General features: G+C 43.9%; 3 protein-coding genes across 5 annotated transcripts; 1 reads left to right on the forward strand and 2 right to left on the reverse strand.

The window, feature by feature from the left end:
• Positions 1-38,393: 38,393 nt before the first annotated feature.
• On the reverse strand, positions 38,394-80,948 carry LOC147898246 (putative methyltransferase PMT23). Of its 2 annotated transcripts, XR_015541541.1 has the most exons (10): positions 80,674-80,948; positions 61,533-62,565; positions 60,803-60,952; positions 58,370-58,640; positions 41,474-41,584; positions 40,730-40,904; positions 40,334-40,603; positions 40,004-40,198; positions 39,518-39,921; positions 38,394-39,401 (listed from the first exon to the last, which is right to left on the reverse strand). XR_015541541.1 is itself a non-coding variant. In XM_087379283.1 (9 exons), exons 2-9 carry the CDS (start codon positions 62,526-62,528, stop codon positions 39,714-39,716), a joined length of 2,376 nt encoding a protein of 791 aa, XP_087235409.1. In that variant the 5' UTR covers positions 62,529-62,565; positions 80,674-80,948; the 3' UTR covers positions 38,394-39,713. The 2 variants fall into 2 exon arrangements, 1 of the variants encoding a protein (XP_087235409.1); XM_087379283.1 differs by having other exon boundaries at positions 38,394-39,921.
• Positions 46,081-58,299, forward strand: LOC147898247 (uncharacterized). The gene is made up of 3 exons (XM_087378821.1): positions 46,081-46,299; positions 46,432-46,591; positions 58,283-58,299. The coding sequence occupies exons 1-3, from the start codon at positions 46,099-46,101 to the stop codon at positions 58,297-58,299; spliced, it is 378 nt and encodes a 125-aa protein (XP_087234947.1). The 5' UTR covers positions 46,081-46,098.
• An 18,926-nt stretch (positions 80,949-99,874) lies between the features above and the next one.
• Positions 99,875-220,424, reverse strand: LOC147898248 (Ubiquitin-conjugating enzyme family protein). 2 transcript variants are annotated; one of them, XM_087379258.1, is made up of 13 exons: positions 220,294-220,424; positions 219,602-219,669; positions 219,295-219,506; positions 203,487-203,552; positions 203,203-203,270; positions 203,051-203,084; positions 199,622-199,691; positions 199,365-199,422; positions 165,634-165,765; positions 165,270-165,361; positions 117,695-117,773; positions 112,351-112,432; positions 99,875-100,196 (listed from the first exon to the last, which is right to left on the reverse strand). In XM_087379258.1, exons 3-13 carry the CDS (start codon positions 219,299-219,301, stop codon positions 100,120-100,122), a joined length of 765 nt encoding a protein of 254 aa, XP_087235384.1. In that variant the 5' UTR covers positions 219,302-219,506; positions 219,602-219,669; positions 220,294-220,424; the 3' UTR covers positions 99,875-100,119. The 2 variants fall into 2 exon arrangements, with proteins under 2 accessions (XP_087235384.1, XP_087235385.1); XM_087379259.1 differs by having other exon boundaries at positions 219,596-219,669.
• Positions 220,425-247,500: the final 27,076 nt, after the last annotated feature.

Raw genomic sequence — 247,500 nt, forward strand, 5'->3', positions numbered from 1 at the left:
TGTGTGCGCGCACACACACACACACACACACAAATTTGATTAGTAAATGTATCTCACACATACAAACACTCATTTCTTTACACACACACACATCTATACTTCCCTAATTATGAATTATTCTTTCATCTACCCCCATGAAATCTCCCCTTTACACTCTCTTTTTAACCACCCCACACACCAAGCCCACTAATTGAGAGTGCTCTCAACAGAAGCAAGAACGGAAGAAGGAGAGAGAGAGAGATAGAGAGCCACACAAGTTTTGGTGGGTGCAGAACCACCTAATCTTCTTTTTCATTCATTTATATATGTGTTTGAGTATTGTACATAACCGGGGTAAAGGCACAGTGACCTTTAACCCCCACAACCTCCCACTTAAAGGACAATGTGCCTTTAAGGGAGAACAACCAATGAGCATACTATCCAATGCCCATCAATACATGACAATACTCAAACTACTGACTAGGTAGACTCTTCGTTAGCATATCTGCAGTGTTATCATCTGTATGAACCTTGACAAGCTCTATGCATTTGTCCTCAAGTACCTCCCTGAGTACCTCCCTGATGAAATGGTACCTGACCTCAATGTGTTTGGTCTTTGCATGAAAGACCGGATTTCGTGCTAGTTGAATAGCACTCATGGAATCACTATGCAATGTCCGTACACCTGTATGAATCCCCAAATCTCCCACTAGCCGATCAAGCCATATAGCCTCCTTACAACTCTCTGTGGCTGCAACATACTCAGCCTCTGTGGTAGACAAAGCAACGCACTTCTGTGCGCGAGACATCCACGACACTGCACCACCTGCAAAGGTGAACACATAACCAGAAGTGGATCTCCTACTATCCACATGCCCTACATAGTCTGAATCTGTGTACCCAAGTACACGCATGTCTCCTCTACCAAAGCAGATGCACATCTCCTTGGTACCCTTCATGTACCTCATGATGCACTTAACTTCCTCCCAATGCCTCTTTCCTGGATTAGCCATATACCGGCTAACAACTCCCACTACTGCAAATGCAATGTCTGGTCTAGTAGCTATCATAGCATACATAAGACTCCCAACCACTGATGCATAAGGAACCTTAGCCATCATGGCCCTTTCCTCATCTGATTTGGGACTATCTGTGTGACTCAATTTCACATATGGAGGCAATGGAGTACTCACTGCCTTCCCCCCCTCCATATTGAAACGCTGCAATACTTTTGTAACATACTCCTTCTGTGAAAGCCAAAGGAGTTTCCTACTCTGATCACGCATGATGCGCATACCAAGAATATGACTTGCAAGTCCCAAATCCTTCATATCAAAGGCCTCATGCAACTTGGCCTTTAATGCATCTAGCTCATAAGTATTCTTGCTAGCCAATAGCATATCATCCACATATAGTGCCAAGATTATCAGGCTATTATCCTTAGCCCTTTTAGTGTAGAGACAGTGATCAATTTCACTCCTTCTAAAATCTTGGGACCGAATGAAAGCATCAAACTTCTGATACCATTCTCTAGGCGCTTGCTTAAGACCATAGAGACTCTTCTTCAGCTTGAAAACTAAATGCTCTTTGCCCTTTTCTTCAAAGCCTTCCAGCTGCACCATGTAAATTTCCTCATGCAAATCCCTATGCAAGAAAGCTGTCTTGACATCCATCTGCATAAGCTCCATATCCTCTAATGCCACTAGTCCAAGCATGCATCTAAGTGTGGTCATCTTCACAACCGAAGAGAATATCTCATCAAAGTCCACAACCTTCTCTTGCTTGAACCCTTTAGTGACCAAACGGGCCTTGTACCTAGGCACATCATCACCTGTGACCTTCATTTTGTAGACCCATTTACATGGCAATGCTTTCTTTCCATGTGGCAATGAAACCAAGTCCCAAGTCTTATTCTTCATAAGTGAACTCATCTTTGATTGCATAGCATACTCCCACTTGCGTTGATCCTCGCGTATCATAGCCTCTTTGTAGCAAGAAGGCTCCCCACAATCAGTAAGCATCACATAGTCTACCCCTGGAACAAACTAATTAGGCAGTCTAGACACTCTAGATGATCTTCTCAAGGGCATTTCAGCTTGCTGTCCCACTTGCATATCAGCCACATTTGGCTCATCATTTCCACCAATAGATGATCCATCATCTACCCTTGATTGTATACCTGTGGGAGTACTTGGTGGTACCATTTCTTGCACATTTGGTGCATGGACAGCTTGCTGTCTATCAACATATGCAGGTGGATTCACATCCTGGAAAGTGATTCTCCTCATTTCCACATCCCTCATGGGTGCCTTATGCATCTTCTTCTCATTGAAGATCACATCATGGCTGCATATGATCTTCTTTGCTTCTGGATCCCAGAGACGATAGCCCATCTCTCCACTTTCACCATAACCCAGAAAGATGCATTTCCTAGACTTAGGATCTAGCTTCTTTCGAAGCTATTTTGGCACATGTGCATATGCCTCACACCCAAATATACGCAAATGAGAGTAAGAGGGCTTCTTGCCACTCCATGCCTCTTTAGGAATACCACCATCCAAACTCTTACTAGGTGATCTATTGATCACTTGCACTGCAGTCTTCATTGCCTCGACCCAAAAACCACCAGAAAGACTTGCATTGGAAAGCATGCATTGCAACCTTTCTTGAATGGTACGGTTCATCTTTTCTGCAACTGGATTTTGCTCTGGAGTACGAGGGGATGTGAGCTCCCTCTTAATCCCACGTGTATCACAGAAATGCTAAAAGTCATGAGAGAAATACTCTCCACCATTGTCAGTCCGTAGGCGTTTAAGCATTCTACCTGACTGATTCTCAACCAAGGCCAGCCATTTCTGAAATACCTGGAACACATCACTCTTCCGAGCTATAGCATAAGCCCACACTTTCCTAGTTGCATCATCAATGAATGTCACATAGTATTCAGCCCCACCTAATGACCGTGTAGGCATGGGACCACATATGTCTGAATGCACCAAATCAAGCATTTCAAACTCTTTCTTTCCCCTTCTTTTATGGGCTGATTTAGTCTGCTTCCTATAGAGACAATGCTCACAAAATTCAAAATCAGAGAAACTCAAATGCGGTACATAACCCAAACGGCATAAGAGTTTCATTCCATTCTAGCTCATGTGCCCCAACCTGTAATGCCACAAAGAAGTGCTTGGCTACTCCGTTATTGCAACAACATGATCAAATACCCCTGATACATGTAAGGGATACAAAGTCCCACACTTGGCACCCCTGGCCAAAAGCATAGAGCCCTTCTGAATTTTCCAACTTTGAAAGCCAAAAGTGGTGTGAAAACCAGCATCATCTAGCTGACCCACTGAAATAAGACTCTTGGTTAGCTTAGGCACATGTCTCACATGTTTCAAAACAAATGCAGACCCATGTGCAAAAGAAAATTTTATGTCACCTGCTCCCACTATGTCACATGCATAGTCATTTCCAAGATGCACACAACCTGTCTTTCCACTATCATAAGTGGAGAACCATTCCCTATGGGGAGTAACATGGAATGAAGCACCAGAATCCAAAATCCAATCCTGGGAATATGCATCATGTGAAGTGGTAAGCAACTCTGCAGATAAACTAGACATGAAGAGAACGTCATTGTCACTATCATGTGTGACTTCATTGATCTCCTCGATCTTCACTTTTCCTTTGTCCTCCCTTGGACTCTCTTCCTTTTGATTTGCACCCCAATTTGCATTCTTTTTCTTATTCTTTTGCTCTCTTTTCAGCTTGTAGCAATCCTTTTTCATATGGCCCTTCTTGCCACAATGGTAACACTCACAATGTTCCGTGCCCTGGATTTGCTACGTGACTTTCCTCTTTCTTAGGACTTCCCCCTAAACTGTGATCTGCCCCTTTGCACATTTAAGGCTGCATCTTGCTTGTTGCCATCCATAGACTTCCATCTAATCTCCTCGGCCAACAAGCTACCCACAACATCATCAAATTTCAGTACTCCACCAGGTGCAGAGTTACTGACAGCTGTACGGAAGTATCCCATGAGGATGGCAATGAACATAAGAGAAATATTGCCTTAGTCTCCACATCAAAATTCATCTTCTGAGCCTGAAGCTGGCTGAAAATAATATTGAATTCATTCAAGTGAGAAGCAATGGAGACCCCTTCCTTCATCTGCAGCTCAAACAACCTCTTCATGAGGTAAACTTTATTAGAGGCAGTTTCCTTTTCATAAGTGGCACACAATTTCTTCCACAAATCTTCTGTAGTCTGCTCATTTACTACTGTGAAATAAACTGACTTTGCAAGATGAAGTCTAATAGTAGACTTTGCTAATGCATCCAATTCATTCCAATCATCCTCAGACATATTTGCAGGCTTAGCTTCAACACCTGCCAAGGGTTTAATCTGCTTCTTTTAAATAAGCACATCCCTTATTTGTTCTTTCCACAAAGAAAAGTTTGTCCCATCAAACTTTTTAATGTTGAAAAACTCCTTTTCAGACATGGAAGAGGATGCGATGATGCAAATGAAACAAAATCCCAAATGCTAGTGCCTGCAAGAGAGAATCACACCAAATACCAGGTGCACCCAAATGTGTATGCCACAATAGAGTGAAATATCACCAAAACTCAAAGCTCAAAGCATCAAAAGATGCATCTGAGTCATGTGCATATACTATGCATCCATATGAGCAAATCTAGTCCAAAAGAAAATGCCAATAAGTGCCAAATGACTCAAGCATAAACATCGTCCACTGGCATATGCATCAATAATATCTCATCCAAGAGAGCATAGCACTATCAATGCATCACCTGCAATGTGTCAAAGCTGTCCCTCAGCATAAAATAGCATCCATGTGCAAAACGTCCATAAAAATAGCATCCCACAAGGCAATTTGGGCCTATCAGCGCATCCAATAAGGACCGTAATGCATCCAAATGGCCTATAAATCATCCACTGCAACCCAATGTATACCACGAATGAGCACACACTGCTCAAACTGCAACTAGAGTGATCTGCATAAGGTATGCTCAAGAAATCATAGTCCCACGGTAATGACCGCTACTGAAAATAGAACCTGAGATGCCTCAAAACATGGGCGCCATTGCATAATCGGACTCAGCAAGAAAATCTGCAAATATCTCTCTTCTGCCGGAACTCCAAAATCCCAACCGATGAGTGAGAAATGGGAGTCAACACTTATCCACTGCCATGTGGCATAAATCTAAGGTTTCAAAACCTTAGAATGAAAAATGCATAATAGAGAGACGAAATCGAATACACAGAGATCTATAACTCTGAAAATACTCCACCGAATCGTGCAAGAACTGATAGGTAGGGGTTTTTGGGCGTCCGGAATGCAATGGGACAGACGGTTTTGGAAACCGTGGTCTCAATCACTGGGTCCAACACACGGACTGAAAAACGTTTTTGGAAACAAAGCTGTTTGTAAACTCCACCGGAGTGCAAATGATGAGCAACATAGAAGTTTTAGGACCTCCTGAGTCCACCGGAACTGACAGATCTGCAAATGGTTGCTCCAAACTTGAGTTCCAACACCCGGGCAAAAAACGCACAAAATGACACAATGAGTCAGAAATCTAATGAAATGATCCCAGATTCAAGAATAAAGGTGTTTCCAAGCTCTTGAAGTGAAGTGGACACCAAAAGCAAGCAATAGTTGCCTCTACAAGTCAATACGGAGTCTCTGTCATCGAACGGAACAGGGAAAAGCTCAAAAAACGACTTTTTCTTTGAAACCACTTAACAGGCTCTCAAAACCACTTCGCAAAACCAAAGTGACTTTTCCAAAGGTTTCTCTAAGGTCTCTACACACTCGGATGCAAGTAAAGTCACCCACAAAGCTTCCCACAGAGCTTCTCCTTCCTCCCATAGAGCTACTGAGCTTCAAGCATTCACGTACGTTCAGCTACATCACCCGGGCTCTGATACCAGTTGAGAGTGCTCTCAACAGAAGCAAGAACGGAAGAAGGAGAGAGAGAGAGAGACAGAGAGCTACACAAGTTTTGGTGGGTGCAGAACCACCCTAATCTTCTTTTTCATTCATTTATATATGTGTTTGAGTATTGTACATAACCGAGGTAAAGGCACAGTGACCTTTAACCCCCACACTAATCATCATATACCTCCTCTAATCTTATCTCAACCCATGTCCTCATTCGCTCCTTCTCCACTTGTGACTTAAACTTCACTTGTGGCTTAATTTTTTTTTAATTATCTAAGAATCCATATGCTTGTCTATATTCCTAAATAAAGCGATAACAACCCGGGGAAAATATGCATTACCTGTCTACCCAAATGTAACTATGATGTTCTAACACCTAGTTTGTTTGGATGGTGGTAGGTAAGTGGACCTGACCTTGAAACCTGGACTGCCTGAGGATTCGACATCTTTTTCCAATATTATGTTCATCAAACTCAATTTTATTAAAAATTCTTAATTTTGATCATTTTTTTTGCAAACTCTAGTTGTTGCATTTTTCAACTTAGATGTCTCAAACATTTTTTCCTTTGTATGTTTCCCTTTTTTTACTTTTTCTCCAATTGATGGAATTAATTGTATGGCTCAATTATTGACGGGACTTTTAATCTAAACACATGCACAAATGTACATATACACACAAAAACACTCAAACTTAGGAGATATACGGAGACGTGTATGCACACGCATGTGCACACATGAGTGCGCATGCATGCATGCCTATCTTGGATTTTTGGTAGCTCCTTCTCCTCCTCCGACTAGTAGCCAATCCTTGCATGCTTTGGACAATTCCCAATTTTTTGAACCCTCCCTCTTTACCTCACCACCCCTGAGCTTCTCCTTACCCTCCTCAACCTCCATCTTCTCACCTTTAAACCCATCGTTGATGTCACCATTAGGCTCCTCAACTCTCATCAACCATCCCACAGTTTGAATCCCCTCTTTCTGGGTTCTTAAGAAATTTCCTTATTCCCACTTCTATGCTCGTGGGGACCCCACCCAAACTTCTGCCACCTTGGGCTTTGTGAATACCCCTCATAATCTCTCTTGTATCTACAACTATCTTGCATTCCATTCAGTAGACTGAGAGGCTTCCTCCCATATCGGTACCTCTTGTTGCCTTGCCCCAATTTTGGAAGAGAATATCGGGCTTACATTTTGATCTAGAGAAAAATGTTTAACTCTCAAAAGGGAAACTCAATTTGTTTTGTCCTGATCTAGAGAAATTAAGTAGATTAAATGGATATCATGTGCTTGATTTCGATGTGATACATGCAAAAGAGCTCACAAAGTAGAATAGAAATCCATTTAGGATGAGCCCAAGTTTAACAATCGAACTCTCACAAATATGTTTAGGTGATGCGTGAAGCTCACATCGGTTTGTCCTCTACCCCTATTGGAGCGTGGCACTCAGCTCTTGAAATGGTAGCATAAGAATGCACACGTGAAGTAGCTTAGCAAGAAGATGGGCTGCTATTTGCATGTGGAGCGAGCATAGCTTCTAAGCATAAAGCAAAGAGGCGCACCTGCTGGCGATGGCCATGCAGAGGCTATGGTAGGTTTGCAAATAGTGCAAATTTGTAGGTCACCCTCTGCTTGTTGACACCAAGTACACTTGTTCAGTCCACCATAGAGTACTTGACATACATAGCTGCTCTCCACTTCAATGTCAGAGGGAAGACTCTAATCTAGAGCACCATGCATGTGTGCTTGTCCATGCCTAACTATCGCCATTTCATAGCATCTGGCAAAGGAGTGCCTCTTGGATTGAAGCTATCATTACAACCTTGCTTAGACATGGGACACTCTATTGTTGCCTTTGGCATTGTTGGGTCTTGTCTTTGGACAACCACTTAGCTCCTTTTTCATGCCCTTACAAAATGGTTGATAATTGTGGGTGCCTCAATGGTTATTTTTCCTTGGATCTTTGCTATTCTTCCATGAATCTTTTAGGACCTTGCTACAATTATATGAGGGCAAGTCTTGGACTAAGATGGGTGTTGTAGGCTTGGCAACTAGCTATAAGGCTCCAAAATTTAAGTGGAGAATGATATTCTTAACAAATTCTAAATGTTATAACAAATAATGTACTTGAAATTTTGAAAGAACGAGTTTAAGGCATTGGTTTTTCCCATAGCATCTTTTAAAGATAATTAGATCAAGGAAGAGAAGCTTTGAATGGTATCAAAATGGTAACGAAGAAAGCAGAGGTGTGACTCTGGAAATCCCACAGGACATTAAACAAAGGATCTTTCCAAGCGAATCAAACACAAAACCTCTAATGTACAAGATATATCAAGACTCTCTTGGCTACATTCTAGTGACATTGTTTTGGATTTGCCATAAACTATGCAAGTGAGCTAACTTCATAACAAATATCTAGCTTAATAATAGTCAGATCGGTAGTACTTATCATTGACAGTAGGATTTTGTGGATCTTTAGTAAGTTTCAAACTCTACTACATGGGAGTGGATGCGATCTTGCAATTTGCCATATGAAACTTCTTTAGGAGACTATCCACATATTTCTATTAGCTCATGAAGGTGTTGTCTAAGCCTTTCTAGAACTCAATACCAAGACAATAGTGAATAAGTCCATGATCTTTCATATTGAGCTTTGCAGATCTGTCTTTTTTCAGCTTGTTGATGAAGCTATCATTTCTTCCTGTCACAATTAGATCATCTACATACAAAAAGTGCAATAATAACATCTTCCCCTTGAACTTTGCAGTAATGAGTATGTTCTACATTGGATTTCATGTATCTTATATTAGCAAAATACTTATCGATTTTGTTGTACCAACTTTTGGGTGCTTGCTATGAGCTATAGAGACTTTTCTTGAGATGGCAAACCTGATGCTCTTTCCTTAGCTCAACATACCTTGTTGCTTGCTACATGTAGACTTCCTCGCCTAGGTAACCATTGAGAAAAGCAATATCAAAAATCTTATGGAATCCATCTTTGCTACTGGTGTATAAGTCTCATCATAATCTTGAGCATGTTGTTATGCGAAACGTTTTGGAACTAGTCTAGCATTGTAACTTTCAATGCTTCCATCTGGATTGTAGTTTACTTTGTAAACCCATTTGTTTGTAATGGCCTTCTTTTCTAGTGGAAGGTCACCTAATTCCCAAGTATTGTCTTTGTACAAAGCTTCCATGTCTTCATTCAAAGTAGTTTGCAGTTCCAACTTATTCACTACATCTTCAAAGTACACTAACTCTTTTGTAGCCATGATAGTAGTCATAAGGACATAATTGGTGGTTTTAATTTGAATTGCTATGCCTTTCGAAGCATATGTCAACCTTGTTGGTGGTCAGATTTCCCTAGTAGACCGCCTGAGTGGCTGCTCTTTTGGAGGGTTATCTGGTAATTCTTGCTCTTCTTCATCAACCTTCTCTATAGGTGACTGAGTAATTAGTGTGACCATCTCTTGAGAATTTGATGTTTTCCATTTTGATTCTTCATAAAAAATTACATCTCTGGAGATAATGACATTTTGGTTGATGGGATCATACAACTTGTATGCTTTTCTCTGGCAATTCTTGCTCTTCTTCATCAACCTTCTCTATAGGTGATTGAGTAATTGGTGTGACTTTCTCCTAATAATTTAATGTTTTCCATTCTGATTCTTTATAAAAAATTACATATCTGGAGACAATGACCTTTTGGTTGATGGGATCATACAATTTGTATGCTTTTCTCTGGCAAATTCTTGCTCTTCTTCATCAACCTTCTCTGTAGGTGACTGAGTAATTGGTTTGACTATCTTCTAATAATTTAATGTTTTTCATTCTGATTCTTCATCAAAAAGTACATCTCCAGAGATAATGACCTTTCAGCTGATTGGATCATACAAATTGTATGCTTTGCTCTCTTCACTGTAGCCAACCATGATCCATTTATATAACTTAACATCCAACAGTCTATAATGATCATCATGTATGTGGCATATGCTATGCAACCAAATATGCAGAGATGCCGAATGTGTGGTTTGTATCTAGTGAATGCCTCATAAGGTGTCTTACCCTGAATAAATTTGGTCAAAAACCAACTAAGCAGGTAGTTTACAGTAACAATTGCTTCTCTCCAATACTGATTTGAAAGATGCTTCTCACTGAGCATTGCTCTAGTATTGCTTGCTAAAGTACCGATCTTCCTTTTAGCTATATTGCATTCTACTGAGGAGCATTTGCACATGTGAATTGTTTTCGTATGCCATTACTTCTACAAAAGTTCACGTCAGCTGAAGACATGTATTCACCTCCTCTATCTAATCTCATGCCTTTTATCTTCCTTCCTGCCTTGTTCTCTACTATGGCTTTGATTTCTTGAAATTTGGAAAAGACTTCAGATTTTGTTTCAGAAAGTAGACCCAACAATATCTACTGTAGTCATCGGTGAAAGTCAAGTAGCAAAGTGAACCATTGATGTTGCAAGTCTGTGTATAACCCCATACAATTGTGTGTATCAAATCAAGATTATCTCTTGCTTGAGAGGTGCTTCTGCCAAAATTGGTTCTCTTTTGTTTACCAAAGCAACATGCTTCACAAACTTTTCTAAGCAAGGGTAATTTCGGAATTCCAGTTTGCCATATTTTGATTTCTTAGCTACATCAAGTTTTTGAAATTGACATGTCCATATCTCTTGTGCCAAATTGTGAAAAGTGTAATCGGTTATTGCTATTGAGATGACATGGCATGCAAATCATATGAAACAAGCATCCTCCCTTGACTGTGTTTCCTACTAGCAAATATCCTCTGGATTTGTCTCTAATCATGCATTCATGTCCATCAAAGATGACTCTGTAGTTGTATTATGTCATTTACCCAACTAACAAGAGGTTTTTGCTGAGATTTGGAACATAGAGTACATATTTCACCAATCCTTTCATACTAGTGAAATTGTTCATAGGAAAAATGTCTTTTCCTTGAATTGGATTCGGTGTGTTATCTAGAGTGTACATAAAATTCTTCGGTCCTCCTAATGGTTTCATCTCTGTTAACCATTCTTGATGCTTTGTCATGAGCAATGATGCACCATTGTCGATGTACCAAGTATCTCGATTAGTATGGTTAACTTGATAGTTGCATTCACCTTTAGAACTACAATCAATGTCAATGTACACTATTTCAATCTTCTACATATCCTCACTTGCAAAGTACATAGGTTAGGCTCATTGATAAAAATGACTGTGACTTAAATGGCCACCACGATGATTTTCTCTTCCACGAAAATTCCCTCGATTTCTACTAGATTGAGCTCCTTGGTCGTACTTCTTCTTGCGGCAATCTCTTTCATAGTGTCAAAACTTATGCAGTAGTTGCATTGAATGTTTGACACATTGTTAGATGGATTCCATCTTCCTTAAAATTGCCCTTGATTGGAATGATTCCTCTTGGATGCTAATGATGATGCTACTAAGAATGCTTATGCTATTGTTTATGATTTTGATGCTAATGACCACCTCTTTGAGATGCTCTTCCTCTGCCTCTACCTCTACCTCTACCTTTACTATTGTCTGAGGCTGTGAATGCTTGATCATTGGAATGTCCTTTGCATGCTTGAATGGCTTGAGTCCTCAATTCTTCACCAAGTAACACTGATTTTAACTCTTCAAGTGTTGGAATTTTCCTTTGAATGGCAATACTATAGACTAGAGTCTCGTATCCCTCTCCTACCATTTAGGATGACTTGAACTATTTTTGTAGGATTCATAGTCTCTGCTGCTACTGCTACGAGTTGATTATAATAATCCTTGATCTTGATTATGTAAGCATGATCAATTTCATTGCTATTGCAAAAACTCTGGTTGATTTGGTTTCTTAGCGTGAGAATTTTGGATGTGTTATTAGACTCATAAAGAGCTGCAAACATACCCAATGCTTTTTTGGATGTCTTCAATGTGTTGAGCTATCCAAACATGACATATTGCACATTTTGCTTAATCAAATGATATGCATAGTTGTCTTTCTTGTCCCATTCTACTTGTGCTTAGACAATGGTGGGATCTACTATAGGTGTGGACATTGTTGGTGCATGTGTAGACCCTTTTGCTTATGGTGTGACAATGATGGGAGCTGCTACTAGTACATTGGATGGTGTAGGTGTAGATCCATCTGAGTACTCCCTTTTGTCTTGAAGTACAAGAATGGTATCCATTCAATATTTCCATGTGCCATAATTGGAGTTGTTTGCTTAGCAGATGCCTCCAAATTGAGGTTGCTAGTGGTAGACATGATGCAATAAATGTACTCAAAGTGTCTCTGAAAATACTATCTAAATAAACTATAATTTGAGCAATCGATGAAAATAGAACTGGAATATATTCCAATTTGTTATAATGCTTAAATGGAAAATGATGCCAAGAATAGCCAAGAAGATTTATAAGCTCAAAATATTGTGCATAATGCTATAAAAAGAGCCAATAACATTTTACAATGAAGGCATGTGAGTGTAAAATGAAATGATGTGTAGTTTGCCCACTAAACAATCTATCAATACCTCAAAATACTCTAGAATCTTCCCATAATTCATTGATGTGTAGATAGTCGAGTTGTAGGACATGTGATGATGTGAAATTGCATGTGAGCATAGGGACTGACTACAAGTAGGAACTTGATGGGAATTTTTGGGCATGGCTTTGACTAGCTTCTTTGGAGTTCTCTCTTCTATGGATAAACTAATCTACCCAAATCTAGAGCTAGACCAACTATCGAGGGATGAAAAAGTAGCAAACAGTTTTTTTTCCTTTTGTTTCTTTTAGGTGTTGGGTCAGATGCATGATGTAGAGGCTCAAAATGTAAGAAGTAGATTTGATGCTAAGGCTAAAGTGTATGTGATACAAGTGTTAAAATGTGTGCATGATGTGATAAGCACGCAGAGCACAAAAGATAGAGCATTTTTCCTTTTTCGAGCACCCTCAAGTTCTTCCTAGATCAAGAGATATGACTTGATCTAGGTTGAGGGGAAAAAAAGGGTGAAAATGGTGATGTTGCAGGTGTGCTCACATGGGAAAACTGTGTCTATGGAGGAGTGTGCCTATGGAGCACTGTGCTGAGGTAACAAGGTACACATGTAGCATGCAAAGGGTGCTTAGCAAGGGGTAACTGTGCCTAGCAAGGGGTATGCCACATGGCAATGCTGACGTGGTATATGACATGGCATGATGATGTGGTAGGGGTGACATGGCCAAATGATGTGGTGTGATGATGTGGTAGGGTGATGTGGTGTGCTGACATGGTTGATGATGTGGCACTACTAACTCACTATTAACATGGCAACAACTGAGTTAGATGACACAAAACAAGCAAAGACGTGATGCAATGCCTCACCCTCAAAAGCAGCTAGCAAGCTCCAATGACAGAATGCCAATGACCACCTGCTGGCAACACAGCAAATGAGATGGCTCCACTCCAAAAAAGCACAAAAGACATAGTGCAACAAGATCGCCAATCACCTTGCCAATCCACTACCTATGCAGCCAGCAACCTAGACAATCCGTCAAACAAACTTGAGTGACCTAGAGTGGCACCGAGAGATCCAAACAAAGGTTCAACACTCATGAGAAGCCAATACGATGCCTTCTCAATGCAATGACATGTGAGGTGACCATGTGGGCTCAAGCAATGAAATTTTGGCACGTCAATAGAATCTTTTCGATTTCATCAAAATCTTCTAGATTACAACCTTATCTCCATAGCACCCTTGGTTTTTAGACACATGGCAGCCTATCCTATTTTTCCATGTCGACAATGTGGGCTTGATGCCACATCACCAAACTGATCTGTGCCACCCAATTTGCCATGTGGCACCTGATACCCTATCTACCATGTTAACCGTTTGACACATGGAACCTGATTCTCCATGTCATCACCTCAGCCTATCCTCTTACCACATCAGCACACTATGCCACATCATCACACTATGCCGCATCATCACATCTACCACATCATCCTTGACCACCTCTGCCACATCAGCATCCAACTCAACTACCATGTCAACAATGACTCAGTAGTTATTGTATGCCTTAGGTGATCCAAGCATAATTAGAGTTGGTTTGTGTTTATGCCTTGGGCGCTAGTTAGGCTTGATGTGTGTACTATGCCTTGAGCAATCTAGAGATGCAAGGGTCCTCAATTTTGTATATTGTTCCTATGAATATAATAAAGTTACTTTTTCACATCATTTGTAGAGTATGTCTTTATCTTTGCAATCTCTAATTTATTTACATGTAGTTTGAAAAAAGAAAATAATATTATGCCTTTGTCTTTGCAACCTCTGTTTGACTTACATGCAATTTAAAGAAAGAAAATAATATTCAGCAACAACCAAAGAAATTAGTTCAAAAATAATCTTTATTGAATTGGAGTGAGATTATAGGTATTTTCCCTTTAGGGCACATATTATTGTAGCCTACGCTTCTTTCTACTAGGTTTTGCACCCTCTTTAGCTCGTCTAAGAAGAACGGGTTCAACAATTTTATTCTCAATTTCTTGGGAGTCAGCGACACTAGCCAGCCCTGCAATGGCTACGATGTTATGGAGGGGTCCAGATTGTGTGTCAAAGAAGAAAAACAAAGAGACACTACACTCTATCAAAACTATGTGATTGACATTGTGACGGATGGACTTCATCTTTAGTATCTGACCAAGGACCCTAAATTTCATTATCTTAATTACCAATGGAGGATCAATATGTGCGGAGCCACTTCATTGATATAGTGACCAATTAAAGCCATCACTCCCTCAGCAGATCCTTTGCTTCCACTCTTGCATAGAGGATATTCATCCAATCACAAAGGATTCTAGAATCAACCATTGATCATTTTTTACATCAAAGCCCTAAACCTTGATTTTTAATTATATTTCATTGTGCTAAAATTGCACTAGCTTACTCTTTTAGCAGAGAAAATGTATTTGGTAAAAGAACATTTAAAAAAGGCTTGGAAGCATGAAATTTGGTACCATGCAACCAAAACCTACTTTTTGCAATTTCATGCTTCCAAGCCTTTTTTTCATTTGGGATTTACTAGATGTATCCTCTATGCTAGAGAAACCTCTTGGTGGGAAAAATTAAGAAAATAATAAAAATCAAGAAAAATTAGGATGTGGATGTCTAACCAAGTGATAATATCTTTTTGGGTTTTTTTTGAAATAGAGTGCTCAGCCAGACATTATTATTTATAATATGCACTTTTAGACAAAAAAAGCCCTAGAAGCAAGAAATCTAGTATGGTGTGACAAGGGCCTACTTTTTGCAAGTAGTAGGCCCTGATCACATTGTACTAAACCTCTTTCTTCAAAATTCATAATAGACTTATAAATGTCTATATGAGAATATGAGTTCAAAATATGGAAGATTTATTCGATTGTGCTATGCTATCAAGAAACCCTAGTCTTGATTCCCTATTGGTGGTTGAAGACAAAATATGGATTTCCTATGTAAAAATAGAATGTATAGAGGGTTTAGATGATATGGATGGGGGATTGAATCAAATGATGAAAAATATATGATAATAAACCCTAAAGACTACGCTGCAAAGTTACATACCTTTTCTACCTCATCGCAAAGGACTTCAACTAGTTATAGTGTCCAACTAGAATCCCTCTTTCGGTGGGGCTTGTAGTTCATGCTGACTTGAGGTGCCTGCGTCTTCATCTTTGTCTCCAAACAACAACATTTGCAAATCCCAAAATTCTTCCTTGAAGATTTGGTACTCGGGCTTGGCATCCTTGATCACATTCTATGTGAGATAGATTACCTCTAAATTGGTGAGGCTCGAGTTATCAAACCATGGGATCTCATTGATTGTTGGATTGATGTGAGCGTTGAAGTCAATGACATCCTTGGAGGTGCTGGAATAGTACCTCATTCTCTCAAAGATCGGTTTTCTTCCAACACTTCATTCAGGGGGAGGTATTCCTCACCCTTAATATTGATTGGCTCAATTGATGCAAGGTGTGGCTTGGTTGCTTCCTCATCTAAATCATAGGTGGTAGATGGGTATGAATGATTTGGATATGCCAAAAGGATGACCTGGATCTCAAATTGCTTGATGGCTAGGTTTATGTCATGTTCCTCATGCTTTAAGTCTAGGTTTATATTTTTTGCTGCACCACTTGTGGATGAAGACAGGCTTACTCCATGTAGATGCAAAAGGACCCTAAAGCTAGCTCGACATCATCATCAAACTTGCTAGTTGCGGGGAGAATGACAAGGGTTGCATCTCTATTGGATGAAGGGGGAAAGGTGAAGCATCCTTGAGGGGAGTAACATACTCATGGAGAGAGATAGGAATATTATCCATGGCCATACCTAAGTCTTCTTGAAGTTATTGCTTTGCTCAAGAGAGCTCAAAATATCCAATGGGACCCATTGGCGAGGGGAGATAGCAATCGTGACAAATTGCCCATGGTTAATTCTATAAAAAAACTAAAGAGAGGGATCATCATCAAGAAGGAAAGTTCTCAAGGTCTACTTGAGATAGATTGGCTTGCAAAAGATAGGGTAATTTGGTCTCTAAGGCATAGAAATTAGTGGATGGATGAGATCCAGTGGTCAAAGTCTTTTTTAGGGGAAGCCATGGAGGATACTAGGGAGGATAAAGGAGAAGGCTATGGAGAGTAGGGTTACCTAGGAGGGTGAACAGTCCAATGTGAAAATGACCATAGTAGTGCACTTTATAAAGGGGGTATTGCCAAAAAAATGATGTAATTAAAAAATTGTCTTTTAAAAAGAATACAAACAACTATTCTCTCTCTCTCTCTCTCTCTCTCTCTCTCTCTCTCTCTCTCACACAAACACACACACACACACACACACACACACACACACACACACACAGCCTCGCTCTCTCCCTCCTTGTCTAGTGCTCTTCCTTCTTGGTGACTTACCAACCCCCTCTTAGTGACCCATCTAGCACATCCCCACTCTCTCTTTTTCACCCACCACCCCTTTCCATCTCTCTCTCTCTCTCTCTCTCTCTCTCTCTCTCTCTCTCTCTCTCTCTCTCTCTCTTGCATAATACCCATATAAACATCCACATGGATTTGAAGTTATAAAGATTTATCAATTTGTCATTCACACACATCAAGATCCATCAATTTAGATGTGCTAATGATTAAATATAGGCTTAAAAATCAATGAAACAGCACTTTGTATTATTTAATTCATGAGGATTTAGGAAGGCAAATGCATGCTAGAGAGAAGTACTATGCTTTGAAATAGAGAAATATCTATTGGTATAATGCCAAGTACATTACTCCAAGGACGGCATCAGGCTATGGCCATATTCAATGCATTGCAACACCACAATTTGAAGACATGGATTGCATCATGGTAGACACAATAATAGTGCAATCATACAAGGAAAATATTGCAAAGGATGTGGGCATAACCATGAAGTTTACATTTAGCTCTAAATGGGTAAGGTTGTCTTGGTTTATGCCTTTGTGCATTTTTGCTTCTTATTTTCAGAATATCCATATGCACAGAACAAAAACCATGTGGTCATGCAAGTGCCTACATGAGAATGCCCTTGGGAAATTACTTGGGGTGAATTGGGGAAGTAGGTGAGGTGAACAAAAGGGTGATCTGTTTCAATTCCATGTATGTAAGGACAATGTGGTTGTCAAGTACCACATCTCCTACCAAATGTTATATTTTGCTTTCCAATATAGGTGCTGGAAGAAAACGGGTGGTAATTGGCTCCCCCTTGACTCTAACAATGACGATAATACAGGGGTAGGTTTATTTATTGATTCTCTTTTAGGAGATGTCAAGAATGTGACCATCACATCACAACAATGGACTCTCAGGGATGTGCGGGAACACCTATTGGTCATGGAGGATGGCATGTTTGAGTCCTTTCACTTTACCTTAAATGGTGAAAAGGTAGGAAAGCTATAGAGAAGTGCATGCATAGTGCCACTTTTATCCCTCCTGCAATATTGAAGATGGTAAACAATGTGGGCTGGCACAATTGTGGATTTTGACATTTTCCAATTCATAGAGTTTTGCAATTAATTTTGATGTTTTGAATGGTTTTGTTTCATGTCAATGTCAAGTTTTGCCCAAAAAATATATAATTCATTTTATTATTTATATTTAGAACATTTGGGTATATATAGGTTATAAAGTTACTTTAGTTTCAAAGTTTCACTATCATAGCCATCATTCTCCTAGCTACCAAACTACCATGGATTTTGCTAGGTCTGCCTTCCATGATTTCATCTCCCATACTCCATTACTTGATAGAGAGGAGTTATTTTTAGTCTTTGATAAGAGCATAGATGTCCTAGGCACCTTCTTGGTAGCCCAAGATGATTTTGAAGAGCTCATCAAGTTTATACAAGACCACATCATGAGTTTTGCATATCAACTTGATGAGTCTACAAAAACATGGGTCCCAATTGAGAATTTAAAGTACTTGTTCAATCAAGAACCCAGGTTTGTGAAGCATTTAGATCGCTTTCGAGCCCAACTCACACCCCTAGGGTTTAGGGAGGTGGACACTGATGACCTCCTAGCATGTGGAGTCATCGAAAACACAGGAAATAGGTTCCTATCCTGGGAAATGACCTTTATTTTCCTTCTCGAGGGGGGACAAATGGAAGAGGAGGCCTTGACCTCAAGCCCTGACCCTGCCCCTACCCTTGCTGATCCTCTTGTTTCTGTAGATGAGCCCAACATCTACAATGAAGAGCCCATTGATAAAGATGCTGAGGAGTGGGAAGTTGTGTTGGCCTTGGAAGTGCTCTAGAGACCTCCTGAACCCCATTCTACTTTTCAAATTCCATCTACCTTGGGCACCACCTTTGTTGACCCCGTAATAGTGATATGGTTTCTTGCTCCCCTTCTTGTCGATGGAGAACAATACCTCTTTCTCCATGACATTGAGGTTATGTTTGGTCTTTGGGACGAAGCTCTTGGTATCTTGGGTGGATATGAGGTGGACACGACTATGTAAGAACCTGGGTTTTTGGGAGTAGATGATTCAATAGAAGAGGTTCTTGCTTTCACATAGGCAAAAATCAAAGATGCAGAAAAATCGATCTACTTTGACCTATGTGATGTGCCAAAAGAAGCCCCCCAAGGCCTTATCACGAGTGATTGGTCATGCTTACATCAATCGCAATGCTGACAAGGTCATTTTGGTGAACCACATGGCTACTCTCAATGCTTTTGGAACCAATTTTCAAGGTATGGAATTGATGGCAACAACCATGTCCCTAGCCAGCAAACAACAATAGCATTGATGCTTTGTCGACTAGGTTTAGAGCTAGGAGTCTATTTGGGAATTCAAAGCTCGATATTCTCAATGTTTTAGAGAAGAAAGAAAGGTTGTGAAGCCTTATTGTACAAAACTTTTATTTTATATGAATACAGATATCCTTTTTCTACAGTGTCCCATTTTGTGTTCTTTTACAAAGTTTACTTTATACTGTCATTGTATTTTGTAACTTTAATTGTTGTTGGCATTAATATTTTCATTCACTATTATGTTCAAAAGCATGCTATCAGTAGATAACTTTTTGCACTATAATGGTCATTTCTAAGCAATCTAGCAAGAATCTCACCTTGGCGCTGAAGGAAAAAGTGTTAAGCACCACACGGGGAGCCCAAAAAGGTCAAAGCCTACTATGGCACATATGGAGCTATTTGACTTGGTCAAACAGGCTCCATATGCACCATAGCGGATCCAAGTCAAACAAGCTCCATATGTGCCATAGTGGGTTTTGACCTTTCTGGGCTCCCCACGTGGTGTTCAACACTTTTCCCTTCTATGCCATGTCAAAAAAACATCATTTGACCACTCAAATTCACATTGAACTTGCATAAACTGATGGAAATCATCACATAACATGTATAATAACATGGGAACAGTAATAGGACATAAAAGTATATTTTATTCATTGGCCTCAAAGGGCAGAGATTTACAAAATGTTTCAGAGTACACCAAGTGAACCTAAACAACATCTAGGGCCTAAGGGAGGGATTGGCGGAGCAGATGCACTTGGCCAGTGCAAGGTCCTTATTCATCATTGTTACTCTTTTGGCGTGGATAGTGCATAAGTCCGTGTCTTTAAAAAGACCTACTTTCATCTCCTCCATTGCCTCTTGAATTGCTCCCATAGTGCTTGAAGTGAAATGCACATCATCCTTGTAATGCTATGCTATTTCATGTACAAAACATTGGGAGGGTGCACAGGGAATGAGATTGTCAACAATGGTCTAGAACTTGAGTATCTCTCGAAGTGACTTCATGCCTGATTTCTTACGCCTCTTAATCTGTGGGGGACCTTGCACCGGCCTCTAGACATGACTCCATGGTGGCTGCTTTGAACTTCTTTTTCCTCTCCTCCCTTACAACCTCCTCTTCAAACTCCTCTTCCTGTTTTTGGTGGGTTTGTCAAGATGGCCTCTCGTGCCTAGGGGACTGCTTTGTCCTTGTGCCCTTTCCCTTTGCTGAGGCTGTGAGTTAGGTTGAGGCTCTTGCTCAGCTCGTACTAGAGGTTCCTCATATGTGAAAATCTTGCGGCATAGAGGGGCTCTTTCGTGCGGTCTGCTTGGTTGGAGGATTGGGGACAAGGTTCATGATATCTACGATCTCACCAAATACTTCCTCTTGTTGTCGCCCCTTTAATCCCTCCATCTCCTCTCTTTTCCTTTCTTGCTCCCCTTGTTGGTCTAGATGCTCCATGCCAAGATCCCACGGAGGAGGGAGGGGCAGTTGATCACGATTGATTCGACTATTTTGTCCCTCTTGGGAGACCTCTCTACTTCCATGGTTAGTTGTGAGGAAGGACTGAGAGGGCCCCTGATCATGCTGGGATACCTCATCGTGCTGAGATCCCTTGGATCCCCTATGAGAATCGGATGGTGGGGACTCACATTGTTGAGACTCCTGATGATGAGAACTACCTTCATATCCCTGCTGATCGTTGCCTTGTTGGCCACTGGGGCTCGTAGTGTGTTTGGAGGCCATGGAGTTATGAGGAGGAGAGCGGGTAGGATCTAAATGGCATCCAGTGGGTCTAGTAGTTTGATCAACTCATGCCATAGAAATGAGGGATTTTAGGGTTTTGAAGTGCTTTATATAGTACTTTTATGTATAGGCCCTTTTAAATTAGGGTTTTTTGAGTTCACCCCCTCCCCCCCCCATCTTTCGTCCCCACTTCGGTAATGCTAGATCTTCACCACCCTCCCTCTCAACCCACCCACCCCTCTACCCTGCCATGTCACACATGCACATGCACATGCACATGCAACTCTGCAATTTCCAAATAGATTTGTGAATTTTGGAATCTGTAATTGTCTCAAAATAGTGTTAACTTTGTTCATCAAGCATTTTACATTTGGGGTTCTCTTAAGACCCAACGCCTCCCCTATCTGCATGACTCTACATTGCAACCAAAGTGCAACCCCTTGAGTCCATGTTGAGGACTTCCAAGTAGCACATCTCCTTGTCTTCTCGACATGTTGAATTGCTTTTGCGAGACTTGAGACCTCTACATTGTTGCTATTGATAGTCCTAGCCTCTAGACATCTATAAAACCAATCAAACATTTTGTGTAGTGCATTGCTTCGTGCGATACCACCCCCATGTCTTGTATTCTTGAAGTAGGCTACTTTTGCTCTGTAGTGTGATTTCTCCATTCCTTGATTATTCCAAATGGATAGAGGGCCCCATTGCTCCACAAATCACGGTGCATGTGCAAAAAGAATATGCTGTAAACAAAAACATCATATTAGAAATGTAAACTGACTCAAGTTTAAAGAACAAAATTTTAACCTAAGGAGGATTACCATGTAATGTGTAATATGTGACTCCCCCCAAGATTCTACCATCAATGATATGAATTCTCCCAATGATGTCTTGAATCTCTCATAATATAAAGCTCATTTATTTGACCTTGTCTAAGCAACTTTATAAATGCATCAAGCTTTGTCCACAGTTTTTCTCTCAAAGTAGCAATTTGTGGATGTGAAGCTTGATTTGTAGTGCACTCACACAAAGCTTTCTAGTACACTCCCAACCTAGGGTGCTTTGAGCCAATGTACATTTTTCTTTATCAGCATTATGGTTGGACAAGAACCTCCTTGCCTTTCCTTCACCCATGGACACTTTAGCATGTGTCTTTCCTGATTGTTTCTTGTCCTACTTAAGCTTCACATTGCCTCTGTGAAGTCCCATTAGTGAGAGTAGTTCTTCAGCTTTTGCAATGCATTGTGCAGAGACTTGTTGTGGCCTCAAATTTATCTGCTTTTCTCTCTTGCGTACGAGATCCTGCTATCTATTGAGCATAGACATTGTATTGTTTTCTTACACCTAAGTGGTACCCCATTCTACCGATTCCATTGAAGTAGGTACACGGTGTACTTTGCATGTTGAACTGCATATACTTGATAAGTTACTCTATCCCCATCTAGTAAATGCTTGAGAATCAAAATTTTGGTTACTGTAAAACTGATACAATAGATGGCGCTACCTCCTAGCCATGCACTCCTGTGAAAGAAGCTTCGATGGTGAACTGAAAATAGTAGAAGACAGAGGTTGGATGCTAAGGAATTAGGGTTGCTGTAGCCAGTGATGAAATGGGCTTCACGGGCTTGCTCTTATATAGCCACCAGTCATAGTCAGTTAGGCTCAATTGGGTGACTGACCCGGTCCACCCAAAACGGCCGATTGGGGGTCGGTCCCAAAATAGGCCACTGACCACACGATAGAATCGATGTGCAAAATAGAGCAACTAACCTAGAGCCATCCGGGATCATCTAAAGCTCCAAACGGGCCTCACAACCCGAGAGTGGGCTGCCCCAGGAAATGCTCTGTCTACCCTCAATGCGGTCAGTCATGGGATGCCTTCCCACACTTGCATGTAGCCTAGTTGGTGGTGTGCCAACTCTATCTAAAGCCATCCAACAATTAGGCCACACATGGCCCCCATCTAGTGTCCAAACCAGGACCTACCGGATAACCGAGCTACTCAAATGCCTTCTCCTCATATGGGGGGCTTTACAAGTAGAGTTAGCTGATTCCTGCATAGTTACACGAGAGTGGAGCATTGATATCTAACATTAGGATCCTTTTTGTGATGATCAGGGGCTACACTTTGGTTGCAAGAAAGGATGCCATTTTCCCACTGTAGGCTTCCCTTTTGCATCTTCTAAGAGTGGGTGCAATACAAGCATGTCCATTTTGCATCTGCACCTGTATCACAACCATACAAGCACTTGAGGGTCTTCAAATCACCAGCTAGATGCCATTCAACTTGAAATGTTCCATGCCCATCCACTGTTAATGTTTGCCCTGCCTCTTGTCTTTGAATAATCGACGGGATGCCGGTTCTCTCCAAAACCCACTTCAATGTTTCGTGGCCCCTTTGGGGTCTCAAAGGCTGCAAGCCACCATATGTCCTTCTCAGATTGGACTGAGAAAACCTGCTCAACTTCCTCATCCCCTTGAGCAAAATGCAAGGCGCTGTTCATAATACAAATGCTCACCCTCTCTAGCTTGTGCTCTTTTACCAAGTGAGCTTCATCCATTTTTATAACTAATACTAGCTTGCCATCTGTACAATAAAGAGAAATATAGTAAGGATATAGAAATGAGAAGAATTAAGGTTGAATGCAAAGAGGGAATTTCTTTTACCTTCTTCTCTCATCCCACAGAATTTGACCATGGGACTCTACAAATTTTCTACATCCACGTAAACATTATTGAAAGCATTCATCTCAAATGTTTGGATGCCAAATTTCTTTTTATCTTCCAAGTCATTGTGCTACTTACACAATGGTATCCTCCAAGCTTTTTTCTAGCACATTGGTTTGTTTCTTGACGCGCAAGCCTTGCAAACCAGGGTGTTGGCAATGGCACTATATAGATATCTTATACTTTTCCTCCTCCATAGTATACTTTAAAATTTTAAAAATAGAGTTGTAAACTTCACGACTTACACCAACAACATCACAAGCTCCAAGCACCTCCTTTGCTTGCACAAGGCTCCTTCATTACCTCTCTAGCAACTTTTTCATGTAACCCTTTTTGTCTAGGGTCCTTTAATACTTCAATGACATCACTTGGCTTTATTAAACTTCTTAGAACATATGGAGAATCACCATCCCATTTCCATTGTTCCCATCATATCCTCCATGAAATTCCTAAAGTAGAGTACAAATGAGTCTTAGTGGAAACAATGTAACACCACGAATCTTTTGGAGTAAGAAATTTCATTGAAAAATTGGGGAACTAACCATGCAACCCATACTCTCCTCTTTCAGGCACCAGTATTGGTTGACAATCCATCCATAGATTGCAATTGTCTTTTCCTCTCCTTCCGTCCCGAAGGTGTTCCCTTCAACTTTTTTACTCATTCTATCAACTTCTCTCATTCTTTCTCCACAGCACATTGAACTTGGCCATAGATAGACCTTTCCAAATCTTGTTTGCTTTTAGCGAGCTTATGGATCGATTCTTCTAATTCTTGTCACTCCAAGTCCACCAGTGCACGTGCTTTGTCATCACTGGGTTCGTTGTTTTGCAATTGGAGATCCTGCATACTACTATGCATTGCCGCAATAATAATATTTCCCAAATGTGCTAGTTCTTCTGAGAAAGTGAGGGATCAAGGAGGATCATAACACCATGAGAGAGACATAAGGTAGATAACAATCGATCTATTGCAATCTCTATCATCCAACAATACATAATAGGCTTCTTATATAGAGAGAGACTTTAGAATAGTCAAACCATGTGGGATCCTATGATCCACATCTCTCCTTGTGGATATCCTCAATCCACATCTCCACATCATGTAGTCCACATCCTAGGGTGGCTACTTTGATTCTTTCCTATACCATACCTTAGCCTCTAATTATGTGCTCATGGCACCACAACTCTCAGCACCTCCCCTTGGTGCCATGATCCTTTGGCTACTACAAGGTTGTCAGATGTGAGTTACAAGATCAAATCCTCCCCTGGGTGCCTACATGGCTACTCTCAGGTGGTCAGGTTTGATTTTCAAATATATGGGCAAGGTTGGCAAGGTTTTTGTTTCTCAATACATGTTGTTCCTATCATTCTGCTCATGGCTTGATGATGACTCCATGTAGTTGACTTGCACGTTCTTCAATCTGCAATCTTCTTCCTTGTGTCCCAGCTTCTTGGAATGGTGACACTTTGGTTTGTTCTTCAGTCTGCAATCACTTTGATAGTGACCCATCCTTCCGCAATGGTAGCACTTCGTTGATGTTTTATTGAATGGTGCTTGTTCTTCATTATAGCTATTGCGTGTTGATGTAGATGTCGATGTCGATGTCGATGCCTTTAACTCTCTTTCTTTTTCAAGAAGAGAGGATACACATTCCTCAGGCTTTGGATCTGGAAAATTCTTCAAAGTGGTTGTCAGTGCATTGTACTCTATAGGCATGCTTTTAAGGAGAATTTCAAGTGCATCTTTCTCCCCTACTTTTGCATTTATGCCTTCTAGTTGGGTCATAATGCTTTTGATTTTGTTGAAAAAATGTGCCATGGATTCATTAAAGCCCATGTGCATACCATAGAATTCAATCTTAAGATGGATTTCTTGGTTTTTGGATTTTGCACCAAACACTGTGTTCAACTCATCCCATGCATATTTGGCATGATCCTTGGAGTCTATATGATGAATTATGTTTGGACCCAGGTGCAAACCAATGAGTGATAGTGCTGCTTCATCTTTTTCCTTCCAAGCACCATTTTGTGCAGTGGGTATTTCTTCTTTTACAGTCTTCCAAAGCTTTTGATGCATTAGGAGATACCTCATTTTTGTAGACCACGTGTGAAATCCTTCCCTAGTGAACTTCTCAATAGTTGAAGTGTGTATTGCCATTGCAAAGGTCTTACTAGTTAAAGATAGTTTCAAATCTGGTAGTGTCTAATTGCATACAGAAAATTTGAGTCAACAGATGCGTAGAGCTCAAAAAACTGGTTATTTTTTCTTTTTGGAGCGTGTGCAAATTCTTTCTAGATTGAGAGTTATGCCTTGTTGAAGACTTTGTGAAGAAGAGGGGGTCATGATGAGGTGGCACAAGTATTCACATGTAGAATTCAAACTGTGCTTCACAAGGGCCTCTTTGCTTAGGTGGCACTGTTGACATAGTGGCAGTCTTCTGACTCAAATGAGTTAACCCAAGACTACACAAACTTTACAATGATAATTGTAATCTTGACACGTGTCCAAAACCCAACCATAGACCTAAACCAAGGTCATGTTGACCTAGCCTTGGCTTATCCACCACGTGGCAAAAACTTAGCCAAACCTCTTAACTGCGGTCAACTTGGCCTAACCACTGTAGGAGCTTATCTTCCATGTGTTAGCCAAAGAGTGAAGAGAGCTTTTAGAGCTGAGATCGATGATGGCCGGAGGTACAGTAGGAGGCCCGTGTGGAGGTCACGCGTAGTTTTTGTTGTAGCCTGTGTGTGGAGATGTTGTTGGCATAGTGGGCTAGAGGCTTTGTAGAGCTTGGAGCAGCAGTCCGATGCAGAGAGCCTTCCCGATGCTACCTCAGCTCTAGCCATTGCACTTGCTACTATTGGGTGGAGGCAGTTTCTCGTCAGTCTATGGAGCATAGAGACAAGGTTGAGACAACTGGGATGACGGGCTAGTTGGTTGTGCTGGCGATGGAGTCGTCTTTGTGGCAAAGTTTGTTATAGATAAGGTCATTGAGGGCGCTGGTCATTTGAGGAGTCGTCGGTTGGCTCGTTTGCTCGCTTGTTGCAAGAGATGGCTGCTACACTGGAGCTCGCAAGGATGTAGGGAGCACTACCTTGGGCTGCCCATATGGAGATGCACTTCTAGTAGCGACTGTAGCCATTAATGGAGAGTCGTAGAGTCGATAATTATGGCTAGAGGCGGACAAGGGCGAGCCTTCCAACTAAGATTTGGATGTTGAATAGGGCTGGGCTAGCAGCACCAAGCAAAGCTAATGAGCATATAGAGAGAGCCACAGAAAGAGAAAGAAGCTACTATTTTGGAGAGGAAGGATTGCAGAAGCGAAAGTGGGCGAGATGGGCGAGGCCAAAAGGCTGTAGAGGCTAATTGAAGGTGGGCATAGATAGCTACTGTAGAAGTCAGTGAGCTTGTAATAAGGATAGGACTTTGAAGATAGTCTACCTCTCTCTCTCTCTCAGCATGAACGGAATGAAGAGCTCAAGTGAAGATCACTCTTTCTCAGTCTAAAATCTACATCTAAGAGAAAAACATGAGCACCTAAGGTGTACCTACAACTAGCCTAGGAGAGCTAGACCTAAGCTCTGATACCATGAGAAAGTGAGGGATCAAGGAGGATCGTAACACCATGAAAGAGACATAAGGTAGATAACAATCAATCTATTGCAATCTCTATCATCAACAATACCTAATAGGCTTCTTATATAGAGAGATCCTTTAGAATAGTCAAACCATGTGGGATCCTTTGATCCACATCTCTCCTTGTGGATATCCTTAATCCACATCTCCACATCATGTAGTCCACATCCTAGGGTGGCTACTTTGATTCTTTCCTATACCATACCTTAGCCTCTAATTATGTGCTCATGGCACCACAACTCTCAACATCTTCTGCTTGGGCTCTGTGCACCTCGCTTGCTTGCATAGCCAATGTCTAAGAATGGTTCAATCAATTGCAATAACCAAGTAATCCAGCATGTCCATTGCCAACAAATGGAACAACATCATGCACTATATGAAAAGGACTCTTTTGGGTGGTAGGGTCTAAAGGATACAAGGTTCCATCCACCCAAAGGTCAAGATGATTCTTACCTTGCAATCGAAGACTGTGGAGCACACTTTGAGGAGTTCCACTAAATCCCAAATGGCTTGCATATTTAGCCTCTAGTTGTAAGTTCACATGATACTTGTTGGATATGTCCTCGAATAGTGCCATGAGTACTCAAGGAGAGGTATTAGTGATGCAAGTTGAAAATGTAGGGGAGAGCTGGCAAAGATGGAGTAGTGAGAGGGAGAGAGTAGCAAGGAGAGGGAGGAGGAGAAGTAGGTCAGGGCAAGAGGAAGAGGAGGAGGAGAGAGTAGGGCAACTTGTGTAGAAGGGAGGGAAGGAGCTGCTACATAAGGGAGGAAGAGGAGAGAGCTACTACTACAGGAGGGAGGAGCAGAGGAGAGGGAGTAGGGAAACTAGAGAAGGAGGGGAGAGGAAGGAGGGGAGAGCTACTATAGGAGGGAGGAGCAGAGGAGAGGGAGTAGGGCAGCTGGAGAAGGTGGGGGGAGGAAGGAGGGAGGAGGAGGAGCCAAAAGGAGTAGGAAGAGGGGAGAGGGAGGAGGAGGAGCAAGACAAAGGAGGGGAGAGGAGGAGAGAGGGAGAGGGAGAGGGAGAGGGAGAGGGAGAGGGAGAGGGAGGGGGTTTCCATTTTCTGAGCAAAAACCCCCGAGCGACGAGCAGACAAAAGGTGGGAGGAGTCAAAATATATAGGCTCAAGTCATTTTTGGGAAGCACAAAATTCCATATTATTTCAAATAATATGTAAGTAAATATGAAATATTCATGAATAGAGATAGATATAAATATACCTTTATATAATATACATATATAATGTCCAAATGGCGACTTATTTTATGACTTTCAAATATCCTTTCTTTTCCTTTCACCATTGGTTGGATCATAAAATTTTGAGCAAATATCCTCTTTACAGCTCCTCAGAATGAGCTAAGAAAAATATATAACGTCTTTTTAATAGACCCTCTAAGTGTATTCTACTAGAGGAATATGGTCTAAAGAGCTTGCCCCAACACTATTCCATCGGTGGAATACCCTTAGAGAGCCTACAAAGAATGGGTCATAACTTTTGCTCCTTAGCTCAGATTGAGGAGATGTATAAAGGAAAAGTATTCAAAATTTCATGATCTATGCAATGGTAGGCTTAAAATTATAATTTTTATAGGTATAAAAGAGATAAATTGGAAATTTCAAGAAGTATATGAGAGTTACAACTTTTTCCTAATTCATATTATGGTAGGAAGGAGTTCAGTAGGGACCACATTTCCTTAAAAGTACTTAGGTTTGGAGAATTGGGAATATTTTGAAAATACCTCCTTTGCCTTCCCATATTTGATAATGTATTAGAAAGTAATTTATGATCGATAATAATGGCTTCAATTATGAGATTTTCGATATCCTTTTCCTACTCATCCAAGGAATATGGTATATACATTGTTACATGAGAGATTCTCAATACTTCAAATATGGGATTTCTAATGCTAAGGGAAACCCTTTAAAATCAATTGAATTAGCATAATTCTCAAAAGAGAGTATGGTAGGGAGGGATTTATAGGAATTTCTAAAGTGTTTACTATTTGTTCATATATAGATGATGTTCTCTAAAACGAGGGTTATAATGATAAATAAGTAAGTATATGGTTCCATAAATGAGAAATTAAGAAAGAATTGTATATTCCTTTGAGAAATATACTAGCATGGTTGGTGTCAAACATTATCGCTCGGACTTTTTTGCTCGTAGTTTTTTGCTCGAAAAATGTGCACATCCAAAGAGGGAGAGGGAGAGGGAGAGGGAGAGGGAGGGAGGGAGGTGGAGAGAGAGGAGGGAGGGGGAGGGAGAGAGAGGGAGAGAGGGAGGGAGGGAGATTCAAAATTTAAAATTCAAATTTCAAAAAGTGGCCCCCTCCCCTCATTGATGGGGGGAGAGGTGGGCTCAAAATTGTGGTTAGGCCTCTTTGGGACCCTCTAAGCCCCTTGCATTAGCCCACTAAGCATTCCCTAATCCATTCCTTATGAGGCCCTTTTGAGACCCCAATTCTCCCCTAATGTGCTTTTGCATGTGCATACCCATTTTTTGGAATTTTTTGTTGAACTTTAGGTTGACATTTCTACTTGTTCAACAATATTGAAATCAATTTGCTGCAATAATAGAAAACAAAAGTCCATTGTTCTTATTAAATTTATGTTCTTTGAACAGATCAAGAGTCACATTGTCCTCTCGGGTAAAGGGAGTTTCATGACTCTGAACTCAATATGGGTATCTGTTTTCTTCACCAAACAACAACTACGTGATGAGGATTTTCTAAAAGCATGGCAACTTTCAAAGAAAGGTCTAATCACTTGGGGAGATTTGTGGGACAAAAACAACTTCCAATGGAAGACATGGCTAGAGATCAGAAGGGAATTCAGACTCAGTAATGCAGATCAAGAGCTACTCATGAGCAGATTACCAACTATAGGAGGGAGACATTACTTGGAAAGGGGGCAGGGTCTTAAACTTCACTAGAGAATTTAGCTAGGTTGGAAGCTCTTATTTTCTACCCATACCTACTCCTTTTGAGGGCATTGATGAGGTTGTTTCCACTCTCAATGCTAGATGGAAACTTGCTGATGCTGAAAGGAAATGGGATATCAGGTTCTCATTGATATGGGACAGAAGGATACTAGAGAAAATGTCTACTCTTTTGTGGCTAATTCTACATAAAGCTATCTGGACTAATTGTAGAAGCTTGAGGATTGGCAAGGGAGATGGCACTTGTAAATCCCATTTTGGACTCAAAGAAGATATATTCCATTTATTTATTTCTTGCCCCTGGGCAAGAAAAGTCTGGAAGGTGATTAGTTAATGCTAGGGGAACCAATTAAATGGGAATCACTTCTCTTGGGAGATGCACTCAAGCTACCTTATGCCACTTGGGTATACATCAGAGCACATGCACTATGGTTTATATGGATTGCCAGGAATGCATATCAGTTTAATGATGAGATCATACATGCTGATCGATTATTTTTAAATTAGTATGGAAGAAATTTTCTTACTAACTGATTACTACCTTCTGTGGTCCAAGCCAAATTTCTGCTGGATCAGGAATTCCATAATTTTAATGAGCAGATCTCACAATTGCAGGTTGAACTGGATGACCACATCAGAGAGGTTGGGAGCTGCATTAACTCAAGCATGGACCTTCAAGCACAGTTCCTACCTTCCTTATTCCCTATCAAAGATGAACCTGCAAGTTGATTGTACACTCATCTCTTCTACCTTGGAGCTATCTGGACACTGTCAAGCCACTAGAACAAGCAATTTTGGTTTTTTCTCTCTGAATAGGAGCTATTTTGTTTATAGACTAGTTATTCCTCTCTAGAGAGGGGTCTCTTGTACGTATGGAACTTATGTGTACAAAGCTTATGATTATAATATAATCAAACTTTTTTTTTGGCAAAAAAAAAAAGGACCTTTGGGATCAGCTCACATCACTTGGACAAAACTAGCTCGAATTGCAATCAATGGACTAGGACCAAAACTATGGCAATTTGTGACTGCATTAGTCACTCAAGATAAACCCAACTCATGTCACGCATGCTTATGTAGGAGAAATTGAGAGACAGTATCAAAATAGATTCAAAGAATCATGACTCATAGCAAGAGGAGGAGGAAGAGGGTCGTATAGAGGAAGAGGCAAGAATTAAGGATGCCCCAACAACTAAGGAAAAGGTCAATCTCAAGGTAGACATGCTCCATCTTCATCAACTCAAAATCATGGTCCTTCTTCCAAGAGGGGGACATGGAATTCTAGAGGTAGAGGCAACTCTGGAACAAGAGGAAACCATGGAAGTACTCCTAGAGGAGAGGGAAAGTACAATTACTGTGGCATCCCAGGCCATTGGGAACCAAAATGTAGGAACAAACAAAGGGATTTAGCAAAGACAGGCCGATCAAACAAGTCTCACAACTCTCGTCAAGGCAATAATTATCAATAGCAATCTGCCCCCTATGCCTATAATGAAGATAATTCTTAGGACTATCAACACAAAGTTCTCATATCATAGTATGCTCAATTTGAGAAGTCCACAACTTAGACATAGAAGGATGAGTATACATGGTGGTTTGACTCTGTGCAGCAATCACATGACACCTGAGGAATAATGGTTCTTCAATTGCCATCCCAATAGGAACCTGAGAGAGAACGTCGTGATGGGGGATCATAGCCCCCACAAAATTCAAGGGATCGGCAACATGCCCTTGCATAGTAATGCAAGCACCGTCGGGAGTATTGGAGATGCATTCTATGTCCCCAAAATGGCTTATAACCTTCTTGTTATTGGACAGATGCTTGAGAGTGATATGGAAGTCATCTTTAACAAGTATGGATGCATCGTGAGGGAGCTTAAGAGTTCCTAAGTCCATCATTGCTCAAGGTGTCAAGATTGGAAGAATGTTCAAGATTTTGTATGCCATCCCAATCCAAAGAGCCCTAGCACCTCATCATTAGAGTCAAGATGCTTATTTGAGTACATTGTGGCACAAAAGGTATGGTCACCTCAACTTCAGAACCCTTGTATCCCTCAAATAGACGAACGTGGTACAGGGGCTTCCACATTTGTATTTTCAAAAGACTATATGTGAGGCTTGCTGCATGGGTAAGCAGCACAAACATCCCTTTCCAACATCTTCAAATCAAATTACCAACACCCTTCAGATCGTGCATTTGGATCTATGGGGTCCAACTTCTCTTGGTAAGGCTTTGTACTTCATCACCATCATAGATGATGAGTTCTTAGTTTCAAGGGGGGCCAATTAAGTTGGCAGGAAGTTTTACTACCTCCTTTCCAAGTCCACGTCCCTCACTCTGGCATTTTCCAATAGCTCTTACTAGCTTGGCGTAATGTTGTGACAAATGATGTTGTCTCATGGAGGCATTCAACTAAAGGCAAAAGAATCTACAATACTAACTAAAGCTTGATTCACAAAGGCAATGTTTTAAACAACTTTGCTTAGCAAGCACAATGACATCGATGCTTCACTGATGCACTGAACACTTTTAAGACTTTAAAGTCTTGGTAGAAAAGCAAACTAGCAAGTACCTAAAGGTCCTTTGTTGTGACAATGTAGGTGAATACAAGTCCACAGAGTTCAATGCCTTTTGCAGGCATTATGGCATCCGACGTCAGCTCACACCTAATAGGATGGAGTTGCTGAGGAAATGAATAGGTTGATTACAGAGTCATCTAGATGCATGCTCAATGAGAAGAATGTTCCGAGACACTATTGGGCTGAAGCATGTGCTTCATTATTGCAAAACATGACATCAAAAGAGGCATTCGTAGGAACTAAGCCCTCTGTTGATCACTTGACTGGGTTCTTTATCTCTCTTTCTTATGCTCATGTTCCCAATGCACTTGGTAATAAACGTGATTTCAAGTCATTCAAGTGCATCTTTCTAGGATTTGCTATAGTATCAAAGGTAGATAGGCTCTATGATCTAGTCAAGTAGCAATTGATTCTATCTAGGGATGTTATCATTAATGAGGCTTCATCATACTTTGACAGTCCACCAACTACAGCTTTTGCTCCACCTGAGCCAAAACAATGCCAATGATACATCGGATTTCTTTGCCTACACAGTAATATATATACATAGTAACCACTGAGAGTAAGGCAAAGAGAAGGTCCTTGGCATAGTGGATACCGCCACTACCACATTCATCACACTGAGATCCTTGAAAGTTCTACTTCCAATCTCTGAAGATCTTCTCATGACTAAAAGGTACTTGAGAGGTGGACCTACAAGAGCAACTATGCATTCATGCCTAATGATGAGCCGATCTCTTTCCATGATATAGGGCACAATGAATCAAGAGTATAATGCTTTTCTCAGAAGAAGCCCATAGGATGCAAATGGGTTTACAAAGTCAAACTCAACTCAAATGGAGAGGTTGACAGGTACAAGGCCAGATTGGTAGCCAAGGGATATGCCCAAGAGTTTGGTACAAATTATGAGGAGACCTTTGCACTAGTTGCAATGATGACCACCTTCAGGATAACCATAGCTCTTGCAGATCACTTTGATTGGCCCATCCATCAAAGAGATGTGAAAAATGCCGTCAATCGTTTTTTGGATGTGTAAATCTACATGACGCAGCCTCTAGGGTATGCTATTAGTGGGATGGAACATGAGGTCTGTAAATTACAGAAATCACTCTATGGTTTTAAAAAGGCCCCTCGTGCATGGAATGCAAGGATTCATTGTCACTTTCTGACATCTAGTTTTCAGCCACAGTAGATTCAAATCCATCTCTTTAGATCACAAAGACTACAAAAGACATCCTTCTTGTAGTGCTTTATGTTGATGAGACTGTAAAGAGTCCATAAAAAATGAGATAGTCTATCTTTTGTGCATTCCCCTCTCTCCCACTCTATCCTATGTTTTAACATACCAGTGGTATAATAATTATACAAATGTTTATTAATAGGCTAGTAATCGCAATAATTGTTACCATGCATCATGAATAACATCATCATGAGGTCTCATGTGCGATTACAACTACCTAAAATAGGCATATACGATGATGCCCAAAAATGGTTGAAATAACCCTAAAATGATGGTAGCAACTCGGCTTATAGTGCTCAAAAATTAGGTTTAAACTAGGTCTAGTTTAGAAATAAAATAATCAGCAAAAGATCCCATGAAGTTTAAGACTGATTTGGTATGAATCTAGCTGGCACCATGAATTACAATGATTGGAGGTTACTATAACAAGTCGCAAGACCAATTTTTATATTTGCTTAAGAAACCTATAACCCAAACAGCTAGAAAATATTACATTGACCAAGTGCTAGTACTAGACTAAGTTAGCTTTGAAGTAGCCTATAAATGAATCTAATTAAGCTGATAACACCTATTACAAAAATAATGCAGGTCAAAATTATGATATAGCACACGTGGTCACGTGCAATGATGTATGATGTGCATAGGTAGCAATATGTGTGCATTCGTGATACAACCTGGTGGTGTGGCATGGGGCACTGATGGGGCACTGATATAGTGTGTTGGTTGTTTGATACATGATAGTTCCATGTGGTGAATAAGATGCCACTTGTCATCGGCATGTGGTTGGCTTGATGTGCCTGTGGAAAAATTTATGGCCTCTTAAGTGTTGCCATGTGTCTCTTTGTTCACCACCTATATGTGGTGTGTGGGTAAAGGTGAAGAAAAACGATGGAGAACATGGATGACTTCGATGGAAATGAAGGGCATTCTTGTACTTAAGAAGAGATCTTGGGCCATAGCTATGCTAAAGGCCTTTAAAGAGGCAAAATAATAACACACTAACAAAGTAGGAGTAATGGGCCAATGGCATGGAGGCAAGGATGGAGAAACGCGTGAAGATTCGAGGTGGCAACAATGCTACCAAGAACAAGGAGGCCTAAGTCTCTAAGTCGCACAAACAAGGAGTTGAAGCTCTATACAAACTTCTCTATGCCACAGTAGTGGCCCGTTGGGGCTCAAGGATTATTGAGAGCCTTGCAAGTCTCTCAATGCCCTTAATAGAAATGATGAGGAGGAAGTCTCAGATTCAAGAATAATTTCTCACTCCCTCAACATCTTACAATCCCATAAAATATCACAGAAAACCTTTTGACTAGAGGTCCATAACTAGAGCTCCATAGCTCAGATTGGCAAGCTTTCTGAACTAAAATGGAGAGGAGAATTCGCTTATTAAACTGACACAAGAAGAAACTACAAAGGATCAATGAGAGGGCTTGAACTCATGCACGATGCAGGAGCACCATAGGCACTAATACCATGTTGGAAGATGTGTTTGTGCGTGTGTACGTGCACGTGCATGCATGTGCGTGTGCGTGCGTGCGTGCGTGCGTGTGTGTGTGTGTGTGTGTGTGTGTGTGTGTGTGTGTGTGTGTGAGAGAGAGAGAGAGAGAGAGAGAGAGAGAGATGATCGATTGTACAATACCGTTCAAATGAAGATAAGAGAAGATGTATACCTCAATAGACAAGGGTTGCTCCCTTGCATCCACATGTCATGTACCACATCTAGTGCAATCTATCCAATGCTTTAACAATCTTCACTCTTGCCTCTCCTTGTGCTATCTTAATAGGGACCTAAGGCAAGGCAAGAGAGTCAAGGTGTCCATGACAAGATATACAAATTGGAGCAGTATCAAATACTATCAATACGAGTCACAATGGGAGGTGGAAATTTAAAAGAAAGAGTGGGAGATGGAAATTGGGAAGAGGGTGCAATCCGAGTTCTAAAGTAATGTGGGGTGATATGGCATGGTTGTTCTTACACCTCGTCTCAATCACTTTTCCCATTGCCTTTTTGAATCACTAAACATTTCTAGATACGAAGGATTCAATAATTGCATGGAAACCTTCCCTTTGTAGGCAAGAAAGCGCTATTGCGAAAATGTCTAATAGATCTTTACATGGATTTGAATCCGTAAGAAAAGAAGAGGGGATAAAAGATGTTTTGGACCCAACTAGGAAAGGAGTTGGTGAGGTAGAAGATGAGATAATAAGGTTTGAAAGGGGAGAAGCCATGATATACAAGATGGTGAGTATCTATAAGCTCGAAAGATGCAAGAGAGGAAGGGAGGAGCAAGAGTCTAGAACTATGCAAGTGGTGCAAGTTGTGAATAATTTGAAATTTCACCATAGGAAACTAAGCTCAAGATAGCATCAATAGAGCTAGAAAATATAGCATCGCTAACACCCACTAGAATTGAAAATTAGCTAATTCAATCGCTATAAGCATCACTCAATGAACATTTCATCTCCATTAGGGACTTATTTAGGGACGCAATAATCATCACTTAGCAATGCAATATTGAATTTAAAATGCATGTTGCTAAAAATAATAACTCGTAAGATAAAGTGTGATATAGGTCACTAAATAAAGACTAGTTAACCTCAAAGGTCCTCAAGATGTAGAGCACCACTTTGAATGTTTCCACTACATAGGATGGTCCATTCGGTCTAAGTTAAGGTCAGGTTGCCTAGTTGTGTAAATCCTTGAACTTTTCTCAACCTTACATGGTTGCAAAGGTGAAAGTGTTGAAAAAGCTCAACATTGCTGACCTTCATACAAGTAAAGACTCTTGATTTGTCCCTTCACCAAATTTTGGTGTAAAAGATTCTCTATAAGACGCTTTGACCAAGGTATCATGATATTATCAAATAATTGACAACAATTCTATGAGGATTGCAAGTGTGTAGAGGTCATGTGTCCTTTGAAATGCACATAAAGCATTTAAATAAATAAATAAAAACCACTCACAATAAGATGTATGGGGGCACACGAAACAACAAAATACCCACTTTTTAAGGAGAATCCAATGTGCATCTCTTAATTTTTTTGGTAATCAAGTTGGTTTAAGAGATAAGACACCTCAAGCAAGACAATAAGCCATGTGCACGCTTCAAAAGCTATTTTCAAATAGGGATGCTAGTAAAAAAATGTTACAATACCTCCAAAAAAAAATTTAGGAAAGATAATAGATCATTGACTCCTACAAGTGCCACCATGCGACTTACCTGAAATGCCTGGTTTGATTTGATTAGATAAGAGTTCCTTAAAACCACATAATGGATAATATCAACTCTTATAGAGCATGCAACTACACAAAGATGAACATTTACCACATCATTGACTAGGGCGTGAACATAGGCTTTACGAAGGGTTGTGTTAACACTCAAAAAGATGCACAAGACAGCCTAGAGTGTAGACCCCATGGCTAACGAAATACATAATATATTGAAACATTTACAGTTATCTTGGAACTACAGATCCAAAGTTGATGATCGCATAAAAACCAATTGATGACCACCCAAATTCCGCCTAAAAACCAATTCCAGTGACGATAAACATCTCCATTACCCACTATTAAGCCACTAGGCTTAAGAGTCGAGTTTGAAGCCATGGCAGACTTAATACTATTTGACGGATTGAATAGGCTTTATGCACAAAAACACAAGGCTGACCAATACAAGTAAGAAATGATAGAAAGTGCATGCTATGTTCACACAAAATCCAAATGATTTGTAACCACAAAGTCAAGACAAATGCAGCGCAATAATACCCTCTCATAGGTTCTCAAGGACATGCAATAATAATACCATCTCATATAGGTTCTCAAGGACATGCAATAAACTAGAGATGGGCTACCACAATCACACAAGACTAGAAAAGTTTATGGATTGGTTGGATAGAATGTGGCTTCCATGATCAACTTTGGACCCTTACAATGAAGAACATATTAAGTTATTTCACAGAAATTTTAATGAATGTTTGTTTCTGCAGAAAACAACCAAAGGTTAATATACTCGAAATAACTCTTAAGACATACCAATGTCATCAAAAACATATATTATGTCAGGAAAAAAATCAATTTAATGAAATGATAGACAAATAAGGAAAAACAATGAGCTTGTTCGGCCGAAGTGTGCATGTCCTGAAGGAGTGTATCCAAGGGATTCACACCAAATCCTTCTTTCAAGCCAAAAAACTAGGAAGTAAAACAGCGTTCATGACCTTAAAGAGTACTGAAAAGCAAGTCACCCTTGTTTCTGAAACATTTTTTGTCCATGTCCTATACAATTACAAAACATAATGAAAATCTTGCTGTCGAAGATGAAAACTCTGCAAAATAGTACCCATTCTTGGATGCCATGGATCTTACATGCAACTCGTCGAGCTTCCCTCCCACCATTGCCCATTCAAGTTGTCTCTCTGCTTCAACCTTCCCTTCCGATGCTATCCATTCAGACTGTTTCCCTCTTTTATGTCCTTACATGTCAAAGCTCTTTGTAAGACTCACATTGATGCAAAAATTCATGCACCCCTCAGGAGCCTAGACTTTAGACAAGACCTCGGGTGTATTATAAGCTGAGGTTTGTTCCCAGTTTTCATTCCAGAAGCATAATTGAGGCCTTTGATTTGCCACCTCAAAACACTTGAAGACTAACATCAATAGTAAGCCAAGGCATCTACAGGGATGCTCAATACTTTTGATGATAATGAAATAGGTTAAATTGCCCTCAAAAAAAGTTTAACAAAGCATAGAATCCACCATGCCAGTGTCATCTGCATCACTTGGTAAAAGACACAGTTTGCATGCATAAAGAGATCAGTTTACTTAGTGTTCATAGGATTAGTAGGGCTCTACAGGCAGGGTCCAGATTAAAGCCACGGGAAGAGGGCATATTCAAGCCCTGAGGAAGGCTCCCGCTAGGGAAAAGCGCAAGAAAATACATTACTTTTGTTATGACAAGAATTTGTAATGTTGCCATGCATGGCTATGGGCCTCGAGTTCAGCAATGCACTGCTGATAAGAACTAATTTAGCATAAACACAGAATCCAACTTTCAACTCCCACCATTTCAAATAGGAGAGACAGAGAGAACAAAATGCTATGATACTAGTTGCCATCAGGGTACACTCATCCAGATGATAATGATTGCGATTAGAAGGGCATATTTAGAAGACCAAGCTTCCTGATACATTGTACATGAAACAATCTGAATTGCGGCACAGTGCTAAGCCATCATTCCACCACTCAAAATTTCGAAGCAGTCTCTCATAAAATCATCTAGGAGATGGCTTCCTCTCATAGATGCAGCACTGCAGAGGTACCCAGAACAAATTAAGCCAGAAAATTCTAAAAGAATGAGCAATAGCACAAATACAGCTTTGATGCCACAAAAGCTGCAACATAAGCCCAGATGCTAAAAATGCACCTTTTCAAATACCTCGGCTCTTGACCCAAATTTACTCCTGTCACTACCACCTCACATGAACAAGAACAGTCAGATGTGAACTGTTTTAAAGCCGACAAGGTTGCACTCTTCTATATTGGAAGTCTGAAAACGATCTCTATGATATCTTCAGCTGTAAACCTTTTTGTATAAAATGGTTTCTGCCAGAAGTCAAATGTCAAGAAGTAGCTTCAGGCCGCCACCTTGTCTTCTGCACAGCTAAAAGTCCCTCGTCTCCTTTGGAATAAGTCAGCCGGACATCCCAGTGTAAGGACTCCAGAAGGGCCCGTATTTCTTCAATGGCATCGACCTTATCCCGAAAGATAGTCCAGCCTTCAGGCCTCAAAAGGCGATCCATCTCTACAATAGTAGTTGTAATGTTGCACCTACAGAATCAAAAGGAATCTTAGACTGAAAGGCACCAATATTCAGATATGTTACATAATATGAAGGGAACAGCCTTGTCACCTCTTCTTGAGTTTGCTAAGCAAATGATCTGCATGCAGAAGATCGTATGTCCTTGGATACGAGCTGAATGACTCGCACCAATCATGGTACATTCCAAAGAGCCCACGATCAAATATAATAGGCAATGTGTCTGCTGCATCAAACTGTACCACATTCATCACCCACACTGCTTGTGATGCTAGACCAGCTGCAAAGCTGTGTCAATACCACACCTTAATTTGAGTTAGTTTCAATGCTGCATACCCAATCTAAAAAGTGCCAACTATAGTATGAATGGCAGGACGATATCCAAGCTTCCACAAAAATGGCTGCAATGAAGATAGCCCTTACCCTCCATAGACTGCCCTCATATCCATCACATTCCTGACATTCCTCCAATCAATACCAAGTCCATGAATATAAGATTTCTCCACCACACGCTGCCAATGCTCAGTATCAGACCGAAAATCAGCAGCAGCTGGTTTACCATATAATCCTTTCACATTATCCAGCCATGTTGGAGCAGTTGTTAGCCGTAAAGGCCATTCCTGAGGCCATTCACGACCATGAGCAGCTTCATCGGAAGGTATCTTGTGAATACAAGCAGTCATAGGAATGTACCTGTCAAGAAGCAACAACACATATTTAACTATGATCGGGAATGAAGGCAACTAAAATTTCCCCAGCTAGAACCCAGATGCAACTAGAGCTAGGTGTTAATTCAAGAGAGAACTACAGACGCATTACCATGCAGCATCTGGCTTGTCCTGTTCATCACACAAAGGAGGAAAGTTTTTCTTCCGATTTTCATAACAGATATTTGTTGTTGGCTTACGAAAGATAGCAATTCCAATGCCCGTGGAATGATCTTTAGTCTTAGCTACAAGATCCCAGCATATTCCAGCTGTCAGCTGCATCATTGCTGCAAAGCCAGCCAACTGGATCAATGCCAGAAAATATTTTGGAAGAACATGAAACATACAAAAAGAATAATTACTGTTCTTTTTTCTACATGGATGGAGGCTCAAGCAAATATGATTGTTAAAAGCTCTCGTTCAGGAAAGAAGTTGGCGTTACATGCTGCATATAGAAAAAGTAATTCATTTGCACCAAAACGAGTGCATGGAACTGTGCATCCCTAAATGAAGCTGACAGTTCAGATGGATGAAATTCTTCAAAATGACATGGACAAAGAAAAGGACAAGGGGCAGACAAAAGGTATGCAAGCCAATCTGTATGACACCCCCTTTGCAATGTAGATCATAACTGACAGCACCAAACCTTACAGTCTTATCTTTTAACAGACCAGAGATGGATAATTCTCAGAAGCATGCCCAAGTTAAAAATTGCCAAAAGAATAATCCGAGGCAGTCAAAGCAAGCATGGTTGAGAATGAGCTTCTTTCTATTCTGAAACATGGAGTCTTTTCAAACAACAGCCACAATAAGAAAATTTCCTTTCACAGGGCCCACAAAAGTTGCATTCACCTACCTTTCCAGATTGCCACATCTTCTGCACCTTTCCAGTACACAGGAGTTGCAGACCACACAAAATATCCTCCTGGCCTGAGAACCCGGTTAAGCTCCAGTAAAAGTTTGCCACCTAAAATCGTCAACCATGAGAGAGAGCTTTATTGCATATAATGATTAATGAGAGAGGAAACAATTAGAATGACATTATAAAGTGTGCTTTCCATAGACTTCAGACTACTGACTACATTTGAGCATTGTCTCCCTGTTGGAACCTTTTAAAAAACCATGTTAGCTAAGGATTGCCAGAGTCGAATCAATATACAAAGAATATGTCTTCAGTACCAAACTTGGAAGGGTCATTGGAAGTTCCAAACTTCTCCAAAACATAAGAGGGTAAGCCCGAATCTCTGTTCCAACTAACAGGAAGAACTGTCACTAGTGCTTGCCCACTTAACCACTTTCTGAGCTGCGAGCTGCTGCTCCCCGTGATGCCGTGCCACCCCTGGCTGCCCTGCTGCCTCCACCCCGTCCGCCCCCTCTCCACTCCCCCGCCCTCCCCGCCGCCCCTTTTGCTCCTGCCCCTTCCGCTCCCGCCACCCCTCCTACGCCCCTGCCCGCCTCTACCTCTCCTGCCTCCGCTGCCTCTTCGCCCGCTTGCTGCCCCCCCTCCGCTTGCTTCATCTCCCGCCACCCCGCTTCCCTTCGCCTCCGCCTTCTCTGCCTCCATCTCCTCCACCTTCGCTCCCCGCCACCTCCACCTCTTATGCCTCCCGCGCCCTTCTCCTATCCCCCGCCGGCTCCCCTCTCTGCCTCCTCTCCGCCCTCTTGCCTCTCCTCCCCTCCTTCTCTTCCCCCTCGCCTTATCGCCCTCCTTCCTCTTCTGCCCTCCGCCCTCCTCCTTCCACCTCTGTCCCTGCCCCCTCCTTCGCCCCGCCTCGCCTCCGCGTCCCCCTCCCCCTTTGACGCTCTTTTTCCCCTTTTTTCTTTTCCCTCCCTGCAGCAGGACCACTTGTGCTTGTGTAGGCGAAGGAAAAACCTTGGTGGTGACCCTTGGTCTGGCCAAAGGGGCTCTATGGCAACACCCTCAATCCCACAGCCGTTAAGGTTCTTCTTTCCCCAACTGACAAGCAACATGTACAACAGGCAATTCAATCCCTCCAGGACAAGGTGCTTGCGGGCAGAATTGTGGGCCTCACACCTACACGGAGACAGGTGCAAGAGTGGATCCAGGCGAGCTTGGCATTGGAGGGAGACCACATCCACGAGGTCACCATCTATGGACGAGGCGTTTTCCTCATCCAGCTGAGCTTCCCCAACACCGCCTCGACACTTGTGGAGCAGAGCCCCATACTCCTTGGCCCGCACCTAGTCTATCTCTTTCCTTGGTATCATGGGTTCATTGTGGAGGACATGGATACGACACACCATGTTCCACGGTTTCCGGTTACACTCCGCTTCCCATGGCTTCCCAAGGAGTATCGAGCCATCCTCCCTTCCATTGGTCAGGCATTTGGCACAGTGCTTGAGTCCCCACCAGAGACGGCCGCCTCCGTTCTAGCAAATGGAGTCAACAGGATCAGACTAGTGGTGGAGAGCCCGGAGGCCCTCCTAGAGTTGATCCTTCTCGAGACCCTGAAAGGAGGCACACTTCGCTAGAGGGTGGAGATCTCCGGGTTACCAGGCTAGTGTCTTCGGGGCAGACAGATAGGTCACCTCACCAGAGATTGCCCCCAAGGCCTCTCTCATGCGCCTCCCCTCCCTCCTCCACAAAGTAGGTAGAGTCAACACGCCCGAGTTCAGTGCCCTCTCAGGCAGGAGCCACAGGCATGGGTTACCCCATCAACAGGGGATTGGACACAGGTTAAAAAGAAAAAGAAACCAAGCAAGCAAGCCCGCAAACGCCGCAGGCAGAGGGCCAATCACAGAGAGAGGGACAAGGTTGACCGAGAGGCCTCGAAGGAGGAACAGCAGAAGCCACCTCCTCCGACGACAGAGACCACTGCTCACTCAACCGTTCCTCCAGCTCCGGAGGTTCAGCCTCCACACCCACCCTTGCAGAAGCAGCGAGCCCCAGGAGCTCCAGATGCGGCGATGGCGGAAGCAGCAGACACTAGCTCGATGAGGACCGCGGAGGAGCCGATCCAGAGCCTCGGCGAGCCTGATCAACAGGGGGGCTTGATGTCATCCTTATCCCTCCTCTTCCTCCCCCTCCCCCTCCCCCCCCCCAGACCCCTCCCCCTCCTCTTCACTTCCCCCTCCCCCTCCAGGGTTCCCCCCCCCCTAAGCCCCCCCCTCTATGGTCACTCTCACCACCCGCCCCCCTCCCCCTGTCCCCCGCGTCCCTACCCCTCCCTCTACCGCCGCCCCCCCCCCTTCAGAAGTAGGTTCTTCTACTTCGACACCCCTGCCAGCAGGCAAGGGAATGATGACGCCCCCTTCTGCTTCCTCATTGCAGCAGCAGGTCCGTCGAGGGAGGGATCCTGAGGGACGAGGCTCGTCCTCCCAGTCAGCACCTCCCAACCTCCAACCTAGACGTCCCTTACTGCGGGACTTCTGGAGGTTAGGACCGTGGAACTATCTGGAGATTCTTGACACATATCCTCTACCACTGGAGGTAACACTCATGGTCCTTCAACCCTAGAAGGAGGTTTGATCAGTGTAGTGGGATCTCAGACACACCCCGTTTGGAGATTTCCGTTTGCCTCCACAGGGTTGGAGAAGTGATCCCTGGAGGTGTTTAATGCTATTTTGGGAAATCACATTACACTCATGATGGACGAGTGGATGGGGCCGCAAGGACTAGACCTTTGGTACGCCCATGGCGCGGAGGTGAATTTTCAGTTGAGCCACTTCTGGCCCCTCCAGAAGTGTGCGGAGTTGTTCGGGGTAGAAGCCTTCTTCATGATGAAGTGGGCATGGAAGATTGATATTGAGCCGGTTTCCCCCCTAGTACAGACATTGATTACTCGTGCGTTCAAAGTTCTGGTTTACTGAAATTGAGTTTGGTTGACTTTGCTGTGTGGTATAAACAGCAGAGATGTCGACCTCTACAACCTCTTCAGCCCCTGCTTTCCCTTCCTCCTCCCCCAGTTTTCTCTCTTTCACTATCCCTAACTTTGGAGAGTCTGGGAACCTGGACGGGACTAATTACCCGATCTGGAAAGTGAAGATCCGGAGTCATTTAGTGGCTCGGAAGTTGTGGAAGCTGACCACGGGAGTGGAGTTGAAGCCGGAGGACATGGTGGACAGGAAAGGGGAGATACTCATGGCAGTAGACAGAGAGGATCTTGAAGCTTGGGAAGACAAAGATGCCCATGCCCTGGCAATAATCATAAGGACTACGGCGGACTCCGTTCTTCCACATATCCAGTTGGCCGAGACGTCAGTAGAGGCGTGGGCCACCCTGAAGGATGTGTACGAGACGGACAACGCCTCCCGAATTGTGCTTCTTCAGCATCAACTCTACAATCTTGATATGGAAGAAGGAGATACGGTACATAGCCATTTGACGACGGTCAAGGTGGTGAGGGATCAGCTGGCAGCAATTGGTCAGAAGATAGACTCATGCCATTTGGCCTTGATGGTACTGAGGAGACTGCCTCGGAGTTTCAAGAGCTTTGTTACGGCTGTGACAGCAGGACAGAGGACCAAACCTCTGACGTTTGAGGAGTTGGGTCCGTTACTACTACAGGAGAAAGCTCGGGAGAAGCTCAGTAATGAATTGTGTTTTCTAGATCAATCATAGCACTGTCTAGCTTTTCATCACGGAACCCAACATCTCGCCTAAATTGATGAGAGCGATACAATCATAGCATTGTCTAGCTATTCATCATGGCAGCTAACATATTGCTGGAATTGAGGAGAGATAAAAATGCGAGTTTGTCATGTCACAACTTGGTTTCACGTAGCTTGTAGAGTAGTGCCCAAGCATGACGTGCATGAAGTAATTAAACTAGAATGCTTGGTGATGTGTTGTGCCAACTAGAATTGTTGAGATCCCATCAAGATTTTGAGTTGTCATTGGATGGAGAGGCAAAGCTCGTTCTTGTGCAACTAAGTGGTCCAAAATGCAGGCTTCCATTGCCTAAAAAACATGAGAGAGAAAGGAGTAGTTGGCACACACCTTGTGGCCTCCATGAATGAGGCAAAAGAAGAGATTAATGTAGGTGTTGCCCAAGGTAGGACATCAATGCAAATGTGCACTCAATATGTTTCCAAGTGCAAATATGATGTGAACTTTCTACGTCGTGCAATAATGGTCCTTAAGAAATTGGGATCGGGAGTGGAAGGAAGGGTGCACTGAGTATCAATTGTTGGTGTTTCAAGTCAACGAGGACAAAGACAACAAGGCGATGTTGGCAAAGGATTTCGCTGGCAAAGGAAAGGGCAAGCCTAACGGTGGCAAGTCCAAGAAAGACGACTCTGACGACGAGGGGACTTCGAAGAGGAAGCATAAGAAGAAGTGTTTCTATTGTGACACGCCACGACATTTTGCAAAGGACTACAGAAAGAAAAAGGCGGATCTGAAAAACAAAAAGGAGTCTGACTCAGGCCAAAGCAAATGTGGTAATCAAGGAGTTGTTCCTAGTGACATCACCAAGTGTTACCGAGGTCAGATATGTTGATCCAGAAATCACAGTGAGGATGTCTGACATAGAGATGTGGGTCGACGAGGAGTCAGATGCCTTTGTGAAGGTGAAGGACAGCATGGAGTGCTTGGTACCTTCCAGGTGTGTGGCTGTTGACACTGACACGAGGGTGGATTCCATGGAAGGCCCTGGGGTCTCATGGTCAGATGGATGCTGGAGTTCAGAAGGGGACAGTACAGGATTACACAAGTGCTTGGTGGGTGCCTCAATGAGAGTTTGCTTTCAGAGCGAACATTCAGGCAGTACAACAATCTGGTATGTATTTGATATTCTGCATTTGAGCCTTTATAGCATGCTGTGGAGAGACTCTGCTCTTCATTTGTCTCAGGTGATAAGAGATTGGAAGGAATTGGCCTTCTTCGAAGGCAGAAGGGGAAGTATTGGTGCTTCTTCAAATCTTGGACGCAGATTGCTAGAAGGTGATGGACAAAGAGTACTGAAGCCAGAAGAGTACCTGCTTGAGAACCCAGAGAGAGTTCATGGTCCAGGTTATCTGGAAATATTCATTGGTTGCAGACCTTGCCACAGGAAGGACGGGTTGAAACAAACCCTCAGAGCATGGTGCCTGGAAGACTCCAGGTTGTTCACTCATTATTTTTTTTGCCGAAAAAACAGTGCTAATTATATTACTTCGAGAACAAGATACAAGAGGTCAGCTTATAGCTGACGGGCTGCGTTCACAAATCGGACGCAGCCCAAAAGGTAGCATAATAAATCATACTCTCACGGAGGGATATGCTGAGTGTGAATGAACAGCCATCGGGGTGGTGAGTAGTGCCACCGAAGGCCCTGCGTAGTCTGCTCGAAGAAGAGACTCTGTGTGTCCCAAGCCTGGAGGAAGCGTCTCCGCTTCTCCTGACCAGCCCGGGAGTCTCCCTGAATCTGGTCCCACTGGCCTCTGAGGGTATGAATAATCTCACTCCAAATCTCCGCCATGATCTGGGCAGTCGATAAGGAGGTGCCACCGAGGATCTGCGCGCAACGCGAGGTCCAGATGTGCCATCCTGTAATGCTGCTGATAATCTCCCAGACTGGCTGCCTCTCCCGAACTCCTGTATCAGCCTCTGCTAGGTGCTGTGGGATACCCTCGAGCGGCCCCCACGTCCCCTGTGTGATAAGGAAAGTGGGGTCCTGCTGGCATGCCTCGAACAAGTGATGAAGACCAGGTGCGGTGCTGCACCAACAGAACGCGCCCCAAGTGATCACTCCTAGCTCTGGTGCTGCACGAGTAAGAAGCCCGAAAGTCCACCTCCACACTTCCTGGGCGCGCGTGCAGCTCCACAGGCAGTGTTTTGGTGACTCCTCATCCGCATGGCAAATCTGACAGCAACCGTCCTGGCCTATCTGCCTCAACCAACTCCCCACTGGAAGACCTTTGTGGGTAAGAAGCCACAGGAAGTATGAGATCTTCCGCGGCCGCCAGCTCTCCCACAAGGCCTTCCAGAATGCCTGCAAAAAGAACCTGGAAATACCCTGTGCGTACCAGCTAGGACGCTGGGTGGGGGGGCGGCTCTGCATCCTCCCGAGAACTCGCCTGCCCAGAGTCGTGCTGTAAGCGAAGAAGGAAGTCGGCCCCTGTCCTGTCACAATCTCTGGCCACCACCACTCTCCTGGGTCCCACTCAAGCTCTGACAAGGCCCGCCCCTCCCAGAGCCAAAGACGCCAAAGCTGCAACTGGTCCTGCTCGATACTAGGGTCGGTATGCCAGACCTTCCCCAGAAGGCCTACGACCCTAACCCTCTGCCACGGGAGTAGGGGGTCGATGAGCGCATCCTCTCTCCTGAGTCGTCCATCCCCTGAAACCGCGAAGAAGGCGATAGAGGAGTCATCCAAACGTCCTGCGACCACCAGTGGGATGCCACGGGGGGTGAACTGTCCCAGCCAGTGGGTGTCTCCAGGCATGAGGACCTGAGGCTCAGGTGGAGCCAACCAAGCGGCTGGGATCGCACCGTCGATCTCCGTGCGTCTCGCCTGGACTCCGCGTGCACCTCCAGCTGCGTCTGCAAGATCGGCCATCTCCAGATGTTTGTACGTATCTCTCCAAACTCGAAGGGACCGGGCTGGCCCCCTCATCCAGCCGTCCCACCTGATATGTGATCTCTCCCCCAACTGAAGGCCCTCGGCGTCTCTGACCTGCCCATTCCAGACGAGCGGCTGGCGATCGATCTCCTCCTGACAGCTGGGCTGGGACTGAATGAGACTGAGACGGAGCCGCCTCCAAACCATGAGGAGGCTACGAACGAGTGGGGAGCGGGGCTGAGTGAGCGGGGCGGAAGTGAAGATCCACCTGAAGGACGGTAGCCACTCTCCACCTCGGCGCGGGACACAAGAGCCGACTCCCTGCTGAAGTAACATCTTCCACGTCTGCCCCCCTGGGGTCAAACCGCGGATGATAAGCTTGCCTAACAAGGCCTGACTCTGAAGCTCTGGATCAATGACCCCCAGACCACCCTCAGCCTGCGGAAGAATGACTGTCTGCCAAGCAACCCTGGCTCTGGTATCTCTATGCCCATCCTCCCCAGACCAAAGAAAGTTCCGAACCAACCTCCTGAGCTGTGCCACGCTGGATCTCGAGAAGCACCAACAGGAAGCCACATACCAAGCCGTGGCTAGAAGGACCTGGTTAACTACTAAAGCACGACCTGCAAGGGAAAGCTTAGCAGTGCTCCAGAAAGCCAGCTTCCGTCGGATGGAATCTAGCACCGGGAGAAACTGCTGAGCTGGCGTAATGTCTAGGCCAACCTGGAAGCCAAGGTATCTAGCTGTCAGTCCACGTGGAATCCATCTGAAGCCCAGAAATCGCCCCCACTGAGAACACGCCCCCGGGTCTGTGAGAAAACCAACTGATTTGTTCCAGTTGATTTTCGCACCAGCGGCCGAGCAGAAGACCTCCAGGGCCATCCGCACCCTCTCTAGCATCCTCTCATCGTCCTGGACATAAAGGGCTGTATCATCTGCGTACTCTGAGTCCAGAAGCTCCGTGTCCTCCCGGAGTGGAAGGCGAACACCCCTGAGCCCTGTGGACCTCGCCCGAAGGTAGTAAGTCATGGCCTCGGCGAAGAAGAGAAACAGATAAGGAGCCAGGGGACAGCCCTGACGTACTGATCTCTCCAAGCTGAATCGCTCACCCATCCTGCCTCCAATGATGACTCTGCTAGACGCTGTCCTGTACAAAGCTGAGATACCCTGAATCCAGCCTGCCGGGAAACCTAGCCGCTCCAGAGTCCCCTCCAAAAAGGACCAATCCACGCGATCGTAGGCCTTCTCGAAGTCGAGGAGTAAAATGGCAAGGTGTGATCCGCTGTACTGAGCCCACTCCGCCGCCTCTGAAAAGGTGAAGACATTATCCAGGATACTGCGATCCTGGACAAAGCCTGTCTGAGTGTCATGGACGAGGTCTGGAAGTAGAGGTCGAACTCTGGCACTGATCATCTTGGCGAGGATTTTGTAGGCAGTGGTAAGGAGAGTGATCGGACGCCACTGGCGGATCTCCTGTCTATCTCCTCCCTTCGGGATGAGGCAAATCAGTCCCGAGGAAAGGCTCTCTGGCATCTGACCGCTGCTGAAAATCCCCTGCAGAGCTGCAAGGAGGGGCTGATGGATCTGGTCCCAAAAGGAGGTGAAGAAAGCTCGGGATAGCCCATCCTCACCTGGGCATTTCTGCCCATCAATAGCCATCAAGGCCTCCAACATCTCATCCGAGGTGAACGGCGCCAACAACGTCGCCTGCATGCTAGGCTGGACCAGGGATGGAATGTGCCTCCACACCTCCTCACGGTCACGACTAGCACGAGGGGCAAGTGGCTCCTGGTGGAAAAGGGTCCTGTAGAAGTCAGTGGCCAACCCCAGGACCTCCCCCGGGTCCGTAACAATGTGACCATCCGCTGTCCTGAGACTCCGTAGCTGATCACCTGCAGCTCTCTGGCCGTGTGTCTTGAAGAACTCCCTGCACATCCGGTCACCCTTCCGGGCCCAGAAGGAGAGAGAGGCGTGATAGGAGAACTCGGAGCGACGCTGGAGGGTCTCCTCCAAGAGGGCTCTGGCTCGAAGGGCCTGGATCCGAAGCTCCTCCGAGCCCAGGGAAGACTGCTGAAGTCGCTGAATGGAGGCGAGGTCCCTCCGAAGAGCTCTCTCTCTGCCCCACCAATCCTGTCGAACCTGTAGGGCTGCGAGCTGGCAGATCTGGCTGGACTCCTGCAGAGCCTGCGCGACCGAGTCTACCAGATCCACGCCCTCCCCCCAGTCTCTGTCCCAAAGACTGCAAATGCTGCTACGGACATCCACCCTCGAGAAGATGGAATCGGGAATCCTGCATGATCGGGGGGGAGAGTCTGGGCTGCCGAATCTAATGAAAGGAGCACAGGTGCATGGTCGGAGAGTGTCGTCCCTGGAACAATGCCCGCCTGGCCACCTCTGCTGATGGCCCAATCACTGACATAAAACCTATCAAGCCGCTCCAGGAGTCTGCCTCCTTCCCTGCGGAAGCCCCAAGAGAAGTCCAGGCTCCCGTGCCAACGCCGGAAGGACGGGTCTCTCCAACTGTCCCTCCCTCCTGTCGCGAAGATGAAAGAGTCCCAAGCTGACTGCTCTGCCTGAGCCATACCTGTGAACTCCGGATCTCTACCCTGCTGGTCCTCCAAGGTCTCCAGGTTGTTGAAGTCTCCTCCAACAATCCAGGAATCCATGTCTGGAAGAATCCCTGTAAGTGTCCTCCAGAAGGTGGCTCTGCATCGGAGGTCTGTGGGAGCATAAATGTTGAGGATTCCTATCTTGGATCCCTCCAAATTCAGGCCTACCCAAAGGGCTCGGCCTGGGATCAGCGTGCCGTGACCGAAAACTAACTGAGCTAACTGCTCGCACACGGAGGTACAGACCCCCCCGCTCCCCCCTGTGCGCCGATCGAAGGCTCCCAATAAGTGTAGGAGCGTCCAGGGAGAACCTTCCCGCAGCTACGGGCATGAGCCGCAGAAAGCTTGTGCTCCTGGAGCAGCAGTACATCCAATCGACCAATCACTGCAGGCTGAAGTTCCTGACGCAAAATGAGCTTCCTGGGACCACGGGTGCTCGAAGAGTGAAACCCGTTCACATTCCAGGATACGAGGTGTAGGCTCATGGAGAGGGATGGGGGGCTGCGAACAGCTGTCTGCTCGCAGTCGAAGTCGAAGAAGAATCAGACATATCGGAGTGGAGGCGCTGCCGCTTGTGAGAAGGTTTGGAGGGGGAGACGGGGTCGTCCTGCCCGTTCTTCAACACCTTCAGCAATGGCGAGAGGCCTCTAGTGCCATGAGCAAATGCTTTCTCGAGCCAGCTCGAGATCTCTGAAGTGGTCATCCCGTAGAAGGTTCGGAGTTTCTGTTGGGACCAAGCTCTGACATCCTGGGGAAGAGGCCATGCCAGGGGGGGTCTGAGGATCACGATCAATCGGAAACGTTTGGCAGCGCAACGCCACCGCAAGCGCACATCGCCCTCGGACCACTGAGTCTCGAGGAGCTGCCCACCGGACGGGCCTATCCAGGAGCAAATCTGGGCGTGTGTCTGCTCTCTGAGAGCCTCCCACACCGAGTCGTCTGTCCAGGTCTCGGTGCCATCGCTGAGGAACGTGAAGGCGAAGCTAGGGCCATCCCTGGGAGCCAAGGCAGCAATCTTCCCATCCGCCCCTTTGCGGAGCATGAAGATACTAATGTCGAGACAAGCCGGGAAGGTCCCAAGGTCGGCCACATCCAGGTAGTCCCAGGGGCCAGATCTGTAAAAGTCTCGAGGGAGCTCTCTCTCCTGGAGCTGAGACCCAGCTGAGTCTGCCACTGAGGGGCTAACGGGAAGGGAAACCTGCTCCACTGGTGGTACAGACTCCGGGTGTCCTGCAATCGGGGGGGAGGGGGAGGAGGCTGCGAGATAGGCGACTCGGGCTCCACGGAGGCGACTGGCGGAGAAGGTGGAGGAGGTGGAGCGGAGGCTGCACTCGGCTGGGAAGGCGACGGTGCAGCTAACTCTGTAGGAGGGGCAAGGGGAGCAGGGGGGGGAGGGGGATGGGGATGCATCTGGAACTGGGGCTGAGGGGGAGGGGGAGGGGACTGAGGAAAAGGAGGCGGGGGCTGAAACTGCGGGGCGGGCGAAGGGGGGGGAAACTGGGGAGAAGGCGGGGGGGTGGGAGAGAGGAGGATCTGAGGCTGTGGAGGGCGGGCTGCCGTCGAAGAAGAAGCTCTCCCAGGTCCCTGGGGCATCTGCCTGTCAGGTCTCTGGAGTGCTGCTGCAGGAAGGGTGACCTCTGCCTCCTTGCCTTTATCCGAAATCTTCTTATTCTTTCCTCTTTTCCTTCGAACCTCGGTCCAACCGCCCACTACCTCTGGCCCAGGCTCCGACTGCCTCGGCTCCTCCTGACGTGGCTGTCCGGGGGGGGAGGTGGGGGCGGAGGGAGCGGGGGCGGGGAGGGTCGAGACGAGCTGGCAAAGCGTGGACAAGCAGCCGCCAAGTGCCCAAAGCCATGGCACCGCAGGCACTGACCTGGCTGTCCGGTGACTATCATGCTCTGGGTGATACTGCCGGCACCTGTCACGATCTCGATCACTGCAGGGAGAGTCGCAGGATCCGCCACAGCCACACGGACTCGGGGAGCTCCTGCCGTGGTCACCGCGTCGGCAAAGGTGTCGTGCATAACCCAGCCAAAATGGGAGCCCAAGTCCCTGACAATCGGCCGCAGCTCAGTAGCAAGCCCTGGAAAAACTAGTGTCACTGGGTGGCGAGGTATACGGAACCGAGTATCGAAATCCGCTACGCTGAAACCACGGTACCACGGGACTATCATGATGATCTTCCCATCCACCGATGTGGGGGAACCGGCAATCAGATTGCTCGCAGCTTTCTCACTGGAGAGTTTGAGCCAGAAGATGCCCCTTCCCATAAGGGCCACCTCCTCAATATGGCCATCCTCTAGCAAGAGAGTGGACTGGAGCCAGTCCCTGATGGTAGACCTGGAGGGGGAGTGTCCAATGACTCTACCGTAAACAGAGGTACGAGCAAAGTCACTGGCTACCTCCTGAACACGGGATGATTGTTGCTCTGTCAGGATAACGCGGTAGGCATCTGGAGAGGGAGGGTCCGACTGGGCCTCCGGATCCGGGCTGGGGGCCGCCATACCGCCAAGACTAACTGCAAGCTTCCGATGAAGAAAACAAGCTGCCACCCAAGAAGGGGATGAAGCGGCAGTGGAGCCTGGGGGTGAGGCGGGCGAGGCGAAATGAAGGGTCGGAGGGGTCGAAGCGGAGGGCGGGGCGAAGGCTGCGGGATGCGGGGAGTACGGAAGGGGGCGGGAGGGCGGGGGGGGGGGGGGGGGGGGTGAAGTTGGAATGGCGGGGGTGGAGGGGTGAAGCGGGGGGGCGGGGGGAGCGGAATGAGGCGGAGGCGGGTGAAGCGAGGGGGTGAAGGAGCAGCGAGGGGGCGGGTTGGAGCGGGGTGGATGGCGAGGGAGCAGCGAGGGGTGGAATGGAGCGGAGGCGGGGCGAGGGCGAGGCGGGCTGGAGAGAAGGGGGGGGGGGGGAGGCGAGGCGAGGCGGGATGGAGCGGAGGGGGCGGTTGGAGCGGCGGCGAGGGGGGGGTTGGAGCGGGGGCGAGGGGCGGGTTGGAGCGAGGGGGCGGGATGGAGCGGAGGTAAGGGGGCGGGATGGAGCGAGGGGGCGGGATGGAGCGAGGGGCGGCTGGAGCGGAGGTGAGGCGAGGGGTAGCGGGGTGCCGGCGGGGGGGGAGGAGAGGGGACGGGGGTCGAGGGCGGACGGGAGGGGTGGAGGTGGTCGCGGCGAGGGGGGGGGATCGAGGGGGGAGGTAGGGGCTAACGGCGAGGGGGGGAGGGGAAGCTCGCAGGAGCTTACAGAGCTGGTTGGAAGCTTGAATGTATGGCTTTTTTGTTCACTCATTATGAGGGGGACGACTGGAAGATCGTGACGGCTGGATTGCTCAAGTTCGAAGGCGGGAACGTGACTGAAGGAGGTGGTACCAGGAGGTGCTACCAAAGATGGACCTGTGTAACAGGATGGTGTGCGGAAGCGGAACCGAACCTGGTGGAGCAAGAGCCACTGGATGAAAAGCCAGGAAAAGATTTCGACGCCGAAAGGTTCCAGAGGACTATAACCAGGGAGTTACTGGAGCATCGTCATCGACGTGTAGGCATTGGGCCGAGATGTGTCGGTGAGAGGGGGTGTTGGAAAGGTCACCTCCCCATCTGTAAGCCCCCATATGAGGAGAGCATGGGGGGGGTGAACCTAGGGTTTGAGTGTCTGTCACATGGGCATCTGATTGGATGCCATGTGGGCAAGAATCAAAGAGATGGAGGGTACCTGGAGCTAGGATAGATCTGCAGCAGCAAAAGGCGAAGCAGTAGCCAGCACAAGGAACCCGGAATAAAAAGCAATCACATGACGCTGACGTCTACAGGGTGTACGGCTCTGTACGGAACTAGGAGAGGGCCTGGCAGAGGCGCAGTTATGGCAGGATGTGCAGGCGCAGATGCGGAGCAGCAAATATGGCTATCAGTGGGCAGAAGGCATGCCTTATATAGGCTGGACCCCTGCCTTGAATGGAGGGCCAAAGGCCCTGGAAGTTTGGGCCATAAAAGCCCCGGGTTGTGAGCCCTTATAGGGCTGGACCAGCCACAGACTGGTCGGCCAGTCTGCTGCAGGCTGGTCGGTATTTTTTGGGCCCTATAAAAGGAGGTCCTTGAGGCCTCACTTCGTATCACTTGCAGCAGCAGGAACCAGCAGATTGGAGCAGCCAAGGAACCCTCTCTTGGGCCTATATATCAGGAGGTGACGAACGTGACAAGGAGCTGCAGACTGAGAGCTGGAAAAGCTGCCCACCTAGGCTGGTGCAAAGACAGCAAGGTGGAAGGGATCTGGATGGAAAGTCTACAGAAGCTCGAGGTGGAGCACGCGGACTCGAGTCTAGAGATAGCCAGCAGATAGGAGAAGGACCTTGTGGTAAGATCAGAGGACCACATCATTGGTGGGACTCTGGATCTGTCTCTTTTGTATTGTGTCCATATTTGTGGACGGAAATATATATTTTGGTGGTTTCTCTATCTGGTTGGTTCATTGTCTATTGATGAGTCTGCACATCTATTGAATGCACATAAGTAAAGAAGTTTGTGATTCCACACCCACACCGCACACTGTGTGAGCTCCTGGGCATTACTATAAGTCTTCGGCTGCGTGTACCCTCTGTTGGGTCATTTCTAACAAGGGTGCATATGTTTGATCCCGAAAGGGGGAGATAGGTCAGATATCCGACAGTGGAGGCCGATCACCTTGCTTGATACTGCATACAAGATCCTCGCCAAGGTCTTGAGTTTGCAGTTACGGCCACATCTTACCGACATCATCCATGACACACAAACTGGGTTTGTTCAGGAGCGCAGCATCCTGAACAACATCTTCACGTTTTGGGAGGCAGTGGATTGGTCCAAGGAGTCACAGCCGTTGGCCTTCCTTCTCTTGGATTTTGAGAAGGCCTACGACAGGGTGGAGTGGTCCTTCCTAGAGGGCACTATGAGGAGATTGGGTTTCTCAGACAGATGGGTCAAATAAGTTTCAGCACTATATGCAGGGAGCTCTAGTCAGATGCTCATTGGAGGACACACCGGCGAGGCCTTTCCTCTCTCTCACTCAGTCCGCCAGGGCTGCCCACTCGCTCCCTTCCTCTTCTTGTTTGTGGCGGAGGCTTTGGGCTACTATTTGAGATCACAGGTGGCGGGTCTCACAGAGTTGAGGCTCCCAATCAGACAAGAGGAGGAGCTACTTGACTCAGAGTTTGCAGATGACACAGCCTTGTATGTTGAGGGCACCACCGCGAGAGAGTCAGAGGCGCCCCAACTATTTACAGTGAGGCCTCGAGGGCACGGATCAACTGGACGAAATCCATAGGCTTCTTCATAGGCTTTGAGGAGACACAGGAGATTTGTGAGTGGGGGAGTGACTTTGGCTTCGAATGGATACCGCGGGGCTAGACAACGAGATACCTCGGATGCCAGGTGGGTATTAACATCACAGCAGAGCAGGGTATTGACATCACAGTAGAGCATTAGATTGCCTTGGTCTTGGGTAGTGTTCAGCACAAGCTTCTCTATTGGAGCTCGGCCAAACTCTCCCTAGCAGGTCGCACCTTAGTAGCAAACCAGGTCCTTCTTGCCACGGCCTGGTATATCGCCTCCTGTTGGTGCTTTCACAGAGGATTGTTGACGGTTGGTACGAAACTTCCATTGGGCACGCTCAGACAGCACGAGGAACACTAGGGCCCGAGTAGCTTGGTAGATGGTGATCATGCCGCAGGCACTGGGAGGCTTGGGTGTCATTGATACGGAGATGCACAGCAGGGCCCTTTTGGGCAAGTTGGTGGTTCGTGGCCTCACCCCAGGTGGAGAGCCTTGGAAGCTCCTCTTACAGCGAGGGCATCTCAGAAACACCCCATGCACTGGGGGACAGAGGTAGCCTTCACATAGATGGATCTTCTCAGAGGCCAGGAGTCTTCACAGGGTATGGCAGAGACTGGCAAGGGGTCTCATCCGTGCTTCGCCCAGATGCAGAGAGGAGTTTGAGCGACAGTCCCTTCTTTGGCACCCAAAGAGCAAGGATTGGGAGGGACGTATGCTCGGATAGCGGACTCACATTGGTTGGGCATAGTGAGACAGTGGTCCAGCAGGATCCTTTGGCCGTTGGAGCAAACTACCTATGGAGACAGAGGCGAGGCTTGACGCCCTAGCGCATCTGCGAGGGGCAGGGCAACGGATGGGCGAGATTGACTTAGCCATTCCGGAGTCCTAGTGGGAAGGACTTCATGTTTGGAGAGATAGCAGATGGTTGGGGCAGTTTTCCCGTACTGGTGTTTCCTTGAGAATGTTGATGCAGCGTGGCAGCACGCACCCCGTCTTCTTTCGTGTAGGACCTAGAGGCCTACTCCAACTACTCACTGAGAGTGACCCCGAGATGGATGGGAGTCTTGATGGGATACACTGGCAAATAAATGATTAGAGTGGTGGGACGCTTAGGGAAGGAGTGGCACATTGACCCTCCCAATATCTCAGAGCAAGACGCCCCAAGATGGCGCCTATGGCTGTGGGAGGGTAGACCCCTGAGGGAGGTCCAGTGGAATCTAAGAGAGTGGTTATGCCCCTCCAAGGGCGGCCTAGCTGAGCAGGTAGATGAGATGCCCTTCTTTTCCTACACCACACGGATTGGCAAGAGGCTTCAGATGGACTCGTCGAGATGGACCCCTTTGAGGGAGACACATTGGGTGACCCAAAGAGTGCCCCGAGATGTGCACTCCAAGTTTTGGACAGTTTGCAGCCGAGGAAGATCTCTTACTTCTTCTGGCTGGCTGCCCATGGAGGCTTGCCCATCGGACCGTGGTTGGAGCAAATGAGAGTGGAGGGGCAGTGCCATTGTTGCTTCGATGGTGTCCTGGAGACTATCCCGCATTGCCTGTGGAGCTGTCATAGCGCAACGAGGATTTGGATGGGAGCCCTTAGGATCATGACACGTATGCAGAGTCTTCATAGAGACTACACCTGGGGGATGGTGGCTTGGTTGACAAAGGGAGGACACGCGTTTCAAATTGATGAGATCTCCCCACCGGATATAGGGTTAGAGCATCCAAAGGATTGCACTCCACGAGGCAGTCCCCCCTGACAATCTAGCTCCTTCTTCTCCTAAGGAGGACAGTGTTTGGGAGGTAGTAGCCAGCATCACGGCTTGGAACATTTGGGTGGCTCGCTGCAGTCTTGTGATGGGTGAGCACCCGGTTCCACCAGCGGCTACCCTAGTTGCCATATGGCAGGACATCATCTACACTCTATGGTCCACCTGGGAGCACGGGACTCTAGGCTCCAGGGTGAATATCGAGAGGCGTGCTCGTTTCTGCAAGGCTTGGCCTGCAGGTGTTTTCTACATCTTCACTCCGCGAGGGATTCGCTGGCTGTATAGTCCCCCCACTTGGCTGTTAGCCCCAGTTCCAGAGATCCCCTAGGCAGTGAATTGGGTTTCTCTAGAACAGGCTGGTTTCTTTCTTTCAGCCTTTTCCGGTTTTTTTCCATACTCAGCACCTTCGGGGCTGCTGTCTTGTATGAAATCTTTCAAGCATTAATAGAAGGTTCCTTTCTTTGAAAAAAATAAATAAATAAATCTCTGTTCCAATTGCAGACCTTCATTGCCTTTGAAACTGAAGAATAACTCCCACCCTCTACACCTTACAACGAATCTAGAAATTTCAAACAAGTAATGATGTACCTTCAATATGCCAAGGCACCCTGCACCGAGCACAATGAACAACATCGTACACATTGCTTGGAAAGACAAGTCTCTGAGTTCCCATCACAGAAGATATCGCAGGAATTCCACGCTCAAGGGCAAGCTGAACTTGTGCTTCATGCTCATCCTTAGGAGCAAAGGACATGGTGAGCATTTCCTTGTCGAACATAAAACCCCCAAAACTTGCAACCCCACAACCAACATCTAGAACAACCCGGGTGCGTTTTCCCCAAGCAATATCTGGCAAAGTCTGTTTCAGTTAAACGAGGATTTATCAGAGAAAGGAACAAAATCAGCACCATCAAGAAGATATACACATCAGCAATCAGAAGCAATTTTGATACTTTAAAGATACAAAACTGTCTTGGACTGGAAAAGATATACCAAAGGAAAAAAGACAACACGCCTGTTGCATAAAGAGCTGATGGCTATGATAAAACCATGAATGAACAATGACGCCGCTCTTACAGAATCATATTGCTGTGCTCAAAGGTGAATGTATAATTAGCAAGTATAAGGGACTCAGACTTAAGGGCCAACTGGACATCTCAAACAGCCACTATACTTTTGCAATTGCAGATTGATACTAGAATTTCAATACGTGGCTCAATGTTGCTTCCTTGAGCTCTAACCCTGAACTTTCACGGGACAGCAAATAGGTTGTGACCGAGTTCTCAAGACAGTGCCTTTAGACTCCAAATGTCAGGTTTGGTGCTTTCACCTGCCTCTTGAGGAAAGACCATATTGATGAAGAACCTGCTCTTATGGCCAACAAACAAGAAATTCACAGCCAAAAATCCAACATTCATGCATGAAATAATTTCACGAAGCCATTAATAAGAAATCGATAGCCAGTAGAGGTAACAGGTTTGTGAGTCTTAAGCTAATCACATTATAGATAGAGCATTTTCTTGTGCCGTACAGTAATATTTATTAAGTTTAGAGAATACGTTAAATTGAAAAGGTTCCCCTTTACTGCATCTTTGGCTTACCATGCACCCCCACAACCTTCATAAACTTCCAGAATACCCCACCCCTCATTAACTCACACCCATCCTCCTTGTTCTTTTTTGCTAAGAATCTGGATTTGGCAGGTTAAAAGCTATGGTACATTAGCCCTCACTATTACAAACACATAGTCATTATCCAACACTGTCTACTCTTACGGTAAACTTGGAACATGAATATTCAATAAAGTAAGCTTGGAAGACCATGTTATGAACCACCATGTGAAGCCATCAACCAAACACCACCACGTGTCAAAGATTGCACTAGGTTCGGGGGTTCCAATCCCTATCCCATAGCCATGCAGAGCCCCCCAAGGCTCCAAAAGATCCTAGGAGGGATGCCTTAGGGAGGTTTCAAGCCCCCTTTATATTCAAGTCACTTCTTTTGCACATGGGACTAAAATCCCCCAGGTACACATGTCAATGTATGCCTTATGGCCTCCAAGCCCTCAATTCACCATTGCACCCAATGGACCCTTAGGCTCCTCAATCGCCTTAAGGGCTTGGCCCTTGGACCATACATTTCCCAACACCCCACCACGGGCTAACACCATGTAATTTAAACAATTCTACCTTTGGTAAACCTGCCACCACCACAACTACACGACTGACCAGACAAATACAAGATTGTCAACTGCCACTAATATGAGAATGTGCCACATGCCAAACAACCATTGCTCGACTTATGCCACCATAGAAACTGCTGCACACCACAGAAACCACTGTACACACTCTGATGTAGGCTGCCACCCCCGTGCCAGTCACAATCAACCGCTGCTCAAAGATAGGACAAGGTGTCAACCGTGGACAAGTGCAAAAACCCAATACCTCAAATAGATCATCCCTAGTCTACACACCCGCCACATATCACCACCACATGAGCAGGTATAGGGACAAGTTCTAATACCACGTCAGACCACCCATCAAACACCACATGGGTCCCAATCCCCGTCCCATAGCCGTGCAAGGCTTGATGCCTTAAAGAGGTTTGAGCCTTCTTTATATTCAAGTCGCTTTTTTGCCACACATGTGTATGGGTCTAAGGTCCCCCGAGTACACGCCTTAGGGCCTGATTTCCATTGCACCCAATTGACCCTTAGGCCCCTCAATTGCCACGAGGGGTTGGACGACACATGTCCCAACATATACCACACAGACCTTTTACAAGACAACTTACAGAATCTTAGAGTTCAGAATTTTTAAATAAAAAGAATCACAAAGAAAAAAAAGAACAAAGAGAGACGTGGAGAGAGAGAGAGAGAGAGAGAGAGAGATCCTTCTTTTTTGGGGGAGACAGGGGGGGGGGGGGGGGGCGCACAGAGACAAACCTAAGTATCAGAAAAGAAAGCTACATAGGCCAAGAACTCATTAGTGTTACATTCAGGAAGAGAGAAGATAAACAGACCTGCTCAATGAAGTCAATATAATGAGGAGCGCCATGTTTAAATTGGGTCCCCCCTCCAGGAAACACAAACCGATCACCTGACTTTTTCACCCAGTTTTGATCTTTCTTATATGATACAAGTCCTGGATGAGGAACATTGCTGTACCAGACCTGAATAGTTTTTGCATTAAAGTGGATTAGCTATAACGAAGCCAATTCTTACTTCTGCTTGAGCAAAAAAAACAGACCGACACACCTAAATAACTCTAAAGAACAAAAAGGGGATACTAGATGACAAATGAGAAATGGATGCCACCCTGTTAACAAGAACAGCTAAAAACCTAGCATAATATGTGCATGAAGTAATTGTGTCTTGTTTCTGTCTAATACAGTTTTCCTGCGACGAGGTATAACAAAGTCTTAAAAAAGTAGCATGTCATAGACAGATCATAATAAGAAGGAAAAACGGTCCCAGCATCAAGAACAAGCTTTGAACAGAAAGGAGGAGGGGAGGTTGTAAGCTTTCCAAAGCATACGAGTAAAGACAACTAAGCAGGAGAGAAAGTCTGCAATCCTTACATGCGTCTCTGGATACGCAGATGTCATAAATAAGTAAGAAAGCCAAGGCACGTATTATAGCCTTTCAAAGTTCTCCACTCAGAATTGACAGTGTCAGCCAGTCACAACAAAAATGGCAAGTATGAAAAGCCAAAGCTGAGATATGAGGTCAAAAGAAAATAAACCATCATACCTCTTGTCTACTTTGAGGCCAACGAATTGGTGAGCGGTAACCTTTGGGAAGGGGAACTAAGCATGTAGGTGAAGGGTCTGGACAATGTCTCTCTCGATGTTCATAGTGCTTAGTAGTGGGTAGGGCATCTATAACCTCTTTGTTATCAAGGCAGGGAATATAATCACTTGCACCATCAAATTCACAAAGTGTCCATTTATTCTGTAAATCTACATCAGTTAAGGGCTTCTTATCACCATCATCTACAGGAACCTCTTCCTCTTTGACCAGCTTTTCATCCTCTGGTTTCTCATCAGCACTAATCTGGTCCTCTGAAATTGCTTCATCAGCCTTCTGCTTTTGTTGTGGCTCCATCTTTTCCTTCTCTTCTCTAGATTCCCTTGCTTGGGTAGCCCAGTTACCTGTAGTCTCCTTGTTTTCAATCTGAATTTCAGATTGTGCCCCGCCGTTCTCAATAAGCTCAGTGTCCTTCTCTGATTCCTTTTTCACAAGCTCGCCATCTTTCTGGTCCTTTTCTTCCTTGCCTTTCTCCTCAACAGACTCACCATCTTCCTGACCCGTTTCTAGATCCTCTCCATTCAAAGGTCGATCTGAATCTCCCTTATCATTCCCATCCTCTTCTCTGCTCTTATCGGAGACCGGTTTCTCACTCACCTTCTCTAGCAAAGGTTCCTTTTGCTTTTGCTCTGTATCCAGTTCTTGAGATTCTCTTGAATCTGACTGCATTCGATCCTTCTCCTCTGTTTTATCCTCAATATCCTGTTGCAGATCCCCAGAACTGTCTTCAAAGGCCTGAGTTCCACTTGTAGATATCTCTTTTGATTTTACTTTGACATCTACAACTGCAGCTTCAATTTCCTCTGCAATTTGTGATTCAGAAGGAGTGCTGAAAACCCACGCACCAATTAAACAAAGTGCAACAAAGATCACTGCTGTCACCATGACATAAAATGTTGGCATTCTTTTATCCTGGCGGAAATGTTTCCCAGACGCCATGCTGACAGAACGTAACAATACTCCAAGTGATCCTTGCCTGTTTCAACACAATAAATTTAATGCTATAAACGTTGAATTGAAACTAAGAGAGTATTTATCTACCCCAGGCTAAGTTCTTAAAAACAGCACAGTTCAAAATGAAAATATTTTGAGGACATGCAAGAAACAAAATGCCAATAACATCTTTTGATGGCATGCAAGAAACTAAAATGTGAATGCTAGGTGCAAATTGCATTCCCATTCAATTTAACACTTTTTATGCCTGGAGAAGAAGCTACTGAAGCTAGTGATGGAAGAAGCACCCCAGATCAAGCTCCTTGACCTCCTGCAGCAGCCACTCCCATCAATCCCACCTGGCCTTTCTGCCTACTACTAGGTTTCCCCCCTGTTACAATATTGTAAAGATAGGATAGAGCTACATTCATTAACATTATGAAGTGGGTTTCAAGCTTACAGCACATCAGTGACAGGTAGCGTAAAGTTGCTACAGAGTAAAACCCAGAGTTAAATTTTCTGTGAATAAATTCTGAACAGATTGTTACTGATCTGCAAATTTTCATCGAGCAGCAGAGCTAATTCCAGTTAAAGCCAGCGCTGGAATCAGTTTAGTAAGTGCAGAAACTTTACGTCCTTTCTGCCTTTCCCTCTCCCTCTTCCTGCCCTACTCCTTCCCGTTTACTCCCAACCTCCTTTGTGTTGTGAGAGACACTGTCACAAGCTATCGCGCATTTTATCTGCCCCCCACATCTGCTTGTCTTCCCCAGCCTTCAGCTGCTTACGCAACCTTCACCCCGCCCGCTGCTGCCCCCGCCCCTCGCGCTGCCTTGGCTCCTGCCCTGCCACTTCCGCCCATCTCCCCCCGCGCCCTCCCCTCGCACCCTGGTCACCGCCCTGCTCGCCTTGCTGCAAGCCCTGTCCGATGACTGAGCGCTCTCGCCTGCTGGCCGGCTGCCCCTCCTGCTCGGGATCTGCCGTGAGCCTCTCTCTTGGATGGCGCTTCCCCAGCCGTGGCCTGCTTGTTGGTGGCTTCCTTCCCGTGGCAGTGTTGTCTTCCCAGGCTGGTCTTTTGCACCCCTCTCCCTCTCCCTGGAGTAGAAAGCGCTTGAGTTGGGGGTGTTTGAGCATTTGGAGGTGTCGAGCCATTCTTGGCATGGGGCCTTGCATTCTTCGGAGGGGAGTTTCTTCGGCTTCAGCCTTCTCCCTTGCCCTGGCGGTCCTCCACCTTTGCACCTTCACAACAGCAGTAGGTTCATCTTTCAGGAAGCATCTCTCCCTTCCACATGGCATTTCTATGGCGGGAGGAGGTTTGCCCTGCACTCTCTTGTTCTTCCGGAGTTGGAGCTCTCCTCGCAGCTTTGCCCTGGCGACATCGGCCATGGCCATCCCCCAGTCGTCCAGTTCATGCCTCCCCGTGGTGGTGGTTGTGCTGCCCTCGTCCCAACAGCATCTCCCGGCCGCGATTGGTGCACTGGAGCTCGAAAGACCTGGCTGTTGGAGAATAGGAGGGAACGAATCACTCAAACCTCCACCCAAGATCTCTCCCACTCTTCTCTACACTCAACTCAGATAACTGATCACAGATGCAATAAACACTCACTCACAGATAACTTAAACGGAGAGAGAGAAAGAGTATATTCATCCACCGGAAGGTGGGCAGAAACTAGCTCCAAGGGAGCAATACAAAACTCAGGGAAGTGCTGAGGAAAACTGATGGAACTCTCTCTGTCAAACTGAACCAGCTCTGAGTGCACAGCACAGCCTAGGAAGGAGGCTTTCTGTCCTGCACTGGATGTTGGAATGACTGAAGGAGTGGGCCTTTTATAGGCACTGCCCAGGCCCTTTAGGTTGGCCGACCAGCAGGGTCGGTACCCTGTCTGGTGGCCGACCGGATTGCCTTGGAAATCCGACCAGGGTTGGCCCTGGTCGGTGGCCCTGGTTGGGCCGACTGGGCCTGCCACAGGCCCCTATAAAAGGGTGCCTTGTGCAGCCAGTCCATGGGGCTGTAGACGCCTCTAAGGGAGGCACAATGTCCCCCCTATTTCTCTGCCGTTGCAGGCAGCAACCAGCCCGTGTGCTGGTTGCCTATGATGTCAGCCTGGGTCTCTCTCTTTCCCAGCCCTCCTACCTCTCACTGCCCCTTGTCCCCTCAAATCGGGGGCTCACAGGTGGGTACAATGAGTTTCTAACACCCCCCCCTCAATGTCACAACTGTGGGCCAATCCCCATGCGTTTGATGAGGTGCTCCATCTGTTCTCAAGGGAGTGCCTTCGTGAAGAGGTCGGACAAATTATTGACGGTCGGGCAGTAGATAAGCTCGATCACGTCGTCGATGATGAGCTCACGAACAAAGTGGTAATGACCTTCGATGTGCTTGGTCCGTGCATGGTACACTGGATTCTTGGCAATGGCTATGCAACTCTGATTGTCGCACATCAGCACTGTTGCGTCCTCCTGACACATGTCCATGTCCTCCAGAATCCACCTCAACCACAGTGTCTCACAAGCTGCTATACACGCGGCTCTGTACTCTGCCTCTGTAGATGAAAGGTCCACTATGGGTTGCTTCTTACTCAGCCAAGAGATGGCACCAGATGCAAGTAAGAAACAATACCCTGTTGTCGATCTTCTGGTGTCAGCATCACCCGCCCAATCACTGTCACAGAACCCGCCTAGTTTGATGCCTTTGGTGTAGGTGATCCCATAGGTGCAAGTACCCTTTAGATACCTCAGCACTCGTAAACCTGCATCCCAACGACTCTTCCTGGTAGAAGCAGAGAACTGGCATAATAGCCCAACTGCATAACAAATATCAAGTCGAGTATTGGTAAGGTAAAGCAAACTTCCTACCAATCGTCGGTACAATGGAGTATCGACCAGGTGAGATGTGTCGTGAACACTTAGCTTGAGCCCGACCTCCATGGGAGTTAATGCTGTCCTGCAATCCTCCATCTGAAATCTCTTCAGAAGTTCTCTGCAATATTTCTCCTGTGAAATGAAGATCCTATCTTTGGCCTGCTTTACTTCAATCCCAAGGAAGTAATGTAATAACCCAAGGTCAGTCATCTCAAACTCAGACATGAGTAGCTCCTTGACCTATGAAATCTTCTTGACATGATCACCTGTCAAGATAAGATCATCAACATAGAGGATGAGTATCAGTCGCAATCCCTTCTCAATGAACAAGTAAAGGTTTGCCTCAGAAGGACTCCGACGTAGCCCTATCTTCTGAAAGAATACATCAATCCTTTGGTACCAAGCTCTGGAGGCCTGTTTAAGCCCGTATAACGCCTTCTTCAACCTGCAGACCTTTAATGGGGACCTTGGATCTTGAAAGCCCGGTGGCTGCTCCACGTATACCTCCTTCTCCAAGGTTCCATTAAGGAATGCGGACTTCACATCCAGTTGAAAAATAGGCCACTGGAATTGGGCAGCAAGAGCAATAACTGTCCGGATAGTAACCATGCGGGCTGTGGGAGCAAAAGTTTCATCAAAATCCAAGCCTTCAGTTTGAGCAAAACCTTTGACTACTAACCTTGCTTTATACTTATCCAAGCTGCCGTCTGATTTGTATTTAAGTTTGTATACCCACTTAGTGCCGATGACTTTCCGTCGCGGGGGTCTGGCCACTAAGTCCCAGGTATTGTTCTTCAGGATAGCATCCATCTCTGCCTTCATGGCAGCCTGCCATTCTGGATTGTCCTTCGCCTCCTCGAAGGTCCTTAACTCGTCAAGCTGAGCCACCAACGCAAAATTCACGGATGGGGTCTTTTGAAGACGTTGAGACCGCCGCAATCCGGAACTGCTACTCTCAGGTAATTCGGTGACCCGAGACTCTTCCAATGTCCGTAGGTACCATTGGGGCAACTTTTTCTGCTTCTCTGTGGAAGGAGGAACTGGAACTTCTTCCGGAACATCCTGCTCTTCCTGAGTATCTTGTGGAACATCAGCTTCTGATTTGGCCACCTCTTGGATGGTCAACCTGGGACGGGGTGGGTTCGGGGGTTGAACGATCTCATCCTCCTCAATCTGCGGCTCCTCCTGGGGTTCAGGTTCCTTTTCCTCGAAGACAACATCCCGACTAATAAGGATTTGCTTCTTTACTGGGTTGAAGAGTCGATAGGCCTTGGATTCTTCGCTATACCCAACAAAGATACATTTTCTGCTCCGGAAATCAAGCTTGGTCCTGTCTTCCTTGTGCACATACACCCATGCGTTAGAACCAAAAATGCGAAGATGAGTAATAGAGGGCTTCTTACCATAAAATGCCTCATGTGGAGTCTTGTCCTTGATGGCCTTCGTCTTAGTCCTGTTAAGAATGTGTACAGCTGTATTGATAGCTTCACTCCAATAGGCTTTAGAAAGGTTCCTCCCTCGGAGAGTAGCAAGCCCTGTCTCTGTGGTGGTTCTATGCTTCCTCTCGGCTACCCCGTTTTGCTGAGAAGTATGTGCAGTGGTGAGTTGACGCTTGATCCCATGCTTGCGACAAAATGTGTTGAACTCATTTGAGGTGAATTCTCCCCCCCCTGTCTGTGCGGAATGTCTTGACATCCTCTCCTGTCTCCTTTTCAACTCTGGCCTTCCAATCCTTGAACTTCTCGAAAGCCTGAGACTTTTTAGCCAAACAATATACCCAGATCATTCTACTGAAATCATCCACAAAGAGAAGTGAGTACTTGGATCCTGCCCACGATGCTGTAGACATTGGACCACAAATGTCGGCGTGAATCAACTCAAGTGGTTTGCTGGCCCGAAACGAGGCCTCTTGTGGGAACTTATCCTTGTGCTGCTTGCCTTCTAGACAAGCCCTACAGACATCATCCTTGCCTCTAATTGGTGAAAGTCCATCCACCATCTTCGACTTTGACATTTCAGCCAAGATTCCATAGCTGACATGACCGAAGCGCTCATGCCAAAGTTTGGACTTTCCGTTGTCTTCATGAACCAACATTGCACTGAGACGGTACAGTCCATTCTCTTCAACGCCTTGAGCCACCATCTGTCCATTTGCTTTGGATGTCACGGTGACCTTACCATCTTAAAAGAGAACTGCCATGTTGTTTTTGTCCATCTGACTTACAAACAGTAAATTCTTGCAAAGGTTCGGTACATAAAGTACTCCAGAGATATCCTTCTCCTCACCCGCCGTTGTAATGAAAGGAATGCTACGGATACGCTTCACAGGACACGTCCGGCTATCCCCGACAGAAACTTTGGAATCCGGGTTGTACTTTCCATGGTTTTGAACCAAGTCCTTCTGTTGGACATGTGCTTGGTGTTAGAGACTCACTGTTCCCACCTGTGAGCCCCCGTTTTGTGGGGACAAGGGGCAGTGAGGGTAAGGAGGGATGGGAAAGAGAGACTCAGCAAACAGCAGAGATTTGGGGGGGGGGGCTCCATGCCTTCCCAGATGCAATGGACTGGCTGCACAGGGCACCCTTTTATAGGGGCCTGTGGCAGGGCCAGTCGGCCCAACCAGGGCCACCGACCAGGGTCAGCCCTGGTCGGTTTTCCAAACTGATCTGGTCGGTCCCCAGTCAGGGAACCGACCCTGTTGGTCGGCCATGCCAACAGTCCTGGGCAGTGCCTATGAAAGGCCCACACTTCCCTTCATTCTGGCATCCAGTGCAGGACAGAAAGCCTCTGTTTTAGGCTGTGCTGTGCACTCAGATTTGGCATCTTCTGACAGAGAGAATTCCTTCAGTTTGTCTCAGCACTTGGCTGAGTTTTGTATTGCTCCCCTGGAGCCAGTTTTCTACCCACCATCCGGTGGATGAATATATTCTCTCTCTGTCTAAGTTTTCTCTGAGTGAGTATTGTATCTGTGATCAGTTATCTGAGTTGAGTGTTGCTAGAGCGGGAGAGGTCTTGGCTGGAGGTTAGAGTGATTCTTTCCTTCTGTTTTCTAACACTTGGAAGCACCGCTGTCAACATACCAACCCTCTTTACCTTCACTGACTGCATATGCTGAACAATGTTCACTGATTAAAAATAACTGTCCAGTCGTCACATTGGCAGAATCATTCTTAGGCTCTTCTTTGTTCTTGGCTTCTCTCTTCCGCTTCTGATCTGCTTTCTTCTTTCGGCATTCTTTGGCGGAGTGGCCAAGCTTTTCACAGTAATAGCACTTCATTTTCTTCTTACGGTCAGCGTCCTCTGACTTCTTGGAATCCTTTGACTTGCCTTTTCCAGGCTTGTCTTTGGCCACTAATGCCTTCTCGTCAGTTTGCGTAAAGAGTTTCTCTCGAGCCTCCTCCTGAAGCAGGAGTGGGCCAAGCTCCTCAAAGGTGATTGGCTTAGTCCGTTGACCCGCACTGACCGTAGTCACAAAACTTTTGAAACTCCGTGGCAACTTGTGGAGTGTGAGCAACGCCAATTGACTCGTGTCCACCTTCTGACCAACCGCTGCGAGCTAGTCCCACACGACTTTCACCTTTGTCAGATGATCATGCACACTATCACCCTCATTCATATCAAGATTATAAAGCTGATGCTGAAGAGTAATGATACGAACTGTATTATCGGTTTCATACGGCTCCTTCAGTATGGTCCACGCCTCTGAAGACGTCTCTGCCAACTGGATATGAGGAATCACAGCATCTGCTGTCGTGCCAATAAGCATTGCTAAGGCTTGAGCATCCCTCTCCTCCCATGCACAAAGTTCATCCGCATCTGCTTCAACTAGAACTTCACCTCCTTTGTCCACAATGTCCTCCGGCTTCTCCTCGGTCCCAATCACAATCTTCCACAGCTTCCGTGCCAACAGATGGCTTCGGATCTTGACTTTCCAAATTGGTTAGTTCGTGCCATCAAGCTTTCCAGCTTCACCATAATTGGGAATAAATGAAGAAGGAAGATGACTGGAAAAGGAGGAAGGACGAGCAATGGGTGTAGAGGCTTCTGAACGCTGATCCATCTTGATGAATAGCAAACTGAAAAAAAAAAAACTGAAGCAGATGTACTGACCTCCCGTGCTAGCCTGAGCTGAAAACAGAATCGCCTTACTGCCAAGGGACTCCTTCCTTCAGAGAGTGCTCTGATCAAGAAGAGTTGAGAGCCTATGGCTCTGATACCATGTTGGAGAATAGGAGGGAATGAATCACTCAAACCTCCACCCAAGATCTCTCCCACTCTTCTCTACACTCAACTCAGATAACTGATCACAGATGCAATAAACACTCACTCAGAGATAACTTAAATGGAGAGAGAGAAAGAGTATATTCATCCACCGGAAGGTGGGCAGAAACTAGCTCCAAGGGAGCAATACAAAACTCAGGGAAGTGCTGAGGAAAACTGATGGAACTCTCTCTGTCAAACTGAACCAGCTCTGAGTGCACAGCACAGCCTAGGAAGGAGGCTTTCTGTCCTGTACTAGATGCTGGAATGACTGAAGGAGTGGGCCTTTTATAGGCACTGCCCAGGCCCTTTAGGTTGGCCGACCAGCAGGGTCGGTACCTTGTCTGGTGGCCGACCAGATTGCCCTGGAAATCCGACCAGGGTTGGCCCTGGTCGGTGGCCCTGGTTGGGCCGACTGGGCCTGCCACAGGCCCCTATAAAAGGGTGCCTTGTGCAGCCAGTCCATGGGGCTGTAGACGCCTCCAAGGGAGGCACAAGGCCCCTCCTATTTCTCTGTTGTTGCAGGCAGCAACCAGCCCGTGTGCTGGTTGCCTATGATGTCAGCCTGGGTCTCTCTCTTTCCCAGCCCTCCTACCTCTCACTGCCCCTTGTCCCCTCAAATCGGGGGCTCACAGGTGGGTACAGTGAGTTTCTAACATGGCCCTTGGACAACAACCCAGAGGGGTCGCGTCTGCTGGTGGCATCTTTGCTTGGGTCTCCAAACTTCTCGAGACTTAGAGTTTTTTGGTACTAGTTCGAGCTCAAGGAGATAGAGATGCGAGATGCCTGCCTCCATGGTGGTCAAGAGCTCTTCTTGATGGTCAAGCTCGACAACAGGGATCCTGGCGATCTCAGAGCTACTCCGGCCCATGGAACCTTGCTACCTCGACGTGGCTTCACTGCTTTCTTCCCAGCAGGGGTTCTTGGTCGCGGTTGGCACCTTGGTCTTGGTCGGACTCGATTGCTAGATGTTGACTCAGAGGAGTCATATCAGTTGATGGCTCACTGTCTCGAAGATTCTTTACCCACAGGGCGGCGGCTCTTGGCTCTATCCTCAAGGATTCCTTCTCTTGGGGCTCTACTTCTTCTTGTCGTACCAGGAGGCACCCCAAGTGGGTTGAGGCCTGCAGATGCGTGGAGCGGGCTACTAGAGTGCGGACTCGCCCCCCGTCAGGTGGTGGTTGCTCATGCAGGCGGGTCTCTTCCTGTTGGTGCCCTCTGGCGGACTCGATGGATGGGAGCTCAGCGGAGGAGGGATCCATACCTTCTTGGATCACGAGTACCTCCAGGATTCACTTCATCAGGGATCCGTAGCTTTTTTGGTTTCGCGGTTTACTGGTTCTCAGAAGACCCAAACTAGGGCTTCTTGTTTTGACAGCATTTTGCAACAGTTTGATGCTTAGCCCTGTGAGGCTTGTAGTTTTGCGGGTGGAATTATCCCTTTGCTCCAGCATTGCTGTTGAGTCTCTTGTAATCCTTGTTTCGAAAGTAATATAATTAGCCCTTCTTTTTGCGAAAAAAAGCCTTCAGCTGCTTTGTCACCCAAGCTTTCAACCCTTTTCAGCCTCCCCCCCCCCGCCTTGGGCGCTAATGGGTCATCAAGTGCCAGAAGTCATGTTGGTGGGCCAACCCAGGGCCAATCTGTTACATCAACTGTAATGACAGGACGGGACCCTAGGAAGTTGGTTACAACAAGCGAGAGACAGAAAGGGCTAGACAATGTTTGCAAATTTGGGACATTAATGAATAGGAACACTTGATGATGGTGCACCATTCATGTGTTAAAGGGATAGCTTGCAAGGCTGATATTATTGGACACACAAGGTTCCACAATCACAAGTGAATGGTGACAAAACTCCACGACAGTTCCAAAACCAAAGCAAGAAAAACAACATTGAGGCCTCCCATGGAGCCTTCACAGCACATTAAAGTGCATCAGTTAGTCACAGCAATGTAGGGGGGTGATATTGGCAACATATGTGGGTACATGCAAAGCCTGCTGTGACAAGCTCGGTTAGTTGGATGCTCATGCACGACAAACAAGTAGAACCTACAAACTACAATGTCAACAAGTATAGCATAGTGTTGCTCCCATAACAAAAAGTAGCCCTTTTGCTGACAGAAACACATTTGGGCGAGTAATACAGATCACACCCAGCACCATGGCTTGTGGACTAGAAGAGGTTCGTAAACAGGGAATTACTATCAAAGAGACAAAAGTCTAGTGGACTTGAGATGGTACAGGAGTTCTATCACTTAGAAGTGTCAACGGCATCCAAAAGATTGTGGCCATCTACTTGACGATAAAGCAGCCTCAAGGGCTGCTGCCAAACCCTCAGCCACAGTTACCTAGTAGCTTGTTGGAGGTCACTGCCCCACCTTTGAACCCCCATATGAGGACATGGGGCGTAGTGTATCTAGGGTAGAAGGGATAGGAAACAAGGGTGAGGATATGACAAATGGATGCAGATGCCCTGAATAACGAGCTAGTTTGGAGGGTCTAATGCTGGCAGAAGGCAGCCCGAATACAGCTGCCTATGGGGCCTATTTATAAGCCCGCCGATGAAGGCAGCATGTAGGTAGATCTGATCTACCATTTAGTGGTCAGCAAGAACAGACTCGGTAGGGTCTGTTATATACCCATAGGTTGGCCTTCAGACTGCTGCAGTTCATGAACACTTTGCCTTTTTTATTTTTTTTTGGGGCAGGGGAAGGGGACAGGGGGGGAACCCTCTCTATTTACAGGGGGAACGCCCCTGTTAACTAGAGATCTTTGTGACCTGCTGCACATCCCAGTGAAGCTCTTTCCTAGAGGCAACCCAGGCGTGCAGATAAGAGCCCATGCCTTATGGTCCATTTGTCATAATAGTCATTCATAGCTTATCGTTGCCCAGCATCAGTGGAGGTTTGCAGCCCTCTCTTGGGCAGGTTTTTCCACACCTTCTGGAAGCTTGAGCTGAGCTATTTGCCATATTTCAGTTTTCTGTGGCTTCAAATTTCAGCTTACCTTTGCACAATCTGTGTGAGGATTAAAGAGAGCTGAGTGATGCGTGAGGTTGCTACAGCAAGCAACCCTTACTCGAACATGGTCTCACAATTCACAGCCCAAAGTGGCACTCTCTTGATCTCCTTACGTTGAAGGAAGGAGCAAGAAGGTGACCCAATCAGATGCTAGTGTTTGCTGTCAAGCAGTGTTTTTATTTTCTCAAGTATGTCTGTTAGTTTCTCCACTTTATAGTCAATGGCTTCCCGAATGCCAATCCCCAATTTTGGCAAGAATGGGACAATGGATGGCACTAGCTATCAAATCTGGAAGGTTAAAATCCAGACCCATTTGGTAGCAAGCTAATTTGGGAGTTCACACAAGCGGGGGTGCTTCGACCTAAAGATACTCGTGATTCCACACTCGTGTGTGTGGACATATGTCTATCAGTCATTTTTTTGGCGCAACATTTTTCTTTCGTTCATTGACAATTTCAGTAGAATGATTTGGATGACTGTATAGCAAAGAAATTCCATGCCTTCAACAAGTTTCTTGAATAAAAGGCTAGAGTTGAGAACGATGATGGAAATGAGGAGAGGATGAGAGACTTGATCACATGATTGAAGACAAGAGTTGAGGCATAAACTGATGTTGATAGATCGATAATCACAGCAAGTACATAGCCTCTTTTATAGGCTGGGCAAGCCTTACAGACACCTCATAGATGAGGTCACACACAAGAGAATCTAGATCCTATAATCTAGGTGAGGAATCACATCTACCACATGAGGTGGCACAAGTGACCTCAAGACTCTTCACACTCACATAATTGTAGGACACTCCTAGAACTCTAGGACCACACACACTAGGACCACACACACTAGGACTCCGATTCCAACAAACCCCCTCTCGGAGCTAGGGTGAGAAACTATGACATCATCCAAACTGTGCATCCGAAGCAATCTCAGAGGCTAACAGCTGAGCATAATTCAGAGGTAGAACCAAGCACTCTCATGGCTTAGGTGTCAACATGATCAGAGACTCAAATCTGAGCATGGATGCATGACCAACTCATAGGTCTAGGGAGTACACCAACATCCTGGAACTCGGCTAGGCCTAATAAAGGAAAGACATAACAACCCCCCTTGTCTCCTAACTGGGTACATGGAAGTAAGTGGAGCCTTTTATAGGACAAGGCACACAAAGTGACAAATTATTACATCATTTTAGGGGGACTACCCAAGGCAGAGTACCTAACACACATGACTCTAGAAAGCCCACTCTTCATCTATCACCTCATGGAGGGATAGATCAGAAATAGCAGCAGTGCAGGCTTGTTCCTCAGGTCCAGAAGGTGTAGCTTCATCGTCTTCGTCCTCGCTCTGCTCCGCAACCAGATTGGCATGTTCTTTGGCTTGTACCTTTGCCATTTTCTTGAAGCAACGATCCTCTGGATGGCCAAGTTTCTGACAGTAATTACATTTAAGAGGTTTTCCGTTCTTCTTGGGCTTATTCTTGAGAAAGAATGCTTTGCTAGATTCGAAGGAAGATTCTGCTTTCTCTGTAAGCCTACGGTCCTCATCAATGAGATGAGCTACCATATCCTTAAAGCTCATATTGCGGCTGACTCTTAGGACAGCAAGGATCTCATTGTATTTGGAAATGTCTTCAATACTGGAGAGAAGTACAGCAACTTGATCATCATCTTCAACAATGGCTTGGATGGCAGATAATTGTTGGAGAATTGACCCAAGATTGCTCAAGTGTTCATTGAGGGTTTCAGTTTCCTTCATCTTGAGCTTGAAGAGTTTTTGTTTGAGAAATACTTTGGAATTATTGATCTTATTTCCAAACAAATTCTCTAACTTTTCCCAAACGTCGTTTGCTGTCTTATCAAAATCCACATGGTGGATAAGGTCGTCAGCTAAAGCTAGGCCAATGATAGCCATTGCTTTATCATTTTGGTTCTGCCACCAACTGATTCTAGCATCATCACTTTGGGGTTTTGGCTCCTTGCCATTGGTGATATTCCATATCCCTTCTCGCATAAGAAGAAGCCAGAGTTTTGTCTGCCAAGTTGGGAAATTGCTCCCTGAGAATTTCTCGATGAGCAAGGAGTTTTTTTATGCTATCCATTGGTGGGAAGGTCTTAGCTGTTATTACAGCCAGTGTCTAGATCCCTTACAATGTTTACTCAGATTTCAAAAAGGGCCCAAATTTTACATGGTAGAAGCTACAATTATGCCAAAGGAAGACACAGAACAGAAAAGCCCTAAATTTTAGGGTTAGGGTTACTGCAAAAATTAGGGTTTGCAGAAAATTGGGGCTTTTCAAAATTTCCTAAAGCATAGTGTTCTAGCAACACTAGGGGAGCTTCAGACCATAAAAGCCCCAACAAATTCACCCAAAATGAGGCAAAAATCTTCAAAAAACAAAATATCTCAGACGGACTGTTTGCTGGTCAATGGAGCTCATGTGGAGACGCGAACGAAGAAGATCAACAGCGTAGTTCCAAAAGAAAGAGGAACATCATTAGATCAGCCCAAGAGATACGCGATGAACAGCTGCAGATAAGCGATGCAGCTTCAAAGGATATGTCGGGCAGGTAGTACTCTGGATGCAGTGTAGAGCAACAACTCAGGTCTGTTGTGCGAGTTGATGGCCACAGCCCTCAGATCATCAGTCGTCAAGTCAGCTCCATGGCTGGCGCCATCGCAGGTCTAGCTACGTGGGCAACCAGTTGCATGGGCAACTATAAGCAGCGTGGGAGCAGCAGGTTCGGGCAGAAGTCGGACCAGCAGGTGTTCGGGCAGAGTGGCGAGCTGCGTGGGCAACAGGAGAAGCATGGGCAGCAGGAGCAGCTGCGTGGGTAGAGAGGTGCAGCAGATGACGAGCAGAGGGGCGAGCAGAGAACGAGCAGAGTGGCGCAGACGACGAGCAGAGTGGCGCAGCGGAAGGAGTTCAGTTTGTTGCAGCAGAGTGACAACGACGGATGGGCAAGCGGAAGAGTGGTGAAGATGGGCAGGACGCTTCATTGCGAGAGGTAAGGCTCAGTCAGGGAAGACCCGCTCTGATACCATTTGATGGAAATGAGGAGAAGATGAGAGACTTGATCACATGATTGAAGACAAGAGTTGAGGCATAAACTGATGTTGATAGATCGATAATCACAGCAAGTACATAGCCTCTTTTATAGGCTGGGCAAGCCTTACAGACACCTCATAGATGAGGTCACACACAAGAGAATCTAGATCCTATAATCTAGGTGAGGAATCACATCTACCACATGAGGTGGCACAAGTGACCTCAAGACTCTTCACACTCACATAATTGTAGGACACTCCTAGGACTCTAGGACCACACACACTAGGACTCCGATTCCAACAAACGAGTCGGGTATGAAGTCATTCTGTACTGCCAGAGGGGGGAATTTACTTCAGAGAGTTTAAAGCTTACTACACGCAAAGAAGCACCTTATCAAAAGACAATTACCTGTTCAGTGTCACAAGAAACATTTCGTCTGTTTCGCCATTTCGTCGTTTCGATAGGTTTTGTTTCGTGTTTTCAGACAAAACAGATAGGTTTCGAAACGCTACCTAATATATTCAAGGATAGTGGCGAATAAGATATGTTGTTCTTAAGTTTAGAGTGAACCAAAGAGGAATATAAGTCAAGACACCTAAAAAGGAGATTTAGAACACCAACACATTCTTCAAATTTATTTCAAGCTTTCAATCTTGATTCTCAAGTTTCAACTTCAGATAAATCAATCTTTATGGATTGAAAAGCATATGGATTCTAGAATCTAGATATATGAACATTGAATCATTGAAAAAACAGGAAAAAACTATTAAAAGAAATATTTCAAGATTTGGGCGAAACAGCGTTTCGTGCAGAGCGTTTTGTCCTATTTCGAAATGTTTCGTGACAAAACATTTCATCTTGTTTCAACAGGACGAAACGCATTTTCATGTGACGATGTACCTGTTGTGCATAGAGCAGGATGGCTGAAAGAAAGAACAAGGTAATTATAGAGATGGATTTATGTATGTTAAGAGGGAAGAAACCTCCACGAACCTTCTAGGATGAGACGGTCTAAGAGGCTGTCCACATTGTAAACACAATGAAGACCAAAGGGAATGAAATAAAGACTAAGAAGCCTGTCAATATGCATTAGGAAGTTTTTCATTTTCATGCTTATGTTCATACGAATAAACAAATAGAAAGAAGCTAGATCCCAACATGCAAGAAGTCCATTTTTGTGAGCTATAGAGCGCCGTCCAAAGCCTATCACTTGTATGGCCCATAAAAGAAATAGCTAGTGGTAAGCTGTCACCAAGTTGTAAATATTCCAAATAAATAATAAAGGTGACCTTTTATTTGACTAAGGTCAAACAGTCCTTTTATTTGGTCAAAGCATTGACGTAAGGATTTTTGACTGCTGGTCAAAGTCCATCATCATCAAAGAGGGTTGACCTTGGTCAACCAGAGAATTAATGTGTATGCATTGTTTTGCATGGCGGGGACGCCCACAGAGACTAGGATTAGTCTAAGATTCGATTTTTACATGCAAGGGCTAACAATTAACAGGTGCCATGGTTGAGTACCTCGAATTAATTGTGCAGGTTCCAAGAGTGGTTTATTACCCTATTTTAATGGAGCACAGCTAGAATTTGGGAGATGCACACTGCTTGCTGCATGTGACCACGGGCTAGAGAGCTCCAGAAGATGCCACCTCATGGCATGTAACTAGATAGTAACTAGAATTGTTACAAGTGGCAGTTGCCAATTTTAGGGAGCTGGGTCTCTCCACTCTCTTGTAATCTCAGTTTCATGGTTTGTTTTGCAGCTTCATGCTGCAAGCCTTGTACTCAGATTTTTATCAAGTAATAAAGATACCATCGGGGTTCCAGCCCCTTTGGTTCTGGGCACCAGTGCTGTGTCCTTTCTCCTATTCCTCCCCCCCTTCCTGTGATTGCTGATTCTGCGAGCTGTGAGCAAATGAATTTCTGCTGTTTTAAATAAGCCATGATGTCATCTTTCAAGAGACAAAAGTAGAGGCCTAAAAATCGATTACTCCCCCAAGTTCACCCACACTTCCTCCCATTGATGAGAAGAAAGAGGACTCGTAGTCGAATTCAAAGGCAAAAAGACCCCAACTAGGAAGAGAAGATTACCCATGAGAACCCTAAGGAGTCTGGGGTTACAAAATTACACAAGAATAGTTCAACTAGGAAGAGAAGATTACCCATGAGAACCCTAAGGAATCTGGGGTTACAAAATTACACAAGAATAGTTCAAAGGTGAGAAAATCTCAATCATTGTTGAAGACATCCACCATGAACTATGCCTCAATGGCTCATATCAATCACGTCAATGAACCTAGGACCTTTGATGAAGCAAAGGAGCAATCAAGATGGCAGACTACCATGGAAGCGGATATGAATACACGGGACTTGGTTGAAGGACTACGAAAGAAAGAGAGATAATAGGAACCAAGTGGGTGTACCACATTAATTACCAAGTCTAATGGATCTTTAAACAAGTAGAAAGCCAGGTTGTTCAAAGTATGCCCAAGAAAAGGGGGTAAATTATGGTGAAACATTTGCCCCAACAGCAAGAATGACCACTATTCGGACAATAAAAGGTCTGGCTGCCCATCAGAGGTGGCCAATTTACCAAATGGATGTAAAGTCCACTTTCTTCAACAACGAGCTGAAAGAAGAAACACACACTTACCCGTGCTTAAACCCTTCCCAACTGACTCCATGTAGAAATTGGATGCATTTCTGGTCACAATAGTTGTCATGTCAGCTCAGCCAACCTCACAATTGACCAAATCATCTTCATCCATACATGGAGACATGTGGGGATTGGTGGCTGGTCTATCCCCCAATCAATCCTCAGGCCAGATCTTTACTGTATTAAGGATCATCCAGGAGGTATGTCGTATCGTAATTTTTATCAAACATCATAAGCCAAGCTTTTCTACCCTTCAGTTCCCATCATACCTTCTATCATGCAATATTAAGACCATAACAACATCGTACGTTATAACAAACTACTCTCTAGCGAATCACTACCATCTCACCCCTTGTAGCACTCCAACAAAGAGCAGGTTTTTTCTATCTTAAAGGGGGGGAGTGGAAAGGTTGGTGCCTAACAGGATACTTGGCCAACAATGGACAGGCAATCACAGACCAGTTCAACCAACCATGGTTGACCCCTGCTTAAAATATCACTCTTCATTTGCAATATACAAAATAGGGGTTTAGGACAAGGCAAGACCACTCAGCTCTCAGCTCTTTTTGAACTTTTGTAAGAAGAAGCATGAGTACCTTGTGTAAGTTGTACCCAGTTCCCAGGCTGGTTGATAACTAATGCACTGTGTTGTGGGAAAAAAAGGTATTTTTTGCATATCTTACACTATCCACCACATTACTGTTATGGACTCTGATTTGGCATTAACATGGCATTACTATAACGATGCTGGGGGAGTGTTAACAGTCACTGAAAGTAGTATGAGAGACAACAGAGCAATGGTGTTAATGGCACTCTAAACCCCATATCTTCCAGAATTTTTGTGGGGCTTGCTCAGCACAGCTGGCCTTGCACTAGAAGAAGAAGCCGCTTGGTAGCTTCACAGAGTGTCTATAAAGATTCCCTTGGGAGCACATACCTGCAATGAAATGCCATCACCTGCCCACTAAGTTTTCAAGGTGCGAGAGCTGTAGTCAGCTGCCCTCACCAATGGCACAATAGGAAGGCGTGCTAACGTTCTAGAGGAGGACCAGGGTCAGGTCAGACTGAGAAATTGCCTTCTACACAACATTGGTTTACTCTCATAGGACCTGACTCAATTCTCGGGCATATAAAGGCTTGTTAATTGGACTCCAGACTGCAAGCACAGCTTCTGTTTAGGCCATTTGCTAAGGGCTGTTTCACACTGCCGGATTGAGCAGACTATGTTCATTGTCCGTCCGCGCTTGCTTTCATAAAGGGTGGACAGTTTGCATATTGTGAATGTGAAAATACACTCATATATATCACCAAACAGAGCTGGTTTGCCTGGCAAGGTGTCAGATTTACAACCTGGGGGACCCAAGTTTGAATACCATTGTCAGCGTAACAGAGCTGCTTTGCCTGGCAAGGCAGTCGAGCGGTCACTCTCTTGGGCGGGATGTACATGCCGCCCTACTTTTGTAATCCGCCTGGGCATGACTCAGCTTGCCAGCTATTTTTTTGAATGTCCATGGCAGAATGCGTGTGAAACAATGTTTCTCGGGCCTGCTTTTTCATTGGAGGATTCGTAGTCTGCCCATCCTCTGGCGGATGAGTGTGAAACCCACCTAAGTAGTACTTGCTATCAAAGCCTTTAACCAGAGTTTTAAATTTTCCTGAAAAATTTATTGTAATCAAAACCTCGAACAAAAAAGTGTGGCTAAGGATACTCTCGGCTTTGAAGAGAATATTGTGCCGTGAATGCTCACGTCCAACAATTTCGATGAGATCCAATGAATGTATATTGAAACAAGCCCCTTGCGAGCTGCCATCCATAAGAGCAAATGGCGAACGAGCAACCACAATCACGCCAGCAGTTATGAACTGTGATCTGCTTTGACTTAAAAGCAGATATCAGAGGGCGATCTCTAACGCACTAAAAATGTGAATATCGCTGCATCACAAAAATACCGGATGTCCACCGTCCTCGCTGATTTCATAGCACTCCTTTCTCGTCTCATCCGTCCAGTTCACCGCGGCGAGTACGACTAGTTCTCGCCGTAATCTCAAATCTGTTGTAAAAGCCACAAGATCTTCAAGGAACCCAGAAGATGGGCTTCTGGCGCCTACGGTCAGAGGGCAAACCTTGCAAACGGGTCACACGCAGCGTGGTGCAACATCGGCCAGTGATCATATTGAAATTCTAAAACGACAGCTACTTCAAATCAAAGCAGGCAAACAACGCAATGGGCAGCACTCGATGAGTATGTGCAACCTACAGGGTCACATTTCGATTGAAATAGGAAAGCTAAGGGATCTGGCAAGGACCTGCGTCGGATCAAGGAAGGCAAATAAGCGTGCTGCAATCCGATGCGTTGGCGAAGGCGAGACTTTTCCAGAAGTGGTACGATTCCTGAGCGGGGGGGGGGGAGGAAGAAGAACCAGAGCACTGGCGACGCAGAGTATGGATGGGAAAATCAGAGTGAGGTTGCAGCAGCTGCAGGCGCCATATCCTTGGAGAGGACAGTTTGCGAGCAAATTGTTGAATGTAGGGGAGCTTAATATCGGATCGGCTTGCGATTTTCACCTCCAGATCTGGCAAGCCGCCAGATTCCCATCCAAATGTGGCGTTTTGATAGTCTCAGCCTCTAAATGTCAGCTAAACTACACAAGTCTACTACACCGACAAGCCTTCAAAGCAAAATGCCAAAGCAAACTCCAAAACAAAAGCTTAAGTCAATCTTAAACCCACATTTTCTTTTTTGGCCTAGAAACTAAAAAATTTATGTGGATCTTTCCGAAATTCGTTTCGTCTTCTTGGGCATCTCAGGATTGGACTTTCCCCACGCTTAGCTGAGAGGGGTTGTCTGATTTGGAAATTCATGAACCCTGGGAACATGCCCTTATTAGGTTTTGGCACTCACTCAGTATTACCGTTTTTCAAGCCGCTAATAGGTCCCCCCACTGAATAATATTTGCCTTGTTACAAAATCTTAAACTACATTTCAAGTCTATTTTCACAAGCATACATGCAGCACGTCCGGGTCCTCGGTGGACGAAAAAAAAATTCCAACCATACCCGATGTCACACTCTGCTTTCTGAGAAGAACGTTTGCAAGAAATTGGCTTGCATGTCGCTTTTAGGAACTAGAAAATGCACGGAATGAGTATGTGTCAAATGGAAGATGCGCCTCCTGAAGAACCTCAACTTTCGTAAAATTCCCGCATTTGACATTTCCTCCAAAAAAAAATTAACTCGCTACTTCTGTCGCTCGCCCTTTTATGAAAACATTCCACTCATGTCATACCAACCAACCATTCTAGTAGGCTCTGTGATGTGTTCACAGTCATTTTTTAAGATGCTTGAATGTAGCCTTCAAGGCAAAAGCCAAAGCAAAAGCACTAAATCTCAAGTTAATAATAGACTAAGACACAACACATTTCATGTCTATTTTCATGAGCACACATGTTCATAATTGAGCACATAGACGTTTTATATATAGATAGATAGATCCATAGATGTCCCAATCCCAACCATACACATCCCCTTGCCCCACACTATCCTAGTTGCATCAATTGCCAAAAATTACAGCACGTCCTCTCCTCTTTGATTGTCTCATTCCGATTGTCTCATTCCTAGTACAAATAGCTTTACCACCCCGACCACCTCTCACATCAAAGCAACATCTTGGCATGGTGCTCAACTTTACCTTCTTCTTCTTTTATGCAAACTAGTTTTCCTCTAGCAAATAGGTCCCCCCAATCAAAAAGAATTCAATCTTCTTTCTTGTAAAATCTTAACTTTCAATCTAGACCTCCGATGAGCCCACTACTAAATCCAACATTTTTTTATTTTTATGTTAAAAAAATGCCATGCCAAAAAATCGATTCAATTTTTAATGTTAAACAAATGCCATTTTTTTATTTATTTTCTATTTTTATGTAAAAAATAGAAAATAATAATAGACTAAGACACAACACATTTCATGTCTATTTTCATGAGCACACATGTTCATAATTGAGCACATAGACGTTTTATATATAGATAGATAGATCCATAGATGTCCCAATCCCAACCATACACATCCCCTTGCCCCACACTATCCTAGTTGCATCAATTGCCAAAAATTACAGCACGTCCTCTCCTCTTTGATTGTCTCATTCCGATTGTCTCATTCCTAGTACAAATAGCTTTACCACCCCGACCACCTCTCACATCAAAGCAACGTCTTGGCATGGTGCTCAACTTTACCTTCTTCTTCTTTTATGCAAACTAGTTTTCCTCTAGCAAATAGGTCCCCCCAATCAAAAAGAATTCAATCTTCTTTCTTGTAAAATCTTAACTTTCAATCTAGACCTCCGATGAGCCTACTACTAAATCCAACATTTTTTTATTTTTATGTTAAAAAAATGCCATGCCAAAAAATCGATTCAATTTTTAATGTTAAACAAATGCCATTTTTTTATTTATTTTCTATTTTTATGTAAAAAAATGCCATGCCAAAAAACCAATTCAATCTACAACTTTTAAATATTGACATTAATTAGACCTTCAATATTGGTAATCAAGCATAGTACATGGTACATATCTAAATTCACAAAGCCCATACAGGATTTAACCTAACCTAACCCACCTAGCTAGCTTAACCTAAACTAGTGTAACCCAACTTCTCAACCTAATCCAACCACCTAACCTAACCCAACCAAACAAAAGCTAACTTAATCCTCGTCAATGTATCATAACCCTCCCCCTTGCCCTAGCCCTTCACCCCTCCGCTTGCCCCCTTTCCCTTCTGCTCTCACATTATGTAGCCATATTCTCACAACAAATGTATCGTAAGATCAATCGGAACATAATGATCATAAGATCATTTATAATACCTAGCCCCTCACCTCCCCTCACCCTTCTACCACACAGTATACACTTTGCAATTTCAACTATCTTAAATTTTACAAACAAAACATCCTCAAGCTTTTGCCATCATGTGACAGCAGAATGCACTACTCGCTACACCTTCAATCCACACTTTGCTTTGCATGACCGACTGTAATCGCAATAGGTTTCATCTGTGGGATCTGGATTTTGGTACATCCATCTCCTTTAGGGTTTGAAATTCTAATTTCTACGTAGTGGAAACCTCTTAGAGCTCACCTACTCCTATAGAACAAAACTCAAAAGCCCACATGACTCTTCCACTTGGTGCTTCATGTCTTGAATAGTTGCACTAGGCAATTAGAACAAAGGCAAAACTTCATAACTAGGGGAAGCCACAAGATTGTAGGTGGGCAACACCACTTCTCAGAGTGTAAGCAGTTCTCCCTATATTACTTATTGCATTGCATGGTAAGGCTTGAGGTGAGTTGGTCGCCTCCATTAATTTTTGCCTTCCATTAAGTTTTAGTTTATGTTAATCACATGATCAATTCCACCTTAGCTTACATTAGGCTAATCGCACAATGACTTCTAAGGCCATGGGGACTAATTAATCAAATTTTGATTAAAAGTTGAGTGGGGCACATAAAAATAGGTCAACAATGTACAAATTAGTGCAAAAAGGAAGAGGGGAGGATAATGAAGAGTTCACATATTAATGAGAAGAGAGCCCCCCTCCTCTCTTATTTGTGAGGGTGAGAATTTATATCATTCCCTAGAGTGCTTCTTTTTCAATGGACAAGTTTATGTACCATGATTGCCGGTATGGGTCGATTTCTCGAATCTACCACCATGGTTGGGTGATGCAGTGGAGAGGTTGGCAGCCTCGCTTGGAAAACTACTACTTATCCCCCAGTTGGCCGTAAGCGTGTTTGGATATTGTGGGCTAGAGCTCCAGCCTATCCCAAACTATGTGGAGGTCATGTTCCTGGGAGGCCTATCGCCAGCTCAACAGGTCAAGTTTGGGCCATTTCTCGATTCGTGCTTTGTTTGCAAAAGGGCTAGAAATTTTGCGAGAGATTTCTTGAAGAGGCCGACGAACACAACGCTCGCTCACGGGGAGAAGGATGCAAATACGAAGGTGCAATCGAAGGATGAGGCATGAAGTCTTACGATTGACATGCAACCCATTCTGTCAACACAAATCAAGATGTAAGGTGAAAGTTTGTCGGTTGTCGAAGTCTAGCTAGACTGAGGTGAGTAGTGGAAGGTATTGGGCAAAAAGGGTAAGTCGAAGGTGGCGCATGGGTTTGTTGCAAGAGAAGGGTGGCTGAGGAGCATGCCCCCCAGTAGGGGTCCTCGAGAAGAGTTACAAGGGTGCGTTGGCTCAGGCTATCAGTTTGCACAATTGTGAGCACCAAGACAAAGAACTACCAGAGGCAAATCACCAAAAGAGATTGTTGGAAGACAAGGGTAAGGAGATGTCTAAAGCGGGAGGTTCGAACCTGTCGAATGGACAATGTGGCAAGGCGTGTTAGAAGAGGTAAGGAAAGTACATGAAGGGTTGGTCCAAACTTATCGAAAAGGGATTTACTTTTTTCAAGGATGCATGCAACATTCTCGCACAATGAGCAGGGATGGTTGGGGGGTAGGGGTTTGTTGGTCCATGAAGGGTTGGTGCGATAGAACAAAGCAGAAAGGTTGCATGAGGGTCCTCAAGTCTAGCCATGCTCTGGCAATCCTATTGCAAGAATTAAAATATGAGCCAACAGATAGGTGATGGTTTGAGTGGTGCAAGATGGGGTTCAATGTTTTTGCAAATTGCTCGTAGATAGGAAAAGGGGGCACAACCATCTTAGTTCACAAGGACCTGCCAAGGAGATATTTCAGGAGGATGAGTAGAGTCTGATTTCTGTCTTGCTTGTGAAAGAGAGCGCACTTTCCCATATGAGCATTCGATAGTATAGGTCTAGGGAAGAGTTACGAGGTAACCACTTAGGATATCTCTCCAATCCTAGAAGGGCAGAGTGAATTTTTGTCAATTTTAGGCCACCAAACCCTACAACTAGGCAGAATGAAAAACCGGGGAAGCGCATGAATGTACGTTGTCACACTCCCTGCCTTACTTTGGAGCCTAGAGGATAGGCAAGAAAGAAAAAGCAGAGAGATAAGATATACTTGCCCTTACTATGAAAGGTCGGACGAGGAAAGAGGGATTTGAGTTTAAGGTCCTCAAAGTCTAAGTGCCACACTCTCCACATGAAAGAGCTAATTGCTAGATCCAAATTGGTGATCATTGGCTAGCAGTTGGGGGGGGGGGGGGGGGCTGAAGCTTTACAAAAGGCGATGTAGATAGGTCTCACCCGATCCCCCCAATTTCAAGTGTGGAGAGAGATGCACGCCAAAGGTCTAACCAAATGTGCTATGCTTCACCCGAACGGTCTTGAGGCTTTCTCTTGGTTGAATTGCAAGAAAGGTGATGTAGATTCTATGCAGCCGGAGAAGGTTGGTGGTCTCAGGGGCCCTAGAAGGGAGAGTCCTTTCTGACCATGTGCCAATTTTGTAGACCTTTTATATGCCCGGGGTGGCTGTGCAATCCATGGATGTGCCTTTCAAACTAAATAAATGCCACCTTGTGTACAAGAAATTATGCAAAGAAGTGAGGGCTCGATGGATTGAGGAGGGCATAGTGGATTAAGATCCATGTCAGAGGTGGGATGTTGCCATTCACCGTGAACATTTAAGTGCTAAAGATTGGAATTGCCAATTCAAGATGGACAGGAAACATGAAGGGGAGGAGCTGGTCATGACCAAACAAGCATTGCAGATGGCTCTGTAGCAGTCTCCCGCCTACCCGTATCTATCCACATTAAATGTTGAGATCAAAACCATCCTCCAGGAGGGAGAACTAGAAGAAGCAGAATGGGCCAGGGTCAGATGATGCAGACAGGTTTAGGTCTCAGTGGGGGGCTTCCCCTCGAAAGTCTTTTTTTAAGCAGTTAAAAAGATGCAGGAACATGATACAATTGACAAAGTGATGGACAAGGATGGTTGGCTTCACACTGACTTCTAGCAAGTTCTTGAGACCTTTCGCAGGGAATTAAGCCAAATTGTGGGGGAAGAGGTGTGTCACGATGCCCAAAGGGAAAGTGGGGTTGAGGATCTATTGGGTGGCTTAACCACCAGAATATCGGTGTACCAGTGATCAATCTTGCCTAGGCCATTTTTCATGGGCGAACTAGAGGCGACCTTGGACGCAATGGCAAAGGGCCCTAGGACCAGATGGGCTTCCTACGGAGTTCTTCAAAGAATTTTGGCCTTGCATGGGAGATGATCTTAGAGACATGACAAAGGCGGTCGTGAGGGGGATGTGAACACGGGATTAGTCAAGCTCTTCCCCAAACGACAATCTAGGCTGAAAGTCGAGGATTGGCTCCCAATTGCAATGCTCAACACATCCTACAAAATCATTGCCAAGGTGCAGGCTATAAGGATAATGGAGGTTTGTGCAGGGGTGGCAGACTGAGAGCAGCTTAGCTTTGTTAAAGGTCGTGACATCTTCGACGATATCTTAAACATTTCCCTAGTAATAGATCATGCTGTCCACTCAGGGTAGAAGGTATTTCTCTTCAGCTTTGACCTTGATAAATCCTATGATCGAGTTAGCTGGGACTATATCCTTGTGGTGCTAGATACATTGGGCTTTGGGACAAGTTTTAATCACATGGTTTTCACCTTGTTTGGCAACTTGTCTGCTATCTTGTGCATTAACGGAGGGCTAGTAAAAATGTATGATCTCAAGCACTCCATTCACCAGGGTTGCCCCTTGGCCCCACTCCTTTTCACAATTTGCACAATGCCTCTCATCCAAGCACTCAAGTCGGCAATGGCAGATGGACTCATAAAAGGAGTGGACCTGCCCTCTGGGGGTCAGCTCACAACTCAATTGTTCGCAGCGATATGGTCTCATTTTCAATCGAGGACGAGGAGAGTGTCTTGAATTTGATGGAAGTTGTGAAAGTTCTGCAAGAAAGGCATCTGGGTCCCAATGCAACTAGACCAAAAATTTCACTATGAGATCTGATTACGGCCCTCCCTTAGCTTGGCTAAAGGTTCTCCAAGTTTAGCTGATCCAAAGAGGGGAGTTACTCTGATACTTAGGTGTGCCTCTTGGAGTAGGGGTCACTCTGCAATAGAGGTTTCAATGGTTCCTTGATAAGATCAAATCTATGCTCAAATAGTGGCACGGGATGCAACTAGGCTGGAACATGCGCTTTCTCATCATTCAACATATTCTATCAGCTATGACACACCTACTTTGTAACTGTGTGAGTTCTCCAAGGCCAACTGGCAGGAGGTTGAGTGACTATTACGCACCTTCATGTGGGTTGAACTAGGGCATACAAGGAAGATGCACCACATCTTTTGACCTCTGAAGGCCCCCAAGCCTTGAGGTGTGCTCGACCTTCTTAATGTTCGAATCTGGAATCATTTCCCTGGCTCCCGTGCTCTTTCAAGGTTTGGCCCCTTGGACAGACATTATCAAATCCTTCATAGAGAAAGGTAGAGGGTTCAAGGTGGGAAGATGCGAAGGTCTTTCATGGTACGATCATTTGTGCTCAAGATTTCCTCTTCGAAATGTGGGCTCAAACTTGGCTACATGCACAGTTGGAAAGAGGTTTTCAATCTTCTCTCTTGAAAGGGGGCTTCAAGGGGATGCGAGTCTTAGTGAGAGCATCTGGTGGAGCATTGCATTCTGAAACGAGCCATTTGCACGATGACTTGGTGAGGGTGCACAACCTTTTCAAGAAAGGTATGAAAATGTGGTATGACCTCTGGGATCCGAGCGCGACGAGTTGGCTAATGCTGGAGCAAATTGCCACCAGTGTGCACGTTAGTGTGGTGGAAAAAGACTTAATATGGGCTGTCCTAGAGCGGGTCCCAAATGCCTAGCCAATAAATACAATCCTCTCTTGCAGGTGGAGGGAGGATCGATGGATCCTAGGTAAAACTGGATCAACAAAATTTTGATGAGAATCGCCTACAGACACCTATTGCATCTTGACAGTCTCATCCTAGAATTGAATTAAAAGTGGGCCTTGAGGCGAGGCCGTACATGGTGGCATTGTATACTGAAGGAGATCTGGAAAAGTTGTGCCTACTTTCAAAAGTGCCACACCAATGGATTCCAGTGAGTGCAAAGCGCCTCCCCGTCTCACCAATCTGCCCCCTCTACAAGAAATCAATCGAAGTCCTCAATCACTTGTTTTGGCACTATCAAGTGTCGTGAGAAGTCTAGTTTAAGGTCGAAAGAGAGGTCCAAGGGTCAACTTGATGGCCAAGTTCTTTCTTGGTTCTAACTGGTACCTCGTGCTTCTGGGAGATGAAAATCCTTTGTCCTCCTTTGATGGCAGCTTGCTGGCCATACATTCGGGCAGTTGTCATGATTGTGCTATGGGAATTCTATAAACGAGCTCGCCATTAGGAAAAATGGGAGCTCATTTTGGGTCCCTGTAAGAATTTTACTATTTTCTCTTTTATCTCCTCTAAAATGTGGAGAAAGCAATAAAATACGGATATATGTCAGTTCAAGACTACAAGTGTGTCAGTCTAGGGAGGAATAAAAAAGTCCTTTTAAATAACTGAGAAGATGTTGCATTAAACTCTCCATATAGATTCTCTCTCCATATAGATTCCACATCTCTTTAGACGTCGTGCTGATAGCCTCTCATAAGGAACCCATAACCAATCTGTTTTTTCAAATATTTGAATGGTTACCATGAAAGATTAATGATGAGTTTTATAAAAAGTAGACGAGATGAAGAACCAAACCTTAAGAAATGGCTATGTGCAACCATACTGTTGAAGAAGAGCCTCAAAAGATGAGACTACACCATTTGCACATTGATTTGGAAGAACAATATGCACCACTATAGAAAAGAGGAAAGGGTCCACTTGTAAATGTTGAGCGAAAGGAAAACATGAGAAGAGCAGGCTCCCAGCATATCAACTTATGGTGCGACAAAAAGATTTACCCAAAATGCCCATTGAGAAATTCGATCCCTCCATTTTCCAATCCGACAACACTATTGAGGTTTGTGGGTGACGGGAACAATGGATTGTATGGATATATTTTGACTCAACATTCAACTGCAAAAATGTTCAAGACATTGTAACGAATAGAGAAGGCGCAATAAATGTCGATAAATTCAAACTTGAAAGAGCAGTTATAGAGGGAAATCGAAGAGAATTCAAAGACAAAGAATGAGCTAGGAAGAGCAAGAATGAAGAGAACGGTTCTTGGAGACAGACAACGAAGCAAGAGAATTCGAAACATTGTGGAGTTGAAAGCTGGCACTAGAGGATGTAAAAGTAGAGTACAGAAAGCAAGGTAAGAGTACATCTTGTTTAGCCATTGTATTTATATATATGTGTCTTTCTTGCAAGCAAATCTATTATATTGCAAAGTGTACTTGTTGTAGGGAAATTTTGAGACCTCAGAAAGAAAATGTTGATCCTAATTTAATTCCTGTCAAACAAATGAAGGGTTTAGTCTCCACTATTATTGCAAAGAACATGATCGAGGAAAAAAAGTTTAAGAAGGTAAAATGTGAAGTTCTTGAAGACTTTGTATGGAAAGTAGAGCTGATGTCACTAAAATTCAAGAGGCTCTTGATGTGAGCGGAGTGACTAAAAAGGATATGCTTCAATTTTTAAAGTTGTGTCATCTACATTAAAAGATCAACGGATAAAGCGTGCGCTGTTACCAACACCAGCACAAGTGTGGAAGGAACGCGGTCTTCTCATTCAAGAAATTGATAAGTTCATTGGATAGTACTTTCATATCGAAAGTGTATATGAAAGTGAAAAGGGAAGCACTACATATAATGCTTGGAATAATATTTTTGTAGATCTTGAACAACTGCAGAGACTAATGGTTGAGTTCAACAGTATCACATTTGAAGAATGTAAAGGAGTTTTGAAGTTTGTTGTGAAGCTAGATGAGTGTCAAATTATCAAGGAAAAAAAGATAGAGAGAATTTCTCTCACTTTGGATCGAGCACTTGATCAATCAATTACAAAGTCTAGCTCAAAGTACTTTGGTGTCCAATTGGAAAAGCACGTATGGTGGTTGGGCTCATTTGAGGTATGTAAAGTATCGGCTTCCAAATTGCTCTTTGCTCAAGATTTTATAAATTTTATATAACATGTCTTGCAAACCTGTGGTTTTAAACGACAAGTGAAGACTGAGGACTATGCAATACTTTATTGGGTATTTCATCAAACAAAAATACCATCAATTATAAAGACTCAAGTTCAAGGAAGTCATCTTCATGTTCCAAGGAAGGGTGATTTTCAAATTGAATGGCATATGGCAGGTGACTTGAAGACACTAAAGTGTATGTTCAATATAAGCAAAGGGGGTAGCTCAAAGTCTCCTTGTACTGCAACAAACCAACACGTCTTAGATTCTAAATGGTGGAAAAGAGCACCCAATAGAGATAAAGTAGATAAAAATTTCAAAGCAGCTCTTGAGATCCCATTATGCAATGTTCATATTTGTACATTGCATGCATTATGTAGGATCATCGAGAAACTAGTTTTCCTATTTATTAGATTTGCATGGAAACTTTTCCCTAAGAGCAGAAGAAAAGAGGCACTACAATCATTAGAATCAGTGCTATCGAAAATCGATCTCCATGGAGGAGATGTAGATATTACAAAGGATCTTTAAAAATATACAAATGGAAAAGATGTCCCTATCAAGCCATCTATTGGTGGAATAAAGGCTAGAAGATTTTTGTCTCATCCAGAGAAAAGAAAAAAAAAAGGCAGTAAGACAACATCTATATCAAGAATAAAGTATAACTTGTGGAGAAAAGTACACAATGCTGTCAAAGATCATCAAGCAGACGGATTGGCAAGAGATGTCAAGGCAAAAGTGTGGAAATGCTTAGACAAGCTTTTTGTTTTTTGTGATCGTTACCTGGAGCAAGAATGATCAACAAGCATTTGAAGAAGCGGTAAAGAGTTTTGGAAAGGCAATGAAAGAGGCATGGACAACATGTAACATAACTCACTACATGATAAGAATAATATCTTGTTTTTGTGCATGCATTTTTTTAAAGAAAACAATATTATTTTTATGTATTTCTAATGCCCACTTGCCTCTGTATCAAAACAACATATAATCTACAATCACCTTCCTTTCTTTGTAAAAAAATATGGATGCCCTGCAATTTGGTCCACACAGGGAATGGAGAAATCACACTACATGGGACGGAATACATTCTTTAGACATATACAATATTTTGGAGCAAAACAGAAAGCCAATAGTTTGAAAGAAGTCTTTAAGTGGTTCTATCGAGGCATACTACAAAGGCTTCAAGCCAAGAAGAAAGTCAATACATCACAGGTTAAGCTAGCTTTTAGATTGGCTTAAAAGGAAAGAAGGAGGTAGACTGTAGAGAACTTAAATGCAACAGAGAGACATGCTCAGTGGAGGCACTCAAAGATATTTGTAAACCACAAGTGGGTAGAAACTAAGTGCTAAATCTTTTTCCTCAATAGTTGTCATTTAATGTAACAAAAAAATGTTTGCAATGAACAATGACTTGGCTCTTTCATGCATAAGAGATTGCACTTATTGTGTCCTTGTATGCAACCTTTGAAATATTTGAAATGTAATACATATATTTCTATTTCAAAATGTACATTAAACATAACTAAGACATTCTTAAATGATCTGTTCTCACAATTCAACTCTACTTCCATCTTATAAAATAGTGCCCAGGTAGTATATGTGAAAAAGTAACCAGCTCTTGAGCCATGCTTTCCAGCATAACACCCAAAAATAATTAAAGCAGACCGCTTCTCTATCAGAATGATCTTATGTGTTTGCCATGATATAGGATGAACACCCAAAAATTTTCACAAACACTTGAAAAAATATGTGATAATAGCTCCATTGTTACTAAGCAATCTGTGAAAATTCAATATCTTTGCAATAGCAGAAGATAGGTCTTTAATATAGTGCGAAAGGCTTGATAGTTTACCAAGCCCAAGAATTCTACTTCTAGTTGCCCCTAGGAGGAATGTGTCATCTTCAACGAACAACTGCCATATGCAAAACACACTCACTTTTAAAAACAAACCATTAAATTACATATCTAAACTCAAAATTCAAGAAAGGTAGGTGCTTTACCTCAATATTCTCATCTTTCTACATCACATCATTCTTAAACAAGGAGATACCCATCTAACTTATATCCAAGCTTGCTGTGAGGTTCATTTGTGTTTGCATTTCTTGAAAGATTGTCTCATCCACATCTTCATATATTTTGGCTTGCTCAAAACAGATGGAAAATTCTTTTGAAAGATTGAACTTGTCCTCCAGCTCTAACAAAGGATCGTGATCAATCTTGACTTCCTTGTCAACCCTACAAGACTAAGCAATAAGGGCAATTGCATAATCCTCTCTCAAATTGAAGAGGCATTATATGTCATACAACAAGACATACTCTTTGCCCTCAATGTTGAAAGAGGGAAGAATGGGCACAGTGAGGTCGGAGCTTTTAACCTCAAAGTTATCCACTAGAACAGCATCTTTAGTGTCTCATTTTCTAGAGCCATTAGATCCATGCTACAACTACAAGCTCCTCCTCTTTTGGGTCTATATTCTCTTCCGCATCTTTTATGTTTCCTATTCCTCATCACTATCCTTTGCCTCCTCAACTGAACCACCAGCATAGTGTATGTACATTGCAAATGCAAGTAACTCTTCCAGTATCTTGCAATTGCCCTTGTTTACACAGCAGATTCCCTTATCACAGTCTTCAAAACTATCAAATAGTTTGTGCATTTGATACCTAATCCTGTCATTTCCGGCAATGTCCTTAATATGCACAAAGGTTTTGCTATTTACAACTTTAGCTCCTTCAACTGTCAGCTTCTTGAAAGAACCATACTCCTCTCCAAGAAAATCCTTGTGCTACACTAGAAGAGAATGCAAATCCATCTCCTTATTGAACATATCATATTATTTGGGATAATGCATTTGACATTTAGACTTGTGTACAAATTCAAAAAGCTGCAGTTGAGGTGACTTATTTTCGTCTTTCTCCTTTCCCTTAACATCTTCCTGTCCACCTTTGTCTAAATCCTTCTCCTTGGGCTTTCAACAGTGTAACATCTAATTCAAGAACTGTAACCTCAAAAAGATAACTCTAGGCAATCTTTGAAAGATTCCCTCTTTTTCATGTGAATTTTACGTTTATTTGAAAAAGATGGCCTTTTTGCACGATGGTTTTTAAAAAAATACATAAAAACCATGCTTTTATGAAATTTTGCCGACAAAGTTCTTTTGGAAAATGGGCATAAACACCTACACTTGGAATATCAAAATTGCAAAAAATACACTAATTTTTTAAAACCAATACAATAAGGGCCTATGCATCCAATGCACATAAAAGGACCATGGCATAATAGATTTCAAAATCCTAAAAAGGTACAAATCACATTGTTGCACAAACACACATGCCACCAATCCTACAAAGGATAATACTCTTCCTCTAATCCTACACCTTCAAATGCACTAGAGCCTAAGTTTAGCTACCACCCTCTTTTTTGCATGGCGTGTCTTGGCTTCCATTTGTTCACTGCATCCAATTAATATCTTTGGAATTTTTTGGGATATTATGTATTGTGTCTCCTTTGGCAAATGCCCGGCTTGTGTTAATTAAAATGCATATACCAAAATATCTACCTCATCTAATTGTAGAGTATCAATTCTTGGACAATTCTTTGTCACCCTCTTTCCTTTTTGGCCACCCTTCCTTGTTACCACCATCTCTGGGTTATATCGACCCGTGAAAGCATCCATGGACTTGGTGAAAAACCAATGCACCTCTATTGACTTGGTGTTTGAACCTTCCTTTTCGACTTTCACAACTTTAGCAATCCAAAAAGAAAATCCACTAGGATCATCTGTTGCTAACACAGCAACCATAATACCCACTACCAAGTCCTCGATGCTACCACTCCACATTTCTGGAACCCTTTCCCTGGCTTTTTTGGACTTTCTTGCTCCAAGCTACATTTCTCTCTCCTCCCCAAGATAGTTCTTCTTTGAAGGTGCATGTAAATGCGCACTTGAAGAAGCATTCATACGCGCATTTACAAAATCTTGTTCAATCCATTATGGCCAACTAAAATCTAACACACTTGGGGGTCATTTAGTTGGTGATTGATAAGTATTTGGGATGTAAAGAATGGATTCCACCATGTCTACACCACATCTTCAAAATACGTTGCAGCATGCTAGATTGTTCCTCTAATCTCATTGACTGAACTTATAGGGTTTATATCTCTCCCCTCCTTCATGGCTCGTTGCACCTTTCTCACTGATTGTAAAGGTTGTAAGGGTGCCACATACAACTCACGCTTTGCAACATACTTCAAGAACTTCAATCCTTTAACTAGAACCCAAGTCGGTGATGTGGAATAGAACTTCCCCCACAACAACGTCGTGCCTTCTTGATCTTTCTTCATTCGAAATTAGTGTTGAAAGCTTAACTCGTTGAGCTTCTCAATACATTGATCAGTTCGCTCGTTAGTCACCAAACACAAAGCGTCTAAAATCTGTTGTTTTTTCCATGTTTGCAATGATCAATTTTGACACATATGCATCCTAGAAAATGTGGATCATTGCATCCCCACCCCATGCTTCTTTCCTTCTTAACTTTATTGAGAACCGGCTAAACATCTGATCAATAAGGTCATGTGTGTGACCCACCATAAGGAATCCTAATTTCACTTTCAGAAATATGCCTTTCTCAACAAGCATGCAAAGGTATGCCAACATAACTTGATTCTTATTCTCTCTCGATGTGTTATCAAGTTGGACATACAGCACTTTTGGAAGAGGTTGTGTAAGATTCCTCAATGCATCATTAAGAACGGAAACTATGAGATTAGGATCATTTCTTACATTTGGTGTTGTCAAATAAACCTTGGGAATTAATTCACCATGGTAGATCACGCATCCAACCACGTGATATGTGATGAAGTTCTCCTCTTTCAACTCCTTGGGCATTCGTTTGAAGTGTGGAAGATTGGTCTTCTTTTTATCCATCCCATCAATGATGATGGTTATGTACTTATCAAGCTGTTGGTAGCTCTTCTTGCGATGCTTCGCTAACTTCTTCCTTTCTAGAGCTGGCATTTCTCGATGCATTTGCAACTCTGCGATTGCTACTTTTGCAAATATAGAAAACGATTAGATGTTGCAAGCAAACGATTTTTGTCAAAAAGAAGAAAATTTCACAGCATCATCACACACCTCTCTCTTGTCCTTGACTTCTATTATGCAAGGCCTTGAAGTCCACGAATATGGCACACACACCAAAGCGACAAAGCTTTGGTATCTTCGCGTTGTTGAATTCATTCTTCCAAGTCCTACAAAAATGCTGGTATGTCACGTACTCGTCACCTGCGGTAACCATGGCATCCTTGTACATAGAATGGATCTTAGGCTTGGAGAAATTATCTGGTAAGTGCAACTAGTCACTATTTGGAAGAGCCTCGACATGTTTTTGCACAAAGTCTTGCAACCACGAGCATACCATATTGCCATGTGGTCCACGCACTCTCATTTGTCATGCTGTACAAATGCGGGGGTCTTTATAGAGGCGGGCCTGTAATCTTTTTAGCCTTTCGTTGCCAAGAGAATGTGCAAGTCTATATGCTTTGTGACAAATAATCCTTGAACTGAATGAGTACTCAAACACAATTTTGTTCATATTGTTTTCCCTAGGTCTTACAAACCATGCTAAATAAAATTTTTGATCATCTTTATTCATTTCAACAAAATTTTACCATAACAGTCTTAATTTTGAAACCCCAAAAGTGACCAGGTACATTCTGCTACAACAAAGAGTATTGCAGGTCTCTTTCAGATGTGCAGTGTCTAGCATTATGTGAGCTCTCCGTCTTGTGTAGCTAGACTTTTTGAGGTCCACATTCATTAGTATTCCCTTTACTCTCTCCTCAATAGACGAGATTGAATTCTGCTTTCCCTTTTGTGATAGCCGAGACAGTCGTTGAGATCCATCTGGATTAGATGTCCCTTGTAAGAAATAATTTCTAGCTTCAAAAATAAAACAAAGAGAGCCATTGAATGAACTTAGACATGGACCACATACCTGATAACACTTGTCGAACTCTCGTGCTTGCTTCGACATCTATTATTTCATTCTCTTCAATGGAAATATTAGGTCCATGGATTTGAGTACTTGGGCTTCTATGTCCACCATCATGCTTAGGTGAAGGAGTAGGAGACACATCCAAGGTGGCACAAGATACATCCAATGTAGCAAAGGAAGCGCCCTTGGAACTATGACAAGAAGAAATTGAGATAGACGTAGTGTCAAACGAACCTCCCATGCAGAACTTTGACAAGCTTCAAAGGGGATGCCCCAAAGTGCCATGCAACAATGAAAGGTGAAAATTATATGCTTGACCATAAAAGTCAAGGTTAGGTTTAGGGTTTTGAGCATAGAGATTTTTAAAAATAGAAAATTTTCTCTATAAACATGAGATTCCCACATTTGTTTCTCATTAATTCTAGAATACGCCCAAGAGTTCAAAGAATCACCAGGTATGTGCAATTTTCTTATGGTTAAAGTGTTTTTTATTTTTAATTCGGTCATGAAATCAAATTTTACAACGTGCTTCGATATAATTTACCGTATTTTGAAAATGGGCGTGGTGTGCTTGAATATGATTTAAAGTACTTTATGTTTGCTATTTTGAAAACACATTGCTTTGATTGCTAGTCTATCCTATTTACTAAAAATAACAAGAAACATTTCTAAAAATAAATTACTCTATATTCTACCCCAATCCCTTCTTGTTTAGTTCCTCTAACCTCCATCTCTCCCTCTACCATCTACCCCTCTCAGATCTCCAGCTTTGCCAGGTAAGCTCTCCATCTCCTTATGCATTTGTTTAATTCTAGCTAGTTCATTTGGATCATGGAGTCAACTTCCATTGAGAGACAAAGGCATCGGGAAAAGCGCACTCTTACCGGAGAGGGGTAGGTCCGAGGATGCTAGAGATAGATGCTACCACCCCTGAGTCTTTATGGTGGCGTAGGATGTGGCAACACTTGGTGGTGGACTCAATTTAGCTAGCCCTAGATTTCACGAGGAGCATGAGTACCATCCCCTTCTCTGGCATCCATAGGTTCATAAGCAGGAGACATGTATGCTAGAGGAATGGACGCACATTGGATAGGTAGGATTATAGAGGTGCCCTTTTTCTCAACACTACAAGCATCAATCATCTTTAGCTTGATGCACCACCTAGAAATGAAAGTATTTGGATGGTGGGCCATGGGGGATTGCCCATTCATCCGTGTTTGGAGTAGACACAAGGTGTGCCAGTGCACAGATAGAGATATTGAAATGATCTTGCATTGTTTGTGGAGCTACCCCACAACATAATCCTCTTGTGTGTGTGTGTGTGGGGGGGGGGGGGGCTTCATATCGTGGCTAGTACAAAGAGGACATAGCGAGACTTTAGCTATGGCAGGTCTAGGTCCTAGACCTGCATGAAAGACAACGGGTAAATGTAGCAAGTCATCTTGGTAGGGGTAGTCCATTGACCTAGTACTAACCACTTCGGTGCAAGACCTATCGCAATGCTGACTTTGGTTGTGGGAGGACCATCATCTACAAGAAGTACAATGGGAGCACCATCTTCTGCAAGAGGTATAGTGGTTCTAAGTAAGTGGTTATAACTTTCTAGAGCGAACATTCCAACAAGATTATAGAGGTGCCTATTTTCTCTACACTACAAGCATCAATCATCATCTTCAACTTGATGTGGCTGCGTAGATCCTTCGAGAAAGCAACATGTGCCCCAAGAGGTCATTACTAGACTTTTTGCCGTGCATGTGGACTAGCCTCCATTCACAAAAAATTACATGTTTCTTTTGGATGGTGGGTCATGAGGGCCATTGGTCCGTGTGGAGTAAATGCAACGGGACATGAGGTGCGACCAATGCACAAATAGATATCTCGAGATGATTTTGCATTATCTGTCGAGCATAGATGATTTGGCAAGGGCCCCTTCAAATCATGGCTAGGACGCGGATGACAAAGGGAGGTCTGCCCCTTCAATAGAGATGGTTTCGCCAACAAGATTTTTAGACAAATCACCTTTCGAATTGAGGTTTCATTTCCACCAATGACATTACCATCATCGAAGGACATTGTCTACATCATTGCCTTGCAACATCAGTTGCCCATTACAACGTGGTGATGAGCGTCCAACAAGTATCCCTAACAATTGCCCTAGTTGCCATTTCATAAGATATTTCCACCTTGTGTGCCACATAGGAGCAAGGGACGATTACAAGAGACAAGCACATTTTGGCAAGGCATGGCTTGCAATCCTTCGCAAAGCAAGGCATTTGCTGGTTTATAGTCCCCAATCATGGTTATTGGCCCCTACTTCTAAGATCCAGTAAGCACTGAGGTGGGTTCTCTACAAATAGGCTCATCAACAACCAATTGTATTTCTCCCACGATCAACGTCACATGGATAGCTAATTTGTATGGTTTGTTTTTTCCAAGCATTAATAGACAATTCATTTCTTTTTTAAATTAAATAAATAAATAAAGCAATCTTTGATGTGACCCATGCAATAGCCCCCAAGCTATCTCAAGTAGCGAAGATGTGGTAGATAATTGGCAAGTCCACGAGGTGGAGGGAAAATAAAGCCAACAAGGGAGACCCTTGTGGCTAGTTTGGTGGAGCTTAATCACTCTCCCGAGTATCAAGATGAGCTATAGAGTGAATTGAAATTGAAGGCGACCTTGTAGACAATAATTTTTTTCCATGGATAACAAGATGGGTCACCATCAGCAGTGTTTTTAATGTAATAAGAGGGTGTGCGGCAAGGAAGGAGGGAAGGGGGAGCAAGAGAGGGATATGGTGAGGGAGAGGAAGAGGGCGATCATTCTTTCCATAACCTGTCCAGTTATATTTTACACAGCATGATTTGTATGCTTCACAGAAACCACCTATGGCTTTAAGGGAAAACATTAAGATGGCAATCCTACAAACGAGCATTATTTGATAATGTACACAATATAAACATAGATTTCACAAATTAGCAACTCAAAGAAACATGAAATCATTTTCCTGTCCATACGTTTTGTAACGAAAAATTAGAAAGGAATCTCTAATAAACAAGAGGAAGACTTGAGAGGATTTACAAATACTCATTGGCGCTCAGAGAACTAGGATCCTGGTCCATATAAATACATGGTGATTATACGTTGATAGTGCAAACCTTAGCATTTGCAATAGATCATGACACTCCTTCCATCCCTGCAACTTATTCCAGATGATGGCATCCCTGCCATTTATTCCTTTTGGGATGCAGTTGCCAAAACGATATGCCATCTATGGCAGGAAGATAACTAAGCCTGGCCGTACAAATCCAATTTCTAATTTGTCATCCAAGGATCCAATTTTTAGTAGAGCATACATGCCTAAAGCCATATGGAGACATCTTATACATCCCTCATAGAAAAATACCAGAGGATTGGGCAACTTCATAATAGAACAATTATCATAGAACAACAAGGTCCCAAACTGCATTCTATTAACCCTACATAAATTTTCCATGTGATGTTGATGAAGCTCCTATTTGAAATTTCAGAAGAAGACGAGTGATATTATCATTATAGCAGTAACAATCTTCCAGTCTTCATAACAGCCAATGGTCAACATAACCGCTGAGGCCATTGTCCATTGAAAATATGCATTCACTCAGATCATACCATAGCACAGAATTTTTCCTTTCATCAAAATAAACCAGGTGGAGGTATTCAGGCCTGAGCTCGAAAGGAACTGTTATCTGATTTTCCAGAAAGATAGTGTTCCAACATATCTTCCTCATCAATATCTGCAAAGGAATGGAAGTATTGTTTACAGGATCTCTCTCTCTCTCTCTCGCTCAATAATTGGAGTTACTTTATGCACTCCTTGGGAGCTGCCATGTGCCCTCACTAAGCTATTGTATTGGATGGTTTGTTATTGTCCCAGAGACCTTTGGTCTTCCGTGGACGTTAATACTCTCTCTCTCTCTCTCTCTCTCTCTCTCTCTCTCTCTCCCCTGCAAACATCTTTTGAGAGTCCCGATGAGCAAGACAGAAAGTACCATCGACAGTTGTGCCAGGTATTCGGAAGGAAAGAGCTTGCTTCAATATATAAGCTAGAGGATCTGGTTCCACATTGAAACGAAAAGAAGATGGTTTGGAATGGGCCTGAGTTTCCAAATAAGAGAGAAGATTTCAAATAAACAAACCAAAATCAAATCCAACCCAAGCAAAGAACAAGCCAAATCCTTCAAAGACCACCAAGTAGGTAGTTTGGAATGGCCCGAGTTTCAAAAAGAGAGGGATTGGTTTCAAATAAAGAAACCCAGACCAAATCCAACACAAGCAGAAAACCCACCAAATCCTTCAAGACCACCAAAATGGCATTAAGTATAGGAAGGCCGGCTTGTGCATATGTTTTGAACAAGCACACAAGTATTTACAGTATGCATTTGAAAAACGAAGGGTTAAAACCAGTCAAGGAAGTGGCCAAAAAAGAGACAGCAAAAGTAGGAGCACTTGCACATGGTTAAAAGGGAGAGAATTTAGCCCCCGTGCCCTTGAAATCAACAAGCCAGCTCTATTTCTGATTGATACGAGTTCCACCCACAACATCATTTCAATAGAGTTTGAATCATCATTGGGCATCACGCTTGACATAAAATAGGGTACTAATGCTACCCACATCTTTTCGACACTTACTGGGCACCACTCTTGGTTCCGTTGAGGGCAAGCATAATGTCCATATTGAGGGATGCATTGAGCATGTCCATAGAGTTAATGTGCTACTTGGATAGCCATGGCACTATCATTTTTAGCTACCGTTTGAAGACCATCCCCCCACACACAAAAAAAGGAAAAAAAGAAATATATATATATATATATATATAGAGAGAGAGAGAGAGAGAGAGATAGATAGATAGATAGATAGATAGAGAGAGAGAGAGAGAGAGAGAGAGAGAGAGAGCCCAAACTCATCCTCTAAAAACACAACACTGTAACAGTAGGGTACACTAGGATTAGCAGTAGCCACTTAAATGGGCCCAGTATGTTAAGTGGGTTTGCCATGTGGCAGCCTGTTGAACTTATCCCATAAGCAATGGTGTTGCTGGCCCACTTCCCAAAATATAAAAGGGGATTCAGCTGTACCCTCCACTCATATTCGACACTAATACAAGTACACTTCTTTCATTGAGTGTTTGTACCTCCTAAACATCGGCCTGAAAACTGTACATGCAAGAAGGACAGCATCTAGCAGCCATGCTAGCCAGCCCACGTGGGAGCTACCAATTCCCATGCCCTCTTCATGTAAGAGAGACTCTATCCGAACCCCTTGCTTCTTCTCTGCTATTTCCTGCTACACAGTCCCTGAGTTTAGCTACTGTTGGGCAACATTAGTAGAAGGTTCTGTTCAGAGCCCTTTTTTAGGAATTTTGTGGGTAAATATTCATTATCTTGTCCTGCATATTGAAGCATCCTATCTTGAGCCCAAGGGCTACCTCTATGCAAAAATCCATCGTGGGAAGTGCCCTGGATTCTGTTCTGCCACGTGTCGGCGTGGGAAGTCCTCAGATTTTGACAATTTTTGTGTTAGTGCGTAGAGGATGATCACCTTATCAATAGCCCTATGGGTGAGGTCAGATGGCACGTGGAATACAAGAGCCGGAGTTGTGTAGCAAACAGTGATTCTGCCGCATGCATGAGTGGGGCTGGGTATCATTGGTCCAGGGCATAGTTACCAGCCGAAACGGAAACGGAAGAAACGGAGTTTCCGGGCCCCGCCGAAACGGAAACGGAAGAAACGGCAATATGATACAATTTATGTATAAAATTTTATTTTTTATACATAATATAATTATCAATAGAGTGCAAATCATACATAATACAAATTACAATTATCTATACTTGAAGGCTGAAGCTTCAGGCTTCAGCCTTCAAGCATCAATGCATCATTCATGATTCATGCCTCTATGACTCTAAATTCTTGAATGATGCTTCAATAATCTGAAATCAACATGTATCATGAGTCATGACACAAGTTTGGCATTACAAGAATCTGAAATTTAGAAGTTTGAAGTACTTAAAAGTTTAAACTTAGCACACAAGTTGAAACTTGAAACTTGAAACTTGAAAGTATTCAATGTCCAGACTCCATAGATGATCATGATTCATGGTCCACAAATTTCATGATCATGATTCATGACTCATGACTCATGAGTCATGCAAGACTCAAAATAAAAGCACTCATGGATGATATAAAAAAAAGCAGCAGGACTACTGATCATCTGCATCATCCATGGACTCCTCGTCATCGTCATCCTCTGCGTCCTCAGATAAGTTCGAGGCATCTGTGTCACTGTCTGAAGAAGAATCATCAACATCAGGATCAGGACCATCGGGTGCAACTGAAGTACTAGCACCATCTCCAGATGGTTGAGTGTATGATCGTGTGTGGTGTGCTGGTGCTGACAGCTCCTCATACAACATGGTGTATATGTCCAGCTCCTCCCGTGGGATATCTGGTATGACCTCCATCTTCTCCACGTCCACCTTGTCTACATTCACTTGGCGAGGTTCGGGGCAGCCGGCGGTGAACTCAAGGAGACGGAGGTTGCAATGACAAAAAACCAACCGCTCCAATTGAGCCGTGCTCAATCTGTTCCTCTTCTTTGTGTGAAAGAGGGCCCAAGTTCTCCAGTTCCTCTCACAAGGACCGGAACTGCAGTCCTATGAGAGAACACGTATAGCAAGGCGTTTCTACCATAAGCCAATTAAGCCGAGATAAGTATCAGGAACTTGATAACTTTTAACATATTTGTAGTAGATAAAACTTCAAATTACTTAACGACTAAGCTCCAACTAGTGGCGTTGGAACTTGTCTCTTAGACTCTTACCAAAGTAGGAGTACAGTTGCCATATTTCTCCCACTAGGAGACAGGTTGCAACTGTGTCTCTCGCAGCCTAGCCGTAGGTCGACCAAAGGAGAGGCTGTGATTGCGGAACAATAGAAGTTCATCCTCCCGTCTTCGTTGCATCTCCAAGTCACCACCCGTCCAATTTTGTAGATACTATTGCATCCCCTCCTCCAACTCGTCATTCTCATATTGCTCTTGACTGCGCCAGAGCGGATGCAATACATGTGCCACCGCATGGATTGGGCGGTGGAACCAATTCCACCGCTTATTCCATATAGCACGGATGGACTCAACCCTAAATCATGCCACAAGAAATTAGAATGCATTATGCATGCAAAATTCATAGACTATAGATAATAGTACATACATAATATATATCTGAAAATTCCAGGCTTCATGATAACAAATTGCCATTTAGTAACTGCAATAATTATACATATTACAAAAGTAAAAAGTCTTACTTATCAGGCGATAGGGAAGTGTTTCTGTTGAGGGCCTCTCCAATTTTGTCCATAAACTCGTACAAGAGCCCTAATGTGCTTCCCTCCATGTCTGTGATGCAAAGCACCGTGTAGATAGGATTAATCGATTTGATTAATGCCTCCGCCTGATTCCACCAAGACTCATCCATGATCATGCGAAAAAATTTGATAGACTTTGCTTGGCCTCTATCATCCCAATCTCCCCACTCCCGAGACACAACAGTGCGCAACAAGCCCTGGCGCACTCGCACAAGCCTCTCCACCACTATGAACATGTAAGCAAACCTTGTGGTTGGAGGTTTCAATAGCTCAAGGTCACTGTAAGCCCGATAGATGCTGAGGACTTTGGGTCTCTTCGTGACAAACTTCACAAAACTGCGGGCTGTGGAGAAGATGGCATCAATCCAAGGTATCTTCCCTAGGTCCTCGATCAAAAGATCAAGGCAATGTGAGGCACAGGGTGTCCACACAATCTTAGGGAACTCATCTTCTAACATGGCACCCATTGACACACAATTGCTGCCATTATCTGTCACCACCTGCACCACATACTCAACACCTATCTCCATAATGGCTGCCCGTAAATGCTCCCAAGTATACAGCCCTGTAATCACTGTACCTGCAGTGGAAGCATCTATGGCTCTCAAGAACATGGTTCCCTTGCAAGAAGACACTAAAATATTGTACACATTCCTCTAGCGTGCATCTGACCATCCATCGCATAAGAGTGTGCATCCATATTTTTTCCAAGTCTCTTTCAAGGGCTTCATTTGGTCTTCCATACATTCCCTCTCTCTTCTTAGCTCTCTTGTCCGCAAGGCCTCATATGTAGGCCCTTCCCATTCATACCCAATGCGGCTTACGGCTCTCATGGCCTTCCTCCATCGTGTAGTCTTCGCCACATGAAAGGGTATTGCACATTGTATGAAGAGCTTTGTGAGCTCACTAGTGGCCTCCTTCACTGCTTGCTTTTACAAGCGTGCTTGAATGCTAGACCTTTGCAGTGATCCTCTTTTCCCCGCACTAGCATCCACACTAATTGATCCATGCGGCAAGGGTGTTCTTGTGGCACTAGGACCCGCGCTCGATGTAGTTGATGCCCCTCTACTTCTCTTTGTAGAACCCAATGTGCTGGCATCATCCAATGGCTCAGTGTCAGCAGCCTCTTCTTCATCTTGCAGCCCTTGTCCTCCACTTTTTGCAGCCAAGGCTGCCATACGCGCACGCTTCCATTCTGTTAGGCCACCTTTCACTGCAGTAGGCACGAACTCACAAGGTCATACATCCTTGCAGGGAACACCTGCTAGATGGTCTTTCACCCGTGTGACAGACCCCGTCTTGCTTATGCCGCAATAGTTGCATCTCCACTTCTTGGAGCCACCGCCTCCTTTATAACTATCCAGGAGGGAGACATGGACCCAATAAGCATCTCTCGGCATTGAGGAGGATGGAGAGGTGAGAAGGAGGATGGAGAGGTCACAAGTGACTCGTGAGAAAGGATGGGAGGTAGACCGTAGAAGGAGGATGGAGAGATAGAGGTAAAAGAGGATGGAGAGGATGGAGAGGTAGAAGTGAAGGAGAATGGAGAGGAGGAGGATGGAGAGGTAGAAGGTAAGATTAAAGAGAGGATGGAGAGAAGAAGGATGGAGGGATGGAGTCAGGAGAGCAGGCTGCCAAGCTGCAGGCTGCAGCTTGCAGGATGGAGAAGATGGAGCAAAGGATGAAGAGGATGGAGAGAGCTCAGAGAAGGATGGAGGTGAGGGTAGGTCCAAGAGCAAAGGATGGGATGGAGAGAGCTTGAAGAAGGTGGAGAGAGGAGGAAGGATGCACAAAGGATGCGGGAGGCGGCGAAAGACGAAGGCGGCGAAACTTCGAAAGAAATCCCGTTTTTAGGGTTTTTGAAAAAACAGAAAATACGAAACGCCGTTTCGTCACGTTTCGGCGTTTCCGTTTCTGCCCACGAAACGTGCGTTTCGTGCAACTATGGTCCAAGGATGCAAAGCACAGCCCTTTTGGGCAGCTAATGGTCCATGGGCTCACCCCAGGCACAGAGCCCTGAGAGCTGCTTCTCCAGAGAGGTATCCTCAGGAACACCCCTCGCACAGGCGGACAGTGGTAGTAGTCCCATAGATGGATCTTCTCAGAGTCCCCTCTCACAGGAAAAGGCTTTTCACTAACGCGGAGTCTTTATAGGGTCTGGCGGAGATTGTCTACAGGTCTTATTCGCGCTAGCCCCTCATGCAAGGAAGAGTTTGAGAGAGAGCCGCTCATCTGGCATCCATAGGTTAGAGATGCATAGGGTCGCATGCTAGGGCAGCGCGCACACATAGGATGGGCATAGTGGGACACTGGCCCTGCGAGGCCCTTTGGAGCTTGGAGACACCTACCACGAGTTGCAGAGGGCAGGACACAAGCATTGGCTCACCTGCGAGGGTCAACCACCGAGATGATAGAGACCAATGCAGTGATTCCGGACCCATGGTGGGAGAGGCTATGTAGTCCTTGGACCCCCTACTATTGGTCTGGCCAGTTCTCATGGACAAGTGTCCCCCTCAGAGTGTATTTTCTTCGGGAGTCTCCTTATCCTTGCCTTGGAATACTGAAAACTACATTTCCACCTGTGGATGTGCCATTGGGGATATGGGTGATGTAGGTCCAATTGGCGGTGGAGTTGAAGATGATGGTGATTTCCGGATCTGAACTCCCGTCTCTTGGACTATTCGACAGGGTGTGACAATTTGAATTCTCCTCGCCTTGATCGAACCGTGTCTCCAAATTTCTTTTATCTTTATTAATTTCTTCTTCTAGGGTTTCTCGTCGTCAAATTTCGTCCGATTTCTCATCGTTTCCTCCAGCACTTGCTACCGCATTCTCTGGTGCTTCCAATTCTCGCGGACAGTATTCTCCGGTTCCTCAAGTGGTGGGAGATCAAGTGGTGTTCCTTTGTACTCTCAATCCTTAGCTAGAAAGAAACAGGAAGGCAATCGGTGGTTGGTTCTTCTTGTATCCAACCCCTCAGAGCCCAGAATTGTAGCAAGCTCCAAATTTACTTTGAATTGATCTTGTGGACTTTCTGCTTCCGCTTCTCCCTGAGACACCATTTGGACTTTGTCGTCCACCCTTGGTGGAACTTCGGTTCCGTCCCGCCACTACTTATTTCTTGCTCATTGTTTTGTTGTCGTATGGCTCTCTTCAGAGTCGAATTTGCAAACGTGTTCCTTTAAATATTGGGTCTTCATCATTTCGATTCTTCGACATTCATTCTCCTTTATGCGCCTTGCCATGCCAACACTCGTTTTTACTTTGTTAAGTTTTAGAGTTCTTCTGAATCTGTTCTGTTGATGTTCCGAAATGTCGGAACTTGCCTCTTTTTGGAACTCCGGAATGGGGCAACTTGGAGATCCTGACTGGTAACAGGGCCACTATGTTTTCGTCATTGCGACACTAGAATTGTCCATCTAGTCGCACACAATTCTCCATATTGCGGTGTGCGCCAAGGCACCCTCGCAGTCCACGATCACTGAACTTGATTGAGGTTTTCGAGCCCGCAGGATCGCCAATGTTAACGGGGTTGAACACTCCGACTTCAATTTCGGTTGAAATGGGTTACAATGCAAAGGCTGAACCTCACTCTGCAATCTTCTCTCCTCCCTCAGAATAAGTCTTAGTGAACAATCATATTATATCCAAATTCAAATGGTTACAAGATCAGAACATCTTCAAGAGAGATATCCACTATCCCGACCCTTGTGCGGATATCATCCCCAAAATGGTAAACCGGTTTCCAGTAGCTGTAACGTTTCATTACATGTCTCTTTGTATCTTAAATTGCTAACCCATGTCTGGGTAGATAATAAGTTGGGTTAACATGGTACACTCGGAGGAACCTATTCTTCAGGAACTGAAGATGTAAATCATGTGTGTATCTACTAGATGCTCGCCGGGGGCTGGTCGTGGCAAGTCCCAACAGTGGGCGGCATACTTGATAGGATGTTCATGGTATCGCCTGGTCTCCTCCAGCAACATTTGCACTACACTCAGAGGTAATAACCTAACTGAGGTGCCTCTCGAAGCAAATTGAGAATAAGCTAGAGCACTTGGAAGTGCTATAGAATGCTAGGTGGGCAATCTGGACCAAAATCCTTCAATGGGAACCTGTGACACCCTTGGAGGCTGCATGGGTGAGGATTTTGGTGCACCACGTGATTTCTTAAGAGGTTCCCAAGGCCAGTTCCCTGTCTTATATGAGGGCTATTCACCTATGATGTGATGTAGAGGACAACAAACATTAGGTATTGAAAAGAAATGGAAGGAATCAACCTGGCAAGCATCAATGAATGTTTGCTCTTGCAATTCTCTTTTGCATGGGTGTTTGCCCTAAAATGTGTGTCCCTGTTGTAAGTGTCTCATGCTTGGGTGATTGGCAAAGTAAGGCTTAAAGTGGTGCCAGAAGGGTGTCAAATGATGAGGGAAACATGCAGCGAGTGTGTCATGTGCACGGATTGGTATTTGACGTGTACTGGGTACACAAGACTAGCTTAGGTAGCCTGGGGAGGCTTAGAGCTAGGCAGGCTTCATACTGACACGACCCCAGCACTCCTAAAACCTTTGATCTGCAAGCAAACACAAGAACACACCAAACGTGAGGAAACTGAGCAGGCTGCTCACCACCCAACCATGACATCTACGGAATGCAATCCCGAATCAGGAGATGTCCCCTCCAAGCCACGAGCTAAGCTACTGGCACGAACTCCCAACCAGATCCTAACCAACCTGGTGTCCCATACCACCAGGTGGCGTTGTGAAGCTTGGGATCTGTTGCTGGGCCTTGGGCTACGCTATGATGCAGGCGCGCATCCATGACTCAATCCAGGATCAGACCTAGCACACCTGGGAACGAGACTTGCTCCCATCGGCTCTCTGAGAACTGAACCTCTGGGCCCCTTATATAGACTCGGGCCCCAAGCGCCAAAAATAGGGAAGACCTCTAGCTGGTTCGTACCCTTGCCACTCAACCTGAGAATCAAGCCTGCCTAGCTCTAAGCCTCCCTAGGCGACCTGAGCTAGTCTTGTGTACCCAACACACCTCAGATACCAATCCGTGCTCATGACATAGCAGCCTGCTCAGTTTCCTCATGTTTGGTGTATTCTTGTGTTTGCTTGTAGATCAAAGGTTTCAGGAGTGCTGGGGTCGAGTCAAAGTGAAGGGGAGTTGATAGACAATAGCAGCAGGCCTCATTTACAGATAAAGAGGGAGGTTTGGACAAGCCACTTATTTATGAAGGGGGCTGTCAAAGGAGTCGTCAATTTCAGGTGGATGCAGCGGCTGTATGGGTATGTGGGACAAGCTATCCAAGTGTCTTAGTGGATGTATGGTCTATGTAGGAGGCCTGCTCAGGCATATTGCAAAAGGGGGAGGGGCCGACCTAGGGAAAGTAGATCTTCAATCTACTCATGCCTTAACTTGTTGGAGTCCATGTTTGCCTGATCAATCAATGTCATCAATCTGTAGAGACTATTCTCTGATACACCTCATGCAGCCACTTTCATGTCCTTTTCTATGGTGTATTTGATGATCGAAATACGATTGCATGAATGGAAATAAGATTTTTGCACAGTTTTGAAATCAGAGTATCAACAAAAATTTAGTCTTGCATGTGCCCATGATAAACTATACATTACAAATTCCATTCGCTAGACATTTGGAGTTATCCCCCACTGTGACGGATGATCTTCAATACACCACTCTAGAGAGATGTGCAGCTCCCTTCTGCTTGTAATGTGCCTAGTGGCACCACTGCCCTTGGACTGGGTACTGACAACCTTGCCAGTATCACTCACATCATACATCTTCATTTACAGCTCCTCCTCAAGTGACGAGGGCCCACGCTACTCAAATGTGATTGGGCTGCTATATTGACCATTGGTCAGTGCTGTGACAAATCCTTAATAAGTGCATAACAACTTGTTGAGGACAAGCTTTGCAGAATCCAATTGCTTGCCAAAAGAGGCCTTGTATCCTTGATCTTCGTGATTTCTTTCTCATACTAATCCTTAAGAATGACCCATGCTTCATGTGCATTACAACCATCATGATCAAAGGAATGGCATCATCTATTAAGTACTGCATATGCATCTACATCCTCTTCCTGGCCGCTAGATCTGGAGGTATGGCTATGACATGTATCCCCAGAGCTTGGGACTTCACATAGCTTCCCTTCGTGCTTATATAGCCCAGAGATGGTGTCACGGGGATGTGAATTTCTAAGCTTTAGGAATTTACGGTGACTACCCTAGCCTCCAATTGATTAAAACATTTCAAAGAACACTTTAGTGCAATTAATTCCATGGGCCAAGGAAAGGGACTGAAGGTTAGAGAGGGGTAAAAATCCCTTTTGCTAAAAATAGCTCCAAGAGCCACGTTTGGCTAGAAGGCTTGGAAAGCAAGTAGAAAAGTCGAAATTTGCTTTCACGGCTTTTTTCGGGACCACAGAAGAACATGGAGAGGCAAGTCATAGGCCGGGAAAGTGCTCCAAAGTTATTTTCTCACATCGGTTTGCTGATTTTTGACTACCAGGGCAGTCTGTGGCATGTTGGTGGGCTGCCAAAAGCTCAAAAACGAAATTCGTTTTGGCCTTCAAATCAGTTCGTTTTTGCTGCATGCCTACTGTTCATGCCTTCCCAGAAGCCCAAATCTGATTTGCACTTCTTCTAGGAGCTTTCCAAGCTAGGTGCCTATCAAAATCGCACTTTTCTAGGCAGTGCCATACGGAGCATCTTGTTTGTCTGAGCGAGTATGTTTGCTATTTGTGGAAGGATGTTTGGTTGCGTTTTTGAACTACTGAGGCTTTGAGCTTCTACTTGCTTTGAGACTTTTGCTACAGGTTCTAACGGAACAAAGCAAAAAGTTCGGTGCAAATGGGGACATTTGCAATGTTTCAAGAGGAGGGTCTGTCACGGGGACGTGAATTTCTAAGCTTTAAGAATTTACGGTGACTACCCTGGCCTCCAACTAATTAAAACATTTTAAAGGACACTTCGGTGCAATTAATTCCATAGGCCAAGGCAAGGGACTGAAGGTTAAAGAGGGGCAAAAATCCCTTTTGCTAAAAATAGCTCCAAGGGCCACGTTTGGCTAGAAGGCTTGGAAAGCAAGCAAAAAAGTCGAAATTTACTTTTAGGGCTTTTTTTGGGACCATAGAAGAGCAGGGAGAGGCAAGTCATAGACTGGGAAAGTGCTCCAAGGCTATTCTATCACATCAGTTTGCCATGGCAGTCTGTGGGATGTTGCCAGGCTGCCAGAAGCTCAAAAACAAAATTCACTTTTGTGCCAGGAGCCTCCAGATCAGTTCGTTTTTGCTGCACGCCTACTGTGCATGCCTTCCTAGAGGCCCAAATCTACTTCTTCCAGGAGCTTTCCAAGCAAGATGCCTATCAAAATCGCACTTTTCTAGGCAGTTTGGAGCTTCCAGGCAACTCGATTTGCTTCCAGACTTGGCGATTCTCTTCCAGCAGGTCTTCCAGAGTTGCTTTTGCTGATTTTCATCTGCTAGGGTGCCAGAGATCTTGTTAGGGCTGTGATTGCATAGCAGGATGGACGTGCTTGTGATCGGATTATTCAGTTGGATGTCTGTGGCCTCATGCACTGCAGTGCTATTCTTGTATTTGCAAGCCTTTTGAATAAAAGATAAAGAAATACCGAAAGGGACGCTAAGTTTAGGACCAATCTGGTGTCGGGTGCAGACAGGGGCAATCTAGCTCCCGATTTTGGTTTCTGTTATTTATTTGTTGGCTGTTATTATTTTCTGGTTGGCTGTAATAATTCTCGAAGTGGATGTAATCATGGTTTTTGCTGGTTATTAACTGTTCATCACCCTTTGGAGATCCCAAAGGCCGGTTACAGATGGAGACTGAACAACCGAAGGACCAGCCAACCAACAGGCAGGCTGACCTGCCATGTGTGCAGGCTGACTTACCACATTAGCAGACTGCATTACCATGTTATTTGAACATGGACACATCATCTGCAAGCACTACCACATCAACATTTCCTTCTGCCATATCATCGGCTGGCATGTGTACAACCACATGGACTGCAGCTTTGGTTGCCACATCATCAGCCAACCTGTCAATACATTCAGTCAATACCTTCACAAGGCAAACGTTTGTATTTACAACTGCCTTAAATGCACATTCATGGACGATCCATCCTGCTTTCTATTACATAGAGCTATTGGACATTTGGGTTGTACAGGTTGCATTGATCTTGAGTGTCCCCTGCAAGTGCAAATGCAATGCAAACATTCCTAGGAATCTCACGTTTTAAGATGGTCGCATAGACCTTTCAGGTGTTAAAAATAAACATTCCCTAGCCAGCCAGCAACCGCCCTCACTCATGGTCACCCCATGAGCACTAAGAGAATATTCAGTTTAAAACATGCCATAGTCATAGCTTCTTCTAAAATATAAAAAAGGGATTGAGGACCACAAGGAAACCATTTGTCACATATATACATGGTAATAAATTGCTCTGAAAGGACTACCTAGGCAAATGATCAGCTTACCTCCATCGTCAAAATCTTCTTCAAAATCAAGCTCTTCCTCTTCTGGGTCATCAACTCCCTCCATAATTGCTTTTGTACCCTTCTGAAAAAAGAAAAGAGACGGCTTTCTGTCAGCTGTTTATCTTACCTTCATTATCTTAAAGCATCCTCAATGTCTTGGAACACATCACCAGAAAACAAACAGTATACAAAGCAATCTGTCTACATGCTACAAAATCTGTCAAAATCTCACAAAGAGAATCCTTGGAGCATGGCCACTTCCAAGTTGAGGCCATGGGAGGAGGAAGGGATATACGTAAATCTGCACGAGGCCAGGAAAATGCGCGTAGAGGGAAGAAACTGTCAAAGGTATTTTTCAGGCATACATACATGAAAACCAACGTAGTTACCTGTGGCAGATTAGCTCCATAGAGTGTCTGCTTAATGCCTTTGGTCATAGAAGCCCCATACCACCCACATTCAAGAACAAACAAAAATGCATAAAATAGCACCCATATTTCAATATGGGGCAGAAGGAACTCCTCCAACTAGCATCCCTTTCCAATGAAGATGGTCATGGTCTATTTCTGTGCCTGACAAATGAACATAATACATCTTGTCCACAAGTAGGGATACTCAATCCCTTTGTGTGTCCCACGCAAGACTAGATTGGGAGTAAGGCCAGGAGGCATGGGCATAAAGGCAAGGGGGGAGTAGATGTACACATGACTAGCTTTACTTTGTAAGAAGCTCATGAGGAAGACATCAACCACAAGCAAAAAGCTTTGTCTTGTAACGTATAGGGAGTCCTTTGGCTATAACCTTCATATTCTCCTTGAACTTGTCTGACAATTGGTGGTATAAGACCAAAGCACAATCGCTGTCAAGCAAGGTTGCTTTTTCCTCCGACCCAGCACACATCTCGTGTTAAATGGAATGAATTCTGCCCCTCTAGGTTGCTGTTGTCCAACAGTTGGATGTTCGGTCACAGCCGGGAGGTGAAACTGTAAAAAACGCATGCATCTCAATAAGCTAGAAAAAATTTACAAGATGGGTCTATAAGCATCATCTAATATGCAAGTCTGTGCTTAGAGATAAGACCACATAAACTGTCAAGATTACAGAACATTTGAAGCTCTTTTTGAAAAGGTGATCTGAAGATCTATAGACAGTCACTTGTAACCGATGACTCGACATGCATGATGTATTCTAAAATTGCAAGATGGAAAAACATATAAAGCTCAATGGTTTCAAATCAGATTCTCTTGACATAGATTCAGAGGCTAATGATTTAAAGGCTTTGAGACCACATGTTATCCTAGCAAAGTTTGTGGTCATGGACTTGAAACGACCCACAATGGGAGGGTTCTATAAGAACCACATCCTTGCCCTTCCTTGTCTTTAGAACTGTCTCCACGTTACCTATGCTTGTGCTTATGACCAGTCCAAAACTAAGGGCTAGCCTGACAGCACCCTCTAGGTGAGTAGGTCTTTTGCCTTTTGTCTTTGACTTGCTTCACCAACAAGAAAAACGTCAACACAACCTTGTTGCCAAGATGCAGGTGAGCATAGAAAAGGCAGTAAAATAATATCTTCCTTCAAGAGAGATTTCAGAACACAAGACAAAGTTGGTGATGTCATCTCGAAAAAATGCAAGGAAAGCAGAGGGCTAAGTTAAGCTTGCTCTTACACATGAATACAAGAAACGTGTTCATGATCAGGCCTTGCTAAAGCTGGATCAGAAGGAAAAACAAGCATTTGTCACTTCTTTGGACAACTAATTGAGGCTCGAGCGAAAGAAACCCATTCATGAATGTAGGCTAGATCCAACTTCAAATAACCTGAGGGCAGCAAAAGCTAACTTGACCAGAGGACATACATCATTAGCAAGACTCGTACAATAATGTTTTAGGTCCACTTCTAGCATGCTACAGGAAGTCCCTTCTTTATACATATGAGAGTTTGTGCGGTAGACCTCAGAGAGGATGAGAGAATCAATTTCAAGAGGTTACACATCATGATGCTCCCATCTTTCTTATGATAAGATACTAACCCCACTAATGAGTTCCCTTTTCTATCCCCACTCACTCATTTGGTCGAGTATGCACGTGTCTTCCAGGACTGTTCCTCAGGGAGGGAAGAGGCTGTCCCTTCTTCTTGGGGGTCACTACAGGTTTGAGGTGGCATTTTCAGCCTCAGTCCTGGATCTTTATAGGACTTTTTATTGAGTAGGGCTTGACCTTCTCAGGTTTTCCTCATCCTACGCATGGTGTACTCTTGCCTTGAGCACTCTACTCTTGGGGATTTTTTCATACTTAACAGAAATCTTTTTCATGGGGGATAAAACATGGCTAAGAAATGATTCCACCCACAAGCTTTTCTTCAATCTTCTTTTAGATCATCAAATAAATCTTCTTAAGTACATATACTAAAGCTTTCCTAAATAAGTTGCTTTGACCACTGGCATTGGCTTTGACTAAAAAGGTCTTCCATGAGTCATTGATTCCTTACTTCTGCAAAGGCCTTATCTTCCTTTCTTGTCCACTGGCAGGGACCCTTCTTCTCTACAAGATCATGTAAAGAAGCAACTATCCAAGCAAAATGTTTAATGAAGTGTTGATAATAGAATCAAGGTACAAGGAAATATTGTACCTAATGAATATCTTTAAGTCCTATTAATGGATTTCTGATTTGAAAAACATTTGTGTTCCTATCTCTAGACGCCATCAGTGTTCAGATATCCATTTGCACTTGACCTTGAGTAACGTGATGTGTCCCAAATAATGGATTTTTTTTTGTTGAAAAACTCACATTGATATAATTTGTGTTCAGAGTTGGAAGAACCATCTCTAGATTCGGACAGTGTTAAGCATCATTAGTGTTGAATATTAAAATATCTGAAAGAAGGTGCCCACAAAATGTTGGCATTGACTAAAAATTGTTTCAATCATGCGGTTGCATGTAGCTAGGGCATTGCTAAGACCATTGTGCAGTTGAATGTAGCTAGGTCATTCCTAAAGGAACAACTAAATATTCATACAAGCTGAAGTTTATTCTAGAGGAAATTGTATGGACATCTATCTTGACTTCGGGAATCCATTTGTTGGATGCACACACAAAGAGTTTCTGCAATCTGAAAATGCCAATCACTGGCTACAATACTCTCTAGATGTGGACAGCAGCAACTAACTGTAAACACACAATGAAACTCACATATAGCAAATCCCAGTTGAAAGAGGTGAGGTGAGAGAAAGAAGCTTTTTTGTGGCTTCTCCAAGAAGCCAAGCAGACAGCCCCATCCTATGGCACACTGAAAACAATGTGCCCAATCAAAATGTATCAAACACATGCCATAGACACAATACCTGCATCTGATTGGCTACAGTCAGGGACATGGAGAGTGTGTGTCTGTGTGACATGTTGCAAGGCCACATGAGATTGGTGCCATGTGACACCATCCCCTGCATCCATGATAGATGTATGCGGGGGCTTGCCACATCATGTGGCCCTTAAAAATCTCTAATCCTTGTTCATGACACAAAATCATATTGGCCCCTTAAAAATATATGGGCCTTGTCCATGACAGAAGTCATGGATGTCCAAATCTAGGACCTAAGCTCTACCTACCACTCTGTTTTACCTCAAATTAATCCTAACCCAAAATTCCCCCAAGGGAAATTAGTGAACTAACTCCATAGCTCATCAAATTTTCCAGCAAACACCATCCCAGGGTAGTAAGTCTTTTGAATAAATAATTTAGACCTAGTGACGTGTGAGCTGAAGGTTGGACAAATCCGTGGCTCCGTCATCAACCTATAAAAGAATGACCTGATCATTCAAATAATTATGAGAGTCACACGTGCCTAATAGTGATAGTCACATGTAAACAATTATGATAGTCACATGTGCCTAATAGTAATGACATTACTGGGAGGATTCTTATGCTTATGGCATTGATGTTTCCAAGAAGAGCAAGGATATGTCTCAACATGAGAGGCGTAGGAGTCATTGTTTGAATGTGAAAGTGCTACACATACGGATGCTTGAAACCTCTTCATGAGTAGGGGCCATTGACCTCAAATATCTCATATCAAGGAGATAAACTTTATTAGTAAGCCCCCTCCACCCCACCACAAAAAAACGTGTCTTCTCTTTTTGTAATGCTATCCATTCTGTTGGAAGCAACACCCCATGTTGATGTAATATGTGTACCCCATTATACAATCTGCTCCATTATTAGTAAGCTCAACCTTCTATTACCACCTTACGGTTGTGTTGCTTATCTGTCAATTCCCAAGTACCAGCTCACAATCCAAAGTAATACTTATAATGAAGTGTGCTACTCCAACTATCTAACGAATCCTATGTTCACGCATTTGAAGAGACATGTGAGTGGAGGTGTGAATATCCACTCGCATCCGTAGGTTGCCACTACGAAGCCCACCTAACCTAAATGGGTCACTAGACACAGCAACTAGACTAATTTCTCTCAAAAAGTAAAAGAGAATGTGTGCCGATCGTCCTTGGAAGTTGTGGTTTTTAACAGTCGACACGAGAACAGATTTGAAAGTCTAAAGTTGCATAAAGGAAATTTGGAACAAAAAAATCAAGCTATAGATTTAAAAACGACTGGTGCAGAGTTTTAGGGATTGAGAAATCAGCTCTATGTTTTGATTTTTGTTGGCTGTCATAAAAGTGAGGCACCTACCAAAAAATAGAAAGTGACAAAGATTGTAGATGTCAAAGATGGATATGTTAGTTTAAACTCTCTATAGATAACCCATAAAAATTTACAGTGAACTGATTACGCTAAGGAAGAATTGGTAGTCCCATGAGCACTGATTGCGCTGTTCTCTTAGCAACCTTTAATTTTTTACACATGAAATTGAGTTATGCACTGATTGATCTCTTTTAAGACTTGTTCATTTGTTCTTTATTTTCTTAGTCCACTTAGGCAGTTCATAGATCACTATTATCCCTAAATTTTACAAAGTTGAAGGCTTTTATGTACAAAGAGATTTAATTGATTTGGAGGAATAACTATTTCTCCCAGTCAGTGTCCATCTGCAGATACCAGCAAACTTTGGTATTACAATTGCGTCATCGGATGCACATTAACTAGACAGCTTAGGCCAAGCATAGAATTGCAAACATTTCTATAAAAACTTTCCAGCTAAAATTGCATGGCATGCAGCTCCATATTTATACAGTCGAAAGACATTTTAGTCTGCAATACGTACTTGTTAATATAACTTAATACATAAAGGCCAGGGTGGATGCAAGGAAGTAAAAAGAATAGAACGATAAAATATGAAAGTTGACACAGTAACTAAAAACAAAGGCAATGAATGAGGATTATGCTTACCCCAGCTCCAGTTTCAAACCATGTACGCCCTGTTAGTCTCTTTTCTTTTGAGGCAATAAATGCTGAATCTGGAATGAGTCTGCAGATATCATGCACCTCTATCATGTTCAAAAAAAGAGGTCCCAAACAGCTCACATTAAGAATGGAGGCAAAACTTTCATGTTCAAAAAAAGAGGTCCCAAACAACTCGTATTAAGAATGAAAGGCAAAGCACACATTTTTAGAGCCAACGGGGCCAGTAAATTGTACCATAGATAAGAAAGAGTCAGAAAAAAAAAAGCATTCTTAAAGCCCAAAAAGTGGCTACAGCTCAAATCAAACTATCAAATTAGCATATCCATGCTTTATAACTGAGAAAACTTTCAAGCATGTGTACTTCTAAAAGGTATTTTTGCAAATATGGACTTATACGTTCTTGGAAATTTTTGTGGACATGTGACAACTGTCATGCACAGAAATCCCCTCGAAAGAAGAAAATGATATAGAACATAGCACCTCGCTGTTGGGAAGACCTATTGAGATAAAGGGAGTACATGGGCATAGACACCTTACCCCAACCTACCTGCCTATTTGTGAGCAAAGTGAGCATGTTCCTATGAAGGCCCATTTGTTAAGCCCTTGCCCAATTATACATTTAAAAAACAATGGCAAAAGCTCAATCTGGAAAATCATTAATTCGTAATCCAGGCATATATGAACAAGTAAAGCTCATGTACTCTGGAGTGCCTCAATTGAGACAATTATCTTATGCACATCAGTACCAAATCTATTGACTGCAAAACAAACTCATCCTTGAAACTCAAGCTTGCAAGGCCGTAATAACAGTGAATTAAATCTTGTTCATTTATACTGTAGTGGTAAGGCCTAGATGTGGAGGAGGGGAGGTGTTTTCAAATCCTGATTCTCTTTGAGGATTAACGTAAACTCCCCAAATGACAATTTGAGGATTAACGTAAACTCCCCAAATGACAATTTGAGGATTAACGTAAACTCCCCAAATGACAAAAAATTAATAATTTCCACTCACTAAATAGCAAAGCCGAAGTGCAAGGTAAATTGCAACAGCATTTGTCGTTTGGCTGGATAAGTTTGATGGTACCAACTACTCTCTGTAGAGCTTTATGGTCAAAAATGCACTTGTGCACAAAAGCTTGTGAGGTAGTGGACAGCAAGCCCAGGCTGTCAAGCTCAACCAGTAGGACGTGTTCAACAAACATGGGATGCCAGAGATGTCCAACTATATCTACAATTCTTTGTTGGTGAAGAGGTTTATTATTCAATACATTAGAGATCATGTTCTAGGCCAAAAATAAGGGTAGGATCTCTCATTTTAAGGAACTACTTGATGGCATCAAGATGCATGAAGGGGATTTGATATCGGGACACTTAAGAAAGATCCAGGATTTTCGTGAGCAAATTGTTCAATATTGATTTCAGACAATCAGTTTATTTCCACCACTTTCAAGTCCTTGGAACAGTCATACTTGTCCTTTCACACGTCACTCAACATGTCTATCAGGGATAATCCCAACCCATTTACATTTTAATAATTAGTGGGATGTTGTTGCAAGAAGCCTAACCATTGCACCTCTTCAAATACCATATACGCACTACAACCTAACAAGGGGTCTCAGCAGACACGTAAAACTATGACAGCTGGTTCATGGGCAGTGGATCAGGCCCTTATTGGCAATTGCCAAAAGCAAGGGAAATGTCTGCAGGTCACTAAGAGTCTAGAACTAATTCAGCTCAGCCATCAATTTAAAAATCAGAAAATGCAGGCAAGCCCAAGAAGAAGGGTAAATGTCATTATTGCAAAAAGATGGGGCGCTTCATTAGTGAATGCAGGAAAATGAGAAGAACTGGGAGGTTGGCACTTTGGTTAATTCCATCCATTCCAATGCAAATAAAGATGATGCTTTAGCCAACCTTGAGGCTGAAGAATGGGCCTTTCTTGTGTGCAGTTATGATGCAGATAAGAAGTTGCATCACTCAATGTGGCTGAAACTGCATATGTGGTTTGGTACTTTGACAATGATACATCCAGGCACATTACCTCCCAAAGTGAGTTATTTGCAGAAGTCTAGCCTGCTCCAGTTCACGAGAAGGTCTCTTGCGCCAACAATTCTTCTTACCCCATCAAAGGAGTTGGTGCATCAACAACAACTTGGATGATAAAGCTGTCAAGTGCGTTTTTGTTGGCTATAGCAATGAGAGTAAAGGTTACTGTCTCTACAATCCTTTGACATAAAGGATTTTTGTTAGCAGAGCATGTGGTGTTTGCTGAAAAGGTCATGACTGACTTTGAAAAACAGCTGCAAACAAGCTCACATGATGTGCTTGATGGGTTGCTCCAATGGAAAATCAGTAAATGCAACAAGAACAGCAGCATGTGGGTGCCCAGATCAGGTCAATGATCACCCCAATATACAGAATCCTGAATGATGTGGTCAAGGAAGAGAGAACAGCAACTCAGGAAGCTAGATCCGTTCCCAGGTGGCTGATTCAAACTCTCACAGAGAGTAAGCTTACAACTCCTCTCACTAGCAAGACAAGGGCTGGTTCTAGAAATTCTGGTAATGCACATTCTGTGGATGCTACTTGGATAGATGCTGCTTGAATCAGCAACTTATGTGATGAGGATCCACCTAACAGCTTTGAGAGAAAGCTCAATATAGTGAGCATTGGATACAGGCTGAATTGGATTCAAACCCTAAAACAACACATGGGATTTGATGGAGTTTCCCGCAGGCAAAAAGGCTATTGAGACAAAGTGGGTTTACAAGGTGAAAGAAAATCTGGTGGTATCATTGACAAGTACAAGGCAAGGCTAGTTGCTAAAGGCTAGTCCTAGCAAAAGGGGATAGATTATGATGAGAAACGTGCCCCACTTTGAGGATGACAACCATCAAGTGTGTTATAGCATTGGCCACTCATTTCAGTTGGACATTGAAAGTGCTTTCCTTATGGGGGACTCGTAGAAGTAAATCTGTGTGAGGCAGTCCATTGGATTTGCAATGCCTGAACAGGAAGGTAAAGTGTGTAAGCTGCATAAAGCATTGTCTGGTCTCAAACAAGCTCCATGGTCTTGGTAAGAGAAAATAGACACTTACCAGCCAGGATTTGCAAAACAGCCCACCTGAAAGTTACTCTCTATGTCAAGAGAGGCAAAGGGAACCAGAATCATCCTTTATGTGGATGATATGCTGCTGACAGGTACCAATGAGAGCAGAATTGCAGAGTATTCAAGACTAATCTTGAAGCCTCATTTGCAATGTCAAATTTGGGACTGTTGCATTAATACTTGGGAATTCATTTTATGCAGTCAAAAGAGGGCATTATCACGAAATTGTCCGAGTATATACAAGGGCTGCTACATAAGTTGAGAATGCAGAACTGTAAACCAACTTCAACTCCAATTGAGCTGTAAATGTATGATAGCAGTGAATCTTGTGATGCCACTCTATAGAGCCAGGCTATTGGCTGCCTAATTTACTTATGACACACACCTCCTAACATTCAGTTCGGAGTATCACAGGTGAGCAGATATATGCATAGCCCTAAGACTAGGCACTGAAATGCAGTTAAATGCATTTAAGATACTTGCAGGTCAACCACAATCTTGGATTGTTCTACACCAGCCTTCAGGGAGGGTGATTTTCAGTTTCATGCATTCAGTGACTCAGATTAGGTTGGTAATTATGATAGTAGGCAGTCCACAATTGGAAACTGTTTCTTTCTTGCAGCTCATACGATTTCATGACACTCAAGCACGACTTTCAGCTCTACGACGCAGGTCAGTCCTTCGAGATCAGCCAACGATCTCTATGGATGAGGACCTCACACCTCTACAGGTTGAGGAGAGGCGCTCTTTGTTGCAGCAGCGGGATCAGGCCCGGAAGGAGGGGAAGTGGGCAGTGGTACGAGAGGGACGACTTCTTACAGGCCCCCGTAGGACACCTGCCGCCTCCCCTACATAGGGAAGCAGGGTCTATGAGACTCAGATATCCGAGACCCTGTCCTGCACCATTTGGAATTGTAATGGTACCTTATGGTCAGAACCAAAAAACTTCTCGGAATCCTATACAGGCCACGACATAGTCTTCTATACAGAGACACATCAGAGTCCAGAGCGCCCTCTTCCAATAGTCAGCAGATATACATGGGAGTCTGCCTACAGAGATGAGACAAGGGGTACAGGAGGAGTTCGAGGTTCAGGTGGAGTTGCAGTCCTTTTCAGATCCACACTTCGGGGGATCATTTCAGTAGAGCAGAGAGATACACATTCCAGATTTCTTTGGATCCGGATACGACACATTGGACAGCCAGGAACTGTTTGTTGCAATTTGCTACTTTCCCCTGGAGACCTCCCACTTTGCCAGAGATATTCGAGGTGATGATGAGACATCCCCATTTGCTGCCCTTTATCAGTCCATCGTTGACTTTTCTAGCCACGGAGAAGTCCTTCTAGTGGGGGACTTCAACGCAAGGACAAGGGCCCGTCAAGTACCACTTCTTGATTTTAGGGATGATTCCACTCTACTGGCAGATGTTGACCTTGAGGAGGCACGTATGCTATGGGTTTCGACTGGCGAGGTCCATTCTCATCTTATGGGCAGGCCCTATTAGACCTAGGCAGGATACATGACCTCATTATCTATAATGGTCTTGACAGGTGGCCCGCTTCAGGTGGTTTCACATGCTTTCCACATGGGGGGGGCTCCAGTGTTGTTGATTACATCATGGGATCCCTTGTCTTCACATCTTGCATTACTGACTTCACTGTAGCACCTCTCCCCCCAGGGGCTGATCATACATACCTTTTCTTTCGCATCTCCACCTCCCTTCGCAAGCACCTTCCACCCCACTCAGTGCTTACTCCACCTACCACGATATATGCTTTGATCGGGATCACTCACCTTCTTACTTTGGCCGTCTGTACATACTTCTCGCTTATATTGACTTCATACCCCTTTTAGAGGATCGTGCTGCCCTTGTCACCTGCTCACTACACGAGGCTGCCATTCACGCTTTTCCCCACACCACCCGCTCCACCCGCCCACCACTCCTTGAAACCGTACCCTGTAATTGTTGGTACAATGATGAGTGTAAGGCCTTACACCGTCAACTCAGATTCGAAACCGAAAACAGTCTTCCGAGCGCACCAGATACGCTACGTGAATACCGTAGACTGGTACGGAGGAAGAAACTAGACTTCGTTCGTCGAAATGATGAGGAGCTACTGAACATTTTGTTTAGTAACAACTCTAAGGACTTCTGGCGGAGATTTCTAGAAGGACGGTCCCCTCCACCACTCACTGACACCCAGATCTGGTTTGATTATGCACGCACACTTTATGACGTCATAAATCAGCCAGTCCCTAGCCTCTCACACATCCCTCGTTCCACATCCTGCACCCTCTTCACTAGAGGAGGGGTAAAGGATGCCGTAATGAAACTTCATAATGGCCGAGCGAAGGATCATGAGGGACTATGCACTAAGTTCATTGCATATGGGATTAACCTCCTAGCCCTGATCTTAGCAAAGCTTTTTAATGAAGCGGTTTGTTTGGGATTTCCACACACTTGGACCATTATCACTATCTCACCCATCCACAAGACAGGGGATCCCATGAGCCCAGAGAACTACAGGACCATTATGATTGGACATGTCATGTCCAAGATTTATGCATCAATACTTGACTCCGAGGTTAGCAGACTTGCAGAGTGTCGAGGACTTAGAGCAGCAGGACACGCCGGATTCTGACGTGATCATGGAACCATGGACCACATTCTCACGCTCAGATGTATCATCGAGGAGGTGAGGTCACAAAAGCAGAGGGTTTATTGTTGCTTTGTGGATTTCCGCAATACATTTGACACGGTCCCGAGAGCCCGCCTCATACGACACCTACAGGACTTGGGTTATGACCAAGAGATCATTCGGGCTGTCATGGCACTTTACGAGAGAGTTTCTGACAGAGTTTGGGCAAGATCCGGGTGGATAGATGAGATCATGAGTACCATCGGGGTCAAACAAGGGTGTCCTTTGTCGCCTACCTTGTTTGGCCTCTACATTGACGAGCTTGAGACAGTGATGCAGACACAGGGGGTGTGGGTTGCTCTCTTGCGGGCACGCTGATCCAGATTTTGCTCTATGCAGATGACGTGGCTCTCTTGTCTTCCTTAGCAGAGGGGCTTCAGAGACACCTAGACGCACTGCAGTCCTTTTGTAAGTCTCATGATTTGAAGGTCAACCTGGGTAAAACCAAGGTCATGATCTTCAATACATCTCGAGCCATCATGCGTCAGGAGCAGTTCACATTTGCGGGGTCATCTGTTGAGATAGTTTCATCATACAGTTATCTTGGGGTTATCTTCTCCAGACTGAGCTTCACTATGAGACCCGCAATGCAGGCACGCTTGAGTAGAGGGTATGCCTCATTGGCCAAGCTAGAGAGGCAGTGCTTCCGCTCACACTTTTAGGATCCACGCACCAAGGGGTTGCTTTTTGACTCCTTGGCTCGCCCAGCGGGGATGTACGGCAACCCTTGTTGGGGGCCAAACTTGTCGGATATAGAGCGGGCCCGTGTGGAGCAGCTACAGGTTCTCATGCTATCACAGATGATTCATGATAAGTCATCCGTTCCTCACCAGATCATTCAGGCTGAGTTTGGGTCACCCCCTTTACAGCTAGATATTGCATTTCAGGTCATCACATATCTGTACCGAGTTAGGGAATATGGGGATTATACCTCGGGGCGTAGCAAGCTACCATGGATAGCTCTATCCTCTTCTATGGCACTTGCTGCAGGAGGAGATCAGAGGTGCTGGTATGCACGTACAGAGAGATGGTTTGAGCGACTGGGGCTCCACATGGATAGACTACCTCCCTTCCAGTACAGCATGAATGCTCCGTTCCCTCGCCTCTTATCACACGAGGTCAACCAGGTTATCCGTGAGGATCTACTACAACTACACACTTTTCGGACCTGGTTGGAACCGAGTGAACTCCCAGTGAAGCTTAGCTTCTACAAAGATCACTTCTTACATATCACAGCGGAGGGTTTCCTTGACCCACCAGGATACACACAGATTCACCTACCCCACTCGATGAGGATCTCTCTTGGGCAGTTCCGAGTCTCTTCACACAGACTTCGCATCTAGAGCAGCAGAGCAGAGCGACTACCCAGGGAGCAGCGCATATGCACACTATGTGACATACAGGAGGTTGAGACAGAGGAGCATTTTACCTTCAGGTGTCTTGTGTACTATGAGATCCGAGGACATTTCCACTGCCTCTTTAGGGATAGTTATGGGATTTCAGCCCGTTTCCTCTCCTACCCAGACCAGCGGTGTTTGGCAGGTTTAATTCATGAGGCACTAAAACACCGCGACAGGATACTCCGAGCACGGAGATAGGAGCAGACTTCTTCCTCGGTTGATTCCTCTCAGAGCTCTATCACGGAGTTCTTTCAGCTAGATCACATGGACCCCAACAAGACGAGGCCTCGACATGATGACCGTGACCCAAAGCCCGTGACCCGACGGCTCAGACAGAGGGTCGACACACAGATCACACTTGGAGACATCCCCTCCTTGTTTAGAGTTGGAGCCCGACCGACGGGGGTCACAGTAGCCCTGGTTAGACGCAGAGCTACGACCAGGAGACGTGCCAGGACTGCACCTCTGAGTGGCCGACAGCACTCTATTGCCGACTTCATGCCTCCACTGCCTCATCCATCCTGATATCTTACTGTTGCTGGGGATGATGATGATATTGATGATGATGCTGAGATTGATATATAGTCGACTATCGACATGACTATGTTGTACTTAGGACTTAGTATTGCCATTCTGCATTTTTGCATTTTTTGCATTTTGCATTTTGCATTGGTATGGATGCTCGTTTAGTAGCTCCACTACCACAGCTCGTTGTATCAGGATTTTCACAGTCTCATAGACCCATCGGTCTTCTGAAGACTTTAATAAACTTTCTTTCTTTCTGTCTTTATTTCATGCATATCTTCGTTGAGCAAGAGCCAACTCACTGCGGCCACCCCCTCATGTGAAACTGAGCACAAGGCAAACTTCACAACAACAATTGAGTGTCTATTGCTCAGAGCCCGTCGGGGAATATTTGTCATGACAAAAGAAATGATTATTTAGTTAATTAATAGTCATTAGAACTTTATTATTGTTAGGCGCCAATTTGATGGTGTGGTTATATGTTTGTATTTATGATTGATCAAGTGGTGTAAATAGTACCGCCAAAACTATGTAACATTGGCCAATGATTAGTAAGAAAGATGTGCACACACGTGTCTAGGTCCTAGGGGCAATAGGAAAGGGAAAGGGTGCATTAGAGTGCATTGAATGGTAGGTGCATGGGTCATAGGCTAAGGGTAGGTGTAAATGGGAAGATGGAACTTGAGTGATCTCAAGGGACATTAATGGAAGGGTATCACCCTTTCATTGTGAATCTCACGTAGCATTCTTTCTACCACATTGCATTCATCCGTCATCTCTCTCCCACCTTGCATGTAGGTCGAAAAAGAAACAAGTACTCTCACGAGGGCGCTCTTCCCCATTGGAGGGCCAATCGGCATTCAAATTCTGCATGCATTGCACACATTTGCATTTTCAAAAAGTGTGGATCTTCACATTTGGTATCAGAGCAGCGACGATCCACGAGCGGGACGAGAAGAGGGCGACAGTTGCGAACGACAGAAGTCGCAAGAGAGGTTGGCGGAAAAGGATCACGACTGACCGATCTCGAGGTTCTGAGACAAGGGATTTTTCTGAAAAATTTTGGCCTTCAACGGCGAACGGCGAACGGGGTGTTCTCTTTTGCCCCCCCCCCAATGTGAATGTACCCTTAAACCGTGAGAAAAAGGGATTCCCGTTCTACCTAACCGGAAGTCGGATCGGAATAAGATTTTAAGGGAGTGATCCACCCATCAAGTAACCCCTATAACGGTATCTAGAGCTCCAATCCGCTCAAAACAAGTAGCCCAAATGGAGCGTACCAGTTTACAGCAGAAATACAAGAAGAAAAGCTTGAAAGAGAAGGGAAAGGAGGTGATTTTAAGTGTCTTCTCAACACAAACGAAGCATGAGTCGGATAAGTACCACCACCTCTATAACACTTGAAGTTTGCTGTAAAATAAACCTTCTTTTTTGAAATTACAGCAAGACATTTTCTCTCTTGTATTACTAAAAGGAAAGAATGGAAGGGGAAGGGACATATAACAATGAACTTATTCCTTTTCCTCCATTACCCCAAGGAGAGAGAGAAAGAACACCTTCACCCCCTCTTGAAGAGGATGGATTAGGTGAGAGTTATACACATCTTGAGTATGATAACCCACAAATAGATTTACAGTAGTCTCTCCTTCAAGAACCTCCTGATAGGGAGTTCTCCTTTCGTAATGAAAGAAGAAATGAGACCAGCCAAGAACAAGGTGATGAGTTCACGCTTTCAACTCAAAACCCAATACACATGGATTCTAATCCAAGTGCAAGAGGAAGAGAGGAGACTCCTGTTGATAAGCTGGTTTTCCAGCTTAGCAATATGATTGAGCAGTCCATTATGACAAGATTAGGGACGAAGAGGACTTTAACCTTCGGGGATGAAGAGTTGAGTAACCCTTCTAAGAGGTCCAAATTCCAACCGCGAGAGAGAATTGAGTTCCCCAAATATGATGGGGCAAGGGAGGCTGACAAAATCCTCAATTGGATTCGTCATTTTGAGCTATACTTTGCCCATCAAGACAAGACCGAGCAAGACAAGCTTACTCTTGCCACATTGCATCTGCAGAAGGATGCTCTAATGTGGTGGTCCTTGTCACAAACAGGAAAAGAGCCTATTCATGAATGGGCTAAATTTGTGGAGCAACTAAAAACCACTTTCATGCCACCGAGGCATGAAGAGAACCTAACCTTTCGTTGGGAGAGGTTTAGGCAGTTCGATAATGAGAATAATGCAGATTTTACAGCCAGATTTTGGAAACTCTCTCTAGAGTTACCCGAAAAGAGTGAGGAAGATAGGAGAAAGAAGTATTTAGCAGCTTTAAGCCCAAAAGTAAGGTACGAGGTTGAAATGTTTAACCCGACCACGCTTAAGGACCTCACTAAGCTGGCTGAAATAGCCGAGAGAAAATTGAATCCTCGTAAACCCTTCCATAAGGAGTATGGGTCATCATCTAAGAACAATAATATACCCACTTTTAGGAAACCAAACCGGTTTAAGAATAATAAAGGGAAGGGTAAAGCTCTTGTAAGGAATGTGAACAGCCCATCACGTCCTGGATGGGTGCCATTTCCTTCTATGACTGACGAAGAGAAGAGGAAGTTGATTAAGGAAGGAAACTGTTTCGGTTGTAAGAAACATAAGCCAGGGCACGTATGGCATAAGTGTCCCGTTCTCTTGGCTAAGATTGCCAAGACGAATTCAATAAAAGGGAAAGCCAAGGCATCCAAGCAGGAGGGTGAGGCTTCTACCTTGTCACCCTCGAAATCTACTGTGACTATTGAGCCAATAGTGAATGCTGTCCATTCAGCCAATACCTTTGGGCCTCATGATCTTTTTAAGGTGTATGGATTCGTGAATGGACAGAGAATAGTGGTTCTCCTAGATGATGGATGTAATTATGACTTAGTAAGTGATAGATTGGCAAAATTACTCCATCTTAAACCAGAACCTATAAAAAACATGTCGCTTTCAGAAGCTTTTAGGGGACACAATGAAGAAGACACATCCATAGTACGAAATATTCCTTTTCGTATACAAAAATATAGAGATCGAAGGGATTTTCTAGTAGCCCCTTTACAAGACGTTGACATGATTCTAGGTAAACCATGGCGGTATGATTTTAACCCTGCTATTCATCCTCATACTCATCATTGTTGCTTTGTACATAAGGATGAAAACATAAGGATTGTAGGGGATCGGGACGTGTATACAATTCCATTGATTACTCCTACCCAAGCGAAAAGATTGGTAAAAAGAGGGGTAGATTGTAATCTTGTGTATATACGGGATTCACGAGATCTTCATATCTCAAAAGAAGATCGGAAGAGAAATGAGTTCCTTAGAGCTTATGAGGATCGATTTTCAAGAGATGACTCATTCGAATTGCCTATGGAGAGAGAAGATGATCATGCCATAGACTTAGAGCCAGGAGCTTCTCCTCCATGTAGAGCCCCATATAGGATGAACAGGATAGAAATGGAGGAGGTAGAAAAACAAATTGAAGATCTGTTGCAAAAAGGCCTGATTCGACTAAGCAGTTCTCCATTTGGAGCACCTGTATTATTGGTTAAGAAGAAGGATGAATCATATCGTATGTGTATAGATTACCGTGCTTTGAATAAACTTACGATTAAGAACCGGTATCCGATTCCAAGAGTGGATGATTTATTGGATATGCTTAAAGGTGCTAAAGTTTTTAGCAAATTGGATTTGAAATCTGGTTATCATCAACTTCGTATGAAAGCTGGGCATGAACATAAGACTGCTTTTTGCACTCTCACTGGACATTATGAGTTTTTGGTCATGCCTTTTGGCCTAACTAATGCTCCAGCCACTTTTAGTAGGCTGATGAGAAGGGTTTTGCGACCCTACTTGGGAAAATTTGTCATAGTCTTTTTTAATGACATTTTAGTGTTCAGCCAGAATGAGGAAGAGCATAAGGATCACCTTGCTAAGGTGATGGAGCCCGTAAGGAAGGATCGATTGTTCCTAAATACCAAGAAGAGTGAGTTCTTCAAGACAGAAATAGAGTATTTGGGACACCTTGTGTCTGCCGAGGGAATTCGGGTTGACCCTAAAAAGGTCAAGGCCATAATTGAATGGCCAATACCCAAAAACATACATGAGCTGAGATCCTTCCTAGGGATGTGTAGTTATTATCGCAGATTCATTAAAAATTTTGCACGTCTTGCTTCCCCACTAACAGATTTGTTGAAGAAGCATTCCTTGTATGAGTGGGGAAAGGTTCACCAAGTAGCTTTTGAGGAGCTTAAGAGAACATTAGTGACTGCACCAGTGTTAACACTTCCGGACATGGACAAAGAGTTCTTTGTTGTATGTACGGATGCAAGTGGTACCTCGATTGGGGCAGTGTTGATGCAAGGAGGGCATCCCATTGCTTATGAGAGTAGAAAACTTCAAGGGGCTGAATTGAAATATATCACGTATGAGGAGTAGTTATTGGCAGTCATTCATGCTCTAAAGTTATGGAAGCATTATTTATATGGTTCTGCTTTCAAGATTAAGACTGACCATCAAAGTATCAAGCACTTGTTCTCAACCCATTGTCTCTTCAAGACAAATCAAATGGGCTGAATATATTCAATCCTTTGGGCAACCAAATATCGAATATCAGCCAGGAAACGAGAATTTAGTAGCTGATGCTTTGAGTAGACGGCCCCAAGTTAATCACGTTTCTGTGATTAAGGAGAAATCATTAGGAGCAATGGTTGAAGCTTATCCTTTAGATGAGGACTTCGCTGACATTTATGGGAAGATTCAGCGTAATGAGGTTCGGGATTTAGAGGCTTATTCCATCGTGGATGGATACTTATTTTTGGGACGTACCATATGTGTACCCAAAACATTTTGGTATCTAGTCATGAGTGAGTTACATGCGAGTCCATATTCTGGACATAGAGGCATTAGAGGGACCATTGACAATATTGAGAGATACTTCCATTGGCCTAAACTTCGCAAAGAAGTTTCGACCTTTGTTCAACAATGTGACGTATGTCAGCGCATTAAATCTGACACAAGTAAGACTGCTGGTCTTTTGCAGCCTTTGCCTATTCCTTCGGGAAGGTGGGAACACATCACAATGGATTTTGTGTCTGGTTTCCCCAAGGTTGGTCAGTTTGAGCAGATTTTCACTGTTATAGATAGGTTCAGTAAACAAGCTCATTTTATTCCCTGTAAAAAAGAGTTGTCTGCTCCTGAAACAGCAAGGTTATTCATTAGGAAAATCTTCAGGTTACATGGGTTACCAAAATCCATTGTATCCGATAATGATGGCCGTTTCATTAGCAACTTTTGGACAGCTCTATTAGAGATTCTCGGAACCAAACTGAAATTTACTACAGCCTTCCATCCTCAAGGAGATGGACAAAGTGAGAATGCCAATCAAACCATAATTACTTTACTTCGAGCTTATGTCCATGACCAACCTAGAAGGTGGCTAGAGTTCTTACCCATGTTAGAGTTTGCTTATAATAACACTGTACATACTTCCACCAAGAAAGCCCCATTTGAAATCATCTATGGGCAATGTTTACCCACTCCAATAACACACTTGGGGGAGCGAATTTTTGCTGCTGACCAGTTTGCTGAGGATATGTCACAGGTTATTGAGCAGGTAAAAGAACATATTAAGAAGGCCCAAGTTCAACAATCCAAGGTAGCCAATAAAAAAAGAAAAGAAGTTTATTACAAGGAGGATGATTGGGTTTTATTGAAGATTGATAAAAGAAGAATCAAGTCAGTGAGAGGAAGTACCAAACATGTCAAGCTAGCACCAAAGTTTTATGGTCCATTTCAGATTTCAGCAGCTTTATATCCAGAAGAAGGATCCAGAGCGTATGAGCTGAAGTTACCAGCCCACTGGCGTATGAAGAACATCTTTCATGTGAGCAATTTGAAGAGATACCATGGCGATACTTCTGCGTTTTTGGATACTCAGCATCAAGAAGAACCTGAACTTGAAGATGGGACTGAAGTTCTTACTCCGGAACAGATCGTGTACCATAAAGAGAAGAGTACTCGTGGAAAGAAGAGATATATGTATTTACTGAAGTTTAAAAACCAGCCAGCTAGTGATGCTCAATGGATGGAAGAAGAGTTCTTTACAGATTTTCCACAGATACTCGCAGATTACAAAGAGGCGATGCAATGGCAGAAGTAACAAGAGAAAGTGCACATAAGAGGAAGAGACAAGCAATAATCCAGAAGAGGACTTCTGCTCATTCAAGCAGGAGGGAGTGTCATGACAAGAGAAATGATTATTTAGTTAATTAATAGTCATTAGAACTTTATTATTGTTAGGCGCCAATTTGATGGTGCGGTTATATGTTTGTATTTATGATTGATCAAGTGGTGTAAATAGTACCGCCAAAACTATGTAACATTGGCCAATGATTAGTAATAAAGATGTGCACACACGTGTCTAGGTCCTAGGGGCAATAGGAAAGGGAAAGGGTGCATTAGAGTGCATTGAATGGTAGGTGCATGGGTCATAGGCTAAGGGTAGGTGTAAATGGTAAGATGGAACTTGAGTGATCTCAAGGGACATTAATGAAAGGGTATCACCCTTTCATTGTGAATCTCACGTAGCATTCTTTCTACCACATTGCATTCATCCGTCATCTCTCTCCCACCTTGCATGTAGGTCGAAAAAGAAACAAGTACTCTCACGAGGGCGCTCTTCCCCATTGGAGGGCCAATCGGCATTCAAATTCTGCATGCATTGCACACATTTGCATTTTCGAAAAGTGTGGATCTTCACAATATTCGCAGTCACACACTCTTATCCTTGCTATGACAGTTAGAGTGCTATTGCAGTAGCATGGAATCTGATATTGAGATTCACTATCACTACCTCACAAAGAGATTAACACGGATGAAAGAAAGAAACAAGAAAGTTTATCAAAAGTCTTAGAAAGACCAAAGGGTCTATGGGACTGAAAGACTTGATACAACGAGCTAAAGGAGTGAGCCTCTAAATGGGCATCAACACCCATGATGAATACAAAAAAAAAACATAATCATAACGAGAACAATACATAAAGAGAGAAATCTGAAAAATCTCTAAGCTCATGGAGAGGATGGGGGCTGGTGACACTGTAGTGGGAATCTGGAAGTAGGCGGGTATGTCCGGCCTGGAGGGGTCGTCGATGTACGAGGCTATGGTGGCAAAAAGCCCGTGATGGAGCGTTGACGTCTCTCGACAAGTGTGGTCTGATGTGGTTCCCTAGCTATGGCCCTCCGGCGAACCAAAGCTAGTGTCACTCCCGTCGGTTGTGTCACCAATCCGGTAAGCATGGAGGAAAGGTCCCCCGGTCTACTCTGTGTCTCAACCTGCTGGTGAGTCTGCCATGTCTCTAACTCTAGTTCTCGGGTCCTCCATCTCTGTAAAGTCCTACTGGTCAGTCTTGTCTAGAGAGAAAAACTTAGTAATCATTCTCCGAGTAAATTCTAGCTGCATGCCTTGGTCTCGCCTATGTGCCTTGACCAACTGCTCCTTGTGCCGGACGGCCTCATGGATGAAAGTGGCCAAGCATCTCTGATCTAGGTAGGATGTGAGACTAGGCAAGGGTCCGAAACTGTCCCTAAAAAAGCAATGATAGTGACCTCTGATCTCATGGTATACATGGCATTTGAAGGCAAAATGCTTCTCCCACTCTCCTGTTGATCACAGAAAGTACAAATGCGACCATGTCTGCATATGCCCTCCACCCGTCCACTCTCAATGTAAAGTCCGTGTGATGAGAAGTGGAACTGTCCAATAGATATCCTCAAGGCATGGGGGAGGTGGATCTACGTGTATCCTAGTGATTCAATGAAGTCCTCTATTGAAATCCATAAGCAATAGTCTCTATAGAAGCTGAACTTCACAAGGAGCTCACGAGGTGCCAACCAAGTCTAGAATGTGTGGAACTACTTGTATGTGATTGGGACAGCGGGGGCCCCAATGCTATACTGAGAAGGGGATAATTTGTCTATGTTGAGCCCCACTCTCTCAGACCATCTACATATACGTGCATATCGGCATCTTTGGTCACTCTCGACTGCCATGCCATGGATGAGGATAGGGCCAACTATGGAAGCTTGCGTCACCCTGTAGTGCAAGAGCCACAATCCCTGATGCGGTAGAGATATATGATGACCAAAAATGCAGCAGGGATGCTCCAAACTCAACAAGGCTATCTGATGTTAGATTGAAGGCTTACTGCGGATCATCCGCAAAATCATGAGAACCTGAAGCCTCTCAACTTGAGCCTAGTCTGTCTCTCATAGGTCTGGCCCCCCCAACAAGGACTGCCATATGGCATACATGCAAGTTGGCCGGACCAGAGAGCCAAAAAGAAGACTCTTCGTCCGGGGATCCTGGAATTTGAGAGTGAAAGCATTGCAGCTCAAGTCTTTGCGCATCCCTTGCTCAGTCGGTCCTGCAACGCTAGTCACATCATGAAGATCAGCTGCAAAAAAGAACCCCAAGTATGGATAGGATGTAACCACCTCCACCAACTGCCCATTTAGGGTGAAATGCTCTTTGTGCATGGCTGCCCGAGATGTATTGAAGGTCATGACCTTGGTTGACCTTCAAATCATGTGTCTCATAGAAATATGCACTGCATCCAAGTGTTGCTAAAGCCACTCTACTGAGAAGGAGAGCAGGACCATGTTGAGAGGGAAGGAAAGAGGGAGAAGTACAACAAGAAGAGAGTGAGAGAGAGAGGTGACACAAAAGATGCGGGTGTGAAGTGATGAGCCACACCACAAACTCATAAGTTTTATTAGGATTAGGTTTTTCACCCTATGACTGTCTTAAGACAGTCATAGGTGTCATATCTTTAATAAAGGGGTGGCAATGTGCCTTTACCCCAACAACCTCCCACCTAAAGGCCAATGTGCCTAAAGGGGAGAAAAGAATAAAAATTACAATAATATACAGTTACTGTATACAAGACCATAAAATAAGAATGGTCTCATCCTAATCCCATGATGTGGCGGCAATGTGCAAACCGCTCTGTAGGCAAGCTCTTAGTGAGCAAATCTGCAGGATTATCATCAGTATGCACCTTTACAAGCTCAAGTCGCTTGTCTTCCAGTACTTCCCTGATGAAATTATATTTCACATCTATGTGCTTGGTCTTTTGATGAAAGACCAGATTCTTTGCCAACATGATAGCACTCTGACTATCACAATGCAAAACTGGCATATCTCCTGTAATGCCCAAATCTCCCACCAGCCGAGTAAGCCATATTGCTTCCTTGCAAGCCTCAGTGGCTGCAACATATTCAGCTTCAGTAGTTGACAGTGCAACGCATTTCTGCAACTGAGACACCCATGATATAGCACCTCCTGCAAATGTGAAAATATAACCGGTAGTAGACTTCCGGTTATCTGCATTCCCTGCATAGTCTGAATCTGTAAAACCATGCACCAATGCATCCTGCCTACCATAGCATATGCACAAGTCTTTGGTACCCTTGAGATACCTCAAGACACCTTTCACTGCTTCCCAGTGCCACTAGCCTCGATTTGCCATATACTTGCTGATGACTCCCACCGCAAAAGCAATATCCGGACGAGTGGCAACCATGGCATACATCAAAGAACCAACTGCAGATGCATACGGAACCTTGGCCATTTCAGCCTTATCATCATCTGATCTGGGGCTGTCCTTACTGCTGAGTTTTAAATGTGGAGGCAACGGGGTACTAATAGACTTCCCCCCCTCCATTTTAAACCTCTGCAGTACTTTGTCAATGTACTCCTTCTGTGACAGAAACAAAAGTCCCTTGGACCTGTCACGAGTAATCCGCATGCCAAGAATATGGTTTGCATCACCCAAGTCTTTCATGTCAAAAGACTTATGCAGTTGTTTCTTCAAAGCACTAATCTCATGCTGAGATTTACTGGCAATTAGCATGTCATCCACATATAGAATGAGTAGCATCAAACTGCCATCCTTTGCCCGTTTGGTGTACAAGCAATGATCGGTCTCACACCTATGATACCCTTGGGACTGCATGAAGGCATCAAACTTCTTGTACCATTCTCTTGGTGTTGGGGTAAAGGCACTGGCCACCCTTGTAACAGTATTTTTCTAGTACTACTAAGTACACTAAGTACACATTGTACTTAGGTACTTAGTGGCCCTAGTCTTATCCATATATATACTAGTGTGTGTACTTGGGGAGGTACCACTCATTCCTTTATCCCCACCCACTGGTGTGTGACTACTGTGAGTGTGTCTCTCTACTCCCTACTCCATCTCTCCCTCACACTCTCCATCTCAACTGGTATCAGAGCCAACGGGCTCTCTCCCTCTGCTTCCACTCCCTCTCTCCCTAGCCTACCCCTACCGTACGGACAAGTCCGTACGGCCGTACATCGTCCGTACAGCCGTACGGACGGATTGCGACAGCCAACGGCTGCAAGGCGGGAGCGCGGGCGGCATAGCCAGGGCGCGGCTGCACGTCGCAGCCAAAGGATGCAACGGCGAGGGCGCAAGCGCCAGGCCACGTTTGTATCGGCGAGGGCGCAAGCGCAGGCCACGGCTTCATCGGCGTGGAGGTCGCAGGCCACGGCTTCATCGGCGTGGAGGTCGCAGGCCACGGCTTCATTGGCGTGGCCAGGACACGCAAAGGCGTGGCTGCAGCGGAGACTGCAAGATCGTGAATAGCGCGGCTGCATCGGTGCGGCTGCCAGAGGCGGAGGTCAAGAGAACATTGGGCGCCAGCTCGGGCTTTCGAAGCCAATAGTGACCAACCAGGCGACTCTCGTCCGGATTCGCGATAACCCCGCCCTCGAGCTCCGCCATAGAGCGTAAGGCGCGCTGGAAGCGGGGCTCCATGGCGGCGACGAACTCATCGGAGAATCCAATGCGGCTTACGTCGACGTAGAGGCCAAGGTCCTTATGCTGGTAGAGCCAGAAGAAAGTGCGGTGGATTCACTTGTAACATGTGGACCAAGGCGGACTTCATCGCCTATTGAGACGACACCGAAAACAAGCAGGCCTGTGAAGTGGTTTTTTTCTCCTCCGGGATGACTGCTCATGTGATGACTTTTGAAGTGGGAGCTGTTCTTGAAGACAGTCAGTGACAAGTACACCGTACAAGTACAGCCAGCAGGCAATGTACCGTGCACAGATCTGTACTTGATACTTGCAGTGTATGCCTTGCTGGATGCACCTAAATGGATTTGCAGTCAGATGCCTTGTGAGCAGTAGCAGTTGATGCCATTTACTGTGTTAATGCACGGAATGTGCTGCCAATTCAAAGGGCTTTTGATGCTATTATGCTTGGGACAAATGCTTTAGCTTGTTGCTGCAAGTACAATCACTTTTGGTACAGATTTGGTCGATTTTGACCAAGTTTGACTTTAGTCAAATTTGGGGCTTTTGTAGCCTGACCGGAAATCTGTCAAGTGGGAGCACTCTACATGCATCAGGCTATCTCGTAAAGCACTACTATGCTTTGAAAGTGCAAATTTGACTTACAGTTTTTTTTTTGGTCAAATGTCAATCTTTTAATTGGGGTCAAATCTCTGATTTTCTTCATGCTTTCAAAGGGCTTTTGAGCAATCTCACTTCCACACTGTGAATTCAGTTGGGGGGGAAGTTTCTGGAGCATATGGAGATCTAAAATCAGAGATCTTCATCCACAATCTGAGATTCACTGTTTTTTTTTGACAGTCCGGGACTGTCAACCAGCAAGTTTGACCAGATTTCACTGTCAAAAAGGTCAAAAAGTACTGCTACTTTTTCAGAAAACAATTCTGGGATTTTTCTGGAGCACTTTGAAGGAGCTGTACCGCACTTTCGCCAGCAAAAAAGACAGGAACAGATTGCTGTACTGTTTCTGCAGCAAGTGGGAGAAAGACTTTCAGTCGGTTTTATGCCACTGAAACAGTACCAAGTTCATTTTCTGATCGTACTTCCGCTGCGGGGGAATTTTCTTGGAGTAACTAGTGCTTAATTGCACGACTACAGGGAGTCAAACTCTATTTTCTTTACCATGAGTTCCGGCAGCGATGTGTCGTCCTTGTTTCAGATAAAGAAGCTCGAAGGAGCTAAAAATTACGACATATGGAGGACACAATGCTACAATGTGTTGATGCAGAAGGACCAGTACAAACCTATAAAGGAGAAGGGTGTTAAGCCCTCCAACATTACTGATGAGCAGTGGGAGAAGATGGACGGCTTGGCCAGGTCGACCATTATGCTTACAGTTGTTGATTCACTGGTTGTAGGCATCAGGGATGAACCTACTGCGTGGAAAATGTGGCAACGCCTTGAGGATACTTATGCCAAGAAAAGTGCCACGGGAAAAGCTTACTGGCTGAAAAAGCTTGTTGGTCTTCAAATGAAGGAGGGGACAGCTATGTCCACTCATATTATTGAGTTTAACAGCATATTCAGCCAGGTGATCAACCAGGGGTTGAAGCTCGATGATGAGCTGAAAGCTACACTCATCTTATGTTCTCTACCTGAGTCATGGGACACATTCAGGACTTCTACCAGCAACTCAAATGTCATTCTGTTATTTGCAGATGTGGAGAGTGCTCTTCTACAGGAAGAGATGAACAGAAAGAACAATGCTATTGGGAAGTCAAATGCTTTGAATGCACGCAGCAGGTCCAAAACACGTGGTAAAGACAAAGAAAGAGAGAGGAGCAAGTCCCGCTCTAAGAGTGATCTTGTATGCAACTATTGTGGCAAGAAGGGACATATTGAGAAAAAGTGTTTTCAAAAGAAGAATGACCAGAGAGCCAAAGAAGGCAAGGCTCAAGGCAAGTCTAAGGGCAAAGAAAAAGAGGAGCTGAATGTTACTTATGTTAGTGACAGTGACAGTGGACATGAGATATGTTTCACCTCTTCACTGGAGGCTCATACACTTCATGCTGGTGATGGATCAGATATGTTTTCCTGGATTATAGATTCAGGAGCTTCCTTTCATGTGACATCCTACAGAGATCTGTTTGTCAGATATGCAGGAGGGCAGAAGGGAGTTGTCTTTCTTGGTGATCACCATGCATGTTCTATCATTGGTATAGGTGATGTCAGGCTTGTGCTTGAAAATGGCCAGCAGTTAATGCTCAAAGGGGTCAGGCATGTTCCTGAGGTGAAGAAAAACTTGATTTCCACAGGGTTGTTGGATGACGATGGTTATCATACCACCTTTGGAAGTCAGAAATGGAAAATCAGCAAAGGGGCAATGGCTATTGCCAGGGGTCCTAAGGTTGATACTTTGTACTCACTTCATGTTGGACATTGTCCGCATTCTGATGTAAATGCCACCGAGCTGCCAAAGATTTCATTGTGGCATAGCCGGCTTGGCCATATGAGTATTAAGGGAATGGAGCAATTGGCTCATTTTGGTTACTTGCCGAGTCTAAAATATTCAGATTTGCAGAAATGTGAATTTTGTCTCTACGGTCGTCAAGTACAAATGCCTCATAAGAGAAGGTCAAATCAGAAATTACAGCTCTTGGAGCTAGTACATACAGATGTGTGTGAGATGCCTACACTCTCTTTAGGAGGTTCAAAGTACATACTGTCATTCATAGATGACGCCACCCGCAAAGTGTGGGTTTACACTCTCAGAAAGAAGAGTGATACGTTCAAGGCTTTCACTAAGTTTGTTGCACTAGTTGAAAATGAGACAGGCAAAAAACTGAAAGCCTTACGATCTGACAATGGTGGAGAGTACTTGTCCAAAGAATTTCAAGAATTCTGTGAGGCAAAGGGTATCCAAAGGGTTTTGTCTGCACCATATGATCCTCCACAGAATGGTACAGCTGAAAAAATGTTCAGGACCATTCAAGAGAAAGTCAGATCCATGTTGTCACATGCTGCATTGCCCCACACATTTTGGGCTGAAGCTGTAAAGACAGCTGTGCACCTTATTAACAGGTCACCAAACAAGAGACTATGTAGTGGTGTGCCTGAACAAGCATGGACGGGCAAGCCTCCGTCTTACAAACACCTACGGGTCTTTGGTTGTGTCGCGTATGTGCATGTACGCAGGGAGGACAGAACTAAACTGGATCCAAAGTCTCTTAAATGCATATTCCTAGGTTACGGTGACAAAGGTGAGATGGGCTACAGGATTTGGGATCCCAAGAACAGAAAACTTATACGCAGCAATGATGTCGTGTTTGATGAAACCATCATGTTCAAGGAACCTGTTGTACAGCAGGAACCTTTAAAAGTAACTATTGATGATGACAGGCATCATGGGCAACACAGACAGGCTGTAAATCAGCCACAACAGCAGCATAATCAGCCATTAAATGATGCTGCAGCAGATCCTAATGGACAGCCAGTTATGGCAGAAAACATCCCAATGGATGAGGCACAGTTAGGTGATCTTCCTGACATGCAAATGCAGCCAGGAATCATGGAACAGCCACCTTCTCTGGGTGATGAACAGGCTGGACAGCCAGCTCAAGATGATGGTCTTTGGGTTAGAAGGTCAACCAGACAGACGCGGCAGCCAGAAAGATTTGTTCCAGGCATTGATTATTTGATGCTCACTGATTGTGGAGAGCCTTCATGCTACAAAGAGGCTAGGCAGAGGGCAGACAAGGTTCAATGGGATCTTGCTATGAAGTCTGAAATGGACAGTCTTCACAAGAATGGCACTTGGGAATTGGTACCCTTGCCTATTGGTAAAAAGGTACTGCCATGCAAATGGGTTTATAGACTTAAAGTCACACCTGGTGAAAAGCCAAGGCATAAAGCCAGACTGGTTGCCAAAGGGTTCAAGCAGGAATATGGTGTTGACTTTGAGGAGATATTCTCTCCCGTTGTCAAGATGACAACACTCAGAACTGTATTAGCATTGGTTGCACATGCAGATATGGATTTGGTCCAAATGGATGTCAAAACAGCATTTCTTCATGGTGATTTACATGAGGAAATTTTTATGCAGCAGCCAGAGGGTTTTACAGTGAAGGGCAAAGAGAAGCTTGTATGCAGACTGAAGAAAAGTCTTTATGGTCTAAAGCAGGCACCCAGGGAATGGTATCATAAGTTTGATACATTCATGCGAACCCAGGGTTACAGGAGAAGTGACATTGATCACTGCTTATATACCAAGAAAGCTTCAGATGGCAGTTTACTTATCCTCATTTTGTATGTGGATGACATGTTAATTGCTGGAAAATCTCATAAGGAAATGAATGCCTTGAAAAAGAGATTGCACCAGACCTTTGATATGAAGGATCTTGGTGATGCCAACCATATATTGGGTATGCGCATACTTCGGGATAGGGAAAAGCGGTTGCTATACTTATCTCAGAAGGAATACATTGGCAAGGTCTTGCAGAGATTTCACATGGAGGGGGGGAAGAGTATTGGTACTCCATTACCTCCTTATGTGAAAATCAGCGCTTTGGACAGCCCTCAGACAGATGCTGAGAGAGCTGAGATGTCAAAGATTCCGTATGCATCAGCTTGTGGCAGTCTCATGTATGCTATGGTTGCAACCAGGCCCGATATTGCGTTTGCAGTGGGAGTGGTTAGCAGATACATGGCTAAACTTGGCAAGAAGCATTGGAATGCAGTGAAAGGTGTCATGAGATACCTAAAGGGTACACAGGACTTGTGTATATGTTTCGGCAGTCAAGATGCAAAAGTGCAGGGTTATACAGACTCTGATTATGCCGGTCACCCTGATACCCGGAAGTCTACTACCGGCTATGTTTTCACTTTCACTGGAGGTGCAGTGTCGTGGGTATCTAGAATGCAGCAATGCGTTGCTTTGTCTACTACAGAAGCTGAATATATTGCAGCCACTGAGGCGTGCAAGGAAGCTATATGGCTATCTCGGCTAGTGGCAGATTTGGGCTACTCTAGTGATACTCCATTGTTGCATTGTGACAGTCAGAGTGCCATACAGTTGGCACGAAATCCTGTTTTTCATGCAAAGACGAAGCACATCGACGTGAAGTATCATTTTATCAGGGAGGTGCTTGAGAACAAGCAACTTCAGCTTGTGAAAGTTCACACTGATGACAATCCAGCAGATCTGTTGACAAAAGGATTGGCTGCTGAGCGGTTTGCACACTGCAGACGGCTTATGGGTATTGGATAAGCAGACCAACTGGTCCTGTACATGATGATGTATATTGCTGTTTTTTCTTTTACTCTCTCTTATGGGCACACTGCCTTTAAGTGGGAGGTTGTTGGGGTAAAGGCACTGGCCACCCTTGTAACAGTATTTTTCTAGTACTACTAAGTACACTAAGTACACATTGTACTTAGGTACTTAGTGGCCCTAGTCTTATCCATATATATACTAGTGTGTGTACTTGGGGAGGTACCACTCATTCCTTTATCCCCACCCACTGGTGTGTGACTACTGTGAGTGTGTCTCTCTACTCCCTACTCCATCTCTCCCTCACACTCTCCATCTCACTTGGTGCCTGCTTGAGTCCATACAAGCTCCTCTTGAGCTTACACACAAGCTGCTCTTTCCCTTTAACAGCATATCCCTCTGGCTGACTCATATAGATCTCATCATGGAGATCTCCATGAAGAAAAGCAGTCTTCACATCCATCTGACATAAATCCATGTCCTCATGAGCAACAAGAGCTAACACTGCTCTCAAAGTAGTCATCTTGACTACAGGGGAAAAGATCAATGCCTTTCTCCTGCTTAAATCCCTTGGCAACCAATCTGGCCTTATACCTTAGTAAAGCATTTGAATCCACTTTGACTTTGTAAACCCACTTGCATGGCAAAACCTTTCTGCCTGCAGGTAGCTGCACCAAGTCCCATGTATCATTTTGAAGTAGGGAGTCCATTTCTGACTGCATGGCTTTCTCCCACTTCCTTTTCTCTGTTCTTCCCATAGCTTCCTTGAAGCGGGAAGGCTCACCACAATCTGTCAGCATAATAAAATCAGCCACATTATCTGCTCCTAGAACAAACCTGTCAGGAGCCGTTGTACACGGGTGCTCCTCCTAACAAAATGTTCCGGATTAGGCTGCTGTCTAGCCTGTTCGTCATGCATGACGGGTGGCTGTACCGGCATATTCAGTGGTGCATCATTGGCAAAATTATCTGGCTGATTTTCAGCCTGTATACCCTCTTGAACAGGGTTATCTGCAGCAGCCTGCTGCTGCATATTAATGGGCATTCTTTGCTGTCCGACATCATCATGAACAACCCTCCTGTATTCCACAGGTTGCACGGGTTCTTTGTGTACACTATCCTCTTTAAAGATGACATCATTGCTGCGTATAATCTTCCGTTTAACGGGATCCCATAACCTGTACCCCATTTCACCTTCGTCACCATAACCCATAAAGATGCATCTGGAAGACTTTGGATCCAGTTTGGTGCGCAGTTCTTTGCGTATATGAGCAAAGCACTCGCAGCCAAACACACGTAAGTGCTTATATGAAGGTGGCTTGCCAGACCACACCTCCTCTGGCACTTTCTCCTCTGGCACTTTCAACTCCAAAGCCTTGTTCGGCGACCTGTTAATTATGTGAACTGCTGTTTGCACGGCTTCTGCCCAAAAGCCATGGGGCAATGCAGCATAAGACAACATACATCGAACCTTCTCCTGAATAGTTCGATTCATCCGCTCACTCACACCATTTTGAGATGCATTATGAGGGGCTGTGAGTTCCTGTTTAATGCCCTTAGCTTCGCAAAACTGCACAAAAGCATGTGACACATACTCACCCCCATTATCGGATCTGAGGCATTTCAGCCTGCGACTTGTCCGATTCTCAACCTGAGCGACAAACTTCTTGAAAGCATCTAAGGCATCGCTCTTATGCTTCAAGAAATAGACCCACACTTTGCGTGTGGCATCATCAATAAAAGTAATGAAATACTTTGCACCCCCTAGTGATAGCTGTGGCATCTCACACAAATCAGTGTGCACTAGATCAAGCCGTGCTCTATTTTGGGGAGTTCTCCTCTTATGAGGAGTCATAGAATGCTTGCCAAATATGCAATGATCACAAGTAGGCAAATCTGAAAATGAAAGAGACGGCAGATAACCCAAACGTGACAGTTCTTGCATTCCTTTAACGGACATGTGTCCCAACCGGCTATGCTACAATGAAACCTTTGGCAGCTCGGTTATGGCAACAACATGATTACCTACACTGGAAACATAAAGAGGGTACAAGGTATCACTCTTAAAACCCTCAGCCACTATAACCTGGCCATCAGTAATCACCCATTTGGAATCCCCAAATGTGGTGTGGTAACCACTGTCATCCAACAAGCCAGTGCTAATCAGATTTTTCTTGATTTGCGGCACATGGCGAACACCATCAAGCATAAATATGCGTCCATCAGGGAATACTATCTGTATACTGCCAATCCCTGCAATCTGACATGCATAGTTGTTCCCAAGGTGAACAACTCCATGAGTACCTGTGTAGGAAGTAAACCACTCCCTATGAGGAGTAACATGAAAAGAAGCACCTGAATCCAAGAGCCAGGTGTGCATGTCATGGCCATCAATAACCAAAGTATGTGCAATTACAGCAGAAGAGCATAAAACATCATGTCTGTCACTGTCACTGTCACTGTCCTCTGCTGCAACATTCACTGCATCCAAGTCATCTGCCTTGGCCTTGCCTTTGCCTTTGCTTCCACTGCCTGCATCCTTTGCCTCTGCCTTCTTGGCTTTCTGATCCCGTATAAACTTGAAGCACTTAGACTTCACATGTCCCTTCTTGCCACAATAAAAGCATTCAATATCCTTTTTGCCACGGGACTGACTGCGGGATTTGGACTTACTAGCAGATCTCCCCTTCTGCTGAGTCCTGCCTCTTTCCTGTACCTGCAAAGCATTTGAAGACTTGCTGCCCGCATTATTCTTCCTGCTCATCTCCTCCATAAGGAGAGAGCTCTCTACATCAGCATATATAAGAGTGACATTTGAATTAGACAGGGTGGTCTTGAAAGTGTCCCAACTCTCAGGGAGGGTACACAACAAGAAAGTAGCCTTGAACTCCTCATCAAGGTTCAACCCCTGTGCAATCAGCTGTGTAAAGATGGCATTGAACTCACTCAAGTGTGAGGTCATAGCTGTACCTTCCTTCATGCGAAGATCAACCAGCTTCTTCAACCAATACACCTTACTGGCTGAACTCTTTTGGGCATACAACTCTGCTAGCCTCTGCCATAAGCCATAAGAGGTCTTTTCAGCCTGAACATTGAACACAAGAGAATCACTGAGAGTAAGCATGATAGCAGCCCTCGCGGACAAATCTAGCTCCTCCCACTCATCATCTGACATCCCAGATGGCTTGACACCCTTCACCCTTATGGGCTTAGAAATCTTCTTAAGCAGAAGTCATAATGCATAATTGTGTGCCCCTTCCAATTTCTTTATGTTCAGAATTGATGATTCACTTCCCCCTGATGCCATATCAGATAAGGAAAGTACCTGACTCCCTGTAAGTTAAAAAAGGACTGAATAAAATTCTGATTTCTCAGAAAAAACCTGCTCTATCAAGAGCCAGGAGCACTCACAATAGTGCTGTTTTTACTGTCAAAAAATCTGCAGCAAAACAGAAAAAAAAAATTTCCTTCAGTTACTGTACCTTCTGACACACTGTACCGTGCTCAAATAGGCATAAAACAGTAATTTCAGAATGCTGCAGCTGTTCCACAAGTGCTTTAACAGTGCATCATCAGCTGACAAAGCACAAAACACTGCTGTCCTGATCACTTCTCCCACCTCAGATGAGGTATTGCACTGATTTTATATGCATAAACCACTTGTCATACACTGTTTTGTTCACTGAAAAGGAAGCTCCAGACTCTTCAGCCTGTCACAAACCTGCAACAGAAAATGGGACAAATCCCAAGCAATCACCCTTCTGCCAAAGGGATAAAAGGCATCTGAAGGTCTCTGACAGTAACCCAAGTGCTGTCAAGCAAAATCTGGGCAAAAGCCCCTTGATTTAACACCTGTACCAAGTGAAAAACACCTCAAAAACTGAGGTAGCATACAAAAAAAAAGCGCTCTCCTGGCACTTTCACCTGACGATGCAATGCATAAACAGCCCTGTGTACACAATAACAACACAGATCCCAACGTACAGACACTGAAGAGAAAATCTTTTGAGCACTGTCCACGATGGACAGTTAGGGACCGAGTAAACTCGATGCGCCCTGGCCAAGCGTGGCTCAACTGAGATTTTCAAAGGTGTCGTACACAAAATGTGACCTGCAAGAAATGTCACTGAATACACTGCGGAAACAAGACCAATGTGGGCTCCCTGGCTCCACACTGCCTCAAGGCATACACTGCATAGACTTCCAGGCAGAAAAATTTCCCTCCAGTTAATGTACCTTCTGACACACTGTACCGTGCTCAAATAGGCATAAAACAGTAATTTTAGAATGCTGCAGCTGTTCCACAAGTGCTTTAACAGTGCATCATCAGCTGACGAAGCACAAAACACTGCTGTCCTGATCACTTCTCCCACCTCAGATGAGGTATTGCACTGATTTTATATGCATAAACCACTTGTCATACACACTGAAAAGAGGCTCCAGACACTTCAGCCTGTCACAAACCTGCAACAGAAAATGGGACAAATCCCAAGCAATCACCCTTCTGCCAAGGGGATAAAAGGCATCTGAAGGTCTCAAACAGTAACCCAAGTGCTCTCAAGCAAAATCTGGGCAAAAGCCCCTTGATTTGACAGCTGTACCAAGTGAAAAACACCTCAACACTGAGGTAGCATACAAAATACAGCGCTCTCCTGGCACTTTCACCTGACAATGCAATGCATAAACAGCCCTGTGTACACAATAACAACACAGATCCCAACGTACAAACACTGAAGAGAAAATCTTTTGAGCACTGTCAACGATGGACAGTTAGGGACCGAGTAAACTCGATGCGCCCTGGCCAAGCGTGGCTCAACTGAGATTTTCCAAGGTGTTGTACACAAAATGTGACCTGCAGAAATGTCACTGAATACATTGCGAAAACAAGACCAATGTGGGCTCCCTGGCTCCACACTGCCTCAAGGCATACACTGCATAAGCTTCCAGGCAAAAGCCCTTTGAAAATGTCACCCAAAAGCTGAGATTTGCACTCAGCAAAAGCATAAAAGCCCTCTGAAAAATCAAGGCATTACCTTCCCGAAACAAGATAACTGTGCAACCACCACACACTGTGGTACTAGTCACCTCAAGCACGAGGGACAAGAGTGTACTTGCTGTACCTCAAAAACACAGTTTTAAGAACTGAACAGCCGGGAATACTCTCTCTTTTTCATCTTTCCCCAAAGAAAAACTGTTGTACCCGCTGTACTTTCTGTACCTGTGTACTTGTGCAGGGTACCACTGTACCTGCTGTACCTGTGCAGAGTACAGATCCAAAACAAAATTTCGAAATGCACTCCCTGACGCAGAAAAAAAAATTTTGACAGGTACCTATACGGCTTCCGTACGAACAGTACGGATTCCGTACGTCCGGTACGGATGGCTGTATGGAACGCTCCCGTACGGCTGCCCCGTGTGCTGCCTGGGTGCGCGCCGGTGCTGCGCACTGGCTGCGCCCGCTTGGTAGCGGGTAGCAACTCAGCTAGCAGCAGCTAGCTGCTGCTGGCGCTGCTCCGCGCCGCCCTGCCCTGCCTGCACACGCGCTGCCCCGCGCTGCTGTCCCGCACTGCCCCGCGTTGCTGCCTCGAGCTGCCGTCCTCGCTATCCCGTTGCAGCCCGCGCTGCCTGCGCAATGCCAAGCTCCGCCCACGCTGCCTGCACGCTGCTGAGGGCACAAGTCCCGAGGGGATAAGGTGGGGTAGAGGGAGAGGTAGGCAGGAGTGGGGAGGGAGAGATGAAGGCTCTGATACCAGTTGAGAGGGAAGGAAAGAGGGAGAAGTACAACAAGAAGAGAGTGAGAGAGAGAGGTGACACAAAAGATGCGGGTGTGAAGTGATGAGCCACACCACAAACTCATAAGTTTTATTAGGATTAGGTTTTTCACCCTATGACTGTCTTAAGACAGTCATAGGTATCATATCTTTAATAAAGGGGTGGCAATGTGCCTTTACCCCAACACATGTCATCTACGTATAGGAAAATTTGGAGCATGGATCCGGTAAGGGAGCAGCCAACCCCCCATAGAGTCACAATGAAAGTCTTAAGCTCGTCTATATAGAGACCAAACAAGGTTGGTGATAATGGACAACCCTATTTTATCCCAAGAGTACCCATAGTCGCCTCTGTCCATCCTACAACGGTCCGGTACCCATAGTCTCCTCTGTCCATCCTACAACGGTCCGAACCCTCCCCAAGATTGCCATGACTGCCCAAGTGATCTCCTGATCATACCCTAGCTCTTGTAGTTGTTTGATGAGTCGAGCTCTCAGCACTGTGTCAAAAGCCTTGCGAAAGTCCACAAACTAGCAATAAACCCTTTGTCTCCATGCCTTGGCCTCCTCAAGGATCCCTTTGAGTGTGAGTGGTCCCCGTGATCTCTTCAAACACCCGCATGTCCCATGGCTCTAAGTCCTTGAAGCTTTGCAAACCAGCTAACCTTTGTGTCAAGCACTGATGCCTAGACCTTGGACATGACATCTCCAACCATAATGGTCCTGTAAATTTCTGGGCTCATGGCATCTCTTGCCTTATAAATGTGAGTGATGGTGTTAAGGGTCCAAGTGTGAGGGAAGCCGGTCAAAACCGCTTCATTAAAAAGATTTGCTAGGATCGGGGCCAATGTATTCATGCCATATGCGATGAACTCAGTATGTAGATCCTCATGATCCTTTGCTCGGCCATTGTGATGCTTCAAGTCTGCATATTTAACACCACCAGCTATGAAAAGTTTGCATGATGTGGAGCATGGTGAGTGTCGGAGATTGAGTGCTGGCTAGTTAGGGACATCATATAGCATGCGTGTATAGGCGTGCCAAAGTTTGGTGTCCATGATAGGGGATGGGGCTCCCCGCTTAATGAACTTCCGCCAGAGGTCTTTAGAGTTGTTACTAAACAAAATGTTTATTAACTCCTCGTTTGGATGAGCGAAAGCATGTTTCTTCCGGCGAACTAGATGGCAAAAGTCATGTATCGTCTCAAGCCGAACACTCGTCATAATACAAGTTTTTATTGGATACTATGCTAAGAGGTGGCAGGCGTGTGGAGGGGGTTGTGTGGAAAGATGTGAAGGGCAGCCTCATGGAGAGAGCGTGTGATCAAGGCAACTTGATCCTCTAAGAGGGACATGTGATCAATGCTCCATGTGAGTAGAGTGGAGAGGCATGCAGCGTACTCGGGTTTCAGGTTGTGATCAAAGTGTATGTCATGATAAGTAATGTGTGTGGGTGGTGCCATGGTGTGCGTAGTAAGCTCTGAGGTGGATATACTAAAAAACATATAAGTGTGATCCACTCTTGGAGGTGGTGGTGAGATGGAAAAAATCCGTGATATGTGAGGTGGATCCATAGATAGTCAACTACACAAGAGCTCCCCATGTAGGAAACAAGTAAAACCATTTGAGGAGGGCCAACGATCCAAACAATTATAAATGATAAGATTATGTATCCTACTCATATCTAATAGTGCATGTCCATGAGATGTGACTAGGGCTCACCTATCTACAGAGACTTGGGACATCCCAACCTCATCTAGATAAACATCTGGTAGTAAGATAGAATCATCGCGGAAATCAAGAAGTGATACCTGGCATGCATCATGTCATTGTGCTAAAGTCCCCACCAACAAGGAGATCTTCCCACAGCTCGAGAAATCCATGATGCCCGGGTAGAGGGCTATGTATGGTGAAGTCTCAGCCTCCTCTCGCAGGTCTCGAGGAGTGCGAGGTCTCAAGGGGAAAGTACCAAACTGCGATGAAGAGGTCCTCTTGGGAAGGACATCGGATCCGAGCCCACAAGAACCCAGCATGTGTCTCACCTCTCGACGAAGATCACCCGACAAGGAATGATCTGTATAGTACTGCCACTCCTCCCAATCCCCGAACTACTATCTCACGGGTCTCATCTCAGTATGCTGCCTCCCATGTGTATCCACTAACAATCGGCAAAGGGCGCTCTAGGCTCTGGTGTCTCTGTGTAAAACACACTGTCTCAACCTGTGTAAGATTCCAAGAAATTCTTTGGATCTAACCATGAGGTGCAAGTCAACTTGGCCTTGGTACTCTTAATCTCATAGATCCCGCCCCCCTATGTAGGGAAGCTACCAGATGCCCATCAGGGACCTATCAAGAGCCGCTCGTCTCGGCGGACAACTGTCCACTCCCCCTCATTGCGGGGGTGACATCCCGTTGCTGTATAAGAGTATGCCTCTCCTCAACTTGTAGAGGTATAAGGCTCTCGTCTAAGTAAATCTTTGGGTGGTCCCGCAAGGTTGATAGGTTGTTGTATAAGAGTGTGCCTCTCCTCAACTTGTAGAGGTATAAGGTTCTCGTCTAAGTAAATCTTTGGGTGGTCCCGCAAGGTTGATAGTCTACAGAATGCTGCAAGCCAAGCTTGACCATCCCTGAAGCGAATGATGATAGGCGGCTCACGGTTGGGGTCCTGCCCTAAGCGCCAAGCCCCTCAATCCCATGCTCCTAGGGTGGATGTCACAAAGTTCATCGCATCGTCAATGGGAGTGGCAGAAGAGCGGGAGATACCTCATACTCTGACATTGAGAGCCTTACTGGCTCTTTGCTGCTGCTCCGAAATTCTGGCCTTTGAAGGCTACCATTTCGCAACATCCACCAATTTCGAAGTCTCTGGGCCGTCACTACGGCTGCCACCTCCTTACAGAGCTGTGATATCTCCTGGCCCAGGATATAAATAAGGCAGTCCTGCTCAGACTCTCTTGTACGACAGCGGTGTAACTCCATGAGAAGGTGGTCCCAAGCGTTCGAGGGAGGGGCATGGGGGCCAAGGGCTGAGAGTGGTGAGGGACACCTAGAATGCAGGTGTGCAAGGCCAACTGAGGGGGGCAAAAGTGGCTGGCTGAGGGGTAAGGGTGACATGAAAGAGGCAGATTGTGGTGGTGCCTAGAGCATCGAGCTTGCGTGGGCTGCTTTCAATCCCAACAATGATGATGATGATGCTGCAAACTCAGGCGCTGGAATTGTCATACCCCCAAACAATGGTGTTGTCACCTCTAAGGACAATGCAATGGGTGTCAGTGATGATGGAGGTGATGATGAGGATGATGTGGAGGCTGATGTCGATGTCGAGGTTTAGGCTGCTTGGGCAGAGCCCAAGCTGGCTGCCTTCTGTGTGACAGTGATATCGACCTGGAGGTCACTGCGGTTGCTGCATTTGTTCACATCATCAATCCTGGGTTGTTTCTGTTGCTTCTCCTTCTCCCCTTTGTTCCCTTTTTCCATTTTATCTCTCTTATTTCTTTTTCCCTTTTGATGTGCAGAAATATTGTTTCCTAGAATTTATGGAGTGCAGAAGGGCACACAGCCCTTCGTATCTTCCACTGTCTGAAAGAGAATGACCCCCCCTATATGGAGGACTGAAGGGGGCTCCTGCCCACAGCAAACCAGCAAATGCAAATGGATTTCTTGGAGCTTCTCCATGGGGCTTCATGGGATCTTCTTGGGTCTTTGATTAGCAGACATGCAATTTGCAATGGAACTAGCAGCAGCAGATGGCGCAAATTCCAAGGATCTTAGTCCCGGGAGGTACTTGGAGCTGATGGCGCAGACTAAAAAGCAAGAATTACAACCTGTTTGAAAGTTGGAGCTGGGTGCACAGATCCCGAAGCAGCTCGGGGAGCAGTACGGAGTTTTCTTGGGCCTAGGAGAGACCCGGAGTCTGTGTCAAATGCTGGAACAGTTTTGGATCTGTTTCTTGATTTGATTCGAAGGCAATGACTACCACATGAAGGTGAAGAAAATTGCAAATGCACTTGCTTCCATTGGGTCACCAATGGAAGATGATGATTTAGTTTCTGTGACCTTGAATGGTCTAGGAAAGGATTATGCACAGTTCCGGAGATCCATTGCCGTCTGTGAAAAATTTCCTAACTTTGAGGAGTTGTTTGCTCTTCTAATTTCAGAAGAGTAGAGAAATGGTGGTGCATCTTCTTCAGGAGGAACTTCAAAAGAAACTGTCTTCTACTCAAATGCTGGAAGAGGTAGAGGCAGAGGCAGAGGCAGAGGCAGAGGCAGAGGTAGAGGAGGCCGATCTAGAGGCCGTGGTAGAAATCAGAATATGCAGCAAACTCAAGAAAACTAGTCCTATGGAGGAGGACGTGGTAACTCTAGAGGCAAGGGGAGCCAAAGAGGTCGTGGTGGATGGCAGAGAGGCCAAAATGCAAACAACAATGTCGAATGCTACTATTGTGGTAAAATGGGTCGTATGGCTAAAGACTGCTACAAAAAGCAGAATGACATTATGAATGGAAAATTGCAGCAAGGCAATTATGCATCCTCTAGTAGACAAGGTGATGACAGAAATGAGCATTTGTTTATGGTGCAGCACATGACCAATTCTGTGACAAGTGTAGAAGAAAGTAATGATGTGTGGTATGTTGACTCAAGTGCGTCAAACCACATGACAGGTCATGCAAAATGGGATGCAAGATGCAAGGAAAATGGAAAGACTGGAGGACCTATGGCGTAGAGAGCAGGTCGTTGTAGGTAGAACACCTGTGGCAGGCTTTCTTGAGCACTTGGAGGTTGCGCAGTGCTGAGGGTGGGGCGGGACATGTGGAGGAGAAATCATCCTGATCTGTTGTCCTGCACATACAATGTCTTTTCACCAAGGCATAATCGAGAGAGAAGTTCGAAGCTTTTCATATAGTTTTAGGCTTGAATCGTTGTGTACATGTTCACAGTACCACTACATATACATTTTGGGCTCCTCGTGTCCAACATATATGGCCCCCAAAGGGTGCCCTTACAAAGGGCGTTACCTTTGGCCAAGGGTTTTCTGCCCTTTGGTGAAGGGGTGGCCAATCCTTTGGACTGGGCACTTGGCATATCCCTTAATTACGAAGAGGTATGACCCATCATTGTAGGGGTGTCTTCATGGAAGCATGCACCTTGTCGTGAAAGGTTACAAGTAGGCACCTTTATCATGTACATTGCACCATAGGGTGCATCCATTCGAATGTGGGTGTGTTGGAAAAGTCACCTCCCCATCTCTAAGCCCCCATATGAGGAGAGCATGGGGGGGGTGGACATGGGTCCTGAGGGATGGCCACATGGGCAGCAAGACGGCTGCCATGGGGGCAGAAATCAGAGAGACATGCCTGGAATGGTGGCATCATCATATGCGCTGGATATGGCAGCATGTAAGGGCAGGATTAGCGCCTGGAGTATGAGCCGAGAGGCGACACATGGAGGGTGTTCGTGGGCAGACACGTGGCATGCATCAAGCCTGGAAACAGACGCAACAATGGGGCCAACAGAGGGCTCGCACATGGCGAAGATATGGCACAATAGGGTCGGCCATAGACTAGCCTGGTTAGGGCTGGTTGGAGCCAGCCAACCAGGGCAAGCTATGGGCAAACCAAGGGGCTGTGCCCTTGCAAAGTTATGGGCCATTTGGCCCTGGTTTTATGCTCCAAGAGGGGCCAGAAAAGGTCGGCCAGGAGGGGGAAAACTAACCGACCAGGTCGGCCAATCTTTGGCACCTGGGTCGGTGGTATTCCCAGCCCTCTAGGCCTATAAAGGGCCTTTGTGCCCTCATAACTTATCACCTAGAGCAGCCAGAACTCAGCAGATTGGAGCACCAGGAAGACCTACCTTGAGCCTACCTTCTGGAGGTGAAGGAGGTACATCATAGACTGCAGACAAAGCTGAGAAAGGGCTGCCCACCTATTAGAATTATTGGCATATTCTAGGCAATGACCAATGTAATCCATGAGTGAGTTAGGGGGACTTTTTCCTCCCTAGAGGTTTTCCCCCCTAACCACAATTAGTAGATTAGTGTGGTTTTGTCACTTAGACAAAACCACCTCCACACTTGTAGTGCTAGAAACATGGTGAAAGGGGAGAGAGCGAGAGAGAGAGAGAGAGAGAGAGAGAGAGAGAGAGAGAGAAGCTAGGAAGAGAAGAAGTGGTACACAAATGTAGAAACCACAAAGGCTTTCATTCATTCATGAAGTATGACAAGACAAGTGAAGTACAAGCCTTATGTAGGCTACTCACTCACACACTAGCATCTAGTGCATATGGGATAAGTCCCATAATGACACATGGCACTCACACATAGATTAGTACTAGATCACCTAGTATTACACACTAGCACACTCTTTGACTATGATATCTCCAACACCCCCCTTCAGAGCAAAGAGTGTGAGACCCAACACGCAAAGAGTAGACCAATCCCCCCTCCACCGCAATGCCTCACAGATTTTGGCTCGAAGGCCTCATGTGTGCCAAATCGGCGGGCTCCCACAAAGTCTTTAAAGACAATCACTCCCTATGAAGCTTGGCATGGGAGAAAGCCTTCTATGAATCATTTTCATTGTTTTGGATGTGTTACATATGCCCACGTGCCTGTGGAGTTTTGACATAAGTTGTCAGATAAGGCACTAAAGTGTATCTTTGTTGGGTATAGTGCACAAAGCAAAGACTATTGTCTCTACAATCCTACCACACGCAAGATTTTTGTGAGTAGAGATGTAATTTTTTCAGAGAATTTAGCTCATACACATGCTAAATTCACTATTCCAGCTTCTTCAAATGATGTTTTTTGGGGGTTGCTTCCTATTGCTTTTGGTTCCCCAGCTGATGCTCATGCTGAAAATCAGCATTTACAGCAGCTTCCACTTGCTCCACATGCTGATTTTGTTCCTCCACAAGCAGTGGATGATGTTGTCAGGCAAGAGATTCAAGAGATACATGCAGCGAAAACAGTTCCGAACTAGTTGCTACAGACTCTCAAGGAGAGTAGACTTGAGGCACCTTGGCCTGGCAGGACTCGTAGTGCAACAAGGCACGTAGGGGGGACTCCTTTTGTTGAATCAGCTTATGCAGGTACTCTTCTTGATGAAGAAGAACCTGAAACTTTTGAAGAAAACAAAGATAATGTGCACTGGATGAATGCCATGCACAATGAATTGCAATCCATTGAGAAAAATCAGACTTGAAATGTTGTGGATTTAACACCAAGCAAACATGCCATTGGCACCAAATGGGTTTTCAAAGTGAAAAGGAAGCAAGATGGGTCTACTAATAGGTACAAGGCATGGCTGGTTGCCAAAGGCTATGCTCAGAAAAAGGGCATAGATTATGAGAAGACTTTTGCTCCTACGTCCCGTATGACCACTATCAGATCAATTATTGCCATGGCTGCAACTTTTGTTAGGAATGTCCATCAGTTGGACATTAAAACAGCTTTCCTTAATGGGGACTTACACGAAGAGGTTTATGTCAAACAACCTCTTCGCTTTGAACTTTCAGGCAATGCGCTTCAGGTTTGCAAGCTCAATAAAGCTTTATATGAGCTGAAACAAGCCCCACGTGCATGGTATGCCAAGATTGATGCCTTCCTGGCAAGTAAGGGGCTACACAATAGTCCCACTGAAAGCACCCTCTACATCAAGAAGGACGGGGGGGATATTTTGGTCATCATTCTTTATGTAGATGACATGTTGCTCACAGGGTCAAATGAGGAAATAATTGCAGATTTCAAGGCTGAATTTGACATGACAGATTTGGGCATGTTAAATTTCTATTTGGGGATCTAGTTTGTACGAGACAAGCATGGCATTGTTATGTCTCAATCCAAGTATGTGCAAAAAGTCTTGGATAGGTTCAACATGCAAGATTGTAAGCCTAAAGCCACTTCCATGGAGCCACGGCTGAAGCTTACTATGTATGATGCAGGTGAATCAGTGGATGCCACACTTTACAGCCAGGCTGTTGGATGCCTCATTTATTTGTGCAATACACGGACCGATATTCAGTCTGCAGTATCTCAGGTGAGCAAGTATATGCACAGCCCAAAGACAACACATTGGCAGGCTATAAAATGCATCTTCCGTTCCTTGCAAGGCACAAAGTCTTATGGCTTGATGTTTCCCAGGGGGGGTGACTTGCAGATGCATGCTTATAGTGACTCACATTGGGCTGGAGACTATGCCACTAGGCAGTCCACAAATGGTAATTGTTTCTTTTTGGGCAAAGCTTGTATTTCTTGGCTGAGCAAGAAACAATATACTGTGGCTACTTCCTCATGTGAAGCTGAGTATAGGGCAGCTTTCACAACGACAGTTGACTGTGTTTGGCTGCGTCGTTTGTTTGCTAATCTTCATCTCTTATTGGAGGGTCCTTCTCCAATTCTCACTGATAGTCAGAGTGCTATAGCAATGGCAAAGAATCATGTATTTCATGCTCGCACGAAGCACATTGAGGTTCATTATTATTATGTCAGAGAGAAGTTGCATGCAGGGGAGATCAGTATGATCTATGTGTCAACACATGACAATGTTGCAAACATTTTCACCAAAGCACTTCCACGTGAGAAGTATGAGGCATTTCACAGTGCCCTGAACTTATCGCCTTTTGGTGATTGATCACTTCCTTGTACATCATCACATTCGCATTACAGAGGGGTGTTAGAATTACTGGCATACTCTAGGCAGTGATCAATGTAATCTATAAGTGAGTAAGGGGCACTTTCCCCTCGCTAGAGGTTTTTTCCCCTAACCACAGTTAGTGGGTTAGTGTGGTTTTGTCACTTAGACAAAACCACCTCCACACTTGTAGTTCTCTCATCTTTTCTCTTCCAGCTTTGATGTTTTGCTCTCTTGCTCTCATCTCCATTTCCTTCACCATCTAGCCTGGCTTCCGGCCAGCAAGGTGGAAGGGATTTGGACAGAGAGTCTACATGCACTCGAGGTGGACCATGCGGGCTCAAGTCTACAGATATCCGGCAGATAGTAGAAGTATGTGGTGATAAGATCAAAGGACCACGCTCTGGTGGGACTTTGAATCCATCTCTATTTTGTATTGTGTCCATAGCTTCGGACGAAAATATATATTCTTTTGGTAGCTTCTATATCTGGTTGGATGATTGTCTATTGATGAGTCCGCACATCTATTTGAGGCACATAAGTTTAAGAAGTTTGTGATTCCACTCCTATGTGAGCTCCTGGGCTATTCTATCAGTCTTCTCCTGTGCGTACCCTCTGTTGGTCGATTTCTAAAAGAGTGTCCCTTTCAAGAATGTCTCTTTGTGAAAGGTGCATCTTTCAACGTATGAGCATGTCTTTTCACGAACAGGTGCTGACCCTCCCTTCGCATGGGGTATATCCCAAAAAGGAAGGGGTGTGACCCTTCATGAAAGGGTCCATCCCTTAGATCGTGAAAGGTTGTGACCTTTCACGATGGGGTATATGCCCCTTGCATTAATAGGTTTAACTCCACATGAATGGGGCATCTCCATTCAATGAAGAGGCAGGTCGTTAGTGTGGGACAACCACATGGAGACAAGTATTGTCATGCCATTCATGTCATCTAGTGACATGAGGGTATGGAGAGGCTACTATGGCATCACGTGGGGCGGGGTGTGAAAATTTTTGCACTGCTTCTCTATCCCTTCCATGTGCAAATGTGTGGCATAGTTGGTATTACGTGAAGACTAGAAAGAGAGAGGCCTAGGTATCATGATCCAGAGATGCAGAGCAGAGCCATGTTATTGAAGCTCGTTGTCAATGGTAGGAAGTGACCCATCGGAAAGGTGTACCATTCCAAAAGTGTCCATTCATCCAACCATCCATAGTGTAAGGTTTTCGAAAAGGAATGTGTCACAAATAGGTAGGCTCAAATGGCACACGGAATTCCCAAGCAAGGGTCGCTTGGAAGGCGTGGGCATCATCGATCCAGAGATACAGAGCATAGCTCTCTTGGGAAAACTCATTGCTGATCCATCGAAGCTCCTGTTATGGTAGGGGCCTCTAAGAAAGAAGCCTTGCATAGAAGAATAGTAGCAACAGTCTCACCGATGGATCTTCATAGGTTTCCTGCCATAGGGAAGGGGTCGCCACAGATGCAAAGTTTGATCAGAGCGTGGAGGCATCTATCAAGTAGCCTTATCCAAGTAGTCCCCAGATCAAAGACAAGTTCGAGCGTTATCTCCTTATCTGGCACCCAAATGTCCAGGTCATACATTGGACACAATGGGATAGCTTGAGAATAGAGCTAGCGTGGATGAGGTTTAGATCCCATTAATTGAGCTAGCCTAAGAATGGCATGGCTATTCCAAGACTAGCAGAACTAATTAAGCGCAAAGCATGGATTCCAAGTCTACTTTTGGCATGCAACTTGAGTTTAGGGCTCACTTCTAAGGATAGCCAATGCTTGGCCTATAAGCTAGGTCAAGGGCTTAGTGTTCAGAGTCCAAGGAGTTGGACTCTCCTCTAGATGTATACATGTTGCCTAGTAGCTGAAGCAAGGGGCATGTGCATGTCTTCACCTTGAGGCTAGCTGGCTCTCATGGTGGTCTCGACCTCGGGCTCGGGGGAGGCTCGACATACTGGGCCTATGGGTAGGAGGTGAGCTGCTATCTCGAATCCATATGGGTTGTTTGCAAGATTCTCTCGAATCATTATGGACTCTAGTTCGAAGGTGAACCCCTCTAGGGCCATATGTTAACTTGACTAAGTTTGGGGCTGTTGGATTTGTTATCAAAAACAACTTCGAGCGGATTGAGTCATGTTGCTTTGGAGAAAGCGTAAATTCCCTTCAGTGTGCTTACGTTGGTAAATTATGCACATGTCCCTTGTAGTAATAGTCGGAAGTGGTTGGACGAGCATGGTTGTTTGTGCTTGTGGAAAAGCTACTTTAGGGTTTCTGGAGCTTCATGGGCTGATAGCGAATTTTAGCAAAGTGATTGATCTACTTTAAGGATGCAGCACCCCATGAATTTAGTAACAGAGACACTCCTTTCTTAGAGTTGGAAGGTTGTAGGAGTTGGAACGTTCCTTTTATCTGGTATACCCAGCACAAAGGAGACAGACTATTTGATGCACATATTTGGTGTATTGGCTGGTGGGCTGATGTGACCTGACAGCTAGGCCACGAGTTGCGCAGATTGTTGTATCAGATAATGAGCTTATAGACTTCAGGGCTGTCCATGGCTGTGTTGGCCTTAGTGTGAAGGATTCTCTGTCCAAAGTAGGATTACCACGACAAGGCTAGCAAGGTAGACATTTGCAGATTTGGTGTATTGGCTGGCATGAGTTGCGCAGATTGTTGTATCAGCTAATGGGCTGTTATGCTCTGACTTTCAGGGCTGTCCATGGCTGTGTTGGCCTTGGTGTGAAGGATTCTCTGTCCAAAGTAGGATTACCACAACAGGGCTAGCAAGGAGGACAAACGCATCTCACATGCACTAAGGATTGCCATTGGACAGATGAGAGTCTCGTCCCATCAGCTAGGGATAGAGGCAGGTAGAGCTGCTGCATTCCGAGAGAGCAACAGATATGCAGGCTTTGCACACTCGGGGAGGTGGAGATAGAGGAGCACACTCTATGCATATGTACGGCATATTATGAGATTCGAGGGCGTACCACAACCTATACTCGGATTTGGTCCTCACTCTCGCTTGATCCCTTTCCAAAACCAGGTTTGTGCCGGTCTTTATTTGATGGAGATGCAACGACGTAGAGAGACTATTATGAGACAAATTAGACTGTCTGTGCCGACAATATTACTTGAGCTAGAGACAGATGCAGCCCAGTGACATGTCACAGATTTCTATGCCTTTGCGTCAGCCCCGGAACACAGCGGAATGGAGGAGGAGGAGATAGATGATATGCAGGGAGAGTGGACTAGTGGGAGGAGACGGCATGGAGTGGCAGAGCAGAGAGTTGCTAGACCACGCACCATGGAGGTCTAGCCTATCACAACCTTTCTTCGAGGTGAGCGACAGAGTCGAGGGGATATGCTTTTTGAGTCTCTCAGTTTCCTATGTGTACTTGTTGTAAGTTATGTTTTCTTTGAGATTTCTTAGTACTCTGCGGTGGTCCTAGTTGTTGAAAATGGGGAGAGGGTGAGAGACACATGATTGGAGACAAGAGCTGAGGCACGAACTGATGTTGATTGATTGATTAATCACAGCAAGTACATAGCCTCTTTTATAGGCTTATCTTCCCACACAGACACCTCATAGATGAGGTCACACACAAGAGAATCTAGATCCTATAATCTAGGGGAGGAATCACACCTACCACATGAGGTGGCACAAGTGGCCTCAAGACTCTTCACACTCACACAACTGTAGGACACTCCTAGGACTCTAGGACCACACACACTAGGACTCCGATTCCAACAAACCACCCTTCGGAGCTAGGGTGAGAAACTATGACATCTTCCAGACTGTGCATCCCAGGCAATTTCAGAGGCTAACAGCTGAGCATAATTCAGAGGTTGAACCAAGCACTCTCATGGCTTAGGTGTCAACGTGATCAGAGACTCAAATCTGAGCATGGAGTCATAGGTCTAGGGAGTACACCAACATCCTGGAACTCGGCCAGGCCTGATAAAGGAAAGACATAACAACCCCCCTTGTCTCCTAACTGGGTACATGGAAATAAGTGGAGCCTTTTATAGGACAAGGCACACAAAATGACAAATTATTACATCATTTAGGGGGACTACCCAAGGCAGAGTACCTAACACACATGACTCTAGAAAGCCCACTCTTCATCTATCACCTCATGGAGGGATAGACCAGAAACAGCAGCAGTGCAGGCTTGTTCCTCAAGTCCAGAAGGTGTAGCTTCATCGTCTTCGTCCTCACTCTACTCCGCAACCAAATTGGCATGTTCTTTGGCTTGTACCTTTGCCATCTTCTTGAAGCAACGATCCTCTGGATGGCCAAGTTTCTGAAGGTAATTACATTTAAGAGGTTTTCCTTTCTTCTTGGGCTTATTCTTGAGAAAGAATGCTTTGCCAGATTCGAAGAAAGATTCTGCTTTCTCTGTAAGCCTACGGTCCTCATCAATGAGATGAGCTACCATATCCTTAAAGCTCATATTGCAGCTGACTCTTAGGACAGCAAGGATCTCATTGTACTTGGAAATGTCTTCAATACTTGAGAGAAGTACAGCAACTTGATCATCATCTTCAACAATGGCTCGGATGGCAAATAATTTGTTGTAGAATTGACCCAAGATTGCTCAAGTGTTCATTGAGGGTTTCAGTTTCCTTCATCTTGAGCTTGAAGAGTTTTTGTTTAAGAAATACTTTGGAATTATTGATCTTATTTCCAAACAAATTCTCTAATTTTTCCCAAACGTCATTTGCAGTCTTATCAAAATCCACATGGTGGATAAGGTTGTCAGCTAAAGCTGGGCCAATGACAGCCATTGCTTTATCATTTTGGTTCTCCCACCAATTGATTCCAGCATCATCACTTTGGGGTTTTGGCTCCTCGCCATTGGTGATATTCCATATCCCTTCTCGCATAAGAAGAAGCCGTAGTTTCGTCTGCCAAGTTGGGAAATCGCTCCCTGAGAATTTCTCGATGAACGAGGAGTTTTTTATGCTATTCATTGGTGGGAAGGTCTTAGCTATTATTACAGCCAGTGTCTAAATCCCTTACAATGTTTACTCAAATTTCAAAAAAGGCCCAAATTTTACATGGTAGAAGCTTCAATTATGCCAAAGGAAGACACACGACAGAAAAGCCCTAAATTTTTGGGTTAGGGTTGCTGCAAAATTAGGGTTTGCAGAAAATTGTGGCTTTTCGAAATTTCCTAGAGCATAGTGTTCTAGCAATACTAGGGAAGCTTCAAACCATAAAAGCCCCAACAAATTCACCCAAAATGAGGCAAAATTCTTGAAAAGCGCAATTTAGGGTTTTGGGCTCAGAAATGCAGCAGGAAAAGTGTGAGCATGAGAGTAGGCAGAATATCTCAGACGGACTGTTTGCAGAAGATAGCGCACATTTCAAGGCCGGCTGTACGGACAGTACTGCAAAAGCTTACGGACAGGATGCTTGTTTGTAAGGCGCAACAGTCCGTACAGTCCCTACGTCTGTACGGCCTGTTTGCTGGTCAATGGAGAGGCGTACGTCCGGGCTGATACGGGCTCTTGTACACTGATGCTGAGGCTAAAGAGCAGTCGATGATGAGGCTTGGGTAGGAGCTCATGTGGAAAGGCAAAAGAAGAAGAGGGAGTGCTTCGAGGAAGGAGAGGTGAACTAGAGTGGCCCAGCGGAGGAGAGAGGTAGCGGCGAGGCAACGGAGAGGGGAGAGGAGAATCAGGGCAGTAGCATCCGAGTGGCGCAGATTTCGAGGCTTTTTGGTACGGGCCTGCTGTATGGCAAATCGTACGTCAGTATGACAGATCGTACGGCAATACGGCAAATTGTATGGCAGATCATACAGCAGCTGCAGAGGTCAGGTTGTACGGAAGATTGTATGCTGCAGGTACGGTCGTACGGCAGGCAAGCCGTACAGGCTATACGGCTGATTTGCAGTGGGCTGTGCGATCTTCTTGTAGGTCGATGAAGAGGCTTCGGAGCTGACTAAAGGATTGGCCGTTGGTGAGGCAAGGCTCAGTCAGGGAAGACCTGCTCTGATACCAACTGTTGAAAATGGGGAGAGGGTGAGAGACACATGATTGGAGACAACAGCTGAGGCACGAACGGATGTTGATTGATTGATTAATCACAACAAGTACATAGCCTCTTTTATAGGCTGGGCAAGCCTTATCTTCCCACACAGACACCTCATAGATGAGGTCACACACAAGAGAATCTAGATCCTATAATCTAGGGGAGGAATCACACCTACCACATGAGGTGGCACAAGTGGCCTCAAGACTCTTCACACTCACACAACTGTAGGACACTCCTAGGACTCTAGGACCACACACACTAGGACCACACACACTAGGACTCTGATTCCAACACTAGCGAACCCCTTGCTTCAGCCCACAGCCACTTGTATGGGTCACTCTATGATTGGACTTTGTCTCATAGGCCCGCGAGGCTCCCCGAAGACGTTAATACATCTCTCTCTCTCTCTCTCTCTCCCCAGTAGCACACACCAACGGAAAGAAGTTGGATGTTATTTTAGCAATGTGTGATTCCTCAGCACCATCTTGTTGTTTAGATTCCGTTGTGGGGAGCATTCGCTGTAGCAATCAACCTCCACCTCACTTATCCAACATGTCTTTGCTCGTCTATTCTTTCTATTCCTCCTTGTGGGACAATCTAAGAATTTATGAATGCCATCACATCTTCATAGTAGCCCATTGCCCTCATACTTGTTGATACGTTTGGGTTGTAATCACTTTCTTGCATATTACCAAGGAACACCGTTCCCTTCATATGAAACTTGGGAACGTTGTTCTGCTCAGGATGACTATTGGGAATGCCTAGGGAACATCAAACATACGGAACAGCCTAAGAGCATTCCCTAGGCCATCCCAAAGGGACTAGTCACTAAATGAAAGTATTCAGCTTTGTAGAAACCAACTTCTCCTTTCTTGTGTACAACTTGGCACTCATTGCTTGTCTTTTGAGGGCCTTTTCCTAGTTGCCTTGTTTTTTATGCCATTTGGCAATCCATCATCGTTATTTTATATTGGCTGTCCTAGAATTGTATTGACTTCATCCAATATATACCTAGATGAATCCAAGAATATTCCCAAACTCATCCTCTAAAAACACAACATAGTGCAGTTTCAATCTCACGATAGTCACTCATAAGATTGAAAACCATAAACTCCATCATCCATAGCAGGGACTAGCTACTATGACATCCCCACTGACATCATCAGCGCCCAACAGTGGGTGTAGACCATAGTATAAAAATATGCTCTCACACATACAAATCCACACACCCACACATACTTGAGCATCCTTTTATACAAAGTCTTCGTACTGAGTTTCTGTCGGCACTCCGGAGGTAAAGGGCAAACTCAGCCATGATGAAGGCTAGCACTAAAGGAGAAGACTAATAAAAAAGTAATCCAAAATCTCTTCATTCAAGCTACAACTGCTTGTGAAGTCTAAACGATTTCATTTTAGTCTCTCCCAAACGAGCATCTAAATCTAATATCCCCACAAGGAAATAAACATGGTTAAGAGACCGATGGATGTGTACTAATAGCTTTCCTATCACCTGTGCCAATGCAGTCACCTTTGTTTCCCTACGCAATGGCACCTTCTCACGTGGTCAAAGTCCTCTTGTGACAAACTTTGTACTCATCCCTACGCAACGGCACCTTCTCACGTGGTCAAAGTCCTCCTCTTGTAACAAACTTTGCATGAATGGATATGAGAGTCCAAATGGAATCGCAGAGATTGCCTTTGATTCCAAATGAAAGGGAGAGGAGAGCAAAAAAGGTGATACATGGTACAACAATGTTTGCACACTTAATCACACCAATAACTTAGGCATATAAGATACTTAACTCAGGTCATAATTCAAGAACACTCCTCAGCAGTACTTTAAACATCAACCCTAATATGACTATCCTAACCTCCATAACACGTCCAGACGTGGACCTAACATTCTCCCCCCTTATTCAAAGAAGGACTAGTTTCAGATTTTTTACATCTTCTGTAGTTGGAATAAATTGAGCCATCCTGGTTAATTGATCCACAATTACACATGCCCCCTGTGAGTCCTAGGTAATTCAACAATATAATCCACAGAGATACTCTCTCATTTACAAAATGGGATCTCAAAAGGATGTAATAACTCACCTACCTTTAAGCATTCAACTTTATTGATGTGGCATTGTCGGCACTTCATTACAAAGCCTTGGATGTCCTTATTCATTCTAGGCTAGTAAAACTATATGTTTAACTCTTCTAAATTCCTTGTTGTCTAGCACTCAAACTATCAAGACATTCATAAGGAGCTCATCTTTTTGAATTTTTTGTCCTGTAGCAAAACAAAAGAATGGTATGGAATTTTCCAAATATATGGCTTTTATACACACATAAATACATACATACACACAAACCATATGACAACATGCCTGAAAAAGTTTGAGCTAGTTCAAAACACATGAGAAAATCTTCACTTCTAACTTCGCACAGCTAGCCAAGAGAGGCCCTCATCCAAACCATCATATCTCTTCTCAAGAAATGACTACAACTAAGCAGATTTTGCTCTAATGGAACAGGAAAAAGACATAGAGTCCATGATGAAAAGAAACAAAAATGCTAGGGGAGGGAACTGTGAGTTCCAGAGGTGACGGGCGAAAAAACAATTGACACAAGGAGGTATCACAGAAAGCTTAGAGAGCCTAACATGTGCATGTTTTAGTAGGCTGTTGACTGCTTTGTCTACGGTATCACACAAAAAAGGTTAGGTAAGCTTTCCAGAGATATGACATTCACCTATCTCACAAGAAACTCCTAAATAGACTACTCGGACTTGGAACAGCACAAATTGCTTAAACTTGGAGACATGCTTCAACCAGTTGATAGCTCAACATTCAAGGCAGTCTCAGTCTGCGCAACTGTCCTAGAGGAAACTATAAAACAGTCCCATCTCTTCTATGCACTATTTACAACTAGGTAGATTATCAGAGAGCAGGGGAGAGAATACATAAGGAAAAGAAACAAGGTAATATGGGTTTAATTACCCACCATTATTCTTTTCAAATGATGTCTAACCATCTGAGCGGCCTTGGTTGTTAGTATACTATGAATGCAGTTTCTTTTGTTTATCTAAGAGAGAGGACAATAAGTTAATAGTCAGGGATATGCTCAAAGTCGTGAAAATTCAGGAGTATAAGGGTTGTAGCAATTCTACTTTCCAATGAGACGCCAATATCATGAACTGAAAAAATTAAAAAAAATCTTAATTCCCACCTTCAATTTTTTATGCACAAAATAGACTAAAAGAGAAAAAGAACCTTACTTGGCCCTCTCAAGAGCTTGTTCAGCCTCAAATCTCTCTCTCCAAGCGAGAAAAGTCTCCACAGTGACTGCTTCACCATGGGGTTCAATAACCTACTTAAAAAAAGAGCCAACCCCCCCAAACCGAAAAAAACAGCAAGCAAAGAAACCCGCTTTCACGTTAGGTGCTTGGGTGGTCTACAAACCCAGGTTAGAACTTATGCATTGAACTTTCCTAACATCACATTCCAAACTTATTATACATAGATACCAAGTTCAGCATCAACAAACATTGCACCTTAAAACCATGAGCCCAAAAAGGACAGAAGAAAAAAGAACAAAATGCTATATAGACTTTTAATTCAACTCATTGAAAGGTTACTAACCTCATCTTTTGCTTCCTCCTCTGTCTCATCATCCAAGTCAGAACCATGCTCTTCATTGTATCTTTCTCGCAACCATTCTTTGGCTGACGTTGCAAGGGTATACATCATAGCCATGCCAACATTCTCCATTGCCTATAGTATGATGTGTACATGAACAAGTAGTACTCTCTCTCTCTCTCTCTCTCTCTCTCTCTCTCTCTCTCTCTCTGTGGAAATGTTTATGACCATGTAGTACATAAACGTTTCCGAATAGGGGAGCTGGGGTTAAAGCACAAACACCCTACCCCATCCTATTGGCTGCTGAAACAAACACAATATCTCTAGAGGGGAGGTGATGTGTCAGTTCACGGCTTGCCTTAACAAAGTAGTGAAGGTGTTTACCAGTAGGATACCACACAAGGCGATGGAGGTGTTTACCAGTGAAGGTATTTACCAGTGGGATACCACACAAGGCGATGGACATGCAAAGACCGAGATGCCATAGTGTAGGGGATGAAATGGATGGAAACATGGGGTATAACAGCTGCGGATATAACAGAAGTTGCAATTGAAATCAGAGAGATAGTGACGCAGAAAATGCAACTGAAGCTATGGCAAAATCGGGGGAAAAAATACAGTTTTACAAGTAGGAGATAAACTTAATGGACGACTACAGGATGCAGAAATAGCTCAGGGAAGACATCAACATTTCAAAGGCATCTAATCTACAAAATTTGAGCCATTTCACATGATCTAGAGGTGGAGAGGGATAGGTGGACAAGGCCCAGAATCCCCTGAAAAGAAAGGACCTGCAAAATCTGCCCCACAGGGGAGGTAGAAAATGAGCAGCATGTACTCCTAAAATGCCAAGCTTACACACACATTAGGGGGACAGCAGAAATAACTTGAAAAGTCTCCTCGAGCAGCCGGCAAAAAAACTAGGGAGTTACATAGAAAAAGTCTTACAACACTGTAACACGGTAATACAGCTAGCTCAACAAGTACTCACTACATAGCAAGTTTTGTGATATCTACTTTCACTAGATGTAAGGGATGACTATTAGTTAACAGTGATCACCAATCGCATAGATCCTGAAGGATCTCATGCGGACTGTAATAAAATTATATCATCTCATCTCTCTCTCTCTCTCTTCCTGTTGCTCCCCATCATGCTCCTTGCTCTCTCCCGCCATGTTGCTCCTCCACGCCATGCTCCATGCTCCCAGCCTCCCCGCCATGCTGCTCATGTTGCTCACTGCCATGCTCCCCTCCACACTAGCTCCGCCATGCCTGCCTGCCCTGAGGCCTTCCCTCCTTGCTGCTCCCTGCTCGCCCCCCTGCCATGCTTGCTGCCCACGCCTTGCTTGCTGTTGCCGTCGCCTAGCTCCGCCCATCTTGCTTGTTGTCGCCAGGCCGTCACCTGCCCCTTCCAGGCCATCACGGGAGCCCTCGAGCCATCGCAGGTGCCCTCCAGGCCTCAAGCCTCTTTCAAGCTGTTGCGGGGGGCTCGCAGTCCCCCCTCCTCTATCACGGGATATGTGTGAGCCCCAAGGCTTCCAAAGCAAGCCCCACGGGCTGCTCAACTGTGCCAACCAGCGCCATAGGGAGCCCCAAGGCTCCTAGCAGCTGTGCGCTGCTTGTGAGGCAGCCTTGGGCTGGTAGACATCGAGGCTGACCTTGGTGGCCAGCCCCTCAAGACCTCGAGGCCTGCTTACTCCCTCCTCAGTTCTCGACTCCAGTCTGCACCAAATCTGCACCTGCAAAAAATACTCAAGAAAGGACCAAGAAAGCAGCAAAAAGGCAATCTCCAGCTGCCAATTTGGGGACAAGAGAGATCTCACTAGACCAGAAAACAAGGGGTGAGAAGGACCGGAAGTATAGCCTCATTTGGACGAAGGCGGAGAAGATAGAAGACCCAAATGTCAAGGCTTGCATATCAACACTTAAGGAAATATGTAAGATGCAAGACACTGAAATTGAATGCCTATGCAAGAAGCTGAGAGAGACTAGAGAAGATAAGCTCTCAAACCTCCGAGCCCAAATGCAAGATGAAATGAAGAAATGGCAAGAGGAGATGCAAACCAAATGGACATGTGAAAAAGGTAAAATGCTGCAGGACATGACTTGTGCTCTAGGTGAAAAAAACAGTCATTTAGCCTCTCAAATTAAGACATTGGTAACCCACGTTGCTACCCTTAAAGATGAGTATGACAAATTGAAGGCAAGTGCACATTGGGAGGAAGGGGAGTTTCAGCCACCTATAAACGAGGAGTTAAACACCATAAAACAAATGCAACAGCTCAAAGATGCAAAGGGGACGTCAAAGGAAGGATGCAAGATCATTGATGTGCTGAAATCAGGGAATGAACAGCTCAAAAAGGAAATGGCAGCTTTGCAAACAAATGGTACAAGGGAAACATGCTGAGTTCATACGAGGACATGGTTGACCTCATTTGCCCCTAAAACCTATTAATTGGCAACATGGAACATAAGTTCTCAACCTTGACTTTTATACCTTGCGAGTAGCTTGACCCGTCTACGACGAGCTAGAGACCCGCTCCGCCAAGTCTCGAGATGCTAAAATGTCATTAGTTTCGATCGAAAGAGTATCTAGTAAAGGTACCTCAAGGGTTGGTTGCACAATAGTAAAGGTGTACTTATCAATATATAATCGCACACCAAATTGGTCCAGCTCCTATTGATTTATCTATAAAATCGGACCAAAAGCGAGCTTGTGCGGTGAGGCCGGCATGAGATCGCCTCTTGTACCACGATGGGAGGCTGGCTATTGCTCGTCAATGTACTCTACGATGATACGGGACTCGGACAAGGCCTTGCCGTTGTGGATGAATATAGGTAGAGTCTAAACGGGTTGGAGAGGATCAACTCAGGGCTGTCATGGCAGATACCCGATCATTGCCAAAAGAAAATTTCTCTCATTGAATATAAATGCATCCAGTGTTCAAGCATACACATCATCACCCAACCATAAGCTGAAGGACACCATGATCTCCAAGTGTGTGTGTGTGTGTGTTTAGATTAAAAAGTCCCATCAATAATTGAGCCATACAAATAATTCCATCAATTGGATTTAAAAAATATATTAAGGAAAACATATAAGAAAAAAATGTTTAAGACATCTAAGTTGAAAAATGCAATAACCAAAGTTTGCAAAACATTTCAGCCAAATTAAGAATTGTCAATAAGATTGAGTTTGACAAAAATGCAAATCACGAAGAGGAAGGCAGATATGCTTGCATGGAAAGATGTACTTAAGAAAGACACAACACCAAAGAAAAGCGAGCTCATCTCTGAAACACTTGAAGAAGAAAAACGACAGGGCAGCAAGACTTTGAATGTGCTGGTCAAAGGTCTAACAGTAGGTGACAGCCCCATGTCAAATGCCAAAACCCGTTTTGACAAGATGGGAGTCAACCTTACTTGTGAATCAGCCTGGAGAGTGGGTAAAGCAGATGCACTGATGAGGCCCTTGGTTGTAAAGCTACGAATAGCCACAAATAGATCCACCCTCATGAGTGCCCGGGCAACACTAAAGGGGACCAAGATCTTTCTAGATAAAGATCTCACACTCGTACAGTAGGAGCATAGAAGGGAAGGAATGGTGCGGGTGATGGCTGCAAGACAAGAGGGGAAATGGGCAGTTTACAGAGATGGCAAGGTGATCATTCGAGAGAGAGCAGAAAAAGATGTACGAGATGTAGGAGAAGGAGACAGCACATGACGGTGTCTGAACAATGGGACAAGTATGCAAAACAAATTGAGGATGGCAATGTGGAATTGTAATGGTACCCTCTGGTGCGACCAAGGGGGGTTCTTGGAGACATACAGTAATAGAGATATGATCTTCTACACCGAGACACATGAGAGTTCAGAGAGAGGGCTACCCACAGTGACAAGATACACTTGGGAGTCTGCTCATTGGAGGGAAAGTGGGATACGAGAATCTGAAGGTGTGGTTGTTCTCTTCAGATCCCATCTGAGGCTACTCCTCTCTGTGATACGAAGGGAGGAGCATGCACAACACATCACGGCCGATCTTCATTACAGTGTGTTACTTTCCCCCAGACACATCATCTTATGTGCGAGAGGTCACCACTGAGACTATCCCGTATGAGACTATCCAAGATGATATCACACAGTTCTCCAAGCACGGGGACACTCTCCTCCTTGGTGACAACAGACAGATGGGCTTGTTAGATTTCAATAAGGATTCCCTCATAGTACCAGAGATGGATGCAGCAAAGCTGATTGTGAGCCAGTTGGCAGATGCAGATGCAACACTAACAGGATATGGGAGGCATCTACTCGAGTTGGGGGCTATACGTGACCTGATCATATATAGCAGTCTCCAAAGATGGCCATCATTTGGTGGGCTTACTTGTTTCCCACATGGAGGGGAGAGTAGTACGGTGGACTACCTGATCGGTCCACTAGCCTTTGCCCAACAGACACATGATTTTATTGTCCTTCACTCCGGGCCGACCACTCATACCTTACCTTCTGTATATCGGTTGCAATGCCAGCCATGAGGAGGGTCCCCCTGCCACCCACTCACGATCAGATCCATTTTGACCGTGCTCTTGACACGGTGTAGGTGAGCCACCTGGCTTCTGAGCTTCTACTACTACTTGGAGAGGGGATGGACCTCGCACATGCATCAGACACCCTTACCTCCGTGATATAGGATGTTGCCACCCGATCCTTTGCCCTGACACGATCTGCACATGTTCCAGATGGGAAGATGCCCCAAAACCCCTTGTTCGATGATGAGTGCAAAGAGATAACAGCCCACCTTACACGTGAGCGAGCACTGGGACACTTGACTTCACCAGAGGCACAACGGATCTCACACCGAGTGATACGGCGTAAGAAGTGGTCTTTCCCCTTACACAAAATGGATGAGGTAATAAGCTCCTTTCGCAGAAGAGACTACTACGGGATGGGGGCTCTTGTCGGAGGGAAAGTCGCCCATCCCCATGACAGATCCAGCAGTCTGGCATACATATGCATGCTCCCTATATGATGTCCCAGGTCAGGCACCACCTGATATGTCCTCTATGTCCAAACCCACTGCGTGTCATTCGTTTACTACGCAAAATGTACGAGCTGCCCTTCTCACCAGATCATGAGGGACTACACACTCAGCATTTTGCGCATGGGCAAGAGATCTTGACCCCAATCCTAGCACAGCTGTTCAACCATGCCGTCTGCCATGGCTTCCAACCTACTTGGAGCACCACCACCATAGTACCGATACACAAGGCAGGTGATCCCATGGACACTGGGAACTACCGCACTCTTGGGTCAGAATAGTTTTTAGTATAGGATATAATGGAGCAATATATTTATGTAATATCTAGTGATCATAGTTTCCAATATAGGATAAAATGAAGCATAGAGTAACGTTGTCATTCAAAAATGATAATATACCTTCTTTGAACATATACAAGTATCATGCATTCGTAAAAAAAGTTAGTCATAAACTGCAACATAATGTGCCCATAATGCATGTACATTAAATCTTCACACGTTAGAATGAGAGAAAGGAAATAATTTAACTATGAAATCACGGATCAATGTAGGAAATGGTCTTCTATGCACACATGTATGCTAAGGGTCCATCTAATACAATATTGAAAATTGATGTGAGTATGAGTGTATGCATCCATCGGTGATGTATATGAGTGTATGCATCCATCCATGATGTATATTATTGTGCTAATCCATGGTGCTTTACGGCTTGAGTTATTTGTAGTGCAATTAATCACAACAATGTTGTATTTTTTTAAAGAAAAATGCCATAAAAATTTCATGCTGCAAAACACACACAAAAAAATGGCATTTGTAGCATTAATCCAAGCATTTCCTGCAAGCAATCTCCATCCCTCCCTTTCTTGCTTACTCCTTTCGGCCACCTCCACCCTCTTGTTGCCCTTCAAGACTGCCTCTTGCCTCCTCGCCTCCTTGCTTCCTCACCTCCTCACCTCCTTGCTTCTTTGCCTTCTCACCTCCTTGCATCATGCTTGTTGCTGGTGATTCCAAGGCCGTCCCTCCCCTCATTGGCCAGCTCCTCTACTCCTCACGTCGTCCATTCCCTCATTTTGGTATCTCCAATGAATAGCCTAGGGGTCTTGTTTTTGGAGGGGGGAAGCATAAGAATGGCAACACGTTAATGCGCTGTCATTTTTCGTGCTTCTGCCACCCAAAAACAAGACCTGCAAAGCCCTTGCTTAAGCTTGAATGAGCCTCTTGATTTTGGGGGTGTAATGGTCAAAAATACACCCCCAAAATCAAGAGACTCATTCAACCTTAAGCAAGGGCTTTGCAAGCATTGCAAGTCTAATAAATGAAATCAATCAGATTAGGAATTGGCAAACTCGATTTGGGAATGGTCAGAAATATTTTGTCTTTGAATAATGCCTTGGATCATGGGATGGGATCCCATCAACCTACTGCCTGTGATGACGAATGGTTATGCCCTCGACTAAAGGTGACTTGTGTGTAGTAGTAAAAGGAAAAAAATGTGGATATGATAGCCCTCATGGAATCTCTAAGGGGTCTTGATTTTGGCACATTCTAGCACTTGAGCCATACATCAATTTCCAACACTTTAGGCATATAGTGGCTTCGCCCACACAACGTTTCCAGCTGCAATCCAAGCATCAAGCAATCTCATATTCTGTATCCAGAGACATCACGAGGGATAGAGCCTCTTTTTGGTAGCCTCACTAGCAATATGTATTGAAAAAGAAATGTATTCAATTATTATATTCTTCCTTGCTATATGAATGCTCTTAATGCATCCAAATTGTAGAACTACTTCAATACTATTGCTTAGTTATATTGTATAATAACCTCCATATGTATGCTCGTGAGACAACAAAAAAGAGACCTAGCAGCCCAAAAATGACAGCACATTAACGCACTGCCATTTTTGGGATACCAGGCCTCTTTTTTAATGTCTCACGACCATAAGAACAAGCACTTGTGTTCCTTACCTTTCTTTCCCATGGGGGTCTTGATTTTAGGGGGGGTATGCCAAAAATTGATAAACAACATTATTTGGTGCATATAGTTATATTAAATAGATAAAATAGGCATGAAAACCATCTAACTTGGCTCTTGCCATTCAAATTGATGTATGACATGATCCCATTTGGATTTGTAATTCCAAAGATATGGGGTCCTACTTTTACGGCTTGAATGCCTGAAATAGGCAGTGCGTGAACGCACTGCCTATTTCATACATTTAGGCCTCAAAAGTAGGACCCCATGTAGGACCACATGAGGTCCTACTTTTGAGGCCTAAATGCATGAAATAGGCAGCGCGTTGACAAGCTGCCTATTTCAAGAATTCAGGCCCTAAAAGTAGAACCAAAGATACGAATCCCAATGGGATCATGTCCTATATCAAATCGAACGGCAAGAGCCAATTTAGATGGTTTTCATGCCTATTTTCTCCATCAATCAAAACTGTATGCATGAATATATACATCAATATATGCATCAATATATACATATGTATGTATGTGTATAAATATGCTCATGTGTGAACAGCGCTCCATTTTTTCATGAGCTTTGAAGATGTACAAAGGTTGTACAAAGGTTTTTTGAATTAATATAAATCACTCTTTTTTCTGCCCAAAAAAGAACTCCTTATCGACTTCCCTCCAAACACTCCCTCAATATTGTAATACATATGCTTATGAAAAGAGATCAAAAGAGGGGGAAGAGGGGGAGAAAGAGAGAGGAAAAGAGGAAAATGAGACATGCTCATGCATAAGCATAAGCATAAGAGAAAGAAGAGGGAAAAAGATATTGATGCATATATTAATGTATATATTCATGCATATAGTTTTGATTGATGGAGAAAATAGGCATGAAAACCATCTAAATTGGCTCTTGCCGTTCGATTTGATATAGGACATGATCCCATGTATACACATACATACATACATACATGTGTGTGTGTGTGGGGGGGGGGGGGGGAGGGGGTATGATCACTTCATTAATCCTGCCCTGATTACCTCCATGGAGGACCATCTTAAAAGTTATTCCCGGAAGGACTTGTCCCGCGACTCCAAAAGACAGCAAGTCGATTTCTCTACCTCAGCCTCTGTAGATGCTCACTATGTTTTCGACATGCTCAAGGATGAATTTCACCACAACCGGAAGGAGTGGGCCAAACCTCCCCTGCCCTTAAGTATAAGCTGAAGCTGCCCTCATTGGTCGCTCCTCTCTGAAACTTTTCTCAGCAAGCAGTTATCATTTTCTTCCCAGGGAAGCTACCTTCAGCAAATGATGTAGCTCAGTGGATTCAAGCTTTGTTGGGAGGTTGCTTTGTTGAAGGAGTATACTTTGCTTCTCCAGGTTTTTATGAAGTGCACTTTTTGGATGCCTCATATCGTCAGCAGATATTGGAGATGTCCCCTCTATTCTATGGCAGACAAATGGTGCATGTCATGCCATGGTCGCCAAATAAGGATTATCACGGTCTCATTCGACATCACTGCCCTGTATGGGTTGAGGTAGTGGATTTTCCGGATTATATTAGGGCTGAGTTACCAAGTCTGGCAGCTACTTTGGGACAAGTTGTATGCCCACCCCGTCCTTCGGGTAATCGAAATCGGTTTTGTGTTCTTTGGGATACAGATCACCCAACCCCTCATTCCATTGCGGTAGAGGTGGAGGATGTTCCCTTGGGTGAAAATTATTTTGACTTGAAATGGGGAGTATTTGCGGGTGCTTGTTTCACATGTCATAAGTTTGTCCACCTAGCCTCACAGTGTCCTGCAGTCCTGCATCAGCTCCCACCTACAGCTATTGCTCCAGAAAATACTTCCCCTCCAACTTATGGTCCGGGGCCTAAGGCTATGCCTAGCAAGTTGGGTGATGTGGCATCTAAAGCTGTCCCTCCCAAAAAAAATATGGTTCAGGTTTCAGCCAAGCAAAAGGATAAGGGAAAGGGCAAAATGTCAGAATCTCATGCCTCTCCCCAGGGTGCTCGGCAACAACCCAAAAAGGTATTTGCGCTCAAGCCACGACCGTTACAATCTCGTCATTGGGATGCCTCTACTTCCACCCCTGGTCAGGCCTCTACCCCTGCTGATAGCCTCACTTCTCAATTGTGGGTTGATGTGCTCAAAAGGGGCATCCCTGTATGTGACAATGATGAGGATTATAGAGCTAATGATCCAGGAGGCCAGGTGGACGTCAATGTCATGGCTGAGGCCTGACAACTTATACCTTTACTATGCTTTTTGGTTCGGCTGTACATATCTTCTATGTCTACTTCAATTACTTGCATTACATACAATGTTCAAGGTCTTTGCAATGTCAATAAGTGGAGACTATTTTGGCACTATGTACATAGAATGCACCCCGATGTAATTTCTTTACAGGAACACAACCAACACTTCTTGGCTGGCCAGCAAGGCCACTTTGCTGGTTATGACATCTTTTATGCTGGTACAATGCACTTTTCGGGGGTATGCATGCTGGTGAAACATGATATGCAGCCCACGGTTGCTTACAATGACCCCCAGGGTCGATGGATGGTGATCAGATGCATCTGTCATGCTGATCTTTATGAAATAGCATCTGTCTATGCCTCTCAAACTTCTGCGACAAGAGCTCGAATGTGGGCCTCCCTCAAACAATATCCATGGCTGTCTAATGCCTTTTTGTGTGGAGACTTTAATAACTCGCCTGCCGTCCAAGACAACACCACTCATCGTTCTCACATGATCCCCACTGAGCTTCGACATTGGGAGGATATGCTTTCTTTTTTGCATGCAGAAGATTTATGGCTCTCAACAAGGGATAGAGATATGGGTTATACATACCATCACAATGCCTTTACTCATTACTGCGCTCGACTTGACAGATGGTATTTGTTGCATGCTCGGCAGTATGCTAGCTTCACATGTGCACTATGGGTTGATCATTCCCTCTTGCTATCTGATCACTTTCCAGTATGCTTGACATTATCTATAGCACGTTTGACAGATGATATGCCTTTTTTTGGTCGTCGCCTACTCCATGTTAATAGTGCTTATTTGCTTCATCAACAATTTCAGAACATGGTGAGAGTGGTGGTCCGCCCCCTTCTCTTACATGCTCAGGAGGACATGGATTTCGCTTGGATCAGTCTTGCCCATCGTTTGCAGGATGTTATTCAAGATTATGGACGGAGTTACATGGGAAACCTCAGGCTTAAGCTGAAATGGGCTCAATCTCACAAGCAACAAATGGATGTAATCAGCTCTTACACGCAGCTCACCTCCTCTGAACAGGATTCTTGTGCTTATGCGGTTCATATCATCCATCAAAATGATCTTCGCAAATTAAAGAAGTGGCAAATCCGAGCTCGCATGAAACCCCTTCTGGATAAGGGCTGCTCCTCCAAAGCCTTCTTTAAAAGGCTGCATGCGGATAGGCGAAAGGAGGATATTTGCAGGATCACGCAAGATGATGGCACCTGGACCACCTCCAAATCAGAATTGGAATCGCAATGCTCTAGTCATTTCCAGCATCTCTTTTCTCCTCAGCCTGATCATTCAATGCAAGTGAATGCAGCTAGGTCTCAATTTCTTATGCATGTTCAGACTATATTGAATCCGGAACAGGCTCATGCATTGGAGCAGCCCTTTATGCTTAATGAACTGGATGATGCTTTGAGTCATTTACGTAAAGGCAGCTCTCCTGGTTGGGATGGATTGACTGTTGAATTTTTCCGTGCATTTTGGGGTGATCTCAAGAACACTCTGCTTCTTATGATCAATCATGCTTGGGCAGAACAATCTCTTCCTCGTTCTTGGCAACATGGCCTTGTCAAATTGATCCCCAAAAAAAGGTTGTGTGAGACAATGGCTGATTGGCAGCCCATATCTCTTATGCCAATCATTTACAAACTCATTGCCAAAATGATTGTCCTCAGGGTTCGATTTATCTTGCAAGCAAGACTTCATCCCAGGCAGTATGGGTTTGTTCCCAAAAGACAAATTACTGACAATATCTCCAATGCTTTGCTTGCAATTGAGTATGCCAAATATTCCAAAGAAGATGTTCTCATTCTGCAAGTGGACATTGCGAAAGCATTTGATACTGTCCATTGGGATTTTCTCTCTCAGACTATGCATAAATTGGGATTTGGCCCTCGGCTGGTCCATATTATTTACTGGTTCTATTCTCATGCCACTGCGCAGTGTTTGCTTGGTGGTGGGTTGTCAAGAACATGGACTATGACCCGCTCAGTGAGACAGGGTTGCCCTCTTAGTTCGCTATTGTATGCCATTGCTACTCATCCGTTATTGTTGCACATGGACCATCTTGCAAATACAGGGCAGCTTCATGGCTTGCAAATTCCAGGGACACAGCCGCTTCTTGCACAGGCATATGCTGATGATTCATATTTCATGCCCAGGAATTCTCAAAGTGACCTCTCTCATTTGATGCATACTCTGAATGATTTTGGCATAGCTGTTGGACTGCATATTAACTTTCAGAAATCGAATCTTCTAGCATTGAAAGAAGTTGATTGGCATGCACTTCTCTGGCCAGGCCACATTATCTCTTCCCATACTATTGTGAGGCATTTAGGGTATCCCATTGGCTGGAATATTACCCCTCAACAACAGCTCAAATGGGTGCTTCAAAAGATTAACAAGAAGCTGGAATACTGGCATTTGTCCACTTGGCCTCTACATGTTCGACTTCGGATAGTACAGTCTATCATTATGGCATATGTGCAATTTTATTTGCCTCTTCTTCCCTGGTCTTTTAAGCATTTGGCTTCCTATATGTCCCAGGCTATGGAGATATTTTGGAAAAGCAAATCTCACAAAAAGGCTTTGCGACTACTTCCCATGCAGTCTGTTTGTTCCTCTAAGACTCATGGGGGACTGAATATTCTCAATCTTCAGTTTCATATGTTGGCAAGAAAGAGCACTATGATTGCTGATTTCTTTCAGCAAAAACAGCCATGGGCTATTATGTTAGCAGCTATGTGTGGAAACATGACGTCCCATGCATATGGGCATTGGATTATAGATCACTGGGAAGCAGTCATGACCACATTTCAGGGGAAAATTCCTGGCTGTCCTGTTTCTACTGCTTTTATTCATGATTGCAAGAGAATTCTCTCTTATGCTAAATGGTCAGGTGCTTCTTCCCATCATGGTAATTCTCTTTGCTTGGAAAGCATCCATTGGAGCAAGGTGTTTGAATCGCCTCTTGCTTTACAGGCACCTATTAAAGCATATAATCTTATGAAATTGGGCATAAGATTTGTCGGAGATGTTGTGGATCAACATGGTTATGTGCTTTCATTTCCACAAGCTTGTAGGACATTCCCCTTGGGTCTGCGTCATAGGCCCATTTGGAGAATACTTACAACTATGTTGCAGCCATTTGTTCCTGTTCCTCCACTGTTTGTACAGGACAGATTACTGGACTGGAATCTGACTTCCTTATCTCCCGCTACCTGTTCACTTTCAATGCATAATCTGGCCTCCTCGATGGTCTATAGATTTCTTCTTCCACCGCCATGGATTGATAAGCATGCCAACACTCTTTGGAATTTGGATAGGCCTTTATCTTGGTGGCAATCACAACTCAAGAAAATTTGGAAAGCTAAATTGCCATTTAAACAGAGGCTTTTCTTTTGGAGATGTATAGTGGGAGCTTTTTCCATTGGGGTGAAATTGGCAGCACATCGCATTGCTTCCCCTTCCTACCCCCGTTGCTCTCATCACCGTGAGACAGTTCCCCATTTGTTATGGTCTTGCCCGCACTCTCGAATATTGATCACTCATGTCTCTCATTTGCTGCGACTTCGGTTTCCCTCTATCAGATTCGGGATACTCTTCTGGATGTTTGGATGCTTCTCATCTCATATGTCTCCATTCCTCCTTTTCTTTCACTGGGTTCGTTTTTGGGTACTACGGACTATTTGGACACAGAGATTGCGTTCTAGGATGGGACAACAGTTTCCTCAGGCATATGCTTTCTTCAGAATGTCCCTCAAGCAATCTTTATATGATAGTTATGCTGCGAGGGACTTGGATGCTACTAGCCTTGAAGTGTTTTCTGACTGTTTTTGAGTTCTTCCATTAGGCTCTCTTTTGGAGTCTAATGTTATGTACATTGATTTCATGTTAATAATATAGTTACTGGTTCCACAAAAAAAAGTGTGTGGGGGGGGTACACACACACACACACTTTTTTTTCCAGTGCATTGTATTTATATTCTCATAAATTTACAAGATGGGAAGTCTCCAAAATGGAGAGTATCCCAAAGATCAGAAGCATTAAAAAAAAGGCTCTATGCAAGAAGCATGTAGATCACCCTCATGGCAGGCATCATATAAGGATTGCCGCAATGAGGCTCGGAAAGATTCATATGACTTGTGAATCTGCCGGCCCAAGTATGCCAAATTATGCTCATTCCAAATTGTCCAAAGAGCCCAATATCTCACCCATGAGAGAAATAGTGAGTATTGAGACAAAGACCTCATAAATCTGCCAAATAACCAAAAATGTTTCCCAAATCTGTGACTCGGGAAATGGAGCCGAAGATGATCTAAAATTCTCCCAAGGAGGTTCCTAGAAGACGGGCAGTGCCAAAGCAAATGAGGGACAGTCTCAGTGGGATACACACACACACACACACACACACACACACATATATACATACATATATATACGCATATAGATATATATGTATGTATATACATACATATATACATACATACATACATAACAGCAAAATTAGGACCCCATTGGTTGCCTATTTCATGCATTTTGTTGTCTCATGAGCATAAGAATAAGCTCTTGTGTTCCTTATCTTTCTTTGCAATGGGGGTCTTGATTTTGGGGAAGGTATGCCAAAAATTAATAAACAACATTATTTGATGAATATAGTTTTAGTTGATGAAGAAAATGGACATGAAAACCATCTAAATTGAATCTTGCTGTTCGATTTGATATATGACATGACCCCATTTGGATATGCAAGTCCAAAGATATGGGGTGCTACTTTTAGGGCCTGAATGCCTAAAATAGACACGTTGCCTATTTCATGCATTTCGGCCTCAAAAGTAGGACCCCGTTGTGTTACCAATGGGGTCCTACTTTTGAGGCCTAAATACATGAAATAAGCAACGTGCCCTAAAAGTAGGACGTCGTATCTTTGGACTTACAAATCCAAATGGGGTCATGTTATATATCGAATCAAACGGCAAGAGCCAATTTAGATGATTTTCATGTCCATTTTCTCCATATATCAAAATTGCATGCATCAATATATACATATATGCATCAAAACACACACACACACACACACACACACACTTTTTTTTTTTTGTGGGAAGAAATCTTTTATTTCTGTAGAATAATTACATTCATAGTTACTTCAAAAACGAAGTAGCTACTACTCAACTAAAGATCTCAGTATAAGCTGTATACACATCCTGATCAATCAAACGAGTCTGAAAACAATCGTAGAATGATTATTGCAGAGATCGTTTGAAAAAAAGAAAGGATGAAAATAGTGGATCACCAAAGACTCTTTGATTTCTATCCATCCATAAAGTCCATAGGGTCCAATAGCGCACCCATACAAAAAATAAATCAAAACCCTGTCTCTATGGATGAAAGCCAAACAACCAGAAAAATCTGCCAAAAGTAATAGTAGGAACTCGCTGTCGAAGCCTCTGTCTGATGAGAGCAATGAGATCAGAAGTATTTGGACAGGACCAAAAGATGTGAAACATTGATTCAGTAGAGTGCTGGCATCTGTGACAAACAGCTGAAGCAATATGTCTGTGTGCAAGTAACTGTCCGGATGGAAAAATGCCAAGGAGAACTCGCCATAGGAAAAGCTGTTGTCAAAGAGGGACTTTGTAATGCCAAAGGAGACGCAGCCTTTTTCTCCACCACTTCATTGGACGATCCATATGCCAAACAGTATTTGCTCTGTTGGAAATCCAAGGTGGAGGTAATAACACTTTATACAGTGATGACACTGTGATATGTGAGCTTCAAAGGACAGGCGTATGAGGAAGGAGAGCGTAAAATCCAATCCTCAAGCCGATGCTGAAGTTCCAAATGAGGTACCGGCAAGTACGGTTGGAGCATTGCTGAAATTTTATGCCATAAAGGACGATAATGAGCTCCCAAGCCATATTTGCGAGCAGCCATAGAAAAGGATAGAATTGTGCCATCATCCTGAAGTACATCCGCCACAGATGAAATGCCTTTGAAGGAGAGAAATAAGAAAGTCGGGGTTCTTGTATGGCCAAAGGAGGGTGGAATACTTTAGACCAAAAGAGATTCTCTACCCTCAAAAAGTTGCCCGAGAGAGAGTCCCTGCCTTGCCATTCCAAGTGGGATAGAATGTGTTTCCAATCAAGAAGCAGACAAGAGACAAAAGGGCATCCTCTGATCTTGCCTTGGATAGAGCCAAATAAAAAATCCCACTGAGTAGGCTGCCAATTCCCAAAGGCAGATGTATGAAGATGTAATAAGAGAGAGCGGATCATGAAAGCCCAAGGCTGATCTCCTTGTATAAACTGTATCATCATTTTCCCTCTGTGAGCAAGTAAATGCATTTGAATATTGAGAATGTTCAGACCCCCGTGCATCTTTGGAGAACAGAGACGATGCATGGAGAGTAATCTGAGACTTTTCTTACCATGTTTTGAACGCCAGAAAATTTCCATGATAGCTGACATAAATGAAACCAGATCTGCCTTAGTGAACATAGTGAGAGGCAGATAAAATTGTATGTATGCTATCAAAATGGATTGTGTAATTTGCAGACGAACATGTAATGGCCAAGTTGCAAGCTTCCAATATCAAGTTTGGCCCTAACTTTACTAGCACCCAATCAGTTTGTTGTGAACGGGTGAGTCCCCAGCCTAGAGGATAACCAAGATGTTGAATGAATTGAGAAGCGGGGACAATTTCCCTAGGCCACAGAAGGTTGTGCCATTCCTGTGCATGTAAAGGCAGCAATTTTGATTTCTGAAAATTTACCCGAAGGCCAGCAGCCAATCCATATGTATAATCATGGACAGATCAGCCCGAGTATTTTTTGGAGTAAAGAATGAATCATCAGCATATGTCTGAGCAATCATGCTGCGACTGCCAAGAATCTTCGAACCGTGCAGCTGGTCAGTGTCCAAGAGGTGATCCAGATATTGAAGCAGTGGATGATGATTCAACACTCTGTCGACACAAAAATATGGTCAGAATTGATTGACTCACAACAGTCCTATCTATAGCACAGCTATGGCAAAAAGTAAAGCACTCAGTGGACATCCTTGTCTGACAGAGCAAGCAAGAGTCCAGGATGGAGAGATATCTCTGAAAGTATGCAGGCAGCTTCACTATCTTGATATAGCCAAGTGATGAGTTGCTGCATTTTTGTGCCAAAACCCAAAGCCTGCATAGTCGATGAAATAAAATCCCACTGAACTGTATCAAAGGCTTTGGCAATATCAACTTGCAATAACAAAACATCCTGCTGTGTGTATTTGGCATATTCAATTCCAATGTAGGCATTAGCAATGTTATCTGTGATTTGCCTACGTGGGACAAAGCCATATTGCGCAGGATGCAACCCATCATGTAAAAACCCCTTTAGCCGATCAACAATCATTTTGGTAGTGACTTTGTAAATTACGGGCATAAGAGTGATAGGTCTCCAGTCTGCCAAAGACTCACAAATTTGTTTTTTAGGAAGGAGTTTAACAAGACCTCTCTTCCATGTGTCCGGCATTTTCTGATTTTGCCACGCAACATTCACCATATATAGCAATGAATGCTTCAAAATAGGCCAGTATGCTAGAAAAAACTCGACTGTTAAACCATCCCATTCGGGGGATTTCCATCTGCCACATGATTTGATCGCATCTGACAGTTCCCTCTCCGTAAAGGGTTCCTCCAATTCCAAAGCTTGAGTAGGGGAAATGATTGGAGAAACATGTTGCAACAGTAAATTTCGTGCAAGCAAAATCTATTGCGAGGGAGGAGCTGCAGAGCCAAATTGCTGAGAGAAGTGATGCACACAAACAGAGACAAGCTGTGACTGTGAAGTAGTCCATGATCCATCGGGCATAAGCACTCTGCAAATTTCTGTTTTGATTCTCCTCTGATGTAAACTCTTGAAAAATTCTTTGGAAGAGCAACCTTTATCTGTGAAGGCTCTTTGTCTTGCTCTAGTCTCCCATTTTGCCAGTTTCCTGTGATCATTTAGTTTAAGACAATGTCTGGCCTGACATAGTGTTGTTTGCTCATGCATGGACAACGAACGATGATGACTGAGTTCAGTGAGGTCTTGACAAGTAGATTTGGCCTGAGCAATGGTTTACCTCAGAGTCTTCATGTAAGACTTGCCATAAGCTCTAATCACCACTTGCATTTTAGAAATAAAAGAATCCCAGGCATCATCAGCATGAAGATGGCTGCTAGAGGAAAGACAATGAGCTGCTTCAGTAACCATTGCCTTGAATTCAGCATGTTGCAAATAACTATTGTTTATGATTAGATGTCTCCTTTGTGGCAATCTATCATCTGGCATCTTATGAAAAGATAACCGCAGCCATAGTGGTGCATGGTCTGAATGCACAAAGGCATAGTCAATCCACATTTTGCATGCGAAATCCCCATTTTGTTGGGGAGCGACACTATACCAACGATCCAGTCGTGCCTGATAAGCGGAAAGAGCATTATGTTGAAAAGTGTAGCCCGGTGACAAAGGCTGCAATTCCTTCCAAAGGTCAACCAGATCCAAATGCAAAAGTAGTTGAGACCATGCATGCCTTTCAGGAGATAACATATGATCATGTCTGGAAGTGTTGTCTCCCTGTTGTGGAGCATTATTGAAATCCCCACATATGTAGGCATGATATCTCCACGGATATTGTTGCATGGCATCCCAAATTGCAGTTCTTTCTCGAGAGGACTGAGGTGCATAAACTGAAACAAATTCAAACACCTCTCCTCTAATAATGCATTGGAGAACAAGCCATCTGCCTTTGTTGTCATTTAATGCAATGACTGGTTGAAGCTCATGTTTGATCAGAAGGACAACCCCTGAGAAAGAGTGCTCCCCAGCATAGAAAATGTCATATCCACAGTAGTGTCCTGTCTTGCCTGCATAAATATGTTGGTTGTGCTATTGTAATGCCACTATGTCAGGCTGAAATCTATTGATGTACAGCCACACAGATTTCCATTTCCTATTGTCACACATGCCCTGGACATTGAGTGTAAAACATTTGATGTGAGCAGTCATATATACAGGTATTTATAGTAATGTAACAACTATGTACAGCAGCAAAATATATGAGGTCAGCCTTGCATTTCTATCTCAGGGTCGAGGCCTCGCCCCTGAGAAGAAGTAGTCGCCTGAGAAGTAGACAGCAAAGCAGCAACCTCTTCTTCAGGGAAGAGTGTTCTGCTGGCTGTTACTGCAGCCCATGTAATCCCAATTCTTGTATTTATCTCTGGGGTGTTTCCGCTAGAAGATGCACCATTCCAAGTATGGGGGGGTGGAATTCTTCGAGCAGAAATAACTTTTCTTAGGCTCTGCCAGCCATCAGTTGAAGGTTGCTTTCCTTTGGTCAAGGATTGAGTAGCAGGAGGTGAATGTGAAGTGAGATTAGCATTGGTAGCTACTGGATCTTTGCCTTTATCCTGACTCCCAGAATGCTGTCTACTGCTTTTATTTTTGTTGGCAACTGGAGTAGGAGCATCTTTAGTAGGCATGTGAACTGGCAAGGTGACATGAGGCATTTTATGTTGATTCATTGGACACTGTGAAGCCATGTGTACAAACTTTTTGCATTCAAAACAGGCCCCTGCAAATAAACCCCATTTGAGTTTATAAAAGGCACTTCCCATGTTCACATTATTCACCGTGACTGAATAAGAGTCCGGTGTGGGATTATCAGTATCCCAGAGAATGCAAAATCTGTTTGAGTTGCCATTTGGCCGTGGTGGGCAGACCACTTTACCTAAAGATGCTGCAATTTTAGGCAAAAGTGAAGCCATACATTGGGGGAAATCAACAACTTCAACCCAGACTGGGCATCTGTGTCGGATTAAAGCCTGAAAGTCCCTTGTGGGAGACCATGGCAAGACATGCACCATTTGCTACCCAAAAAAGAGAGGTGAATGTTCCAAAAGCATTTGTCTGTGGATCTCATCCACCATGATAACCTCAAAAAAGCCCCTGGCTGCATAGTGTACTTTACGAACAAAAGAGCCAGCCAATGTGCGTGTCAGCCAGTTGCCTATCTCTGTAGCAGGTGGCATCCGGCCTGGAAAGAATAATATGACTGCATTCTTGGCATAATCTCTGACTGGATCCACAATTTCATCGACCTCAACCATGAGGCCAACTGAAGGAACCGAGTCTTTCCACTCTTTTCTCGTATCTGCAAATCCTTCATGCATTACATCATATACCAGTTAAGCCTCAAGAGTGTCATGCATCGGGTCATGCTGACCCTCAACCTGCTTTTGCTTCTTGCAAGGAGCCGAGCGCTCCTTTTGAAATGTTTTTTCATATGAATACTCTGCCATGACTTTGTAAGAAAAGGAGCTTGAGAATGAAGTACCTGTAAAAGGGTAGTGAAAGCCAAAAAAAACCAGTCCCAAAGAAATATCACAGGAAGCCTACAAGAGAGAAGAGGAAGTGTATAACTGGTAAGGAGAGAGCAAAGAGATAGGTGAGATTTGGCGGAAGACCCAGCTAGGGAAGATACCGGAGGGAAACCCCAAAACTTGTACGGCAAGAGGTACCAAACTGTACGATAATGAGCTGCGCTATAGTATATACGGGCTGCACGGGGGGGAAGTCTGACTGTACGGGAAGGTTGGGCTGGTACGAAAACGTACAGACGTACGGACGCCGTACGGCGACCGTACAGATGTACGGATGAAGACTGTGCAGGGTTACTAGCGAGAACGGAGATGCTGACGGAGGGCAAACGAGCTGAAATGTACGGAGGGTGGCATAAGTGTACGGATGCACACAAAAAAAGCTTCGGAAGGGAAAAACGATATCGACGCACACACACGCAGGATTGGAGCGAGATTACACAGGTTACGCAGGGGGAGCAGTCTGGTCGTACGGGCTGTCCGTACTGACGTACCGTGTACGGCACCTGTACGACAGCCGTACAGGTGTACGGGCAGAAGGGGGAGCTGTACGGGGCTTTGTCTCGCGACCTACACACACACACACACACACCACACACACACACACACACACACACACATATATATATATGTATGTATGTATGTACATGCATATATACATATATACATACATACAAACATCAAAAGTAAGACCCCATTGGTTTTCCATGTCATGCATGTTGTTGTCTCATGAGCATAAGAGCAAGCACTTGTGTTCTTTACCTTTCTTTGCAATGGGGGGTCTTGATTTTGGGGGGGTATGCCAAAAATTGATCAACAACATTATATGATGAATATAGTTTTAGTTAATTGAGAAAATGGACATGAAAACCATCTAAATTGGATCTTGCCGTTCGATTTGATATATGACATGACCCCACTTGGATATGCAAGTCCAAAGATACGAGGTACTACTTTAAGGGCCTGAATGCCTGAAATAGGCAGCTCATTAACACACTGCCTATTTCATGCATTTAGGCCTTAAAAGTAGGACCCCATTGTGTTGTCTTGCCCTTCGATTTAATATATGACATCACCCCACTTGGATATGCAAGTCCAAAGATACGAGGTACTACTTTAAGGGCCTGAATGCCTGAAATAGGCAACGCGCTGCCTATTTCATGCATTTAGGCCTCAAAAGTAGGACCCCATTGTGTTGCCAATGGGTCCTACTTTTGAGGCCTAAATGCATGAAATAGGCAGCGCGTTAACAGTCCAAAGATGTGGGGTCCTACTTTTAGGGCCTGAATGCATGAAATAGGCAGCGCATTAACGCACTGCCTATTTCATGCATTCAGGCCCTAAAAGTAGGACCCCACGTCTTTGGACTGTTAACACCAACGCATTAATGCGCTGCCTATTTCACGCATTCAAGCCCTAAAAGTAGGACCCCATATCTTTGGACTTACAAATCCAAATGGGATCATGTCATATATCAAATCTAACGGCAAGAGCCTAAAACTACAACCCCATATCTTTGGACTTACAAATCCAAATGGGATCATGTGTTATATCAAATCGAACGGCAAGAGCCAATTTAGATGGTTTTCATGTCCATTTTCTCCATATGTCAAAATTGTATGCATCAATATATACATAATATATACATATATGCATCTACACACACACACACACACACGCACACACACACATATATATATGTATGTATGTATGTATGTATGTACATACATGCATACATATATACATAGTGTGTGTGTGTACATACATACATGGATGCATGCATGCATACATACATACATGCATACATACATATTGATGCATAGAGTTTTACTAGATGGGGAAAATAGGCCCTACTCCGATTTTCATGGAGAGACCCAACTAGACAAATAGAGCAAGTCCAAGGGGTCGCTAGGGACACCCCCCGGCACATGGAGATGCCCGGGCTGCAATTTTAGCACCAATTTGGGGATGTAAGCTACATAGTCATGTCCAAAAAAAGTTGTGTCAATTCTTGCATTAAATATAGGATGGTGAATATATCCTATTCTGTCATGGGGCCGGAGAAGACGGAGGCAAAAAATTGAATCTCCAAAAAGACTTCTTTTACCGGTCTATGGGGACCGGCTCTTACTAGCGTTGAGAGTGGACAAGACAGCTATCGTTGGTGTGATATGGGAATCTCCCAGTTTGCAATTTTAGCACATAGTCAGGTCCAAAAAAAGTTGTGTCAATTCTTGCATTAAATGTAGGGTGGTGAATATATCCTATTCCATCATGGGGCCTGTCGAAGACGGAGGGAAAAAATTGAACCTTCAAAAAGACTTCTTTTATCGGTCTATGGGGACCAGCTCTTACTAGCATTGAGAGTGGACAAGATAGCTACCGCCGGTGTGATATGGGAATCTCCAAGTCTCAAGTTTTGGGATCCATGAAATTAGATCATGCTGACGGTAACTCTAAGAGGGTGCAAAGGCAGGCAACATTCTTCATCATAGCTAACTCAAATGCAAGGCAGTGAAAATGCCAGGAGAGTTGCCAGGTAGCAATGATTTTGGGAAGGGCTATGATGATACTTTGTTGTGTTATGTAGGATATTAATTCCATTAAATATGGGACATGTGAGATATAACTTCATAAAATCTTAAGTCATGAAATTAATACATTAAATGTTCAAGCATAAATAATAGTCGTGAAGTTAATACATTAAATAATCAAAGCCTAAAGAAGCATTAATCAAGACCTAATGCACCGTACCAAACTTTGGCCTTACCCTCGTTCCATAGACTTGCTAACTCAAGGCCAAATTTTTCATTCTTAAGAATATGTGGAAAGACCTTATGTTTGGCCCACTTTTTGCGAAAAAATTTCATTCTAAAGGATAGGTGGAGTGAAATTGTGTTTGATAAATAGAAATCAATGCTCAAGTCATATAAATAAAGGTATCATTTTGAAGATATTGGAACACATGAGAGAAATAATATTGAAGATACATGAATTTTTAGACATACTATTAAAGACAAATGAACATATAATGGATGAAATCCTATTGATGATACATGAATTTTCAATAGAATTTTCATTCAAAAGATTCGATGGATTGAATGTAGCTTACATTATCCCTTTTGTGAGAAGGGGAGAGAGCAACAGTGAGAGCAAGAAACAGGAGAGTGAGAGAGCTGAAAACGTAGTTGCAATTAGATGAGAGTGTTACAATTCAATGGAGTGATAGGTTTTCTCTAAGTGACAAAACCTTATCCTTCACTAACCATAGTTAGTGAGCTAACTGTGGTTAGGGAAAAAAACCTCTAAGTGAGGGAAAAGTGCCCCTAACCTATTTATTACATTACATTGGTCACTGCTAAATTATAGCAATAATTCTAACACCCCCCTGCAGTGCCAATGTCACATACAAGGAAAAGATCAATCACCAAAAGAAGAAAAGTTCAGGGCACTACGAAATGCCTCCAACTTTTCACGTGGAAGTGCTTTGGTGAAAATGTCTACAACATTGTCATGTGTTGACACATAGATCATGCTGACCTCTCCTGCATGCAACTTCTCTCTCTGACGTAGTGATAATGACCTCAATGTGCTTCGTGCGAGCATGAAACACAGGATTCTTTGCTACTGTAATAGCACTCTGACTATCAGTGAGAATTGGAGAAGGACCCTCCAATGAAAGATGAAGATCAGCAAATAAACGACGCAGCCAAACACATTCAACTGTCACTGTGAAAGCTGCCCTGTACTCAGCTTCACATGAAGAGGTAGCCACTGTAGATTGTTTCTTGCTCAACCAAGAAATACAAGATTTACCCAAAAAGAAACAACTGCCACTTGTGGACTGCCTAGTGTCATAATCTCCAACCCAATCTGAGTCACTGTAGGCATGCATCTACAAGTCATCCCCCCTGGGAAACATCAAGCCAAAAGACTTGGTACCTTGCAAATAACGGAAGATGCATTTTACAGCCTGCCAATGCATAGTCTTTGGGCTGTGCATATATCTGCTCACCTGAGAAACTGCAAACTGAATATCAGGTCGTGTATTGCAGAGATAAATGAGGCATCCAACAGCCTGACTGTAGAGTGTGACATCAAATGATTCACCTACTTCATGCATTGTAAGCTTCAGCCCCGGCTCCATGGGAGTAGCTATGGGCTTACAATCCTGCATGTTGAATTTGTCCAAGAGTTTTTGCACATACTTGGATTGAGACATACCGATGCCACTTTGCTCTTGAGTGAACTGGATCCCCAAATAAAAGTGTAGCAGCCCCAAATCTGACATGTCAAAAGTGATCTGCAATTCAGCTTTAAAATCTGCAATATTATCTTCATTTGACCAAGCTGCATGTATATTTGCAATTTCTTGCTGAACAACCTCTTCCACGGCTTGTGGAGGTGGTATGACATCCTGTGGCTGAATCGGAGCATGTGGAGGTATCTGAAAATTCTGATTTTCATCAGCAGGGGAACCCAAGGCAATGGGTAGTAACCCCTCAAAGACATCACCGGAAGAAGAAGGCATATCAAATTCAGCTTGAGTGTGAGCTGAATTTTCTGAAAATATTACATCTCTACTAACAATGATCTTGTGTGTGACAGGATTGTAGAGACGGTACCCATTGCTTTCTGCACTGTACCCAACAAAAATGCATTTATTCGTTTTGAATGGAATATATCACTTTCTTGTTAAAAAATGCATTTAATTGCCTTATTAGACAACTTATGCTGAAACTCAACAGGTACATGACCATAAGCAAGGGATCCAAAGACACGGAAATGATCCACAGAAGGCTTTCTCCCTTGCCAAACTTCATAGGGAGTCTTGGTCTTCAAAGCTTTTGTGGGTGCCCGATTTAAAACATAATTGGCACACATGAGACCTTCAAGCCAAAATTTGTGAGGCAATTTTTTGCTTTTCAGCATACATCTATCCATCTCCATAAGAGTACGATTTTTTCTCTCAGCTTTCCCATTTTGCTGAGGAGTTAGCCTCACTCTAAGCTGATGTGCAATGCCCTTGTCTTTCAAAAAAGCATCAAAATCTGCAGACAAGTACTCCCCTCCTCTATCAGTGCGTATGTCTGTATCTTGAGTCCGGATTCATTCTCAACCATGGCTGCAAAGTGTTTGAAGACCATAAACAATTCTGATTTGCGTTTCAGCCCATAAACCCAAGTGTAGTTGGAGTAGTCATCTATAAAAGTGACAAAGTAAAGATGACCACCCAATGATGGAGTCCTCATGGGACCACAGACATCAGTATGTATAAGCTGTAATTTTCGAACAGCTTTAACTGATCCATCCTTCTTAAAAGGAGATCTGTGCATTTTACCAAGAATGCACCCTTCACAGGCATGTGAAGGAGGTGTTTCAAGAGGAGGCAATGCATCAACCATGGCATGTTCTTGAAGCGTCATCAAGCTGCCATAATGCATGTGTCCGCATTCTGCATAGCAGCAGTAGGAGTGGAAACTGTAAGAGCATGTGCTGGTCTTTTCTCATACATGTCAAGCTGAAAAAGACCACGCAACAGAGTGCCAGACAATCTCAAGGCATAGTCATGCTCTCTATCATGGACTGCATACTTGTCATCTTCAAAAATGACCTAAATTCCAGCTCTGTTAAGAGTGGACACTGAGAGTAGATTTTTTGTGATACCAGGCACATACAAGACATCAGAAATTCTGAATGTTGAGCCATCAATGGCTGTAAGTTCAACTTCTCATGTACCACGGACTGAATAGGAGGAGTTGTTGGCACATGTGACCTTTTTACCAACAGGTGGTGGATGCAGAGATGTGAAGAGACACTCCCTGGAAGTGATATGCTTTGAGGCACCGCTGTCAAAATACCATGTATTATGTGTCTCATTGACACTGAAAGCTGATGCATCCTTGGAAGAATCATAACTGCATGTCAGAAAAGCATAAGTGTCATCATTACAAGTGGCTGTACTATCCCGAGCAGCCAACTAAGAGTCTGAAATGCAAGACAAGAAAAAATAGTCGTGCTCCACAATGTTGGCTGTAGCTTGCTCATTGTCAGATGCATGAGGAGCTGAATCTGAGACAGCCATACCGGAGCTGTTTTTCTTTTCTTTTGCAAGCCTTTTCTTGCATTCTCCAATGTAGTGACCTGGCTTTTTGCAATAATGACATATTCCCTTCTTCTTGGGCTTACCTGCATCACCCTTAGCCTTTTGAGAAGGCTGTCCTGAACCACTGGAAGGCTGATTTGCTGAAGTCTTTGCCTGTCCCTTTACTTTAGGCTTGAATTTTGAGAGCATGGCATGTTCACCTGCTCGTGAAGCCATGTTTTTCCTTGTCTACTCTTCCTGCAGCAGAAGTCCTATCAGCTCGTGAAAAGTGAGAGGATTTGCACCCCCCCTCAACGACAAATTCAGCGAGGTATGAAAGCTGAGATAAGACTCAGGAAGAGAATTCAGAGTAGTGGTAATCATCTCTGAATCAGGAATGATCTCATCAATATTCAGCAACTACTCTCGTAAATCCTGTAGCTTTGTGAGGTGCACTGACATGGAGTCACCCTCTTCCATATGTGTATGAGACAATTCTCTTTTCAAAAAAGACACCCTCGCATCATTCCGAGCTGCATACACTCTCCAAAATATCCCATGCTGCCTTTGAGGTCTTACACGACCGGATATGTGGAATGATGAATCTTTTCACTGAAAGAGAAATACACGACAAAGCTAAAGCATCATGTGAATCCCATCTCTTCTGCTCTGGAGTGGTAGGTATAACTGCACCAATAACTTGTGCTGCAGCTGTACCTGCAGCTGTACCCTGTGCACGACCTCTGCCTCCTCCTTGTTGAAGAGGGGTATTAGGTGCCACATTTGGTAGCCGGAACTCATCCCCACTTGCATAGTCCCACAAATTACGAGAAATCAGAATATTGCGTACCATAAAACTCCAGAGGGAGTAGTTGGTACCATCCAGCTTGTCCTCTTGTGAGAGACCACTGAAACCGAAATCATTCTGATTTTGCTGGGCCATGTCTAAGAAAGAAAATACAGCAAATGCAAATCTGAATTCCCTTGCTGGGAATGGAGTGCACAAATCCCAAAAAAAACACAGCCAAACACTGGCTAAAAATGCAACTCAAATCTCTGTAATGTCTCTGTCAGAAATCTGCCAAAGCATGCAATCTCTTCCAAAACCTGCCAAAAGCGCTTCAAAGCACTCACAGAAAGGCAATGTGAACTGAAATCTGTCAAATTGCTCTCCCAACACAAAAGCCCCAATTTGTGGCTTGAAATTGCAACCAAAAAGGGGCAAATTTACTAAACGCCCCAAATCTACAATTTCTGAACAAAAGCCCCAAATTTGGAGTTGAAATTGAGCCAAATTTCACCCAAATAGCTAATCTCCTGCAAAAGCCCCAATTTCTTGGCCAATCTTTACAATTTGCTTGCAATGTGTGCCAAAAAATGGACAAAAGCCCCAAGCTTCAAATTGAAATTGAGCACAACTTGGGGCAGTTTGACAAAAGCCCCAAATTTAACAAAATGCCCAATTCACAGAATGTGCTCAAATCTGTCCAAAAATGTGTCTAGCCAAACAATGGCTCCTTGCAAAGAAAAGTTTGCCAGACAACCAACTTCAAAAGTTACAGGAATGAAACCTGCTCAGAAGGCCAAATGCAACTATACGGCTTGTACGATGACTGCACGACAAAAGTACGGATGACCGTACTGTACGGACGATATGTCTGCTGCAGGTTGTACGGTATGTATGGTATGTACGGCGCCACACGTGCGGTATGGACGATGTACGGTTGGCGACGATGCACGGTATGGAAGAGGCTGCAGACTGTACGACGCTGGAGCTGCAGGCTGTACGGCGCTGGAGCTGTAGGCGACGATGGCGATGGAGCTGTACAAAACTATACGGCGAACCGTACACTCTGGCGACGATCTGTACGGCTGAAGACTGTTGTACGATGACGATGATGAATAGCAGCGCAGGTACTGTTCGGGATTGTACGGAATCAGTCCATACGAATTGTACACACGGTGAACAAATGGAGCTTGCGAGCTAGAGCTGGAGGCAAGAAGCAGAGAGCAGGGTCAACCTGCTCTGATACCAAATGTGAGAAGGGGAGAGAGCAACACTGAGAGCAAGAAACAGGAGAGTGAGAGAGCTGAAAACGTAGTTGCAATTAGATGAGAGTGTTACAACTAAATGGAGTGATAGGTTTTGTCTAAGTGACAAAACCTTATCCTTCACTAACCATAGTTAGTGAACTAACAAAGGTTAGGGGGAAAAACCTCTAAGTGAGGAAAAAGTGTCCCTAACCTACTTATTACATTACATTGGTCACTGCTAAATTATAGCAATAATTCTAACACCTTTTACAAGGGTGTTTGAGTTTGAGGCTTGAAACATAAGAATGAATCTGTATTGCAGCCTAGTGGTTTGTTAAGGATATGTGAAACTTATAGTAAAAGTACTTACAATGGAAGGGATTATATCGAAGATTCCATTAAGGACATGTGAACATATAGTAGAATAATTCTACATAAAAATCAATGGATCAAACTTAATGGCTCAAAAGCAAAAAAGGATGATGGTGCAACCTAGGGGCTACTCTACGGCACTATGGCAGCAACCTTTGTAGTTACTATCAAAGGTAGTGTAACTTTTTTATCAAGGAAAGAGACGAACCACTCCACATGACCTAGATCTGTAGGACCTAGGTTGCACCAACTTGTTTCTTTCATGGATACAAAGTGACCCTTAGGTGATGCTATAGCACTCCCTTTTTTGGTCCATTATTATAGCACAATTGGGGCCTTTTGACCTAATACTAGCTACCCATCAAATATTTGTTGTAGATGTTAGGGGTAATTACCAAACTACTAGTGGTAGTTTTGTCTCACTACCATTAGTAATTTTATTGGAGTGTTCCTTAAAGGTAGTTCTCCTACTACTACATACAATATTACCAATAGTAGTCCTAATCCCAATGGTAGTACACATACTATTATTACAACCGTCCAACTTAAATCATCAATTATATATGAATGCATATATATAGGTCTATCTATATCTATACCTATTTAATCCTCATCCAATACGTTTGCATTTATTTTTTGTGCTTTGCTTGCTTTGAAAGTAAACACAATGTGATTTCATTATCATTTGCATTCTTGTCAAACATGAGGAGCTAGAATGCATAAGAGTTGGGAGGCACATTATAATTTGTGTGCAGATTTGAGCCATTGAATAGCCTATTGATTCTTATTGTTTTCTTTCTTATTAAATCCTTAATTTGGTTATTTCACACCGAACATCGCCATATCAATTCAGATTTTTTTTGTTCTAGTAATGTCCTATTTCTGATCATTTTTGTTCTTATTGAATCCTTAAAGTAGTTCACTGTGAGCTGTAGCCGCAGCATAGTCCAGGGTTGATCATACAAGATAAATGGGTGCTCACATTTAATATATTTTTGAGAGTCTAAGGATAGTGGCTGTAGACTACAAAATCATCACTTTGAATAGATTTGGCAAGATTCTTCTGATAGAAGGAATAATTGTTATTGCACTAACGATGAAAGAAAATTATCGAAAGGCTGATACAAGGCTCAAAATTACACTGGTGCTACTAGGCTTAATAGTCGTAGGCTAGTAGTAGTACTAGTGTATTTACTAAGTAGTGTGCGTGCCTCTCCTCATTAAAATTCATAGTCTTCAAAAATATATAATACATAAGTCAAAATATTCTAATTATTTTTATCATCCTAATGTTGAAACTGAGTTAAATTCATAGTCTTCAAAAAGGTATAATACATAAGTCGTCCTCATGTTGAAACTGACTTTCTCTTCCTTCGTCTCCTATGAGCTTCAAACCTTCAATCCATTAATCTCTCAAATAGTAAGAATGGTCTTGTATTAAGAGGTGATGATATCTAAAGTGATCTACAAATACTAAGAATGGTCTTGTATTAAGAGGTGATGATATCTCCAATGTTCTACAAATCGTAAGAATGGTTTTGTATTAAGAGGTGATGATATCTCAAGTGTTCTACAAATAGTAAGAATGGTTCAAGTATTCTACAAAAGTATTAGGTACCTCTTAGTGGCTGAAGGGAAGGAGTGATGATATCTCAAGTTTTCTACAAATAGTAAGAATGGTCTTGTATTAAGAGGTGATGATATCTCAAGTGTTCTACAAATAGTAATAATGGTTTTGTATTAGGACGTGATGATATCTCAAGTGTTCAACAAAACTATTAGGTACCTCTTAGTGGTTGAAGGGAAGGGGTTGAAAGTACGGGCAAAATCTCTAGGAACTACAGGATGGTTGCAAGAACAATTTTGAATGTCATTAATGACACTTGGGTTTTTCAACATACGGCTGTACTATTTTTAAACATTCACTGCTGTATATAAGGATGGTAGGGTGATTATTCAAGAAAGAGGAGATAAAGAGAATAAAGAAGAGAAGGAAGAGAAGGAAGAGGGAGATTTATGACAGTGTCAAGCTCATAGGATGTGTGCACATACCAGACTGAAAATACTTGACCTTCCATATCGCCACCACCACGCCAACAATAGGGAGAGCTCCCCCCACGCCCCCATGCACTCAGATCCACTTTGACCGTGCTCTTGACCCAGTATACATGAGCCATCTAGCCAGGGAGATCCCGGTTATACTTGGGGATGACATAGACCTCACCAACGCCAACACCCTTGTCTCAGTGGTATAGGACGCTTCTATCAGATCTTTTCCCACGACCTGATCGAGGCGGCCAAGAGATGGGAAGATGCCTCAGAACCCTTGGTTTGACGACGAGTGCACAGAGGCGAGAGCCCACTTCACACAGTAGCAGACTTTTAATCATCTGACGCCACCTAAAGCACAGAGGATCTATCGACGAGTGACACGTCGTAAGAGACGGGGTTTCCTCACACATAGGATGGATGAGATTGTCAAATCGTTTCGAGGAGGACACCCAACCACTGGATGGGGATTTCTATCAGAGGGGAAGCCACCTATCCCCATTTCTGACCCAGATGTGTGGCACACGTATGCATGTTCCCTCTATGATGCCCAGATGCAGACACCGCCGGATATGTCCTCCACGCCTAGGCCCACCACACAGAATGTACGGGCTGCACTTCGCCGTCTACACAATCGGAGAGCGCAAGACCACGAGGGCCTCCGGACTGAGCACTTTGCACATGGACAGGAGGTCCTAGCCCCGATCCTAGCACAGATGTTCAACCAAGCTGTTTGTCACGGATTTCCACCTTCTTGGAGTACCACCACTATTGTACCAATAGACAAAGCCGGGGACCCTATGGAGACGGGGAACTATCCGACCCTTATGATTGGCCACACTCTGGCCAAGATTTATGGATCAGTTCTAAGGCTCGGGGGCAACGGGCACTAGGACAGGCAGGATTCTGGAGACAGCACTCTACCCTAGATCACATCTTCACTTTGAGGGCTATCATTGAGGAGGCGAGGTCTACACACCAGAAAGTCTACACATGCTTTGTAGACTTTCTGAAGGCTTTTGGCACTGTCCCACGATCCCGCATGATCAGGAGGTTATAGGAGCTGCAGATTCTAGAGACACTGATATGGGACGTGATGAGCCTATATGAGTCAGTTAGAGGCCGAGTTCGTGGCCCAAGAGGCCTATCGGATTAGGTCAAGAGTACGATTGGAGTGAAGCAAGGATGTCCCCTCTCACCGACTCTCTTCGGGCTGTACATTGATGTCATGCACCTTGACCTCTACCCCTGCCTCCACCTTGTTGAGGAGTGACAGGTGCAACCACAGTTTCTGGCCTTGTCTCATCTCCGTTGACATAATGACATAATCCCATAGATGTTTGCCAACTAAGATGTTGTGAACCATAAAACTCCATAAGGAGTAGTTGGTGCCATCCAAATTATCTGCATGTTTGAGGACACCAAAAACCTCATTGGGATTGTTCTTTTGAGCCATATCTACCAGACAAAACAAAAATTGCAGCAAACCTAACAAGCGAAATCCCTTCCTTGGATCAAAGATGCACAACCAAAGTTTGCAAAAACCTGCCTAAAATGACAGCTTGCTGTCACAGCCTATCAAAGGCATAAATTGCACCAAAATGCTCTGCAAATGCCCAAATAACACTGCAAAAATTGCCAATGTCTGCAATGTCACTCAAAATGAGTCCAAAATTGTCTGCAAAACTCCCAAAGTGAGTGTACACTGCCAAATTGCATCCAAAATGCAAAAGCCCCAAATTTTTGTGAGAAATTGCAACTGAAAGAGGGCAAATCGCCTAAAACCCTCAAGTTTTGCAATTGTCTGCAAAAGCCTCAATTTCCACAGGGAAATTGCAATCAAAAGAGGGCAAATTTCCAAAAAGCCCCAAATCTTGACCAAAATTGCAATTCTCTTGCAAAAGCCCCAAAGCTGCAAATGTGTGCAAATGAACACATCCAATGTCCAAACTGCAAACTGAAAATGCACTTTGAGTGCAAATGTGTGCTTGTGAGCACACCCAAGGTCCCCAGAGTACTGAAAGGGCTAAACCGTACGGAATGTACAGGGCTTGCAGATGAGTGTACAGAACAGTTGTCGTGTGATGCTACTTGTACGGAGGGCTGGTACAGCCTAACAAAGAAGCGTACAGACAGTGTACGAGCAAAGTGCCAACAGCTGACACGCGTTGTACGGACGATTATGTTGACACTACGGATTTCAATGCAGGTATTGCAGTTGGTACGGACACCGTACAATGTACAGCATAGGTATACGTACAATTGTACAAACGAATAGAACTGTACAGACGATGTGCACCGTACGTTATACGGACCTGCATATATGTACGACGCTCAACGCGTGCTATATGACGGTGGACTTGTACGGAACAGCAACAGCAACGAACTCACACATGTAGGCAGGAGTAGTACAATCGACGGACGTTTGTACGAAACAGCAGCATAAGTGCCCCTAACTCACTTATGGATTACATTGGTCACTGCCTAGAATATGTCAATAATTCTAATACTATTGAACTCTATAGATCAATTTAGCGCTCAGCAAGTGCCCTTGCAAGGCCTTTGTTCCACCTCACTGAGGCTTGTATGAGTTTTCCTTTTTTGGTCTACTTTGTACTTTGTCCTACCTCTTTCTCTCTCTCTCTCTCTCTCTATCTATCTATCTATCTATCTATCTATCTCCATGGATGAGGATCTCACCCCCTTACAAGTTGAGGAGAGGCACACTCTGATATAGCAACGAATCAAGCCCACAAGGATGGAAAGTGGGCGGTAGTTCGAGATGGACGACTCCTTACAAGCCCCCGTCAAGCATCTATCCCTCGTCCCACACAGGAAGGAAGGCGGGGTCTATGAGACTCAATATATCAAGACACTGTCATGTACCATTTGGAACTGTAATGGTACCTTATGGCCAGAACCAAGGAGCTTCTCGGAATCTTATACAAATCATGACATAGTCTTTCATACAGAAACACGTCAGAGTCAAAGAGCGCCCACTACCAGTTGTCATCGGGTACACATGGGAGATTGCTTACAAAGATGAGACGAGGGACATAGGGGGAGTACGAGGATCGGGAGAAGTAGCAGTTCTTTACAGTCCGCCTTTTTGGTGACCATCTCAATAGCACATAGACAGCCGGGATTTGTTCCTTGCAATATGCTACTTCCCCCCCGAGACCTCCCACTTTGCTCGAGATGTCCGAGAGCAGGAGGAGACATCACCATACGCAGCTCTCTACCAAGACATTGTCGGCTTCTCAAGCCGCAAGGAAGTCCTCCTGGTTGGGGACTTCAACGCAATCAAATTAATGTTCAGTTCTAATTGAAAAAGACAATCATACTTTCTCTAAAACTTTACGGCTCACCTTACCTGAATTGTTCACTCAACAACCATCTACATCACTTACGATCCGTAATCGTTTGGTTTACACATCCAAAGACAAAGGGTGTTTCTACATGTCTCTAAACTAGAAATATAAGATCAATGGATCTCAAATTGGGAGGGGTGAAACCTTGCCTCTTGCTCGAGCTTTTTCTTCAAGTCTTGCAGATCATGCACTTTTACGCCACGCAAACTACAGTCAAAAAGAAATATTAAAGCTCAGAACGATACGTACACTAATGGTGCAACTAAGAAAGCATCCAAATACCAATTGTGCAACTAAGCTCATTGTGACACATATATTAATTGTGCAACTAAGAAAGCATTCGACATTAGAAAGAAGAAAAAAAGAGGCCAAAGTTTAGCACATATACAAGCAAGATAAACATTACCTTTTCACTTCCAATAATGGTGGTTCGTCAGGATAATTGTCTGTGTGTGCAAAGATGAGAGCAAGCCGTACTGCACACCAAAAAAAAAAGCAAATCACTCACTTGAGATGCCAAGACACTACAATAAATATTATTTGACCAAGAAAACCAATAAATGGCAGCAAGCATTGATTTCAAAAGAATCAATTTACTGTAAGGAAACAGTAAGGGTATAGAATTTGTTAGGAAATGGAGTCAAGTTAGTCAGTTTTGGTATGTTCTAGTGAGTCCTAGTGTAAGTTTTATAGTACTAGGTGTCTAGGAGTGCCACATGTCATATTGGGAATTATCCCATATACATTTGGTACTAAGTGTGTGTGTGCCTATCCTATAAAGGCATTGTACTTTCACTTGTCAAATCAATCCAGCCTCAAGCCTCTTTGGTTATGTAAGTACTTTCCTTTGGTTGTTCATTTCTTTCTAGCATTTCATTTCCTTTTGCTTTCCATTTCCATTTCATTATGTTTGCTATCTAGCCTAGCCTAGCATGCCTCCTATCTAGTTCCATCATGTGGTGTCAAAGCTTCCTTTCCTACCTTTCCCTTCTCCATGCTCAATCTAGAGGATGAGGGAAGCCCGCAAATGGAAGCCATCCTCTCCTCCATGATTGAGCTCCCTTCCATTCCCTCCTTTCTCCCCATCTCTTTATTCTTGGAGAGCTTCTCTTTACCTTAGCCTCTCCATGGAGCTGTTGGAGCTGTTGGAGCTGATCTACATCGACGTGTGAGTGCTGCCCACAATTACTTCTACTGCTCACGCTGCCTGCCAGCTACAGCCCTCGCCAGCAGCCTCGAAATCCTCGCCTTTTGCGCCACCTAATGCCCTCAAAATATGCGCCAGCTGCTGCCTCTAATTCCGTCTCATTTTCCTCGCACTTTTGCCCGCTACTGCTCGCCATTCTCAGCCTGTTTCTGCCCCACCATTTGCCCTCGAAATGTGCGCCATCTAGTGTCGTCTACTGCTGCTTCTCCTGCCCTCAAAATCCGCTCCAGCATGCTGCTAATTACGCTTCATCCCTTCTCCCGCTCCTAAATTGCTGAAACAGCCCAATACATTCCTCGTATAACTGAAGACTGAAGTTGCCATTTCTCGAAGTACACAATGAGTTCTCTAACTTATGAAAAAAAAAAGTATGGGATGTTATTGAGGATGACCCTCCTACAACAGAGCCTCAACAACTCAAGACATGGAAGCAACACAACTTAAAATCTCTTGCTATTATTGGACTTTGCCTAGATGATACTTTGATTCATCACATCAACTTCAACCAGCACATGGAAAGACAGCCATTCAAGCCTCTCAAGTGCACCTTTGTAACAAGCTTGGTCATACAGAGGACGAATGCTACCAGAAGCTTGCCAAATAGCAAACTAAGGACCATGCCAGTTTGGGTTGCAGCCACTACTAGTGACGATGAAGATGACGACTCTCCGACACAAGTTCATGCTCTCACTGCTCTCTCTCTCCCTCCAAAGGACGATGGAGATGATGATCCATTTATTTTCTAAGCATGTTGTATTTGGGTACTCTGCCGTTAGGATGTTTCCCAAAAATGAATGCAATAAATCATGTGTATTGTGTCAATAGAGGTTCTTGGATAGTCCTCCTAAAATGATGTATGGGTTTTCTATGGTATGTAGCTCCATGTCCCTCATTAGCACGTGGAGCCAGGAGAGGGATGTACTGTGGGAGCCATGTATTGGCTTTGATAAGTCTATTTATCAGGCCTGGCATGTGAGTTCCAGGATGTTGGTACATTGGTCTCCTAGACCTCTGAGTTGGTCATACATCCATGTGTGATGAGCCTCCGAGTCATACTAGTTGAGCCTCTGAGTCTATACCATGCTCACTAGCCTCTGAGCCATGCTCACTTGCCTCTGAGTTAGCATGGGAGCAATGTCTAGTTCTAGACCGTCATTGCACAGTTCGATGACCATCATTGTCATGTTCTTGGTTCCATTCCAATAGTCACTCACCTTTCCTCCATAAGGGGGTGTTAGGAAATGGAGTCAAGTTGAGTCAATTTTGGTATGTTCTAGTGAGTCCTAGTGTGAGTTTTATAGTAGTAGGTGTCTAGGAGTGCCACGTGTCATATCGGGAGTTATCCCATGTACATTTGGCACTAAGTGTGTGTGTGCCTATCCTATAAAGGCATTGTACTTTCACTTGTCAAATGAATCAAGCCTCAAGCCTTTTTGGTTATGTAAGTACTTTCCTTTGGTTGTTCATTTCTTTCTAGCATTTCGTTTCCTTTTGCTTTCCATTTCCATTTCATTATGTTTGCTATCTAGCCTAGCCTAGCATGCCTCCTATCTAGTTCCATCAGATTTCTATTCCTTTGAGGTCGAACTCCATTGTAGAAGAAAAGGAAGATACTCAAACTCTTTCCCACAGTCAGCTTTTTCTAATATGGTTTTCACATTCTACCTACTACGTTGACAGTCATCTAACTCTTTTTGGAACAATATGATTAAAATGCTTAGTCGTAAATCCATCAACTTCAAGTGGTCATGCCTGCTGAACTCCTCAAAGATCAAAGCTCATAATGCATACCATGATTGATAGATGCATTTCCCGCAATTGTTGTTTGAAATATTTACTGATGTATTCGGTAAAAATATTTACAAACCTTTACCACAGAGCAATCCCCCAAATTTACAGAGGGGTGAGGGAAATTGTCGTATTAAGGAAAGATCTACCATTTTATAAAGAAGTCTTTGGATGCCTTTTTCTCCTCATTCTCATATAAGATTCTTTATGACATTGTTTATGATTCTAATCTATCCACCATTTTCTGAGTTTATGGCCCTCTTTTCACTAAAATATACCTACGGCTTCAATAGTATAATGGATCCAAAACAGCCGACCAGCTCCTAAAATGTTAGCTGAGACAAATACAGCTCTTGGAGGCTCCTCCCTGGATGACATAAGATGCAAAGATAAGGGACTCAAAGTCCTGAGACACATACAGATTTTGAAAGCTCCTCCCTGGATGATATAAGATGCAGAGATAAGGGACTCAAAGTCTTACAAAAGAAAAGGGATCATCTTCCAAAGGGCAAGTCTCATCCTTCCTTTCAATTCCAAAGACAATATCATCAAAGAGCACACAGCCTCATAGTCCTTTACAGGAAATAAGCACCCTCAATGGAGATATCTTTCAGTCTTTTAAATGTTCCTTGCTAACATTCTGTAGCCTTCAATTCAGCCTTTGAAAGTAACAGCAATGAACATACCCTGAATTTGGTTATACACTTATGGAAATATTTTCAAGCCGAGACAGTATCAGAGGAATGCTCACGAGCAGCAAAAAGTATCACCCCATGACCTGACATATCCACGTATCATACAACCTCAGGAGGCAAGTTCTAATCATCACAAGCTTATTACCTGGAATATCTGTAGGCTCCTCTTCATCGTCATCCTGACAAAAACCGTACAGAAATATATAGAGTTAACAACATATTATCTCGGAATGCTAGCTAAGCCAGCATTTGTTGTAATCCTCAGATAAAAGAAAGGAAATAAATTCCAAAGTGCACCTTTGGAGATATTGTTATCTGAAAGCAAGGGGAATTAGTCTTGAGCCCACATTCAGTTGTATCCAACACTGCATCAAGAAAGAGTAACGACTTGCATCACCAAGGGAAAATCAATAATTCCATATAAAAAGAAAATCTTCTGCACACTAATCATGAAAATTAAAATTGTCCAGATAACTGAGGAAAGGAGACTGACCTCCCCTCCCCAGCCCATGATGTCAAGTGCCATATGACCCCAAAAAAAAGGGAAATAAATTGCAAGCGAAACAAAACATATGACAAACCTTGAATGTCATCCATAAGAATAGCTTCCAAAGCTTCTATTTCCATTTCTTGCTCTTGCTTGTAGTCTGTGCTTACACAGCAATATTCCGTTAGAATTGTCAAAGGTGGTCTTGTAAAACAAACAAAGCACAAAATCCCAATGCAAAAACCTGCATTTGTATATTAAATTTGGATAGAGAAACTACAATGATAAAATTACAGAATAAAATCTGCATCGACTGACAATGTCAATCCTTATTATCCAGAAGAGCAAGATCCTTTCTAAGTGTATTAACTACAATATAGCTGCCCCTAGCAAGAAAAATATGCACAACCACCCTCCAGAAGTCACAATGCTAAAACTTCTTAGTTTGTCTATAGCAAGGAGAAGCCAGTTGACATGACGCAACTCACAACAAGAACTAAAAATTGTTTTCATCTCCATGCATATCACTGACTTATACTGTGGGAAGACCCCCATGTTGGCAACCTTAACTCCCATTTTACAATCCCAGGTTTAATACCAACCCTCTGGAATCGCCCATTGTTCCAAAAGCTTGCATCTCCTCACCACTCATGTCTGCAAACCACCATGGCCTTTCTCAGCCAAACATAATAGTATTGAGACTATAAATCAAAGGTTGGGTGACAACATTAAAATGTATTAAGCTCAGAAATGCAACACAGCAGCTCATATACAAGTCCTTCTGGGACCTCATTCGCTTCTTTACTTTTCAGGTGAGGACCTGGTCTATGATTTGATCAATCTTATCCTGAAAGGCAAGGATAAAACTTTGTTGAGAAAATGGAGACCGATCATACTCCTCCACATGACCTACCAAACCCTGGCAAAAGCCTTAGCTCTTCGCCTGAAGCACTTTATGCCAGTCACCATTCATTACTCTCGCACCCACTTCAGTTTTACGACAGAGCATCCCAGTATATTTCCATTTCTGTGAAGAATTCCATTGGAATTAAGAGTCACTGGACAACCTGCTCAGCTTCAGCCAGCATTGAATTCCTTCTCCATTTCTGTGAAGAATTCCATTGGAATCAAGAGTCACAAAGACAACCTGCTCAGCTTCAGCCAGCATTGAATTCCTTCTCTCTGGCCTCATGCTGGTTCATGCAGCAAGGGCAGTGGCATGAGTAAGCCTTTTCAAATTTTCAAATCTTTCAGACAGGGATGCCCTTTAGGCCCTAACCTTTCCTATTCATGGCCCAGACTTTGGGCTGCTTCCCCCAAGCTAGAAATCAACACATTGCTCCCCATTCAAACTTATGATGAGCTCCTTAAATTAATTTTGAAAATAACATGAGACTTTCAAATAAGCTGATGTTGCCAAATTATCATAAATCAAGACTCGGATTGCCATATACTGCCGTGTTCAAAGTTCTTCATTTGATAATAGTAGGATAAACCCAACTAGAGCTAGTATATTATCTTTGCATGGGTTTGCAAAAGGCTACCTAGGCTGCGTGGTTGGTCCTTGGCATTTTGAGCCAGGAATGGACACTATAATTGACTAGGCTTGGACCAGGCCCTGCTTGCTACAAAGTGATATTTGCTAAGTATCTCACAGACCCACTCTCTTGAAGATTTTTTTCTCAATAGCACCAATAGTACCTTGGGACATTTGAACCAAAACAGCACCAAATACATCCACTTTTTGGACTCGGGTTAGAGGTAGCAAATCCTGGACCTAAGCTACGGAGCAAAGCCTTAGCAGCTAAGTTCATTTAAGAGTCTTCACTCCAGGACACCATCCCTAGAAAATTTTTGAACATTTCAGATGTCTTTCTGGCTTGCCAGGAGACTAGGATAATGATACTCATTGGTTGTCTCATTAGCTCATCAAACATCTGTTCATCCGACCTTCTTCTAAATCTGGGAGGAGATTACAGCTGGCTTAACACAATGATTTCTGCACTTCCTAATGATTGAATCAATCATCATGAACAAGAGATGCAGGGAAGCTTGACTCCATTGACAAAATGAAAGTGCCAGGCTCGTAGCCAATGTGAACAGCTCAGAAGGTCCGCAAATTGTAGGCTATCTCATGGGCTATCCATAGATGCCACTTATACCTTGGTATGAGCCTTGTAGGACTAGTTATAGTCAGTTAGGACTATTGGTACAGTTAGTTTATGTACCATCTAGGTCAGTTAGGACACTTAGTCAAGTTAGGGCAGTTAGCCCTAGGGTTTTGTTATGTTGGCTCTCCCTTGAGTCTCCACACTTCAGTTTTGCAGCAATCTATTACAGCATCTCGTTTTTCTCCATTGTGCTTCCATTTCTTCCAACACCCAACAGTCAAGGAAGATGCTTTAAGATGCATCCAAACATAAGAATATCAAACACCCCAATTTCGAGAGCAACTGCTGCTGCTCCCCGCTGCTCCTGCTGCCCTCTTTCCTGCTCCCCTCCTTGCTGCCCCCTCCCTCCCCTCCTTGCTTCTCCTCCCTCCCCTCCCCCCTACCTTCTGCTCACCCCGCCTCCCCCCCCTACTCCCCTCCCTCGCTGCTGCAGCCCCCCCCTGCGCGCTGCCTCCTCCCCACGCGCTGCCTCTCCCCTCCCCTCCCTCCTACCTACTGCTCCCCCCGCCTCCCCCCCTGCTCCCCTCCCTCGCTGCTGCAGCTCCCTCCCTCCTACCTGCTGCTCCCCCCGCCTCCCCCCCTGCTCCCTTCCCTCACTGCTGCAGCTCCCTCCCCCCCCCTGCGCGCTGCCTCCTCCCTGCGCGCTGCCTCTCCCCTCCCCTCCCTCCTACCTGCTGCTCCTCCCTCCCCTCCTTGCTTCTTCTGCTCCCCCCGACTCCCCCCCCCTACTCCCCTCCCTCGCAGCTGCAGCCCCCCCCTGCGCGCTGCCTCCTCCCCCCGCACACTGCCTCTCCCCTCCCCTCCCTCCTGCCTGCTGCTCCCCCCCTCTCCTCCACTCCTCCTCTCCTCTATCCTCCCCTCCTCTCCTTCCCCCCCCTCCCTCTCCTCCACTCCTCCTCTCCTCTATACCCCCCTCCTCTCCTCTCCCTCCTCTCCTCTTGCTGCCCCCCCTATCCTCTGTTCATCCTCTCTCTCCCTCGTTCCTTTCACTCTCTCCCCTCATCTGGAGTACCCTACTCTCTGTTAGGGGTCTCCTGGGCTTCAAGAAAGCGGACAGAGTTCTTTCTTGTGTTTGAATCGGCCTTTTCCACCTCGATTGACGAATGGGTTCCCACTCAGTCAATCCGTTACCGCCCACACCGGCCGCGAGAACCGTCACTTTTTCAAAAGACGAGCTACAGCAGTTGCAAAAGGATTTGGAGCATGAGTGTTCCACGACTCTCTTCGCATGTATCCATGGCTCCCACCCCTCCAGCTCACAAGCTAGAGATTGGATGCTTGCGGCACTTCCCCAAGAGCTCGCCCCCCACCTTAAGGATGTTCGTTTTTTGGGACGAGGTTTCTTTCAGGTGTGCCTAGATTCCCCGGACGTCACGAGAGACTTGCTACAAGCCGGGCTTCTATTTCTAGGCTACAAGAGGATTTTTTTGTTTCCCTTTCAACTGGGCTTTGACCCAGTTGAAGAGGACAAGCAGGGAGTTTCTGTTTTCATCAGGTTCCCTAGTCCCCCCTCAGTTTATCACCAGCTTCTTTCAGTTATTGGCGAGAGCTTTGGTGTGGTAGCAGAGATCCCCCCCTCTTCCTGGCGAGCCCTCTTCAGCTGCCGAGGCGGTCAGGATGGATGGGGTACCCAGGGTTAGGGTCATTGTCCAGGACCCTAATATTTCAGATGACCACATCATGCTACAGTGACCCGATGGGTCCTTCTTCTGCCAGAGATTTGAGGTTGCAGGTCGGCAAAACCAATGCAGGATTTGCAAATCCTCGGGGCACTTCGCCAGCGATTGCCCAAAGAAGAAAAAGAGGCCCACAAAGCAACCAGCTCGTACTAGCTTACACAGAGAGCAAGAACAGGACCTACCGCTTCACAGGCACCGCCTCAGACACAGGCTCCCTCCCCTCCTAGGGCTACTCGAGTCCCTCCTGCACCGCGCACCACCTCTGGCCCACGGTGGGTTCCGGTCGCGGTTAGGCCCTCTACTTCAGATCACACATCCACCACTTCGGAGGCTACCCCCTTGGAGCCTCAGGAGGAGACTAGTGTTTAGGAGCCTTGTTCGACTCCACCCCAGGATCAGGCTGTACCTTCCTTAGCAGCCCAGGTTGTTGGCACCTCATCTGCAACACTTCTTGATTAAAACTCAGTACAGGTGCCTCCCTCTATGGATAGAGAGAAGGGGGTCTTACATTCTCTCCCTGCTTCGGTAGGAATCCTTCGTACCCCCTCCCCAGGACTAGCTCAGCGGAACTCCTTTTCTGCTCTAGAGGACCTCTTTGACCTCCCAGATGATGGTTTTGTACCTTCCACTTTCGGAGAGCCAACTATCGGCATCCCTTTTGAGAGATCTTTCTCTCTCTCACCTAGACTGTGCTGCCCACATGGCAGCTCATGTGCTGCCAATGTGGCAGCCCCTTTTCTTCTCTCTTGTCTGTGAGGTGCAGCCCATGTGGAAGCCCCCTCCCTCTCTCTTTTCTTGTCTGATCCCTGCCCTCATGGCAGCCATGATGCTGCCCATGTGGCTTTCTCTTAGACACTAGGTTCACCCCCCCCAATCCTCTCCTCATATGGGGGCTTACAAATGGGGAGGTGACCTTTCCAACACTCTCTCTCATAGGCCTTTCTGATCTTTTGTAGACATCCATAAACGTCATCTGACCACCTCAACCCAGCACATCCCATGACAGCTCTCGAGATGGCCGCTTCTATTTCAATTCACGCCCATGTGGGTCACGGTGCCCTTTAAACCAACAATGCAAGTACTTCTTTTTGGGTAGTCACGCTGCTACAGGTCTTTGGGCTGAGCTAGGGACTCTATTCCCAATTTATGGCAGTATGATGTTCAACTATCCACAACTACACTGGTAGAGGGGGAGTCCTCAACAACTCCCCGCCCCCCCATAACGGGCTTTAGGAAAACCAAGTGTTCTAGAGTATGAGAGCCTACCCATTGGAGGTCAACATCTCCTAATGTCACATGCATAGGTTAGGTCATGAGTGAGGGCTTGTTGTGGGTGTCTCTACCCCCACGTGAGGTTCGCCTAGTGTAGGGTAAGGGCAGATATGCCTGTGTGGGGGTGGCTTGGAGCCTGATGGGCATGAGAGCAGGCTGCTATGCTGGCGCACTGTTACAAGGTGTTCCTAGGACGGTACAGACCTCTCCTTTGGGCCTCTATGTGGCCTACTTGCTGCCGTGTGATACCCCCTGTAGAGGCGCCTTGGTTAGGCTGCTTAGGGGCCACCTAGGCCACCTTTTGGAGCCCCACCCCTATCTGGCCCTTTATGGGCAGAGGTGGGCTGACCTGTGGGTCGGCCACCTAGGCTTGCTGGTTGGGCAGTGTGGGGCATGGGTGTCAGCCCCTATAGGCTATGCAGCAGCCCTCTTATAGGGCAGGAGCGGGTCGGACACTGGAAGCAGCCCACTCGGCTCTAGAGCTAGGGGCATAGCCCCTTGTAGGGCCGTATGGCAGCCCCTACATATAGCAGGGGGAGTCGGCCCACCTAGGGCTGTAGGTCGGGCCACATGGACCAGTCGACTAGGGGGGTGGCTGCCTATATAGGCGTCCCCTCCCCACATTTGTTCATCTCGGTGTGGAGCATCTTGTGCATCATTGCGCAGAGGTTTTTCCCCAGCAGTTGTGGGGTTTTGTCTTGAGATCCCTTGCAATCTCAGGACATAGCTTTACTTACCGAGATGAGCCAGTAGAGATAGTGCAGTCTTACACATACTTGGGGCAGTTTTCACAGCGACAGTTTGTTGGAGATATCAAAGCCAAAGAGTGTGTGTGAGATGTGATGTGTTGGTGTGTGGTGCTAGGAGATCTAGTACTAGTTCTTGCGTGAGTCATGTGTGAGTGCCATATGTCATTATGGAGCTTGGTGCTAGTGTGTGAGTGTGTAGCCTATATAAGGCTTGTACTTCACTTGTCATGTCATACTTGATGCTTAGCTCTATGTGTTTGTGTGTTGTGGTCAATAAAGGTTCTCAGCCTTGAGCTGTCCCTCTAAAATGAATGTATTTGGAGCTAATAAGAGGTACTCTCCCCTGGGTTGTCTCCCAAAAATGAATGTATTGTCTTTTACTTTGGTTTGATGGTATTGACCACCCAGTTCATAGTAATAGGGGGTGACGAGTGATGGTTTCCCCTTGTCGGTCACAAGCTGACTGAGAAGCTACTATCACACGGGAGGTGTTTAATAGTTGGACTTGCTCTTTGCAGTATTGCGGTGAGGGGGGATTGGTCTACTCTTTGAATGTTGAGTCTCACACTCTTTGCTCTAAAGGGGGTGTTGGAGATATCATAGCCAAAGAGTGTGTGAGATGTGATGTGTTGGTGTGTAGTACTAGAAGATCTAGTACTAGTTCTTGTGTGACTCATGTGTGAGTGCCACGCGTCACTATGGGACTTATCCCATATGCACTTGGTGCTAGCGGGTGAGCATGTAGCCTATATAAGTCTTGTACTTCACTTGTCATGTCATACTTGATGAATGAATGAAAGCCTTCATGGTTTCTACATTTGTGTACCACTTCTTCACTCCCTAGCCTCTCTCTCTCACACACTCACACCATGTTTCTAACACAGCTTACAGGATGATCCATGCGGCGAGAGTACGAGTCACATGTGAACAGCGAGCTTTGGCCCGACTAGAGAGGCGATGCTTTAAGGGCTAGCTTTTCGACACATTAGTGAGGCCAGCACCTTTCTAGGGAAGCAACCTTTCGGCGACAAAGTGGAAGAGATTTGAGTGGCTGCAGGTGATCATGGGTTCCACGAGATTCGGAGAAAGCCCTCAATTCCACATCAGATAGTACGGCCAGAGTTCACCATGACACCTTTCCAAGTCGATGCCATCTTCCAGACAATAACTTTCCTCCACAGAGCAAGGGCCTTACCTCACGGTAGACTACCGAGGCAGGCAACAGACTCTTCCATATGACTAGGAGAGAGTGAGGCTGATAAATGGTATGCACGGTTATCCACATGGTTTGCTAGTCACGGTATTCAAATGGATCGACTGCCCCCTTCTAGTACAATATGGACACACCACCCGAATCAATCCTTGAAATGAGATTAACCGTATCATACGGTTTATACATCTCGGACGGGGGGTGGGGGGTGGGTTAAGAGTTCCCCACCAAGATCCAGTCCTATGGCGATCATTTTCTGAGAGTATCGAAGGATGGACTCATAAACAGACCCTAGTACCTTGAGGATAGAGGAGTACCTTGAAGACAGAGGAGTCTCACATGACTAAGGATTGCCATTGGGTAGATGCGGGTCTCATCACATCATTTGGGGATCGAGGTAGGAAGAGCTGCAAGCATATCTAGAGAGCAATGGATCTGCAGGTTATGCATGCTGGAGACAATTGAGACAAAGGAGCATTTCTTATGAGTCTGCCCAGCCTATTAAGAGATCCGTGGACACTATCACTGCCTCTTCTAGGAGGGGCAAGGTTTTGGTCCACGATCCATTTCCATGATCGGGTCTACATTGGGGCCTATTTGATCGAGATGCAACGATGCGGAGAGACGCTACTACGACAGATCAGACAGCAGCAGCAGGCACTAACAACACCACAGGATGCTGAGGCAAACTGATCATAGTGACATCTCAATGGATTTGTATGCATTCGAGTGGGCTCCGGGCCATAGAGGGGCGGATCAGGAGTTGGCAGACATGTGTGTAGCATGGATCAGCACAAAGAGACAGCACGGTACTACCGAGTCCACGCATGACCTGGAGAGCAACCAAAGCACGCACTATCGAGGTCTGACCCATCTCCGCCCTCCTTAGAGGAGACCGCTCGAGACGAGGCATTACTCTTGATATAGCTCTTCAGATATAGAGGCTGAGGAGACCACGCCCTCCACCACAACGGGAGACAGCCCGCCAAACAGATCCGAGATATCTTTGCAGCCCACCGGAGAGCCCCCACGGTGCCGGGTTTCGGCTATTGAGTCCCAACTTTCTCAGTTTTCTCTAGTTTTTGTTCTGAGATTTTGAGCTATATATTCTAGTCTAACATAGCACTCAGCAAGGGCCCTAGTATGCCCTTTGCTTTAGCCCTTTGTGGCTTGTATGAGTTTCTTTCCATTTGCTGCTGTACCTTGTCTCATAGGCTCGTGAGGCCTCCGATAGACATTAATACATCTTTCTTTCTCGTCTCTTTCTCTCCTTTCCAACTCTGTTTGTGTGTGGTTTGCTCTCTATCTCCATTTATGTTCAGATCTGCTGCACTTCTCTCCTTTCCAACTCTGTTTGTGTGTGGTTTGCTCTCTCTCTCCATTTATGTTCAGATCTGCTGCACTTCTCTCCTTTCCAGTTGTGGGGTTTTGTCCAAAAATCCCTGCAGTCTCTCTTGTCTCTTTCTCTCCTTTCCAATTCTGTTTGTGTGTGGTTTGCTCTATTTCTCCATTTCTGTTCAGATCCGCTGCACTTCTCACATCGTATCAGAGGGAGTGTTGAGCCAGCAAACTGAGAGGAGGTTGAGGGTTGTTGTTCAGAGGTGTTTTTGAGGAGGGGTGCACAGAGGTGTGGACCATACAAGTGTCATTGAAGGTGTGGTTTCTTTGAAGAGTGTTTTTAGATTCGAAAGGAGTTCTCGAGGGTCGGGACGGTGAAGGTGTGATGGTACTTAGGCCCCAAGCCTCTTCATCATCTTCTTCAGCCCTCCTCTTCTTTTCCCGTAAGTCCGCTTCTCTACCTTCTTTGCCATCCACTCTCTCTTCCAGCTCGACTCTCTCTTCACTCCGAAATGACTACCCTGGCTGAGATGGCAGAGAGCAAGGAAAAAATTCCAGTTCTGCCCACCTTCCCGATCAACCGTAGATTGAATGGCCCCAATTATGGTGTCTGGCGGGTCATGATGGAGTCTATGCTACAGTCGTATGATTCTGCAGACTTCATATTGGTGGGGGGTTGACAGGCCTAATCCCCTTGCATCCAACCTAGGGATTCTGGAGCAGAAGGAGGTCGAGACCCTATCTCAGCTGTGGGACCATGTCAATGGGAGGATAAGGTCGTTCATATACCTAAACTGTACTCCTCGGGTGATTAATCACGTAAAGCATATGACGGTGGCCAAAAGTATCCGGGAGCATTTGGTGTCCTTGTACAATCGAACTTCTCCCATGAAGAGTGTTGCATCCCACGAAGTCTTCATCAATGCAAGAGCACATTAATAAGTTACAAGAACTTCAGCAAGAGATTCTTCAGACAAGGAAGCAAATATCATCCGAGGACATGGCCATAACACCTGTCTTCTCAATACGCTGCATTCTATTCGTCCTTGATAACCAGTGGAAGGATAATACGTTGACTTGGGAGAAACTGGCCCAATGGTGCTCGACCGGGAGGAGAGATTTGTGGATTGTACTTATGACATTCACTCGAGGCTTTATCAGCTGAGCAAAAGGGTAGGAAGAAGTTGACAGCTGAGGGAAGGGAAGCAACCGTTGTGGCCAGAAAGGTCATTATTGGGGGCAATGTCCTCAGAAGATCGGCAAGGGGACCAATGAACAAAAGGAAAGTTCTAGAGTCGTCACATCAATTGTTCCAACCTTCTAGTAGCACGAGGGAGGATGCACTGCCAGCAAGCTTTCTAGCTCCCGATGGAGGATTGCTTACTTGTATGTGGCGAAGGAGTCTTTGATCGAGGCATGCTTTTATGCAAGACCTCAAACCATGAGGAGTTGTTTTCGTTGACTGAGGTGGCAGTATGTTACCGGTCTGTATTTTGTTTGGACATCATGACCTGGCAGATCTAGAGCGGTTTCCTTGTGTTCTACTGCAGCTATTGTGTCTGATGGGCTGCTTGAGATCCAGATGGGTCTAATAATTGCCAGTGCGGGAATCCAAACACCGCAGATTGATCCTTGTGAGCTGTTGGATGCCCATCATTTCTAGAGCACAGTGGTTCATCGATCTGAGGGCAGTGAACCAGTTTGGACCTGAGAAGGGGCTTCAAAGGAGGATGTGTAGCTCTAAGTTATAGGAGCCCATGCAAGGAAGTAGACCTTGCACCGATGGCAGTATCAATTGGATTATTGTATCAGTTGGATTATTGTACCAATACTGGGCCCGAGGAGTATTCCTAGCACATGTGGCTTGGGAGCAATAGTACCAGGTTTCTAGTGATCGTTCATGCCAAGAGGGGGCTTCTTTGACAGTACTTGTGGCAGTCTTCAACAACGGAGCATCACACCTCGGATTCCTCCCGTTGTTCCAGCAGCAAACCCAACTCCCTGGAGATCATGTTGCATCCAGGAGCTGAGAGGGGGTGTTAAAGGTCAGCATCTCTTGATGTCACATGAATAGGTTAGGTCATGGGTGAGGGTCTTGTTGTGGGTGTGCCCACCCTCCTGTGAGGTTACCCTAGTGTAGGGTAGGGCAGAGATCCTATGTTGAGGTGGCTTGAAGCCCGATGGGCATGAGAGCAGGCTGCTATGCTGGCGCACTCTGCGAGGTGTTCCCAAGAGGGGGTCAGATACATCTCTCCTTTGGGCCTCTGTGGCCTACTTTCTGTCGCGTGGCACCCCCTGTGGTGGCGCCTTGGTTAGGCCTGCTTGGGGGCCACCTAGGCCAACTTTTGTAGCCCCACCCCTATCAGGCCCTTTATGCACCTAGACCCACTAGTCGTGTTAGGACATAAAAATCCCACTAGAGGGTATCCCGCAGCGGAAGACTGATAGATGAGCCCAAGAATTACACACGGAAGCATAGTTTTTTCCATATGTTCCATACAGCATACGCATACGGGTATGGAAGTATGGAATTAAGTATGGAAAGATGCCCCTGGCTGAACCATACGTGGCCCTAAAATTTTTCATACTTTCAAAACATAAGGTATAGAAAATTTTATGAACAAATTCAAGTTTTAGTTTCAACTACGTAAGCATTGCAAAATTATATCTTAAACCATTAAACAGATGATAGAATCTTCAATCTACACGTTTGAAAAGTATGATATTCAAAACATACTCTGCCAGATTTCGGGTCAATTATGATATGCCATTTCATACGTAATTTTTTCTGATGTTTGCATACGTCTAGTAGATGAACCATACGCATATGGGAAAAACTATGCACAGAAGTGTTTCACTACAGAATCAAACTTCATTAACTATGTGTACTCCACAACCATAGATATTAGCCCAGGAATTACACGCAGAAGTGTTTCACTGCAGAATCAAACTTCATTAACTGCGAGGTGTTCCCAGGATGGTGCGGGCCAGATATGCCTCTCCTTTGTGCCTCTTTGTGGCCTGCTTACTGCTGCGTGGCACCCCCTTGGTTAGGCCTGCTTAGGGGCGGGCCACCTAGGCCTTTGGTAGCCCCACCCGTATCAGGCCCTTTATGGGCAGAGGGGGGCCGATCTATGGGTCGGCCACCTAGGCCTGTTAGTCGTGTTAGAAAATGGGAATCCCACCAGAGGGTATCCTGCAGCAAAAGACTGATAGATGAGCCCAGGAATTACACACGGAAGTGTTTCATTGCGGAGTCAAACTTCATTAACTGTGTGTACTCCACAACCATAGATGTGTGTGCAGACTAGCAAATAGACAGTGCATCCAAGACAAATATAGAAGCAACACTTATATATTTCCGTCCGTCCACAAACTGGACACAATACAAAAGAGACGTGGAGTCCCACCAAACTGTGGTCCTCCAATCTTACCAAAATGTCCTACTACTATCTGCCTGGCACCTCTAGATCTCTGAGCCCGCGTGCTCCTCTGAGCTTATATAGACTCTCTGTCCAGTGATCCCTTCCACCTTGTTGTCCGGGTAGCCAGCCTAGGTGGGCAGCTTGCCTTGAGACTTTGTAGGTCTCCTTCACCTCCTGGATGTAGGCCCACGGAATCCCTTTGCTGCTCCTTTCTGCTCAGCGGATTGCTGCTCCAAGTGGTGCCTTTAGGAGGCCCAAATACCCCCTTTTTATAGGCGCTGAGTCCCCCCTCCAAAAAACCGACCAGCCAGGCCACTACCAGCCAACTGGAGGGGAGGCCTATAAATGGCCCTTCAGGGCCCCAGTTGGCGGCCATTATTGGCCTGCCTGGCCATGTGGCTTCCAGCCACTGGCCCAGGCTGCTCCAGCCTTCTTTCCTGCCCCCAAACCAGCCCATGTACCTTCCAATCAACCACGATTCAGGGCGCCTCTTCCTTCTGCTGATTCCGCCTCTGTTCAGCCTTGTTCCAGGCCCTGGACAGCCTCCAAACAGTCCGTACTGAGGTCGGTACTGTTCTGTACCCTGGATGAGGTCATCTTCCCTGCCCACACAGCCTTTGCTTGCTGGAAACCCTGTGCAATCCTGCCCTCTCCTTCCGTGGTCAGCCTCTGGATCTTGCTGCCTTAGATCTGCCCACCTGGAGATGTGTTCTTTGCCTGGTACTTTCCTCTCCATGCTGTTCACATGGCAGTCCATGTGCTGCCCATGTCCATGATTCCATCTATTATCCTATATCCACCCCCTTGATGCACTCCTCATTTGGGGGCTCACAAATGAGGAGGTGACCAACCCTAATCCAACACCCCCTCTCACCGACCCACATTGGCCAAATCCAAATCCGTCGATGAAGATGCTCCAGTAACTCCCGTGTCGTAGCCCTCTGGAACACTTTTGGTGTCGTCATAGTCTTTTCCTAAACTTTCAACTATTGGCTCCTGCTCCGCCCCACCTCAGCATACCAATCTGATACACAAGTCCATAAATGGCACCCACCACTTTCAATCACGAACCCACCTTCGAACTCGAGCACTCGAGGTACTAGCATCCTCCAATTGTCCCCCTCATGATGGGTGAACAGCTTGAAGCTCTCAAGGTCTGTTTTAACCCGTCCTCCGTCTCGCTAGTTCTGCAACCAAACTCATTGAGGATCTCTATTGGGCAGTTCCGGGTCTCTTCACATAGACTTCGTATAGAGAGCGGCAAGGCAGAGCGGCTACCTAGGGAGAGGCACTTATGCACATTATGCGATATGCAAGAGGTTGAGACAGAGGAGCACTTCATCTTCAGGTGTCCCATCTATTATGAGATCCGCAGGCGTTTCTACTGTCTCTTCAAAGATAGATATGGGGCCTTGTCCCGATTCCTCTCCTATCCAGATCAAAGATGCTTGGCAAGCTTCATTCATGAGGTAGTTAGGCACCGCGAGAGGATACTTCGATCACAGAGACAGGAGCAGACTTCTTCCTTGGCAGACCCCTCCCAGAGCTCTATCACGGAGTTCTTTCAACCAAATCTCCTGGAACCCCCCGAGACGAGACCTCGACATGATCAGAACTCAGAGCCAGTGACTCGACAACTCAAACAAAGGGTACACGCATAGATTACACTCGGGGATATCGCCTCCATGTTCACCGTCGGAGCCCGTCCGACAAGGGTTACTGTAGCCCTTGTTAGGCGTAGAGCTATGACCAGGAGACGTCACAAGACCGCACCCTTGAGTGGCCGACAGTACTTTATTGCCAATTTCCTGCCGTTAGTGCCTCATCCACCTATGATGTCCTGATGAGGATAGGATGATGATGATGATGTGACTGATTTGTAGTTTGATAACCGACATGACTATGTTGTACTTAGTACTTAGAACTATCATTCTGCAGTATTTTTACATTACGCATTGGTGTATATGCTCGTTTAGTAGCTCCACCCTCACAGCTTGATTGTACCAGGGTTTCACAGTCTCATAGACCCATCGTTCTTCCTAAGACTTTAATAATTTCTTTCTTTCTTTCTCCTCAAAGTGCAAGACTGTCCTAGAATCTAGAGAATAACCCTTGCATTCAGCCAAAAGCCTCCTTCTAAAAGCACTTTAGATGGCGTACATAAGGGCAGCAACAAATAAAGAATATTTCCAATAACTAAAAAATACTATTCTTTTGCCATCATTCTAGCAAGAATCAGGCATGATCTTTGTTCCTTGAAAGACATACTGTCTGTTGGGTCCTCAAGAGCTACGGGATGGAGAATCAGGAAAATTGTCTCTGATGGAGATTGAAGACAAGCTGAGCACTGTGAATACATCTATTGCTTAATACAACTAAGTATCGCCAGTTAATGGTAGCGCCATTCTACTTAACTTATACATAAACTGACATGAATCTTGCAGCGGGGTTGATGTGTCAATCTTCATCGAGGGCTAAGAGTGAGTCACTGGAATGCTGGCATGAGGCACTCTGGTATTATCAAATGTACTTGCAGGTATCCCTTATCCACACAGGTACCACCTCACCAGATATTGTGACTCAAACCGGGCTGGATTGAAATCGTAGGTGATCTATGACAAGATATTGTTTCTTGATAGAGTCGGGCCATTACGTGGCTCAACCAGAATCGCACGACAGTCCCTATTTCTCTAACAGAAACTAAGTAGAGAGCAGCATGCACAGCTGCTTGTGAATCTGTCTGGTTTAGATGGATCCTGGAGGACAAAGATACTCTTTAGGAGGATGCAACGGTGATCAAATGTGACAACCACAGTTGCATTGCCATTGCCAAGAACCCAATGTTTCATGCCGACGAAGCACCTCGAGGTCCAGTACCACGTCATCACAAGGCAAGCTAAGCTAGTCTACTGTCCTGCTGCAAAGCACACCTAAGATGTGCACAAAGACTTTTCAGAGAGCAATTGGTGCACCTTATCAAACAGATGGGTGTTGGCCCACATCCAGGTCATTGAGAGGACGTGTTAGGATTGAGTGGATCTTAGGACAAGGGAACACATGCCTACACATGGATGAGCCCATCCAGGGCTGTTTTGGAAGCTCACGAAGGGCTATGCAAAGACTAACATGGACCAGCTTTTTTGGGCATGCTAGAGGCCTGTTTTGGGTCTGATCTATGGCCAACTGGGGTGCACAAGGTTGGCCATCTGGTCCGCCAGCGGTCAGCTGTCCAATCTTTTCCTATTGTTGGTCCCCTGGGGGTAACAGTGCAGACTGCCTTCCCATCCCTACATGTTGTACCTCTTCTCATCTCATTGAAGCCTCCAATAGTCGGCTGGCTATAAATTCCTATGGATAGTCAGCTCGAGGTAATAGTGCAGACTGCCTCCCTACCCCTATACGTTGCCCCTCTCCTCATCCCATTGAAACCTCCAATAGACAAAAGTGGAGCACAATAGAGGTGTAATTTATTTGCTGTGCTTAGCAACTTTCATTATCTTTCATGCATTTGTTTGAGAGTTTGGAGAGCAGTTTGAAAGTCCTCTGTGGATCTGCATAAAGCTGAGACTGGCATTATGCTTGCTGGTGATTCTCTTACATAGTATGTTCATACAAGGCATTCTGCTCAAGGGGAAACACAGAGACATTTGTATGGACGCTGGACCTTCCATCAATATTTGTGAACACTTGGTGACCTCTTCCAATAAGCTGCGAGAATAGCAAGGTCTAGGCTCCAAAACTCGTCAAATCCCTTGCAGTGGAGCATGACTCTGGCAAAAATTTCCACAAAGCCCTTCAGCACTGTGGATCCCATGATGTTGAAGCGATCTTGGCAGTTCCAAGTGGGAATTGGCTGAGCGAATATGGACTAACCCTAGAGGTGCTACTGCGCACAGTCTCCTCATATCATACACACAGATCCATATACACCTCTTTCTGGGGACAAAACCTGTTTCGTTAGTACATGATGGCATGGAATACTAAATGATTTAACTCTGTCACATACGCTATGATTATTGACAATAAAAGGACAAAACTGAACCAGTATGAGTACTTACCCGTCATGGTGCAGACCAGTGAAGGGACAAGCCTTGCTAGATTGAAGTTGCAGGAGTCCAGCTACAATTTGTTTGCGAGCTAGCGGGCATAAGCACTATCATCCATGAGTTTCAATATGCATGTAAGACGTTTCTGCCCAGGGCTTTTTGCAGTGTGATATGCCAGTTTGGATGCCGTGTAAAACTTAAGCGTTGGGATTTATGTCAAAAACCTGAGAGCATCAAAATTAATTTGGAATCATTCCAGTATAGACTTTAAAAGAAATGTAACCCGAATCTAGATAAAACACATTAAGCTCACCCGAACCTTTTGCAATAGGCATGACAGAGAGACCCATTTTTCTGTAGGATGATGTTCTTCTACTGTCAGGCCAACTGCAAAAGTAGACAGACAATATGAAATATCAAAAAGGTTCCTTGTTGGTAGGCAAAAGGCAACTAAGTGTACAAAAGATAAAGGGAGGAGAGGGCGCTGGCATGCAGGGGTGCACAAAGCAAAGCAACACATGTAAACAGGATCCCAAAATAGTAGAAAATGCTTGTCATGCAAGATCTGAGTCAGATCAATCAGGCTGAGCTGTCCTGAAGGCATGTACCTAAGAGCCCACTATGGCAAAGGCTGGAAGAAAGTACTCCTTAACCATAATTGTTTGTACACACTCATAAAAAACAAATAATCGTTGCCACTTTCCACCTCAAATCACATTTGACATTCAAAGTCTCTTTAAATCCATGGCTAAATCTGTCCCATGTTTCATCATCAACTGGCCTTCTCTCTCTCTCTCTCTCTCTCTCTCTCTGACTCTAACTCCAGCTTTCCCTGCAACGTCTTTGTCAACATAGTTATCATCCTCACCTGGCTTAAGCATGTGAGGCTTATTTAACCGCTCATGCATCACTACAATTTCGCCAGGTCCAACCAATCACGTGGAAGTGAAGGGACAGATTGGGCATCGTCGAAGTGCAAGCTCTGCAGATTGATTGCGTGACGAAACATACCTGGACAACGCGAGCAGAGTTGAAAGAGCACAGCACTTCTCTGTCCTGCACTGGATGTTATTTAAGCTATAATTATTATGACGAATAGGTGATCAAACAAGTGAATTACATTCATAAGGCCTGCCGCTAAGAGAGCTTAGTTCTCATTTTTATTAATCTATGGTAGTGTATATGAGAGAGTGGTCCGACCAAGTTTGTTCCAAATATAATGTTTTTATTGTAATTGTTTGTCCAGATGAGTTGGTTGATCAATTTATTGAGTGAAATTATTTTGTTTCATGAAATGGAATAGTTTTTTGTTATTGTTGTTTGAATTACCGAGGTTGATGTTGAAATCTCCTATGATTATTGTTGTTGTGCCATTGTTTATTTTTTCTAGTGTTAATTGTAGTGACTTAAGTAGTGTTTCTTTTTTTGTTAATGGGGAATTGTATACATTTATGACTACAATTTCTTTTGATGGTTTTGTTTTGAAGATTGTAAGATAGCATTCAGATCCTTGGTCTTGAATATAATCTTCTTGAATGAGTTCAAGGTTGTTTTGGTAACATGTTGCAATTCCTACTCCGTGGGACTTTTCTAGGCAAAAGGAACATGAGTAATGAGGGAGGAGAAGTAAGAGGAACATGCATAAGAAGGAGGAATGAGTAGCAAAAGGAGGAGCAGGCATGAGCATGAGGGTAGAGGAGCAGAAATGAACATGAGGGTAGAAGAGCATGGATGAGCATGAAGGAGGAAGTAGGAAACTTGGCAAGGTTATTGTTGTTGTTGTTTTGTTATGTAATTCTTAGAGACAGAGGATTGTAGCACTTAGTAGGCTTTTGTCGTTTGCTATGTTTATGGGATGTGAGATTAAGGCGCACATATTTAGTGATTGCAATGTCATGATTTGTTTGTCTTTCATAGAAAAGTTTGTTTGAAGGGTATGCCATTATTTGTCTGTTTTTAGTCTTTGCATTTCTTTTAAGACGTTGTTGTCAACTTTGATGTGCTTGTGTTGCAATGGCTTGGTGATATAAAGGTTTTCGGGGTTTCTTATACGTGATAGTGCTGTGTATGTTAATCCATGTGACTTTATGTTTGATGGGTCAAATGCAAGTTGATCCATTGTTAATGCTTGAAAATGGTGGATCGTCCTAGTTGTTGCGAGTTGGATTGAAAATTGTCTACGTGTAATTGAATTTAGGTTGTTCTTGCCAATTCGGAATTCTCTTGTGATTATAGTATTGGTGTCCATTCTTTTGGAATTTGTACATTGTAAAGAGTTGAGTTGTTGATTCGTGTTTGTCTTCCTATGGATGGATTGTTGAATAAGATCCAAACAACTTGTTGTTCATGTGTTATGTTTGAAGTTTTGAAAATACCATCTGCATGATTTACTAAGCCATCAAGGATGTCGAGATTTCCTGAACATATTTCCACTATCATGCCTAGCTTTAGCTGGAGTTTTGGTGTAGTCCTCCTGCGTTTGTTGGATTTGAAGGTATAGTTATTGTTTTGCTGCATGTCTTGTGGCGTTTGTCTATTGCTTTAAGAATATGAGGACTTTCTTTGAGTAAGTGGAATACTTCTTCATTATGAGCACCTTTGGAGGCATTAGTGTTGGTTGAATAAGTGTGGTACACTTTCGTTTTGAGCTGGTTGTCTATGATATTTTTTGTTAATGTATGATATGTTGTTTGTTGTATGTTCCCCTATTCGTATTCTATTGAGTATCTCAATGTATTGGGAATTTTCTTGGCGCATTGGTTTTGTTAATTCATATTGCAAGACATTGTCTTTCCAAAAATAAGTTTGCATACTTGATTGTGTTGATTGGTTGATAAATAGCCACGAATCCTTAGTGGGACTAGCTTGGCACAAGTCTCCACAAAGTAGAATATCAACACCTCCAAAGAGTTTGTTGTGGTTGTGCTTGATTTCGCGAAGCCGCATATCAGCTGCAACTAGTGTGGAATGGCCTATCAAAGATGCTTCATCAAACACAACTAGTTGAAGGTCTTTGTAGAGTAGTGAAAGTTCTTGTAAATTTTCACTAAAAAGACTTGTGTAGTGCAATGCCATTAGAGGCAGGTGTAGTGCAAAGTGTATTGTGGTTCCACCAATGTTGAAAGCAGTTTTTCCCGTATATGCTAGGATGAGAACCTTTGGTGAGTCTATGTTATGTGTTTGTTTATGCGAGTATTTTCGTAGCAGTGCTTGTGCTATTGTTAGAAGTGTGAATGTTTTCCTTATTTTTGCATTTCCTGTCAAGAAGAGGTGAAATGCTTGGGATGGGAAAATCCTTTTTTTTAGCATTATGTCCTCTACAATTAAACGTTGGTTTGTGTTTAAGGTTCTAAAGTTAATGTGGTAATCATTATTTGGTACCATTGTATATTTTATTAGGAAGTTGCTTGGCTTTGGGTTGATTGGGCATGTCTATTACAATGTCATAGCTGTCAATGTTATTGTTCATGTCAATATTTGACGTGCTTGTGTTTGTATAATTACTTGTTGAATTTTCTATTATTTTGAAAATTAGCTTGTTGAATTTATTTCTATTTGGGTCAATAATGTCTTTGTTGTTGTTGTACTTATCATGCCATGTTAAAGTGTAGTTATCAAGGCTTGGTTCCACTTTGTGAAATGGAGAAATAGAAGACATTGCTCTCTATAGTAGTTCTCAGGGTCCTTTATTTCATTGTAGTTGTTGAAATGGATGATTTTTGCTTTCTTTCTTTCTTTTGTTGTTTTTCCATTGTTTGTGTATTTACTAACAAAAGTTTGCTAAGCAAATGTGTTGAAGTCCTATATTTCGTTTCAAGTATTTTGTAATGATGTCATCAAAGTAAATTTATGTACTTTGAGGGTTCATTTTTTGCAATTGTTCGCGTCGCTTTAGTAGTAATGTTCGTTTCTCTGGAGGGTTTGTGTTAATATATTGAAATTGCCTTGTTGAACTAAATAGTGGTAACAATAGAGCTAAATATACTACTTGTTGTGAGCTTATGTGCTGAGTATTTAAGATTGCATTTCCCACTTTCCTAATCCTTGCATTAGGCGGAGCACTAGTATTTATGGTTTGTGAGAGTGCTTCTTTCACTGCTACAATCGTCTCTTTATCAATTTTTGTCATGGAAGATGTACAGTAAGCTCTCAGTAAGCTACAGGCCCATGGGGATTTAGTATGAATTGTACATTAGTGTTTGCTCCCCATAAGTTGGATAGTTGAGGATTCTAGTTGTTATTATAAATGGCTTTAGGTTGTCTTCTCAAGAAGAGTGTTGGTTGTGGAATAGATCCTCGAAGAGCTAATATGTTTGCTCTTCTGTTAGTTTCATAGTATTAAAAAATTCATTGTACTCCAATAATTGTGTGTTTTCTATAGATAAAGTTTCGTTAATCAAGTTGATGTGTTTCTTTATAATATTGTTATTAGGAGGAATGGGCAAAGGTTCTAATACTTTTGTAGAAGACATGGGGGCATGTGGGTAACCAAATTTGCATTTTTTTAAACGTTTGTAGCATGTCTTTCGATGCTTATGTGTTTGCATTTGCCTGTGTTGTGTATTGAGTTGCAAGATGTTTGTTGAAATGTATTTGTCCGCAAATTCTTCAATTTCACAATTTGGAGATATTCCAAAGATAGGAGCATTGTCAATCCATAGAAGACCGTGATTGTGTTGGTTGCCTCTATTTTGGAATTCTGTTACGAAGAAAAAAATTATTATTTTTCCAAGGATTTTCTCATCTTTTTTCATAATAGTTTTTAGAGATTGGAATTTGTGAACATAATATTGCACTATTGTGATTCGGTGAGCACATAGGAGATGTCTTGTCTTTGTTTGTGGGTTGGCATGCTTTTCTTCAGAAGTTCTTGGGTTGAGTTTGTATATTACTTCTACTAATGGTTCCCATAGTTTTTCAGCTGCTGACAAGGTTAAGAAAATGGTCGGTGGACCTAGTTGTCTAAGCATGGCAAAAATATTTTTCTTGAGGTAGTGCTTATAATTAGCTGAAGTTCTTAGCTGACTAAAGTCACGATAATCTATGTTGGAATGAAGCAACTTTTCAATATTAGTGTCTAGCAAAGCATCCTTAGCTTGGAGGGCTATTCCTTTTATTTGTGCTTTTTGCATATAAACCCAAGATGAAGAAAGAACTTGCTTAACTAATATTTTCATTGTCTTGAAGAATAAGTTCTCTATGGAGAGCGCAAATCGGCGATCTACATTGGTTAACTCCCATTTTACAATATCTTGGTAGGAGATGTGTTTAGGAATATTGTATTGTCACGGGTTTCCGAAGAAAAGTTTAGGAAATTATAGTTCTTCACAAAATTTGTCCTTGAACATACTTAGTGGGAGAAAAACCTTCATAGGGTGCAACTTCAATAGTTTGACCTTCGAAATCGACCACTTGTTGACTTGTGTATATTCCATGCACAAGTGTATCAGTTAGAAAATCTTCTTCCTATAGTTCTTCAACTGCTTCATCATTCTTTTCTTCTAATATATGTTTTGCTTGTACGATTTGAACATGTTGCTCCCAAAGATAATTGATACGAATGTGTTTTTTTGGTACAATAGAGTTGACAAGAGTTCTTTAAGTGCAAGCATTGTATAAGTTGGGTGTACGATTGCACTTACATAATTATGTTTAAAAGATAGCTTGCGTTTTATGGCCATTGCAACAGTATCATGGTCATTCAAGAAACTTGGCAACACTTGTGCTGCTCTATCAACATCAACAAAAATGTTCACAATGCTTCCATGAAGTCCTTTGCATGATAATTCTCGTATTTGAGCAAAAGGTATTCTAATTGATACCGATTGTGCTTCAATGTCAGTAAGTTTCTTTGTAAATGTTGTTTTTTGAATCATTTGCATGTTTTTTAAAGATAATAGAGGAATTTTGCTATTTTTCACATCCTTATAGCAAAGTGTACATAAGAGTTTGTCCTTTGATTGTGTCATTGTTATGTCTATTCCATTGGTTTGGAGAAATATAGCCATTTCTGTTTTTATTTTCTTCATTTTGCTACAAAATTTCAAAGAATCACAACATTTGCATGGGAAGCTTCGAGTTCTAATAAATTTTTAAAGTATTGTTGTTCATACAAAACTTGATTTCTTTTTCTCTTTTCTCCTTTCTTTTGTTTTTGTGTGTTTGTGATATGTGGTTGTGTTATTGAGATTGTAGCAGAGGCAGTAGGTTGGAAGATAATTGCACGTAATTTGTACACTTTGTTTATTATTGCTTGTGCAATGTGTTGTATGTTGAGAGAATGTTTATTGAATAGAGTGGAAATCTCTCTAGCTAGAATGCTATGATTTTGCAATACAAGTTGTTGTAGAAGCAAGTCATCATTAGAAGACCAAACATTATATGCACGCTTTTCATACAAACGAATCAATGGGCTAATTGTGCAAGGATAGGTTGACTCATTTAGGAGCAATGTGTGTGCATTTTTCCTATTGTTCTTACCAATGTTAATTTTTCTAGAAAGATTTACTCCATTGTAGATGAATATTGAAAAGGAAGTCTCAAACATTGTGTAAAAACATTGAAGAATGTCCACTACCAATGCACGTGATGATGCTGAATTGAGTAATACATTTTTTATGATTTCATTTGTCAATTTAATATCTTTTTGGATTGAAGCAAAGTTCAAACATGATCCATGGTGATTTTGATGTTTCCCCCTTCAACATTATGTTCTCAAACATTGTTTGAAGAAGTTGCTCATATGTAAAGAAATGTAAGACACACATGAGAATGTTTGTATTAAATGGATTAGAAAGATTGTGAATGTTGGATTCATTGCTAAAAGTGTTTGTCTTCTAGCAATTTTGTCACATTCATTTTGAGATGTTTAAAATGGCTTCAATATATAAGACCCTCAAATTTACTACAAGTGTAAGTATAGACTAATTGAAGGAAAAAATGTAAGAAAGATAGGAAAGTGGAGGTAATATTTCGATAGAAAGCAAAGTACATCAAGCATTTGGTTCAAATGCAATTACAAATCCAGAGCTATTAATGGTAAAGCTCCCACTAGGCTTGGTAGTCTTGAGTTTGCTTCTTGCCATCATCAAGTTTGGATGAATGGAAAAGATAAGGCAAGGACAATGTCCACATATTACCCTCTTATGTGAATAGGAACTTGCTTTCCTCCACGCTGTATGATGTCTTATGTGAGGGAAGGCACTTGTTCAATGTTTTGAGGACCTTGGCAGGAATAGCAAACTGGTCGAAGTGGATCTCTACTAACTCACACTCCTCCACAAGCCTCACAGACATGCTTGATCAAATCGGCGCTTGCATTTGTAAAGTGTAGAATGCCAAACACTTGCAAAAGCACGAGCTTGTGAGATTTAATTTTGAGTATATTGCTTTTGTTGGTAAGAGCAAGTTATTCACCTTTGTTCCATATCCTAAACTGGAAACTTGGCTGACAAAAGCTGCTTTCAAGTCATCTTTCGTTGACCGCATCTGGGACTTCAGCTAAAATAGTAAAGTCAAAGACACAAATGGTGCCTTTTGCCTTCAAGAAGGACACATTCTTGAGAACATACATAACCACCCCTTCTTCATTGAATTCTTGGATGAGTTGAGTAAGAGTTGGTTTCCTCTCATTTATAAAGGACAACTGCAATATACATACACAAGGTAAAAGAAAGTAAAGTAAGACAATGTTGGCATCATAAACAAATAAGCAAGTGAAATGAGTTGTTGGTCTAACTCACCGCAGCTCTATCCTCGTCTCGAGGTCCATCTGCTATAATAATTTGATCACCCATGGCCTCCTCGCTTGCAACTTTAATTATAACAATAGCAACTGTGCCCATAACATTTGAGACAAAATACTTGTTAAAGTTGATCATGTCAAAAGCCCATGGGACATAAGTGCATAATGGATGATCAGGCAACAAGCAAAGATTGCCATCAAAAGGTTCACATCTAATGATGCATGTAGTATAATCAAGTAGCAAGGATAACTTTGAAGTGCCACATTCAGTTATTCCTTTTGGAACAACACTTGCCCCCTCTATTCTATAAAATTCTCCAACTTGCAAGATATTTACAAATTGATGGATGTAGGCATTTGGGATGAGTAATGTGATTGTATGTCTACAATATTTGTCCGTAAGATCTCCTTTTAAATAAGTGGGGTACTTTGGATTAATGACTTTGTAGGTCCCATACTTGCATAAAAGATTTCCTTCAAAAACAAATCTATGGGGAGCACAATCAGATAATTGAGTGATGCTTAAAGAAATCAAGGAATTGCCTCCACCCATGAAATTTTCTTTTGATGAAATGATTGCTTTTGTAAGTGATGGATTATGAGGCGAGGGGACAAAGTTGGTAGCCTCATTACATGCTTTGTAAGAATTTACTTCATCATTCTCTTCTTTACATATGAGTTGTTTGCTAGCTGAAAATACAAGTATGCATAAAATGAGTTTTTGAAGCAACAAAGTAAATTTTTGGAATTATGATAAATAACTTCACTTTAATGCTATTTCTTTTTTTAAACCAAATAACCACGCAGTGAACGAATAATAACTACTTTGTTACTTGTTTTTGTAAAATTTCGTCATAAGAAATACAATTGTAATTTTTAAGCTATTGATCATAATACATAAAAAATTTCCAATATAAAGCAAAAAAAAAGTTCACAATACCATAGAAAATAACACAAATATTTAATATAACATAATTTTATGACCAAACATATAACAACACTTACAAAAGAAATGAGGACATTAATCAAATGTGACTCAATTAGAGTCGATGTTTATAACATCCTTAAAATTTATTTTAGGTTCAGGTCCCTTCTCCTCTAATTGCCTCTCATATTTTATTTTAGATTTCCGATGGACATGAGTGGTAATTGTGGATCTAAAACTAACATACTCCGGGTAGTCTCACACTAGTTTTTTCACTGTTAAAAAAGAAAACAAAAACTAATTAAGAAACAATATAAATTAAAATGTTAAGCAAAAAAAACAAACATAATGTTTACCTTGAGCATATGCTTCTTCAACAACTTCCTGAAATGAATGCTTCAAAGATCGTCGTGGACTCTTCTTAATGGGAGAATGCTTGAGCAAATTTTCCATAGGGGGCTTGCTTGGACAAGCGTAAAGTAAAGGCGTTGACTTTGGAGTAGGTGGTGATGCACTCTTATTTATGTAAGAGCATTCTGAAGCTACCGGACAACCTAAGCCAAAAAAAAGAAAAAATAATTTCTCCAAGCTTGCAGTTATACTTTCTAAAAGATAATTTGAATTTAAATTATTGCTAATACTGCTAATGAAACTATCCTACGAGGGTACTCAATATATGAATTGAGGACCAACAAAATCGAAGAAAACTAGCTTCATTTTGTTCCACATTTGAGAGGATGTCTAAGGCAACTAGTAAGTAAAGGCCCTAGCATAGAGAAAACAGAGACATGCTCACGAGGTAGAATTTGATGGCTTCCCTAAGCAACCACGTCTATTTAATAGAGGTCTTATAGCACACAGACTATAGATAACGTGAAGGACACAGTGAAGTCATGTAGCATGCAAGCAAAGGCTATTAAATGCTAAAAGATTCATAGGGGTGACTACGGGAGTGCCGAAGCAATGAGAGGTAGGGAAGGCACGAATAAAATTGGGTGCGAGCAACAACCAAATATCATGCACAGGAAAAGGCCATTATAGGATGGTAGCATACAGAAAGAAGCAGGGAAGGCTTGTGGGTGACTTCTATGCAGATCATCTTCTGGGGGGTGGAGGATTCCAGGGTGCAAGTAGCGGTAAGGATTCTGGGGGACTTCTAAGTGGCTCATCTTTTGCTATAGGAGTGCAAAATCAGCGAGAAGCAAGCAAGGCAATCCTTCAACAGTAGGCAACTACGGGAGTGCAGAAGCAGCGAGAAGCAGGGAAGGAACGAGTAAATGGGGTGCAAGGCCATAGCCAAATGCCATGCACAAGCAAAGGCCTTTACAAGATGGTAGCATACAGAAAGAAGCAGGGAAGGCAACTATGGAATTGCAGCACGTAGAGAGAAGGAAGGAAGGCAAGACTACAGTTGGGTGTAAGGCCATAACATGCACATGCACAAACAAACTCACGGTGATCGATTTCGTTAAAACGAAACTATGCATAGGCAAAGGCCTTTACAAGATGGCAGCATACAGAAAGAAGCAAGGAAGGCAACTACGGAATTGCAGTAGGTAGACAGAAGGAAGGAAGGCAAGACTACAGTTGGGTGTAAGGCCAAGGAAGCCAAGACTACAGTTGGGTGTAAGGCCACAGCAAAATGTCATTAAGCTATAACCTGCACAAACAAACTCACGTTGATCAATTTCGTTAAAACAGAGGTAGACGAAGAAAATTAGCCCCCGTCAAAGTCTAATATGCCACAATCAATGATCAAATCCACCTGCAGAAGTGTACATAGATCATATCAGTGCATATATTCCATAATAATCACCACAGAGCAATTAATTATTATGACCAGAGGCATCGGACATTACAAAGAAGATTAAATGACAGAAGACGAGCCGAATAGAAGTCCCCCGGAATCCTTGTCGTTGCTTGCACTTGCGATTCAAAACAAGTGAAGAACATCTAGAATGCAGGGTGATGACTTGAGCATAACATCATAATTCGAGCAGGGGAGAGGCAATCGACGCAGGATGACAAATGAAACGAAGTGCAATTCAGCTCTCTTGATGACCTGATGCAAATCCTGGAATACAATTCCAACCACCAACCATGCAAATTGGCACACTTGAAGTCCATGTGGAACTGCAATTCCACATAACTAAAGAAGTCCATGTGGAACTGACAGTTCCACATCATCATCGAATGGGAAAAGCGCTCTTTAAACAAAACCAAAAATACTCAATTTTTGCTTTGCAGAAAGTGAAATGTCCCTAAGGCTACCCCCAAGGGGCAGGCCAAAAATCAATTAGGCCATTGTTGGCCATGGGGGGGTTGTTTGTTTTGGGGAAGGGGGGGGAGTGGTAAGTGGAAGCGGCCCATGCATGCACCACATGGTGGCCAGCCTGGAATGTAGTGCACAGCTACGTGTCAGATCAAAGGAGGGCCTTTTATATGAGCCTGGAGAATCAGGGAGCATCGAGAGTCTTTTGTTGTGGAGTATTAACTTGATGTTGCTATGGAAAATCATGATAGCGAGCTCCCGTGATGGCTTGGAGGTTTAAATATCTGGTCGCATGGAGGTTTTCATCCGTGAAGCCCGATGGCATGAAAGCTAAATAGAAATCCAGAGCTCGCGAGACTTTGTGCATGGTGGTTGGCGACAAGGATGATGGAGATTCGAAACAGCTGACAGCGATCGTGTGTGCAATGCAGGAGACAGAAAGGTGAGTTGTTGCACAATAGATAGGGACTTTGCAATTACTATACCTATTTCTGATGTGCAATGTGTGTTCTTGTTTATTGCAGGATGAAGAGGAAACATGGGAGGTCTCCAAAGAGTGGCAAGAAGAGGAGCCAGGCTTCGAAGCTTTTAGAGCTTAGTATTACAGTGGGAATAGGAGGGGCTGATGTAGACGTAGAGCGTCTGCTCCGTAAAGTCCATAAGTTCATTGAGGAGGCTTGTATATCGGGATTTTGTGGTATGGAGAGGGGAGGCGCCCTGTATCACTTGCATTTTTAGATGGTGGTTAGGATAACTATGCGTGCTATTCAAAGTGTAAATCGGTTAATTCAATCATACATCGGCTGAGATGCAGATCATCCACTCGGAGGAGTTATTATGTGTCATGCGTTGAAGCAAAAAAATCTTCACACACATCATGGTATGATCGGGTATTGTCTTAAGGATTATGGACAACCTCATTTCAAGAGCATGGCGAAAGGTGTGTCTCGAGATGACATGCAAGTAGGAATCGAGTTGTATATCAAGTACAGTGTGGATGAGATGAAACATCGAGTTTGTATCATAAGTGCTAATATATTTGATCATGCATTCATGTTTTGGAAGTTCAAAATGAGGTGCAGATATGCTGCAACTCTCAGCAAGTGTCTCCTGAAGATGATGCAAACTGAAAATTATTATCCTTCTACATTTTGGGTTATTCCCTTTCAAGGGAAAGGAATGGATAGCAGCAACAATGTTTATGGAAGGCGATGGTCTCTCCTTCTGTGTTTACACCTACTAACGTAAGTCTAATCTTCTTCAACGATGATACAAAGGTAAGCCGACCGACTGCTAACATGCATATCAAGGGTGTGCTTGATGATCGCTCGAGGTATTTTGATATCGGTCTTATGAAACCTACAAATACAGTTGAGGACAATTTGCTTCTATGCAAGGAAATCCCTCTTGCAAATAGTGTGGATAGCTGCAGGTCCATAGAGAAGTATTGTTATTATAAGGAAAATGTACCTCGAGTTTCTCTTTCTCCTTATCCCCTTTTGCGATTGCCTCTTTCTCCTATCTCCTTTTCTCATTTTTTGCTTGACAGAAGACAGTTTCTTGCTGAAATTTATGGAGGCGGGGAGGCTGTAAATCCCTTCCTACCTTAGATTGTATGGCTTGGGGGACTGATTATGGTTGCTATATGTTTTGGTTTCTTAGTTAGCGACCTCTACATATTCAAATGATTCCTTCTATGCATGGTCTTTCTTTTTCTTGGTTTTAAATTGTGGCGACCTCCTACAAAATGTAGGTTGCCTTTATGTCTTACGAGAATGTGCCTAGCCCTATAGAGAATAAAGGTTTGATGTTCCTAAAGGAGAAAGTGTGTTGGATGTTATGTGTTTAGGATTTTAAAGGGACATGATGGTAGACATAATTTATGCATTAGAACATTGGAGTTGTGGGAAGGTCTTGTAAATATTACTATTTTCTATGTTGAAAAAAGGCTACTTGTGGTATGAATAGGTCCTTTGACCATGTTTTCCAATATGTCTAGTTGAGTTAGCATAATGCCTAACCTTGTACAGTTATCATGAAGCATGTGCTTGTGTTTTGAATAGAGATCTTGAAAAAATATCAAGAGGTCTAATTGTGAGAATATTACATGCTTGTAAGAGTTAATATATTTGCTTTTGTTAGCTTGAAGCATGTCCATGTCATTTGTTTGTGACCTTTCTCTCCAACATTTAGTATGACTTGCATGCTTACTTCTCTAAATTTTGAACCATGTACAAGTATAAGAAAACTGCAACATGGAGAAATGTGACAGGTTCTTGTATCAGTTGCAGTATACTTTTCCTTCATTTATTGATGGTTCAAAATAGATGAATATATGTGCAGTATGAGTAAAATCATTTTGGTTTCATCTAAATTGAAGAGGATTATTATAAAATACGTTTTAATTTTTTGGATATTGTCTAAAGTGAGCAAGTCTTATGCAAGTATGTGATATTGAACCTTTGTGTCAATATGGTTTGATGATTAGTCATCTATGTACAAAAAATCCATGAAAGATGCAAGTACACAACTTACTAGATCATTGCCATGCAGCTATAATGCATACTGGCATCGGTCTTGATCGGTGATTGAGTAAAATGGAGCTCTGAATCATTCTAGAATAGCCGATTCGCATGACTAGTCGGTGCCAAATATTCATGCTTGTAAAAGTAAAAAATTGGTAGAATTGCCAGCGTTGCATAAAGCTACACATTCAAAGTAATAGACAATGGCCTCTTTTTTAAAAACAAGGGTACTCTTTATTATGGTTAATAGACAATGCCAACGTGGGGGAGGGGCCATGGTGCCCAGCAAATGCCTAAGAGATAGGAATTGTCCCTAAATTAGTGCCACCCCACTGCTAAGAGCCCAAATGGTATGACACCATAAGATTTGACTGTCTAGGGCATCAAGGATAAAAAATTCCATAAATAAAATTTACTAATGAGTAGTTATTGTGGAAATCATCCTTGGTAGGATCTATTTCCATGTGTAGGATACTCATGAATTGATTAAGTATTGATTCCATGTGTAGGAAACTCATGAGTCACTATAGCTTAGTGTGTAACCCTACACAAGAAGGAAAGCAAGTTGTGCCATGGATGGCAATAGATGATGGTTATCCTCCCTTCTCCATCCCCCAATATGTGTGTGTTGACTTTTAAAGACAGACACAAAAAGTTAAACACACTTGCATTCACTTCTTCAAAGACAATACTCAAAAGTATAATAAAAAATAAACATGACTCAGCATGTGGGTTCTACATTATACACACATGAAAGTAAGGATAACTCAATTTGGTAAGCTAGTAACTTGTTGCGAATGAAATTGAAGGAGCTCCACTCACTTGCATCCATCCACAAAAAATATATGTTAGAACAAAAAATCTTTTATTGTGGGACTACAGGCTTCAATGCAGAACTCGACTTGTTATCGATGTCACAATACCAAATGCAAATACAAAGCAAATCAAATATGTATCCTTAGCAAGAGATACTTTATGAGGTAACTCGGTGTTTGAGTAATCACTCTTTGAATGCTCCATACGATGATTCCGTACTCTGATGTTAAAGTCATCACTCTTTCAATGTTCCATAAGGAGTTTTCACACCCTGATGATAAAGAGTCAACATAAGGCCCCTAAAAATTTGAGTTACGAGCCATATGTTCCACCAAAGTAAGCATATAAAACCAACTTGGGCCATCCCACACACAATGAAGGCTATGTGTTTTTATAGTCATTAAAATTTCAAAGAGAGAAGGCTATTGCCTTCATAGATAGTAACTTGTCAAGCCAACATTGTCATGCACCTCTAGCGTACAGAGCCTACAACATCACCTTCTCCATTCATATTATTTTCAGCATAGAGATGGGTCCTTTGGTATTATTCCATGTAGCCATCGTTTTGAATAGGCCATTACCAATGTATTGGTAGTACGCAAGCCAATGCTCCATCCTTGTTTATCAAGAGCTTCACTTGGGCAATCTAGAGAAGGCTTTACTACCTTATGTATCAGCTACTAGTAGGTTCATAACTAACAAGAAGCCAAAATATGAAAATCAGAGAAGGTCCTATCACTTTGTGGTTGCTCATGTCAAGGAGCAAGAGAGGACTTTCATGCTCAGCATCTATGCCAAATTGGTTACTAATAATGTGAAGGTATACTAACCTCACAGGTCGCCACTGTGTAGCTTAAGCTGTTCATGCTAGTTGGATTTAGATGTGAAACCAAAGCCTTTTAGTCCTTGCATGAACACGAGATCTTGCCCATGTATGGGGTTGATCGGCTAGTCTACGAACTCATGAGCAGGACTCAGTTTGCTTTCATACGGGTGTAAGAAGAGCTACTAGTTGAGTACAGTATCATATCATAAACACAATGAAAGCCAATTGATTTTACTAACTCAAGAAAGCACAATATCCTACTATAATACATGCTCGTAGTTCACACCCAGTCATCATCCTCGCCATGCACGTCTCACTCATGGCAATATATGAGTGGTAACCGATTTTCCTTTCTGCTCGTGGACTAGTAAAGCACCAATATGCACTTTGGCCACCAAAGAATTTGCAATTGTACGTGAATCTTTATTATACTAAGCGATGTGAATAGGGCAATGGCTAATGCCAATCACTTTGCCTGGTTGTTAGAGGCCTCTTTTAGACAACAATTGTTTTGGCGATATCGCGAGCCACAATTCTTGTATTCCAGAGGACGCCCATCCCTATCATTTCACAAGAAATCTGATGGAACTTTAGTCGAGAGGCTGAGGTGTTCATCCAGCTTATAGAAGGTAATATTTATAGTTGCCATGCCATGTAATCAACTCGAATAGCAGTGGAGATGAACTATTCAGTCTTCATCTTCATGCAATGATATAGTTGGTTGGTTAACTCGCATTACCATTCATGTTCCATTTGCTTTCATTAGACTAATAGATTTAAAAGATTTTTTGGCTATTTTTCCTTCACTAGTCTTGGCCATGTATTTAGATTTGGCTATCTATTTTGATTGGGCCATTTGCTTTCGTTAGGCTTGGCCGTTCATTTATGTCCATAAAACCTTTTGTTATAGGCTCAATGACACTTAATTAAATCCCATAAGTACAAGGGATTATGAGTCATAATGGCCTCACTGCTTTACATACAAGCGACTTTCCAAGTTCCAACCATGTATAAATAGCATTACTAGTCAAGGTCCGAGGTGGTCAATCACTCTTAGTTGGCATTAGATAGTTGGTCAAAGTTTAAGGCTTTGTACACACGTGCCTTAAGCAATAGCCATTGTGTAGGGTATACATGCAAATTATACGTAACATGGCCAATAAGGGAATGTATTTTCCCTACAAATGCTCACATGAAATTGTCAAGGGATAAAAGAATATATACTAAGGGGTTCTTTTATGTAGCCCTTTTGGAGTCAACATCGATATTAGTATAAAGGGATTTTATTCAAAGGGAAAAAATAAAATTTAAAGAAATTTTTATAATGCCGAGGATGCCCATGTGATGTATTAATCATACAATCACATTGTGTACATCCAATATCCACATGACATCTCAATCAAACCTCTGGAAAGAGATGATTATATATAGAGTATGTATTGCCCATGATCATAATATCTCATTCATGGAACATCTCTATACTTTATCATTGTGCATATACCTCAATATTACAAAGATCAATACGACATCAAGCTTGTTTATGTTTCCATGGAGCATTATATGCACTTGTTAATGCATGTACCTCATTTTCACCATACATATGCATGTGTGTAGTAGACCTTTACAACACCCTTTTCCATAGTGAAGAGTAGACAAATTTGGAGTAGAAAAGAGAAATGTTTGATAGATATACCTTGCAATAAATATCCACAAAAAATGAACTAGCATCATTAAAGAATGAATAATCTTTTCAAAAGAGAAAAAGTGAACAGTAGAGCATTGATAAGTCATTATGGCAGCATCACTTTTATTGAAGAGGGGAGTCTGCCTACCTGCCACCATCCAACAAGCAAAATAGTGAGAACTAGTTTTAACTTTGGTTGGGAAGACAGGTGTCACACCCCTCCCTTGTTATTGGAGTCACAATAAAAATTGATGCTTTTGCCTACACACTTATCAAGCTTAAGTAGTGAAGATAATGAACTTTTGTAAAAAAAGTTTTGGTTTAATAAGGAGCAGTGCTTAGCACTATTGGTCAAAGGTTTATGAAGAAAAAATAATGCACATCTATATTAAAAAATGTTAATGCAAATTGGAAAAAGTGAGAGAGAGAAAGGGTTTAATTAAAAGGAGTTTAATAAGATAGGGGTGGCTTGAGGGGGTGAGGAAAAGATCTTTAAAAAGTGTAAGCAAGAGGGAAGAATTGGGAGCAAAAAATAGGAGGGGTTGTTATAAGAGAGAGGGAGAGAGAGAGTGGGTTTCGCAGCAGGGGGTCTTATGAGGGAACATAGAAAAATCTACAAAAATTAATGAAAATTAAGGTGCTATGGAAAGAAAAGAGGTAGAGAAGAACAAGGTAAGGAGTGTTTAGTTATAAAGAGAGAGGTTAATGCAAAAAAGAGAGGGGGAATTTAATGTATAAAGAAAGAAAGGGGGGAAACTAGGTGTATTTATATAGAAGGGGGGATTTTAAAATAAATAGAAAGGAAAAAAAATAGTAAAAAGAAAAGAAGGGGGGATTTTTTAAATGGGAGGAGGGAAAGTTTGAAAGTACAAAAACAGAAAGGGGGAGACCAGTAAAAAAGAAAGGGGAGAATTAGAGACATCTATCTAGAAACAGGAAAAAAGGAAGGGGGGGGCCTTAACTATCGACGTGTACTGTACATATAGAGTTAAATAAAGACATAGGGTGGTAGGGGGAGGGGAGAGATGGGGGTTAAATGAAATAAACAAAGTAGAAACCGAGGGGGGGGGAGGTTTAAATTACTAAAGAAATATAAAGAAACGAGAGAGGGGAGGGGGGGGATTAAACAAGATAAAGAGAGGTGATAATTGAACCTCAGAATCCATGGTTCGATGGAGAAGCATGAAGGCATGCACAGGGGCAGTGTGGTGAAGATGTGGATCAGAGAGGAAGAGAGCAGAGCTATCAGAGAGACAGCATCAAACGATGGACGAAGGAGAGGAGGAAGCAAGTACGATAATAGGGAAGTTAAAGGCAGGGACAGCTAGTCGCAAGGTCATGTAGGTTGGTAGCGAGAGAAAGAAGGAGAGTAAGGAGTGGAGGTGGATGCACAAGTATGGGAGAAAGGAGTAAGGGGGTGGAGCAGTGAGCAGCAGGGGGCAGATAGCTGTAGAGCTGTGTCAGATCCAGAGCGTGAGTCGCAAGGTGGAGTAAGGAGAGGCTTGTAGGCTGCGGGATAGTAGGTAGTGATTGAAGGGAAGGGGTTTAATATATAGGGAAGTAGTAGGCTAGTCGAGGGAGTCGGGGAGGTGAGCATTGAGGATCCCGAGGCAGCGAAAGCAGGAAGGATGGTGGGTGCGCATTTGGAGGAATGTAGAATGCAACGCAAGGTGTAGAGTTCAGACATGGCAGTGCGCATAGGGATTAGGGGGGTTTAGACTTTAATAAATAGGGAGGAGTAGGGGGAATAGCAGACGATTAGGGGAACATAGGAAAAATAGGGAATAATAAGGGGGGAGAGGAATTAGCAGAGATTTAGGGGAACATAGGGAAATAGAAAAATAGGGAAAAATAGGGAGCTTAGGAAAATAGGGAAATTAGAAAAATAGGGAAATTAGAAAAATAGGAAATTAGGGAGATTAGAGAAATAGGAAAATAGGGAAAAATAGGAAAATAGGAAAAATAGAAAAATAAGGCAATTAGAGAAATAGAAAAGATAGGAAAATAGAGAAAATAGAAAAATAGGGAAAAATTAACAGGGGGTAGGAAAATTAGGGGAAATTTAGGGGGAAATAGGGAAATTAGGGAGTGTAAATGAGAGAGAAAGGACTAAGAGTATAAATGTAAGGGGGGAGAGGAATTTAGAAAAGAAGAAGAAAAAAGAAGGGGGGGGGTAGAGGAAAAAATGTAAAGTAACTCTAAAGGAAAAAATGAATAAGAATTGTGTGTGTGTGTGTGTAGACCATGAAGTGTATTATATAGAGTTGTAAAGACTTTGAACATAGAGGATTGTGCATGCATATTTTTTTATATGTGTCAAAAATGTGCAGAATGATGGCAGCACAATTGATTATACCATCACACTCGATCCGTCCACACATATATAGAGAATCTCCTCTTTCACGAAGACTACTATTTCCAAACACAAATAAATTTGCAAAGATCTTATAAACAAGGGAGAGGAAAATCAATTGCCATTAGCAATGTTGGTTGTTACCATTATTAAGCTAGGCTCATCTTACAAGCAAAGGGATGAACTCATCATGGGAGATGGAGCACTAGCAAGCGGATGACCTTTTCACAGTAAGCCTCTTAAATGAAGCAAGTTTTTGTATTCATTGACATATTCCACTCGTATGTATTCCTTTCTCGTATTATTTGCAACATGTACTGAGCTCACTTTTTGGAGGAATCAAAAATATGTTCAAGACTTTCGGGGAGTGCCACTTTGTTCTATGCAATGTTGGCATTAAGAGGAACACACATGCCGTAGCATTAAGTATACTTGATGCTATGATTATTGCACCAATTAAGGATCCTCCTCTTTTAGCCAATTTGTCAAAGGTCTTCCTAACACATATTCACCTCTCCTTTTCACCCAATTTAATTAATTAGTTTTGGTGCATGGAGCCTTAATTAACCTGTGTTTATCTAAGGCTTAATTTATTTAATTAAGCTATGTGTATCTATGTCTATGGCTTAATTTATTTATGCTTTAATTTATGTTTCTCCCTATCATAATTTATTTTAATGTCCAAACGGGGCTTCCCCAAAGGTCCAAGAAAAGAATCGAACTCGAAGTATGATTGCCTTAAGACTTGGAACTAGAAGGAAAAAGTCCTTTTGAGAGGTCTCTAGGTCTCTAGCGGCTAGACTAGATAGTGCATGTCTGCCACGCAGCCTTTGCATGATGGAGGCTCAACTAAGAGCTTGAAGATCGTACAATGCTTGTCGAGATAAGGGAAGGGGATAATGAGTGAGGAGAATGAGCACGTTAGAGCCGCCTCGAAAGAGGAGGGAATGGAGCTAGTGGTCATCTTGGATAGTGATGAAGAAGAGGAGCTACCCAAAGTGCCATCCTATGTAGACATACTAGCAAGTAAGCTATGGGGAGGGCTCTCCCAGCTGGTAGATGAGGAATCCAATCATATCCTGTCAGCGGAGCTGGAGAGAAGAGCGAAGGAGGTGGCAACAAAGGCTGGTTCGAAAGTGGACATAAGCACACGGTTGTATGCAAACCTCAGATGGAGGATGTCAAAATCCAAGCTGGCCAAGTTGGCAAAAGATAGCGGTATACTTGTTTTTCACAAGGAGAGTCCCCTTCCCACTCTCTTAGTTCATGGTGTACAAATGTGATTTTCCCTCAAGCTGCTACTCAGCAAGGTCCCTTGGAAGAGGGTTCTTCTTGGTGCACTGCATGTCAGAGACGGTGTGCAACGAGCTGGTCGGGAGAGCGTTCACTTTTGTAGGTGCATCTGTTATGGTGCTTCCCCGGAGCCTAACATTCTCCATCAATGGGCTTCTCTTCTCTGACTGCCCTGTTTGGGTGGAATTTCACGGCATGCTCGCTTGGCTAGTCGAAGAGCTGGAAAGGGTCGCCACAACCTTGGGAAGGTCCTACTGATCTTGCATGCATTGAAATCCCCTACGGGCAAAAGAAGAGATTATATTCTTTGGGACCAAAGCCAGGAGATCCCAGAGTTTGTGGAGATTGCATTCCCCAATAGCACACCCGTGGCTCTTCGTGTCAAGTTTGGTCCCTTTTCGGATGCCTTCTACATCTGTAGGAAGCTAGATCATTATGCAAAGAACTACCCAAAGAGAGTTGATAATACATCGATGGAAAGAGAGGTAAAAGGCATCGAGGATAATATCCAAGGAGGAGGGACGTCAAGAGGTGATTTGGAGGTTTCGCAAGTGGATGCCATGAAACCCCATACAAAAAAGCTCAAGAAGATGGCACGCATGCATGTAGATTCCCCATGCAATCGTTCCAACATAGAATCATGGAAGATAGTGGGCAAGAAGGGGAAGATCACCCTTGAAATCAATCATGTTGATGAGACTCAAATAGATGCCATGCCACTTGAGAATCAATTTGATACGAATACCTCAGATGGCATGTAGGGTGATAGGACGGATGGTATTGGTGACATGCAAGAGCTCCCTCCCTCTATTGAAGAGATGATGCTATAACATGGATGCCTAATGCGAATGTACAAAACCCAGAAAGAAGGATCTGTGTAGTGGTTACCCCCCATCAAGCCGATGCCAATCACAAAAAAAGGCTGCACAATGAAAAGAAACCCGAGGTGCTGGAGATCTCCCATAGAGAGGGGCAAGGTTTCCCCACATAGTTTCTCAAAGTGTCTCAAGGAAGTGGCGAGGGGTGTTAATGCAGTGAGGGAGAATAGATTTAACTTCTTTCAAGATGCATACAAGGCCATTGCACAGTAGGAGTAGAAGGGGAAGGGGTGCAAGCAGAGGGGAGGAAAATGCTATTTTGTCATGTAACATCCGATGTTGCTATGATAAGGCTAAATAGAAGGCCTACTTAGCATTGATTCATAGACTAAGGCTGCAGGTAGTTTTGCTTCAAGAGCTCAAATGTGGTATGCACGATAATTGGTGGGTTGCATGTGTTTAACTACATTATAATGCATTTGTTCATTGCCCAGTAAGGGGGAAGGGTGGTGATAAGGATAAATTGAAGTCCTGTTTAGCATTGATTCATAGACTAGAGGCCGCATGTAGTTTTGCTTCAAGAGCTCAAATGAGGTCCACATGATAATTGGTGGGTTGCATGTGATTAACTAGGTAACAATGGATTTGTTCATTGCCCAGTAAGGGGGAAGGGTGGGTCAACTGTTCTAGTGTCAAGTGTTCTGGCCGCACGAGAGGTGGTGAGAATTGGGGGGGGATGGGCAATCGGAGTGGCCTTCTCGGTAGGGAGTCTAGTTTGCAATGTGATAAGTGTCTATGCCCCTAATGATCCTCACGAATGAGTAGAATGCTGAAAGTAGGTGAATTCGGCGATAAATAGCAGTCATTGGATTATGGGGGGAGATTGGAATTTCACAATAGAAGAAGGCGACAAATCCCATGAGACAATTGCAATTTCAGCTGAGGAGAGGGAGGAATGAGATAGCTTGTGCATGAACCACGACTTTGTGGACTGCGCCTCCTTAGACCCGATCGACCATGCAGGGTTCATGTGGTACCAGAGACTAGGGGAGGATTTTAGAGCTGGGAGGTTAGATAGACTGTACATCTCCAAAGAAGGGTGGTGGAACTGTAGCCCTATCGGAAGTGATCACCTCGCATGCTTGAGTGTCTCCGACCACACACTGGTGTTGTGGAAATTTCATATGCCACACAACGTGGCGAGATCTCTGGACGTGCTATTTAAGTTTGACAAAAAGGGCCTAGGTTCTAAGAAATTTTGAATGGTGATTACAGAGGAGTGGAGAAGGGAAGAAGAAGGGTACACAGACTCAGTGGTGCACTGGGATGCGGCCATAAAGAGAGTGCACATCTGAGTGAGGATTGAGCAAAGAACTAACAAGGCAATTAGGAAGGACTACAAAGAGGCCATGACAGCTCAAATTAAATGTCTACATGCTACCTTGACAGAAGCACCAAAAGATGCTATCTTGGCCATAGTACTAGAAGAAACGGAAGTTATCCACTTAGAATGGGAGTGGGAGGAATCATGCAAGAATGATTAGTAGAGAGACATGGCTAGTAGTGGGTATTGCCCTTTAAAGGCTTTTTTCCAATCAATGAAATGCAAACATATGCGAGAGAAAATCGATCAGGTCATCGACTCCGATGGGAACATTGTCACTAAGTTTTGGCACTTTGCCGAAGGTGCTGGGCACAATAGTGGATGAGCCAGTGGAGCAGGATCAAGGATGGAAGGACAGGTGTAGAAGATCATCGAGGGCATTGAATGCAGAGTATCCCAATACCAAAGAAGGCGGCTGGCAAGACCGTTCATAGTTGATGAATTGGAGGAAGCCCTTAAGTGCCTTAAAGATGATAAGTCACTAGGCCCAGATGGGTTAATGGCTGAATTTTACAAAAAAGTTTGGGATGTTATGGAGCCTGACCTAGACAACATGGCCAATGAGTCATTCTAGAAAGGCACTTTGTCAGAGGACGTGATTGTAGGTCTTATGAAGTTGTTCCTCAAGAAACCTAGCAGAATAAATGAAGGGGATTGGCAGCCAATTACAATGCTTGATTCATCCTACAAAATTATTACCAAGGAAGTTGCCACAAGAATCAGAGACATCTGCGCTTCAGTTGTGGATGTGGAGGAGAAAGGGTTCGTGAAAGGTAGAGACATATTCAAGAACATTCTCAATGTAGCCGCGGGCGTGGACTATGCTCAGGAAATAAGGTGGAGAGTAGTCGCTTTTGGCCTGGGGACCTGGATAAAGCCTATGATCGAGTAAGATATGGATTACCTACTCGAGGTGCTGAGAAAGCTAGGATTTGGATAAGAGTTTGGGGCAATTGTCAAATGTTTGTTCGGGAATGCCGCAATGGTGCATCAATAGAGGGGTGGTTGGGCAACAATTCGATCTCAAGAGATCAATATGCTGAGGGTGCCCATTGGCGCCATTGCTATTCGCGATTGGGACGATACTACTCATTCATTGGGCATCAGTTCTAGTAGAATCCAAGGTATCCGTCTCCCCTCAGGTGACCAACTTAGTGTTCAAATGTCCACCAATGACACACTAGCGTTCTCCCAAGAGAACATGGAAAGTGTAGCCTCCCTGTTGGAAGAAGTAGAATCCTTCTACTGCGCCTCGGGTTCGAGATGTAGCTGGCAAAAGACACTTCTGATATGGACAAACGTAGAGCTAGGAAAGTGAGCTTCCTTCTATGGAAAATCATCCACCAGTGGCTTCCCTTGAGAGGCAAACTCATGAAGAGAATGCAGGTAGACCCCCACTGTCTGGCTATGCGAGAAAATGATCGAATTAGTTTGCAATGTTTTTTGGAACTACCTGGTGGCAGCCAAAGTCTGGTATAGCCTGGAAAGAGTGGTTCGAGAAGGGGGACTAATGTCCAAGTCCAACATTCATGGTAGATCGAAGGTTCCTTTAGTAGGGAATTCATCGAGAATGCCCTCCACCTTGGCGATGGGATGGACGTACCTAAGGGCCGCAGTTCTTCTTATAGTTTGGGAGACTAGCAACAAGTAGGTCTTTCAAAAAAAGATATCAATGGGAGGGAGAGTCTAGGCTATCAAATTGCTGGTAGGTGCTAACCTTAGAGACTTTAGCCTTGTCATTCACCATAGGGAACCAGTGCTTAGCAGAGCTCTACTGGAAGTTAGGTGGTTTTTCTGTAGGAGGTAGGCTACTTGCAGCGTAGGTCCTAGACGAGTAGTCCACCCTGGGCCAAGTTTTGTAAAAAGGTTTTTTTTTGCTGGGCTGACCACCCCTTTAATATATCGAGCCTTTATTAAAAAAAGACAAAAGAAAAAAAAGAAAAGAAAAGAATCGAACTCAAGACCTTCTTACTCTCACACATGAGCCATACCACTAAGCTATAAAGAAATATTATGTGATCCTTTCCTTATAATAGTATTACATATACCCCTCATCTCCCTCCAGGCTTTGGGATGTCCTTTCCTCTTTAATTCCCTTCATAAGTGGTCCCCCTCTCCCCAATTTCACATGTCCGTCCCTCTTTAATGCCCCTCCTGCTCCCCCCTTTTTTAAATTCAAGCTCTCCCCCTCCCCCCACGTGAGACTAATTATTGCCTCTCCCCTCCCCCCCTTGTCCTTAAATATTTTGCATCATATACCACTTCCCCCTCCCCCCACACCAACTAATTACTTAATATGAGGTTTCACCAAGTGGGGGTTCCTATTCAGTAGATCGATTACAAGAATGATGTGATACACTTTCTTCATTAAATCCAAAAGTATGTTGACATTGCCTCATGTACGATTCCTTCCTTTGCTTTCAAAATATGTGGCTTCTCTTAAACATGTAGGCCTTTGAATTTTTCTCAATGCATTTCAAGATATTGGGTTTCTCTTCATTATTGGTGTTAATTCAACATTGTATGGGTCCATGTCTACGAGCTCAAGGAAAGCAAGATCTCTATGCAAATAGATAAAGTGTCTTGCATGAGCTATGGTAAACATACAACCTTGCAAAATATCCCAAAGCTTAAGGGGGTGATCACTATTATGTTCTAGGGGGCTGCTATTGATGTAATTCTTAAAGAGACAATAGTGGACAAAGTGTTGCAATTGCCCTCTCCCCTCATTCGAGTTCTTGAAGAAATATACAATTTTAATGTCATAATTGTACTCAAAGAAAGTTGGGGGGTGCTTCGTTCTGAATATGTTGTCCTCAAGACGGATTTCATTTCCAGTTAAGGATAAGGAAGAGTAGCTATTCCTTAGCTTCTTGCTATGAGAATTTAGTTTACTTTATGTTTCTAGCAATACTACTTTATTGATTGCTTATGTACTTGCAAACAGAGAATTGTTGAGCCAATTTATAAATCTTATAATTTTCTACTTGTTCTTTAGTTTCTAGATTTAGAGAATTGTTGTATTTTGCATTCTCAGCAGTGCCAACCTCAATAGTTGGCTTATGTGATCTGGAAAGCAATTGCCTATGTACTTCTTTGTACAACTTTCTCAGCAAACATTTTCCTTTCAAATCAAAAACAAGTTTTATTTATATTTGCAGCACTTTGTAATGCAATGATTACTTATGAGCTCTTGAAATAACCATTTTCAGCTCCATTTCAATAGACTTGTGAGTTGTGTGTTGGTGTATCAACTACTTTCTTCAAATAGGTTTGGATAATGTAATCTGAGTGACTGATCTATCATCTAATCCTTGAACTTGTATCCTAGCAAACTCAGTTTTAAGAAGGACTATATTAAGCATTTATTGCTCACACTTTCAGTGCTCAATTTATTGTGACAACTAAGTATATTGTGCACTTGGTTGAAGTAGTTTTGGTCGTTTTTGCAAATAGCAAGAGTATTTTGAGGGATAGTTTGGTTTGAAAACAATATTTAATAGTTTTGTCAAAGACATTAACATTGTACCTTATACTGAAATGCATTTACACCAGATACTTGCCTACATTACTACATAATCAAGACTATCTCATTTTTAGTTCCTTATAGTCAACTATTTGATGGAGCTGGAGAGTGGCAACACACATTTTGATGTGCTCTCTTCAGTTTTGGAACAATTTCCTCCTAATGAATGCATCTTTATGTGTTTGTCATACATGGTAAACTTCCATGTGCCACACATGCGTGTGTGTGTGTATTGGTGCACACATGCCATTGTATCCTCCCCATTTTTTGTATTGTGTTTTTGTGCCAGTTTGTCCTTTCACAATTTTCATTCCATTAGTAGGGGAAGCTCCGATGTTGAGCTTAGGAAAGAATTTGGAACAACCTCAAAGTTAGCTAGAAATCTATATTAGAGGAGAAGCCATGAATTTAATAGCTGTCCACCTAATGCAGGTCATGAATTCTAGTAGGGACCCACTAGATGACAATACAAATATGCTGGTGGGAGATATTGAAGACAAAAATGATAGCAAGATACTACCCCCTACTAAAATAGCAACCAAAGCTTTGTCTCTAATTGAAAATTCATAAAACCAAGTCAATAGTACAAAAAGGAAAGTTTTATGTATGTTACCTCCCCATACTATTAGTTCCTTGCAAAGGACATGGTAAGTGACCTGCTCATATGCATGCCATATTTCTTTTCATGAACAATCATTGCAAAGTTACATCTTTGCAAAGGACAAAGTGTGTAGTTTAAGGGTGGGCATAAACTCCAAAACTATTATCAATGTAATAAAAACATTATTAAAAAAAACTGGATTAGACTTGTTTGTGTAAGTCTTTTTGTGGTGCTTATAGTGTATAAATATAGCAAAATTTTAAAAAGTTATATTTAGTGTTGTCTCAAAATTTTCAAATATATTAAAATGTAAACATTTGATAAATTTTATGCATTTATTTTCAATTTTGTAATGTCGAAGGCTAGACTTAAATTTTTTAGACCTAGTTTCAAATTTAGGTGTATCATGCTTTTATTTTTAGATGAGCATATAAACTTTCATGACCCTTTTAAAATTTTTGCTTATTAATGAAACTAAGCCCCCAAAAAATCACATATAACGGAGTATTACAAAGACGAAGAACTGATGCTAAGGCTAAGTTATAAGCACAAGCATTAGCAAAGGAAAAAATAGCAATGTGCAATAGGTGCAGAGGCACAAGCTCATAAGTAGAAGCACAAGCTCAACCATAAGCATAAGCAAAGTTGCCCTACCATAAATTATTTCTTATATTAATGTCTTGTGACGCCCAAGAGCATCTATGGGTCAAATGGGATAGACCAAAATACATAGTCTCTTATGCGTAGCTCTAAATAGGTGCTTCAACTAGGAGCCAAGCACATGATATTTAAGAAAATTTGAGAGGAGAATAAATAGGTCCCCCCAATTTGCAAAGAATTCAAGAAACCAATTGAATTTCTATATTGAAAAATAAACACTTTTTCAATTATCTTTCTCCTTAGGTTAAGGTATATTAATGGAATTATTTGTTGAGATAAAGGGCCTTTAGAATAGGTAGATGGAAAGTGGAGATGAGTAAATTAATGGAGGAATTAGTTGAGAGCCATTAGGGGGTATGATTTATAAGTATGAATTTTCTATAATTGAAGACTACACGTGATCATGCAATGGGGTGAATATTTACACTCCCAAAAAGTCTCACTCCCTAGTACAATTGCACATCTAAAGGCATTACTAGAATGGTCAAGGACTAAGGATAGAGTTGCACTATTTTAGCTGATCACATCCTTACAAGTGAACTATTTTTCAAATGTAATGCGACATATAGCATCATGTTAGTAACTCGTGAAGATGATGGTGGCATGGGGACTGGTGCTCACAAATGCACTTGCAATCTTATTAGCCTATTTACCAAGTGGTGATTACATATATATTAAAGATTGCCTCTTGCATGAGTGGTTTTCCAATGTTTGAAGTTACATATGGTTCTTTCTTATGCTTCAAAATGTATGTGCTAATGTGTTTGGGAGATCGTTCAAATAAAATATCT

Source organism: Dipteris shenzhenensis, chromosome 9 (genome assembly GCF_047967505.1).
Source record: "Dipteris shenzhenensis isolate YYH24624 ecotype China chromosome 9, Dip_SZ_1.0, whole genome shotgun sequence".
Classification (NCBI taxonomy): Eukaryota; Viridiplantae; Streptophyta; class Polypodiopsida; order Gleicheniales; family Dipteridaceae; genus Dipteris; species Dipteris shenzhenensis.

Bases quoted from the DNA above. Each gene is read 5' to 3' on its own strand.
- LOC147898247 (XM_087378821.1), top strand. From the start codon at position 46,099: ATGTCTGACATAGAGATGTGGGTCGACGAGGAGTCAGATGCCTTTGTG. The intron at 46,300-46,431 runs GTGGGTGCCTCA...CATTTGTCTCAG, and splicing joins CAGGATTACACAAGTGCTTG to GTGATAAGAGATTGGAAGGA.
- LOC147898246 (XM_087379283.1), bottom strand. From the start codon at position 62,528: ATGGCGTCTGGGAAACATTTCCGCCAGGATAAAAGAATGCCAACATTT. The intron at 60,953-61,532 runs GTATGATGGTTT...AAAACTATTCAG, and splicing joins GGCCTCAAAGTAGACAAGAG to GTCTGGTACAGCAATGTTCC. The intron at 40,905-41,473 runs GTAGGTGAATGC...CTGGCTTTGCAG, and splicing joins AGATGTGGCAATCTGGAAAG to CAATGATGCAGCTGACAGCT.
- LOC147898248 (XM_087379258.1), bottom strand. The intron at 203,085-203,202 runs GTGCACTTTGGA...GGTTTTTGTCAG, and splicing joins AGATAACAATATCTCCAAAG to GATGACGATGAAGAGGAGCC. The intron at 117,774-165,269 runs GTAAGGTTCTTT...TGATATCTGCAG, and splicing joins CAAGCTCTTGAGAGGGCCAA to ACTCATTCCAGATTCAGCAT.